General features: G+C 41.2%; 1 long non-coding RNA gene across 2 annotated transcripts; it reads left to right on the top strand.

Annotated features, from left to right (window-relative positions):
- Window positions 1-5319: 5319 nt before the first annotated feature.
- LOC114568704 (uncharacterized) lies at window positions 5320-210975 on the top strand. Of its 2 annotated transcripts, none has more exons than XR_003694312.1 (3): window positions 5320-5475; window positions 38910-39016; window positions 210788-210975. It is a non-coding gene; the product is annotated as an uncharacterized LOC114568704 (long non-coding RNA). The 2 variants fall into 2 exon arrangements; XR_003694313.1 differs by lacking the exon at window positions 210788-210975 and adding an exon at window positions 49042-49131.
- Window positions 210976-246940: the final 35965 nt, after the last annotated feature.

The raw sequence follows: 246940 nt of genomic DNA, 5'->3' as shown, positions 1-246940 counted from the left end.
CGCTGTTGCACGTGATCTTGTCTGCTCACTCTATACGCACAACTATTTACTCTAGGTTCTTATTAAGAACCACTAGCATGTTTACCTTTTCAGGTTTCAGGCAGGATCTGAGGCCTGTAACAATGTCTCCTCCTGCACTGAGAACCCACTCTGATGGGGAGCTAGTGGCTGGTATGCAGAGAAAGGTTTTTGCCACCTTACTTAGAGTGGGAAAGTGTTCATGATGCATTCTGCACCATTTCAGTGTTTTTTTTTTCTCACTATCCAGCACAGGTGACGCCAAGAAGCTGTTCAGCTCTGCTTCCAGTGTTTGCTGAAGTGACAAAGTGGGTACAGTTGACGGAGTTGCTTCACTTCCTTTTGAAAAAACTTCCTAACTTTGGCTTCTTTGCTTCTGATGACGTTGTAGAGGGCTCTGTATGTGGTGGAAATGTATGTCGTTTTAAATCTGGGATCAACAAAACTGGCTGGTAACTTCTTCTTTAAGAGGCTCCTCTGTCCTCCACTTGTTACCTGTATTAATGGCACCTGTTTGAACTTGTTATCAGTATAAAAGACACCTGTCCACAACCTCAAACAGTCACACTCCAAACTCCACTATGGCCAAGACCAAAGAGCTTTCAAAGGACACCAGAAACAAAGTTGTAGACCTGCACCAGGCTGGGAAGACTGAATCTGCAATAGGTAAGCAGCTTGGTGTGAAGAAATCAACTGTGGGAGCAATTATTAGAAAATGGAAGACCTACAAGACCACTGATAATCTCCCTCGATCTGGGGCTCCACGCAAGATCTCCCCCCGTGGGGCCAAAATGATCACAAGAACGGTGAGCAAAACTCCCAGAACCACACGGGGGGACCTAGTGAATGACCTGCAGAGAGCTGGGACCAAAGTAACAAAGGCTACCATTAGTAACCCACTACGCCGCCAGGGACTCAAATCCTGCAGTGCCAGACGTGTGCCCCTGCTTAAGCCAGTACATGTCCAGGCCCGTCTGAAGTTTGCTAGAGAACATTTGGATGATCCAGAAGAGGATTGGGAGAATGTCATATGGTCAGATGAAACCAAAATAGTACTTTTTGGTAAAAACTCAACTCGTCGTGTTTGGAGGAGAAAGAATGCTGAGTTGCATCCAAAGAACACCATACCTACTGTGAAGCATCGGGGTGGAAACATCATGCTTTGGGGCTGTTTTTCTGCAAAGGGACCAGGACGACTGATCCGTGTAAAGGAAAGAATGAATGGGGCCATGTATCGTGAGATTTTGAGTGAAGACCTCCTTCCATCAGCAAGGGCATCGAAGATGAAATGTGGCTGGTTCTTTCAGCATGACAATGATCCCAAACACACCGCCTGGGCAACGGAGGAATGGCTTCGTAACAAGCATTTCAAGGTCCTGGAGTGGCCTAGCCAGTCTCCAGATCTCAACCCCATAGAAAATCTTTGGAGGGAGTTTAAAGTCCGTGTTGCCCAGCGACAGCCCCAAAACATCACTGCTCTAGAGGAGATCTGCATGGATGAATGGGCCAAAATACCAGCAACAGTGTGTGAAAACCTTGTGAAGACTTACAGAAAACGTTTTACCTCTGTCATTGCCAACAAAGGGTATACAACAAAGTATTGAGATGAACCTTTTGTTATTGACCAAATACTTATTTTCCACCATAATTTGCAAATAAATTCATTAAAAATCCTAACTAATGTGATTTTCTGGATTTCTTTTTCTTATTTTGTCTCTCATAGTTGAAGTGTACCTATGATGAAAATTACAGGCCTCTCTCATCTTTTTAAGTGGGAGAACTTGCACAATTGGTGGCTGACTAAATACTGACTAAAAGTGGGTTAAATGTTCAGTTTTAAGTCAAAGCCACGTTTCACAAGCTCTTTTATTAAAACAGATTTAAAATAAAATGCAAAGACAGGGTTTCCTTCCCAATTTGAAAATATACAGCTGCAACACGTAAATTATCTGAAATAAATAGCCTGGGCTATATTTAAAAAAATATATCTCTGAGAAAGCTCCTTCACTTGTTTTCAAGAACAATAACAGACCCGGATAGCCCAGTAGCTCATATAGGGAGAGAGGGGGAGTGCGATGGACTGAAGCGTATGCTACTCACAGAGTGACGGTTGACTCATTATGAATGGGTCCAGCACGGGTCGAATGCGCTTTGGCGGGTCAGCGGCGTTACACACGTCGTGCGTAGGCTATGAAATGTATATATCGTCCCTGGCTGCGCTGCATTTTTATGAACTATGATAATGTGGCCATGGGTCCCATCTCACCCAGGTCCAGCAGGCTCTGTCTCACACGCTATTACTCAACGAACTGAAGTTAGTTTCAGTCAATAACTTCTTCTGTGTTTTTCGCCATGGCGGCCGCAATAACAGAGAGTTACCAGCGGAAACACTGGTACCAATACAGGTTTCCCTCTCATACTTAACAATAAAATAAATGTGTCAGCAGTTTGGACCGGCGGCGCTGTGTCTCTCCATGTTGCAGGTGAGCCGTGAGTGAATGAGGGCGGGGCTGCGCTGAGGAGAGATCCAAACACTGGCACGGCTTTACAGAAGGAATGGGTCATGTAACGCAACATTAAACCATATCAATAGAAACGACATTGCATCGTTCGTGGTGAGGCAGCGGATGCGAGGACGTTAGGTGCACCGGTGCAACCTAGGAAAATTCTTAGCCGCACCCTTACAAATTTTGGTCGCATATGTGACCAAAATTGGTTGCACTCTAGAGCCCTGATTGTGCATGCTGACTGACTGAAATAGCTTACTGAGACACTTGATGGAATTGAGCCATCGTTAAGGTTATCAATTTCAGCTGTGCTTTTCCTATGACAAGTCAAAATGTCTGCTGTGAAAAAGGTCTATAGCTCTTCTGTGATGGGGTCTGAGTACTTCCCCTTAAGGTATTCAAGGATGCTGGTTTTGATGGTTTTGGTCGGTGCCATGTCATCTTCGTCCTCAGCCAGCACTCGTGAGTTGAGGATGTGTAGGATAGGCTTCACGAATGAAATGGTCACATACTCTTCTCCTGAGAGGGTATCTGTGAACTCCACCAATAGGGATAGAGCTTTGTCGACGGTCTCTAAGACATCCAGGTCAGCCTAGGATGGAACAAGGTGCCTTGATTTTTTTTTTTTATTATTATCAGCGAGGACCTGTGTGATGGCTTTGTTTTACTCAAAGACCCTGGCAGTCATCATTTGCATCGATCCCCATCTGGTGACACATGCCGTTTTCAGCTTGTGTTGTGGCAGGTTCAACTCTTGTTACACCTTCACTACTGCCTTCTTTTTTTTCATCTACAGGAAAAAGCACTGACTGTATTTGCACACCCTCATTGCCCGCACCACACGTTGATCTTTCAATGTATTTTCTAAAATAAACACACACACACACACACATTATTGACGGTTCTATTTACTGTTACCTAATATATATTTGAGTTATACTCAGTAAACGTAATACAACTTTTTTTCTGCCACATGGCATAATTTTGTCATTGATTACATGCCACTTTGCAACACAGTAATACAACAGAGAACTTATTTATTGATATTGATTGATTTCAGTATCGATCGATCCAACACCAAAGATTCTTACCGTACCTTTTAAATAATATTTCCAAAAATGAGACATAAGAATAATGGTAACGGTAATGGACAATTCCGCTTCCAACCTGTAGGGGGACCAAAGAGGAAAAGTGCTTTGCTGTTGCTTTAAGGTTAGCCTACTATAAAGGTGCTGGTTGACAAGTAGCTAATTCTAATGCTTGGTCTATAACGTTAGCTAATTCTTGGTTGGTAACATAAGATTACGACATCGTTCAATGTGCTCAGTTATTTTTAGTGTGATTGTTTTGACCATGGTTAACAACTCTGGGCTAACCCACAAATTCATCAGTAACGTTACCGGTATAGATAGACGACTAAGCTAATGGTAATTTAGCCAGCTAGTACAGCCATGTCTGTCTGCCTCACTCTCCCGGCGCTGCAAGGCTTCAGTTGGCATTAGAGCTGACAACAGCCCCGGGGACACATCCACAGTCAGCCCCCAGCCAGCTAGCAGCCAGCCACTATCATTACAGCAATCCAAACCCGGTCAGCACTTAACTCCAGTGCTAAGGATGCTAACGGCAGTTTACTGAACCGTCGGGAAACAGACCCAGGCACCCGAGTCAGAACAGCGGCCATTCGTAACGTTACACCTCCGTTAGCGTTACCGGTGTTTGTGCCAAAAATCTCTCTGCTTCTGTTATTCTGTTGATTTGTTTTAAAGATAAAGATACCAGGCTTACTTGAGAAAATAATGACAATATCACATATATTGTATGTTCAGAATATACTAGTTCCAGATCTTTCCAAGTTTTGCCTCATTTTTTAAACAATTCCCCAGTTTCGGTCTAACTTATTGAGCTTCTTTGGAAACTTGGAGATCTTGACTTGGAGATCTTGACAAGAATTTCAAATAAAGTTTTGCAGGTTACAACAATGCTTGGCCATGCAGAATGCATTTGTATTGATGGACCCAGTGGTAGGGCTGGTGGGGTTGAAGAGTTAAAGCCAGACTCACACATAACTGAGCCCTCTCCAGCAAACATAACAATGCTCTGGGAAAGAACTGAACATTTTATTTTGCACACAGCAATCAAAGTCACACTGTCATGATTATGGACATAACAAAAGCCACAGTTATTTTGATCCATATTGAGATAACGATTGTTTCTCACAATGATTGGATTATTCTATTCTATTACTGCTATTATTGCATACATTGTAGGAACCTTCTGCATAACATTTCACTAAAATTGTATTTTATATGATTTTACGTGACACATAAATGGATTGATTGATTGAACAATAACAACTGAGATTGCGTCATCAGCGCCTGTCATCAGTACATCACGGAGGGTTAGATGATTACCTGAAGAGAGGGAAAGTGTTTGCCTGATGGCATTGTTTGTCTGAAACTCTGGCCTTTGTTCAGGCAATTATGGACAGCAATGTTGCTGCGTTACTCATGTTGTTTACAATTTCAGGTTCTTTTTCACTTTGCATATGACCTCAGCATTGTGATTTTAGCAACAATTTCAGCATTTTACCTGTGCAAACTCCATCATGGTTATTTCAACATGAGGCGTGCCTGTGTTTGAAGTCACTATTGTATGCATTGTTCTCTGCCTTGTTCATCTTGCTCTATTATTCACTGTGTGACCACGTTAGAACAACAGCTCTTTGATGTTATTGTTACTGATAGTACCGTGTATGTGTTCCATCTTCTTCTTTCAATAGATAATTGCGCTTGACTACAATTATTGATAAAGAAAGTTCTGGAAAAACCCTGGAATGCTGACGGTGAATAGAAAGCTCGCACTGCAAGCTGGAAAATGTCATACCAAAGTGAAACGTCGCCTTGAGTGCTGCTAGGCTGGGAGTCCAAGTGCAAACGCCCCCAGAATGCAAGTGAGTGTGTATGCATTTGTATGTGTGCTCGTCTGCAGCATCCATGGGGAGTCTTTACTCATCTAATCACTTCACTCCCCTGAGTCGGCATGCTAATTAGGTCTAAAATATACATCATAGTTTCCCTCGTCTCTTTAATTAAAAGTTGATGGTAGCTGTACAGCTATCAAGTGATATGATCAAAAAGGGGTGGCTCAAGTGCCATTTTTAAGGACAAAGACTACCAAATGTGACAGGGAGATGGAATGCTATATTCCTCTTTATGTTCTCAGAAAATGTGCATCATTGCCTTTTTAACTGAGCCTGTGAAAAAATGACTATAAAACTCTAAATGATGAAATCATTCACAGAAGAAAAGAGATCTGGCACAGCCTAATTATTTCAGGCGTTGAGTGGTGGAATGCATTTTCAGCATTCAGCTTTGAATTTAAATAAGCATTTGCAAGGTGCACAGGTTTTCCCTGTGTGACTTGCACTAAACCAGGTAATGAGAAGGATGTGAAAGGGGAGCTCGGAAAAATGTTTCTGAGCAAGCAACCAGTCATGATGTGATAAATGTAAAGGTGGATGAACTCAGTTAGTATGCAGCATCATTAGCTTAAGTACTTTTTTCAGCCCCAGTCAAATATTCTAGATCCCGCTCCTTCTTAGTCTAACCTATAAATGAACAAATGATAACTTTTAATGCCCCTATGTGTAGCATTGTCATATGATCATATAACATATTTTTCAATTATTCTGATGGCTTTAGTTACATCCTGAACATATATCATAACCATTTTTGATTAGATTTAAAGCTGGCTTGAGTTCAGCGCGAGCTTATCTGTCCTCTCTGCGTGTTGACAGAGAGCGGACCTCTGAGACGCACAGACGCACGCACGCACGCGCGCACTCAGAGCTGCGGAGCTCCGACATACGCAGAGCTGCGGAACACAACGTTGACTCTGCAGTTTGGTAAAGTCACAGTGAGTGACGGCTGTGCTGGTAAAGCGGTTGCGAGTGTGGTTAAACTTTTCAAAACTCCCCGCAGACGGCGTATATAACGGCGAGGCGAAAGCGGTCGCTGTAAAAGCGTGGCGTATACTCGCCGCAGCCGACCTGTCGAGCGCCAGTGCGACGTTATGGGAGCGCCGCAACCGTTTGTGCTCGCGACACTAGTTGCAGTCTTCTCCTGAACAGAGGTGGCGCTAATGAGGAAAGGCTACCGACTTTGCTATTTCTACAGGCTAGAGGAAGAAGAAAAAGGTAAACAACGGCAGAACTGGCAGCAGCATTGACATCAATGCTTTGATTTGATTGGATGACCTACTTCGTCGGATCAAACCTTTCATTCACCATAAAAGAGCTCATCTTAACCCAGTAAGTTCACAAGAGAGACTTGCAGTCACTCTGAGAGTCCTGGCGTCCGGTTGCTCTCGAGCTCGTTAATGCTTACTCTTTCCGCTTTGTAGTGCGCCACTGAAAAAAAAAAAAGAGTTCCTTTGGTCATGCACTCAAAGTCCTGGTGCGCCAGCGAGATCTACGTCATTTTGGCGTCACATTGGCACGTACGAGCTCGGCTGCGCCGACTGTAAAACGGCCCTTAGTGTGACAGGCAGGCACCGCTGTGTCACTATGCCCTATTGACTGACTGACAGGCTGAGGTTGTAGGGCAAGGCAACTTTATTTCTATAGCACATTTTACCAACACGGCAATTCAAAACGCTTCACCTAAAACATTAAAGAACAGTTTAAATAGCGATAGAAAATAAAAACAGGCTGAACTAGAATAAGATACAAATACAAGAATAAAAGATACAGTGCAGTATAAGAAATGAATAATTATTAGATAGTTTGTAGAAACGGGTTTGGCAGGGGAGAGGTTTTTATTTTGTGTGTTTTTTTTACAACTGAAATAAAAATGTTATTACAGAGGGAAAGTACCGAAAAAAACAAATTCATTACATTGAACCGAATTCCAGGCAGGGCTGGGCGATAGGGAGAAAATCAGATATCACGATATTCTTGACCAAATACCTCGATATCGATATTGCGGCGATATTCTAGGGTTAACAATCACCAGTAATGTGGACATAATGTCTAAGTGGGGAAAAGGCAAATAATAGCACAGTTACAACAGTTCAAGTTCAGAAAAGTACATCACTTGACTGTAATGCAGCCTTTAAAACCAGGAAAAGACAACACAAAATCTGAGACTAGTCTCATATCACGATATCAATATAATATCGATATATTGCCCAGCCCTAATTCCAGGTACTGGTATCAGTACCGGTACCAGGAACGGCACCCAACCCTATGTAGAAGGTAAAAGCTGACCATTAAAAGAGTAAGCATAATTACAGTTGGCTGCAGGGTTTCTGCCAGTGAATTGCAACCTTGGCTGCCGCAAAAAAAGAAAAAGAAAAACACTTGGTCGCCGGGCCAAACAACTTTTCTGGAGGAGACCCTCTTCTTTCAAAACAATGTGAAATGAATTCTTTCTGACTTTTTCTTTTGTATTTCTGACAGAGTAGCCGTTTGTGGCATAGTTTCCGCCCGAAGTGGTCGATACACGTGTCAGGTTTTGACAGAAGTCTGTATTATTAAAAGACACTTTCTGTTACCACCCATACTGTAACCACATGTGTCGTCTAATCAAGAGGATTGAGAACTAAAGCCTTTTTTTGTTGTTGGCTACTTTCACTGTGCACAGTGCAACACACTGTAAACACAACATCAGAAAAATCATTAGCTTATAAAATGGTTGTAGTGAATGTGTTGGCAAACAGTTGCCTACTTACACATCCAGCAGACATGGAGCAACATTCCATACATTCCAATAGTCACTCTCTTTTAGCTTTAATTTATGGTCTCTAGAAACTCCTGTGAACAGTCTCTCATTCTTTAGCAGCTAAATGCTAGTAGCTAACTTTGTCCTACGGTTTGTTGCTAAGCAGTTAGCATGCAGTGGGCTCATTAGAGCTTTTAATCAAAACCAATGAGCTGAAAGACGCTAAAAAACTGATGATGGTGAAGATTTACAAAGAATATGTTTACGGTATTTACTATCTAACTGGGAGGTTTTTAACGCTAATGCTAACGCTAGCATGCTACGTCGTTCTCAATAGCAAAGCACTGCTACAACACACACAAGTTCACCATAATCTACAAAAGAACTACTTACATGTGTGCCCTCATTTAGAAGTCTCCCAGCTAATCCTGCCTTGTAACTGACCAAAGTTGGAGAAACAGGCTCTTTTACTGTCTCTAGAGTTAGCTAGCTGACATGCTCTACATCTGAGCTACTGAGCATGTGCGAGTGCAATCAACGATAGTACAGAAGAAGAAGATGAAAAGAGGTCTCACTCTGTAGCTAAAACAGAAACCAGGTGAAAAGAGGATCTGCAGCAGTGAGAGAGAGCTGTGCAGTACAACAAAAATATGGTGTTTTTTGAAAATTAAACCAGGTAAACCTATTCTGGTACAACCTTAAAATACAATTATGACCCTGAAAATGAGCATAATATTGGCGCTTTAAAGAAATGCAAACAAGCCTCCTATCCTGGAATGTATCTACCATGGAAATCCAGAGTTCTCGCGAGAGCACAATTTGAATTTGCTCAGCGAGTCACTCTGGCATTGAGTAATGATGCTGCACCAATCACATCGGTGTATCTGATGTAGGCGGGCCAGAGGCTAGCTAAACAGATGACGGCAGTCTAATCTACCAGTTAGCTCCGCCATTAGCTAAGCGTACGAGGCTCTGGATATATCACCCCGTGTATTGTTGTGATTGGTCGTAGTGTTATCCAATTGCGTGTAGTGAGATTTTCAAATGCATGCTTGATTTGGGCCATTTTCATTACGGATTTGGGTCTGGATTTCCAGGTATCTGTAGTGTAGCCAGACCTTACTCCAAAGCGCTCTGGAGGTCTGGCAATGTGAGACTAGCCGCATGCGTTGCTGTCTGTTACAGTGTCTTTTTTGATTCTACCACTGGGGGGTGTCCAAATTGAAAAATCTCAAATTCAACACAGTGACTATAAATACAATAAACACCTACAGTGATAGTAATTGCCTTTGCAGGGTGTCTCTATTATGCATTTTCTAATGCATAATGAATCTAATTGTTTAATGCTGCAATACAAAATTAATCTCCAGTTATTTGCATTGCAGCATCTGCACCATCTGCTCAAAGGTTGTTATCAAAAATATTTCCTAGAAATGGGAGTAAGACCACTCACTTGATACATACAGTACATCTACAATTTCACATGTGATACTGTAAACAGTCATCATGACAGCACACAACATCATGTCTATTTATAAATGGTTTAACTCTAATAATAATGTCACGTATGGATTAGTAACATGTAAAAGAATTTAGCATGACAGTTGCAAGATGCAAACATATGCCTGCAAACTGTCAGCTTCAGTGTCGGAGCTTCAGTTTAAAGTTATTGGCCTCCAGACCTGTATTCTTCATGCTCCACTGGGTGATTGATTTAAGGTGACAGGTTGAATATGAAGGTACTGAAGAGGTTGCTGACCGCAGTCACATCTGACCACAACAGAGTGGGTCACTGTGAGTACACAAACATAAAGAGGGTCGCGTTGAGGCGACAAACTCAGGTCACAGAGCAACAATCTCAACGTTTGTCATGGCTGAAGTAAACTAAGAACTTTCATTTTTCAGGTGACTTTCCATTTATTCCTTTTTCTGGTTAGAGCGTCAACAAAAATGGCCAGTGGCAGTTTTGACAAGGGGGAAAAGTACATCACAAACAAACGCAGTTGTTAGCTCAGGCTGTGAGGTCACATAAAGACAGTCCACGGTGTACATACAATGACAGTAGCTAGAGGGGTAAAGGAGGCTCTCGCTGTGCTCGGTAGTCCCAAATTCCATCAGAGCCTCTCCCGTTTCACATTAACACCCCTGGAGACCCTCTCAGGTCCACACTCTGCAGCCTCAAACACTTGACCCAGTCATGATTGATAGGACAACACTGCACAGGGCTACCAATCACTTTACACTTTATCAGATGGATGCACAGGCGGTATGGGATTACAGTAGGACTCCCGACTGTTGTCTACTACACCCAGCGTTGCATGCAGTGATCCCAGGATAAAGATCAATTCATTACCAGCATCATTCATCACAGACAGGACAGTTCCAATCAACTTTACATCACTTAGTGGTACTTGAAGTATTCGTCCCACGTGAATCTGTAGAGCTTGTATGCAGGCAATTTAAAATCTCATATTCTGCACACGATTTGTCTACAACTTTTTTACCCATTTATCTAGTGCATGTTTTTCCCAATCAATCCGTGATTTGTGTAAATCCGTTACAGCAGTGCCCATGAACAATGCACAAAATAATCGTGTCCACTGGCCTAACAAATTAAGTGCCACTGATTGCTTGCACACAGCCATCATTGTCTGTGATATGCCTTGCAGATATGATTAAAACTGAATATAATGCTCTGACAATATTTTCAATGTGTGCAGCATGAATGGCATCAAGAAATCCTTCATGTACAGGCATTAATGATCTCCCATGGACTGTGAGGCGGTTCTGCAGTAACCAAATAATAATGAACAATGGTCTTGAGTAATGGTAATAGAAAGATAATATTTTATACACCCATCCCATGCAGTGTTTTCCCTATAGGTTTGTAGAAGACTAGTTGTAGCTGTAATAGTAAGAAAAACCCCTAAAATGTTGGTGCAAGGAAGCAGTGATGACTGCAGTGCACACTGATTCCAAAGTGGACATTTAGGAAATAAACATAAGACATAGCCATCAAACATGCTCAGGATGATACACATCTAAAGCAAAGTTATTATATAATGAAAACTTAGTTGGTACTACTTATTTAAAGAAATATGAGTACAAACCCAATAATGTAGGGCTGGGCGATATGGAGAAAATCAAATATCACGATATCTATACCGTAACGATATTGTAGTGTTGACTATTGGTGCTTTCACAAAATATTTACACAATGAGATTTTAGATAAATAATCATCAGTAATGTGGATAAAGTGGGTAAAGGCAAATAATAGAACAGCTAGAACAGTATGGTAAGTTCAGAAAAGTACATCACTTTACTATAAAACCAGGAAAAGACAACACTTATGTTATATCACAATTACGATATCCAAAATCTAAGACCATATCTAGTCTTGTATCACGATATCGATATGATATTGATATATTGCCCAGCTTTACAATAATGCATCCAGTATATCGAGTAGGCCTACCAAAATACAGGAAAGGAAAAACTCTTAAGGGCACAACGACCAGCTCCAGCAGTGCTTTGACCGGTTGTCATTTTTTATGACCTTCAAACTGTCTTTGCCAGGCTGTTTGGCATTTTGGTAGCTCGGTATTCTGCCTGTTAGTGCGGGACACGTCGGATTACCAGAGCTCATTCATACTGTGTGTCACAGACTCCTTTCCAACAACGTTGTTGTTGTTAAATGTACGTTGTAGTTTTGAAAATGCATTACGAAGCTAAACTCACTTACAGTATATGATGTAACTATTAACAATGTGAAATACAGCAGAATTACGAATTGTATTGCAATAGAATGTACAGGTGACACTGCATTTGTGGCGGTATCTATTTTAAATGTTTTAACCTGAAACGTTTGAGGCGTCGTCTACTTCATGAATGTTTGGCTGGCATCAGGTATCATAATTAGAGGTCGACCGATATGGGTTTTCTCAGGCCGATGCCGATCTTTTGAAATCAGGGTCGGCCGATGGCCGATATATGCTGCCGATTATTTTGGGCCGATATTTGGCCGACATTTGCTTGTTTTTAACCTCTATTTGAAAGATAAAATGTAACACTAATAAGTACTTAAGATACACAAAATTTCTCAACAAAAACATTTATTGAAAACTTGAACACCAGTCTGCACTTGTATACTTACATTAAACATGTATAATGTAAAAACATATATTGTATAAATAAACAAAATGGGTAAGAAGAAAGAAAAAGAAAATAAACAACTTTGTCAAATAAACTTTTCAATGAAAAGATAAAGTTTAGTGCACTTAGCAGCATTTATCAAACATCTGAGAACAATAAAATAAATTAACCATTTTAACAATAGTAGTGCTGACACACAGTAGCAACCAGCAGCATTTCTTTGTTTTGGTGTTGGCTGGGTGAAGCGCTGCCATAAGGGGCTGGTTTTCTTTTCAGCCATCAGACTTAATGACTAAAAAAGGGGGAAAATACAAGGTTAAGTTAGTATTTTTGTATAGTATCTTCTTCAAGTCATTTTATAGATAGGTATAGATATAAAATCTAACATTTGTTTTATAAATCAGCTAATAATTCAGTGCATTGTAAGTGATACAAGGCTAAAAACGTTTCTATCATCTTCCCAAAAACTGTCCTGAAACATGTATTTTTGGTTTGTTTTGTTTGTTGACAGACAAAGCCAAATGGACAAAACCTAATTATCGCAAAAGGGGGGAAAACAACTTTAGGCCATATGGTCAAAATTAAATGATTTAATAATAATGTAATAACTATAACAATAATGTATTTCACTAGTAAATTGCTGTTGAACGACAAAAACAACCACCATGGCAAAAGGGTATTTTACAAGAACTTTGAATGCACCGCGACGCACCGTCTGTGTTGTTCTTCAGATAAGTAGACAACGGCAGCTGCACACTGCTTAACATGCTGCTGTTGGATCATATACACTGAAATAAATCACACTTTACACCGTTTAGCTGTCAGCATTTTAATCGTGTTTAATCCATCTGCTAGCTAACGGTAGGCTAACGTTAGCTGCTGACGAGTGTAATGTTAACTAGTGTCACATGCTGCGATGTTTCTGTTATTCTAACATTCGTTTTCGAGCATCAGAGAGCAACGCAGGCATATCAGTGGCGCCGAAATGAGGCACAGAAATCCGCGTTGCTATTCGGTCCAGTAGATACGGGTCGTTAAGGCACAGGTGCCGTATTAGCAGCGGGTCTACTCTGTACCAACCCTAGCAACGACGCTAGCAAAGCAAAGCCAGTCCTTCACTAGCCTATGGTGCGGTGGTCTCTTTTAACTACAACTTCTTTCTCTGCATTGAGTTGACAACCCTCTCAAATATAGACACACAAACAGAACAAATAATAAAAGTCTCAGATCCACTGTCTGTGATTGCAAAATTCTAGCTTAATTATTGTGACATGACAGCATGACATGACAGCTATTAATATCCAAAGTAGCCGAACGTCATGTCGCCTATTCATGTTTTTTTCTCGAAGTTGGCAGTAACATGTCATTCGTTTTTCATTAAATATATAGGACTTAAGAATGTAATCCTTACCGTTTTCTCTGAGGAACAGCTCCTTCCTTAGGCACTGGGTGAGGTCTGCTCACTCTGCTGGTAATTGACTCTAGGGGCAGCGTGCGTCGAACACGTGTTCCACAACAACAACAACACCAGGCTGCCCGCAGATGCGCTTGCCTATTAATCTGCTTGATATTAGCCGATGCCGATTATGTAAAAAATGCCAAAAAAATCGGCACGTGACCTATAATCATAATTGTGTAAAGGTAGGCCGTTTACACTTAAACAAGCTGTTAGTTGTGCTGTGGGCATCAGGTCCTTCAAGGAAGCTGGAAGCTGGTTTTAGGAGGAGCTGCTAGACCGTTTATGGCATAGAGAAAGACATACATCTTCAATAGAAATGTATTCTCATCACTGTGAAAAAAAACATACTTGTTTTCTGCCTCTAGGCCTTCCCCTAATAATGAACTGAATGAAACAATCTATAAAGGGAAATCCTCCTTTGATTGAACTTCATCATTATGCACGCCTCGATGGGAGACTGCGAGAAAGCATTGCTTCATTTAAAGAGTTCACAAGCCATAAAGTTTGACAAGCATCGCCTTATGCCACTGCAATCATTTTTTACAATAAAACTCCCAGTTGTCATCCAGAGCTGTAGCATTGCTTTCAGACTATAGGAGTCTAGACATAAGAGTAGGTGTCAGGCGTGTGAAGGGTAAGGTAAAGACACTGATTCGAGGGTGGAGAGGCTGTAATCAGTTGGAAAAAGAGAGACTCTCCTTTAATCTAGCAGAGTGGCTTTCAGCTGTTTGTTGAAGAGGTGCTGAGGAGCCTCAGAGGAGTTTGCAACAGGGTTTTAGATAGACTGCCAGATATGCACCACTTAAGCCTACTACCATGACAGAAAGACCAACCACCACCAACTAAATATAAAAACTTTAACAAAGACAAGAAAGACCAGGCTGTAGGTGTGGGTGATATATATCATCTACAATAATATCATCATTGTTGTGTTAACGATGTGCAAATTTGCATTATGGAGTATTTAAATTACTTGGAAAAAAACACTTCAAAACACATTCACTAATGTCAACAAAGATGGCGGCGCACGATTGTCCAGCGGCTACTAGCTCTCCTGTTGGTGTATATTTATACAAGTACAGCCACACTGAACTAATCAATATAGGACTACAATACAACACAGCCATTACGAGAGTCTTCCAGGCAGGTCATAACATCCCGGAGGACACAACCAGACCGTTCCGTGGATTGTTGTCGGCAGCTAGCACGCCAAGCTAGCTACCGGCAGGACTGAGACAAGAACTCCGGCAAGACCAGAGGAGGAGGACTGCATTTTTGTGCATAATGAATGGAGAACCAACCGCAGGATTGTTGCCCAGCACTGCTCACCTGACCTGGAAGCCCTGTCGGTAATATACAGGCCATTTTATTTACCATGAAAACAGCACACTGCCGTCTACATATCCCCCGACGCTAACATTAGCACAAGTTTGGCTCACTGCTAACCATAGGGAACAAACCGCAGCGCGTTCACCCAGAGGGGATACATATTGTAGCAGGGGACTTTTACAAGGCATCCTTAAAGTCTGTACTCCCCAGCTTTTTCCAGCATGTAGATTGTGTTACTAGAAGGAAGAACACACAAGACCATGGATACTGATGTGATCTGACCAGTCAGATCACATCCAACTACTCCTGATCCCAGCATACAACCCGGTCAGAAGGACTATACAGCCAACTAGAAAGACTATCAAAACCTGGCCTGACACTGCCCTATCCCAGCTCCAGGACTGCTTCCAATAAGGACAGGGTTGTGTGCAATATGTTACAGAACAGAGCCCTTTGTTTATTATGATTTCATCTTGCTTGTATCCTGCACAATTTACATTACAGCAGAGGTGTACAACTGTATGTTTACTCAGAATTCAATGTTACTACACTAGTTCAATTAGTATTTTGTCTTTGAATTGTTTTTACTTGAATACTTACATGTTAAAGAAAATAAATAACAGTTTTCATTCAACATTATGCCCATTATTATCATCAGTGATTAAGTAACTCAGACTTTTAAAAACACATGTTTAAAGGATATCGTCTAATTATCGTTATCGTCAAAATCGCCAAAAATATCTAAACATTTTTTTTTTTTTTTTTTGTACACCCATTGATGGCGACCAGTGAGAGCGAGAAGCGCCCAGCGAGGATCAGTGATGTGATCCCAGGAAGTAGCCTAATAATTAGAAATGTGCAAGAAAAGATTCAACCCACAACCCAGAGGGGAGAAGCTGCTCAGCTGAGGCAGATGAGGTTTAAGGTTCTGCTTGTGAGAAAGCTTAATAAAAGAAATGAAGCTGTGTGTTTTTTGTGATTGCATTATAGATGGCTTTCGGTTATTGTTCCCGTTGCTGTTTGGTCCGGAGGATAGAGCTGTCAATTTACCATGCCATTATATGTTCATATTTATTCCTTAAAGGATTCATTAATATTCACCCAGGTCCTTATATCTATAAAGTCATCCCACAAATAGGGCTGTCAAGATTAGGACATTTTAGTTGACGAGTAATTGTCATACAAATATTGTGATTAACGATTCTCTTTTTTTTCTGTTAGTGTTATGCCACACAGCGCTGCTGTTGTTTGGCTTTGCAACTAGACCTAAATCCATTTAGTTAATTTCAATGTCTGCTCATCGAAACAATGCGATAATGGGCAAAGGAGTGTTTTAATTCATCTTCCAATTGTTTCCTGAAACACTGTTGTATCGTTGCAATATTGACATCGATGTAATTGGTCAAAAATATTGTGATATTTAATTTTCTCCAAATCGCCCAGCTCTATTTCTGAGTAAATTGTAAATACTGTGTCAAAGAATCATACTCTGTAACAGTAATATATAATTTCTTCTGCCACACAGCAACATTTTTTCCGATTAATTACATGCCACTTTGCAACACAGTAATACAGTAGAGACCTAATGTATTGACATGATGTTTGAAAATTGATTACACAATGTGCTACTTTTACTCATGCAAATGCTTGGTGGCTAAACTGTACCGCTATAAGGTTACAACAACGTTCAGTGTAAATATACAAAAATTAATAAATTTTTTAGTAGGATTGTTTTGACCACAGTTAACAGCGCTGGGATAACCCACAATTCAATTTGCCACGTAACCCCCACCGACTAAGTAAGTCTCCCAACGGCGTGGGGAGTAACGTTACACAAACCCCTTTCCCCATCTGTGCAGAAAAGATCTGAGAGGTCTGACATATATTGTGATATTGTGAAGCTGCTGGCTAATGTTAGCTTACTTTGCTTGCTAACCGTTCAGCTGCCACCATTAATAGAATCTAAGTCAGAGTCCCAAACTCTTTCTGCAGGGCCCCTCCTTTGCAGATACAAATGTTTTTTCCATTTTGAACAATATTTGCACTGGGAGATTTGCAGTCAGCTCTTTAGATCCAACTGTGGTCACTGCTATGTATTTTCTTGCCTTTGTTTTGGATGTGGTGTAGCTTCATTGTCTGCTTCCCATTTACCTGGCAGTCCTTTCACAAACTTGTCCGTGCAACATTTATTTATATTCAGCGTTGCCGTGTCCCCCCCTCCTATAACTCGGTCCCTCCCCCTGGAGGGTGCACCCTCCAGTTTAGGAATCACTGATCTAAGAAATTACCTGTATGTGGGAAGGACATAAATAAACGTTACTAAATGTAAAAAACTTTGATATATTAACTTTAATCGGCAATAGTGGTTAACAATGAAGACAACAACCCCCACGATCACAAGCAACTTTACAACGTCATCAAAAAGTCTGGGTTTATATCCATGGTTTCAATTGAGCGACCACTAGCCGCGGAAAATTACATATTGTACATTTAATATAAATGTTAATATAAATATTGCTAAAAGCAAAGCAAAATGAATGCAGCATTATTCAGAGATAAACTGAAACTAAATTTATTACATTTACTACTATGTCACTGTACTGGCTTATCTTTCTTATTCATTTTTGGCTTTGTGTATTCTTTGACAGGGTCCATACATTAGCACTATGTCTCAAGCCCTGGGCTTATTCGTTAAATTGTTACTAAAATGTAAAAGTGGCTGCGTGCATCAGTGATGACTTGACATCTCATTGAGTAAATGTTTGAAAATATAAATGTAAAAATGTCTGGTAGTTTAATTTGTTTATTTTCAATGCAAAGGTGACACTTGGCAACCTTCACATTTGTGACTTTTTAAGACAATACCACACGTGCGTTGTATAATCCAAGCATTCACTGTAGCTTGCTATCGTGGTTAGCTTTTTATGCTAGCTGTAAACAAGCGGCAACCTCCTGGCCTGAAAAGTGAAGCCAATGCGGAAGTGCCTAAAACCTGCATTCTCTCTGATTGGCCAAGGAGGCGACTCCAAAAAGAAGTCTGATTGTGTAGAAGTCTATGAGAAAAAGAGCCTATTATTTATTAACTCTGTTAACATTGTCCTGATGAGTTTATGTCTCAATCGCTAGATTCAAGTCTTCTTTACTACAGCATAGGGCTGGGCGATATGGTTGAAAACTGTATCACGATATAAGTTTTTCATATCGGTCGATATCGATAATTATTGATATTTTTTATGACCTATTTAAAATAAGGACCAGGAGAAAAATATATTAAATTTAAACATTTTTATTTTAAACTTAACCCTGCTCTGATTATAATCCCCTCAGTTATAAAAGCAGAAATGTCAACACAACCATGGAAACCACTCAAATAATTCAAATGTAAACAGGTCTAAAATCACAATGAACACTTAACAATTATCTCTTAACATTAAGGTGCAAAATTAAAGAATAAGTAAGAAGTGCTTAATAAAGTGTCATAAAATAGTGCAAAGTGTTAGCTAAATATAAGAAACCTGAGAAGGAACTATTTTCTGCAGGTTTAGTGCTAAGTTGGTAACCTGGCTTCTGGACAGTGCTCAGCATGTCTGCCTCCGTTATTTCTTTGTAGTGTTTAGTAAGGCGCTGATGCAGAGTACCTCTCCATGGTGGTCTGCTGCTTGTAGTGTTTAGTAAGGCGCTGATGCAGAGTACCTCTCCATGGTGGTCTGCTGCTTGTAGTGTTTAGTAAGGCGCTGATGCAGAGTACCTCTCCATGGTGCTCTGCTGCTTGTAGTGTTTAGTAAGGCGCTGATGCAGAGTACCTCTCCATGGCGGTCTGCTGCTTGTAGTGTTTAGTAAGGCGCTGATGCAGAGTACTTCTCCATGGTGGTCTGCTGCTTGTGCCGTGTTGCAGCTGCAGATGTTGGACGTTGATGGCGAATACGGCTGTGCTCGAAAGTGTGAGCGCGGCTAAAGTGGTAAAACAAGTTTATGGTATTACCAGTGTTGGTCTGACGACATTGGTCTGACTACGGTCAGACTTATAAAATCCCCAAAACTGCGATACTGACTTTTCCTGTTTTATCAACGATTTATCTCGCCGCTGCGGCACTCACTTTCCACTCCAACGCCGGTTCTGTTATTGAAGAACACGAGACAGCGATGTGGCGCAACCAAACTTGATACTGTTACATGATTGGCTGTTAGAGTGTCACTCCCCACGTTGCTAGGTTGCCAGAGAGTGAGGGCCTTTGTTCATGCAATCAAACTTGATTCACAACCTCTGGTTTCTTCTGATGAAGAAAAACAAGTTATCGAATGTTTTATCGGCCGCATTTTCTATTGATATTGATTATGTGTCTATCGCGATACATATCGTTATCGTTTTATCGCCCAGCCCTACTACAGCATGATGTTAATTTTGTAAATTACAGTCCCATTTACTTTAAAATAGACAATAAAGTAGGAGGTGCTTTAGGGTGTGGCTATCTTGTAATTGTCGCTACCACGGCGCTGTGCATTGTGTCCTAGGGTTGTCCCAATAGTGTCCCAACAGTTTCCCTAAACCTGTAATATGTTTTCTGGCCACTTGGGTGTGGCGAAAACAAGTCAGCAAAACAATGATTTATCCTCACCCTTTTAAAGTTGAGATGGTCAACCTGACGGTGAGCAAACCGTTGTAACTGGGGGCACTGTTGCATCAGATCACCTGGAGAATTGTCGAAACAGCAGCAGATCAAAGCAAATCAGACTGGATTTTATGTGTCAAATTTCTTGGAATTTCTTGTACGGTGGGATGACTTATTCATTTTTTGGTGGGGTTATGTCCCCATCTAACCCCACTGTAGGACTGCTTTCTCAAATGCCTTCGTAGCATGGCCTTTTCTTTTATTGAAAATACATCTTTTTGGAACCTAGTTTAGTTTGTAATGCCACCATTATACCACTGTAAATCCACAGACGGAGCTTTAAGGACCATGCCAGTATATTCGAATGCTGTAGTCCCTTTTAAACACAGTTTAAATGTATGTAGTATTCATCTGACACCAGAAACGAAACGCGTGAACACAATTACATGGACACAGGGATACATTTGTTCAATTCAATGAAATAACTCGCTAACTAAAAAGATGAGATATTACAACAACAAAAAAATCACGATAACTAGGGCTGCACAATTAATCGAATTTTAATCACTGGCTTCCCACGATCAAATTTGCGTGATGGAGCGATATTTAAAATGCGTCATTCCGTTCATAGGACGCTCCTTATCAAAGTTTTTGCAAAGCCAATCTAGCGCTCCATAAACCACGTGCCAATGATCACGTGCCTCCATGAGCCAATCAGAGCTGTTCCCTGCACCGCGCAGCTTAGTTTTTAGATGTAGACACATGTCACAGAGGACAGAGTAACGTGAGGAAAATTCCACAACAGGTAGCAGTCGGTCATCATAAGCCGGTCACGGTGTTTACCAGTAAACGTAACATTTAGTCCCATCTGTTTTTGTTTTTCATACTACAGCAGTGACCATAGTGCTAGTTTGTGTCTTTTAGCTCATAGCTTTAGCAGCAGACTGTTTGACGTCCCGCTGTTGGAATCCTGTCACACTACACCGTTTAGCTGTCAGCATTTTAGCCGTGTTTAATCCAGTTACTACTGTAGCTAACGGTAGGCTAACGTTACCTGCGGTTTACTAGCGTGACATGCAGCAATGTTTATGTTGCCTCTAACATGGGTTTCGGAGCATCAGAGCGCAACACAGACATGTAAGTAGCAGTGTAATGAGCCACCGAAATCCGCGTCGCTATTTCGTCAGGTAGATACCTTTACGGCAAATGTGCATGTATGGAAAGCGGTCGCACAACAGCTTAAATGGCATACTCCTTCACAGTCTCCTTCAATAAAGGAGGAATGTAGCACAATATGGATGTAAAAGCAGTTATAATTAGCCCATGTGACAATAAAATTAGTTTTGGTTAAAATCAACAAATAATCGTGATAATTAATCGTGATCTCAATATTGATCAAAATAATCGTGATTATCATTTTGGCCATAATCGCGCAGCCCTACCGATAACATTGTTTTGGTGATCGTTAGGATCCGAAAATGCACTCAAAATTCGATTAATTGCACAGCCCTACTTTAACGACAGCCCTGTTCTCAACCATCAGCGGTAATAGCACATCAGACAGTCTATCATTGCTCAATAGATCTCTAGATATATATATATATATATATATAGATATAGATATATAGACCTCTGCCTGGCCACTGAAGCTCTGCAGCTCCTTAAAGCATATTTAAATTCAGAGCCGCCCGACGTGATGGCTGGGTAAACAGAGCGACAATAAACAATTACTGTTTATTAACTTTATTGAAGGTGTCTTGGATGACAGCTGAGATGACAGCGAGAAGATTGGCAGTGTTGGCAGACTTATTTTAAGGGTGGGACAGCAGATAATGAGAAAGCTGCCATGCTATTTTTCACACATTTTGATATACAATTAAATGAAAAGTGGGATATCCTTTTTTAGGCCAATTTCAGCGCTTTGCATTTATGGTTGTCTGAGGTCTGTCTTTTGTCTGCGAGTTTGTACAACTGCATAAAAGAAATGTCCCTTGAGAGCAAGGAACAAAAATTGCATGTCATTGTAGAAAGACTGTTCGCACCTACCTCCTTCATACCTCCTTTAACTACCCTGAACTCCCATAGAGTTTCCTCAGATCAAGCTCTTAAATGCTATGGATTAAACAAGTAAAGATAAAAGAGAAAATAAATGAAGAAAACGGAAGAAAAATCTATTTGCCATGAGTTTTTTTATGGCTACTGCACAATGCAATGTCAGTAGAAGCTCTAATATAACTTTCCACATGCTCGCCCAGCACGTACACACACACACACACACACACACACACACACACACACACACACACACACACACACACAGATGATAACAATATAACCCCACAATTCCTGACAGCCGTAGCAAATGTATCAATTTGCCACTTTGCATTTTTTTCTTTTTTTGGGGGGCATTTTCATAAATGAATTTCATAACTCCAGGCATTATCAGCACGATACACGCTGCATACAGTCTATATAGGGCTTGTTTGAGCGTGATCTCCATCTTCATAGCATATTTATAGACTTATAATGCGCCTGTCTTGGCGTTTATAATGGCGGGGGTTCATTAACATTTGGCAGTGCTGGAGCTGCAGCTCGGGAGGACCTCGTTTGATGGATGTCTCCCCTGTTAATTGACGTGTTGGGATTTAGCGCGAGAGGGAATCTGCCCCCAGGGGCTCCGCGGGTCAAAAGTTTGACATCATTTTCAGGCAGGAAACCTAATAGCTCTGGCAAATGATCTTTAGACTTTTTATATCCCCGAATGTTAATTAAATTGGATGCCGCTACCAGCCCGGCTAACCTGCTTTAAATAACTCTTCAAAGGAGTGAATGTAAGCTTTATGAAGGATGATGGCTACAGAGTAGAGATTCGGTGCTTCAGCCGAGGTGACACGACCAGCAGTAGACTCCAGCCCAGGCTGAATCAAATGGCTGGTAACTCTCAGTGATGTGCTTGTCATTCCTCTGTTACAATGACCTCAATACCAAGAGCATACTTAATATTCACTCCTTTTCTTTTGTTGTACAGATTCTGTATATAGTAGGCATATCTGTATTTCATGGTTACATGATCTATGACCACACCTCAGAAATATGACCTTTTATAAATATTCATCATGCTCCTGCACAAGGGACAACATAGAAACTTAGTAGAATATTCAGTTGGAGACTAAATCAGAAAAAGTGCCAAGAGAGGAAAAACTCGCTCACTGTAACTCCCTTACATACTGATGAACTGATCAAAGAACCCCCCAGCAATATTACAATCAATGTTTTATCGGCTGAATTGCTGTTTGATCAGACGCCGTCTTCAACAAAAACAGCACAAAATACCCTAGCTCAAGGATAAGACTGGAGATGTTGTATATGTCTCTGTATGGATCTCTCCATAGGTATCCAATGTAAACACAAAAAAAAACCCAAATGAATGAATCCACTACCAAATGTGTGTGAATCCAAAGCCTGATATATCTTCTGCCTCTGTGCCGTAGAGCTCCATTGTTGTCGTGAGCAGTTCCTTCATTCACACGCACACACACACACACACACACACACACACACACACACACACACACACACACACACACACACACAGAGATGCACTATTTGCTACTCTTTGATGATGAGTATACTGGTTATATACAGTGTGTGTGTGTGTGTGTGTGTGTGTGTATATATATATATATATATATATATATATATATATATATATATATATATATATATATATATATATATTGTAAATCTCCACAGAAAGTCTAAACACATGGGCTGTAACTATTCCAGATTAACAGATCTATGGGAATAGTCTGTTGGTTTATTTTATGTTGTTCCTGTCTAAATCAGCATTTTAAAACAAAGCTTAGCTAAACATAGCACACCATCACGTCCATTCGTTTTTGTTTACTAGGGCTGCACGATATTGGGAAAAAACTGACATTGCCACATTTTTTTCTGTTGCAATATATTGCGATATAAAAAAAGACTAATTTGAAATGACATAAATAGCTCTATTTGGAAATTATAAATCAATCTTGACTACTGGGGTGATTTGGTAGGTGAGTGCATCTACATCGAAAAATAAAAAAGGAACTTTCCTAATGAAGAAGAATGAACCATTCTTTGTTGAACTTCAATGCTTTACAAACACCAAAGCAAGTAAGCGCTGTGACTACTCTTCTGAAGTGATTTTGGAGGGAAATTATGTATTTAAATTCACTGGTTGACTGACTTGACACCATTGTATTCATATAATGCTATGAATCCAGGCTAAAGTCAATGATGGTAATAATGCATGCACGTTGCTTCCTCTAAATTTCAGGTTGGAGTCGAGTAGCGGGGCCTGCTTTGGTTTTTTGATAAATTGATCAACATTGATTGTGATTGGTGGTTGGCTGTGCATGCAGAGCCTGCATGTCACACACTAGCAACAAACTCTGTGTATCCAAGAACACTTCAGTCAGTGTAAATTACGTCATGTCAGACACAGACTGCTGTTGTAGATTAAGATTAAGTTTCCAGCGTCGCGGCCCAGAACCGTAACGTTAGTTGGGACAGACACCTTGATTCTTTAGGCTAACTATATTAGCTTTAGCCTGGCTGGTAGCAGCTTTCTGGTGAAAAATGGCGAGGAGACGTCATGATAACGTTGCATTAATCAGGTGTTTTATTTCGTCTTTGCAGCGAACATAAAACACTGACTACTCTAGGTTCACTACCCATGGAAAAGCATGTGCATCCCTGTGTCTGTGGGAGCTGCTGCTTACGGTACCTTACTACACACGGAGAGCCTCACTTCCTATAACTAACCCCGTTGGACTAACGTTACGTCACATGGCCACCGGTCTTAAAGGGGAAGGGTCGGCCGGTAACAATCATGGTAAAGGAGAACGTGAAAGTTTACTTTTCTATCAAGCTGCAAAAAAGGTGTAGCGGTAACATCGCACGTCCTGCGCTGTGACTATCGCACATGTGCACATTGAGATGTAGACGATAAAACAAAATATCAGGCCGCCATGTTGAATTTTTGGGTGGCCAATGCCTTTTTCCCAAAAAGTGACCCTTAGAGAGTATCTGTGCCAAATTTCATGCTTCTATACCAATTTGAACGATTCTCTTGAAATATGCCATTAATCTGCTGTACTATAAGGGAAAAAAATATTTTTGGGACCCATGGCCTCACGCGATGGACACAAAAGTTGTAATTATATGTTCCACCTTGTCTTGTTTGACTTTATTTGCACCAGAAACAACCAGCTAATGAAAATGTATTTTTCTTGTCAGATGAACTTGTCTTACTAAATGCCCCCCAAAATATCATCTGCTTATGTTCAAATAACAAAGCCCTCTAGCAGCTGTATAAATGATGACGTTGCAAAGGTCTCCTAACCTTAAAGAAAGTCCCCATTTAATCCAAACCTAAATCTAAAGTTGATTTTGTGCCAAACCTTAACCGTAATCGTGTCACAATCATATAAGAGATTTATTTTGGAAGGCGCTGACAAAATACATCTTTGCGTTGATTGGGACGTCAGACCAGAAACACATTTTATCATTCCATTTGGTGGACGTGTTGTTTTCTTATCCTGCGTTTAAAGCTTTTATCCTCGATCCGCTGTTCATTACGTCTCTATCTCCTTTTCCATCTTAACCACAAACAAACAAACAACTACAGCATGTCTTCACTAAGCTAAGTCATATTTCTTATAGTGGATTTATTACGTTTTCATTTCACATTTTTTTATTATCTTTTGATAGGATATCAGAGATAATTACTTTGTGTTCCTGCAAGCTTCAACATTCCTGGCTTGCTTGTGTAAAATAGTCTAATTTCCTTGGCTCAATATCTAAGGACTGCAAAGTGGCTCCAACAACAATTCTACGTGCAATTAACAGCTGATAAGGGATAATTAAAGTTGTCATTGTTTGTGTGAAACATCGCAGTTAGTTTTCCTGGGCTGTGAAGAAATATCTATGCCTCTACATTTATCTACAACCAACAGCTGATGATTACATCTTTGGTATTATGCAAAACTAATTTACATTTGGAAACCTTTTTCTCGTTTCCTGGTGCACACCATGTTATAGTAGCTACTTCCAGTACTGGCAATGCAATGGTAATATTTTGTTTTGTACTTTGGGATATTTTAGTGAGCAGCAAATAAACAACTGGATGTCTAATAGAAGATAAAAATTGAATTTAAGAAGGTAATGCCAAAGTCCATTAGTAGCAAGTTCTTCCTGCAGACAAGCAAATAAATAAAACAAACCGTGGTTTAAAATCCACATTGCTCTTATTGTTAAACTCGGATCCGGTTGCTTGAAGGGATGCACCATTTGTTCTCGCATTCGTTCACGCTGAATATTTAATTTCATTTGGAAACACTTTTGGGACAGAGGTCGGCTGAACGGGAGCTACAAAGCTGATATCACAGGTGACAGGAGCTTTCAGGATGCGCAGGACTCCTAATTTACATTCAAATCAACACACCAACTCATGAGAAATGTGTTTGCTTTGCAGCCGATTCATAATCCTTCTGTGCACCAATAATTCCCCAACTTCCCGTCAAAGCCAAGAAAGCACTGGAAAACAGCACAGGCACTTTCTCTCTTTGAGAATCAGAATAGTCTGTATAATATCTGCCTCCCCTATTTGCCTCGGCTAAGCACACAGCTGAGCATGCATTAGATCCCATCTGTTCATTCACACACCATGGTCTTTCTATTTAATGTATACAGGCCTTGTCCCTGTAAACTATCCACATACTGTTCCTTTATTAAAAAGCACCCCTCCTTCCTTTTTAAAAGTTGTTAAACCTGAGAAAACAAGTTCAGTAAACTGAAGATATGAAGTTGAATCAACAGCTGTGTGGTTACACTGGCCATTTGCATTTTTTTTCTCCAGTTTTAAACCTTTAGCTTTAATTGACACAAAGAACTTGCCGCTGTGGATGCTGCTGATGTAGCCACTCTGTACCTATCATTTGTTTTTCAATTTCAAAATGCTATTTCTCAAAAGTCTGTATTTGTGTCATAATTGACAATGACGCTTTACCTTCATGTCTCATTTTATTTTACAGTAAAGTTTTTCATACGGTCACATTTCACGAGCTGTCAGCAGTCACCATTATTTATGTAACGTTAAACATAGAGATTATAGAGCCAAGACGAAACTGACAGAAGGACGGGGCTCAGTGAAAAAGTCGCAATTACATCTGTCTGCTACTTCAGCACCACGGAGAGCACCATGGATTTATCATTATACAATAAGGAGGTCCATCTGACTGGTTAACTAGACATTTGGTATGGGAAACACTGCACATACATTTGCATATTTCAACAAAAAAAAGTATTTGCAATACCACATCCCTATATATAACTTTTCAGAAAAAATGCATGAAGTGCAAACATTGTAAAGCCTTGTTCACTGTACATAAATCTGGTGAGATTACAAAAATAACTTTTTTCGGCAGTGAAGGATTGTTATGATGTAGACTGTTAACTTTAAACCTGTATTTACAGGACATAACATTTTTTTTTTAATAAATCCCATAGAGCCAACAATGTTGAGAAATTAAATTATATGACTCTGACACAACATAAAAATGTGAATCACACTCATAATATTTTGGCATCAAAACTTTTGAAATCTCTTAATCTCTCCATTTCTAAAACCTGTCTCTTCCTGGGGATGTTTTCACTTACCGGTACTTGGAAAGTACAAACAAGACAAAATCAACTTCACCATCACGGAAAATGGTAATGATAAGATTTTGCTGAACACTGGCATGTCTTCATCACCTTGTTGTCATATTTTTGACATTCTTTTGCATGTGTCTTGTCCGTTAACCCTGCAGAGTCTACCACTGGATGTAAAGGAACAACACAAGTTCAGTAATATGTTAATAGAACTAGAAACACTTTACACTAACAGTAACTTATAAAAAACACAATAACACACACAGTAGAAGAAATGAGGTAGTAAAGTATCAAGTCAAATGCAAGAAGCTATCGATTTAGCTAACTTGTTCAACAAGTTTGAGGCAATTATTAAAGTTACTGTTAAAGTTTGTCCGAGCGAAAATATACTATTATATTTCACTGGCAGAAAACGACTCTTAGCACAACATAACGCTAGTTTGAGACGTAAAACAGCACTTCTAACTTACCTGTCTCACAATGAATTCTGAGTAAGGACTGCTGGGTGCCGCAACAGAGCTGAAGATCAGTCAAAACTGGAGTAGCGCTCCTCAACACCCAGTAAATGAACACTGAAATATTACACCGCTAAAGAGTACTACTAAACACAAGCTGTAGTCTAAGTAAAATAAAAAAAAAAAATCTAACCTTTTTACACTTTCTTTATCCAGATTGCTGTTTACTGATATTTCAGAGCCATGGTCGGGGCCATGGATTCTGACTTACACAAACCTCAGTCAGATGAAGGATCAATGAGTCGGGCAGAATCGACTTACATCTTCAACTAAAAACCCTTCTGCCACTGGACTTGGTCTGCTACCAGGGGATTAAGAGTTCTGGATAGGAGGTTAACAAGGGGCATGCATTTTGTTAACAAGTGGGATGTCATCTCTAGTTCATCCTCCCTCAAATAGCCTACTGCAGTTAGGTATAAGACAAACCAACTACATTTAGCTGGAGATAAAGGGGTTTCCGTTTCCCAAGTTATACCGAGGAGGACTATGTAGGTTTTGTGAGAGGCTCAGATAGATTCACAGACAGAAAGTCAGACAAACAGAGTGCGTCTCAGGATTCAGTGCTTGCTGTCACCACCATTAGTGTGAGACCGACCAAACTTGCCTTCCCTGCAGTGCGGCACTGAAGGGTGCAGTCACCGACATGCTCTCGCAATTTTCTCCCACTTCTCCCCCCCCCCAAAAAAGCTCCCACAGGTCGTATCCTAATACTATGCTGTGCCTTTTATCCCCACTCCCCACCCCACTCTCCCATTCCCATTCTGTTGACTGCGACCTCTTCCCTCTTTCGCCTGCTTTTTACTGTGAAATGGAGCCCTTCTCAATCACACAGTGCTGTTGGCCTGCTTTTTATTTCACTCGTCTTATTTAGTTCTCTCTCTTTTTCTCTCTGGCTGGGAGCTTATCTGAGAGGCTCAGCTGCTGGTTGACTGTCCACAGAGAACCCCAGGCCACAAAAAAAAAAAAGCATTGGAAAATATATAGCTCTGTGGCGTGGCTTTATTTATGTTAAGTACTGAAACGCTTTAACTATTTACGGTAACCTCAACTTGAAATGTGAAAAACGATAAGCCCTCCCATTCTTCAACTGGCATGATACACCACTGGGTGGCTCAAGGGAGAGGGGTGATGGCTGTGTTTTTGAGTATGGTGGGACGTAATAATATATCTGCCCTGTCAAATTAAAACCGTCTATCTCCAAAATGTCAGCTTCTCACAGAATATAAAACAGCCTTGTTTTAAGCTTGTGATGATGCATCTTTGGACAATTTGATGGAAGTCGTTAACCTAAGATGTAGGATAGTTTTCTCAACTCTTAAATAGAATATGAGTAAAACAAACGTGACTGACGACAATTTAGCTTTTTTATTAACTTTTAAAAAATATATCTGCATTTATATGCAGTTTAGCCAGTCCCTCTAGGATTTCCTTCCCTTTTCTTGAGATTGTTGCAGCCCAAAATGCCTGGTTTTGTGGGAGCTTTTGTACAAAATTGCGATAAAAGTTGCGATGTCTTTTGCATGTTTGTTACAATGAAGTTGCAGGAGATGGTGAAAGTTGCAAAAAAAGTTGTGATTTATTTTTTTTATAGTTCTTTAAAAATGAAAAGGAAACTTTTTTTGGGGAGAATAAAACTATCCTGGGCTGAGTTTTCCTAGTAACCTTACCAAAAGGCTCAAGATGCTGCAAATGTTGGAATATTGGCTGATGGATTTAAGACAAAAAATAATAATTTATTGAATGAATCAAAATAGCTGGAGGATTTAAGACAAAAAAATTATAATTTGTTGAATGAATCAAATCTGAACACGTGTCAGTGGCTTGTTGATCTTTACATTTTTAGTTAATTTCCTAACCTGGCCTGGGACACATTCATATGGTTTGATAAAGTACTTATTGGACTTTAACTTATCATTGCACTTACAATAACGAGCGTAGCTGTCCTCAATTTAGGTCATCTGTACGTCTCATCTGTGGTTTTTTTCTGCATCTACCGTGTGTGATTGTGTGTATTTGTGTGTGTGCGCGCGCGTCAGTCGCAGGGTGGACTGAGCAGCTCCACCCGCTGCAGAAAGCTGACAGGATTGAAACAGCAGCCGTTGTAATCGTTGCAGCATATATTGATGTTAAAATTTATACAGGTTGGCAGGACGGTCTGAAATGTCTTTCGCTGTACGTTTTTGTTGGTAAATGTGAGATGTTAGAGTCTTCATATTGGAAACAAGCTCTCTCTCTCTCTCTCTCTCTCTCTCTCTCTCTCGCTTGGTCAGTGGCTCTCAGAGTCGCATTATACTGACTTAAACGTGGGACTGCTGGGATTGGTTGAAGTCGCGGGAAACTCCGGTTATTGGTCGAATTTGCGGAAAAGTTGCGGTGATTGGTAAAAATTTTGAGTCGCACCAAAGTCACGGTGATTGGTTGAATTTGCTTGAATTGGCGCGATCGCGAAATCCTGAAGGGACTGATTAGCCACATTGTCGTCTGGATCTGGTTGCTAATCAGAATGTAAAGAATGACCGGTGCCCGGAGGAGGAAGTCTTAGCCTGGATTTCTGCTGGCTACATTGGAACCCCAGAAATATTGGCCCCAATATATAGCCCCAAAGGCTAAAGCGTCGTCAGACTGATAGCCAATGGGTTCCGAGTTTATACATGATGTAACTACTAAAAAAGTCAAAATGTTCTGAAGTATGGCAAGGATCAAACAAGCATGTTGGCTAGCGTGGATGTAAAACCTCAGACTGTTTGGTTGGGAGGCAGCTGATCACACACCGGGCCAAAGTGACAACCAAGGACAACCCAACGTGCAACAAATGAACAGCCTTGTTTTTCAAAGGCAGTGTCCATGTATGAGTGTTGGACTGCTCACACTTAATCAATTAACCTTATGGGCCTGATTTTTTACATATTTGCAAAAAGAGAAAAAGTGTGGTACTGAGAAAAGTTATTTGAATTTCCTTGCCATGAAAACCACAGCCCTCTTTATTGGTGACATCCTCAACTCTAGCTTTCCCATAGACATTCTGTAAATCAATACTTTGGCTGCAGTGATGTGTGATGTTATGAGATGACTGTGGCAGCAGCTGGATAGTGCAGGGGTATTATCACTAATTGGGGACCAAGTGAAATGGGTTTGAATCCTAGCTGGAGCAATCCCTCAGTTAAGTGGGGTGGTATCGAAGGGGGAAAATGAGATATGTGATGTGCAAGACGGGTGTTTTCCTTGCGGGCAAACATCTGCGAAGCTGCTTCAGTGAGATCCCCGTTTCCCCTCAGTCTTTTGCCGCAGCCATACCGAAATCGGCCTGGTGACATTTACTCGCGCGTTGTGGCCAAAAGCAGGAGGAGACAGAAAAGACCACGGGTAGGGCTGTTAACATAACCTGCATGACTAGCAGGCTAACAACAGTAGTCGACAAAGTTGTAAAATATCCGTTTTATCAAACGTGTTACTGTCATTAACCTGTGTCACTGTCCTTGACTCACTACAGCCAAATCTAATTGTATGAATTACTAAACCCTACAGCCTCACAATCAGGAAAGATAATCACTGACGATGCTTATATGATTTCCAATTTCCCGTAATAGTCTAAGCTTTGGTTTTCATTCAGTTCAGGCGCGTTGAGACACGTGTAACAATGGATTTTATTTCAGTTACCCATAGAATCTTCTTTGGCAAGATTTCCCCACTGACAAAGAACTGAAAAGGGCAACACAGACCCCACTCCTGTAACACAAAAGAAGCATCTTGTTCCAGACATTGAAGGATTCTGTAGTTTTGTAATCTGAACCTTCTACATTATTTCACTCTTCACATTCAGGTCCTATAGGCTTTTTTTCTTAATACCAGAATTGCATTTTCTGTATTGAAAACAAATTTGCAGTGTGAGTGACACACTCTTTATCTATTCCCCCATTGGTATTTCAGCTGATGAGGGAGGTGTGTTCTATATCCTGAAGACTATCTTCCCCAATAGCTCTAACCTTGTGACCTTAGTTATTGTCAATATAAAACCAGAAGCAATGACAAAACACATATTGGTCCATTTATTGATGAAGATCCAGACTGAAAAAAACATCAGCATAATGCCCTTGGATCCTGTAATTTCCTCTTCTTCAACGTGAATCAATCCCATCGATGGTCGTTTTGATTCCCATGGAGGAACGGGGAGCTGACATCGATACTGCTTCACTCCCAGGCGTTCAATACGTCAGCTGGACAAATACTTTTCTAAGAGATGATCCAGCCTCTGTTTGGCGTTTCTACATTGGGAGGCATTTTCCACCATGCTGGATGTGTCATTATTATATAATTTTATTATAGAAAGTGGCTATGAGGATAACACAACCAGCCCTGTTAATATATTATTAGTGACTGCTTCAGTGATGAACAACACTTCAGAATCTCATTTTCCAAAGACTGAAGACATCATTAGTGCAACTGAACCAGCCTTGTATAGCATTGTTTTTAGTCAATGTTGTCAGATATGTAAAATTGGGTTTGAGAGTGAGAGTAATTGTTGGTATGTGTGATTTGGTGATTTTCCTATTACATTAACACTGTTGTGGGTGCAGGTTTAGAAACTTTGTAGAATGAGTAAAAATGGGATTCAGATTTGAGGCATTACTGCCATGAAATAGTCAATAGTAATGGTTGCCTTATTTAATTTCAAAATGTTTCAAAAGTATTGATTTAATGTGAGTCGCTAAAACCAGGTGTATGTAGGGCTGGGCAGTATATCGATATTATATCGATATCGTAATATGAGACTAGATATTGTCTTAGATTTTGGATATCGTGATATGACACGTGTTGTCTTTTCCTGGTTTTAAAGGCTGCATTACAGTAAAGTGATGTACTTTTCTGAACTTACCAGACTGTTGTCTGTTCTATTATTTGCCTTTTCCCCACTTAAACATTATGTCCACATTACTGATGATTATTTATCTAAAATGTAAGTGTTAAAATATTTTGTTAAAGCACCAGTTGTCAACCCTAGAATATCGCTGCAATATCGATATCGAGGGATATGGTCAAGAATATCGTGATATCTGATTTTCTCCAAATAGCCTAGCCCTTGGTGTATGAATGTGCTAAATAAAAAGCCAGTGGCAACCCCCATGGTTAATGTTTGACTCCTGTCAATCAACATTACATTACATTTATTTTGTCCAAAACAACTTAATTGTTTTACACCACATACACATGTATTGGAAACACTTTGCGGCAAACACACCTTTTAACATACTCTTATTTCAGCATAACCGATCTAGTGAGTGCTCAAGGTCACAGGCCGATGATGCCATCAGGACCACATCATCTGCAAAGAGCAGCGATGAGATCCCCAGCCCACCGAACTGCAACCCCTCTCCACCCCGACTATGCCTTGATATCCTGTCCATAAATGTTACAAACGGGATTGGTGACAAAGCGCAGCCCTGGCGGAGGCCAACCCTCACCTGAAACGAGTCCGACTTACTGCTGAGAACCTGGACACAGCTCTCGCTTTGGTTGTACAGAGATTGGATGGCCCTGCGTTGTCACACGGGTGGCAGTGAAGGTCAGGGGCCTCGACGGACCAGACCCGGGCAGCAGACGCTGGCTCTGGGGACGTGGAACGTCACCTCTCTGTGGGGGAAGGAGCCGGAACTGGTGCGGGAGGTGGAGCACTACCGGTTAGATCTGGTGGGGCTTACCTCTACGCATAGTCTCGGTTCTGGAACCATACTCCTGGATAGGGGTTGGACTCTTTTCTTCTCCGGAGTCCCAGGGTGTGAGGCGCCGGGAGGGTGTGGGGATACTCACAAGCCCCCGGCTGAGCGCCGCTACGTTGGAGTTTACCCCAGTGGACGAGAGGGTCGCCTCCCTACGCCTGCGGGTTGTGGAGGGGAAAACTCTGACTGTTGTTGGTGCATATGCACCAAACAGGAGTTCGGAGTATTTGGCCTTCTTGGAGACCTTGACTGGATTCCTGCATGGGGCTCCAGTGGGGGACTCCATTGTTCTGCTGGGGGACTTCAACGCGCACGTGGGCAATGATGGAGACACATGGAGAGGTGTGATTGGGAGGAACGGCCTCCCTGATCTAAACCAAAGTGGTTGTTTTTTGTTGGACTTCTGTGCTAGTCATGGATTGTCTATAACAAACACCATGTTCGAACATAGGGATGCTCATAAGTGTACTTGGTACCAGAGCACCCTAGGCCAAAGGTCAATGATCGATTTTATAATCGTTTCATCTGATCTGAGGCCGTGTGTTTTGGACACTCGGGTGAAGAGAGGGGCGGAGCTGTCAATTGATCACCATCTGGTGGTGAGTTGGGTCAGGGGGTGGGGGAAGACTCTGGACAAACCTGGTAAGCCCAAATGGGTAGTGCGGGTAAGGCCCCTGTCCGACAGACTTTCAACTCACACCTCCGGCGGAGCTTTTCGTGCATCCCTGTGGAGGCTGGGGGCATTGAACCCGAGTGGACAATGTTCAAAGTTTCCCTTGCTGATGCTGCGGCGAGGAGCTGTGGTCTTAGGGTCTTAGGTGCCTCAAGGGGCGGTAACCCACAAACACCGTGGTGGACAACGGTGGTCAGGGAAGCCGTCCGACTGAAGAAGGAGTCTTTCCGGGATATGTTATCCCAGAGGACTCCGGAGGCGGTTGCAGGGTACCAAAGGGCCCGAAGGGCTGCAGCCTCTGCCGTGAAAGAGGCAAAGCAGTGGGTGTGGGAGAAGTTTGGAGAAGACATGGAGAAGGACTTTCGGTCGGCACCAAGGTGCTTCTGGAAAACTGTTCGCCACCTCAGGAGGGGGAAGCGGGGAACCATCCAAGCTGTGTACAGTAAGGATGGGACACTGTTGACCTCAACTGAGGAGGTAATAGGGCGGTGGAAGGAGCACTTTGAGGAACTCCTGAATCCGACTAATACGCCCTCTATGTTAGAGGCAGAGCTGGAGGATGATGGGGGATCATTGTCAATTTCCCAGGCGGAGGTCACTAATGTAGTCAAACAACTCCACAGTGGCAAAGCCCCAGGGATTGATGAGATCCATCCAGAAATGCTCAAGGCTCTGGGTGTGGAGGGGCTGTCCTGGTTGACATGCCTCTTCAACATTGCGTGGAAGTCTGGGACAGTGCCAAAGGAGTGGCAGACCGGGGTGGTGGTTCCCCTTTTTAAAAAGGGGGACCAGAGGGTGTGTGCCAATTACAGGGGTATCACACTTCTCAGCCTCCCTGGTAAAGTCTACTCCAAGGTGCTGGAAAGGAGGGTTCGGCCGATAGTCGAACCTCGGGTTGAGGAGGAACAATGCGGATTCCATCCTGGTCGTGGAACAACGGACCAGATCTTTACTCTCGCAAGGATCCTGGAGGGATCCTGGGAGTATGCCACATGCTACATGTGTTTTGTGGATCTGGAAAAGGCGTATGACCGGGTCCCCCGGGAGATACTGTGGGAGGTGCTGCGGGAGTATGGGGTGAGGGGGTCTCTTCTCAGGGCCATCCAATCTCTGTACAACCAAAGCAAGGAGCTCGGAGTAGAGCCGCTGCTCCTTCGCGTCGAAAGGACCAGTTGAGGTGGTTTGGGCATCTGGTAAGGATGCCCCCTGGGCGCCTCCCTAGGGAGGTGTTCCAGGCACGTCCAGCTGGGAGGAGGCCTCGGGGAAGACCCAGGACTAGGTGGAGGGATTATATCTCCAACCTGGCTTGGGAACGCCTCGGGATCCCCCAGTCGGAGCTGGTTAATTTTGCTCAGGAAAGGGAAGTTTGGGGTCCCCTGCTGGAGCTGCTCCCCCCGCGACCCGATACCGGATAAGCGGACGAAGATGGATGGATGGATGGATGGATTATTTCAGCATTATGCAGTCATTTGTACCATTGTTCATTTAAAAAAATATTGATCAGAGCAGATTTACAGGAATAACGGAGGTCACTGCAGACAAGTGAGTAAAAGGACTCAGAGAGAAAAGTAAAGGAAAAAAAGGCTAAATAAATAGCAAATGGCAGCAATGTTATAACTTTAAACACATGCTAATTAAGAATCAATCAATCAATCAATCAATCAATCAATCAATCAGCAGTCTTAGGCAGTGAAGTGACCTTCTTCCTGACCTCAACAGGGAGAAAAGGCTTTTACCTAGGTGGTTTGGATCTTTGATGAATCCCTAGCCCAGGGGTCTTAAACGTTTTTTAAGCCAAGGACCCCTTAACTGAAAGAGAGACGGAGCAGGGACCCCCTACTACATGTATTGTATAAAATGAAGTTGGATATTAAACTGGGCCTACAGTAGGGCTGTGCAATTAATTGAAATTTAATCGTGATTATGATTTCTGCTCCCAATGATCACAAAAACTGAATAATCGAGAAAAACTATTATTTAGCTCATTACGTTAAAGTAAACTCTTATTTTCTCGTGTTCTGATTGAAAAAATAAAGTTTAAATAGGAAAAGTATTAAGGCAAATTTCAGTTTTTTTTTTTTTTTACTTTTGATTTATTGAATCAACAGTTTATTGAACTTTTTTTTAAGTTCAATAATTGCAACATCTTTCCAGAAGTCAATGAGTAATTGTGTTAAATTATCGTGATTTCAATATTAACCAAAATAATCGTGTTTTTATTTTTTTCCATAATCGAGCAGCCCTAGCCTACAATAACGTGCAGGGCGGCCTAAAGCCTTTATACATACCTTTATTTGCATAGAATACTAAGCTATTAAAATAGCCTAATAATTGTCGCCATGATTTTATTTATGAAAGTTTTAATGTTAAACAGACATGTGACACAGTGAATCCTTAGAATAAAGTGTATCTGTGGATAGCTACCTTAGTGACTACCTTACCTATAGGCCAGTAAGCAGAGGGGATTTATATTTGCTAATAATATGTTGGATTCATGTTAAGACTTTAACATTTTTGAAAAAGACTTTCAAAAATTAACAATAATTTGGAGGCCCCTCTGCCTTGACTCTGAGCCCCCTGTTGAAGATCCCTGCCCTAGCCTCTCGCTGTGTTTTTAGCTGGGTAGCTACAGCTTTACAGCAAGTGGTTGGTGCCTTTGTAGCCCTTCCAGAAGCTTAGGCCCTGTTAATACGAATAGGCTTGCGGGTGAAAACGAAAAATAAATTTATAAGATTTGCCTTTCGTGTAGACAGCCACGGCGTTTTTGGGGCTTAAAAAAATAAATAAAAATGAAACAACCCTCCAGAGTGGGAATTTTGTTAAAACGCTCCACCGTCGCGTTCCCGTCTAAAGGGTAAAAACGCACTATGCGAGAATGTGTGTGTGTGTGTGTGTGTGTGTGTGTGTGTGTATATATTGCTTGGAGAAATAACTCCACCTCCTCATCTGTCCAGACAAAATTGTCAGCTTTTGTTGTTTGCTTTGCTCTACTAGGGAGAGAAGTAGAAGGAAAGTTCTAAGCAGGCGCGCAGACTTGGTGGTGCTTCACACTACCACCTAGTTGCCTGGTGTTCATACTGCATCGAATTTCACACACTTTTGCGTCACCATATGCATGCAGATGCATGATTGCCAAGACTTGGGAGAGCAATTTTCCAAAGCCAAAAGATTGAAAAGTTATTATTGTTCTCAGAGTTATTTTAAAACATTGCTGAGATTTAATTAAAGTATTTTCTTTTGTCTTTTCCATAACTTGGTTGGGCATAACAGGGTTGAGGTTATACAAGCATTATTACACAAGGAGGACCAGGCGAACCAAAGATGGGAGCAAATGGATTAGACCTCATTAATAACCCCCTAATGAAACCCATTCACACACAATCACAAACGCTACAAAGACTGACATTAGATGAACCAAAGTTATGTTTTGAGAACATAACTCTTTGTGGATTAATTATGTTGAATTTGTAGTCCAAGAAATGTTTTTATTGTTTCCATTCACTTCAATAGAATTAGAGTGTTCTTGGAATCAGCATCTAATGGCATTTAATGCTCAACTGTAGTGGTCCGTACACCCATACACAGCACACATAATCAACACAGTTCACATTGAAATGATTGGTTCTTTTCTTATAAAATAGTTGTTTCTCTAATTGTGTTTTATTTATCAGTGTTTAGACCAGACCTTTAATTTCTACATGCAACTAACATCAGATGTGCACAGTTGTGTCAGGTCTATTTTTTTTTTGCATGCACTCTGTGGGTGGACAAATGAAGCAATTTTGCAGCTCATTTCTAAAGGTGTGAAGAACAAACTACAGTTGAACATACCACTTTGATGTTAGTGCTCGCTGCATCTCTTCCATCTGTATGCTGTTTGAGAGCATCTGCACAGCATCACCTACCTTTTTCTCACATTCATCACCACCTAAGACCTCTGTGCGCGAAATGAGATAGATATATGCGGCCTGTTTGTAATCTTCATGTAAAAAAAAAAGCAATCGCCCGCTGTCAAATGCAAAGTTTTTCTTGCTTTCGGGACAACATACACCCAGAAGAATTTCAGCGTTTGCAAATGCTGATAAAAAAAAAAACACCTGAGATCCGTCTGGATTTGGGATTGCAGTCGGCTGAAATCACTCAATCTGTTATGAGCTGGCATTGACTCGGGTGTTTAGTATTCCACAGCGCCCTGCTGTTTGACTCCGCCTGTCGTCCAGGCTCCGTTACAAACTCTCAGGGACCACAACAGCACTTTGACGTTGACGTCTGCTCTGCACTACCACAGCCAGCAGATTGCTTTTATCGTTGAACCAAACTGATAAGTTAAATCTAGCTAGAAACCATTATGCTTGATGCATTTCCCTTACTAAAATTAAACTGAAATCGCAAAGAAACCACAAAAGTGGGGAGGGAGGGGGAGAAGTCGGTGTATGGCTTTGCGATGTGGAGTATGCGAAAGCACCTGCAACTTTTTTTTTTTAAATTCTGTGTGTACTTGTGCATTTTATAGGGACATAAATCTTCCCATGGAGCCAGTGTGTGACGGCTCTTGCCAAAAAAGAAGCGGGTCCTGAGGAGCGAGAGGCATGCAGAGACTCAACACAGGAGGATCCACAGGTACATTCAAATTAGATTTCCATTATCACGCAGGCTCTCAGCAGCATCCTGCTGAATGATAGCTCCTGTTTGGAACAGGTGTTTCTACCAGCATTGGCACATCAAATGTGAAAAACAAAGAGCTCAGTTTGCAAAAACCCAAATTGGCTGCTGACCTCAGTAGCATTCAGTAGGCAATTTAAATTGTACAAAATAAAAAAACATCTCCCTTTTACTGTTATAACCTCATTTCTGTAATGGACTAATTACATGGAGAAAGTTTAAGTGCAGTAGTAGATGTCATTTTTTGTTCTAGTCCAAGCCCTCCCTCATGGTATTAAATAGCTGTTCAATTTCAAAATATATTATCCTTTCTTAAAAGTTTCTAGTCAGCTAATCAAGAAGAAAGAAACCCAAATTAATAGCAACTAAACAGCAAATGAAGAATAGCTTGCAGCTTTGTATTTTCCTAAGAGGTGGACTATTAGATGGAAAGCAGTGGGTACTGAATGTTGTGCCTGAAGCTGGATACAAAGGGCTTTTTAAAAGCTCACAGATTTCTTTTGAAGAATCCTAAAATGGAGACGCATACTTGCGTGCGCTGCATATTTATCGTCTCATAGTGCAAGATTAATACAAATAAACGACTATACTCACAGCCATGTATCATTTAATCTGGAGGATCACCAGATGAGGTATCGGCAAATGAGACGAATTCCAACAAGCGGTGCAAAACAAAAGGCCAAATACTAATCTAAGGGAATGTTATATAAACTGACGTTGCAACAAAGTTGGTAGTAAACTAAAGGGATTTGTGAGTCCAAGGAGAAACACACTTATATATATATATATATATATATATAATAAATAAGACCCAGGCAATAAGTATAAAATAGAAAGACTTAGTGCAGTCATGGGAATCGTTTTGTCTTGGTATTCACTTTTTCTTTTGCCTTCAGAAGCACCTCCTCTAAGCTCTGCTTGCATCCATCTCTTCCAATTAGTCTAAGTCCTGCCGAAATGTGACTTTTCTGCAGCCTCCCACTCTGTTATGATGGTTGATGTCAGGATTTGGTTTAAGCACAGAGATTTTAATGAGTTAGTTTGTTATTAAATTAGCAGGCTAAAATGCATTGATCCATGTTATTCGCCATTCACTGCATGGCTGGGATTGTGACGGTGAGTGTCCACAGGTCGATGGGGAAAGGATACACAAAGATTTTGTGAACGGAGGGTATTTTAATCACTAGTTCCAAATTTCCGTATGCTTGTGAAGGCAGCACGTGAAGGCAGCGGAGAGAAAGAAAAGAGAAAGCGAGAGTTGAAGCGACTTTGCTTTGTTGTCGCAGGACACAGTCACCTACTGTTACACAAACTCCACCGGCAGTTCAGTGCTTGTGTTTTTTACCTTTGGTGCAGCCATAGAGGCCCTGATGTTCCCTGTTTACAGTGATGTTAACGGGACTCGCACGCTGCGATACGGACAGATGAGTCTCAGCTTACATGATTGTCCACCACAGGTTGACGTCAGGTTGCTCTTCTCCAAAAGCAGAATCGGACTTCAATGGAAAGACCTGACGAGCGACGACCAACTTAGTGTATGTGAATGAATGCTCAGCAAGCCAGTGCCTCACTACTAGGGTTGCACCGATTCGATATTTGGATCGGGTATCGGCCCCGATATTGACAAAATAGCTGGGCCGATCCAGTTTTTTTTTTTTCTTCCTCCGTCGCACCACCGGGACCCCTGTTAACTGCTACCCTTTTCACTCATGGTAGTAACTTCATAACACAACAATTAATAACCCACAAATAACTCTCTTTAAAAGGATAAAACACCATAGCATAACAATTTGAGACTTAAACAGTTTCTAACACTAATAATTTTAAATTTACAAATGTAGCTACACCGCCGAATGGCATGCTGGGTAACATTACAGCTGCTAGCCTAGCTAGCCAGGTAGCATAACAGTCTGTTAAGCTGGGAGAGGCTCTGGTCGCTACTGCACATTCAAGAACCGAGAAGAAAGTTAGCTAGAGGATGAAGAAAGAGCGGAGATACACCAGAACAACGTGTGCTCAAGAGAGGAGCCGTCTGTTGTTCCCACGTTTTTTGTTTCTAACAAATCGGACATAATTTAGCCACTGTTGTTGCCCGTCGCTCTAACGTTACTCGGCCATGCTAACGTTACTGTGCTAACGTTAGACCTGTCACTTCAAGCATGCAGCGGAGCAACATTTATGAACGCAATCCACCTCCGGTCCCGCTACAGACCGTTGAGAAAGACGCGTTCAGAGCAATGATTAAAACTCTGGATTTAAGATGTCTCGCCTCGCTGAAATACGTCTGTCTACCTGCTAACGTTATTCAGACAGCGAAGGAGGCTGACAGCGGAGCTCCGTTCAGTCCCCCAGTACAACAACCTATCTTACCTGTGGCCAAGGCAGTGTTTATACAACTAGCTTACAACTATTTTGTTTTGAAAGGGAAACAATGTTAAAGTTGTTTGTATGTGTATTCATTCGATTTGAGTTTATTTTACTACTTTGCAGTTTGTACAATACAAATAGTTTAGCTTCTGTAACTGTTTCATGGATTCTCCTTCATATGAAGTTATTGTATAATGTCGTGGAGCCAAACCCTTTAGTAATAAAAGCTTTTAGTAAACATGATGACATTAACATGTTTTTGAGATATTCTATGTACTCCTGACAGTAGAATAAGCCATTATAAACCTATATAAAGGTGGCCCATTATTATTTATTTAAATTTATTTTAAGAAGTTTGATTACATTATATTTTCGATTTGAATGCACAGTTGTTTTTTTAAATAACAAATTCAAGAATTCAATACATTACATCTGTTATTTTGTCTTAGTTGGGAATGTAATGTTTAGTTAGGAAGGTCTGGTGCCTTTAGTCTCTTCCATATGGTGGAAGGAAGGTATAAGGTGGAAGGTAAACAGTTTATTATTAATTCAGCAACGGTATCGGATCGGTATTGGGTATCGACAGATACACAAAGCCCTGGCATTGGTATTGGGACTGAAAAAGTCGGATCGGTGCATCCCTACTCACTACAGTGGAGCATTAGCGTTATGAACGGTCGTACTATCTTTACCTTTATCAAATCGCCTGAAAGCGAAACCAAGCTGCTACAGTATAACCATACAGACCTCTACACACATCAGACTGCTCGCTTGTAAATTAACATTTCTCTGTTCTTGGCTGAGATGGACCACATACAGCTGCTGCATTAATTAACAACGAATATTCAAATCCCATACCCATCGAACAAATATTCAAATATTCGGCTCCAGACCTGATTCATATTTCACGTTTGTCAGTTTATACCCCATAGAACAATTGGCCAATTTAAAGCCTCTGTAAAATGAATGAAAGAGTTTCAAAAATGGTTAAAACTAATTGTTTTGTGGTATCCGAAACATCCTGTAAAGTGTAGAGGATAAGCTGCTGTGACTCTTATTGTCTTATTGACTTTTCTTATTGTCAAATAATTCCATACAGAGACCAACACCAACAACATCTTACTCTGTCCCTCTTACTTTTCCGACTTCCCTTCTTTGGCTTTTAGGCTCTTAGTTTCTACTGAAGACCTAAATCTTTAAAAATGGCTCAGTAATTTCCTTAAAGGGCTAGTCACTGTAGTCTTTAGCAAACGTTACTCAAACATGAGGAAACGATTTTCAACTGCGGGATAATTTGTGGCAGCAGGACTTTGTTTGTGGGATTTGAATCATAATAAAATACAGTGTGTGTGTGTGTGTGTGTGTGTGTGTGTGTTCATGGTAGGGCTGGGTATCGTTTAAGAATTTTCGGTACCAATACCGTGACTTCGATACCGGTTCCTAAACAAACTTTTTTCGAAACCAATTTTTTTAAACAAAAAGAAACATTACATTACACATTTAGTTTAGTTATTGCAGCTGATATATTGGCCAGTTTGCCTGTTTGTAGTGTATTGGGATCTTCACTAGGTGGCACTGTAACAGGCTATATAATGGCACGTCACTCTTTAGTAGGTCTATGTCTAAGAATCACAAGTTGTTTCCTACCAATAATTAGCGCATAAATGTGAGTTTTTGAGTAGGAAAATCTGCTAATGATAGAAATACTCCTTTCCAATTGCAAGTCGACGAGTATGCATTTGTGTTATTCTTCTGGTGCGTCAAGAACGCACCGGTAAACGGGTGTTGTTAACTTTTCCTGCTACTACTTACAGTGCACAAAACTGCAAACTCTGCTGTACCATTCTTATTATACATCCATGTACTGTACATTCACCTGATATCTTAGCTACTAACCTTAAACTCTGCTCTGCTCCTACCACTCGTTCTGCAGCCACTGCCAAACAAAGAAAACTAGGCTGTCGGTTTTCAAAAGGTGTTTGGTGTTTTAAGCCCCCCAATGTCATCTTCCAGGCAGCGCTGCCTAGAAAGCACTAGGATGAGGCAATGGTTAGGGTTACGGTACAGATCCATTTGATCGACACATCTAAAGCGTGGTGTCACAACGTTATGCATCCATGGTTGATGCTCCACGCCCCTGACTGGCAGCTGATTGGACAAACGCATGATGTGGGTCTGGCTTCTGGGGAATTTCAGAAGAGTGTCATGGCGACTCGTTGAGAATACGATCTAGATGTTTACGAAAAACGGTTCACTGAAACGTGTTTCTGAAAACATTTTAATCGAGAAATAGGCCACACAGTTGCTGAATCTGTCTTCATTTCAGATAGACAAAGGTTAGTTTGAAAGATTTTTGTCTACTTCTACTGGATAGTTGCGTCACGTTCAACAGATTAATTAGCATAACTCTGGGCATCGGCCAGCTTCTTGACGCGCAGCGGTTTTTCCAATGCAGCGCCGCCTTCCCGGAATGCTTTGCAGGCGCGTTGAAGTCGCTTGACTTCACCGATAGGAATTAAGTGGAGCGCGGCGCAACAGAAGCGTTGCACGGTCAAATGGATCTGTACCGTTAGGGTTAGGAGCCTCGAAGTCAACAGTCACAGCGCTGCCTTGAAGTCAACTTTGGGGGCTTAAAAGACCATTGCGCATTGTCTTGAATAAGATCTCTTATTTTACGAAAATAGCTGAAAACATTTAATGTGAGAAATAGGCTCTTGAAATGATTTCCGTGAGCTTTTGAGAGGCAGGGCCCCCGCTTCTCGCTACCAGAATACATTGCACTGGCGCGTGGTCTCTACAGCGTTAAGCTGAGAAAACGTGCGCATCATGCGGTGATGACGGTTAAGAATAGACACCTAAACGACTAGTTATCGTTGCTTGTGTTACTATCTCTTTTTTCTCACTCTCCACTGTCAGCTTAAACTCGCCGTGGAACGCTGGGTGACGACTCTCCTACTATTGTTTTGTTTGTAGTACTGTGTGCGTTTTTAGTAAATATCGACCAATAACGATCGGCGTCGATCAATAGGGGCATCCCTGATAATATGTGTAATATGTAACCTCAAATATCTGTGTCATCATAGTATCATAGTTATCATGATCATAGTTATATTGTAAAGTTTATAGATTATACTTCATAGATAGTTGAACCTTATAGAGCACTAGAGCTGCCCATAAAGAATAATTCATATAACAGATTATGTATACATTTCCTCAGATAGCAGCAGCAGCAACAGTCTGTCATTAAACAGCAGTCTGTCAGACATCCCAGGCAGTAAATGCATCTGGGAAGATGGCTTCCAAAAAACAACAATAAGGAACAGAAATCATGAGTCATCTGTGCTCTGGACCATTTCAAAGGAGATAAGGCGCTTCAAAGGAAGAGATGCTGAATTAAAGAGCAAGTGCTTGGTGGCTTTGTTGTCGTCTGGTGGGATCCAGTCAGGTGGAAATGTGTGCTTCTGTCTCAAAGATAGAGCGACACTGGAGTGTAATCTGCGCCGTCTCACAGCCTGCAGCAGCTTTCTTCTTCAGTGTCAATATTAGCCTCATCTAAAAGTAATGCTTGAACTATCTTTAACACGATATCTCATCAGCTTTCATAGTGATTACACATTTTTCAGATAATGGATCTCATTACAACTTGGAGGCTAGAATCGTGTTTTCGGGCTGTAGGAGGTATTAACACCTCAGCCCGGCGTGGATGGGAGGACTGTTATTTCACTTCAGGAGTCCGGGAAATGTAATTTTCTCCAGCCTAATTGCTTGTAGAAGTTCAAGCCTGTAGGCCGAAAAATTGTGCCATCATTGCACTGATTTATTTTTTCCCCTTCTTTTGTTGCAAGGCACATACAATAGACTGAATTAGAGAATGTAGTATGGACCTTATGCACCCGATAGTGGTGCCAAAAGTAAAGGTCTATCATTTAAAGGAACATGCCGACACCGTAAACAAACCGGGAACTATATTCTCAGATGGAGAAGCTCTGCTACTTGTACTACTTGGGCGGAATGATTTGCTGTGCAGCAAGCATGTCTGAGAATATAGTTCCCGGGTTTGTTTAATGTTAGAAGATGGCTGTGTCTCATGTTACGTTGTTTTTTGTACACACTGTGACTATACAAATCACAACATGTAAATAGGAAAATGTTGGCGTTATTTTGTCACTTATTCAGAGCAGTAGGATTACTGGAACCATTCACCTGCATGTTCTGTGATGGGCTGCTACTGGTAAAGCCGCCAGACAGCGTTACAACACGCACGGACATGAGAAGGGTATGTTTGGACTTATCTAACTCTGGGGGTTACGGTGAATAAGCTGAAGTCCCAATTAGTCGCCGTGTTCCTTTAAACTTCAAAAGACAATAATTCCTCCACCAAAAAGGTGATTATCAGGTAAGGGTCTTACAGCCGTACTGCTAACGCTGCTGTCAGGACATATTGTGGATTATCAAGACCCTCAGCACAATGTCAGCCAACACGTTTTCATAATGTGCCACTCTATAATTTAGAAAGACCCAACAATTCCAGTAATTCCCCCAAGAGCAAGCATTTAGCATTTAGTGTCGAGGAAAAACTCCCTTTTATGAAGAAACCTCGGACAGGCCCAGTCTCTTGGTAGGCGGTGTCTGACGGTGCCGGTTGGGGATGTGATGAACAGTGGCAAAAATAGTCACAATAAAGATAATGGAACTGTGACTAGAAATAGTGGTTGTAGTAGTTCATGGCGTAGCAGGGCACTGCAGGGTGTCACAGGATGTAGCATGGCACAGCAAAGCATAGCTGGACGTAGCAGCATGATTCAGCAGGATGCAGCAGGACACTGCATGGCACCACAGAGCGTAGCAGGGAGTGCAGCAACCACGGCGACGGCTGCAACCAGGATTTTGGTGCCACCCTAATCCAAGGAAACATGCTGGGTGAAAAAAAAACATAAGGACTCCAGGGGAATAAGCTCCCCACAGCTAAGTTAGTAACAAGCATTTCTGGGACATGGCTGCACATAGATGGAAAGAGAGAGGAGAGAGGAGCTCAGTGTGTCAAAGGAAGGAAGTCCCCCGGCAGTCTAAAACTATAACAGCATTATTAAGAGCTGCAGAGAAGAGAGATAGGAAGGGGGTGCACCGTGACTGTGGCTACACACCCTCCCCCGCCGGTCTAGGCGAACGCTGCAACTCCTCACTCCCTAATCCCCCCCCACACACACACACCAAATGTGTATTATAATATTAGTGAACCAATAATCAGCCTAGGAGTTTAGCAAAGCCACATAAACTTTTCTGTTAAACATAAACACCAAAACAGAGCTTAAAGAAGAGTGAATGTTGGACTTACATTTATCAGCTATAAAAGCTAAATGATTGCTAAGGCTGAATTCTACTTTGGCTTTGTGTCTGCAGGATGTAAAGAGCCACAACAACGCTATATTATGTCAATGTTGTGCTTGCGGGGGGTTTACCGGCTGTGACTCCGTTACACTTTTTGCTTCTTCCAAAGTTACGATTGCTGGATATACCAAGCAAACTTGTCTTGACTTTCCTGAAGCACGAGCGGATACCTGACAGCAACGTTGTGTTGAGAAAAAAAGCGTTAAATTAATCAACGATAATAATGATGAGACAACACCGCACCGCCGGCATGAAACGCTGTGGCGATATCAACATGCAATATCGTTGACGAAAAAGACAACACTAAAATGTAGTTGAACAAAGACTCTTTGTTCGCATTGCCTTCCACTAGGGGTGGTACGGTTCATGGAAAAACATCCGAACCGCTCGGTTCGCTCGTCTCGGTTCGGAGCGTGTGTGGGTCGCACGGTTCGTCAGTCCACCGCTAATGTGCACTAACCACTTACAGCTGTAGTGCCCACTTTCGACACTTGTGTTAAAACACTTACCGGAAATGACAAGCGGGATGAGCGTGACAAACGCAACACATGGCAGCTGATTGGACGAACGCGTTTTGTGGGTCTGGCTGCTCCCGATTTTCAAAAGAGATGCTAATGGCAGGTCGTTCAGAATACGATCTCGTATTTTACGAAAATAGTTCACCGAAACGTGTTTCTGAAAACATTTTAAGCGAGAAATAGGCCGTGCAGTTGCTGAATCTGAATCAAGGTCCGTTTAAAAGATTTTTGTCCGATTTTGAGAGGCGCCGAGCAGACCGCTCCTCAAGTGGAGTACAGAACAAGCGGAGAATGGTGGAGTGTGCAGTGCTGCAGGTCACGTCACGTGTATGAATGGCAAGTGAGAGAGATAAGGAAGGCTGCCTGGAGTTGGAGGATGCACCAGCGTCATATAAGTCTGGTGTGTGGGAACATTTTTATGACATATAATATGCTGAAGTATATTTCTGGAGTGTTAAAGATTAAAAGAAAAAATAACAACAAGAACCGTACAGAACCGAAAACAGTGACCCTAAAACCGTGATACGAACCGAACCGTGGGTTTTGTGAACCGTACCACCCCTACCTTCCACCATTCCCCCAAAAAACAAAATCATGAAACCTGATGTATGTTTATAATAAATATTTTACACGAAAAAGATGTCAACGACAATAATTTGGTTTCATCGACCCCTGAGGCCTTGTATCCTCTATTAAATATATATTTGTCATGTGATTGGTTACTTTTTTAAGTAAGAGCAGGGAAAAAGTTTGGTCATACAATTCTTCTCCAAGCCTGACTCACTGCAGGGCACTCTTTGCTGGGTGGTGAAAGTTGAAGGTACTGTTTTATTTAAATGGCAACTGTTAGCTCTCCTGCACATTATGTAATCCTGTCATGGCTGGGAAGCTTTCCTCTCACTTTTAATGCACTGAGCACATTAAATTGCATTTTCATGAACATTTCATGGACCAGGCTGTGAACAAAGTGCATGTGAAAATACTCCATAAACACATCTGCATATACAGTATGTGCAAACAGGTTTCTTCTATGACTGGTTTCATAGAAAAAATGATGGAGGAGATAACATACATTAGGGCTGCAACTAGTATTATTTTCAATATCAATTAATCTGCTGATATATTCTAGATTAATAGATTCATTGTTTGATCTATAGAATGTAAAAAAATCGTGACACAAGTCCAAGGTGATGTCTTTAAATGTCTTGCGTTTTCAGTCCAAAACCCAGAGATATTCAGTTCAATATGATATACAATAGAAAAGAGTAGGAAACCTCTATATTTGAGAGGAGGAAAACAGCATTTTCTGCCATTTTTGCATGAAAGATTACTTACAGAAGAGTTGGAGATTATTTTTCTGTCGATCGACTATCGATTAGTCGCCTAATTGTTGCAGCTGTAAAATTCCATTCAAGGGTTTTTTTTCTGCTCTGTCCTCACTTCACCAGAATTTAAGAATAAGATTTGCTCTGACTTGCTCTGAAGTACAATCAAGGCCCTCCATGTGCGGAGTAAAAAATCAGTGAATAAAAATCAGAGGTCAGATCCTGATCTTTGGAGTTCCTGGTGTGACGTCAAAGCGCCTTTCCAATACTGTGAACCTGTGCAATTGTTCCCTGTTTTGTGTTTCAAGAGGTCTACACAATATGTGCAATGAGTGGACATTGTAGGGGAGCTCCAGATTTCACAGTCGTTCATTTGCTCTGGCAGGATGTCGACCTCCAGCCCGAATCACCTCCACTGTTATTTGAAGACCTCTAATCAGTGAGCGCATGCTGGTGTTAACGTTCCAGGAAATCAGTCCAGGTAAGGAAAGTTCAAGGAGTCAAGTTCAGGAAAAGAAAAATGTGCACCACTTGGACAAACCAGACGTTTTACACTTACAGTAATTTCAGCCAGAACCGCAATTATAAGCATTTGTTCTGTCTGCTCCTTGCTGTGCAAATCTTTTCTCCCATAGAGACTTTGAAAGCAGTACACATTTTCAATTCAATTTCAATTAAATTTTATTTATAGTATCAAATCATAACATAGGTTATCTCGAGACACTTTACAGATAGAGTAGGTCTAGACCACAATCTATACTTTACAAAGCCCCAACAATTCCAGTAATTCCCTCAAGAGTAAGCAGTGCGACAGTGGCGAGGAAAAACTCCCTCTTGGGAAGAAACCTCGGACAGACCCAGGCTCTTGGTAGGCGGTGTCTGACGGGCCGGTTGGGGGTGTGATGAACAGTGGCAATAATAGTCACATTAATAATGGAACAGTGACTGGATGTAGCGGGAAGCTGCAGGGTTCAGCAGGAAGCAGCATGACATTGCAGGGCACCGCTGAGCTCAGCAGGGAGTGCAGCAGGACCACGGCGACAGCTGGAACCAGGATCTTGGTGCCATCGTTCTCCAAGGAAATACGCTGGGGGAAAAAACATAAGGACTCCGGGGAGTAAACTCCCCAGAAGCTAGGATTAGTAACAAGCATTTCTGGGACGGGATACACACAAATAGTAATAGTAATAGAAAGGGAGAGGAGAGAGCAGCTCAGTGTGTCAAAGTAAGGAAGGAAGTCCCCCGGCAGTCTAGAACTATAACAGCGGAACTATAACAGCGTAACTAAGAGAGACAGGTCATAAGGAGAGGTAGCTTTTTCGGGCTTAGAACTCTCCCCCTGCCGGATCGGGCTTGGCTGGCCTGCCTCCCTCTACTTTGTTATGTATTATTAATCTAACAATTATGAAGAGAAGCAGGTGGGCCAGTTAGGTGAACACTGAAACTCCTCACTCCCTAACTATAAGCTTTATCAAATAGAAGAGTTTTAAGTTCATTCTTGAAAGCGCTTACAGTTTCTGCCCCCCGAACCCAGATCGGGAGCTGGTTCTATAGGAGAGGAGCCTGATAACTGAAGGCTCTTGCTCCCATTCTACTTTTAGAGACTCTAGGTACCACCAGTAACTCTGCATTCTAGGAGCGCAGTGCTCTAGTGGGACAATAGGGTATTAGGAGCTCTTCTAGATATGATGGTGCTAGACCATTTAGAGCTTTGTAGGTCAAGAGAAGGATTTTAAACTCAATCCTGGATTCAACAGGAAGCCAGTGCAGAGAAGCTAATACAGGAGAAATATGATCTCTTTTCTTAGTTCTTGTGAGAACGCACGCTGCAGCATTCTGGATCAGCTGGAGAGTCTTAAGGGACTTATTTGAGCAACCTGACAGTAGGGAATTACAATAGTCCAGCCTGGACGTAACAAATGCATGGACTAGTTTTTCAGCGTTAAAGGATATATCCTGATCAAAAATAACTCCTAAATTTCTGACAGTAGTGCTGGAGGCCAGGGCAATACCATCCAGAGCAGCTATGTCTTTAGATAATGAGGTTCTGAGGTGTTTAGGTCCCAGTACAATAACTTCAGTTTTGTTAGAGTTTAACATCAGAAAATTATAGGTCATCCAGGATTTTATATCTTTAATGCACGCTTGAAATTTAGCTAGCTGACTGGTTTCGTCTGGTTTGATTGACAAGTATAATTGGGTGTCATCCACATAACAGTGAAAGTTAATTGAGTGTTTCCTAATAATATTGCCTAGAGGAAGCATATATAAGGAGAATAGAATTGGTCCAAGCACTGAGCCTTGAGGAACCCCATGGCTGACTTTAGCATACTTGGAGGATTTATCATTAACATTAACAAATTGAGATTGATCAGAGAAATAGGACTTAAACCAGCTTAGAGCAATTCCTTTAATGCCAACCAAGTGTTCCAATCTCTGTAACAGGATGGTATGGTCAATAGTGTCAAATGCAGCACTAAGATCTAGTAAAACAAGTATGGAGACAAGTCCTTTGTCTGCAGCAGTTAAAAGGTCGTTAGTAATTTTCACCAGTGCCGTCTCTGTGCTATGATGCTTTCTAAATCCTGATTGAAAGTCATCAAATAAACTATTGCTATGTAGAAAATCACAACTGATTAGCAACCACCTTCTCAAGGATCTTGGAGAGAAAGGGAAGGTTAGATATAGGTCTATAGTTTGCTAAGACCTCAGGATCGAGGGTGGGTTTTTTCAGAAGAGGTTTTATCACAGCTACTTTAAATAACTGCGGTACATAACCTGTTAATAAGGACATATTGATCATATCTAGTAATTAAGTGTTTACCATGGGTAACGCTTCTTTGAGTAATCTCGTTGGGATGGGGTCTAAGACACAGGTAGATGGCTTAGCTGAGGATATCTTTAACATTAATTGTTGAAGGTCTATAGGATAAAAGCAGTCTAAGTATATGTCGAGACTAGTCGTTATTTCTAGCGACTCTGCGTTTAAAGGTGAACCGTTAGAAGTTGAGGGCAAAAGGTGATGAATTTTATCTCTAATTGTTATAATTTTATCATTAAAGAAGCTCATGAAGTCATCACTACTTAGAGCTAGAGGAATAGATGTCTCAGTAGAGCTGTGGCTATCTGTCAGCCTGGCTACAGTGCTGAAAAGAAACCTTGGGTTGTTCTTGTTTTCTTCTATTAATGATGAGTAATAGTCTGATCTGGCCTTTCTTAGGGCCTTCCTATAGGTTTTGAGACTTTCTTGCTAATCCAAACGGGATTCTTCCACTTTTGTGGAACGCCACTTACATTCGAGGTTTCGCGAGATTTGTTTTAATTTGCGAGTTTGGGAGTTATACCAAGGTGCTAATTTCCTTTGCTTCATCATCTTCTTTTTCAGGGGAGCAACGGAGTCTAAGGTCGTCCGTAGGCAAGTCGTAGCACCGTCTACAAATGTATCAATTTGAGAGGGACTGAGGTTAACATAGAGGTCCTCTGTTATGTTAAGGCATGACATAGAGTCGAATGCTGTTGGAATATCTTCTTTAAATTTAGCTATAGCACTGTCAGATAGGCATCTGGTGTAGAAGCTTTTATCTAATTTAATATAGTCAGGTAGTAAGAATTCGAAAGTGATTAAAGAATGATCTGTTAATACCGAATTCTGCGGAAATATTATTAAATCCTCAATTTCAATACCATATACCAGCACAAGGTCGAGGGTGTGGTTAAAACAGTGCGTCGCCTTGTGCACACTCTGACTGAAACCGATTGAATCCAATAATGAGTTGAAAGCAGTACTAAGGCTATTATTGTCAACGTCCACATCAAATCACCGACAATAAACATGATAAAAACTCTGAGAATTCAGATAAAAATTCAGAATATGGATCTGGAGCCCTGTAAATAACAACGAATATAATTGGCTGTAATGTTTTCCATTTTGGATGTTGAAGATTAAGAACAAGACTTTTCAAAGGAGTTTTAATTTAGGTTTAGGAGTAATTAACAGGCTTGCATCAAAGATGGCTGCAACTCCCCCTCCTTGGCCTGAGCCTCTAGGAATTTGAGTATTAATATGACTGGGAGGAGTGGCTTCATTTAGACTAACATAGTCTTCATGGCTCAGCCAGGTTTCAGTAAGACAAAATAAATCAATGTTATTATCTGATATCAACTCGTTTACCAATAATGCTTTAGAAGACAGAGACCTAATATTTAATAGTCCACATCTAATTTTCCTATTTTGTTCTAGTGTTGCAGTCGTTTTAATTCCAATTAGGTTGTTAAGTATAGCGCATCTTTTGTTTACCTTTGATTTAACCGATCTGAGTCGGGGAACAGACACCGTGCTTATTAGACTATGAGTGGGTGACTGCTCCAACGGAAGCACGGGGGCGCGTAGTACTGCACCCCTGATTACTAATATCAAACTTGGGTTGTCATGGTTTATGTCTGATAAACTCGGTCAGATTTTTTGATATGAGAGCGGCTCCGTCCCAGGTGGGATGAATGCCATCTATCTCCATCAGACCAGGCTTTCCCCAGAACGCCCCCCAGTTATTCACATAGCCCACATCATTAGCTGGGCACCACCTCGACAACCAGCGGTGGAAGGATGACGTACGGCTGTACATTTCATCGTTGGTCAGGTTTGGCAGGGGTCCGGAGAAAACTACTGAGTCCGACATTGTCTTTGCGTATGCACAAAGTGACTCAACATTCAATTTAATGATCTCCGATTTACGACCATTACCCCCTACGTGAAGTATGATCTTACTGTATTTACGGTTCTTTTTAGCCAGCAGCTCTAGATGGGTTTTTATATCGCCCGCTCTAGCCCCGGGGACACATATGACCGTAGGTACTGTAGCCGCTGGGGCCGCCGGCTTCACATATCGCAGTATAGAGCTCCCAATAACCAGAATTGGCTTCTCAGCGGGTGTATCACTGAGTAGCACTGTCATTAAAAGCATAACTCGCACACACAAGTCCACATACTTACGTGACAAATTGTCAATTGTGCATCATAAACATATAATTAAATTCTGATCTGTGACATGCTAAAATGTAGTGTAAGCGAAGTACGAAGTGGAGAAAAGTAATGGAGTCTGAACTGACTTAGTGATTTCAGATACGCAGCAGTCTGAGGGTATTGAATTGACCAAGAGTTATTGTTTTGTTGTAATTCAACTTTTCATTTGAGTGAGGAAAGATCTGGCCCAGGGCCCTTTGCTGCATGTCATGCCCTGTGTCTCTCTCACTATCAAAACAGGGTTTTTCCTGCATAGAGGAATTTTTGGCACCCCCCTAAAGATGTTTTAGGCAAGAACATCTGGGAATAAAAATAGTGATTTAAATCCTCGCCAATTTACCAAACAACCGTTAAACAAGCAGAACGTAAACTTAAATACATCCCTAACCGGTGATCAGTAGTATTTAAATGTTAATTGTTTTGTTAATTGGGGCTTTATTAACTCAAGCATCATAGACATGTTTGTTTATCAAATTGTTAGAAATAACAGGTAAATGCATTAGATTTCTGTCAAATAAGGTAACACAGACTCATGGCCTTTACTGTAGGCGGACCGATAATGCTTACTGCCGTGCGCAATCAGTTGATAAAAGGGTTTCAAATATAAAAACTCCATAATCTTATACACAATTTACTCTGCTTTCATGCCGTAATTTGCCACTCCGCCTTTATTAACGTTCGGTGGACTAGAGTAGAGTTTTATCATTTTATTATGTTTATCCCTATATTTTAACTTTCACTCTTTGATGTCTTAGATTCTCATTTAGGTTTTATTTTATTTTTTATTTGTGATTGTCTGTTTTATGCAACTTTAATTAGCATTGTTGGAAGGAGCCGGAGACCAAAGATATTCAATGACAAAGAGTGTTTCTGTAGTTGTCCTGCATCTGACAATAAATAACTTGAAACTAGATCCTGATTAGCACGCCCATGTACTGAATCGAGAATCAATTTTGAATCGGGAATTGTTTTGATTCAAAAATCGATTTTAAATCGAATCGAGATACCAAAAACTTGACAGCCCTAGTTCTACGTGATCACGATCAGATTTTTTGATTCGTTTTGCAGCCCTAACCTTCTGTCAACACCGCACATGGGAGTGACATCTGGTGATGGTGATCACTTTGCACCTACAGTTGTATAACGTACAACATGAAGGACTGGCAGCGCTGGAAGAACATGAGATTTTAAAAACAAGTACAACCATATGCTCTCACAGCTCTCTGAGTGAGAGACAATTTCAATAGAGTCAGAGGAGGCACTTCAAATTGCTATATCTGTATGCTATCAACTGGAGTACCCCAGCTCATTTTCTTCAAGTCATGTTTGTTCAGTCACCGGAAATATAAGGACCTTAAAGTTGTATTATTTTGAAACACAAGTTCAACTATAAATCTTTTCTAAACAATACCCATGGAGTTAAAAGTCGATGTCTCGAGCTGCTTTTTAAAGCTGTCCACAGTGTCCACAGAGCAATTGGAGAGAGTTCCAAAGTATAACCTCAACCTGAAAAGCACAGTTCCTTTTGTCTTGGGCCTAGAGCGAGGAACAACCAACAGACCCTGATCAGAAGAACTCATAGACCTGCTGCTGAAGTAGAGCTGCAGAAGCTCTTAAATGTGGGCAGGCGCCTGACCACGCAAGGCTCTAATAGTGATCACAAGGAGCTTGAAGTGGATTCTAAATTTGATGGGAAGCCTGTGCAAATAAATCCATTGGAGTAACATGAGTCCTTTTGGAGGACTTGGTCAACAGCTTGGAAGTTGCATTTTGGACCACTTGTAGGCGATTCAGGGAAGTCATGCTAAGGCAGGTGAAAAGAGAATTGCAGTAGTCAAGACGGAAGGGAATAAACACATAAATGAGAATGTTAGACACAATGGACCTGGGTTTAGCAATGTTCCTCAGGTCAAAGAGCGAAACAAACAATTAACATGCTGGTCAAGACTCAAAGCCTTGTTCATAAAAACACCTATATTACGGAGGGTAGGTTTAACAGAAGAGGATAGAGAGCCAAGACCTTCTATCACCTTCGGGACAACACCAACTGGGACATCGGGAACAGAAGGGGAGACATTTGGTCGGATACTGAATTGGTGACACTACTCTTTGGTGCCCACTAGTAATGGGCGATAGAAACTATATGCAATATAAACGATACAAAATTGGCCTACGATAGAGATTTTCATTATATTGCACTATCGCGATAATGCACGTTGATGCAATGTACCCGCAAAATTTAGAGCCACGAGCTGCAACGCGTCATCTTGAGTAAACATGTCTGAAAGCGAAACGGAGGAGCTGGTGAAAAAGACTGGTGCAACATCCATTATTTGGACTTTGGTTCGGATTTAAGCCGCTACAACGGCCCTGTGGTTGAGCCGTACCGTGGAGCCTTTCATCAGCCTGACCATTCGCTATATAACGGACGACTGGAATCTTGGCAGCCGGTGTTTGCAGACGTCGTAGACTACTTCCCCACTGAACATACGCCGTGTGTGTGCGTTAGAATGGTTTGCACTAAAGGAAAGAAAGCCAATACTTTAAGCTTTTTCTTTGTTAAAGTCTCTGCAACTAGTGTACTTAATAATTTCAAATTATAATTTTTTTTGCAAAACGACATACTACGTTTTTTTCTCTTTAAAAAAATAATACATTTAGCAGTTTGGCTTTCCTTAGGGTCTATGTAACCTGTTCTGAAATGGTTCTATATACCATATTTTCCAGACTATAAGTCACACTTTTTTTCCTACTTTGGTTGGTCCTGCGACTTATAGTCAGGTGCGACTTGTATATCAAAATATTAATATTATATAATTTAACATGTTTTTAAATGTTAATTCATACTGAAAACATTACCGTCTACAGCCGCGAGAGGGCGCTCTAGGCTTGTGACAACTAGAATGCTGCTCCTATAGACAACTGAGAAAGAAAAGAGATAAACTGCAGGCAGTAAAATATGCAGCCGAAAACGGTACTCGAGCAGCAGAAATTAAGTTTGAAATGAGGGAGAAACTTGTGAGGGACTGGCGAAAAGGTGACTCTTATTGCAATGAAGAAAACAAAGAAAGCTAATCTGCTAATCGCGGGCTGAAAGCAAGATGGCCAGAGCTGGAGGAACGAGTCAGGAGGGGCTTGTCAACGGTGCAGTTACATCTCCACGCCTTTTAATACCTCCATGCTCCACGCCCTGGTAGCTAGTTGTACTGTGTGCTATTGTATAGTTGAATAACTGTTAATGTGTTACATTAACATACCGGACACCTACCGTATTCAGCCTGTTATTCAGTGTGCTATTGTGTAGTTGACAGATGAAGAAAAAAAAAAAAATTCTAAATAAATGCGACTTATAGTCCGGTGCGACTTATATGTTTTTTTCCTCTTCATGACACATTTTTTGGCTGATGCAACTTATACTCCGGAGCAACTTATAGTCCGGAAAATATGGTAATTTATATATCGTGATATATATATATCGTTATCGCAAGAGGCTACAATTTATATCGCAATATGGATTTTAGGCCATATCGCCCATTCTAGTGCCCACCTTGAAACTGCGGTGATTGTATAGATCTTCTGTGCTGCCGGGTTGAATATGTATGTGAAGCATTCACATTTTACAAAAAAATACACCTAATACCTTTTATTAAATTTATCACTACATCTATTATTTGAGTCTGGGCAGACATGGATGTAAACTGCAACTTGACTAGTTGGCGGAGGCAAACAACTGCAAAGCGGTAATTCTAGTTAACTTTTCAGTTGGCCCTTCTTATATGGTGTATATATACAGGTTTTGCAAGAACCAAAGATAGATGATGAGGAAAACAGGCAGGATTTTTCAGCAAAAGAATATTTGCTCAGAAAATAAGTGCTTCAGGCTGCTCTGCCACACAATCAGTTGAAATAAAACCAGACACATTTCATGTTTGTTTTAGAGGGGCAGCAGGGTATTGAGATCCTTCAAGATCAAATCCAAGAAAATAATCTAAAGTTGTGAGAGCCCATCTGTGCTACATTGTTACGTGTGCCATCACTATGTTAGCAAGACGATAAGACATGGGAAATACAGTTTTTGATGGAAGCTGTTCAGGGACCTTAGATTCTCTGTCATGTAGTTGCCCACAAAGCACTGAGCTCAGAATCAGAACCATTGACAACATAATACTAAGACAAAATGTATTAGTTTAATCAACAAATGAAAACTAAACTGTAAAGTGAAAAACCATTACAGATTTATTGCAGTGCTATTCAAGGCCATGCATCTGCAGAATCACACATAGTATCGTCCTGATTGATAAAGTAGCTCTTCTTCAAAAGCTGATTTAGCTGCTTGACTGTTGCACTAATAAGCAGCATCTTGCATTTCAGTAACGTTATGTTTCTGTGTGTGGTTGAAAGAACCATCTGTCTATCAAACTCTTGCCTTATGCCAGTCGGTAGAAGAGCAAAACAATCTTTTCCATCAAAAAAAGCTTTCAGTGCTGTTTTTTTGCTCTTCTTTCCATGAAGAAATACTCTCATATCAGTTCTGATATAACTGGTGCTATTGCAGCATCTACCTTAACCACTTAAGGACCCACCATTTTTCAGTCCCTCCAGGATTTTGGGATGTCGCGATTGCAACAATTCACGCAAATTCAACCAATTACCGTGAATTTGGTGCGACTCGCAATTTTGCCCAATCACCGCAACTTTTCCGCAAATTTGACCAATAACTGGAGTTTCCCACGACTTCAACCAATCCCAGCAGTCCCACGTGCCAGACTTTGTATCAGTATGTGACTCTTGAGAGCCATTGACCAAGCGGGAGTGAGAATGTGTTGACGTACACATGTACGTCGCCAAATTCATTTCCTTGTTTCTGATATGAAGGCGAGACGTGTGTGACTCGAACATCTCACATTTACCAACAAAACGTACAGCGAAAGACATTTCAGACCGTCCTGCCAACCTGTATGCACTTGAACATCAATGTACGCTGTAACCTTTTTTCACTCTGAAGTCGCTGAAAACTGCTGTTACAATCCTGTCGGCTCTCTGCAGCGGGCGGGGCTGCTGCTCAGTCCCCCCCACGATTGACGTGCGCACACACACAAACACACACGGTGGATGCAGGAAAAAACACAGATGAGACGACACAATGACCTAAATTGAGGACAGCTACGCTCGTTATTGTAAGTGCAATGATAAGTTAAAGTCCAATAAGTCCTTTATCAAACCGTATGAATGTGTGTCCCAGGCCAGGTTAGGAAATTAACTAACAATGTAAAGATCAACAAGCCCCTGACACACATGTTCAAATTTGATTCATTCCATAAATTATAATTTTTTGTCCAACATTTGCAGCATCCTGAGCCTTTTTGGTAAGGTTCCTAGTAGTGTTAATTTTGTCACCTATTTTTAATTTAGTCTTAGTCTTAGTCAAGTTTTAGTCGACTAAAAGTCTCGTCATTTTAGTCTAGTTTTAGTCAAAAGAGAACTCAAGGTATCTTAGTCAAGTTTTAGTCGACTAAAAGTCTCGCCATTTTAGTCAAGTTTTAGTCAAAACATTTTAGTCTTTTTTTAAATAAATTATTTCTGATAACCATTTCAGTCAAATAGTTATAAAAATAAATAAATGCTATAAAGTTATATAAATATTGAGCCTCTTCCTTATTTCACCAGTAAACGACAAAAACAACCACTGCATGGGAGGATATTTTACAATAAAATAAATGCAGCACGAAACTGGCGAGGCGTATTTCAAGTGAACGCAACGTGTTGTTTTTCAGACAGCTGCAGACTGTTGTACGTCTCGTGTTGGAAATAGAGACAAACCTTTACACCGTTTAGCTGTCAGCATATTAACTGTGTTGAATCCAACTGCCAGCTAACGGTAGGCTAACGTTACCTGCTGCCAAGTGTAGTGTTAACTAGCGCTAACTAGATGTTTCGGTTGACTCTAACGTCCGTTGAGGAGCATCAGAGAGAAGCGCAGGCTATTCGGTCCGGTAGATACCGGTCGTTAGGGCACCTGTCGGTGCCGTAGCACCGGGTCTCAGTAACAGCTGAATATTCTATCTCATGATGAAAAACTAGAGACGATTGTAGACGAAAATTAAGAGAGATTTTATCTTATTTTTTATTTTATGCAAAACATTTTAGTCTCGTCTTTTTTCGTCAACAATAATGCATGTTAATTTAGTCTTAGTCAGCGTTTTTGGACAATGGCGCAGTCTCGTTATTGTCTCGTCTTTTTGAACATATTTAATGGCGAAATTAACACTAGTTCCTAGGAAAACTCAGCCCAGAGTAGTTTTATTCTCCCCGAAACAAGTTTCCTTTTTATTTTTCAATTTTTCGTTAATCTTGATCGCTATTAGTCATGGAAAAATCAGTGCAGGTAACACGGAGAAGCTGCAGCCACATAGCGTCCCTGAGCTTTAGTGCCTTTGTGCCTCTTAACGGACACAATATGCAATTAATATGTCTGTGCCACAAGAACAGGGCCCTTACGTGTCAACAAGATGCGTTTTCAACTCAGACATTGTTTAAATTCACCTACCCTGGTCCCTGTCTCGATCCTGCCAGTAGCTAGCTTGCCCTGCTAGCTGATAGCCGTTAGCTGCCGTTTGGTGAGTGTATTCAGACAGGCTTCTGTGATAATCATCCCAAAAACAATCCACGGAGCGGTGGTGGGTGTGGCTATGTCCTCCAGAGGACAGGTCATGTCACGTTTGAAGTGTATTCCCCTAAAAAACAATAGTGCTGTAGTAGCTGTTAGCTGCTAGCTGCCCTCCGTGAGTGTGTACAGCCAGATAAGTGTATTCAGCCAGGCATCTGTGATAATCATCCCAATAAAAATCCAGCCCGGTGGTGTGGCTATTTCCCCCAGTTACTGAAGGCTACCTTTAGCTTGTGCTTGGAGCAACAAGTTCATCTGCCTGTTTCCCCTCTGTCTGTCAGTCTCATTCTTTTTTGAGGCTAGTTCTTCGTCTGTATACTCTGGAGAATAAATAAGGATGACCATCAAACTCAAAAAGGCTCTTCCGTGTGTTGCATATCTGCTATATTCTTCATACTCCAAGCTTCTTCCGTTATAAACAACTCCGCTTTTTTCACTCTTCACACACACTACGCCCAATCTGCAAATTACTGTTTACCTTTTTGCTACAACTGAATTCCCAGGAGAACACGGATGCAACAACTAGGTTTGTAACGCTATTATTGTGCAAGCCACAGACATCGTTTATCCCGTTTCCATGTAGTTGAGTCACTGATATGGTCTAAACTACAGTTTTATTTTGAGGGGGGAAATAATCTAAATCGCTGCAAAGGCATGATCTGCCTGGCTGATTTTTATTGGGATGATTAGCACAGATGCCTGGCTGAATACACTCTCCGGACGGCAGCTAGCAGCTAACGGCTAACAGCTATCTGGCTGTACACACTCACCGGAGGGCAGCTAGCAGCTAACAGCTACTACTGCACTATTGTTTTTAATAGGGGGGAATACACTTCAAGACATTACATGACCTGTCCTCTGGAGGACATAGCCACACCACCACCGCTCCGTGGATTGTTTTTGGGATGATTATCACAGAAGCCTGTCTGAATACACTCACCAAACGGCAGCTAGCAGCTAACGGCTATCAGCTAGCAGGGCAAGCTAGCTACTGGCAGGATCGAGACAGGGACCAGGGTAGGTGAGTTTAAACAATGTCTGAGTTGAAAACGCATCTTGTTGACACGTAAGGGCCCTGTTCTTGTGGCACAGACATATTAATTGCATTTTGTGTCTGTTAAGAGGCACAAAGGCACTCTAAAACTTGCCCCGAGCACTGCCGTTTTAGCTCAGGGGACGCTTGTAGTACGTAGCTGCAGCTTCTCAGTGTTACCTGCACTGATTCGGGTCGGGGTTTTTTCTATCGAAAGTACTCGCGTAGCTATAGCGATCAAGATTAACGTAAAAATTGGCCGGAATTCTCCTTTAACTATTGAAAAAATAAAAATAATTGCAACTTTTGTTTGCAACTTTCACTGTCTCTCGCAACTTCATTGCAACAAAAATACAAAAGACATTGCAACTTTTATCGCAATTTTTTTCAAAAACTCCCGCCAAATCAGGCATTTTGGGCTGCAACAATCTCAAAAAAAGGCTGCGAAATTCTGGAGGGACTGATTGTTGTTTTGAAAGAACAGTGTTGTCACCTGTCTGTCGTCACACACTAGGGTTGTGCCGATGGACGATATCGTCGTCCATCACGATGGAGAGCCACCATCGTGATGCCACGCCCCCCACCCTGTCAGACACACGCGAGAATGTAGTTTAAACTCAGTAATGATGGTATATTAGGTTATTGTCTCTTTGTAGCTTTGCTTATTTAAAGCTAATGTACTTGCACTTACTACTTGTTGTCTGGAGTTTGAACCTTCACAGTTGAAAGCACTTAATTGTAAGTCGCTTTGGATAAAAGCGTCAGCTAAAGGACATGTAATGTAATGTACTGTCGCTGTGTTAAAAGCAAACATTCCACTGTACTGTTGTTATGCAGATCACGGACATCTGATTGAGTCTAGACTTTACGGCACCGTAGTTAAGTGAAAGTAGGTTAAGTTGTAATTTATTGCCCCTACCAGTGGCAGCATGTAATACTGTCCATTTACAGAGGGCATTTAAATGTATGTCTGATTGTTTCTATGTTAACTATTAGCTGTTAACTGTCATTGTCCATCACAACGTTTTACTGTAAACATCATCAACTGCCAATTTAGGGGACATCGCCCAACCCTATCACACACCAAAACCACGTAGCTGCCAGTAGCTCCTCAATGGACGCTGATAGGTCCAGACCACTGGTGGCTCGGCCACAAATGTGCTCCTTAAAGCCTGACAAAATGGAGTTTTGTGTGATCCCATGATTCTCGTGTGATCTTGTGATATTGCGAGAATCCAGCTGCTTGCAAGATAATAGTAAAAAACCTTTTAGGGATATTTTTAATCATTTTATTACAAAAGCTATCTGATGAAGATTTGGAAGTTGTGTTCTTAGTTAAATTTTGGGAGGGTTCTCTACTCATGGGTAAAGTATAATGACCATCATTCATACATGGTAAATTGATAGTTAATTCAACTAATAGTTATTTTACTGTTAACAAACAATTAAATAATAAATAATATTGCTATAATTTATCATACATTTGTGTAATATGAATTAATTATTGTATTATTGCTCAATAAATGCTGAATAAACCATTCATGAAGCAATTCATCAATTGCAACTTCATAGTGGCCACCTAGTATATATTATTCAATGACAAAGTATTAACTATCGAAAAAATATTTATAGATGCTTTACTAAGTATTTATGAACCATTTAACAAGGTATTATAATCACCAGTTGCAACTTTATAAGAGCATCCAAATCATGTTTAAAGATTGCTTACAAACCAATTATTAACCACTGACAACCTATTACAAATACCTGGTCCCTCTATCAATGTAATGTTTATAAGATGTTTTACAAACAATTTCTTAAAGCGCCCATATTATGCTCATTTTCAGGTTCATAACTGCATTTTAAGGTTGTACCAGAATAAGTTTACATGGTTTAATTTTCAAAAAACACCATATTTTTGTTGTACTGCACAGCTCTCTCTCACTGCTGCAGATCCTCTTTTCACCTGGTTTCTGTTTTAGCTACAGAGTGAGACCTCTTTTTATCTTCTTCTTCTGTACTATCATTGATTGCACTCGCACATTCGCAGTAGCTCAGATGTAGATCATGTCAGCTAGCTAACTCTAGAGCACTAGCGGCGCCAGGATATTGATTGTAAGTGGGCCTCCAGAAAACTGGATGGGCCAGTTAAAATAAGCCAAAAAAAAAACCAGGTTCCCCCTGCATACAGACAGCCAGACACTAACGTTAACGTTAGCCTAACTGTTACCCTACTTGCCTTGCTGGTGTGAGGGGGGTGGCTACGGGAGGACTTGATGGGGAGAGGGCGGCCGAGCAGGATGGTAACTCGTCACTTGTTACTCGTTACTCGTTACTTAAAATGTCCTCCTCCTGCTCCTCGGAGCGTTTCTTGCTGAATTGAAATGAAAACGAGCTGCTTTGCGTTTCATATTAGCTAATAGCTACCGTCTGTGTCTTTTTTTTTTTTTTTTTTGAGCTTGCTTGAAAAGCTTGCGCGCAACGTCATTCATTTCATTGGATCACTTGCTGGTGATGATGCAGCCTGTGGGCGGGGCTTAAGAGGCCACACGTGGGGTAGAAGCCGCTGATTGGCTGAGAAGCTTTCACTCAAAGCTTCCCTCGGGCTGCTTATTGGATGAACTGCTAGAATGAAAATCACTCACTACTCACTAAGGGTGTGACGAGATTAAAAGGTGACGAGACTTCTCGTCGAGGTGAAAAGTTGTCTCGTGAGGCGATGTGATGTCAGCGTGATGGAGCGTGAAATTACTATTGAAGATCCCCCTGCCACTTTTAAATCATTTGTGTGCAAACATTTTGGTTTTCCTGCGGAAATAATAAACGGCGAAAGAGTGACAGACAAGACGAACACAATATGTAAACATTGTAAGAAAAAAATGCCGTATACCGCGGCTAACACGAGCACTATGCAAAAACACTTACAGCACCACCACAGCTCTCTACCAACTACAGCACCCGCGACGAAAACATTAAAAGGCCAAACAACTCTAAAAGCCTTTGCATCTCTGCCACCGGTAAGTGCAAGAGCCACGCCAATAACGAGGGACATAGGCGTTTTCATTGCAGCTGATATGAGGCCATTTTCTGTGGTGGAAAATGTCGGATTTCGGCAACTCCTAAATATCCTTTGCTGTCTCCACTTGCCAAAGCATACCTTTCCATCACTGCTACCTCAGTTCCAAGTGAGTGTGTTTTTTCTACTGCAGGAGACATAGTTACTGCCCAAAGGTCTCAACTGCTGCCAGAAATAGTCGACATGCTTATATTCTTGAAAAATAACATGACCATATCTTAGGCTGTTCTGTGTAGTTTATCTTATAGAAAAAAAATTGTTTCTGTTTGCACTTGTAGTTTTGAGAGAGCAGTACTTTGGTTATTGATACACTTACTGTTTGCATTTAAACATTTTCTGTTGTTTACACATTTATTTTATTTATACTGTTTATTTTTTTATGTTCGATTTGTGGAAAGGAGTTAGATTTCACAGGGCAGAAGCCAGTTGGTAGATTTTATACAAAACATTTTGCAGTGTTTGCATGTCCTTTACTGCATATGATTCATTAAAATAGTAAAAAAAAAGTTAAATAACATTCATCATTAATAGTTGATTTCAAAAGGCCCCTAAATTGTTTTGCATTTTGTGATTTTTCAGTTGAATAAAAAAACTATTTTCCATTCATATATTTCATCATTGAGGATTTCTTTAAAAAAAAAATTTTAAATCTCGTCTCGTCTCGTTCTCGTGAACCCAATCTCGTGATGTGTCTCGTCTCGTGGAGTAAGCGTCTCGTCACACCCCTACTACTCACTATAGGCCTGGGTCAAAATGGGTGGGCCCAGTCCGAGCCGATTTTGAACAGCTAACCAGGAGACTGAAGGCAGGACACATTCAGAAACCGTATCTCACTCAAAACAGCATGGATGGATTTTTTTCAAAGTTTGTATGTGTGTGGAAGCACCAGAGACACAAAAGAACACCCCAAATCCCAGAAAAAGTGATTTTTTCATAATATGGGCACTTGAAAGATCTACAAATCATTTGGTAATCATACATTTTTTAATGATATTTCTATAAAGATTTTTTGATTAGATCTTTTAAAGTGCTCATATTATGCTCATTTTCAGGTTCATAATTGTATTTAGAGGTTATATCAGAATAGGTTTACATGGTTTAATTTTCAAAAAACACCACTCTTTTCATCCTGTGTGTTGAGCTCTCTGTTTTAGCTACAGAGTGAGGCATCTCACTTCTGTCCCATCTTTGTTGGGAGTCGCACATGAGCAGTACCTAGGTAAGGACTACTAGCCAGTCAGAAGCAGAGTATTAGACGAGCATTATAACGTGTGTTACAAAGTGACCACGTTTGTCTCTGAAGTAAAGGCTGGACTACAATAGAGCTGTTTGGAGCAGTTTGTGAACAGTGTTTTCTGATGGAGATGGTAAGTCCCTTTGGGGTGGACTTTGGGCTTTTTCACTTTGTAAACCTATTATATGCAAATATATATATATATATATATATATATATATATAAAACACAATAAAGGAAAGGGAAAATGCCAAAAAGCATAATATGAGCACTTTAAGCAACTGCTGCTGTTTTGATTGTGGTCCGTGTTTGATTGTAACCGGACGGTCCAGTTGTATTGTTTGAGTGCGAGCTGCACCAAGGGGGTAAAAGCTCTGGGGTTCGATTCAATCACAGTAAAAAAGGCAGGTGTGAAAACACCCTGACATATCCTTTATCCACAGCTAACACAGTGATACAATGATAACAGTCTGTCACTGCCTGATACATACCTTAATGCCACCATTCTCCATACACTCCTATGCCCAAAGTGCCCTTATATTACAAAGGAACCAGGAATGAGAATGCAGGCTTTATGCCTAATGTCCTCCCTGGATTAACTGTTGTGTTTTACTACCGCAGCCTAATGTCTTGACCTTCTTTGATTACACCAATTAGTCGACCATCAAGCTTCACTTTAAACCCCAAAACATCCACCTCCATCCTTCATTTTATAATCTATTACCAAGAAACAGCTCAACAAGACATTAACACAATGCCTCAGTCGTCTGAAAAGCACTCAACTCTGTCCCAGCCTTCAGCAACAGCTGTGGTCAAACATCTTTTTTTTTAAGTGCTCATATTATGCATTTTGGCTTTTTCCCTTTCCTTTATTGTCATTTTTTTGTGTGTGCATGTTATAGGTTTACAAAGTGAAAAAGCCCAAAGTCCACCCCAAAGAGACTTACCTTCTCCATCAGAAAACACTGTTCACCAACTGCTCCAAACAGCTCTATTGTAGTCCAGCCTTTACTTCAGAGACAAACGTGGTCACTTTGTAACACACGTTATAATGCTCGCCTAGCTGCTAGCGTGGCACACCCTCATACTCTGCTTCTGACTGGCTAGTAGTCCTTACCTAGGTACTGTCAGGGCACGCCCTCATACTCTGCAACTGACTGGCTAGTAGTCCTTACCTAGGTACTGTCAGGGCACGCCCTCATACTCTGCAACTGACTGGCTAGTAGTCCTTACCTAGGTACTGCGCATGTGCGACTCCCAACAAAGATCAGTTGAACACACAAGAAATGCATACCTGTCTTTCTTACTTAAAACATGTTAATCAGTTATTCTTGCTTCAACAACAGAGCTGGAGGTTAATTGGCACTGTATATGTGCACTGACATTTTAAGTGGCTCGGTTCAAAAATGTTCCCCAGTCTTAATTTTGATGTTGGCACTAAATCATAATATGCATTCTAACACACAAAGCTGCACTTACCACTATTTTTATATTGCTATGTCTGATGTGAAGGTGCTCTTTTGTCGTGATAAGCCAACAGAGAATTATCCTCTGACTCTGCAAATCCCCTCTGCTGACGTTCTTTGCTTGTTTTGACGGATTACAAGGACTCAGCTAGAGTTCATCACTAGAATAACAAGAATAAGGGAAACCATGAAAAATAAATCATCCTTAGATTTTTTCCAAATGATTTATTCAGTTTTTTATGTATAGTGTAAGATCGTCCTTATTTATCTTTGGCCAAAAGTCTTATTAGCATCTCACTGACTGCATAACCACACAAAAATACTGCCACCATGCAAACCACTAATTAATGAAAATTTCTGCAGAACTAAACTGTCATATAGCCTTACTTTCAAACCAAGCATACTGCTGAGTATATCGCCAAATAGCCCAAGTGTAATGACATTCCCATCAGCCGCAGCTGTCCTTTGGGTTGAGTGCTAATAAGCAAATGTTTGCATGCTAACATCAAACTAAACTACACAAAGATGGTAGCCATCATAAATGTTACACCTATATGCATCAGCATGTTTACATTGTCATTATGAGCATGTTAGCATGCTGACATCAGCATTAAGCTCAAATCATGATGTACCTAAGTGTAGCCTCGCACAGCCAAAGCTAGCAAGCCTGTAAACAGCTTGTCTTGTTATTCAAAGTTATTAGGTGTAGTATAGGTGTAGTACTTGGACAATGTATACAGCTCCTTTGTTTGTCCAACACACTGGTCTCAAACACACAGTGTGGCGTTAATATTAGCAAGCTCATCAGGTAAGTTTATTTATACAACACATTTTCATATATAAAGGTAATTCAAAGGACTTTAAAGGTCCCATGGCATGAAAATTTCACTTTATGAGGTTTTTTTAACATTAATATGTGTTCCCCGAGCCTGCCTATGGTCCCCCAGTGGCTAGAAATGGTGATAGGTGTAAACCGAGCCCTGGGTATCCTGCTCTGCCTTTGAGAAAATGAAAGCTCAGATGAGCCGATCTGGAATCTTCTCCTTATGAGGTCATAAGGAGCAAGGTTACCTCCTCTTTCTCTGCTTTGCCCCCCCCAGAGAATTTAGCCCACCCATGAGAGAGAGACATCATGGCTTTCAAATGAGCAAAGTGGCAGTTGGTCAAGACCACACCCCCACCCTCCACCTTGTGCCCCCCTCTCTCCTCCTCAATAGCTACTGACACAGAAATGGCACATCCTAAGGAAAGCTCATTGTGGGACTGGCTCTAGTGGCTGTGATTCTGCACCAAGGCTGAATTTCGGGAAAGAGACTTCAGATACAATATTAGGGGACCACTAAGGTCTATATAAAAGATACTTCAGATACAGTATTAGGGGACCACTAAGGCCTATATAAAAGAGACTTCAAATACAGTATTAGGGGACCACTAAGGTCTATATAAAAGATACTTCAGATACAGTATTAGGGGACCACTAAGGTCTATATAAAAGATACTTCAGATACAGTATTAGGGGACCACTAAGGCCTATATAAAAGAGACTTCAGATACAGTATTAGGGGACCACTAAGGTCTATATAAAAGAGACTTCAGATACAGTATTAGGGGACCACTAAGGCCTATATAAAAGAGACTTCAGATACAGTATTAGGGGACCACTAAGGCCTATATAAAAGAGACTTCAGATACAGTTTTAGGGGACCACTGAGGCCTATATAAAAGAGACTTCAGATACAGTATTAGGGGACCACTAAGGCCTATATAAAAGAGACTTCAGATACAGTATTAGGGGACCACTAAGGTCTATATAAAAGAGACTTCAGATACAGTATTAGGGGACCACTAAGGTCTATATAAAAGATACTTCAGATACAGTATTAGGGGACCACTAAGGCCTATATAAAAGAGACTTCAGATACAGTATTAGGGGACCACTAAGGCCTATATAAAAGAGACTTCAGATACAGTATTAGGGGACCACTAAGGCCTATATAAAAGAGACTTCAAATACAGTATTAGGGGACCACTAAGGTCTATATAAAAGATACTTCAGATACAGTATTAGGGGACCACTAAGGTCTATATAAAAGATACTTCAGATACAGTATTAGGGGACCACTAAGGCCTATATAAAAGAGACTTCAGATACAGTATTAGGGGACCACTAAGGTCTATATAAAAGAGACTTCAGATACAGTATTAGGGGACCACTAAGGCCTATATAAAAGAGACTTCAGATACAGTATTAGGGGACCACTAAGGTCTATATAAAAGAGACTTCAGATACAGTATTAGGGGACCACTGAGGCCTATATAAAAGAGACTTCAGATACAGTATTAGGGGACCACTAAGGTCTATATAAAAGAGACTTCAGATACAGTTTTAGGGGACCACTGAGGCCTATATAAAAGAGACTTCAGATACAGTATTAGGGGACCACTAAGGCCTATATAAAAGAGACTTCAGATACAGTATTAGGGGACCACTAAGGTCTATATAAAAGATACTTCAGATACAGTATTAGGGGACCACTAAGGCCTATATAAAAGATACTTCAGATACAGTATTAGGGGACCACTAAGGCCTATATAAAAGAGACTTCAGATACAGTATTAGGGGACCACTAAGGCCTATATAAAAGAGACTTCAAATACAGTATTAGGGGACCACTAAGGACTTCAAATACAGTATGAGGGGACCACTATATAAAAGATACTTCAGATACAGTATTAGGGGACCACTAAGGTCTATATAAAAGATACTTCAGATACAGTATTAGGGGACCACTAAGGCCTATATAAAAGAGACTTCAGATACAGTATTAGGGGACCACTAAGGTCTATATAAAAGAGACTTCAGATACAGTATTAGGGGACCACTAAGGCCTATATAAAAGAGACTTCAGATACAGTATTAGGGGACCACTAAGGTCTATATAAAAGAGACTTCAGATACAGTATTAGGGGACCACTGAGGCCTATATAAAAGAGACTTCAGATACAGTATTAGGGGACCACTAAGGTCTATATAAAAGAGACTTCAGATACAGTATTAGGGGACCACTAAGGCCTATATAAAAGCACCCAAAAAGCACCATGTTATGGGACCTTTAACAACTCTGCAAAACCGCACTGCACGTCTGCCCTTTACTGAAGAATATTTGACAGATTGTATTCATTGAAATGCTGAAACTTTCACATATTTTAATGATCATATGGCCTTTGATTGTATAATTACTACTGCTACTACTCCAGCACACACACCCAACCCCTCTCCCCACTTCAACTCTGGTCCAGACCTGCTGGTTCTGATTGTGAAACACAACCCTGAATCCACTCGCGGCTGTTTATAATCCAAACTGCTCAGACGCCCCGTTGTGCTGTGCCAATCTCTTCAGGGTTTGGTGCAGTGTCACCAAACAATCCATTAGTTATTTTACTCTCTTTGATAAGATGGAAATGAGAGAAAGGGAGAGCGAGGGAACAGTCTCAGTGATTTCTTTGAACATTTTTGATTCTGCTTAGGTATGAATTTCTTTAATTCGAGCTTGTTCTTCTGAAGAATCTTTTATGCTCCAAGGTTATGAATATGAAAATACATTTGGTGGGTCAAAGATGCACCTCTTTGTTCTTTGGGTTCTATTTTTTTTAGGGCTGTCAAAATTAACGCGTTAATTTTTGCGTTAATCTTTTAATATTTAACTCGTTAAAAAAAATTAACGAAATTAACGCAGCTGTGTTTGTTTACTTCATGTGGCGGCTGAGAAACGTAATACGTCTCCATAACAGCAGGCGGCGCTACTCTGTATTGTTGCCCAAGTAATGAAAACCGGCAGCTGATTGGACGAACGCGTCACATGGGTTTGTTTTCTCCGGATATTGAGAGCCAGACTGTCATGGCGGCTGTTCAGAATACGATCTCATATTGTACTAAGATAGTTCACTGAAACATGTTTCTGAAAACATTTTAAGCGAGAAATAGGCCGTGCAGTTGCTGAATCTGTCTTCATTTCAGCTCAACAAAGGTCAGTTTAGAAGAGTTTTGTCAGATTTTGAGAGACTCTAGTCACTCCGCTCCGCTCGCCATTTCCGGGTGAGTCCCGACTGCCCTGCTGCTGACTGAACTCTCGGCTCGTTGGAGATGAACTGCGCCTCGCCTGTAAAGTAGACGAGAGCAGGCGACAGCAGCCGGGGACGGTGACAAAAATCTGCTCTCAAGTCGGACAGTTTCTAGCCGTTTCAGCAGCCTTCAGCAGGACTAAATAAGCCAAATTGTTGCTGCTGTTGTTCTGAAAGATATTAAACATTCTGAACTTAGCAGAACCTTTCCTTGTTTGTTTTTTTCTTCATATTTGCAAAGTTAAGTGATTTAACATTTAAATATCCCTTATTATAAGCTTCAGTCTCAATTTAAAAAAGCGATTAATCGCGATTAATTACAGCAAATTGTGCAATTAATTAGTTAATTTTTTTTAATCGATTGACAGCCCTAATTTTTTTTATAAGAACATATCTGTTAAATTACCACTTTTTTTCCCAAGCCATAACCACTACTACTGTAAGTGGCCCACCACCTGCTGCTCAGCCGCCAGGGCAGGGGAGATGTAGCAGCATTGTTGGGTGGCCTGATAGAAAACAATGTGGACAATCATCATACTCTACCACAGGGAGAGCTTTCAAGCCCCCCTGCCACTCATTTTGGTGGCTTCAATACGTTTTGCTGTGTGCCCCCTTCAACAGCAGTACATTGCTTAGCTTCTTGTGTCGGTACTCCTGCCTGCCTCTCCAAACTGGTGGCGTTCCAACCACCATCTACTGTAGGTGATACACTGACTGTGGAAAAGTACCTCATACAACCCCACTTTTAAAGATCGATCTATCCCAAAGTACCCACAATCAGACAGTACAAATTTTACTTCACAGTGGTCATTATTTATAAGAATAAAAGCATCTTCACAGTGCTCTGGACATCACTTCAGTACTGTCCTAGAGGAGTGAAGGAGGCAGGCAAACATTGGCCTGACTCTACAGACAAACCACTTCCACAGTGTTCACAGAGCTCTTTTGTTTCTGTAACCTTGCCTTATTGTGGCTCCTAATGAATATGTTTTCGCACTGGTGTCAGAGAGACCTTCGTTGTGCCACCTTGAAAATGCAAGATGTAACATTATTATCTGGGGCTGTGTGTCTGCTGAGCAGCCTTGATGTAGTGCAACAGTAAAGAAGGTATTGCATTTCTGAAGGAAAGTGAAAGTAGGACCCAACACCTATTAATAAGCTGGTTAATAACATGTAGCAAAAGCACCTGTGTGAAGAACATCTCACTTGTGTGCTTCATACACATACAGTTGTCAGAATAATAGGATAACCTCCTGCCACAAAAACAGTTTCTTTCCGACTTTTGTTCTGCAAAAAAAAAAACAGGCAGCATGAATATAATATGGGCACTTTAAAACACTGCTGACTTCCAAGCTGCCACCCCTACCCCCCAGCACACCAAGGCGGAGAACAGAGCTCTGGCTACTACAGACATAAGTTAAAAGATCTGCAGGAGCCTGCTGCACACACTGAAGAATCGGGTTCTCCTCAGGAAGAACAGTGTGCTCTGTCCCTTCCTGAAGAGGGCTTCAGTGTTGTGTGTCCAGTCCAGTTATTTATTGATTTGGACCCAAAGGAACTTGTATGAGTTTGCCCTCTTCTACTCAGAAAACTTTATTAAATCCTCAAGGGGGAATTCATGTTTACAGTCTATCCCATCCATGTGTAACGACAACAATCAGCATCCGCATCAACATGCCAGAGACAACAAGAGCATAGATCAGATCAATGGTTTGTGTTCAGTGGCCTAATGGCTGAAGGGATGAAAGAATTTGCACACTGATTAGTTTTCCGTGCGGGAACATAATGGCGCCGTCCTGACGAAACAAGGACAAAACCAAAAAAAATCACTAAAAAGTGCATGGTCAGGTTGAGTTATTATTTTTTCAGCTTTCTGAACGGCTCGTTTCTTCCACAGAGAGCTGAGGTCTTTCTGCTGCACTCCAGTGATCTTGGGCCAGACCATAACAATGTTAGACAGACTGTTTTTGTCCTTGACAGACAACCCATTAAACCAGCACACAAATGAAAAAGTTAAAAGACTCGATAAAAGTTTGACAAGGGAATTTTATGTAACTTTTTTTTTTTCAAATCCAAGGTCCTCTCCCTGGATGACCACCAGTGCCGGGGGCGTCCTGTTCCTCGTTGTTTCCGCTGATATTGAGCTTCAGCTGATTGTTGTTGACCATGTGCTGAAGCTCTCTATCACTCCTCTGTAAAAAAAAAAAAAAAAAAAAATCCTCTAGTAAAGAAGGCATGTTTCTCACTGGAAATTATTCACTGCAAAGTCTTCACTTTGAAAAACAGATATCAGATATCACTAAAGCCGCAAAGATAAATGGATTAGTTGTAACTAATCAATTTCTTTTGCCAACTATTGGGTTAATTGGTTGAAGTCATTTGTTATTAAACAAAAAAGTAAAAATGCTCTGATCGCAGCTTCTTAAATATGAATATTTTCTGGTTCCTTCACTCTCTGTGACAGTAAACTGAATATCTTTGAGTTGTGGACAAAAAAGACATTTGAGGACTAGGGTTGATTACCGTTCACATTTTTATCGGTATGGTACGGATAACGCTACCTGAAATTCGGTTCCAGTACCCAACGGTACCTATTTTCTGTACTTTCCCACTGTAATTACAAGAAATTATTTCAGTTGTAAAAATAATTCCAAACCTATTTATCCTATTTACTTAAAAAATTAGGTTATTTATTTAGACTATTTTACATTCTAAAGAAATTAAACAAAAATAAAACCCCTCCCTCTCTCCTCCCAAACCCGTCCTTACAACCTATTAAATTGAATAATTATTAATTTCTTACTCACTGTAATTTTTATTCTTGTATTTGTATATTCTTTTTTAGCCTGTTTAATTTTCATCATGACCGTTTTTAACTGCTCTCTGTGCTGTAGGAATAAAGTTGCCTTGCCTTACAGCCTTAGCCTGTCAGTCAGCCACCAGGGCATAGAGAACAGTGTTGTGCCTGCTTGTCTCAGAGGAAGTGTAACGTCAACAACACCGCGACTGCAGAGAGGACAGATAAGCTTGCGCTTACTCTCAGGTACCGAAATTTGGTACTGTTTGATTTACCGTGAATCGGCCCTCTGTAGTACCGACGTAATTCGGTCGGTACCTAAAAAAGTACAGAGTTCGGTACCCAACCCTATTGAGGACGTCATGTTGGGCTTTGGGAAACACTGATCCACAGTTTTCACCATTTTCTGACATTTTATAGACCAAACAATCGATTCTTTGAGAAAATAATTGACGGCTTAATCAACAATAAAACTAATCATTAGTTGCAGCCCTTTATATCACTTACCTTATGCATAATTTAGGGAGGAAAGCAGGCCAGGTAATTACAGGGAGAAACAAAGTCGTCTAGGACTTTGCGTATGATACAATGACATGATTTCAGCTCTGGTGTTTATTGTACTGGCTTTTTCCATCATCATCACCGGAGATATATTGAAAATTGCTGGTGTACAACAGAATCTCATTATCACATTCAAGCAAGCTCCAAACAAATTAGAATGCGATTCTTTTTCATCTCGATACAAACTCATTTTCATAGTATAAACAAGAGAAATTGTAATCTCGGGGAAATAAATTGACTTTGTACACTTCTATTCAGAGGGGGTAAAATGTGGGTGATGAGCGACAAAGTGATGCGACAAGCCGCATTTCACAATCAATTGCGGAAGGAAGCCAGCTGCTATTGTTGTAAAAAAAAAAAAAAGATAGAACCTGTGTTGATCAACTCAAATATCCTGAAGTGAGCAAGTTCACACATACTTGACTTTGACTGAGATGCATTGAGCAGTGCATCCATATATCGTTGGTGTGTCTCTAATTCTACTTCATCACATCATTTTATTCCCAGTAGAAACAGATCACTGCTATGTTATCCGACTAAAGGAAGGTGGGTAATACAAGGACACCTGTTGTTACTGTCAATTAGGATTTCTCCCATCCAGTATAAAGAAACAACATGGAGCCACTAGCCATGTTTCCATTCATGTATTTGTATGCACATTTTGAAGTATTGCATTAGAAAATGTTGATGAAAACGGTAAAATTCAAAAAATAAACATCCTCAAATTCGCAAAAAGGATTTTACGCTCACTTGAGGTGGCTTTTGCCTTTTTTGAAAAAGAGTTAATGCACAAAATGGGAGATGGAAACAGCTTTGCCGAATAAGTTGTGACGTATCAAACATGTAGGCTAACTCACATGACTAGTCCCGGTAATCATCATCATGTGGGTCCCATCCAGTGTGCCGTACACTTGTGGCACAGGGTGCTTAGCAGAGTTGTGGTGCGCTATAGCCTGTGCTTCAGCCACGTCGGGTAAACTGACTAATTGTTTCAACAGCTTGAATGGTATGGCCCTGCGGTTGTCTCGCTGACACCAAATGTCTCTGCCACAACCCTGTATTTCTTGTACAATGCTACCTCTCTCCATTTAGCCAAAGAACTTAGCTTCTAAACTCTTTGATTTAGCAAGCCTTTTTTGCGACATTTTAAAAGTTTGCTTAAAATCTGCTTGACAATCAGAAGGAAACGTGGCTACTGTTTGTTTCACAATAGGGAGTATTTTTATTGTGTTCTCCAGCACTCAGGGAATTCAAAGCATTTGTGATACAATTATACTAGAATAAGGAGTCTCTGCATATGCTAAGTTCAGTCTGTGGTGGAATGTATCATTCATTACAGCAAGCATTCTGCTGGGCTTTTGGCCTGTCGCACCTCCAACGGTGCCTGTGGTGGACTGTGCATGGCAGGGGCGTCCTCTTCCCTGAGGCAGGCCTAAACCTAACCGCATACCGCAAGGTTTTGCTGCAGGGTCTTCAGCTGGGGACCACCGCTCATTGACATTTCGCCCCTTAACCCAGAACATCTCCTGGTGGCGGGGCAGTGAACAGGGACGTCTCCCTGACACCCCCTGCAGCAAAACCTAATTAGATGTTACTCCCCAAGTCTTGTCTCGTCGTTTCAGCCAGAGCCAGTGGCTTGCTTTCTCCGCTTCCTCAGAGAGCTCTTTGGTGGATCTGCTCAGTGTGGCTCCACGTAGACCCAGGTCCTTGAGCAGACATGATGTTGATCTGCCCACAAAGCCTCTGGCTCCCACCTCCACCGCGTACAGCCTTACACTCCATCCACTTTCTCTGCACTCCGCGACCAGATCTGCGTACTTCGCCTTCTTTCTCTCGTAGGCTGCTTTCAGACCCTCCTCCCATGGCACTGTCAGCTCGATCAGTATTGCTGACTTCACAGCTGCAGACCACAGCACCACGTCTAGTCTTAAGGTGGTGCTGCATATCTCCTGTGGGAACTGGAGCTGCTTAACCAGGTCCACTTCCATCTTCCACACTGCCCCTGGTGTTAATAGCTTGGCGGGTGGTCTCTTGCTGGTATGCCTTGCGGGTTCCCCCTGCCTGAGGAAGTGGATCCTGCATCGGCTCTCTGATGGGCTCTGGATGTTTGCTTCCTGCCGACTTTTCTCCAGCACCTCTGCCAGCTTCCTGAGCACTTGGTCGTGCCGCCATCTGAGCCGACCCTGTGTCAGTGCTGTTTTACAGCCTGACAGAACATGTTGGAGCGAGGCATTGATGGTTCCGCAGAGGTCACAGGATTGCTCTGTTCCAAGCCACTGATGGAGGTTTTTAGGGCTCGGGAGGGTGTCATACGTTGCCCTAATGAGGAAACTGAGTCGCGCCTGTGGCAGTTTCCAGAACTCTGCCCAGCTGATTGCTCGGCTCGCGACACCCTCCCAAGTTGTCCACCCCCCCTGCTGCCCCTATGCCACAGACCTCACTCTGAGCTCCTCCTGCTCAATCCTGGTGACCTCTGCGACAACAAGATCCTTCCTCTCCTTCCTGCTTGCCTTTGACCATAGGATGGGTGGATCGTTCCATCCGAGGCCTGCCCGCCCTGTCTGTACCATGCCCACAACTTGTTGATGTTGCGGTCTTCCCATCACTATCTGCACCTCCTCCTTGGCCCTCCACTTCCTTCCAGTCTCAACTCTGGCGTTTGCATCAGCCACAGCCCTGTCGGAGGAGTCCCTTAACTCCATCACCAGCCTTGCCTTCTCCTGCCTGTAGCCCAAGGTGATGGATTTCAGGGGTAGTTGGAGTGAATTCCATCCATACAGGCCAGCAGCTGAGGTGGAATGTAACTAAGTACATTTACTCCAGTATTGTACTTAGGTACAAATATGAGGTACTTGTACTTTACTTGGGTCTTTTCATGCCACTTTCTACTTCTACTCCGCTACATCTCAGAGAGAAATATTGTACTTTTTACTCCACTACATTCATCTGACAGCTTTGTTTACTAATTACTACAAATTAAGAGTTTTGCACACAAAACACATGTAGTTTATAAAATCTGATGTTTCACTGATGATACTTACATACTTTTACTTAAGTAACATGTTCAATGCAGTATTTGTACAGTGTGGTATTAATACTTTTACTAGTAAAGTTACAAGTAAAGGATTTGAATACTTCTTCCACTGCTGCAGGTCAGTCAGTCACACAGTCGCTGCACTGTCGATCAGTTGTACATCACTGTAAAACGCGTCCCCTGCTGCCTAATAATCAAGATGTATAATATTCAAACCAATTTCCCACTTGATTGAAAAAGGAAAAGGTTAGAACACTTTTATCAGCATGCTACGTTAACTTAGTCTAGAAATCTAGACGCACCCTAGTGGCAGCAAAAAGTTTAATCTATCAACTAGCGTTGCTCTGGTTGGCTATGAGTGCAGAGGGAATTTGAAAGACAACCGTTTATCCCGCCCCTCGGATTGAGCCCTGCCAATGGTGAGTTCCCAGACCGGACATCTTGATGTGGGTCTGGCTGGTCACGTTAACCAACGTTAACTTATTTGATTATTTGAAGATCTGTTTAATGGTCCTATTCTAAATCTCTAATAACTTAGAATTATCTGACTTGGCATTACCTAGCATACTTTTTCTTAAGCTTTCAAATGCATCTTGTGGTCTTTTAATTATACACGTCTTTGATTTGCATTCTACAAATTGCTGTGTAGACTGCAAAAAAAGGCTAGCAACCTAAATGAACAATGTTTTAATATTTACAGGGTTCGTACGGGTGCTTATAATCCTTGAAAATGCTTGAATTTTGATGTTGTGTTTTCAAGGTTTGAAAAGTGCTTACATTTTGGATAAAATGCTTGAAAACGCTTGAAATTGTACCTGTATTTCTTTCACGACAAATACCTATCTGACTGAATAGGTTGTTTATTAAATGGAGAAATAAAATGTTGGAGAGCTTAAAATGAAACCTGCTCGCTTGTGCATGTGTGACTGCGATCTGCCAGTCTGTTTCCATATGTGACTCCGCCCCCTGTTCTGGTCCTATCCCCTGACCAATTAGCCATCCTAACCTTAACCACTCGAGGTAAAATGACTAACCCCAACCAATCGAGCTGCTTCATAGGGCGGGTCTTGGTGTGGCTATAGTGGGATTCGTCATATCGCCGGCAGCTTGTCATTTCAATGAACGTTGGCTGGAAGATGAAAAATTCAAATTATGGATTAAACGGGGACAAAGCCCACGAGTTGCTTCTTGTAAAGTTTGCAAAAAAGACGTGCAGCTTTTCACAATGGGCGAGTCTGCACTTTCGAGTCACGTGAAGGGTAAGACATAGACTTTTCAAGTCAGCCAACTGAAGTCGCCTACTGTACACGTTAGCACCTATTTGTTTACGCTAGTAACTGCTAGCTAGGAATTCGCAGGCTAAATGACTGAGAGTACTTGGTGTGATAATGTAATGGTAGTGTAACTGAGGGTTTCTTATACTGTCTAGACTCTAGGGTTGGGTACCAAACCCGGTACTTTTACCGGTACCGACCAAATCACGTCGGTACTACAGAGTATTGTTTCATGTAAAATCAGACGGTGCCAAATTCGGGCGCGGTGCTATTGACGTTACACTTCCTGTGAGACAAGCAGGCACACAGTGGTTTCGTTGCCCTCGGGACTGACTGACAGGCTGAGGTTTGAAGGCAAGGCAACTTTATTCCTACAGCACCTTTCAGCAACAAGGCAATTCAAAGTGCTTTACATAAAACATTAAAGAGCAGTTAAAAACGGTCATGATGAAAATAAAACAGGCTAAAAAAGAATAATATACAAATACAAGAATAAAAGTTAGAGTGAGTAAGAAATAAATAATTATTCAATTGAATAGGTTGTAGGGACGGGTTTGGGAGGAGAGAGGGAGGGGTTTTATTTTTATTTAATTTCTGTCAGTGTAAAATATTCTGAGTAAATAACAGAATGTTCTAAGTAAATAGGATAAATAGGTTTGGAATTATTTTTACAACTGAAATAAAAAATATTGTAACAGACAGAGGGAAAGTATCGAAAAAAGTACCGTTGGGTACCGGAACCAAATTTGAGGTACCAGTATCGATACTGGTATTGGTTCAGATGCGAACGGTACCCAACCCTACTAGACTCAGGTTTGGCTGTAAAATAAAGACACAGGCTTCCAATGCCGGAACAAGACGGCACTGCACGTCTCACACACAGAAAATACAACACTTTATCCACTTCCGTTCTTCCCGTCACAATAAAAGCTCTATGTTTACTGTAACTTCCTCTTAAGCCTCAACGGAGAGGTTACACAATAAAATACCTTACATTAGTATTGCATGTCCGTTATGGCACCATCATTTGTGGAATCTCAAGTGAACATAGCCCAAGTTACATCACCGTAACTGTAACGTTAACTACCCAGAAATTAAAACCTGCAAACGTTAGGCCGGTGCATAACAACAATCGTTGATTGCTGAACAGAAATTGTGTCAGATGGAGTGTCATACAAGTAGCCTACTGTAAGGTTGGAGATGGCCTTATGCAATATTTACACTGCTCTATTCCAGTAGATAAATGTATATGTCTTGGCAATGAAATACATTTTTCTTTTTCAATTACATAATATGGGCTATTTATCAGGCTTATCAGTCTTCTGGGTTAAAATGGAATTACAGGCTGTTGTTGCACTGTCTCAGATTTTGTTCAAACCTTGTCTATATCAAGAATGTGTCCCAAAACCAAGGCTTGTCAAATATTTCTGTTCAAATCCTATGTCTTCATATTTTCAGCCCTTGAAATTACTTCAGTTTTACAGCCTGAAAATCACATTATCTGGGAAGCAATATTTGGATATTTTTATTATGAAAAAGTATTATTCATAGGCAGCCCAAACTTTGTAGGGTGGAAGACAAACGTGTCAATATGACAAGTTTGTACGGCATTCCCTCGATTTGGAAAAAAGTGTGAAAGGACTGACATTAAGGTTAGCATAAATAAGCGGGTGCAGCTACTTTTTTCCTGGATTTAGTCTGATTTGACCCAGAATGACCCAGCTGCATCCTCCCACTCAGTGCTCCTCTCCATAGCTGTCTTACTGTATGTTATGTTATGAACCATGAAGAGAAGGTGATAATTTAGGGTTAGTGAAGTGAACCTGTCGAGTGAATGTTTTGGGGGTAATTGTTTTTACATTGACTCAGGCAGGTTAGATAGCAAAGTCTGCTTAGACAGCGATATTCTGAAAAATAAAACTTGTGTTTTGCTTAAATATCTGATCCTACTGCTATTACAAAACACAATTGTGGCTATTTATAGCTTTATCTCTTTTAATGTGATAAAAACACTAAATAATAATTTTGACTATGTATTGGTATGTATTTTATGGTGGTGTAAGGTGCTGGAAAAAACTTTAAAGTGCTTGAAAAATGCTTGAATTCGACCTTCGAATTTGAGCTTCAGTCTCTCACCCTGTTTTCAATCTGGTGCACACATTCTCAGTGCACATTACTCTTATAAACACCACTTTATGTGTGGTGTGTGTGCGTGCGTTTGCATCTTTTACACATCTGACCCCCCCGGTCAATGACCTTTGATCCCTAACACACGGAAACAATGGCTGGCATAAAAAAAGTTTTAAGAGTTTAATTCTAATATCTCATTTCTAACAGCAACATTTAAAAATACTACCTAGAGCTTGTGCATGCTTCATCCATTTATACAGCATGAATTTAACTAACGTAAACTTTTTAAGTTTACTCTAACCTTACTCTAACCTTTTGTCTAGAACATAAACAAAATGCTAAAACGCTAATAGATGCTAACTCTGTAAATTAGCTGAAAATCTCCCACTTATCGATTTTAAAACGAGAGCCATGTATAAAGCTCTTTATACACTGGATTACATGGCACAAAGTATCCCTTTAAGTGTACGCTATATTTAGATTATTATCCATGTATATATTCTTTTGGGTTAGGTTGTGAGCTTGTTATCCTAGCATGCTAACGCTCGCAGCTTGTGTTAGCGCAGACAAACCCACCGTTCAGCATTCTTCACACTTTTGCTGTTGTGTTTTTAGCCTTCCAAACTCTTTAGATAGTATCTCTTTCCTTGATCCCCGTGCACACCACTTCAACATCTGGAGAAATTCAAAGCTTGACAGGCCAGCCGTGCCTTGTTACGGTTGCTAAGCTGTGAGGGAGAAGGTAGTGACAAAACAATGAGGAAGGGGCTTAGAAAATGGCCAATTGCAGATGTGATTGCAATGGCAGATTACCAACCTTGAAACCAAGGTGGGCTTCTCCTCACAACGCGTAGCTCTTATGGCGCCATTTTGATGCTAACAAGCCATCACGCGCTGTTAGCATCCCATTGACTGCCATTCATTTTGACGTCACTTTGACAGCGGATAACTTTACATGTGAAGCGTTTAAAGACTCTATTTGTCCATTGTTTATTTCTAAAGAAACATGACAATGTATAAAAGGCACCTTGTATCCTTGTATCTCACATTATGGCTCCGTAGCAGACGTTTTTGTAAAAATAGGCTAACGATTGTGTCATAGCCACGCGACTTACTGTCGCACAGTAGAGGAATTACCATATCTATTAAGTTATTTTAATATTACATATTTAAGTTTACTAATGTTAACTAGCATTTTAGTGATCAATAATTAGCCTGTGCCTATGTTATCTCCTTACATATACCTACGCTCTCCATCTCTGTAAGATTGGGAATGATTGAGATTTCTCTTGGCACAGCTACCAGAAGACTTCCAACTTTCAGACACGTTGCTCAAGTCACATCTATGTCGTCTCTTTCAGTTGGAGGCTGCTCAGTAACGCTCGGTGCTCACCGGAAAAGTGCTTCTAATATCCTTCACTGGTCTCCGTCCAGAGACACGGGATCTGTTGGTCCATTATATTTAATGTCTATGCTTGAAACTAGCTGCCCTTAAACTATGCTGGGTGTCAATGTTGGTAATGTCTTAATTGCAACAGGACTCGCAGATTTGATTTAGTGCTGTTTTACGTGCAACATGGCAAAGTTTAACCACCTTTTATCTTTACAGGAAAAAAACCTATGGCTAAACATACAGCAACCAGGCTGCAATAATAAAGCCTGAGCAAGAACATTGTTCAGTACAACTATGGTTGAATTAGGTAGGTTTGATTTCAAGCATCTGGTTCCTATGACAGTAAATGATCTTGTGTTGTTCTTGTCTGCCCCTAGAAGTATCTACAAATTAGCACACATTAGCTGTGTCAACAAGATGCAGACAATTAGCTGAATGCCAGATGGTCTGTTGTGGCACCTGAAAGAACAACCCCTCTTTTAAAATGTTATGTTTTATTGAAAAGGTGTCGGTGTGGAAATCCATTTCTGGTTTGTTGTCTGCTTAGTTCGATGAAGTTGTTTTAAGTTGAATCCCACAGGCTGCGCATGGGTAACTGCGTCATTAGCACGTAGGCTACTGGAATCATTGTTCCCAACTGAACGTGTTGTTCTGTCTTCTTTCAGCATGAATAGAAAAATATACTATTGAGGACCCCTCTGTTACTGCAATTTTTCATGACTAACACAGAACACTGCCATTTATTCTGAGTCATAATTAGGTGAGGACAATACATTAGTGTGTACATTTAAATTTTTTTTTTTTTTGTTTTTTACATCTTTGTGTAAAAAGCAATCAATTTTTAAAGGTTGAAATGACACACACAGCTGCAGGTAACAATTTCAAACATTTCTCTTTTCCCCCTTTGAGACACAAACCTCTATCCTCGTCGAATCATTTTTATAAATTGATTCCTGTCACACGGTATGAGTTATCCGGTGATTTGAAGGTCACAGAATTTCAGACAGATTCTTTCATGTCTCTCTTTCCTCATATTTTCTCCCCGCTGCGGGGATATTGATTTGTACCAAGTCAATTAATCATGACAAGAATGTTGCTCAGGAAATGCGTCTCTCAATGTTACCAGACTGACAGAAGGGATAGAGTAAAACTGTACAAAACATGACATAGTTTTAGAGGTGGAGTGTACCTCAAGGGTGTAACGAAAATCAAGAAAGTTTATCTTCAATTATAGTCTCAGTATAAACAGGTGATTAAAAAAAAAAAAGCTGAGCTAAATTTAAACCTGCGATAATTCAAAGCTGAAATCCTGAAGAGATCAAAACCAGTGTGTGTACTGAATATAAAACACTGTTCAAATCTAACTGAAGAAAGTTTCTTTAAAGGCCAGACTAATTGCATAATTGAAATTGCATAACTGAAAGAAGAATAACATGGTTTGTATTCCTCAGCTCTATTTTTTTCATTGTGCTGATTGGTCATGATTATGCTCATCTCATATTTGTCCATTCACTGAAAACCAAAAAAAAAAAAAACATAATTACACTTTCAGCACACAATTAGATGGATGAGCTGGAATAGATGGTGCGTTGCGTGACCAGTCATCCAGTGGGCATTTTATTTCCTTCTCGACACATGTTTCAAAATATTAATTATGCCTCGGCATTGCTTAGCAAATGTGGGCAAGGAAAAACAATGTTCTGTGGAGCAGCTCCTGATTTTCAATTTTTGGTTAAATCATTTCATCAATTCAGACAGTACGTTACTGACAGATTCATTCATTCATCCGTCTGTTCATTCCCTTGTGTTTTAATGAGCTTTCTCTAATGTTAATATGCTACGTGTCACTATCTGTTTATAATATTGCTTTCTCTACTTTTCTTCACAACTTCACAACCAGAGATAACACATGCATAGGTGTCACACTTTTTCCATATATACATATGTATTTTGATGGAATGGAAAGTATTGGAAGTACCAAAGTTGTAGATCCCAAAGAGGACAAATGCATCATGGTCAGAGTATAACATGCAGGCAGAAATTGTAGCAGTTACCTGTTGAAATTGTGATCCCAGACGACCGAGTCGTCCTACGGTCTTTTCTTTTTAATAGTCCCAGGAACCAACAGGCTCTGTGAAGTACATCAGGATAAGTACAAATGCAATGCAGGTGTAAATGGATGCATCACGCTTTGCAATCGGACTGTTATGGGATCAGCCAGACCACATCTGGAAGTGGTCATTGTGACATTTGAATATTTTCTACCTTCAAATCGGGTTGTGTTTTCAGTGTTCACGAGAAGAGTCCATATGAACATTAGTGATATTCACGATCTCATAAATGGAAATGTTTTGAAAGCTTTGAGTTCACGAGTTGTGCCGTGTTTGCTGATTTTTTCAGAAATGGCGGAGGCCATGGAAATTCATTTTTCTGCAGATGATATAGTTAACTATATTAATAGAGGAAGTAGTCTATTCCGATAGATGTTACCTGACAGAATGAGCTACTCTACTTTATACTACATTTATGGATGAAGCCGTCTATTCTGATAGATGTTTCCTACCTGACAGAATGAACTACCATACTTATTTCTAATTTTATATGTGTGAGGAGGGAAATGTTAATATTCCCAACGGCCTCATCATTTTCCTCTCTCATTATGCTTTTGCATTTCCTGCATAACGTTACCCGCTCGCTAGCTTGCTAAATTGTTAGCCTTGGTGGTTTCTAGACGCCGACAGTTAATGTTGCTGTTGCTTAGCAGTGGTGTCCTCACGACTTAAAGAGGGACTTTGGTATCTTTCAACCTGAACACGCTTTAGTGTCTAAGCGACTAATGAGGACAACAATCTTTGAAATTGGTCCAGTATTGAGTGAGAGCCCAGAAGCCACGAAACGGGGAGCAATGTAATCCTATAGGGCAATTACACACAGCTAACGTACGTCCACTAAAAGAGCTTGGATTTGCCACTGACAGGATCAGATTAGTAAAAGTGTTTGACAACATTATGGAAAGGACCCTACAGAGAAATAAAATGCTTTTCGTTACCTTTCGCTTGATCCGGTCTGTTCATAACAAAGTCTCGCTCACGGAGAAGCCTTGTTTTGAAATTTCGCGGTGGTGACTTTACTCATCCACATTGTGGAGCGCCCTAGTAGCTCACCTGGTTAAACGTGAACCCATGTACCAAGTTTTAGACCTTACTGCAGCGGCCCAGGTTGAAGTCCGACGCGCAGCCTTTTGCTGCATGTCCCCCCCCTCTCTCTACATCCTTTCCTGTCTCAATCTGTCCTATCAAATAATGGCAAAAAAATTCTTTAAAAAAATAATTAAGATAACACTAATCTACACTTACCATTAATAACTTAGACACTAAAACATTGCAAAATAAGGTCCAGGTTGAAAAGTACCAAAGTTCTCCTTTAACCACTTGAAGACCAAGCATATCGTGTACAAGGCTTCCCATGTCATAACCACTAGTTTACGAGTTCCATTTGAAGGCAGCCAGTGTTGTATTGTATTTTTGGGATGTTAATATACTCAGCAGCTGTGTGCTTGAGCTGTCAGTCTTCAATCTTGGTGATCGTGTCTGCATTGTGTAGCCTTAAGCTGCTGATTCTATTACCCTGATATCTTGTAAGGAATGCAGGGGAGAAGCAAATCAGAATCATTTCTTAGACCAGCTGGTCGACTCCTGTGCATCAATGATGGATTGTGCATTTAATAATAAACAAGGTGTTTCTGCTTAGTCTTCATCAGGGTTTGTCAGAAACACTGTTGTCCATGTGTAGCTAATTTTACGATTGGTTGGTCTTTTTCTTCACACTCGGACACACTTTTGTTGTGCAGTGCAGCTGTGGCAGATTAGTCTGGACGGCCAGCCACTGTGTAGATGCTTTGCTTGAATGCCCCAGCAAGCTGTATAAGCTTTTTTTACTAATGAAATCATACATTTGAACATAGCTGTAATTCTCGCCAAGAAGCATACCTGCCAAGACTCTCGATTCATGCTCTCCCTACTTTTAACCCTTTCTCCTTCCCTGGTCCCGATTGGTAATTTGTCCCACTATACCAATGTCATAGTGCTCAAATGGCTTTATCTCAGGGTCTACCTGACAACCCAAACAAGCCTGCCTGACGTGCAGTGTGTCACTTGTCACGTTCGAGTCAGAGTCAACTGAACTGGAAATGGATGAAACTGCTCCTTATTAGAAGTAAGCGTCAACATTTCTGTCCTCATGGTGCGAGACCCTTCCTTTTGTAGCCGCTAGCAACGCAGCAAACATATGCATTTTGCTAAGTATGCCGGGCAGACTTTAGCGTAGAACATTGTGGGGAAAATAATGTTAGAAAACATGCTACATAAACAGGCTGTGGAAGCACAAAGGGGAACTGCTTACAATAAGCATTTAGTTTGTGGTGTAGGGTTATATCGGGGGCAGGGACGTTGCGAGTGGGCCATTCCTACCGGTTTTGCACAGCCCAGTGTTGGCAGGTATGCCAACCAGGTTGAGCTGCACTTCAAAGCTGGTGTTAGATACAAGAAATTCATTGGGAACATATAGGCAGCCACGTGCCTTGGATGCCCCAAAACATCTGCAGGTTTCTATCTAAGCCAAACATAACCACCGTTGGTTATTTCATGGTTGTTTTTCTCTTCTTTTTTTCCATTCACCTCAAGTTAAAGGGGTTATGATTAGTAACGATTTTAGTGAGATAACCCTGGACATGTTATCTCCGCTTTTGCTGCAGGTGTGTTTTGCATTTCAGCTGGATGAAAGCACAGACGGTCCTTTTTTTGTCCTTCCAGTCCTGCACAATAGTTTCCACTTTGCTTTGTGAATCAGGAGAACTTGGTGGAGGGGGCAATGTTTTGCAAAGCACTCAACGGTAGAGCCAGGGGAAAATAAATGCATTGAATTTTAGATGAGTACCTGGAATTGAATGTAATTGAGCGGTTTCAATGTGTGGGTGTACAGTATGCACTGATGAAATCGTTGCCATGACCAGCAAACTGGCTGGCTGACAGAACTCATACAGGAAGCTCTCAGAGTAGTTGCCGTGCTACGCAGGGAGGCACTCGTGGCTTAACAAATTCATGATGGATTTGATCAGATGCATGTTGTAACAAACTTTCTAAAAGTCTGACTTGCCCCTGACTCGTTGACTTCTGGATCCGTATGCTGTCCTGTGAGAGGGATAGTTCTGAGTTAAAGTGTGCTCAGACTGAACACTGAGCAAACCTTAGTCATTGGTACAGATGCAAACTGTCCCTTGGCACGACAAATTAAAGGGAAGTTGTGTATGAAGACAAAATAATTATTGGATTTTGGATAAGAATTATTGGATTGGATTATCTGGTACCTTTTTACACACACACACACACACACACACACACACACACGCACAGAGCTAGTTTTTGGGAAATAAACACAAACTCCAAGGCCAGTCTAGCTGTAAAAATTGTGCAAATAAAATGTGGAGAAATGTTGCTGCGTGTTCAGCCTGAAAACACCATTAGAGTTGAGTGAAATGGCTCTTCAAACTGACCAATATAGATACCCCTTTCCCACTGGCCAAAAAACCCACTAACACACATAAAGATCTAGCTTTTATCTGGGAAATGTTACAATCTGCATTCATTCCTGGGTCTAATGACTCAGTAGGCACAGCTATTTATCGACTCCAGCTCCGACACTGATGGAAATAGGACACCTGTGTAGATACACACATTTTTGGCACAATGCTGTGATTTTGGTCTATTTCCGCCCAAGCAGCGCTGTAACATCAAATTAATCAGCACTGAGTTTGAAAGAGAGAATGAACAAGTAACAGATGTAAAAAAATAACCAAAAGTATTTATTTTCTTGTATTGTATACCTTATCTTGTAAGCCCTATTACTTTTAGTTACTGAAAAGTTGCATATTTGGTGGAGCAGAGGATGCAATAAAAATGGTCTATTAGAGGAAAAAGCTTATATAGAGTTGGCAACACAGGAGCATGGTCTGAAACCTAAGGTCCTCCCAGTGGAGGTTGGCTGTAGGTAGGGCTGGCCGATAGGGAGAACATCAGATATCTCGATATTCTTGACCAAAAACCTCAATGTCAATATTGCGATGATATTCTAGGGTTGACAGTTGGTGCTTCATCAAAATATCTTCACGCTTAGATTTTAGATAAATAATCATCAGTAATGTGGATATAATGACTTAGTGGGTAAAGGCAAATAATAGAACAGTTACAATAGTTCAAGTTCAGAAGTTCAGAAAATTCAGCCTGTAAAATCAGTAAAAGACTAAACTTAAGCCATATTATGATATTACAGTCCAAAATCTAAGACAATGTCTAGTCTCATATCACGATGTCAATATATTGCCCAAACCTAGCTGTAGGAGTTTGGCAGGCAGATCAGTTTGGTCCCTGTTCACTGAACTGGGTATACAGTAAGAGGGTGGTGCCTAAAGCAAGCATTGAAAAACATGGCAGACACTGCAGCCAGTTCAGTGCATGGCTGTGGATTAGAAGAAAGGTGGGTAACACTTTACAAAATGATACACAAAATGGTGAGTAGTTACAAAGGAACAAGTGAGGAATGAAACAGAAATGACCTGATAGCGAATGGATCGTTCCATTCCTGAATAACTGTGATTTGAGGGCTATATAGTACATAATGATATGATATGGTGTGTTGCTTGCTAGGAGGCACACTGTAGCTAAAGAGGCTTGAGTGGTTTGTTTGCTGGATTTAGCAGCATACTGCTGATTGCTATATGCTTGCTAGTAAGCTTGACAAGCTGTTGGATCCCAATGTTGTATTTTTTTGTAGTTGGTTAGCATGCTGTTTACTGGTGATGGTACCCGAGGTTAAGGGACATCATTCAAAAAAGGTTTGGAGTTGCTAATTAGTGGTTATTGACCAGTGGAACCAGTTATACAATAATGGTGGATTAATACTGCGCTTCCATAGGAATTCTCACCCAACATTTGTACAGTGTACTGTGTATTGATCACTGTCATTGTTGTTATTGCATGCAAAGCTAGCAGCTATACATTCAAAGTTCCACCCATTTCAGCATCTCTTGAATTTAGCTTTGAATAACCCCTTTCTACCCATTTTATTTTTAAAAAACATATTGTTTTAATAGGAACTGAGTAGCAAACATGCACATGCAGTGAAGTATATCCAATGAAATACATGGCCTCTTTTATAAAGAGAGATAGCAGCACAAAGACAAAATGTAGACTGAGCACAAGGTCACTCAGTACAGTAACGGAGCCCCCGCCTCTCTGTTAGCGGTTGTTGTTCACTTTCCAACTCTCCTCCTGTGTTATGCCTACCTGAAAATCCTGTTTCATCTGGAAGCTGTATGTGTCTGCCAAGCTCACTACAATCTGTTATTTACACACAGGACAGAATATCTGTCATGGCTTCAATCTGCATGAAATTGTCATTGCATTTACAACATTTAATAAAAAAATGTAAAAGCTGAAATCAATGACTTTATACATGTTGTTGCCCATGATAGAGCATCTAGATGATCTTTTCTTAATTTAACCTCATAGGTGGGGATATTTAGCTACATCTAGCTGAATGTAATGTCAGTGACCAATCTGGTAACTTGAACTTTGCAGTACAGCCTATTCAACATTTTCCTAATGGCATTTCTGACCTTGCAAATATGCCAATTTTACTGTTTTACCAACCCATACATGTGTAATATGAGGTTATACTCGTCCTTCACTACTGTGTGTCGTTCCACCCTGCCAGTGGTCCCTTTCACACAGACAGTGTGTCTTGACCAGGCTGTGTGAAAGGGGCTACAGAAACACGACAGAATGTTTTTATGTCCAAATCTCATGACTTTTGATTCCTGAAAAACTATAATTTAATGCTTAGATCAGTGGAAGAAATATAATCAGTGCAGCATCTGCAGGGCACGTAGGATGACAGGCCACCTCGCGGTATTGCTGGTGCCAACAGTGCACTCACAGTACGGCAGTTTAAATGCCTTTAAAAAAAGAGTTATGTCTACCATTTTTACCGTTATATTTCCAATCTGTGTGTGTGCAGATTTGCTGCTGTGCCAACCGGTTCCAATTTCTCAAATATTTTTTTGAAAGGATATGTACCAGAGGTAAGGAGACATAATCTGACTGTATTGCTATTTGTGTTGTTTGTCTTCTGTTTGAATGTTTCTCTCTGCGCCTGCCCCATAGCCTCACACTCTTTCTAGTCTCATTGATAGAGCCTGCGGCTGGATGTAGCTCTATCAATGAGAGCTAGCTCCTCCTAGAATTCCTCTGAAATTCACAAATATTCATTAACTTGAAATTGGACACCGTTTTAGCTTTATAAGACATTTAGGGAGATCTTGTATAAGTGGCGTGATGAATGTCAAACTGTAAATATACAGAAATTACGCCAGAAATGAAGCTAACTATCCGTGATTTGTAGCTAGCTACACATAGCTAGGATTGAAGGGACAGTCATAGCTAACGAAACCCCCACTGTTCACAAAAATTCATTAATTTGAAATCGGACACCGTTGTTAGCTTTATAAGACATTTAGGGAGATCTTGTATAGGTGGTGTGATGAAATTCAAACTGTAAATATACGGGAATTACGCCAAAAATGAAGCTAACTATCCGTGATTTGTAGCCAACTACACATAGCTAGGATTGAAGGGACAGTCATAGCTAACGAAACCCCCACCGTTCACAAAAATTCATTAACTTGAAATCGGACACCGTTGTTAGCTTTATAAGACCTTTAGGGATATCTTGTATAAGTGGCGTGATGAAATTCAAACTGTAAATATACAGAAATTACGCCAAAAATGAAGCTAACTATCCGTGATTTGTAGCTAGCTACACATAGCTAGGATTGAAGGGACAGTCATAGCTAACAAAACCCCCACTGTTCACAAAAATTCATTAACTTGAAATCGGACACCGTTGTTAGCTTTATAAGACCTTTAGGGAGATCTTGTATAAGTGGCGTGATGAAATTCAAACTGTAAATATACAGAAATTACGCCAAAAATTAAGCTAACTATCCGTGATTTGTAGCTAGCTACACATAGCTAGGATTGAAGGGACAGTCATAGATAACGAAACCCCCACTGTTCACAAAAATTCATTAACTTGAAATCGGACACCGTTGTTAGCTTTATAAGACCTTTAGAGATATGTTGTATAAGTGGCGTGACAAAATTCAAACTTTAAATATAGCTAGTTATGCTGACAGCCAGCCAAGATTAACTGGAACTGTTGTAAGAGATTGCTGGTGTAACAAGCTCGCTGACCGCGCTATCACTCTCACACACGGGCCATTTAGCTAGCAGGAAGAGGGAAGCTGCAGGCCGGGGTCTGTGGAGGAAGGCAGGCCGGGCAGCGAGGCAGCAACACAGGCAGCACCGGCAGCTGAACTCCGACACACAGTCTTACCAAATTTGCAATAAGCCATCAATTTTCATAAAACGTCCCATATTTGAGCTTTATATAGTTGATTTCTCGCTTAAAGTCTCAGAAGTGAATTTAATAACGTAATAGCCCGACAAACAATGTATAACTTTGCAATGAGACCTGCTGTCAGTCTCCCATGTGTTTCTATGTAGTTTGCTCAAACCAATCAGCGCGTAGCTCATTCTGAATATTCATGAGCATACCATATTTGGAAGAAAAGCTCTTGTTCCAAATAGAGCCATATTCACAGGGTAGTTAAGGGCCTAATAAAATAGCATTCGGGCAATTTTCAGCCCAACCAATGTTACATACCCCATTAGGAGACCTTAAGGAACAGTGTAAAATACCCTATATAATCATTCTATCACCCCTTTAAAGGCTGTATATAACTTAATATAACCGTACAAAACCAGTAGTTCTGTGTGAAATTAGACATTGAGCACCCCCATATTGCCAAAATGGTATGATCCTCGTTTCATAATCGTTTAATCCATTTGGTTTCTTCCTTTGAATGACCAATCCCAATGTCATGTTCTGCTTAAATATCTTGATTCAACTGTAAATACAAAACTGAAAAAGTAAAATGCTCACTTAGTGCTATTTCATTACAACTTTTACACAAAACCCTGTGAATGCCAAGTGTCATTTTTCAAATTTGAAGTGCAAATTGTGTTCCATTCAACAACACGAGCTGCTGAAAAAGAAGGCATTTCTACTACGGATGAAAGGGTCAGTAAGGGATGAATCCCCTAGCAACTACTCGGACTCGCAAACCGAAAAGGTCAACCTGATGAATCGGAGCACAGCTGACAGTCACGGAGAGCGAGAAGAAATCCCCAGGAAGATTGAGTGCTCTGATCACCTTTTCATTTGCCTGCATTACAGGACAATAAGCCACTGTGCAGATCCATGAGCAGATGAGGGATTATCGTCTATGTGATAAAGAGGCCCGGATGGTCTGAGAGACCTTGAATATCGGATGTTCTTTAAAGGTGAAGAGTCAGTAACCCTCCCGGGCTGGGATACGGATTGATTAGTATGCCTTGTCTGAGTTTTCTGAAGTGGAAATGGAGAGAGGGGAAAATACTTCATAACTATTGCAACACTGTAACAACCGTCATCGCCGCAGGCGTACGACCTTCTTTTGTGTTGTGTCTCCTCTTGGATTAATCTCACCTGGGACTGCATGGTTCATGAACAAACACGAAACAATTTCATGACTAAATTACCAGCGAGAGTCGCCAAGGAGATGGAGGAGAAGAGCGAGTATCGGGAGGGTGCCCTCAATTCATAACTCCACTCCCAGTCTGAAGTTTAAGTCGCTCTCATCCGATTTCCATGTTTTGAGTGGCACAGCCAATGTGAAATGGCATCTGATCATGTTGAATGAGTAGAGTAACCTTGAAGACAACAAACAGGATGGAGGCTGTTGTCACTTTTTTCATACGGCTCATGAAAGAGAAGCTACTTTTCTTAATTCATTACCAGTGGGCCGAGATAAGTCAAAAGGTGGCTGCCTGAGCATGACAATGTCAGATGTAGACACAAGAAGATAAAGCTCAGCAAGGTCTTAATGACTATGTCCTGTGTGGTGTTCTGACAGCAGAGGACCGATCATGAGCCAGCTCTGTACCATAAATGGCTGCCAGATGTAGCTGGGTTTTGGGGGTGCAGACCATGTAAAAAAAAATATGGACGACGAGTTTCCACTTCCTGCCACTGTAAAAAAGTTATGCCAAAAAATCCCGGATGCGGGCGCTGCCCTCTTGTAATTTTTGAGCCAGAAGCTAAGTTTACATCCACTTGTCAATCGAATTATCTGAAGTTAGGTAAAAAAAACTCATGCGAATAAAGCTGGTGAAAGTGTGTTTCCATCCAACGGCTTTAAAGCGAATAAAAACCTGTTGCGTAATGACGTCACATGCTGTTTTGCAGTCTAATTGGTATATCGAATTGATTTGAGACATTTTAAGGTGTTTCCATTCATTTTCTCACTGAATTGTACAACATTCAAGCAAACATTTGCGAACAAAGTTTTGCTAGACAAAATGGATCGTGCCAAATATTAGAAGCCGAGGAAGCTACGATGGGCCTTTGGCCGAGGATCTGATCCATCTCATCAAAAAGGTGGAACTTGCCTTTTATTTTCCCTCCGGCACCGCTGTGAGACAGCTCTCTTTTTTGAGACATGTATCGCTGTTTGAGCGCCTTCCATTTACTCCGCAGGACGTCCCACGGCTTGTCGTAACCTTTGTTGGCCATTTCCTTTGCGAGTTCCTGATAAATTATGGCATTTCTTCGATTTTTGCTATCTAAAATAGCCATATATTTTGCTCGTAAATTCAATTCAAAACAGTCTCCTCGTTCGTCCACTTCCATTTGTCTTTGTTGACACCCGCCATGTGTGCAAACAGAGTGGAAATACTGGGCGGAAATGAACTAAAACTTCTTCTTCGTTTAAAATGACCTAAAACTTAATCGCAATTCATTAATTTATTCGGCAAATAACGTTTCCATCAGCGTTTATCGCATAAGCCGTATATCGATCAAGATAAAATCGATGAGACTGAATGTCTTTCCTTTGAGTCAATATTCATGAAATTCAATCAAATTTTACTTTTTCCATAAGGCATTATTCATTCAATATCGCTTAATTCGGATAAAAACGTGTGGATGGAAACATAGCTAGAGTCTGCGCAGTAGTGACCGGGCGGTGGAGCCACGCTGTCAAGGTCCCGCCCATATACTAGTGATGGCCAAATGAAGCTTTGTGAACCAGTGTCTTTATTTTTTGAGCCCACTAGATGGCGGGCTGGGTTTTAAGAGAAAGGCCTAAGGCATTGCAATTCAGTGTATTCTCAATCCTTTGTTGAACATAGAGCGCCATCTAGTGGGCTCAGAAAATAAACACACTGGTTCACGAAGCTTCATTTGTCCATCACTACCATACACCCGCCCGAACAATCCCGAGTCAATTACAACTGTCAATCATGACAATCCACCCAGTTTTTATAGCATCAAATAACTAATAAAAACCCAACTTATCAGAAAAATGAACACTTGAACAAACAACATGATCAGAACTACCTAAAATGACATACCATCTTTGGGAGAAATTGTATTTGACTTAGACTTTGATTTTTTTGTTTTGCCCATGTCGAATGTGCTAACATGGAGGAGGTGGGGTTTATGACCTATATTGCAGCCAACAACCAGGGGGGTAATGTAGATGTTTTGGCTGCTTGATGGTGTTTTAAGCCCCCAACGCCGACTTCAAGGCAGCGCTGCGACCGTCAACTTCAAGGCACCTAACCTTAACCCTAACCCTTGCCTAATCCTAGTTCCTTCCAGGCAGCGCTGCCTGGAAGACGACGTTGGGGTCTTAAACCACCAAACACCGTTTTGGCTTCACTTTTACAGTCGCATCTAGTGCATCCATGCATCTAGAGCTCTAGTTAGCAGCACCTGGGCTAGATTTGGGCTTCTGTGGCACATGATTCTGGCAGGTCATTTATCAGGATCCTGGCATGAGTCAGGTGACCAAGCTTGCCAAATTACAGCCGTTGTTAGGCAGAGCTTTTTTGGCTTTAGAGGGCTCAAGCATTTTTCATTTGACTGAGAGCACAAACAAAACTTTCTGTAGACTTTGTTTTCTCTTATTAACTACTAATGGAAATAATGAATAAGATGAGCTTTAGAGTGGATTTAAATATTCCAAACTGGTTCCAGCTATCATACGCCTTTATTTAAAGAGCAACTAAACAGTACTAGTTAGTAGTAGTAGTAGTAGTAGTAGTAGTAGTTGTGTGGTTCTCAAGTGATAAAAGTGATAATAAAGATATTAATTGAAAAAACATGCACATTTATTAGTTAAGTATATTTTCATATGACATTGAATATCTTTTTTTATAGGATTCTTTTGCCTCGGCACTTTATAGCCTTCATTTTACACACTTTTATTATGCTGCTATTCACACATGCTTTTCACTCTTTTATCTCCGCATAATGCGTTCTGGTATCTGACCTAATTTCCCGACGGGGATCATTTAAGTTTCATATTATCTTTCATCTATGGCTTATCTTAATAGGTCTTGGCTTTTTCTGATTGCAATACGCAGAAATCCCTTCCCTGTAATATCAGTCGCCTGAGCAGCATGTGTAGGAGTGTAAGTCAGGCTCCTAAAGACGAGCAAATCATCCACCAGCTGACAACTAGATTTATACACCTGATGGTGATCAAAGTGTGAAAATGACAAACGATTTATTGATGAAAATGTATAATGACGAGGCAGCAAGTAAACGGATAAAAGCAGATAAAACTTTCAGTTATTGTCAGTTTGTCTGCTCATCCTCTATATTCATCATAGCACACTTATAGAAAATTTTTTTTTTTTTTTTTTTTTTTTAAATCAATTTTAGACTCCAGTTTGACATTTTTGGAGAAGGAAATTGAGTTCAAATGAAAAATAATTATTGTTGAAGGAGACTTGCTGTAAGTTCTTCTGTGGTGAAAGTAAAGTATAAAAAAATGTAATATAAAGAAAAAAGACCTGTGTGTTGTTGGTGAGTGCACCCTGCTAGCTGTTTGGAATGCCAGTTTATTGAAGCACCTTCCCCCAGCAGATATGAGAGAAGAAGCTTAGAATGAAGGATGTATTTAACATATCTAACACCCCAACATAGGGCTGTTATTTCAGCAGCCGGATTTGCCATTTCTGTGCAAGTGACTTTTGCAGCGTCATGAGCGACACTTCACTGGTTAAAGGTGGATGGAGGAGTGCGGCTGAAATTAGGGGATAAAACTAAATATCAATTTATCTTCTTCACTGCCACCACACCCGGGAAGCAATTTGGAGGTAGTGTAGAAAAGAAATGAATAAGTGAAGGAAATGCAATCATAAACCGCTGCCCAACAGCCAGTCACAGAGGGCTGGGACTGCAACTATAACCACTATTAATATGTCGATTATGTTTTTGATTAAAGAAGAATGCCACCAATTTTACACATCAAGGTCTGTTATGTAAAAGATTTTTGGTGCCGTGGCTCAATATTTCAATGACTTTTATCATTATAGTTCAATGACCGCTTGTATTCGTTTGAGCCAGAGTATACGGACTCTCGCTGAAGTGCTTTAGTCACACATACCTGTTGTTTTTTTTACCACAGATCAGTCCGACTAGTCGAGAATCCATCTATAAATAGAAAGGCAGGGAAAACAAAAAAACTGTAATCCAAAATCAGTCATCCACACAGGGTGCCATGCCGTTGTTCTGACCGCTTATGATTCCAAAGCTCAAATACTCCAAATAATCTCCCATTGGACCGAAAGGCCATTTTTCTGAATGCGCGTTATGTACACAAAACAAATGCACATTGCTCTGAAGGGCTGTTTCTCCGATGGTACTCTCCCAAACAGATGCATATGGCTAATTATTATGCAGAATGATGTCATCTGATTGGCTCACCCTAACCTTAAGCAAGCTTACTCATCATTGCTAAACCTAACCAAGCAAGCCAACGAAGGTAACGAATACTAGCCAATCAGAGGCAGAGTACGGCGGGTGATGCCTTTGCCATAGTACATAGAAAGGTCTGATAATGCTGTTCTTACCTGCTGGATGGTTGTGTCTGGTCTATGAGGCCTCAGTTGTTCACAACTCAATGGCAAGCTAAACAATTGCTACCAAATTAGCCAGTTAGCGTTTGTTAGCTAGAGCATAAAACATGACATAAAGTTAATGTGTCATTGGGAAAAATACCATTATGAAATGAATTCGTCTGGAAAAAAGACACTTTAAATTGAAAAAAATCTATTATGTAATAAAATGAACTCCTATAAAACTATGTTTGATGATGAAATAAAATTTCATAATAATACTAATATAGGTTTATTGGTTCATTTGGTTGGTTTGGTTTGCTTGGCTCATTTATATAGTTTACACAATTGTCTCATGATGTCTTTTTTAATTTGTTTGATATTGAACACTTTGAGGTTCCAGAGAAGGAGATCTCCTTCCTTACAGTGTTGTTGGTTAAGGAAAGGCCGAGTAGAGAAGGAGAGAAGGAAGCATATGAAGAGAAATTAAACCTCAATAGTTTCTCCATAGCACTGTGGACCAGATGTACGTACTTTTAGGAATGTATCAGTGACATGGCCAACCCGCAGAAAGCGCACGCTGTGATACTTCAGCTTACGTCGTATTAACCAAACCTGCAGTCCGTTGGGTAATCAGTGCCTTTCTCCGCCCACTATACCGTAAATTGCGCTGTAGCAAAGCATTAAGTACTGGTGCTATGATACGGCTGAGTGCAGACTGCGGATATTCCCACTGCTGATGCTAGGACTGAAATGATCGTTTGTAATGTAGCGAGGAGTTTAACAACTGCTGGAATGGAACGTGAACGCTGAGTCGGAGATTCAATGTCATCTTTGATTTCTTCCAGTAACTGTAATATTGCATGGCTGCTTAATCTGTAACGCTTAATGATTTTGTGTTCACTCAACTGAAAAAGTCTGATCCTTGTGGCAAAAATCCTTTCAGCTCGTCTCCTTGGCCTATGTCTTCGTCTTGCTCGGATTACTGCCACCATTTCACCAGGAGGCATATGCCAGGAAACCCGCTACCAGGTTTACACCTGCTTTTAAGAGGCGGGGAATTTTCACCAGGTTTTCACCTGCGTTTTTTGTACATACCACGGAATACATAATTAGATGCACTTTATGCTTCCCCTCCCATCTCTTTATGGGAAACTCCCACTTTCCCCTTCACACAGTCTGCGCTTTTACCTCAGTGCGTCCTGTTTGTTCATACCTCACAATGCTTTTACGCACACGTTGCGAAACAAATCCGCCTGAAGTGGGCGCAAAAGCGTTGGTACATCTGGCCCTGGTTGTCTCTTCCTGACTGTCCTTCAGAGGTGCACATCATTAAACAGTTGTGATTGATCTTCATGTTGCCAAAATAGTATGATCAAGGTGAAATAGTGCCCTGCCTTGAGAGATGAATGAGGCAGCCTTTGCTGGAGAAAAAACAGAACAAGGCTGTAGCAGCTTTTTCATTCGCTTTCTGAAACAAATTGCACCCAAGATGAGACATAAAATACTCCAATCCCGCATTTGTTAATTCTCACCCTTGAACTGACAAACTGAACTGCCTACACGTCAAATGTGCAACGAGGAGCAAATCAAGCAGCTTCATTTCGTAGCCAAGCTCTCTCCGTCAGTAGCTATCAGCAGGGAGAGCAGATGTTGCCCTACATTCAAATGCAGCTTTGAATTTGTTTTTAAAGACAAATTCAAGGGAGCCTAATACATTATATCAGCTCCGGCTCTGATGGTGACATTTGAAGAAATGACTGAGGTGCCTCAGAGAGATGAGATCATGACTGGCGTGAACAGTTTGCTGGGATATTTTTACTGTCATTATTCATTGATCTCCATCATCCACGCTCCAAAGAAAATAGCTTTGCAGGAATAGATGCCTGTGCATGAAAAGTATGCATCTGTGTGTGTGTGTGTGTGTACTGCACTGTACACGAAACATAATTTCAGAGCCAATTAGTCATGACATTAACTAATCCTGTAACCAGCATCGACCATGGGAGCAGGTGAATGTCTCCACTGTTTCCAATGGCTTTTAGCAATATTGTCTTTGTGAGGGAAACCTGATAACAGCAGCAGGGCCAGTGAAAACACTCTCTCTGCGTCGCCACGGTGACCCTGTCACAAATGGTCTCTGTAATTTCTGGCTGTGCTCCGATTGTGGAACGTCCCCAAATGGGATTTTAAAATCTGCCGTACATGAGATTCAAAAGAGGAAGAGATGCATGAGAAATTTGTTTTGAACCGTGTTTGCAAAATAATTATCCTCAGCTTGTGATGTTGGTAATTATGCAGGTAGGCTGTCAAATGAAAAGCAGTTTAGCAAAATAGTTTTTTGTGTGTGTGTGTCTGTGCGCGTGCATGCGTAGTACACATTAGCAAGACAGTAAAACTAACCAAAGAAAAGAAAGAACAGCTATGTGTGAGATAAGGACACTCGAGAATAATGTGCTTTAAATGAGTTTGAGGAAAAGACACTGTAGTCTCTTGGTGTGTAGTCAAAAAGCAAGTTATAATAATAATGTCCTAGATAATGTGCCTAAATAGATATATATACTTTTGAAAGAATCAGTTATTCTCTCATTGAACGACCCATAAGGTTTCTTTGTACAGCCAAATGAAGAAATGTATTTCTATTCAAAAATCTTTTTATTGAAATTTTAAGCAAAGATTCCTCGTTGGGTTAGACTTTACTTGAAGGTATCTACATAAGAGTGACATGCCACTGTCATGAACGTGTCATAAACATTATAAAAGTTATAAACATAACGCTTCTGTCCGTAAGTATCATTTGGTTTTTGTCATGACGAGTTAGGGTTATGGTTAGAGTTAGGGTTCATGTGTTCATGACAGTGTCATGTCACTCTTATGTAGATACCCTCAGGTAAAGTGTTACCCCACATTGTTATAAAATATACAACAATGTAGTACCATATAAAGATGACACTAATAACCCATTGATAAAGCACGTCTAGAAATAAAGAAATTAAACTAAAGATGTAGTTATTTTTTCATGTCAAGGGTAGATTTAGAATGCTTGTCGTGCTATGTCGTTTGGGTGTAATGAAAGTACGTCAAAAAGGGTCCCCAGGTCTTCTTCTCAGAGCCACTGACTGAGAAGCATATCATCTCCCAGTTAAGGCGGGCGTTATGTCTCAGAGCGACTGACTACTCTAAGTGTGAGCGGGACGCAATATTTTTTTTCCCACCATGGCCATGCCAAGACCCGCCCTTCGATAGAATTCACACACTACTACTGGCCAGGCGTCCATGCTTACATGTACTATTCCATTCCATTTGGGCAAAATGTGCGTCTGACCAAGAGTAATGCAAGGCAACCGTGCTTCGCTCTGTAGATGCCAGATGAAGATCGTCTCCCTCAGTATGCCAAACAGAGCTACCGGAGGGTCTGGATCGAAATTCCGCTTAAGATTTTTGCAAGTGAGTTCCCAATGGTCAGCAGGCATTGTATGCCCCAAATCATGTTCCCAAGCTGTTTTAATCCTGTCCAGAGGTGGACACATCAGCATGGCCATTTTTCTGTACTGCACTGTGTAATGTTGACAGTGCACCTTCAGATAGTGGGTCACAAGAAAGATGATGTGTCACCAGGGTTAGCGTTCTTCAGGAAAGCCTGGTAAGTTTGAGCCCACGTAGTGTCTGACCTGTAAATATTGATTGAAATGTGTTTTGGGTACGTCGTATTTCTCTGATGGTTGATTGAAATAAATAAAACGGTTATCCTTGAACGTGTGTTTAAACCATCTCCTGTGCCAGTCCTGAAAAGATGAGATGAAAAGATGGCTGAAAGCCACAGGACCCAGAAAGGAGACATCTCTGTAGCCAAAGTTCCTCCTGAACTGGGCCCACGCTTTCAGGGTATGTCTATTGATTTAGTCAGGGAGCAGGTAAGCCAAGTAGTGCTAGAAGGCATCCTGGCATGATTTTAGCTCCAGAGATGTCCATTCTGGTCTGTTGGGCTGAAGCTGTTCCAAAAGGCAAGACAACTGATGTTGTAGCAGCCCAGTGATACAGATGTTACTGGTTCCATTTCACACGCTTGCTGCCACTTAAAAGTATTACCGTTTAGGGTTAGGTAGGAAGTTTACCGGCTACAAACAGGCTCGGTAACGACAAGCTAACGTGCAGATGGATTCTGTGTTGTTTTTTTTTGTTTTAGACCAGATAATATTCTCTAACAGATCACAGATGGTGTTTTCTATGAGTGTTCAAATTTAATGGAGGACACGAGCCTGGAATAACTCCATCTCAAGTCAACGTATAAGGAGCACATTAACAAAATTCATTCATCTCAAGTATCAAAAGTCAAGAATTTAAGTTCTTCCAACATGTCTTGTTAATAACAGGCGACTTGTTTTGAAAAAAAACTATGATCTATAATCATATGGCATGATCAGAGGAATTATTTTAGCTGAATGCGTTTATTTGAAATGTACAGATGCTGATCATTCCGTGCTGATTCCCAGAGAGTTCAATAAGTGAGCTGGAATTAAATGTTTGAAATGAAAATAAAAGTGTGATCTAAGCATACTGTTCAACTTTAATTAATGTGTAATCCTGTAATCGTGTAATCCTGCCTTTAATTTCTCTCCTATAATTTTCAATTAGTTCTTTGCTCTCTCCTCAGAGGCAGCTGAATATATTACATGCTACGGTCGGTTAAGGCAAAATCATTTAGGTGAGGTGTGCTAGTGTTCCTAAGTTGTCCCTTTTACCTTCTTGACAGAGTGCGGACGACAGATGTGACTTCATGCCTTGGATTTTCACTGTATTATGTCTGTAATGATACAGTTTCAGTTGATTGTGGTATAATACAGCTGTATCTGCAGAATCATCCATATTAGCATAGGAGACCGGTGTAAACAAGTGCAGCTTCTCTGAAATGTGTATAACATTAACAGAGAATATTGGTAAAGTTAATAATAAGAATAATGATGATAGTAATAATAATAATAATCATAATAAATAGCGTCTAAAATGTGAGATTCCTCAGCATTTATTTAGGCCAAGGATCTGGGGTCTCAGAGCTGAAAATGTGCGTACGCCACTTCCCATGCAAAGGTTGTGATTTATTCGAAACAAATTTGACGGGAGACATCTGACCCTGGAATGATCTGGAAGATGGGGAGGTAGCGAACTGAAAACAGACTGCAGAAAGTAAATGAGGGTGCAACAAGTATCGATGCCTCACGCAGGTTTTTTTCACTCCATATCATCCACGTTATCATGAAGATTAAATCCAGCAGTGTTATTTGCACTTGTACTGAGTGATAATTGTTCCATAAATACCTTGTGAAATTCAACTCAAATCTCAAATCAAAATACTTTCTTAATATTTAATCGGCGCCTTCTCACTGTCCCAGAGGAGACGGCCCGACTACATGGAATACAGGATAGCATCAAATACTCTACCGTTAGATAACTGCAGAACACTAAAAACTTAAAACTAAATATATTTCTTTAATACTGTGCATATATCATCAAATGTCAAAATCTGGAAATACAGCTGTTAAGCTCTTGCACAATCGTTAGACTTAATGTCCTCGTTATTGGTCCGAACTTTAATACTGTTCATAACAAAACCTGCATGAAGAAACATGTCTTTGCCTTTTACAGTTTCGTCTTCAAATTGTATCTCGGGGTGGGGGATACCACTAGTTGATGATGTGATTTTGGCAAGTTGTTAACAATCACAAATTGTTGTAAACTTATAAATACTGCGGTGAACCCGTGCGTAATGCTGCATGATGGCCCTGCTGGCCCTGCAGGAGGACTACGCCAACGGAAGAATCAGGAGAGAAAGAGACTTCAGGGACCATGACGATGACTGGCTAATATGCCGATTTAGATTCCCTAAAGCTGACCTCTTGGATCTATGTACTGAATTGGGTCCAGTAAAGAGGTCAACGTGCCGGAACCGTGCCATCCCGGTCCAAATACAGGTCCTCGCCACTCTGGGGGCCACCGGCTGTTTCCAGAGGGAAATAGTGTTTGTTGTCAATATCTATCTATAATCTATAAATCTATAAATTGCAGGAACGTCTGTCTGTGTGGGTGTTAAGCGCATATCTCTCGAACCGTTAGTCCTCTGTGAGGTAAATATAGAAGCACAATGTCTTCCAACATAGGCGGCGATTTAGGTTTTCCTCCGTGGGTGCTCACGGGCGCATGCCCTTTAAAAAAAAAAAAGTAGTCAAAAAATGTTTGCATTTCAGAACCTTAGGAAACGGATAGCGGGCGATACAAACACACTATTAACTCGATAATAAAGCCGTAAAGTTTCAACTCAAGGACAGCGCCACTTCTCACAAACACAGAGAGGATTGGAGATGAGAAGTTAAACTGACCACCAACTACCACTGACCTGACGGAGCACCGCGACCGGCTGCTCGCGGTGCTCCGTATCCAGCGCACAGTAACCGATTCTGGGGTATCAAATCAGCTCGTTCCAAACAGGCACATTTTCAACGGGCACTAGTAATATATAATCTTCAACATTATCACTAAGGCTTTTCTGGATATAATATATAGTTCTGTTAAATCTTATCATATAGTTCTGGTATATCGAAGTTCTCCCCGAGTTCCGTAATGCCTGCCATTTTGGACGGTATTGTTAATATAGGTAGTCTATAGATCAGGTTTCCCTACACTGTGCGAGAATTGGCCGAAGTGAAAATGCAATGTCCGAATGTTTGAGAAGTTACGCTTCTTTGCTTTTTTCCCACCTGTCGTCATGATTCAGTGTAACGAAAGAACGACTGCATGCCAGGGTCATTAACATACTGATCAGCATTCATCAGATGCTTTGCATTGACTATTTATGGTTAAAAATGGGCGTGTACAGGGTGGGATAAGAGGCTGATTCACGTACGCAAACTTAAAGGGAACATTGCTTACAGGTGTGCATACGCATGGTTTTATAAAAATCTGAATTTTTTTTTGCCGTAGGCTGTTGGCCGTACGTACACTTTTAGTAAGAATCCTACGCACGGTTTTATATATGAGACCCCTGGCCTTTTATATAAGAAGAAATACTGAACATATGCAGTTTATGAGATTTATTTTATGGTTATTGTCTAGTGATTCAGAGTAAATGTAGCTAAGAAAATTACAAAGTTTATATTATAGCTGTTAGCCATTTTCAACTGATTGCCTCCTTTACTTCAAATGCCTTTTATGATGTTTTTTTATGGTAGTTACACATTTTTCAATTCCATGTAATACCACGTGTTATTTTTAGTAAGACTTGTTACTAAGTACTCTATAGAGAGACCATTATAATGGCATTCTACTTAAAGCCCTGATTCAGTACCACCGTGTTATTGCTTCTGCTTTTAAGAATTCCATCACAGCATATAGAAGCACCAAAGTGTTTTATTTTTTCGTTTCAGAGATTTATAATTCCGGACTTCTCTCCTATGTGCTCTTTGCTAAAGGTCAAGAAAAAAGTAATTATTAGTCTGATGCTACAGCAGATTATACCGCTACATTAACTCTTTCTGACCTGGGATTTGTTAGTGATTCCGTCTGCCTGGTCGGAGCTCAGTGGTCACGGTGGCGATCTCTGCCCGCCAAACAATGAGCGCCACTAATGTCACAAAATCATCTTGAGAGAGGCCTGTGATCCCCAGGCTTTTACAGATGGAGGGTTCCATCCAAAGAGTCACTCTGGATAATATCATCCTCATCATAGTGAGAGTAATCCACCAAATACATTCTCCAGTCATGCTTTCTTTCCATTATCTCAATAAAGCCAATCCCTCATATTCAGCATTCAATCAATGCCTTATTTCCTCCTTTCTTTTGCAGAGGCAGACTCTTTACCATTAAAAGTCTTTGCCATTAAAAGTGATTGTGGTTGTAATTTAGTGGAAGTGCCAGTGAAGTTCAATTTTGAAGCTGACTGAATTCTTCTAGCAACAGCTTTAAGAGATATAAGATTGATTTTCTTTTTTGCGCTTTTTTAAAGCACAGATGCGACATAGATTGCCCATAAATGCGGCAATGTTACTTCAAAGGACACAGTGAAAATGTTCTTTTCAACTGATTTACTGATGAAGACTTCATGTTCAAAATAAATCACAACAGAGGGCTAAAACAAATCCGATGAAGACCAACTGTAATTGTTTTTATTACACTTTATTTATTTATTTTGCAAATGTAACTGTGCCGTCACTTCCCTGTCTTTAATCACGAGCCAACACGCGCCAAATTTAGCTTAGCATAAAGACTAGCTATCTGGGGGGAAATGGCTCGTCTGGCTCCGTCCAAATGTAATAAAAACGAAGAATGCCTGGAGAATAAAGTTCTGACATTGTAGAGAGTTGCTATTTCACACATGTAGCACACAACAGGAGATTGTCCGTGTCAGACGCGTTCTTAGGTACTGAAAATACTCTCTGGTTGGTACAGGAGGCAGGGCATGACGCGGATTACACTGTGGTACCGTGGCTGGCTCGTAATTCGGTCATAAACAACTAAGTCTCTTGCCGTTCCTTCGTCATTAACAGTTACCGACAGAAGTTCCCTCAAATCTCGCTACCTCTCCAGTTAGATATTTTTGTTAGCATCTTTTTGTAAATTAGCCTTCTTCGTCAACCCTTAGGTGTTTATTTATTTATTTATTAGTTTATTTGACAGGGACAGTGTACATTAATTAACATTGCTGCAAATGCACCAGAATTAGCCAAAAGGCTATTTTTCATCCGTTGTCCCTGGACAGATCTTAAAATTGTCTACCTAAAAAAAAAACAATAAAAAGAAGATTACAGTGAACAATACAAATATAAAAGAGCAGTAAAACAGATTTAAATATTCAAATCCTGTTGATGAATACAGTGTACAGAATAAGTTTGCTGTAAGACAGACATTAGGTTAAAAAAGAAAAAAATATATATACACACATACATACACACATCCGTACATATATATATATACATATACATACATACACACACATACACACATACCCATACTCATACATACAGTATATAAAAACATATTAAACTACACATTGACACAAGTGAGACACAAGTGGCAGCACGGTTGGATTGAGGGAAGATAATACATATTCTTATTAATGCTGACATGTCTGATGTGTTATGAACCAGTTTTTTAGATGTTTTTTGAAGAGAGTGTAAGTGGTGAGTTCTCTGATATTCTGAGGGACAGAGTTCCACTCCTGTGCTGCTGTGACTGAAAAGGCACTCTGACTAAATGCACTTTTTCCGCAGAGGAACAACACAGTCTCCTCGGGCCGACCCTCGTGTTACTCTCTGTGTGGTGTTCCTAATATTTACAAACTGACTGAGTGGAGGAGATGACAGGCCATGGATGATTTTGTATAACAGACAGAGGTTTGAATACTTGATGACATTTTCCCAACTTAAAAGCTTATGCTTTTGTAAAATAGCACAATGGTGATATCTTGAAGTTTTTTTTATCCAGAATTTTGATTGTCTGTTTGTAAAGTGACTCTAAAGGTTTTAGTGTTGTTTTATTTGCCTGTGACCAGGTTGTAAGACAGTAAGTAATGTGAGACAGAACCATACTGTGCATGAACATTTTAGCTGCCGGAAGTGACAAGTGTGATCTTATGAACCGGAAATTTGCGATATTAAATTTGACTCGATTGCAGACCTTTTTTATCTGTGATTTAAAAGTTAGTTTTGAGTCTATTAAGATGCCTAGGTATTTGAATTCTGACACAACTTGGATTTTTTCCCCTGTCACATAAATATCTGCCTGATTATTTGCAATGTTTGATTTAGAAAAGTACATTGAAACTGTTTTATTTACATTAAGTTTTAAGCAGGATTGAGTTAGCCATTCAGAGACATGTGCCATAGTCTGTGTAAGTTTTTCAGCAACTTGTTTTGAGTTTTTACCATGGGTATAGATGACTGTATCGTCTGCATACATCTGAATATAGGCGTCTGAACAAACTGAAGGAAGGTCATTTATATACAGTGAAAATAGAAGAGGCCCCAAAATAGAACCTTGAGGTACCCCTGTGGACATGGCGAGGGGCGGTGAGTGGTAATCACTGACCCTGACTGACTGTGAGCGATTCGATAGATATGATTCTATCCATTTTATTGCATCTGAGGAGAAGTTAAATTTGCTTAGTTTAGTTAATAATATTTGATGATTTACAGTGTCAAAGGCTTTTTTTAGATCAAGAAACACAGCTCCAACCACGCCACCTTTATCCAATAAATGTTTGATATTTTCTATGAAAAAAACAATTAGCAGTTTCCGTGGAGTGTTGAGTTCTGAAACCAAATTGCATTGAATGAAGGGAAAATGTAGTGATATTCAAGTGTGTGATTATTTGTTGGGAAATTAGTTTCTCTGCAACTTTTGACACTGTAGGTGTAGTGCTGATTGGTCTGTAATTGTCCACTGACAATGGATCTCCATTTTTGAAAAATTGAACAACAGCAGCAGACTTCCACACACTTGGAAATACTGCCTCAATAATGGAGAGATTAACAATTTTGGTTATTGGTGATAATAACGTGGAACTGAGTTCTTTTAGCATGCACATATCTATGCCAAATATGTCTCTAGTTCTGGAAGGTTTTAGTGCTCTTATTGTCTGTAAGACTTCATATTCTGTGACTGTGCCTAGGCTGAATATTGGCTCCGAATTATTTATCGGACAAACAACTAGATTGTTTGATGGGAAGCTTTGGGCAATAGTGGATACAGATTCAATAAAGAAAGTATTAAAGGCATCTGCAACTTCTTTGGTGTTGTTTGTAATCTGCCCATTTATCTTAATTTCTAGAAGTTGTTTCATTTTTTGTGTCCTGTCCTACAAGTTTTTTTAGTTGGTTCCAGATTGTTTTAGAATCCTTTTGCATTTTCTATTATAGTCAAGAACAAATCTGCTTTGGCCTTATGATAGCTTTAACAGTTTTATTCCTCAATGTTGTAAACATATTTTTAGCAATAGCTGACTTAGTTTTAATTGCATTTTTTAACGCAAGATCCCTCTCTTTCATTAGTTTGAGTATGTCAGAGTTCATCCAGGGTAGTATGTTTTTATTGTGTTTTTGTTTAACTTTACAGCTGAAATCTTTAATTGTTCTCTCAATTGTCGCTAAAAAAGTTTCACAGTCCATTTCACAATTTGTTCCCAACAATATGTGATCCCAGTCAATCCGCTGGACAGCATTTTTAAATCCTTCCTGGTGTTTTTGGGGGATTCCAACAAACTCACGCCCTCTGACAGAACAATCAAATCTCTTTTTTGAGAGCTTTCTGGCCACAAGGATCAAATTGTGATCAGAAAGACCAGCTAACATATTGTATGATTTAATTATTCTCTCAGGTCGGTTGGTAAATGCTAAATCAATCTGGGTGCTGCTTGATGTGGTGATTCTTGTGGGCCCTTTGATCATTTGGACTAGATCAAATTTGTCAGTTATTTGTTTAAGTTTTTTTCTACATGATGTGTCCTCCCAGTTTATGTTGATATCCCCCAAAATAATGGTCTCTTTGTTTAAGTTACATTCTTTCAGTAAGTTGTCAAACTTTTCATAAAAGGTGGCATCTGAGGAGGGGGGGGCGATAGATCACAATGATTGTGAAAGACATTTGTGGTGATAGCGTGATATTTAAGCCCAAGCATTCCAGTTCATGATCATTCAGCCATTGAATTTCCTGACACTGAATGTTGTTTTTTATGTATATCATGACACCACCACCCTTTGCACCTTCTCTGTCTCTCCTGAACATATTATAGCCAGGGATGTTAAGTGCTGCAGAGGGGGCATTGTTGTAGAGCCAGGTCTCAGATAGACAGAGATAATCCAGATTTGAGTTGAGTAACAGGTGATTAACCTGATCTGTTTTTGACATGATGCTTCTTATGTTTAAATGCCCACCCAGCAGACCTTTGGGCTTTGCTTTAGGGTCCCAAATTATTTTCGAGTGATTGACAGTTTGAAAGAACGCCCATTTCCGGTGATTGGCTACCCCTGGATTGAGCCTCTTCCTGTTTACGGATGTTACCATGGTGACGGAGCGGCCATTCAGGAAAGTTTGTTGTTGTTGTTTGTCTGGATCATGCCTCCCGCTTCCATGCGAGGCCAAGGCTGTAACGCGCTGTTGACCCACGGACTCGCGACTGAAGCTTCTCTCCGACACAACGGCACACATCCTCGGACCGGAGTTTCCCCGTGCAGAACCGCGACAGACAGCCCTGGTACCGCGCCATCCACACCATCGCCCTCGCCTCCCCGTACAGACAGCTCGGCCACAGTTGACGACGGGTACAGAGGAAGGAGAGAATCAGCATGTTGTACAGAGGAAAACAGAAACGTAGGCCTACCTGAACATACCTGTAAGGTAGGAGTGACGCGTTTGTCCTCTGTGTGCGGGTTAATGTTAGCCTCTCCTGGCGTCTCGAAGTGGTGCGGGCCTGGGCACGGGTGGATGTCTCCAGATAACATCAAACATATGACGATAATAAGTCCAGTCGTCAGAGAAGTTTGTGTCGGAGTAGTTGATTTAGTTTTCTTGGTAAACTTATTGTAAAGTGTTTGTATACTTTAGGTTTAGCGCCATCCACACGATGATGAAACTTCATCCATTCGCCTACTCGCTCGCTGTGAATTCTCTGGACAATCTTCACACATGGGCTCAATTGGACAGTACACATCCTCTGTACTAGAGAGCTGGCAGGGTGAAGCTTGTTTAATGTCTACTACTGCACTTTTGAACTAACACTACTTTATCAGCAAACAAGCTGTAGAAGCAGTGTGGGAAGAGCAGCCACACGGTGTGACTTAAGCTTCATTCCTCCATCTCTTTCTAATCGGTGTTCAATTACTGTATTCTTATTAGCACTTTCAGGACTGTCTGTTAATTGCACGAGTTTATAACAAGGTTTCTTACGCTGAGTGGCTTTGCTTTCTGTATTCAAACATCAAGCTACTACTTGCCACCCGTCTGCTGACTCCTGGTTGAAGATCTTTGACCCCTTCCCAGGAGGTTTGTGAGTGGTTTTGATGTTGTCTGTTTCTGGTGTTCATTCGGTCTCTTGTCCATGGTCCTTGTTATTGTTTCACCAGCTTAGTGTGACTTGAAAACCCTTGCGCCCACTCCCTTAGAGCAACACCAAAGCACTTTTCCTCTTCGCTCCCCCTACAGGTTGGAAGCGGAATTGACCATTACCACTGTCTGTTGTAGTTTCTTATGTCTCATTCGAACTACAGATCCGCTACCCGATCTGGCAAACTTGCATAGTGCGGTTATAGCCGATAGAGAGTCGCAAAGCGAATGCAGATGTGCCGTTCACCCTGTTATGAGTTGACGAACCACTGAAACGATTTTGGAAACGTTATTTTAATCATCATCCTTCTCATTTTAAAAGATGTTCTACTCGGCTCTTGTTAGGGGTGCTTAGACGTAAAGGTTCTTAAAGTTTTCTTGTAAACCAACAAAATGTTAGTTTACTGTACAGTGGAATAGCATGAAAACAACTGTAGGAGTGTGTTTTGTGTTACACATGTAAAACAAAATGGGGATATTGTGGACACACTCTTATGCTGTGTCCACACCAAAGTTACTCTCGCAAATTTGACCGTGGCCTCATTGGTGATTATTCGCTTTACTCACGTTTCTTTCCATCCTCAACAATGGCCGAAATAACCACTGTTGCTGTTTTGTACCTGGCGTGGAAGTCCACGTTACGTTGTAAAACCAAACGCCGTTGTGTCCGGTTTCATAACATCATCGGGATGTGCACAGAGCTCGGTAAAGTTCACCGCCCACAGACGGCTACAATATTTTTTTTCTCAATTTCTGATTCAAGAACATCAGGACTTTAGGAGAATCTCAATGCTGATTGGCTTTTACAACACATAATGATGTCAATTTTGCACATTTGCGGAATGTAATTTGCATAACGTAATTTACGGAATGTAATTCGCGTAACATAATTCACGCAACGTAATGTTGCCTGGTGAAAACTTTGCATATTTCGCAACTTTGTATGTATGTATTCACGCTTGTGTGAGTGGGCTATGCACTGTGGACCTAATGCTGCTGATGTTGTTTATGTGATGACACTTGAGCCACTTCCATTGGATGATAGTTGGTGGAAAATAACAATCAGAAAGTTAAAATATCAAAACAGCAAACAGTAATTTGTTAAATTTGAAGAAAAAAAGTGACTTGCTGTATCTTGTTTTGCATGAAACAAGAAACTCACTCAGCCTGACATGTGCTCTATCTGGTACTACAAGTACAAGAACCAAAGTACCTCCGTCTCTCCTTCACTTCTTTTCCCAACATGCGGTTTGACGCTGTGATGACAATCTGTTAGTGAGGCTGACAACACACTAAAGCTTTCTCTCACTGAGGATTTCCCCAAAGTCTTCCCTTGAAGCTTGTACTGTTATTTCCTAGCCATACACATCTTCACTGCCTCTCCATCTTTTTTATACTTTACATTTACAATCCACGTTGTTAGCAAACTGCAGCAGGCACTACTGTCACCGTTTCAGGCTCCTGTACAGTGTATTGAAGTCAAATCGTGTAGATTTGTGAAGTAACAAATCGTGTTTGAATTAAACCGTGGAAATCTCTCTGGAAACAACCTGAGCTTGTCCTGCAAAGCCATGAAATGTACCAGGCAAAAACCTCCGAAGTTGGATTAAATTATTGCACCCCTCCTCTGCATTTTTTATATCTTCTGTAATGAGAGACAGACCATTGCAAATAGAGTGTATGTAAGGAAGGCTGTATACGTTTCCACATGGATGACATGCTACAGCAGGTGGATATAATCCCATGGCAAGAAATAAAAACGACTGTAAACCTATAAAAGACATTAATCGCAGTGCAGAATAGGGCCACGGCATCATTTAACAATGGTATAATGCTTTAGCAAGCAGCGATTAAAATGACCATTAATACTACACTACTACGCTATATCTCTCATCTGTCAGAGTCCATTAGATGCCCAATGAAGTTAGCATGTTTCAGCTCATTTGGATCAATCTCTCAGTGAGTAAATGCTTCCAGTCCGTGTTCCACTGAAAAACCTCTCCAAACACAGCATTAATGGTCATTTTTCTCTACAGGTTTACGTTTATATGGCCCTCTGACAGTGAGTGGTAGTTACTGTGACATTACACAATAATTACGATGAGTTAAAGCTCATTTGGTTCTATTCTATTATAATTTATTGTTAATGGATTAGCTAAGGGCTATGTCCCTTGATAACAGAATGGCTCTTATTCATCTTAATAAATCCTAAAACATTTTACAGCCTGTCTTTTTTTTTATTGTTAGATATAGCTAGACATTCTTCTGTGGACTTGAAACGGCAGTGTGGTATTCACACAAAATCCCCGATACACAATTGCTAACTAGAACGAATTATCTCAAGTGTCCTGTTTAAGTTATGTTAAATGTGAGAGAGGTCAAGGACTATGAACCTTTTTGGTACGAAACATCAGAGCACAGAGCTGTATGCATGTAAAGCAGTATCAATTCATTTTAAGGTTGCTTGGCAGCAGAAGAACCAGCTGTGATCAAAACACTGACCTATAAGTTGTTATAGCTAACGTGTTAGGAAAACAGTCGCACATGTACACATTCAACAGGTAGGGAGAAGCATTCATTTGGAGTTTTGTGTCTCCAGCTGATGAATGTATGTCCAACATCCTCTCAGCTTTTATCTCCATTTCCATTCCACTCCATTCCAGACAGAATACCAGCTGAGATCAGTTGCATTGTTTTTTTAACCAGGGCAGCAGTTCTCAGATTACATTATGTGCTTACATAATTACAAAAGGGTTCTCGACTGCTGTAGAAAGAAGTGGCTGATCTTTAATGCAATATCTACATTGCCCATTATCAGCAACCATTCATCCAATGCTCCAAAGGCACATTCTGTTTACTAATCTGATATCATTTTAAAAAGGCTAACTGAGAAAACATTGGAGAACCCTTTTGCACCTATGTAAGTACATAATGTAATATGAAAACTGCTGCCCTCGTTAAAAAACAATGCAACTGATCTCAGCTGGTATTGTGTCTATAATGGAGTGGAATGGAAATTTCTAAGTGACCCCAAACTTTTGACGGGTAGTGTATATCTATCTCTTTAGCTGCTAAATGCTTCACTTTTTAAGTCCTCATTGTAAGGGCTTGGTAGAGCTATCTTCACAGTTATAATTTCAAAAGAACGAAGGGAGATGGGCGTTTAAAATTCAGCAAATGCATGCAAAATCTATTTAGCCACTGTGGAGATAATAATGTCCATAGTCAGGCTATAAGGTCTCGGTGGGTGATTTCAACATAACTGACCCAGGGAAACATTCATTGAACATTTAACCTAAGGAAAAGGCATTGCCGGGATCATAAAACCTTTTGAAAGGTCTTCTCAATGAGTCATATTAGGAGGATATTGAGCTGGGGAACATAGGACCCTGGGGACATAGATATGCTCCCACTGAAAAAGGCAAAAAATCTCTGAAAAGCTGAGAAGAACTGCAGAGTTGTGTGATGATTCTCTGTGGACGTGTGACCCGTGGTTAACATGAAAGTATTGATTAGCACAGCTTCAAAATTCTGTTGCGTACCTATGAACAGCAATCGGAAGCTAAAGATTATGCGCTGTAGACGTGATGACTTATTCTGCAAGTTAAATCAGTTGATTTTCAGATGCTGGGTCATCTTTGGATGCATTCAGTTACAATGCAATTTGACAAAAAAATAACAATGTTCAAGGCCCACTTTCAACCACATCTCACAGTCTTCCTCAATGGATGGATTTGCTTAGTATTGGTGCAGGGTTTTGTTACCAATTGCAACAGGAAAGTGTAAATGACCCATTCATATCCGTTTCGCTTAACCCTGCTATCCCTTAAAGGTGCTCTAAGAGATGTTGGGTGACATCACTTCTTGTTGATGTTCAAAGTATTACAAAAGTATAAACAAAACGGAGGCTAGCTCGCCCCTCCCTCCTCCTCATCCCGTCCCCTCCCCCTCCCTTCCACGCACTGACCCCCCCAACCCCCACCCCCCACCCCCAAATCCTTGGTTATTAGCTGGAACACTGTTTATGTTTGGTGGTGCAGGTTGGCGCAGTTTGTTTTTCTTGCCGTTTTGTGGAGCCTGGGTCTTTTTTTCCAGGGTGTTCAGGGGACAGGCAGCTAGGGGATAGTGAGGAGATGTTTGCTGTATGTGACAAAAACTGTTAAAACGCATCACATCGCTTAAAGCACCTTTAAATGTCTCATGACATGGTGCTCTTTGGATGCTTTTATATAGGCCTTAGTGGTCCCCTAATACTTTATCTGAAGTCTCTTTTATATAGACCTTAGTGGTCCCCTAATACTGTATCTGAAGTCTCTTTCCCGAAATTCAGCCTTGGTGCAGAATTACAGCCACTAGAGCCAGTCCCACAATGAGCTTTCCTTAGTTAGGATGTGCCATTTCTGTGTCTGTAGCTAATGAGGAGGAGAGAGGGGGAGTCAAGGTGGAGGGTGGGGGTGTGGCCTTGACCAACTGCCACTTTGCTCATTTGAAAGCCATGATGTCTCTCTCTCATGGGTGGGCCAAATTCTCTGGGCGGGCAAAGCAGAGAAAGGGGAGGTAAATTCCAGATCGGCTCATCTGAGCTTTCATTTTCTCAAAGGCAGAGCAGGATACCCAGGGCTCGGTTTACACCTATCACCATTTCTAGCCACTGGGGGACCATAGGCAGGCTGGGGGAACGCATATTAATGTTAAAAAACCTCATACAGTGACATTTTCATGCAATGGAACCTTTAACAAAATGAAAGCTGATACAATTAATAATAATCCATTGGTTGATCGAATCAAAATGATCAAATCAAAACGCCGAACATTCTCTGGTTCCTACCGCACAATCGTAAGGATTCGCTGATTTTATTTGTCTTGTGTTGAGTAAACTTACGCGATAGTGAATGTTTTAGTGATTTGGATTGTTACCTAACTAATAATGTGAAGATGTGTTTTCTCACATAACATGTCAGAAAATTACATTTTATAGACCAAACGATTAATCAGAAGAACGCTAGTTGATTATTCAGCATTAAAAAATAACCATTAGCTGTAGCCCTTATCATAATATCACAAAGTCGGATGCTCCCCCAGCCTTGACACTGGTTCAGCTGTGTAGTTAGAAGCAGCCATCAGAGTACTGTCTCTTTATAACAGGGGAGATGAAAGGCCTTAGCAATGAAGGTAAAAGGTGGAAGCTGTGGATTTGTGGAAAACACAGTCCAGTTCAGTTCAATATCGTTGCAGGGTCATGCTCTACAAGAGACAGGAAGCTTAATTTATTTTGAGAAAGACATCTCTCACGTAGCATTACACACGATTAATACACATTTGATGAATTCCCCATCGGATAAGCATTGTTGCCCATTCATTAATACAAGAATATTTATAATACATTTTGCCTCAGGGTGATCCTCCTCATGCTTCCTTTTAAGTGTGATGGTGTTTGGAGCTAAGAATATATGCCTTTCTTTCTTTTGGAGCCCTGACAGGGACTTGTCTGGCCTTGACTTAGCTATGGAGACATCACGCTTCAGATTGCAAGCCCATTGTAAATATGACAGGCTGTCAGAGATATGCAGCAGTTTTTTTTTTCTCGATTAATTGGATTTGCGGTCTGAGTGTGCAGGGACAAGGCGACAGCGGAAAGCTAAAACCAGACAATTATGCTAAGGCATGTTACTTTATACTGTGTATGTTAAGTATACTGATATGGAAGACAATATATTTTATGTCCATGATGTCATCTGCTCTGCACCGCAAAGACCGTTTTAAATTAAATGTAAATGAAACCAAGAAAAGGAAAACTGGTTTCCCGGCACCTACTTCTTGTTATCCTAGTTTCTTCTCGCCTCCCAGAGTTGTGGGCTCACCAGTCAATCAATTTTGCTGCATAGAAGAGTATTTACAGTTCATTAATGAGGCAGCTGGGGACGCGAATGCCGGGACAGAGAGCTCCAGGGACAAGGCAGACTGAAGGAGAACAAATGGAGTGACAGAGTTACAAAGTGTAAATCTGAGAGAGGACATGTTTGGGGGGGGCGGATAGGGGTGGTCGGTTGAAAACTAAGAGGCTGAAATGAGAAAAGCAAAGTGCTTCATGTTCTAGGTTACAGCAATGTTTTCTTTATACATGTGTCTGGAAGGAGGCAGGTGCTGAACAGTGCAGGAGACATGCTTTTCTGTGCTGACCCTTGATAATTAGCTCTGCTAAGCCCCAGTATAAACTATACATTTGATTCACATATTTTCTTTTTCAGTTATGACATCCTCTTGAATTACTTTCACAACATTTGTTTTCCCACACGAGGCAGCAAAAGTTTGAAATCATTTGAAGAAATAAGTAGCTTGGGTAAAAAGTCCATCAAGAGTCCCTTGGTTTTTCTGTCGGAGTCTGTGCTGTGCATTGGCCTCCCAGCAGGGAGGAAACACATGGCGCCTGAAAAGAAATACCATTTCAGTGCATCCCAGAACACCCTGCAGTCGATAAGGAGTTGTCATCTTGCCCCACCTAACAAAAGCCAAGCCTGTCAGAACCAATATGAGTCCTCATCGATTTAAATACCTGTTTTCAGCTGAGCCAACAGCAGGGGGGATTAGGAGCATGGTTTCGGCTATCGGAGCGATGGATTTGGACACACCATCAGTTATTCAGAAGTAATTTGATTTAGCGGCTGACAAGCTGGCCGCATTGAGTCCAGAAAGGAGCAGTGGGTCAGGGGCGGTGGCAGGTGGGGTGGTGGCGTGGGGAGTCATAACAGATTAATAATCGTAATTGACAAGTGGCCAGCGCGGGGAGCCGGGCCCCTTATGCTTGATGGATGTCATTTATCAGCGCAGTAACCGCGGGGCCTTGGCTGGCTGGAGTTGAAAGTGCATCGACGCTAACATCTATGCGGACATCTATGATGAGGCTGTGGCTGAAGAAGGCAATTGGCGAGTTAGTCACTGCAGGAGCTGTCCATTCATCTCCGACTGTTCCCAAGGTGTTGAGGCCATCTCTCACACACATTGTGGTTTTATACTTGTGAGGACATGCAGGAGGAAAGTGTCTGGCTCAGTAGGGGTTCTGTGTTAAACTTGACACTGAACAACATTTTTTTTGTGCAGAGACATCTGCAAACACCTTAGAAACCATAGTAACCCTCCTACCAAGACAAGCGTATTATCACCCAGGTTGATATTGGTTTATAGCACTGACAGACAGTCAGTTGTTGACACATGAGGTGACAGATTTAGCTAACAGGTCTGCTCATGCCCAGTATGGGACATGGGCTGAGGTGGTGCATTTTCATTGGCATTGGTCCCACAGCTTTGGACCTAGTTTGACTGTGTTTGTGCTGCCCACTGTTTACCTTTGTGTGTTGCCCCCATATGTAACCTTGTATATCTGACCGCCACATTCTGAAATGGTGGCACAGCTCCTGCTTGGGTTTGTGTGGGCAAGCCTACGCTGTATTGCCCACAGTGTAAACCAGTGTTTGCTGGAAAACCACAAAAACTAACTTGTTAGACGAGTCAAATTATAAATTGCATGCATATATAACTAATTTACAATGGCTAAGATGTTTTTTGAGTAAACGTAATGCATGGATGAACGAAATGAAGACGCTTGAGTCAAAGTATTGTGTTATCATTAAAGCACAGGTAAAATGAGCAATAGTAGGCCACTAGAAATGTCCAAAATATTGAAATTAAAATGTCATGCTTCGAGAGGGCAACCTTTATAGAGTTGAACATGCTTAAAAAAGAGTTCAGGAGTGAAATAGGCTGTGCGAAACAGAATTACAAGGAGAAGCTGGAAAGCGAACTTGCTAACAAAAGGCTGGGGTCCGCCCGGAATGGTTTAAAAACTATTGTAGGTTCAGAAAGCAAAGGCAAAATTAAGGTATCTCTTGACGGTTTTAATTCTGACAATCAATTGGCACAACAGTTTAATACGTTTTATCTCAGCTTTGAATGCCTTGATTTTAATAGTGAAATGTAAATTTGAAAAACAAACTACCCAGTTCGGGACCTATTCACTTTGATGATCTCTCTGTGGCCAAAATCTTTTAAACACTCTAAAGCTAGGAAAAGCCCAGGTCCTGATTGTATAAGTAATCCACTGCTTTCCTCCTGTGCAGAACAATTAGCCCCCATCTTTCACCGTGTCTTCCAGCTGTCACTTAACCTACAGACGGTGCCAAAGAATTGGAAGCAGTCAATAGTCATCCCTGTGGCCAAAAACAACTATCCCAAAGTTCTTAATGATTTCAGACCTGTGGCCCTGACTTCTCTTGTAATAAAGTCCTTCGAAAAACTGATAAAGAGATATCCTTACCCAGACTGCACATCTACTTGACCCTCTTCAGTTCGCATATAGAGCTGACCGGGGGAGTAGAAGATGCCACTGCGACCTTAAAGTGATGGTTCGGAGTAATTTCACCCTAGGGTCCTTTGCACCATGACCTCGAGCCAAACACCCCCCCCAGAAGCTTTTTTCACCTGGGTCTAACATTGGGAGAGTTAGCGTAGAGTAGCGTTATCAGCTGACTAGCTTAGCGCAGGGGCTAATGGACCCATGTTTGTATCTCTTAAATGACCCCACTAATAATGCCCGAAATGATACCAAACTTCTACACTAGTACAAATAGGTTATGCACTCATAAAACGATGGATTGGAAAGTTTGTAAGTACACCAGAAGTTTATGAACACTTGCCTGCTCTCTTCTGCTCTCTGCTGCTGCTGCTGCTGCTACCTGCAGTAAGATGAGTGCTTAGGGCCGTCTACGAATTACTACACCGAAAAGAGATACAACAAAAATATTTATTAATTTAATGATTAAATAAGGTAATGTCTCCAAACTTATCTCAGTTATTACTTGTCTCCAGCTAGTTAGACTACAGCACTTACTTTAAAAAAAAAGTTAAATCAAAAAATAGTTTTGTTGCATCTCTTTTCGGTGTTGTAATTTGTAGACGTCCCTAAGCACTCGTCTCACAGCAGCAGCAGCAACAGCAGAGAGCAGAAGCCAGCAGGCAAGTGTTCATAAACTTCTGGTGTACTTACAAACTTTCCAATCCATTGTTTTATGAGAACATAACCTATATGTACTACTGTAGACGTTTGGTATCATTTCGGGCATTATTAGTGGGGTCATTTACCAGATACAAACGTGGGTCCGCTAGCCCCTGCGCTAAGCTAGTCAGCTGATAACGCTACCCTACGCTAACTCTCCCAATGTTCGACCCAGGTGAAAAAAGCTTCTCGGGGGGTGTTTGGCTCGAGGTCATGGTGCAAAGGACCCTAGGGTAAATTACTCCAAACCATCACTTTAATAAACCTTGTTTTAAAACATCTTGAAGGAAACAAAAACCATGCCAAGCTGCTATTCGTTGACTTTTTGTCAGCTTTTAACACGATCCAGCCCCACATTCTAATTAATAAACTTACCAATAATTTCAGCTTAGATTTTAACATTGTAGGTTGGATTCTTGACTTTTTGACATCCAGAACTCAGAGTGAGGGTTAATGGATGCACGTCTGGGGAATTGATATCATCCACTGGGTCACCCCAAGGCTGTGTCCTTTCCCCGCTCCTCTATATTCTTTATACCGACGACTGCCGATGGAAGCATGAAAACAGGTCAATTTTAAAGTTCGCTGATGACTCTGTGATAGTCAGCCTCCTACATAACAGTGAAAACAGCCACGGTCCTGTGGTTGATGAATTTGTAGATTGGTGTGACAATGAATTCCTAAACCTAAATGTGCAGAAAACTACGGACATGTGCATTGGTTTTAGACACAAACCCACTAACAACCAAAATACCATTATCAGGGGACTAAACAAGACTCTGCTGAAACCTATAAATATCTTGGGACCATAGTGGATAACAAGCTCAAATTTACGTTCCACTCTGAAGCGTTATGCAAAAAAGGCCAGCAGCGCCTGTATTGCCTGAGGAAACTGTCCAAGTTTTATGTCGACAAGTCCCTCATGGTTCTGTTCTACAGATCTTACATTGAATCTGTCCTGACCTTCTCCCTTCTCTGTTGGTTCGGAAATCTTAACATCAAGTGCAGAGCTGCACTAAACAGAGTTTTGAAGATGAGCAACAAGATATTGGGGGCCAGATGTACGTACATTTGCGAATCTAGCGTTATCAGCGCCATGGCCAACCCGCAGAAAGCGCACGCTGTGGTACGTCGTATTTACCAACATGGTGGGAAATTAGCACCCGCCACCAGCCAATGGCGGGTATTTTTTCAAAGTGGCGGGTGACTTTGCCTTGTTTACCAGCCACAGTGGCGGGTGGCTTGTAAAACATTCCTTGTAACGGATTGGACAGCTTTTGTCAAAGAATGCTGTTAATAAGTAACAATGCACGATGCTTATAGGAGTCGTGTTACGTTACTGCTAATGAATCCCCAACATTTCCGGAATTTGCTACTTCATAATAAAAACATTCAAATACCAAAATAACGGAGGACTTTTATTGTGAAGAACTTATAGGAAATGAAACCGTTCACCGTCGGGGCTTTGACCACGCATAGTCGAGTAGTTTTCAGCGCTAGTCCGTGAAACCATCTAGCTAGCTAGCTGAGCCGAGGTAAACGTAAATGTAAATGGACTGTTCTTATATAGCGCTTTTCTAGTCCCAACGACTACTCAGAGCGCTTTAACATTGTACTGGAACCATTCACCATTCATACACTGTGGCCGAGGCTGCCGTACAAGGGGCCACCTGCTCGTCAGATACTCATTCACACACATTTACACTCCGATGTGCAGCATCGGGGGCAACTCGGGGTTCAGTGTCTTGCCCAAGGACACTTCGACATGGGATTGCAGGGCCAAGGATCGAACCACCAACCTTCCGATTGGAAGGCAACCGCTCTACCACTGAGGCACAGACGAAAAGAAATTATCGGTTAAAAAAATGTGGCGACATATACCCGGTGTTAAGAGGCCCGCCGCGGAGTCAGCAGTAGCTATGGATGTACAAACTGTTGAGAGCGAAGTAAAGAAGAGAAGGTGCTTTTCGAACAAGTGGCGCATTGACAAAACATACAGCGAAAGACCGTGCAAAACATTTCAGACCGTCCTGCCAACCTGTATACATTTTAACATCAATGTAGACTGTAATGATGTTTAAGTCGCTGCCGTTTTAATCTGACATCAGCTCTCTGCTGCTCAGTTCTACCCCGCGACTGACGACACACACACACATGGATGAAGGAAAAACCGGAGATGACGTACAGAATGACCCCCCCGTCCCAGTAAAGCACACATCAACCCACTCTTACATTACATGACTACATTTTTGCTCAAGTCCTACTAACAATGAGGATAACTGGCCAGCTACACTCGTTATTGTAAGTGCAATGATAAGTTAAAGTCCAATAAGTCCTTTATCAAACCGTATGAATGTGTGTCCCAGGCCAGGATAGGAAATTAACTAACAATGTAAAGATCAACAAGCCACTGACACATATGTTCAAATTAGATATATAATATAATACATTATTTAATAAAATATGTATTAATAATAAAAAATTATTTATCGAAGCAATTCAAAAAGTGCTAGTGCACTTTCTTTTATAAATTTGAATTCCGGAAAAAGTGGCTGGTAAAAAATATAAGTGGCTGGTAAAATTGGGCATCCACCAGCCACTTTGGCTCCGTCAGCGCCTTTCTCCGCCCACTATACTGTAAATTGCGCTCATCTTTCTATCATGGATCAGCCACCAAGTCAGTCAAAACAGTGAAAACAAAGATTTAGCGATAACAAAGTTGATCTGCTTGTTCATGAGGTAACAGCTTGATGCGTGTTATTTCGGGATTAGTGGTGGGGAAATGTAGGTATTGACTAGTGCGCTGTAGCAAAGCGTTAAGTAACGGTGCTATGATACGGCTGAGTGCAGACTGCGATATATCCACTGCTGATGCTATGACTGAAATCATCCTGATGCCGATATTTGTAATGTAGCGAGGAGTTTAACAACTGCTGGAATGGAATGTGAACGCTGAGTCAGAGATTCAATGTCATCTTTGATTTCTTCCAGTAACTGTAATATTGCATGGCTGCTTAATCTGTAACGCTTAATGATTTTGTGTTCACTCAACTGAAAAAGTGTTATCCTTGTGGCAAAACTCCTTTCAGCTCGTCTCCTTGGCCTATTTCTTAATCTTGCTCGGATTACTGCTGCCATTTCACCAGGAGGCATGTGCCAGGAAACTCGCTTTCAGGTTTTAAGAGGCGGGGAATTTTCTCCGCTAGATAGAGGCATGCTTTCACAGGCGTTTTTTGTACATACTGCGGAATGCATAATTAGGCGCAATTTGCCATTTTCAGTCCCCGCGACAGGCAGTCTGCGCTTTTACCTCAGTGCGTCCTGTTTGTACATACCTCGCCATGCTTTTACACGCACGTTGCGAAACAAATCCGCCTGAAGTGGGCGCAAAAGCGTTGGTACATCTGGCCCTGGGTGTCCAACATTGCACATCAGACCTGTTCCATGGACAGATAGTCAGGAAAGCTAATGCTATTCGCTCCGACAGTTCCCACTCCTTATTCCCTGAATTTCAGTCCTTCGTCTGGCTCCCGTCTAAGATGTCCATCTGTAAGGAGTAACAGGTACAAGTACTCCTTTATACCTGCAGCCATTTCCTTCTTGAATAGGGTTCAGGGGAGGAGTCTTCTTTTGGCTACCTCATTTGGTCCTCTTTCTTTCTTTATTCTTTGGTTGGTTATATATATTCTAGTCTGTTGACTACGTGTTGAGAGTTGACAATGTAATTCAAATGTTTAGGATTTATCCTCTGGGGACCGTTAAGGTTGGATAATGCTACTCTCCTTCTGTCTTAAAATATAGTGTAAATTTGAGTTTTAGCACAGAACATCAGTGTTAGCATACTCAATTTCTGGGGTCACATTCATAACTTGGTGTCTATGTTCTTATAAGTCAATAGCTGAACTAGTTTACGAAAAACCTTATATTCTTACATTTTAACCATTATCAGAATTAAAATTGAACTTAATTCCAATATAAATTGAATCATAAGCCTAAAGCCTGTAGAGGTGTTACGTCATCTTTCTACCCAATGGAGACGTTGGTCCTCAGAAGAATAGAAGTACAGGACGTTCACACTGACACAGGCACAGGATGAACAAAATGACAGCTTAGTAGAATAAATGATGAAAACCCTAATGCAGACGGAAGCAGAGAAAATCTCCTAAGATATGGGCTTATGTGGGATGAAGAATGCTGGAAATGAGAGCAGGCATTACACAACTGTGAGCTGATGGAGATGAAAATGCATCGATTGTTTTTCCTGTTGACCAGATTAAATCTAGGGGTTGTGTATCGAAATTATTAAAAGAGTCTGCCCTTGTTTCACATGAGCATAAAATCAATAACCATTTCAGGCAAGCACTGTTAACATATCCTTTCTTTTGAAGCCACAATTCCCCTGGAGAATTTCTTTAATGTCTTATTGTTGGTTCTTTTTCAGTTAAAGTGATTTTTTTTTTGCAGGACTTGATGCATCAAATCATAGATCTCTCGCCCTGATCATATCAAAGGTGTACTCTACTGGAGAGATTTATAGACATTGTGAGTTGGCTCTGAAATACTTAACAACAGCATAGTTTGAATGTACTTAAACATGAACGATTGATATTGCACTTCTCCTATCAACATTAACATTCAAAAGAAATGTTAAAAAGACAACAGAGAGAATATGTAACATGACATTGTCTCCTATCAATAAAAAGGCTTGCAAGAATCTCTGAAGCGGGTGCTTGAGTCAGCCTTTACACAAGGATGGACCGGCAGACATGTTGACAAAACTCAACAGTATACAGACAGTGAGAGTACCTGTATCATATCTGGCAGTATCTGTTTGCCTCCAGGGCATCTTCAATTCAGGCCTGGGTTCATCAAGGGATTGGAAATGTTCTGTTCATACACACTGGTGCGATAATGTCACTCAGGTCAGAGTTTGTAGCAGCACCTTGAAGCGGCACACATCCTTTGCCCAAAAATCTGTCATTGTATGGTCTGTCCTGTTTCTGGAATCATTCTGACATAATCCTGCTGGAAACATCATTTGACAAAGGCTAGACCGTGGCATGGAAGAAATCCTTGTTCCAATCCAGTGCTAAGGTACACTGCAGTGTCAATGTACATTTGACACTACGGAGCTCCACACTGTCACCACCAACCTGTCTGTTGATGCTAGACAGGAAGGTATCATAGCATTTCATGTCTTTCTTTTTTATTTATTTTTTTATTTAAGTAATTTAGTAAAACTTAATTTGTCCTATTTTGGCAAATCTATACCAACCCAGACTAGATCTGACTGGTCAGATAATTTCAGACCCATTTTCATGCATTCAAACAAGATTCTGCACATTCTTAAAGGTGTCCTGCCACACGTATTTCATTACTTTGTGGTAATGTCTGAAGTTCTACCACTCTGTAAAAAAAATGTGTGGAAAAAATGCCTTGGTTATCTTATTTCAAGCTAGCGTGGTATAGAAAGCCTGCAGGAAGATTTCTGCCAGTTCTCATTAATATTCAACAAGCTAAGCTGTTTGAATCTGATTGGCTAACAGCTAGCCAATGAGAGCCTGGCTGTCAGAATCCTTTACCCAGCGCAACTGGGCGAGCCAATGAATAGTAATGAGCTCAGGCAACATGATGTCAGACTGACCAGCTTTTGTAATTGGCCTGATTTCTCCGCTTATTTCTTTTCAGTGGCTAGAGCTGAGAAAGGAGCTAGCAGTTCATTTTCACATTCACAACATAACACAAACACATATGGACCTAACATATTTCAAAAAATGCAAGTAAAAACGGTTTTGTGTGGCAGGACACCTTTAAATCGTTAATGGTCTGGCTTTGATCAAAACCACTATAATAAACAACGTTCTCCATGCAAAATATAATGCAAATATAATTTCATGTTTAATTTTGGGTCCCCTACGTTTTGCTATGCTCCCACAAAAGAAAACAAGTATATAGTACGTATGTGCCACTCAAATGGAGCAAGCAACTTGATATGAATCCAAACTTACCTCAATTATAACTTGTCTCCTGCTAGTTGTACTACAGCACTTACTTGGAGACACTACCTTATTTAATCATTCAATGAATACATATTTTTGTGTCGGTGTTGTAGTTTGTAGACGGTCCCTAAGCACTTGTCTTATTGCCGTCTCACCGCCGGCTGCTCAGTGTTATTTCTCCAGGTTGGAGGACGCCTCGTTTTGATGAAAATGAGTTTGTAGCTCGTGGTTAACCTTACTACGGTAGGAAAGATGCGTCGTTTGTGATTTAATAACATTTTGCTATAGAGTAATTGATCCCGGAAGTTGGAATCTGGGAATATCTTTCTAACTTTGCTCACGTTTATAAAACCGAGGGCACGGATTATGAATCTGTGCGAACAGTTTATAAAACCAAGGGAACATATTTTTATTCTGTGCGCACGGTTTATAGTTTTTTTAAAATCTCAGCTAACCCCAGGGGGCTCTCCGTATATACCGATTACCTTACCTATTTAATTTATTTATTTGACTCCCAGCTTGAGTGTACTGTACAGCTTGAGTATAGTAAGCTAAGTGGAGCAGCCACCCCCACCCCCATTCATTTTCTATTAGAGGCGATGAATAATTTGCAGGCAGTGTGGAGGGCAAGTGAGTTGAAATAAGTCAACTGTGATCAGAAAGGTGTGGAGAATGGCAGCTTACCAGTTACACCGGGGATTTGTTGTAAATGAATGTAAATCACAGCCTGTCGTTATTATAACTCCATTCAGATCCAGCTCTGCACTGATGTTTTGTACTTGTGAACCTTAGGTGCTTTAACAATAGAGGCGTGCAGTAAACTGCATTTGGTTCGACAAAATGATGGATCTGCTTTATCCTTATCCCTCTCTTACTGCTAAGTAAAGACGCTTCTTGTATGTGTCAGAATCCCATGACACCATCTCTTTCCTTGATGCTTAAACCAGTGCATTTAACACCAAACACAATAAGCAAAGGCACTTTAATCGCTCGTCTTACCTCTTCCAACTTTCCACCAACAGGGACTGAACCTTTTGTCCCTATCGGCATGCATTCTGCTTTATTTATATGTGACTCACTGTCTGAAGGAGAGTTTGTCCCCCCGGGGTAATGCATATCTTGAGGGCTTAAGAAGTGATCCAGAAAGACAAGGCTTCTTCGTCATGAGGAAACAAACACGGCGCTTTACTCGCCGAGCTATCTACCTATGCAGACAGAAGGACACGTTTACCACTGAGGATGCACTAATGCACAGTCAGTCCCGGAGGAGCTTCTATCCGACGGTCGTTTGCCTCTTCAGCGCTTGCTGTTCTCATTGGCTCATCACATCCCATCACAGCCCATTTGCCTCTCAGTTAATCCAGTCCTCCAAACCCCTTTAAGTCTTTACACTCTCAGCATGGGAAAATAGATGCCCTGGCTAAACATGTCAGCACAGACTGCTGGAACAAAGGCAATCATCCAGAACATTAAACTGCGCTGTAGAAAAAAGTTCTTGTTTTACCTCAAAAAAGGAAATGTCACCTCACAGTGTCAGTGAAATTGCTGAAAGTGAAAATACTTAAGACCTGAGGAAGGGGAGGCATGCTGGGAATGTGAATTTGAGTGTATTACTGTAACATACATTTTTTTGTAGTAACACTTTAAGAAATCTTTATTGCCTCACACAATATATCCGTTTTAGAGGTATTGCTTTTTTTTTGTAGTCAATGATTTAAATCCTAATACTGTCATCACTTTAGCTCACACTGGCTCACCTAGAGTGCCAATTGATCGCCGTCCGCACTGTGTAACACAGATTATCAAGGCTGTCTCGGCAATGAAGGGACAAAGACAAGAATCAGCCTTTACTGTGTCAGAGGTGTCTCTGGCTGTCATCCCTTACACTCCACCTATAAAAATCACTTCTCCATGAAGAAATGTACCCATGTAGCCTCTGGCCACTGCTTTTATACATCTAAACAATTTAATTATCAGTGCCATTACCTCCACTCTATTGTAATGGAACTAATGTTGTGGTAAATTGTAGGGAATGCCAGTTTTCATGGACACAGTTATACCAAGAGTTGTGTCTCATCAGGCTGTTTGTAGTCCCCATCAAGTGTTCACTCTCCCTTCTGTTTTCCTTCTGTTTGCATCTTAAGTGACTCCACTGCTTTTGTTTCAGCCCATTAGCTGCTGTAGTTCTCATATGTTGCACTCTTATTGGAACTCATACCTTATCGTTAGCTGCGTACTTCGGCACAGAATTGCCGGTTTGAAGGCTCCAGCCGATGCTATTTCTGCTGATCAGCCAGAAGTCATGGCTCCTATTACACATTACGGGAGTCGGGAATATGAGCAGTGGGGTAGATAACGAGATGAACAAAATGTGAAAATGCTGAAATGACTGTTGTGCCCTGAACCTTTTAAACAAAAACCCATAATATGGCACTCACACAGGCCAAACGGAACCCTTTTTCTATAAGCACTTACTAATTTGTAATTATATGTAATGTACTCGTGCTGGCCTGATTATTCCCTATTTCTTTTAACAGAAACAGAAAAGCCTAATCATGTTAACTGGAGTATTTCCTACTAGCAATCAGTGTTTGGCAAGTTACTGAAAATTTGTAATTAGTTACAGTTACTAGTTACTTCTTTTAAAAGTAATTGAATTACTTTACCAATTACTTTATATAAAAAGTAATTAGTTACTAGGGAAAGTAACTTTTAGGTTACTTTTATGTCTGCTTTTTAAATGTAAATAGTACTGAACAGTCATATACAATAAACATATTTTTTAGACCTATTGTAATCAACAGGGCAACAGGCCTTCAAATCAATCAGTAGTACAAAGGTCCCTCCCTTTTAATACTTCAAACGAAATAACATGTCTCAGTCATTTAACAGTGTTTTTTTACCACATTAGGCCCAATGAAATAAAAGTGATTGGCCTACAGTATACCTAGCAATCAATTTATTCAGCTCTGCCTGGCTTATCGGCTGCACTGCAGCAGTAAAATCTGGCTTTGGTTGTTTGCATGGAGTGGCGTCTTCGGCATCTGTAGGGCGGGGCTCTTTCACTACTAGCTTTGTCGAAGCGTGTTGTTTCAACAGGTGCTTCATGATATTTGAATTGCTACTCTTAGATGTGGATAGGTTCTTTACATCTGTACATAATTGACAATTCACCACTACATTTGTCTTTAATTTTGATGAGCGAAAAGTAATATCTGTCATATACAGTAGTTAGAATGCATCTGCGCATATACTGTGATATATATACGGTAGTTAAAATGTGCCTGCGTATATACTGTGATATATATATATATATATATATATACGGTAGCACCCAAAACTTGTGTGTCACTGCTCACTTGTTACTTGCATCAGGAGTTCAGAGTAAAGACGACTAAATGATAAACTGCCTCCTTCGTTATCATTTTACAATGTCCATACTTCCAGGAGAGAAACCTCATTCTATCGGCCACGCTGTGGTTTAATGCTCATTGTTCGATTGTTGTATCATTGCGCCACCGTAAGGTCCTGCAACGTTAGATCAGAAGCAGCTAAAGTAGGCCTATCGGTCTTCTTGTCTGCACTTAAGTAAGTCAAGTAACCTGAGTAACGAACATTTTAATTGCGTTACTTGATGAAAAAACCATCAACTCCCAACACTGCTAGCAATGCATTATATTACACTTAAAGTGTTACCTTAAACAGTGACTCCTGTAAATATATAGTGAGCAAAAGTCCACTTCTTTGCTCCTTTTACATTAGCTTTTTTTTAAAGATACTTTTTATTCTGGCATATTTCACATTTTGAAAACTGGAAACGATCAAAAACAGTTCTGTCAATCAACAAAAGTGTTTAATCGGCTAATCATTTCACCTGGACATGTAGGTCTTTAGATTGTATTTTATAAACTACATGTGTTTTGTGTCCAAACATCTTACTTTGTAAAGTAACTAGTAACTAAAGCTGTCCGATTAATGTAGTGGAGTTAAAAGTACAATATTTCTCTCTGAAATGTAGCAGAGTAGAAGAAAGTAACATGAAAAGAAAAGACTCAAGTACAAGTACCTCAAATTTGTACTTCAGTACAGTACTTGAGTAAATACTTAGTTAGTACTTAGTTACATTCCCCCACTGTTAGGTATTGTATTGAGCATCTTCCCAGTTTAACCATTTTTGGGGGAATTATTTGTTATCACCAACGTCTTGTGCAGTGGCATCGGACCCTCATGAGAGCTACTATCCTGCTCACGTGAATGCTGCTTCCACTCCCTGTGTGGCTACTTTTGCTGCTCAATAAGCTGGTACATAGGGTTAGGGTTATCTTTGTTGGACAGAGGACACCATTGTCGCAGAAGCTTATGAAAGAAAATGTGAAGATATATAGATGGATGAAAGCTTGAGAACATAGGCAGTTTGGATAGGCCATATCAGGCTTTTCAGACTCCAATAAGGGTCCATGACAAAGTTCCAAGGGGTCCCCTGAAAAGTGATGGAGAGATTAGTTTTGCACTGCGTTTGACTCAGGATACAGTGACATAGGGTCAAACCTGTGTCATTGGTAAGGACATAGTGGCTTCGGTCTGTGTGTCAATATTTCTAATACCCAATGGATCCAAGGTGATTGCCGTCAGCTCTTCATTGTGTGGTGCATCAATCATCGCATGAGCAAAATGAGTTTTTAGAGGCAAGATGGACGGTGTGAACAGTAAAAAGAATTGCATTGATTATAAGGACATGTCTTGCTACTCTTTCATGTCATATAACATTTTAGAGAGGAATGATTAGAGAGGAATTCCTTTCAGAGTCATCAGTATCGAGCCCTTCTCCAATTGTCTTCTCACATACAGTATCTCACAAAAGTGAGTACACCCCTCACATTTTAGTAAATATTTCATTATATCTTTTAATGGGACAACGCTGAAGAAATTACACGTTGCTACGATGTAAAGTACTAAGTGTACAGCTTGTATAACAGTGTAAATGTGCTGTCCATTTCATGGATCCAGGATACTATGCATCCTGATGAAGTTCCCTTGGCCTTTAGAATTAAAATAGCCCCACATCATCACATACCCTTCACCATACCTACAGATTGGTATGGGTTACTTTCCATAAGATCATCTCTCACTGCAAATCAAACCAGCTATTAGGCTAACCGACATAAAACCATGCCAGTCAATAGTTCAGTTTGCAGATATTGAACAAGGAAGCTGGTTCTTTCCAAAACAGGGAATTTCATTCAATATTAAATAAATGATTGCATTAATATATGAATATGCCTATAAAATAAATAAACATGGCTATGAAATCAATCCTGAAATAAATAAATGAGGCAATAAATATATGTAAATATATAAATATGTCAATATAGTTCAATAAATAAATAATAAAGTTTTTACTTAAAAAAATTATTTTTTCAAAGGACTACTTTCATTTTTTTCAGGGATTTATTTCATAATTCAAAATGTAATTTATTACAGGGGATTTTTTTTTTGAATGCCACATTTATTTCACAGGTCTTATATTCGATTATATTTTTATAAACAAATGGGGTGTGTACGGTTATCTCACAGATTCAGAACAAAGCAACAAATAATAATAATAATAATAATAATAATAATAAAAAATAATAATTTATTAATCCCGCAAGGTAAATTACAATGTTTTCAGTTGTTAGAATATGCATTACACACAGGCTGGAAATACACACACACATGCTCAGTACCTTTACTTTTACTACTGGAGAGATGCCAGAGTGAGGGGGCGGCAGCGGTTGATGGACAGGCGCCCCGAGCAGTTGGGGGGTTCGGTGCCTTGCTCAAGAGCACCTTGGCAGTGCCCAGGAGGTGAACTGACACCTCTCCAGCTACCAGTCCACCACCATACTGTGGTCCGTACGGGGACTTGAACCAGCGACCCTCCGGTTCCCAACCGTACAAGAATTAGCCAGCTAGTGGACACGGCAGTCCCTCTGCCTCACTCCCCCGGTTCTACGAGGTTTGCACTGGCTGAATTTGAGTTGCTATAGCTGCTAACTGATCTTCGTGAAAAATGACAGCTACTGTAGCTTGGATAATAGCAATATGGGGCACAGAAATGAATGAATTCACAGTTCATCAGACCACAAATGAGATAACTCTCATCTCTGCCGGCTCCCCGCTGGGAGAAGAGCAGACGGCAGCTCCAGAGACATCTCCGGAGACAGACCCTCAGTTACCCTCAGGCTGTAGCAACTCTAATTGAGCCAGGGTAAAGCCTAACGCAGCAGACTCAATTAGACTGAGTTATATATTTACACTTATTTATATATTAATTGCCTCATTTATTTATGTAAGGATTTATTTCATAGCCATATTTATTTATTTAATGTTGAATGAATTGACATTCCATAGAAAGCAGGTGTGGAATTTTTTCAAGCACCTCCTGTGAGCAGCATTTGATGGTGCGAAATTCACAGTTGGGAAGTTTCAATTGAGCGTGTCATGAATTCTTGTGGCGTACAGCAGACACAAAATGATTGGAGGCACCCTCCCCGCTGATCATTCCCCAAAAGTAAAGACGGCACATCACGGCCGCCGCACTAGAATTACCGAGAGATTGATTCTCATAAAGAAATAATGTTCTGAACCTGTTGAGCATATCGTCTGGGGGTTTAGCTGTTTTTACCTTACGTTTTCCTTCAAATTGTTGTATTCACAGCATAAGTGTGTGCTTCTGTGGGAAATGACTTGGTCTAAGTACATCCGTGGATGGATAGGGGAAGATAGCAGTACGAGTGATGAACGCTCCATACATGCCTACGCTGAATATCAATACATATGTTCTGAAGTATTCTATCACTCCTTATCATTTCAGACGTTTGATTTGGATGACACCTTGGTGAAGGAGCTCAGTCACTCTTATCCTTCACTACTCAACTGTACAAATTAAGCGTCCTGTGTGGCATTCAGAACAGATAAACAGAAGGGAGTTTGTACAAAAAATAGTGTATTTATTCTGTAGATTCCTACGTTTTCATTTGTTTTTGAAGCTACTTTTATTAATAGAGTGCTCTCACTGCTGTCAACAAATGAAAATATTGATGACTGCCCTGTCTCTTTTGTTTGCCCCTTGATATTTTATTTCTCCTTCTCCATTTTGCAATCCAGTCACCTGTGCACAGCCCGTAAGCTTATTGTGTGACAGTAATAATCTTTGTGCGAAACACAGGGGGCTATATTCCTTCCAGAAGGAGTTTTTTTGTGATTGTTGCGGGCAAAAATCCTTGATTATGCGGCACGTTTTCTTAAAAAATGCGATGGAATATGCGGGATATTTATGCAATTTTATGCAATAAAATTGCGGGAACTTGCAAAAACTGCAGTTTGATGAAAAAGAGAAAAATAAATGTGATTTCCCCCAACACCCTGCTTTTCGATGATCTTCACGTCGCGTAATTACGTCACTTCATAACGTTCCCATGGCAACAGGGGAAAATGGCTGCTCTTGTGTGAAGTAAACGCAAAATTTTTCAACTTTCTGCTAAGATATATGTGAACTTTTTTTGCAACGAAAATGTTTATTAAAATTAAATATTTTGCGCGGAAATCGGCAATTTATACGGCAAAAGTGCGGCTTATTTGAATAAATGCGGCCCCCGCATAAATGTGCGGACTTTGGCTGATTATGCATTGAATTATGCGATCGCATAATCACGTTTTCTGGAGGGACTGTATATAGTTATACGGGTTAAACAAAGTTACGATGCAAATAATTTCCATCAATCCAACCACTTAGTGCAAAATTGTATGGCAATCCATCCAGTTGTTGGTGAGATATTCCATGCTCGCCAAGGGGATATATTGCGAGTTGCGACGTTGTAGCATGTACGGTTGATTTATTATGAATTTTTAAAGTCACAATCAGACTGGTGAAGTTTTTACTGTCCGTTTCACCATTTGGGCAAAATTAGCTTATGCTGAAAACCCAGCACTCCTGTTTATCCACACAAATAAGTAACAAAAAAACATCACTTCCCGCATGCCAAAGGAGGTTTGTCAGTAAAGTCAAAATCAATTAGGGATTAAAACAAGATTAGCCTTCATTACAAAGAAGATCATTGTCTCAGACTGTAGTGCGTGATGCAAACAGTTGCTTACACAAACACACACTAATAATGCCTTCTTTGTGTCGCTGCAAGTCAAGGTCAAGGTCAAGGTAAACTTTATTATCCCACAGGGGGAAATTCATGTGGTCATTCATTTTGCACTCTTGTCAGAAGATATTCTCTAAACATATAGACACCATAGACAGACCAATAAACATGTATATAACAAAAAAGTAACAGTACACTGGTAATGACAATAACAGAAGTCAACAATCACAATACAAAAAATAAACAATACTACAGAAATGACAAAGACAATCTGACATCTAACGTTTACAAAACATTAAAGTAGCTAAAAATAAAAAAATATATATATATAAAAATAACTACAAGTGGTTGTCAAAAAAGGAAAATTGGATCTACCATCCAGTTAAAGTGCCAGTGCAGGATCAAAGTACTTGCAATGTGCATGGTCATTATACAGTCTGATCGCTGTAGGCACAAATGATTTATTGTACCTTTCCGTTTTAAAATTCTACCAGTTGACCTATTGCTTCTCATAAATTTATGATGAAGAGGGTGAGTGGGGTCATTAAGGACTTGGTCGGTCTTTTTTAGGATAAGCTCATTGTACAGCTGAGTTGCTGACACCTGATCAAGTCTTATGATCCCACTGGCCATCTTGATCATACGCTGCAGTCTCTTTTGGTCCTTAACATGCATGTTACCAAACACGCAGATAAGGCCAAAAGACAGAACACTCTGGAGAATACTTTTATAAAACATTACAAGGATGTGTCTGTCTAGTCTAAAAGTGTTTAATTTCCTAAGGAAAAACATCCGCTGGTGCATTTTCTTAGTTTTAAATTAATTTTTAATGAGCATTAGAGTCAAATTCAACTCCCAGATATTTGTAGGTTGAGACTCTCTACAAATTCACCATTGATCTTAGAAGGGGGGACTATAATTCTATTGCTAAAATCTATGACCATCTCTTTTGTTTTCTTCACATTTATTTCAAGAAAATTATCAGAACACCACTGAGTGAAACCCTGGAGTTCCCTCTGGAATTCATTCACAGAAGAAATGTCAGATTTTAAAAAACCAACCAATGCTGTATCGTCAGCATATTTAAAATAAGTGTAAGCTGAAGAGGACGCTTGACAATTATTAGTGTACAATGTGTATAAAATAGGCGACAGAACGCACCCTTGTGGTGCCCCTGTGTTTATAGTTTTTAAGGATGATATACATGAATTAAATCTGACTTGCTGACTGCGATCCGTCAAGAAGTTATAGATCCAAATAATCAATTGGGGATTTACTCCCAATTGCACCAATTTTTCCACCAACAGGTGGGGTTGGATTGTATTAAAAGCGCTGCTAAAGTCAATGAACACAATCTTGACCAGGCTTTTAGCATGCTCAAGGTGCTCATGAATGCTGTTAATCAAAAATAGCAGCGCATCCTCAACACCTCTCTCTGCACGATAAGCAAATTGATTTTGGTCTAAAAGAGGTGAGAGCTTATGGAGAAGTTCCTTTGAAATTATTTTTTTCAAAACATTTCATAACAATAATGTGGATGTAAGGGCAACAGGGCGCATATCATTGAGTTCCTTAGGTCTATTGTTTTTAGGCACCGGCACTATTAAGGATTTTTTCCATAAGCTGGGAACAACACCAGTGTCTAGTGACAGCTGGAACAACCTGTGAAAGGGCTGTGCCAGCTGATCAGAACACACCTTTTGTGTCTTACAGCTGATACCATCAGGTCCACAAGCTTTGTGGTGGTTTACACGTCTAAAATGAGATTTGACATCGTCTATAGAGATGTAAATATCCACACCTTTCATGTCTCTTACTGCTGTAATGGCCTCATTCTGTTCTGCTTTAAAATCATACATGTCAAATCTACAGTAAAAATCATTTAATTCATTTGCCATGTTAAAATCATTGTCTACTACCATAGGGTGCTTCTTGGGCTTGTGACCTGTAATAGATTGAACTCCCTGCCAGGCTCTTCTAACATCATTTTTAAAAAAGCTTTCTAATTTATGTTTGTATGCTGCTTTGCACTCATTGATCTTGCTTTTGATCTTTTTCTGTACTATCTTTTTCTCTTCTCTACTTCCTCCTGATTTAAACAGACGTTTTTTCTCATTAAGAAATTGTTTTAACTCTGGAGTAACCCAGGGCTTATTATTTGGAAACATATTAATAGTCTTTCGGGGGATGATCATATCCTCACAGAATTGTACGTACCCCGCCATTGACGTTATCAGTCCCGTCAGTAACTATGTTCAAGTCTGTGCACTCCAGGCAGTCCTGAAGAGTCTCCGTCGCAGCAGCAGACCAGCATTTAACCTCCACCTTTTTCGCTTTCTCACTCCGTAGTCGGGACACATAGGAAGGCATCAGCCTAATCATATTATGGTCCGAGTTCCCTAAACCAGGCAAAGCCTTAGAATAAAAGGCGTCCTGGATGTTTCCATAGCAATGGTCTAGGCAAGCTTCATTACGCGTAGAACAGGTGACATATTGTTGATACGTAGGCACTTACAGGTATTACATGTCCATGTCATACTGTGTCCAAATGATGTTTGTGTGTATTATGTTGGCTGGAAAAATGAAATTGTTCGAGGGTACAGCAGAGGAAATTATTGATGATGGCAAATAACAAAAAGGTCACTGAACTCATCTGTGACATTGTAGATAACGGAAGCCTCTTCACTGGCAGCGACTGACTGCTTTAGTATATTACTGAAAAGCTTGATGATAATAAAAAAAAAAACCATGGCCAGCTGCAGTTAAGGGGCCACCACACATTGGGTCATGCCCATGTCTCATGAGCCTGTCTGGATGACTCTCTTTCTCATTTCCTTGAAAATGTTGTGCAGCGGTTTGTTTTGAGGTCTGAAACAAACGTTGGCTTTTACAGTGTGTTATGGAATGTTATTCTGTTTAATTAGAGATAGAGAACAAATACCAGACAGTGTGCTCTCGTGCAGGGAGAAGTGATTATCCACTGGCTTGGTTTAAATATAATCCTGTCAATCACAATGTCCTTTGTCTGCGGTGCTTATAAGTATTTCATTGTTCAGCAAACACGATTTCCCCTAAAATAAGATGAAATATTAAAAATAATGAACTGTTTGTCTGCTCATTTGCATCTTGTGTTTTGTTGAAGTTTGGGTTTTGGGGAACAAATTGATCGGTGCTTTATTTCTATTAAGATGGCTGGAGAACATTAATAAACATGGAAGGATGGATTAAATGAAAAGTTTGAGTGAAAGATTGGCACATTTGTGATCATACATACCGCAACACACAACCTTCCCTCCAGAAAATATGTTCATACCTTCTCTATCCATGTATCCATCCATCCGTTCAACAATCTATCCATCCATTTTTCCATTCCCTGTATCATCTAGCTAGCCATCCATCCATCCATCCAACTACCCATCTATCTGCTTATTGACCCATTTATTTTTTTGTACCGCATTCATCCATTTCTCATACCTGCTCCATCCATCATTATACCTATCCATTACAGCATCAATTCATCCATCCATTTCTTCATTCATCCATTAATTTCCTGTATTTACATCATCATTCTATCCACCCATCAATTCAAACTGCCATCCATCTGCCCATCAATATACTACATACATACTACATCTATATCCATATATATCATAAACCAATATACTACATCCATCCATACATTCATCAATCATTAATTTTCCATATTTGCCTCATCCATCCATCAAGCCATCTCCCCTTTAATCCATTCACTTTTTATACACACTCCATCTACATATATAAATGATCCATTCAACAATTTAACAGTCCATCCGACTATCCAGCCGATCATTTTTTTTCTGCTTCATCCATCCATCCATTTTGCCTTGGAGTAGGGTGGCCCCTAAACCATGGTTGCCGCTATCGCCGTGGTTCTGCTCCGCGCCCTGCAATGCCTACGCTACGTCCTGCTACACCCTGCTACGCCCTGCAGTGCCCTGCTACACCATGAACTACTACAACTACTATTTCTATTCATAGTTCCATTATCCTTATTGTGACTATTATTGCCACTGTTCATCACACCCCCAACCGGCCCTGTCAGACACCGCCTACCAAGAACCTGGGTCTGTCCGAGGTTTCTCCCTAAAAGGGAGTTTTTCCTCGCCACTGTTGCACTGAATGCTTGCTCTTGAGGGAATTACTGCAATTGTTGAGTCTCTGTAAATTATAAAGTGTGGTCTAGACCTACTCTATCTGTAAAGTGTCTTGAGATAACTCTAGTTATGATTTGATACTATAAATAAAATGTAATTGAATTAATTAATTTCCATACCCTCTTATTGTTGTTATCCATCCATCCATCTATGAATCCATCAATCAATTTTTCATAGCCACTCTACTCATCTATCCATTTCCTAAGCCTCCTATCCTCTTCAGGGTCATGTGGGGCTGGAACCTATCCTAGTATGCAGTGGGCAAGAGAAAGGGTACCCCCTGAATGCTTCTATTTTTTCCATTTACATCATTCAGTTCCTGAGCCCTTCTTGATGTTAGCCTCCCCTCAGGACAATATTCCTTTGGTGTTACTTCTCATTTGACTGTCAACAGACTCCCATCAGACAAAACTCACACACATAAAATCATAGACTTCCCCAAATACATTGAGTACCAAAATCTAGAATCTAAAAGTTCATGTCCCACAGTATGACAAAAGCCTTGACGCTGCGTTGATTGTGCTGTGATTGGCTTGCGGCAGCGCAGGGTGTAACGGTCCCTCCGCCTCACTTCCTGCCGCTAGGAGAGACTACTTTCCAGAATTACGGCCGCTCTGGAGCTTTAGTTAGCGGCTGTCGGAACACAAGTCTCCTAGAAGCAAGTTATTGCCTCATCCACACACTCGCAGCAAGTGCTAGCCAATCACAGCACAGTCAACGCCGCATCGAGGATTTTGTCATCTAAAGTGGGTTGGAAAAACGATAGACTCTCCCGGACAGGTCGGCTTTGCACTACCAGGTCTATCAACATTTACAGTCCGCTCACAGCACTAGGCAATTTAGCGGTTCAGTCACCTTGTTACCCCTAATTAATTAGGCTGCATTAATAGAAGATAATTATAATTACTCCTTAACATCACATTAGAGCTTTTCATCATCCCACTCCCATCCCAACAATGCTTCCAACCTTTATATAAGCATTGTTGGTGAGACATTAGTTTTTCTCATTTTCTTGTGCACATTTGTCCATTAAGAAGTTACATTTTCTAAACAGTTCACACCCAGGCCTTAACTTAAAGTCGCTGGCCAAAATGACACATTTTGTTTACAGAATGTTTTAACACTTACAAAACATTTAAAACATGCAACAAACACAAATATTTCCATCTAACAACACGTGGTTAAATTAATATACTGTATTCTTCAGTCAATTCTTTTTTTTCTTCTTGTGTGCAGGTTTTTCCATGCCCATGAACTGTCATTGACATGTAAGACCTAGTAAGCACCTAGACTAGACAAATTTGGACATTTATTATGGTACAGCTTTTGTTCTGCATTCTTTCTTCGAAAAAGAACCAATAAAGAATTTCACCTTTTTGGCTGGACCACAACAGCCATATACAAGGTTTTGACCAAGTCTTGTTTCCATACTTTTCAAACTCAGAAATGCTGTAAATAAAAATAAAATATACATAAAAGCAACCAAAGGAAACTTATGGCTGCAAATATCCAAAAAACAATCAGTTTAAATACTCAGAACTTCACATTTAGTCCATTCGTTCCTGATGTTTTGGCCACAGGTTCTCATCAACATCCCACTGGATGTTTCCCTTGCAATGCACCAAGGGAAAAACATCCATGCACGGCATATCAATCTCTGCACTTATTGCCAGGCAACCAGCATTCATTGCCTCCAGGAGGGACATCTGGCCATATGGCCAGTAATCATATACCCTCCGTCTCCAAGCAGAAAAGAATTCCTCAATTGGGTTCAGAAAAGGAGAGGGAGGAATTGCATCATCATACGGGGCTGTGCTGAAAACCATTCATTCACAAGGGGAGAGCGGTGGAAGGCAACTATGTCCCAAATGATGACATACAGGGTCACGGCAGGCTTCAACAGCCCTCTCATTCTAGGTAGAAGCAGTCTTTCATTCAGTGCATCAAGAAATAGGAGTTCAGTATTGTATGGGCTGATAGTTGGTATCTGGCAAGGGACACCATCATTGGAGATGGCAGCACACATGAAAATATTGGTGCCCCTTTGACCTGGCACTGTAGTGGCTCTCTGCCCAATGATGTTCCTACCACATATCCTTACTTTGGAGAGGTCAAAGCCAACTTCATGCACATAAATGAAACTTTGTGTGAATGAAATGCTTGGCATATGAAAAGTACTGAGTATGGTTCTGATTTTATTAATAACTTTAGTGCAAAATGAACACAATAGCCCTCATTTATCAACCTAATGTAGAAACCAGCGCAGATGTGAGCGCAGAAATCATCTTGCGACGGGCTTAACGTGTGGTTCATGAAACGTTCGTATCACACTAATCAGAGCGCTAGAATGGTCGTACATTGATAAATGCAGCGGCTGGAAACGATCGTCATTTAAATATCACGCCTTGCCCCATGTCGTACAAATTACGACATGGCGAGATGTAATTCGGCTAAGAAGCGGCACTTTTCAGACATGGAGATTGAAAGCCTGATATCTCAGGTTCATTTGCACCAACGTATGTACTATTTGACAGCCTGAAAACTGGTTGTAGAAAGAATGCGGTATGGAAAGAGATCACTGATGCGGTCAACAGTGTTGCAGTAGTAAATCAGACTCCAGCTGAAGTTTATTTAATTTATACATCCTTGACATATGCATAGTCCTAATAGGAATATACAGGCTTATATTGCAATCTCTTAGGCCTACATGGTGTACCTAAATAAAATAAAATCTCCTTTGTATAGCCCCCAGTTGGGGCTGTGCTGGACACTGCTCTCTGGGCATCGGGTCATCTGGCTCCATCACTACATTTATGGAAGAACCCCACAGGCTAAAGTAATGTTGCAGACTTTTTCTGGCGTGTATAGTAGGTCCCCCCCCCCCCCCGCTGATACAAGACAGAGCCACATGCCCTTAATCAATCCGATGCAGCACTCCACCATGGCCCGTGTGCGTACCTGTGCATTGTTGTACCGGCACATAAAGGTCTTCTAAAAGAGCCAGATCCGCCATTGCCAATAGGTGATCAACTGATGACTTCTCCTTCTCCTGTTAAACTGATTATATGTTGAACCGCAAGTCCACACCAGGCACGGCGTTATGGGTGGGCCTGACGGGCCTAGGCCCACCCACTTTTCAACAGGCCCAACCAAAACATTTCCTCAAAAAACATTAATTAATTATTGTATTATAATTTGTTGAAGAATTATTAAAAATAATCTCATAATTTGTGCTAAAATTGTCTAAATGTTTAGTTTTCAAAAACAATAAAAAAAAAACTGGTCATGTCTATTTTTATGTTTCTGCGCAAGTTCAGCAGACAGTGAGATTCGGCTCGGATGTAGCTTGTAGGTATGCTAGGCTAGCTCCCAGTGATCTCAGAGTGTGAAAATCATTTCCAGAAAAGGACAAGGTTGTAACAGTCGTTGTTTAGGTACCTCAAACGTGCACGAACGGTCTCAGAGTCATCGCTGCAACCAGGAGATGAAGGAGAGCTGAGATCCACAACGCCGAGCACATCTTTGTCTCGGACACCGCAGGATGCTAGCGTAGCTAGCGCGGCTAGCGCGACCAGCGAGGCTAGCGCGACCAGCGAGGCTAGCGCGACCAGCGCGACCAGCGCCGGTGCTATAGCCTCTGCCTCGCGAGTGGATGATATAGCCCCTATGGATATAGCCCTGTGGATCGGTCTTCCGTGGATGAGCCTTATATGTCAATGGGATGAGCCCGCAACTCAACCAGTGCTAAAGTATCCGGTCACTTCTTCTGCAGAGTTTAATTGTGTAGGACCGCCAGAGGATAACAGTAAGGTATGTGAAGGCTACTCTGCCTGTATTGTATTATGTCGTTATATGAGATATATGGATTAAAATAATCAATTCATAACCCGCTACAGAAGCTGCAGGCGCAGTTCTATTTCTATAACAGCTTGTTACTGTTGTCAAGTTGTTTTTCCCTCATGGTTTTCTCTTGTTATGGCCAATAATGCTTTAGGGCTTGTTAATGCAATTTATTTATTTTTGTTAAACATGTTTTTAACATGAATCATCACACTAAAGTAAGGAAATAATGTGAGTCTTGTTTTACATGACAGATGACGTTGTCAGTGAACACGTTCTGTGGCCGAGTATTGATTGAAACTGTCGGGTAGTGTTGTTGATCTGTATATTGTTGAAAACTTAAAACAGTTGAAACAGGCCTCATGTTATACGAGCAGAACTAAACTATGTTTTGGGGAAATATTAGATTCCTGACCACTTTTACAGTCTATAGGCCTTAGGTTAGGAGAGATGCGCTATAGCACAGCCAGGTATGGTGCGTAAGGGAGATTCCAAAGCGCTCTTCTTTTGGGCAGAACCAAGGAGAGCAATCGCGGATAGGTCCGTCCTTTGCACCGAAACTTTTTACAATGCAATAACATATAAATAGCATCAAGCTATTACAATCTTTATTATGTAAGCACATATAATATATATAATATAACAGTATATTAGCCAGTAATTTTTATTAGGTTAAACAGGGATTTGATAACATTTTTAATTTAAGGCCCACCCACAATTGGTCTGGCCCATCCAAAACTGGAATCCTGGCGCCGTGCCTGGTCCACACTGACTCAAAAACTTGCCTAAACGAGTTTAAACTTGACATTTGATTTGATCGTAGCCTCTGCTCACGTCCATATTGATAAATGCCGAGCTTTGCGTGGAAATGACCGTACGCCGGTTTTACGCTTGTTTTCTGTCGTACGTTCGTTTTGTAAATGAGGGCCACTGTGCATGGATCAGAATGTAGTCCAAATCACCTAAATATTTTTATATATATATATTATACACACAATTTGGCCGCTGATATTGAAAACTATACAAGATAGACAAGTTTTTACACGTTTTTCACGAATGTCATATCGCCCAGCCCTAATCAGACGCACACCTTCAGTTTCAAGCTCCTTGATTCTCTAAGAAAAAAGCAAATTCATAATGTAACCATATGGAATAACAAAGCATTATGTAGCAAACCCGGGGAAACAGACCAGCCAATCCAGCACAGGAGGCGGGTCCATATGGTCACACCAGCCCATCAGGTGATCTGGGGAAGGCATTAAGGGAGCCAGCCCAAGGCCGCATGAGGGGAACAAAGGACCAGAGAGGCAACACTTCAGGATTTTCGTTCAGTAAGGGGATTGGCTGGAAAAAGGACTGACCTCTCTCTCTGCCCTAAACCCCCACAGGACAACACCGCATGAAGGCTGACAGACCCCGGAAAGGAAGAACTCTGAGTTAAAGTTTGTCCCACTACCCTTTTCCTGGCATAAGTTATTAAAGGACACTTTGGGCCCTATTTTAACGATCTAAGTGCACAACGTGAAGCACCTGGCGCAGGTGCGTTTAGGACGTGTCCAAATCCACTTTTGCTAGTTTGACGGCGGAAAAAAGGGTCAGTGCTCCAGGTGCATGGTTCTAAAGGGTTGTACTTAGTGTCTTCATTAATTCATAGGTGTGTTTTGGGCGTAACATGCAATAAACCAATCAGAGGGTGATCTCACATTCCCTTTAAAAGCCAATGCCCTTTGAGTGTCTATGATAAAGCGCTATATAAATGTAATAAATAATAATAATAATAAAAGCCAGGCGCGTTTGGACCTTGGAGCATTGCTATTATGATGGCGGATTTGCACCGTATTATTTTTATTTGTAATCTTTTGCATGTTTGTGTGCTGCTGCACGTCCCTGTGTGTGAAACAAGTATAGTGTGCACGCGCTGTGCATAAGCCTAGACGCATTTTACTAATTTGCTGTTAAAATAACAATGAGATGCTGCGTTATTGACTTTAGACTAGGTTTTTGTTGGTCAATGGCGCGATCACTTCCCGCTGCCCTTAAGATAGCAATACACCAAGAATGCACCTGAACACACCTCCCTGTAAGACCAGCACACCCATGGGTGCAAAGATGGGCGCAGGTGCATTTGCTATTTAAACGACGTGGGCGCTGGACGGGGAATTGACAACCGCGTCGGTCTTAAACTAGCAAAGACACTTGGGTCAGGCTTTGTGCTGCGCTATATGTTAAAGCTAACTGTCTCAGAGTCTCCTATTGTCATTGTGAACCCCCGGTTGCAACAATTACAATTAGGCCTGTCACGATAACAAATTTTGCTGGACGATAAATTGTCCCAGAAATTATTGCGATAAACGATAATATTGTCATCGAGAGACCATTTGCATCTAATATAATGATAATGTCATAATAATAATAATAATAATAATAATAATAATAATAATAATACAGGTACACCTTTTCAAAGATCAATACACTTTTATTTCTAAAGAATATTTAACACTGGAACTGGAAGACATTTTAAATATCCACAATATGTCGTGGAATTGCCATTTGTGACACGTAAGTTCTCAAACTAGAGACTCTGTACTACATTTTACAATTATTTAACACTAAATATTACATTTAAATAATATATAATTAATAAATAAAATCTATATGTATGGCTATCTGCCACGTGGCGAGTAAATGTACCAAAATAGTTCTGTTTTTCAGTCTTCATTTTGGCGAAGGTGCGGCTTCTGCTCCTCTGCAGGTCGGAGCTTCGTGGGTGCGGGCCGACACACACACACACACACACACACACACACACACACACAGGCGCCAACTCTGACATACTTTCCACACTCCGTGTCCGCGGACAGCTGTAGGCTTGTACCGTTAATGTTCTGTGCATTGTCGGACACATGCAGCCACTTTCCTGAAACCGCTTGCGAGACTGACGAGTCTACAGCGGCGTGTATGTCCGAGCCCGTCTCCACATTCTCCACCTGCAGGTTGTCAGCTGTGTGGTTTGGAATGAAAGGGAGAAAACGGGACGCCGAGTAACACGGTGGATGTCGCTCATATACTTTTATTTATTTTTACGGCGCCTTAACTGCAAAGTGCTGCAGGAAACCCTGCTCCAACTCTCTAGCTCTCTCCGCCTGGAGTAGCCTACCGCCCACACAAAGACCATGCGACTGACAAGAGGGTTCACTCCTCGTTACGCTAAGGAACCGAGAGTGGTCCTCCAGTCTCTTTGGTAGAGAAAGAGAGGGAGAGATGAGGAAAATAAACAAGCATGCAAATGGAAATTATCGCGGCCGGAAAAATTATCGAGCTTTTATCATGCGATAACTCGATTTATTGACTATCGCGACAGGCCTAATTACAATAACAAATCCTTACCTGCACATACCGGAGTATTGCCTCCTTCACGATGTCAGAGTTCCTTTGGAATGGAACTCTGTACAGCTGCTTCATTCCGACATGGTTTGCTGTAAGGACTCGATCAGTAGTAGCCAAACTTACACTGTTGATATTTCTAACCGCTCCATGAGCTGCTATTACTGCTGCCTGGATTATACACACTCTGATCGCATTGTTTGCCTCCTGTTCAGCTCTGAAGATCTTTTCTCTGGCACCAGCGCGTGCTAGTCTATGGATTCTATTAAGTACATGCAAAAAGCAGGTCAAAATTGAGATTATGAATTAGGGCTGGGCAATATGGTTGAAAACTGTATCACGATATAAGTTTTTCATATCGGTCGATATCGATAATTATTGATATTTTTTATGACCTATTTAAAATAAGAACCAGGAGAAAAATATATTAAATTTAAACATTTTTATTTTAAACTTAACCCTGCTCTGATTATAATCCCATCAGTTATAAAAGCAGAAATGTCAACACAACCATGGAAATCACTCAAATAATTCAAATGTAAACAGGTCTAAAATCACAATGAACACTTAACAATTATCTCTTAACATTAAGGTGCAAAATTAAAGAATAAGTAAGAAGTGCTTAATAAAGAGTCATAAAATAGTGCAAAGTGTTAGCTAAATATAAGAAACCTGAGAAGGAACTATTTTCTGCAGGTTTAGTGCTAAGTTGGTAACCTGGCTTCTGGACAGTGCTCAGCATGTCTGCCTTCGTTATTTCTTTGTAGCGTTTAGTAAGGCGCTGATGCAGAGTACCTCTCCATGGTGGTCTGCTGCTTGTAGTGTTTAGTAAGGCGCTGATGCAGAGTACCTCTCCATGGTGGTCTGCTGCTTGTAGTGTTTAGTAAGGCGCTGATGCAGAGTACCTCTCCATGGTGGTCTGCTGCTTGTAGTGTTTAGTAAGGCGCTGATGCAGAGTACCTCTCCATGGTGCTCTGCTGCTTGTAGTGTTTAGTAAGGCGCTGATGCAGAGTACCTCTCCATGGTGCTCTGCTGCTTGTGCCGTGTTGCAGCTGCAGATGTTGTTGGACGTTGATGGCGAATACGGCTGTGCTTGAAAGTGTGAGCGCGGCTAAAGTGGTAAAACAAGTTTATGGTATTACCAGTGTTGGTCTGACGACATTGGTCTGACTACGGTCAGACTTATAAAATCCCCAAAACTGCGATACTGACTTTTCCTGTTTTATCAACGATTTACCTCGCTCGCTGCGGCACTCACTTTCCACTCCACGCCGGTTCTGTTATTGAAGAACACGAGACAGCGATGTGGCGCAACCAAACATGATACTGTTACATGATTGGCTGTTAGAGTGTCACTCCCCACGTTGCTAGGTTGCCAGAGAATAAGGGCCTTTGTTCAGGCAACCAAACTTGATTCACAACCTCTGGTTTCTTCTGATCTGAAAAACAAGTTATCAAACGTTTTATCGACCGCATTTTCTATTGATATTGATTATGTGTCTATCGCGATACATATCGTTATCGTTTTATCGCCCAGCCCTATTATGAATCACATAAATAGGATTGATGAAACAACTGCATTACTGTAGACACAGTCTAGTTCTGCCAACAGGGCTGCATTTAGTTTCCATAAGGTATGGTCTGTAAATAATTAAGGTTAAGTTTATTTTATTAAACGAAAAATGAAAATGTTAAACTCTTTCAACCCAGTTTATCTGCTTCTGCAGTTAATACTAATTTGTACTTTATTAATCCCACAAGGGGAAATTACAATTAATTGTTTTCACTCTGTTGTTATTATACAAATTACGCACATATGCTCAGTACCTATACATGCAGAGATGCCAGAGTGAGGGAGCTGCCCATGGACAGGCACCCCACCCCACCTCACCCCACCTCCCTACTGACTGAGCTACTGCTGTCTGACAGATAGGACTGATGGCATATAAACATCCAGTCTTCCTTTGCAGCATATCTGATGTGTTCTGCCATTGTACATCAATTTACCTCACTTAATGGATACTTCTGTGTTCATGTAAAAGTAAAACTGGTCTTTAAAGTGTCCTGCATAATGTTTTACTGCAAATTCAGGCAGAATAAAAATAATTGCACCCTGCTGAGGTGAGACCTGTCATAGCGCTTCGCCACCCCTTTCATATTTTCAAAGATTACATGTACACTACACTGGAAACTTGGATTTAAAGTTAATGGAAGGTCACAGGGTTTTAAGGAAAAGCATATAAACAACGTTACAAGGACGTGATATGCTTGTGCTTAGGAGGTGTTCTCCAATTCCCTCACCGTGTTTGTAGAGGACCCTGTTTTCATTCAGGAGTCAGCCTGTAATTTTTGCTTGTAATTTCTTCCTCCTTACGACTAGAGAGGACAAAACAGTTATTTGACCCACGCTTTGAACTTTTCAAATGGAACATCTCTGCTTTTAAATTGTGGCAGTCTTGTGTGCTTCCCTAGACCTTTCGCTGACTTTGCCTTGTTCGTGAAAAGTTTTGTTAGATTTTCAAAGTCACACAGGGAAATGGCTCGTATACCTCCTTTTACCACCTTTAATTGACAGCTTGTTGGCCTTCTCTCTCCACCTCCAACATCCGCTGACCTTTAACAACTATCACTGGAAAACTAGCGCTTAGAAACGTCCCTGCTAAAAATTCTTAAGATCTTTGCTCAAAAATATGATGCTACAGAAAAAAAATATAGCTGCTATATACTGGTTACCCAGAGTCACAGATAGCCTTTCCCAGTTCAGAACACCTGAGCCAAAGCAAATTATCTGCGTTTAGGCTGATCAGTTTTACAACAGGCATCCGTGATGCAAGAGGGCAAAGCCATAGTGGCATTTTTCTTCTTTGAAATCTGAATATCCACACTGCTAAGAAATATTCATAGCAAGCATTCTTGATCTACAGATATATGCGCGCTCTCTTTCTATTCAACCTTCATCTCAGTGCCAAAGCAGCCTCATTGGAGATGACACTCTGTCCGCTTTCAAAAGCCCAGTTTTCAAAGTCTGCCTCTATCGCTGAGAAATCCAGGAAATGCTGCACCCGAGGAATTGATGTCTTTGTAGGTGAAATTCATCTATAGTAACAATCTCAGGGAAATGGCAGCAGTGCTCCCCAGACCACTGTCTGCGAGCTGACATTTTGTTGAACAGTATTTCATTCCTCATTATCTTCTCATGTTCAATCCATCAGCTCTCCCTTTTCTCTCTGTGATGCGCCCCTTTGCTCTTCTCCCCTTCTCTCGGCCCAAAAATATCTTCCTTGCCTCGCATCAGCCCTTATTATTGTTCTTTTCGCCCCGCATGTGGTTCCATTCCACGTGACTGCCTTTGCCTCTGTGAAATGTGCTATCTATACAAGCTCGAGTAAAGAAACGCTCCTCTGACTTGTTAAGTCTATACCAGTATGTGATAATGACATGTCTCATTTCTCAGCCCTTTTGAGTTCAGTCAATGCTTGATGTCACCCTCAATACTGTATGAGATGGGCCTTTTATGTCTATATATACTATATGAATGTGCTGTCACAATTGGTTTGTTTGGTGCAAAACTCAATATAGTATGTTAGGAATTTTCTTTCATAGCTGCAGAAATAAAAAAATGCAGGATTTATTTCTGAACCCGGAGATGCTGAAAAAGGGAAGTAGGTAAATGTCAGCTGTGTGGTCAAGGTCTTATCAAAGGTTCTGATTATTCAGACTCCAGATGACAGGAAATGCAAATGTCTGACAAGAGCATCCAAGTGCTGTGTGGAAAGGACTGCTGCTTAAATGAGTTATCTCAAACCGACTCAAATAAAAATAAAGGGTATTGCCCCATGTATAAAAATGAATAGAAGTTATCCCCAACAACAATCAGCATGTTGAGGGCTAGTGCTGTCTTCTGGTCAATTTGTGTGTGAACTACATTTGTCCTCTAGCATGCATTTCTTCATTTCAAGAGGATTCTGATGGTTTGGATACAGCCATTATAAGACTCGCCATGATCAGCCATGCGCAGCTATATATGTGGACTTAATTCTAGGGTTGTAAGAAAAAATCGATACACTTGAGTATCGCGATATTTTGTTTTGCAATACTGTATCAATTTTCAAAAAGGAAATATCGATTTATATATATTTTTTTAAACGTTCAAAAATATTCATGTAAGACACATTTATGTTGTGTTTGAACCCCCTACTGCTAGATGGCTATTAGGGGTGTGATGAGACGCTTACTCCACGAGACGAGACACATCACGAGATTGGGTTCACAAGAACGAGACGAGATTTCTCGTCAAGGTGAAAAGTTGACTTGTGAGGCGATGTGATGTCAGCGTGATGGAGCATGGAATTACTATTGAAGATCCCCCTGCCACTTTTAAATCATTGGTGTGGCAACATTTTGGTTTTCCTGCGGAAATAATAAACGGCGAAAGAGTGACAGACAAGACGAACACAATATGTAAACATTGTAAGAAAAAAATGCCGTATACCGCGGCTAACACAAGCACTATGCAAAAACACTTACAGCACCACCACAGCTCTCTACTGTACGGCATTTTTTTCTTACAATGTTTACATATTGTGTTCGTCTTGTCTGTCACTCTTTCGCCGTTTATTATTTCCGCAGGAAAACCAAAATGTTGCCACACCAATGATTTAAAAGTGGCAGGGGGATCTTCAATAGTAATTTCACGCTCCATCACGCTGACATCACGTCGCCTCACGAGACAACTTTTCACCTCGACGAGAAATCTCATCACGTTTTAATCTCGCGAGATCTCGTACAACGAGATCTCGTCACACCCCTAATGGCTATGCTAAGACGCACCACTAGTGTCCTTGCCTAACAGTGCCTAGCAGTGCCTGACTTTTTGCTAGAAGCTAACAACGTAGCTATGGCTGAACTTTGGCCTACTTTAGCATATAAACATTAGCTCACTAAAAACCTGTGAACCACAATCCCAAACTGGCAGTTTGATTTTTGGTGTACTGAATTGTTTACCTAAAGTAAACTTCTTTGACTTCTATGAACATCAATTCTTTTCTTAAATATTAGTTTTGCTAAAATTATGCTTTAAAAATATCCCAATATATCACCTTACACACAGTATCGAAATATATTGCAATATATTGAATCGTGACCCATGTATCGTAATACATATCGTATCGCCAGATTCTTGCCAATACACAGCCCTACTTAGTTCTGCTAATTCTAGCCTAGCACTGGGATAATACAAATTTTATTGATCCACAGTGGGGAAATTACAATTTACACTCTGTAGGAATGGGTGGGCTGCCGGTGCTGGGCCGGTGCCCTGGGTGGTTGGGGGGGGGGGTATGGTGCCTTTGCTCAAGGGCACCTGGCAGTGCCCAAGGGGTGAACTGGCATCTACCAATCCACACTCTGTACTTTGGTCCATACTGGGACTTGAACCAGTGACCCTCCGGTTTCAAACCCAAGTCCCTACGGACTGAGCTACTGCCACCCCCAACCAATAGACCTGTCTAGGATGTTTACCTTTAGCAAGCTTCAAACTTTCTGTGTACGCGAGGGTCCGCCTTGGGCAACGTCGTGATGTAAATTTCGTCATCCGACCACGTCCGCGGACTCCTATGTGGACATCCACGATGCAAAATGTATGACCGTGCAGACTGTACGCATAGCAAGCCCGCCGACTGTGCATGGTCCATCTCCTGTTCCACACTCCAATCCAGTCGGTGGCGTACGCACCTCTAGCTGGTTTGCCAAAAAGAAGAATAATTTGCCTCTAAAGAAATACAAAGACAGCCACGAATGGTGGCTCTAGACATTGCTTCCTAGTGAACCCATAACGTTATACCTCCAATCTTACAGAAGTGTAATCAAATTAGTACTGAAAGAGAAAATGAATTGAGAACCATTTTAATAATCGAGTAATCGTTTTAGTTATTTATCCAAAAAAAGAAAAATGTGATGGTTATTACTATTATTATTACTAGTTGCTAGGTGCTGCTTTTCTCTGGAGTTTAGTATAGTAGTTATGGTAAACTGAATGTCTTTGGATTTTACACTGTTGGTCAGAGAAAACACATCAACCTGGATGTCAAGCAGATTTGACCATTTTCGTGTTTTTATTTTATGGATTGTTTTGAAAAAATTATTGGCAATGAAATGTATGAAATGATCCCTAAAATGAGATGAGTTGTAATTTATTTCTGCGTTGTGCACGCGTGCGTGCGTAGGTGAGGACAGGTAAACTCAACATAAGCACCATCTGAATTTCTATATATTATACAATTAAAATTTGTAATTACTAAGTTCTTATCAAGAATCTGGAAGCAGAACTTACTGATACCGTTCGCCGAACAAAATGTGATTGACACATTTCCATTTCAATACACCCGGTAGATTCAACAACTGAGCCCTATGATAGCATGAATCATACCAAGAAAAGAAAGAAAGGGATTTAAATTTGATAAGCCACAATGGCAAATTCAATTAGTCATCAAACGTTTGGTTAGTTTATCTGAAAGCTTTTTTAGGTTATTCAACAAAGACGATTCATTAGACTGAAACTGATGGGAGTTCACTCAACAGGAATAAATGGTACTATCGTATCATGTGACATGGAATGATCCTGCTAATATGTAGCATTAAAGTGCCATTAGCTGAGTCATCTAGCTTCTCAGTTTTTTACCTACATGATGGACCGGTGGCCCCCGTCTTGTACTGTATGTCTATGTGCCAAACCATTTCTTATGCATGGGCAACTAACTGCCACATGTGGATACCATCGCCGTAAAGGGAGCATGTGACTTCCATCAACTGTTTCAAATTGAACTATAAGTGCGACACGTGCCACACTGCAGTGTTAACAAAGCCATGATAATTACCCCATGCTGGGAGCAACGTTTGATGTGAGACAATGCTTTCAGTGCTGTAATCGCAGGAACACAACTCGAGGATTGAAAATGCGCATGGGCTCAGTCAAAGCTCATCAGCACATCAAAAACTATGGAGCAGACGTTTCAATCGACGGAGTTTCTGCACTGATCCAAGCCACTCTTTGTACTGCGAGCCTGAGCCAGAAGTAGATGATGTTGAGGAAATGATTGCTCTGTGCTATGGTTTTCACCTTCCCTCCTGTCTCTCTTGTGTCTCTGTTCTCTGCAGCACTTGCGTGTTTCTCTCTTTCCTCTTTCAGTCACATCAAAAGCAGCCTTTTCTGCCTAATGGGCCATTAGCTCTTCTCTGAGTGTCTGTCAAAAATCTCCCCAGGCTTCTCATCATGCTATTTCACTCATATGTTCTAAGGGCAACAAAACAAAAAAAAGATAGTTGTGCTTTCTTTGAAGGAGAGAGGGAACAAAGACGTGCCTCCATTACTGCTAAAGATCATATAGAAGTCTTTAAAGTAAGCGTTAGAAAGCGTCTGGCTTGTACTGTAAGTCGATCTCAGCGTGAGAAAGTTATGGTCTTCTTGTTACTACCAAATATTTTAGCTGGGGACATTGACAGGCAAATTCACAAAAGGATTGTCCAGCTTTTGCGACTGCTAAACCTGCACAAGTAAAACAAAAAAGAAACACAAACGGGCGAAAGCACCCCTAATTGTGCTGCTAAGCATGTAGTGTCTTGGGGATCCTGTGCCATTTGCACGAATGAGACTCATTGCAAATACAGTCGTTTCACAAAGATCAGCACTAATAGCCTGTGCAGTTACAGTGAAATTATAAGCATCTTCAGAGAGTTGGTGGTAATGAAGCACATTTATAAGGGGGTGTCCTCTGCTTCAAATCGTGCCATCTTCATGTACAGTCTGAAGGTGTGCGTTTGAAAACACCAACAGCACTGACAGACCGACCGGGATATTAAATCCCAAATACGTTTTCTCTTTGTAAGCATTCATTTTTTTTGCATATGTTCTGGAATTTCTGTTAAATTAGGATGGAAACTTGAATATTGATATCTTGTAATGTAACAAGACGTTTCCAGTGTGCATTTGTCTTCTGTTTCTTGTATTTTTCATCCCTTTCAAGTTAATTGGGACAGGTTTTACATGCATTCACCAGGACAGAGAAGTGTTTAAACCTCAAGCCTCTTATATTATTTAAATCTCTCATTCACTCCCATTCAATTCCAACCTAAAATGAAACCTCTAGAGACTTCTAATCCCGCCAGAGGAGGTTATACGTAACATCAAACAAGAATTGTTTTAAGTAAAGTTGAATCAGAATGCTAAAATCAGGCTCCATTCCTAAAATAAGTCACTGTTTCATATTAATGGGCTCTTTTTTGCATTATAATTTCCATTTCCCCCACTACAAAATACAAATGTAACACAAAAGCTGAAGGCCCATGATTCCATAATTTAAACTGTATCTACATTGCTTTTATTTATTTGTTTGTACTGGTCGATTGATAACCTTTAGGGTTTTCTTGTGGTGGGATGCCTTGTGTTAAATTTGTTAAAAAAAACACTGAACTAAATTAACAAGCAAGTTTGCTCCTGTAATTGTGTGGAAAAAGATCACCAAGCAACTCCTCTTCCCAGTGCCGTAAAACCACATCCGGATATCTGGAGACCTCTCGTCCTCACATATTATCAGCACTGAATATCATAAGTGACTCAGACGTTGATCCCATCCGTGACTACATTATCATGCGCAGACACTCTGCCCTTGTCTAGGTACACACTGTCAGTGTCAGGTATAACCTGTAATGCACGGACGAGCCAGCCATTTCATGCATGGATACACCGCAGGTATTATCAGCTGAACTGATGACTGGCTCAGATGCTCCCACTTTGATTCCAAGTGACACCGATTTCTCTGCTCTGATATTAAGTTGTTGGAGTCAAGTTGTAGTTCTGGCACAGCTTCACCTACTGTCAAGGTGCACGGAGAAGATGGATGGATGGATGGATGATAGATGGCTGGATGTACAGTAGTATAAAAATGGGTTGATGGGCAGATGGATGGCAGTTTGAATTGATGGGTGGATGGATCAATGATACAGGTACATGAAATGAATGGATGAATGAAGAGATGGATAGCTAGATGGATGATAGCTACAGTAGATAGATGGATGTACATATAAAGTGATACACAGAGCCCTATTTTAACGATCTAAGTGCACAGGGTGAAGCGCATGGCGCAGGTGCGTTTAGGGGCGTGTCCAAATCCCCTTTTGCTAGTTTGATGGTGGAAAAAAGGGTCTGCGCTCCAGGCACATGGTTCGAAAGTGTCTTCATTAATCAGAGGTGTGTTTTGGGCGTAACATATAGCAATAAACCAATCAGTGTCATCTCCTATTCCCTTTAAAAGCCAGGCGGGTTTGTACCTTGGCGCATTGCTATGATGGCAGATTTGCACCATAATATTTTTATTTGTAATCTTTTGCATGTTTGTGTGCTGCTGCGCTTCCCTGTGTGTGTTTAACAAGCATAGTGTGCGCACGCTGTGCATGACCCTAGGCCCATTTTACTAAGGCGCTGTTAAAATAACAATGAAATGCCGCGCTACCAGGTTTTTTTGGTCAATGGTGCGATCACTTCCCGCTGCCTCAAGATAGCAATACACCAAGAATTCACCTGAACACACCTCCCTGTAAGGTGTGTTAGCTGCCACTACGCCAGGATATCCACAATAGATAGGGGACTCCAGCACTGACATTTCCCTGTACAATGCAAGACTACATTAAATCTAACTAAACTTAGCACAAGAAGTAAGTAAATTTGTGTTTAGTATATTATTTCTCTGTGGTAACAATGCGTTTTGGCATTAAATCTTATACTGTTGGAAAGCCTGTTTAGTTCCAATGGGGCACCATTTGAAAGGAACATACATTTGTGGGATGAGCAGCAGCGCTGAGTATATGTGTTGCGCCCATGAAAAATTTGCCAAATCTTCTCTGCTATTGCCAAACAGGTTATTTTGCTGTTGCTATTGACACTTGTCACTTGACACAGGAACATTATGTTCAGTGATGAGTCCAAATTCTGCCTACAGCAGTTGGATCGTAGGGTCAAAGTGTGGAGAAGATGCGGAGAACGCTATGCTGATTGCTGCACCGATAGAGTAACACCTTTTGGTGGAGGCAGTGTGATGGTGTGGGGCGGCATCTCCCTCACTGGAAAAAGGAGGCTTGTCATCATTGGAGGCAATCTCAATGCAGAGAGATTTAGAGATGAGATTCTGCAACCAGTGGCAATCCCATATCTCCACAGTCTGGGACTGAACTCTTTCCTCCAAGATGACAACGCTCGCCCCCACAGGGCGGGGTTTATCAGAGACTACCTCCAGAAAGTGGGAGTGGAGAGGATGGAATGGCCTGCCTGGGATCAGCTTGGGCGTGCTGTTTGTGCCAGAGTGACCAACACAACCACTTTGGCTGACTTGCGACAAATGCTGGTTGAAGAATGGGATGCCATCCCACAGCAGTGTGTGACCAGGCTGGTGACCAGCATGAGGAGGAGGTGCCAGGCTGTTGTGGCTGTGTATGGTTCTTCGACACGCTACTAAGGCTCCTGTTTGTGAAATGAATACATTGTTAAATTGCCAATATGTCTTGTTTCTTCAAACAATCAAACAATCAAACAATCATCCAATCCACCAAACACCAAACGAGTCAATGGCAGAATAAATTGTTTGGCATTGGTAGGGAAGATTTGGCAAATTTTTCATGGGCACAACCCACATACTCAGCGCTGTTGCTCATCCCACAAATGCATGTTCCTTACAAATGGGGCACCATTTGAAACAGGCTTTCCAACGGTATAAGATTTATTGCCAAAAAGCATTGCTGCATTGTTATAGCCGGTAGAGAGCCGCAAAGCGAATGCAGAAGTGCCGTTCATCCTGTTACGAGTTGATGAACCACTGAAACGATTTTGGAAACATTATTTTAAGGTACAAAATAATCTTTGGTGTTGCTTTAAGGCAGTCTATTCATCCTGACATTGTTATTTATGAGCACGCACCCGGGTCTTCCTCTGATAAACAGCTGACTCCAACAGAAACAGCTAATTGGTATTAGTCATGTGTGGGCATACTCTCTATTTTCTTTATTAATCTTCCTCACCATAATCTTCCATCTTGCCTTAGCCGTCAGCCTCAACATCTGCTCACTGACAAGTGCTGTCTATGTTATTCATAACCACAGTGAAGAGACGAGCACAGTGAGTGTGCACACTGAACAGTGAGGGAGACATGCTAGGAGCAGACAGACTAGTGCAAACAGAACTTGGGATGGAAATGTGTTTAGTTCATCCTGTGAAGGGCTCATTGCATGGGCGGAAACTGGTCTCAGTTTAATAATAAAATGCCTTTATTCTACATGGCAATGCATTTTTAAATGACCAATGCATTTTGACTTACGTACACATCTTCATCAGGGTCATTGTCTTTGTTACTGTACTTAAGTAAAATTTTCACGTATCTGTACTGTACTTATTTATATCTCTGGAAACGTTTACTTTTACCCCACTACATTTCCTAAATAAAATGTATGTAAGTAAAATTTTCACGTATCTGTACTGTACTTATTTATATCTCTGGAAACGTTTACTTTTACCCCACTACATTTCCTAAATAAAATGTATACTTTTACTCCATGACATTTACCCTAAGCATCTTAGTTACTCGTTACTACAAAATAAAATCAGAAGAAATTTGTCACACTGGAAAAAAGCAGGTTTGCTCCTAGATTGGAAGTTAATGCACGCTCCATTCCAGTTGGTGACCTAATGCCTGTTTGTTGCCAAGCAGCAAAAACAAAACAATCATAAGCCAAAACTAAATTTAAATTTTTGGCAACATATGGAAACTGGGCAGTCTTTTTTTTCAGAGTAGAAATGCAAACTCTTCTCTGTAATCCAGTGTTCTGTTTTTGCCTTATTCAGTATTTCCTCCAGTTTACATCATAGGTTTTCTAAAGGATTTGAGTCGATGAGAGAATAATAATGTTTCATTCAGTTGTCTGTGTCTGTGTGCTTCTTGGACATACTGAGTTATGACCACCCCCCCATCCTTTGTCAGCACTCTATATAACCACATCATCATTGACTACGTTTACATGCACGTAGTATTCCGTTTTTTGCCCTTATTCCAAAAAAGACGATATTCCCGACTAAGCTGTTGACATGGCTAATGAAAGTGAATATTCCACTAATATTCACATTTACATGTAGCTGTGCAATATACGATCTTTTCAAAGTCTACCAGCGGTGGCGGACTTGTTGGAGCATGCAAACACAGCGTCTCTCTTTCATTCCTTCAACCAGCTCCTTGAAAAGCTTGGCGTAGTGATGTGTGCGCATATCCAAAATCCTGTTGATATCCAAGTCTTCAATCGTGTTTAAAAGTAGCTGTGTTTCTCTTTCCTATCGGGTCTGCAGCCTTACAGACTGTTGTCTGGTTGGTTTGTGTACAGCCACCATAGCAACGCACAACGCTGACCATGAGCCTGCGGTAAAACCCCAATTGAGACACATATTCTGAATGTTCTGTATACATGTCTAAAGAATGTCTCTAAAACTCGAATAATACCGGAATATCCCACGTCTTAATCGGAAAATGCTATATTCGGAAAAAGCCCTATCACAATATCCAACCGGAATAATAATGGAATATTGGTGTGCATGTAAACGTGCTCAATGTTCCTTAGCCAGTTGATTGCTTGTGATTCTGTTTTGGTTAAGTTGAACCTGGCTGTTGTTTTCTTACTGTGCAAAAGGTTTTCCACATCATGAGAAACCTTTTTGGCGAAGGCATTTAGACAAGCATTATTACTGGTTGGAAAAAGGGTCAATCTGGGTTTAAATGAATGTATTCCTGTGTTACCCTTGACTTTGTTGATTGTAGTTCACTGGATTTTGGTTGTACCAGATTCTGAGGTGCACATTTCTGTACAATCTGAAAAGATCTATTTTCGTTTTCAACTCACTTGTTTTGTGTGCTGGAGCATAGCTTAGCCCTTTGGATAGTATCGACACACATTCTTCGGGAAGGGGTATGTCTGAGATGTTGATCAGATTTGCTGCAGTGATGTCTTTTGATGTATGGTCTCTGTTTGCCCTCCTCTGTTGTGTTGTCCTGTTTTTTTTTTTTTTTTCCCTCATTGTCGTTTTGATTGGATCGGGCGTGCTGGTACTGTAAAGAATCAATCTCATCTTCGGAACAGGTTGTATTGGTGTGATTTTCTCTTCACTTGTGGGGAGGTTGAATGAGGCTCAAGACATTCTTTTGTTCTTGTGGGTGGGGGGGTGGATCTGTGAGTCCACGTATGCACATTTTTCCCGTTTCAATGGGTTTATCAGTTTCTCCATCTCTTCTTTTAAGTTTGTTCTCGAATTGGAAGTTTTTGTTCGAGAGAATCAATGACGTCAGTTGTTGATTTGATTTGTTTCTGATTGTAGTTCAGCTTCCAGTTTTTAAGCTTCTGTGTGTAAATCCAAGTTTTTTTTTTCTCCTTTTCTTACAGTTTCTTGCACTTTTTTGGGCCACTGGCTTTTCCATCTAGCAGGGAGCTGCTTCCAAAGGACTCACCCAAACACAGTCCTCATTGCATGGGTGCAAACAGGTCATGTAGAAATGCATGTCTCCTTCAATAACAATCCAAGGCACTCTGTAGGACTTGTTACAAAATAAAATGCGTTTCGCCTCACGTCTTCATCAGGATCCTTGTCTGCAGGGACTTACAGACAACTGTACTGTGCTGCACTAATGACTTGAGTGAAAAGATGGCACCCCCGTCTATCTCATTATTGAGACCAGGGTTTCTGGGTATTTCACATGCAGACAATACATGCGGTAGGGGAGGGAATCACCAGAGGCCTCACGATATATCATCACGATACTTATGTCATGATACGATATTATTGCGATTTTAAACATATTGCAATATTCTCCGATATATTGCAATGTATTACCAACTTCAAATTTTCTGTTTTATCTAAAACACACGTGTCAAACTCAAGGCCCGAGGGCCAAATCCAGCCCCTCGCTGGTTTTGATTCGAGCCGCATTTCAATTTAGGTTCACAATAAATTCACCCGATGGTTTATGCAATTTTTTTCAATGCTTTAGGCACTTTGTTTTAACAGTTTGGGCGCTTTACTCAATGTTTTGCCACTCTTTTGGAAGTTTTTGGCGCTTTCTGGTGTTTTTGGCACTTTTTCAGACAATTTTGACGCTTTTTTTCAGGCCTTTTTCCAACTTTTTTGGCGCTTTTTTCAACGTATTTGTTGCTGGCTGAGGAACTTTTTTGCCGAACTTGTTTTGGGGCTTTATGAGGTCCCAAAATGTAAGTGACAAGACTACAGTATATGAGACATGCAGTCAAAATACATTACTTTTTCTCTTAAATAAACACATTTCAATAATCTCTACATGTCTGGCCCTCAATGTGATTCTCATTTTCCAGTCTGGCCCTTAGGGAAACTGAGTTTGACACCCCTGATCTAAAAGGATACATTTCTCTGTTTGTTCATCTCACTTCAATTTTATTGCTGCAAAATGAGATTGCTAAGCAGACGAACTGACCAACACATTTATAATAATGGATCAATACTTTGCACCTGTGTATCGATATACCATACGACCATTTGTGCTGGAGATGGTCTGGCAGCGCAAGACTAGCTATCACCTTAATTGATCCACTTTAAAGCTCTGTCTCACTTTGGCTGCTGAGCCAATCTTAGTTCACATGAATTGAGACTTTTGGATTTAGAATAGATTCTGAATTGAATTTGTATCCTATTATCGGAATCAAATTGGGATTGAGATTCCCACCCCTAACAGACACAACCGTCTTGCTGTCTTTTTAAATATCAGAGTGGTGTTTCTTTCTGCATAATCCGTCTTTACCTTTTGTACAACGGCTTGCAACGCACTTTCACCATAGCTTATTATTTAATTTCATATATCAATTTTGTTACCGATTGATGCTCTACCTAAGACTAACCTCAATAAGCATTTTGATAAAGTCATTGAGTTGAAAAAGTGAACATGCTCCCTAAGACAGTGACACAGAAACCAGCCTTGTATTCTTTCAGTTAGCTGCTGATTGATGTTGTGTAAGTCCATAGAATAGAAACAAATCCCCTCACTGCAGCAAAAAGCAACATGCCATTAAAATATACTCAATATAGACCCAATATTGGAGGCAAATAACACAAACGTATCCATTGTCATTAAAGGCAAGATGAGCGCTGAATGTTAATTTACCGTAAATCTATTCGTCGATCGATGAAGAGACTCAAAGGTCAATCAAATTAGCTCACTTGCTTGAAGCTGTTCCATTCCTCAAAATGATATAAATGTACAGAATCTACATAGGTTAGCTACCTTTTGTGCTTGCTATTTAATTAGGAGAAATGCCCCTGCATGCTACTATCAATATCTGGTGAGCTGGTGGATTCGATGCGCGGGGCACTGACAATAAGGAAAATTAGACCTCACCTTGAATGAAATAAATTATGCTTTAATGCCTGAAGCTTTATGACTCCGGCAAAAAAAAAAGGCTGTAGGCAGTTTGCATCCATTAACACATTTTATTGGACGGCTATGCATATGTGTTGTATAATATGTCTCGTTTGAAGTCTGGCACACTCAGACGACTCTTGCACAACTTCTGGCATCATTGGCGAGCGCTCATGAATGATTCATAAAGCTTGATCAAGCCTTTGATGTTATAATATGATTTGTGTATCTCTGAAGGTCATTCTCACAACTATTGATACATTGTGGATGCTTTACTTGTTAGGTTAGAGGAGTCTAAAGCATATTTAGTTGTTCTTTTTTACGAAGGGCTGTCTCGTATATTGCAACAACTGAAGGAAGCAGAAGTCGTACACTGCTGGTGTTTAAAGATAAATGAGTGTACTGAGACGTCTTTAGGATTATTTTATGTGTACATGAAGGCAGTCAGCATTTAGTTTAAAGCATGATGTGAGATTTCTTTATAGCTCGTTCATAAAAATCCTTGTTGAGGCTCTTAGAAGTTCCAAGTGTCAGAACTTTCAAAGGGGGAAGAAATCAAATACATTATGGTACAACAACTATTAGAAGACACATTCCAGAGGATAAAAAACAAGAGCAGCTCTCTCTCAAAGATACTGCTCTCGTATAAAATGTCATACCGATTCCCAGCCTGGAGCGGCTCCGCTGAGTTGGCTTTCGGCATTCGTAAAATGTTTGTTGGCATTTCACATCCAAATGAATTCAATAATGCATGAGATGGATCGGTTTTGATCCGGTAAATGCTGCCCATACCCAGAACAGGTGTACATTCACTCCTTTCGCATTTGAATGTTGAATTACAGTACTGTTTATGTGTACATTTTATGTCTATAGGGAAAAAGTTGCCTAAGGTCCTCAAAGGGTCCTTAAATATGAATAGGACAGTCTGGGTCCATGATCACTATGTATTATGTTTTCTCTTTTCTTATACATTATGTAATTACTTTGATTCATCAGTGTATATTTGTGTCAGTCAGTTGTTTGGCCATGTTTCATGCACTGTATATTGACCAACACAAACCCATTTTTGATGGACCAGCATCTCACATGTGCATTTAATCCCTAGTTTAGCATGAAGGAGCGCCACAAATCCTGGCCACCCCATTGGCCGCCTCACACGGCACAACCTTTTTGGGGCATTGCTGTTTTTTTCCTTCTTTTAGGGCTGTAGCTAATAATCGTTTTCGTCAGTAGTTCATCTTTCCAATGTTTTCTTGTTATTTTTCTTGTTGTTTTATAGGTCTATGAAATGTCAGGAAATAGTGAAACATTCCCATCACAATTTTCTAATGTCCTTTTAATATGTTTTTTGTTGTTGAAAAATAGACTGGATTAGGGCTGGGCGATATGGAGAAAATCAAATATCAAAATATTTTTGACCAAACCCCTCGATGTCGATATTGCAACGATATTGTAAGGTTGACAATTGGTGCATTCACAAAATATCTTCCACATTTAGATTTTGGATAAATAACCATCATAATGTGGATATAATGACTAAGTGGTTAAAGGCAAATAATAGAACAGCTACAACAGTCTGGTAAATTCAGAAAATGACATCACTTTACTGTAATGCAGCCTTTGAAACCAGGAAAAACTAACCATGTAACGCTATTACAATTCTTCAAAATATAAGACGATATCTAGTCTCATATCACGATATCGATATAATATTGAAATATTTTAACCAGTTTAACCATGTATCCAGCTAATTTAAATAGCTCACGTTACTGTATTGTGTATTGTGTGTATGTGGCGTTCTCTTTTGCGGGGCTTATATGTTCCATCAAACCAAGTTCCTTCTCAAGACTTTTTTGCAGAGCCACTAGGGCTGCAACAACGAATCGATAAAATCGATAAAATTCAATTACTAAAAAAGTTTGCAACGAATTTCATTATCGACTCGTTGTGTCGCGCAACTATTACGCCACTCAGTAGCGGAGATTAACATTTTTTTTGAGTTGAGCGCGGAGCGGAACAGCGCGGAGCGGAAGAAAAGAAAAAAAACGCAGAGCGGGGGTAGAGGAAATACGGAGAGAGACCGGAGAGACCCGTAACGTTGTTCTGAAACACTCAGCGGAGGCAGAGAAATCAGTACGACCCAAGTCATCCAAGGTGTGGGAGCATTTCACACTAAATAAATCAGAAACGTGTTAATTGCAAGATAAGCAAAAGCAACACGGCATGGCAGGGGAGCACCACGGTGATGAGTCAGCACCTAAAACGTAAACATGTTGGAGTCCTTGATGAGGAGGAAGGGAGTTCAACAGCAGGGTAAAGTCACTACACTATCCTACTTCTGTTCCGTTCTGAAGTGAGGAACGTACCGTCCCTCCAGTAGCTCTTCTGGTGCTGCTGTTTACTCGTTATCCAGCTGACTAGCATGACAAGCTAGCGTTAGCTCGGTAATAACAGTAGTAAAGCAGGGGTGGTATAGTTTGCAAGACTAAAGACACGGTTTTATTCACTCGCCTTTTTTGGCCCATTAATTTTTCAATCTGTTGTCATGTATATATTATGTGCTTGTCCCATATCAGTTATTGTTGACAAATATATTAGTGTGTGGTGTATAAATGAACTTAACTTGCACTTACTACAATGATGGTAATAATTTAATGAATAAGTGTGTGTGTGTGTCTCTGCGTGTCAGTCTGTGTGTATCTGTATCTGCTATTTGGGTTACTTACCTTTACACAACTATTAACTAAAACAACAAGTATGTATGTATTGAGTTGATTTAAATTAATGCTTTTTTTTTTTTTTTATCCGATTCATCGATTCATCGAAAAAATAATCGACAGATTAATCGATTATTAAAATAATCGTTAGTTGCAGCCCTAAGAGCCACCGTCGCTGCGTCCGGAGCTTAGCGCCGCCCAAGACCATTGTGATTGGTTCAAAGAAATGCAAACAACCCGGATATAGGTCTGGCAATGCGAGACTACTTGAAAAAAATTAATGAAAGGATTATTCAGTTTCCAAAATCATCACCTATTGAATTTTTGTTGATTCACTAATTGATTAACCGATAATTGTTTCACCTCTAGCTGAAGCGTTACTACCAATATTTACGATAGCTAGCCAACTTTTTGTGCATTGTGTGTTGATAGTCAAGTAAACTAATACTACTTTCTAATGTGCTCATATTATGGTTTTTGGCTTTTTCCCTTTCCTGTATTGTGTTATATATATTTTTTGTGCATGTTATAGGTTTACAAAGTGAAAAAGCCCAAAGTCCCCCCCAAAGGGACTTACCATCTCCAACAGAAAACACTGTTCACCAACTGCTCCAAACAGCTCTATTGTAGTCCAGCCTTTACTTCAGAGACAAACGTGGTCACTTTGTAACACACGTTATAATGCTCGCCTAGCTGCTAGCATGGCACGTCCTCATACTCTGCTTCTGACTGGCTAGTAGTCCTTACCTAGCTACTGCTCATGTGCGACTCCCAAAAAAGATGGAACAGAAGTGGGATGCCTCACTCTGTAATTAAAACAGAGAGCTCAACACACAGGGTGAAAAGAGGAGCTGCAGCAATGTGAAGTACAACAAAAATATGGTGTTTTCTGAAAATTAAACCACGTAAACCTATTCTAGTACAACCTCTAAATACAATTATGAACCTGAAAATGAACATAATATGAGCACTTTAAGTGGAGACTCGGTTTTTATCTTGTGCACAACGTCAACGTGCATTATATGGAGAGTTGTCTCTAATACAGTGTTTTTCAACCTTTTTTGAGCCACGGCACATTTTTTACATAAAACAAATCCTGCGGCACACCACCAACCAAAGATTTTACAAAATGACACATTGTAGCCTAATAAGATCAGAATCTGCATTTTTCCTTTTTTAAAATGTATCCATCGCTGTTGCAGGCTTACATCGCTGATCTCGGCCCTACTGCTTACATCCTGTCACTGCCAATGCGCGCAAAAGGTAATTCTATTATCTTAAATAAACATCATTATTGCGCTATACTGCCACCTACTGCCACAGAATAGTATTTCATTTCTCTGCCAGTCATCACATTGCAGGCACAGATGCGCAACAATGCCATTATTATGCAATTATTTGCAGTAACTCAATAAAAAAAAATTGTTGGACCAATTCAGTAAAATTTGGATAATTTCCCACGGCGCACAGGACGATTTCTCACAGCACACTATTGTGTCCACGGCACAGTGGTTGAAAATCACTGCTCTAATATGTAGCCTGCCCTCGAGATTTTAACAAGTCGGACAGAAACATCTCTCAGTATAATGCAAAACAATACAACAGCACCACAACCTTCTTCATTGTTTGTTGGTTCATTTGTTCACGTGCCACACAGAAAAACAATCTCCATTTTGTTAATTAAAGCTGCAGTTACAGTAAAGTAAATGATCAACACCAACATAAAAATGGCAAATAGAAAAGTTTGGAAATGGTAGTCTCATAAACCATGAATTAAAAGCTGAGGCAGTGATGTTAGTTTGAAAAACACCACCAAGCCTATGTTCATAGCAGCAGTCTATGGTTTACAGACATAAAAGGAAACACTTGACATGCTGTACCTTACATTAGCCACTTTGTGAAAAAGTGAATAGCACTGTGTGGGATAAAGATGAGCAGCCACTCTGATATATCAGGTCCTCTGACCCATAACCATCAATTCAAACTTTTAAAAGCCATAAATATTATCCCAGAGGTCTTGGAAGGGGATGCATTTGTCACAAAAGTGGTGCCTGCATCATTCACTAAGGTGGCATCCATTTTGACTTTTTGAAAAGCTAAAGCTGTGAATGAGAATGAGGTGCAAAACGGTCCCACAATATTTCAGCATAACTGACAATGAAATTGGATAGCTTTGATACATCCTGCTGTGCACGCACTTTAAGAACTTTTACTTTGGCTGTTTGATACAGTGCATCAAAGTTTATTATTAAAAAAGTAGTTTAACAATAAAAATAATCTTAAAGCCGCACTTAAGATGATACTAGTATTGATGAACCCCAGAAGACTACCCCCACACTCTAAGTTCCCCTCAGTTCTAAGGTACTTTTTTAGCATCTTTTAGCTAATTGTTTCGGCTATGTGGTCGTTTTGTTATATTACCGTGTTTTTATCGCCAGTCTCACCGCTCTCAGCATCTTTTGAAGCCACAGCAGGCAGCTGTTTTCAATAAAAAAACCACTATAAACTAATTACCCTCCATCAAATGGCAGAAAATGCATCGACTAGCTGATGAACAGAGCCAGATGGGTTTCTCATGAGTTTGTGGAGACCAACAACAGAGCTAAAACAGAATGGCTATTGGACTTGAGTTTGCCTTTTGGCCAGAAACACGACTCAAAATGAATGATAGTGTTGCTAAGTGTCTGCTAGATGTGTAAATCGGCAACTGTTTGCCAATAAGGGTGTCACGATTTCGATATCGACCGAAATTAAGTCACAATCTCGAACTTTGAATAAAAAAATGGAATCGTAGATGCTGGCACGCGCCCATGTCATGTCCGGTTGGCTTGCCAAACGGAAAAAAAACCACATGTGTAGCCTGCTCGAGGTAGCCCATTTCCTGATTGATTCTACCACCACTCCAGTGGAGGCGCTAATAAGCTAGATTACTACACACACACACACACACACACACACACACACACACACACAGTATCAGAAGAAGACCAGCTACGCACAACGGAGCATACAGCGATCGCAGTCAGCTTGAGCGAAGCGCTGTCGGGCACGAATGAGATAAAAAAAAAAAATCAGGAGTGAGTCGGCTCATTCTCCCGGTTCATTGACACGACTCGGGTTAATTAACCGGCTCTTCGGTCAGTTCGTCATCACTAATGTTGAAGTGCTGCCAGTCAACCTAGTTTTAATTTAGCTAGAGCCAGTCAAAAGATAGCATGGCAACTGCAGATGCTGGAGACCCATTGACAGAACTTGAGCCCCCTCCTCTTTCACTGAAGTCGCCGGTGTGGAAGTATTTTGGATTTCCAGTAAGTTATGTTGACAACGTTCGCATTGTCGACAAAAAAGCCACAGTTTGCGAGCTCTGCTATGTGCGTGTACCGTATTCTTCCACTGGCAGCACAACTAACCGTTGGGAAATAGTTTGTTAAGACACTTAATTGTTCAGACAACACTATGGACATGGCTGTTTTATTGGTTTTAGTTTGTTTTGTTGTGAACTTGAATGTCATCTTCTGTGAAGAAGACTGCAGTTACAAAAGAGAAACTAGATGGCAGGTTATAGATATAAGTTATTGTTACATTATGTTGTTAATAAATGTTTTAAATTTGACAATGTAGTGTGGTACATTGTGAACAAAAGTCAGATATTATATTGCATAAAAGTCTAGTCTAAAAATGGCATAGCAACCTGTGCTTTAAAAAAAAAATGTAATCGAATGGAGGATTTGGAGAATCGGGACACCCCTATTTGCCGATAGGTTCACCACATCAACTTTATAAGTTGATAATATCTCAATGTTGGGTTTACAGCTTGTAAAATATCAGTTAATACAGGTTTCATGTAAGGTCCACTTATGAGCTACATATCACCACAGCTTATTAACAGCATCTCATGGTCTTCATCAGGCACTGGAGTTTGCTCATATGGACTGTATATGACTATGAGCCATACTTATAGCAACTGAGCAAACTCCATCCCCTTATGTGGGTGAAAGTTCCAAACAAAACAGCTACTAATCGGACCTGTTGATATTGTTTTGCTAAGTGGCCCTTTAACTATATTGTATCAAAAACAGCTTCAACTTGGAATGTCGGAAACAATTTATCCGGCAGCCTAAGTAACTAATGCAAAATAAATCAACCAATAAACAGATTTAATAACATTACATATGCAAATATCCAGACTTCTGAAAGACTTCAGGTATCATTAACTGCCCATCGCTCAAGTTTATAGTGACCTTTAGTATTGCAAAAAGCTCTCACAGCATCCTAACACCTGAAGCAACAGGCTGCATTTTAGTGTTGTTTGGTTTTTGATACATCAGTTGTTTTGCACAGATTATAGAAGTAAATAAGATATTTCAGACACTTGTGACACAGCATGGCAAGTCCTCACTGCTGGACTGAGAAGATATTTGTAACTTTGTGCTTGTTATGGATGAATGAGATCAGAGAAAACAAATGAAGAAGCTGCCGTTTTTTCGAACCCTGCAATGCTGCGAGACAATTCAGGTGACAGAAGAGCTATGACAGGGCTTCACACTGTGTCAGCTGGACTTTGGCAGCTGCTGCAGATTTACACCGGCAGCTGTTAGGGGAAAATATCATCATAGAACGTAGAACATGGGAAGAAAGGCCCAATCTCGGAAACGATCAGCTCCTGCCACAGAGTGTCTTGGGTGTCTTTTGGTTTCCCTCAGAACCTTTGTTCACACTTTGTCCTAACACAGATGCGATGGTTACCGACTATTTTTATTCAGCAGGCAGCACTGCGAGGCTCAGCCTCAGACTGCTGAACTTTCCTACACCATAAAAATAACATATAGGAATACATTTTTAGGTGCTGTCTCCCTGACACTTGTCAGCAACTGCAAAGGTGAACACTTGTCTGATTATGTAAAGGATGAAAAAAGGATAGGGAGCCCACAAATATGGCTGAACATGCTGTCTCTCTGTGCCTCTGATTGGCTGGATATAGCCCATGAGCTGTGCTGGGCTGGGTCTGGCTGCCTGATCGTAGTTGTGCTCTGTACTACATGGGATGTTTTCTTTCATGGTTTGTGAAAGTCATATTATTTACATGACTGGAATATGGATTTTGTTTTTACATTATTGGAGGATGAATAGTTTATGATGTACATGGTATGCAGCGGGCAAAATTTCTTGGATTCAGGTGTAGCCAGCGAATATGCTATCATATGGTCAATACTACTCGGATTACAAACGGAAACCAGAACGCTTCTGATTATGTCTACAGAGTCTGCATTCATATCTGTTCATAGAGATTCAAAAAGGCCTAGACATTTACATGTGATTTCTTTTTTTTAAATAATTTTATTTTAAAGATTTTTTGCAGAACAGTCAGAAACCGACAAACAGCAAAAATACAGGATGAATCAAAACAAAAAATAAACTGCCATTTCATATAAAATACAACAGTTGTGTCTATATATTCCAGTCCAAAAACTGAAAAGAATGTCCACAGGTTTTGAGGATTCAGAGTTCCACGGAGCTGGGAAGAAGTGAGGTCAAAAAAGGCCCAAATCAAAATCAGGGGCCCAGCAAGCAAATTACATGAAAGCAATTCACTTCATGAGAATAGGAAAACCATTCACATCATACAGTACAACACAATCTAACAGCATTAAACCCCATCCTGAGACTGTTCTCTCTTAATATGGTCTGTGAAAGGCACATGTGATTTCTTTTAACTGATGGACTGATTGATGATTCTCTGCCTGGTGCTGAGAATTCTACCTTTGAGGATCTTTCCAGCCCTTGGCGATGAAAACCTCTTCCCCCACAGGAGGTCCATTGACACTTCCGCCTCCTATCTTTACCTGTTTGCTCTCACTTTTTCACCTCACACCTTTCTTTAATGCAAGCTTATCCTTGAACTCAGAGGGTGTTTTGTCTTTTGCAGCTGGACCTATGAATAGATTCCTTGATTCTTATCACAGAGAACATTTGTTCCCACAAGTAAGTGCTTCCAAGTAGTATCCGTGCATAGAAAGAGCTGTGGCATCATGCAGGGGATGAAAAGACAGAGACTTTCCGCTCTGAAATGTAATTCATTCAGTACTTCCTGCCAGTACTCTGGCAGGCTCCCCGTGTCAGCTGCAAATGAATATGTAAAAAATTTAAAAATTGAGTTCCTCAACCTTGAGGGGAGAGTTGTCATGGCGTGCACATTTGCTGCAGGCTCACAAAACGGGAGCCGAATAAAGTTTTCACGTCGCATTTGGCTTTCCAGCCGACTGTTTTCACATTCAAGGCTTTCACAGCATCATGCATAATCATGATGTGTATTGCATCTGTGTACATTTGTGTGCAGTAGATTGGGGAACATAAAAGCCTCGTCGCATAACAGATTTCCGGTTCCATAAAATCAGCTTAGCCCCCGTTGCTGTGTGAAATAGCACATCGTCAAATTCATAAGGGTTTAATGGCAAATGAGACACTGGCTACTCTTTAAGTAATCAGTCTGCCATCTCTTTTTTTTTTTCTCCCTCTTTCTTCAGACGAGATTTCCTTCTTTTATTCATTCTTGTATAGCTCGGAGAAACCGCTTGAACAGATTCACTTTCTCAATGATGAAAATTCATTGCAGGCAAGATCCAGCCCACAGGCCTGGACATTGGCATGCAATACACAGGTTCTGTTTAGAGAGTGTATTCCACCTTGGAAAATTGACTGCTGATAGTTTTTTTTTTTTTTTTTATCAAGATTGTTTTCCTGACCAAAAAGCGAGAAATGTAGTTTTTTATTATTATTATTGTTACTCAAAATTACATTCTGCTGCTTGTGCCTTATGCTTAGTTTAGGCAACTGTAGTGCATCAGAACTGATGACTAAAAATAGGGCTGGGCGATATGGAGATATCACGATATTTTTGACCAAATACCTCGATATCGATACCGCAACAATGTTGTAGTGTTGACTATTGGTGCTTTCACAAAATGTTTACACAATGAGATTTTTGATAAATAATCATCAGTAATGTGGATATAACGACTAAGTGGGTAAAGGCAAATAATATAACAGTTACAACAGTCTGGTAAGTTCAGAAAATGACATCACTTTACTGTAATGCAGCCTTTAAAACCAGGAAAAGATAACACTTATGCCATATTACGATATCCAAAATCTAAGACGATATCTAGTCTCATATCACAATATCAATAAAATATCGATATATTGCAGGGCTCCTGAGATTCCTAGAATTTAGTGCAGATGTTGATTGAACACATTTATGATTGCATTGTCTGTTTACATCTGACGTTGATAAAATCTCATTTTAAAGTGATACAATTATTTCACAGAGTTGACCCTGATGTCAGTTAGTTGACATTAGTTTATAGAGTGCATTCCTCCTTCCTGTATTTTTTATCGAGATTGGTTCCTGACCAAAGAGGGAATTCTTTTGTGTTTGACAGTCTGCTGATACTGACCATAGATGGCTAAATGTTAATGTTAGGGTAATATTAATAACTTTGTTTAACAAAATGTTACCTTTTAGCTAAGTTTGTGAAGCTAACAAAACAATGTTTGCTCGTTATAAATGATCTGTTCAGCTAACCGATCAATGCTGTTGAGAGCTAGCAATCAGCAATAACTTGTCTGTTGGTAGCTAATGGGAAAGTTACGTACAGTAGTTCACTGACCTTTTTGTAGTATTAGTTGACCTACTGTATATCTAAAAAAAAATATATAGATCTAATATAATCTAAGCTGGCGTGTGGAACGTTATGCCAGCCTCCCTGGTCTCTTTAGTTAATTTGGTAGAGCAATATATGCTGAACAGCTGATAATATGGTTGTTAACAAACTGATGTGTAGCAGGAATAATTGAATGTTCACCATCCTAGTTTAGCATGTTAGCATGCTAACATTTGCTAATTAGCTTAATACAAAGTAAGGCTGAGGCTGATGGGAATGTCATTTCTTTTGCATGGATTTACTCATAAACTAAAGTATCGGACAAATTAAAATGTTCACCTGATGATGGAGCTTTATGAAAAGGTCAGAAGATCACCAAAGTTATTCCTGTTCTACCTGAGGGCAGCATTAAAGGTCCAGTGTGTTACGTGTTTAGCTGTTCATTATCAAAATCTGTGTTGCCCGTTCACAAACTTGTCCTTTTTTATGAATATTTACCACCACCATCAATTCCAAGTATTCCTTTTGGCTTGAAATATACATTTGCATTCACCTGAACTGGGGTAGACGCTCCATATTTATGCGCCATCTTGAAATACGTTAGCCGGTAAGGGACATACAGGACATACTGCTCCGCCTTTTCATGTTTTCTCTGTCACATGATAAACTCACAGGTGCTGCTAATGGGTATCGTAGCTTCCCGGCCCCGGCAAGTTTGAAGAAGGAAACATGGAGGACCACACGTATTCAAAATCCAAATTTCAGGAAAAGCGCAAGAGACCGGCTTTTTGAAGCGTGAAGGTTACCGTAGCTGTAATACGTACTTTACGATACGATATACGTTGATTGCAGTATATAATCTCAACGCTAGATGGGAGAAATTCCCACACACTGGACCTTTTAAAGCTATAGTGTGTAGTTTATGTCGCCCCCATGAGGAACTAATGTACAACAACAGTGTCGGCAACTCCACATGGTACAAGCCTTCACCCCCACCCTTCCTCCACGCAGCATTTATCCCTTCAAATCAAGCAGGACACGGAAGATTAAAAAAAACATGGACTCTTCAGGAGGGATAAATTATCTTGTAATTTAGATGCAACAGAAATTTGGTGGGAATGTCAGTCACTTTCTTTTTGTGACTTTCTTTTCTGCTGAACGTGTAGGGCATTTCTTATCGGTACATTCACTAACTGAAACATTTCGTTATTTGGGTTTTCACCACGCCTTTACCTGTTGCAGCAGATCTCTTCGTCTCAGCTGTGACGTAAAACGCATCACACGAGCTGCTGTGTGCGAAATTTGCCGGACTACACCATTGTGTAAACCTAGCCATACTGAGAAATACAGAGAGAATTAGCTTTGTATCGACTCATTTGGCCTGAATGTAACAGACGTTCATTAATATGAAATTGTCGTGCTCCAAATGTCATAGAAATCCACCTAATAGTTGATGACACATTCTACAAATGTCAACGTCACGGTGAGGGAATGTCAAGAGATCACCAAAGTCATTAGGATTCATCTTCTGGGGAATATGAATGTATGTGCAACATGTCATGGTAATGGATCCTGTAGTTTTTGATATATTTCACTCAGGCCATCCAGAGAGTCATGCCCTGCCTTCAAGTCTGGCCATTTGACGTGTTTGGACAACACTTTGCAATTTGTTTCAAGTAGGGCTGTGCAATATATATTGAATTTATATTGACATTGATATGAGACTAGCCTGACAACAGAACTCACCATTGACGGAGCTCAATCCGAGGGGCGGGATAAACAAATTCCCTCTGCATCTAATAGGATAGCGCTACAACCAGGCAGAGCAACAAAGAAGGTAGCGAAGCTAGTTGATAGATTAAACTTTTGCCGTATCCGGACGGGCAAAACTCCGAACACATCTTCCTTTTTTAAGAATGACTTCAGTGCCGTTCTTTTCTCAAAGAAAAGCTTAACTCCAAGTCTTCCAGAAGACCGCTGTTCCCAGCAGAAGCAACCATAAGCCCCGCCCACCAACTCTATACATGATGTGATTGTTGCCCAAGTAATGTAAACCGGCAGCTGATTGGACGAACGCGTCACATGGGTTTGTTTTCTCCGGGTATTGAGAGCCAGACTGTCATGGCGGCCGTTCAGAATACAAACTCATATTGTACTAAAATAGTTCACTGAAACATGTTTCTGAAAACATTTTAAGCGAGAAATAGGCCGTGCAGTTGCTGAATCTGTCTTCATTTCAGCTCAACAAAGGTCAGTTTAGAAGATTTTCGTCAGATTTTGAGAGACTCTAGTCACCTCATTCCGCTCGCCATTTCCGGGTGAGTCCCGACTGCCCTGCCGGCGACTGAACTCTCGGCTCGTTGGAGATGAACTGCGCCTCGCCTGTAAAGTAGACGAGAGCAGGCGACAGCAGCCGGGACGGTGACAAAAATCTGCTCTCAAGTCAGACCGTTTCTAGCCGTTTCAGCAGCCTTCAGCAGGACTAAATAAGCCAAATTGTTGCTGCTGTTGTTCTGAAAGATATTTAACATTCTGAACTTAGCAGAACCTTTCCTTGTTTGTTTTTTCTTCAAATTTGCAAAGTTAAGTGATTTAACATTTAAATATCCATTATTACAAGCTTCAGTCTCAATTTAAAAAAGCGATTAATCGTGATTAATTACAGCAAATTGTGAAATGAATTAGTTAATTTTTTTTAATCGATTGACAGCCCTATTAAAAACATAAATTAAATTAATGACACATGCTACCTGCAGAACCCTTTCACAAAGTATGGTGAAAACAGACAGGCAGTTGGCTCAAGAGAACATCTAACACTCTCTGCAGGTGGACATTGTTACAATCTGAGCACACACTGCAGTAATTGTAGGGGAGGGGGGACTCTGTGAGAGGCCCTGTAGGTATTAATTGGCGTGCAAGGTTTTTCTTTTTTTGTTGTTGAAGCCATTCGGGCATGGCGCTGCATCGGAGGGACAGATGAAGGCCAGCACCGTGTGGTCCGGGGAGATTTCAACCGGAGCCTGAGACAAATATCTTCCATTCAAAGGGCACTTCAAAGCCGTGCAAAGACCTCGATGTTGCTAGTCATGAGTTCCTTTTTTTTCTGGCAGTGGCTGAGTTGGTTTGCTTTTCATCTCCCCCACCAAACTGAATATTGCTTGGAAGAATGTTTTATATCAAGCCTGAGGGCTGTGTGCACAGGGTTGACACAGCTGAATGATTGATATGACTTTGTCATGCGCATCTCGGATTGGAAAAATAAATGAGAGAACGGAGAGCCGCAGTGGGTAATAAAGGAATGTTGCCTAGGGTGTTAACACGTCTGTTCCAGGTGGCCAAAACATTTCACCAAAAGTGCTTTGTTTGAAACACATTATTTCAAAAAACGAATGCAAGGGGACATCTTCACTGTGTTAATGAAACATTTATTAACAACCGCCTCATAAAATAAAATTGGAAAATAGCTCTATTAAACATTCATTAGACCTAACCACACAGGTGGTTGGTTTAGGGAAATGCCAATAAACCAGAGCACGTTTTTCTCCCATCCCAGAATGCTGTGTGGACTAGCCAGACCCTCCTTTGCAGCGCTGTGGAGGACGGTCTAGCAGAGCGAGTCTTTAAAGGCAGCAATTATTTCACTGCGATGTAAACCGTAAAGATAAATTGCTCATGTTGAAATGTAATTTACCAGGAACATGTGTTTGTACATATTTGATTGGCCTGATTTAGTGTTGCAAATGCCCTAACAAATGTGCAATTCATCTCATCACCAAAACCACTTGATGCAATGAACCTAAGACGATTGGGCCACTTGGGTCTGGGGTCCATGTGGCAGTTGCCAGCTTTGGTCACACTGTACAGTATAATAAAGCACTACACATCCACACAGGTGTGTTTATTTGGCCTCTTCATTTTGATATGCCATAGCAGGAAAAGCAGACATTAAATTCTTCATTAAACATGGATGCATTGCATTTAGGCGAGCTAGTTCCAGGATCCTGGGATTGTGTATGCTGGTTTCACTGGCATGAGCTTATTGGAACTGAGCCATTGTTATCTAAATGTATTTTACCTGTGCTTTTCCTGCAATGACGAGTTAAAGTCTGCTGTGAAGAAAGCCTCATGAGGAGACAACTGTGTGGGAGTGCAGGGCCTTTAAAAATGACTTACTTACAAATAGGATGCCAATAGGTTGATGCGGCTAATATTTCTCTTAGATAAACACATTCTTTGTTCTTGGTCTAAAGATATATGCACATTGTTTTTGAAAATATGGGTTTGGTGAGTCTTTTTTAATAATAAAAAGCTCAATATTGGTTTGTTTAAAGATTCTGTGTTTAAGGACAAAGAGCAGTGGGCTGATGATATATGGACTAAGCCAAAATTGCCTATTTTTATGATGTTAAAAGCTGAACATGGCACAGAACAGAATTATGTTGTGTGTGTGTGTGTGTGTGTGTATATATATATATATATATATATATATATATATATATATATATATATATATATAGTAGTCCAAAAGAAAAGATCTCTAAAAGAACTATGTGCTTAGTTGAGATCTGGTATTTGACCTTCTACTGTTGAAACTGGACGGTTTGTTAATGTAAAAGAAGAGAAGCGGATGTGTCCAATGTGTTGTTTAAATGATGTGGGAAAGGAGTTCCATTTTGTCTTAACTAGCCTTTCTTTTTTTGCGAACAGCGTGATGCCTTGTTGAGTAAGATAAAAACACAAACGAGATGGCTGCTCACATGTGAATTATATAAGGTCTTTACCAAGATGATCTGTAGATATTGGTTTGTTGTACTGCTTTTGTTATTCATGTATTTCTCCACATGTATATGTGATTATAGAAGATGTCGGGTAAATAGCGGTGTCTTGTAATCGCATGTGGGATGGGCCAAGTGTTTGGCATGACAGAAATAAAATGATTGATTGAAAAGTATTGGTATTGGTGTAATCTTGCTATTTATTTTCTGTTATATTATTGCTTGGAATAAAAAAACTCTGTTACATACAGTACCTATAGGGGAGGGCACACAAAAACTCAATCTAATTCAAATTCCTTCAGGCTATCGCCGCAAAGCTATTAAAGGCTGTTTAAAAGACCTTTGCATAGGCCAGTTGTTAAACACAACAGCTGCGCAGCTAAATGTCTCTAATGGGGCAACTAATTCTACTGACTGCAGAGGTTAGTTTCAGGGCAACTACAGCACAATGTTAGTCAAATTTGAAGGGAGGGTTGGGGATTTAAACCATAAAAAGACCATAAAAAGAGAAGTACAATTCTAACAATCTAATAATTCATGTAAAGAAATGTAAAAAGTGGAGCTCAAAAACCAAAGAAAAATATTGCAGCGGAATCACAGTTATTAGGAATACAAATCCTCAAGCTGACTGTATATTTCAAAGCTGCAAGCCCCGAGGTCGAGACGACTAAAAACCAGAGCCGGCAAGTGAAAGGATGCCGGCGGAATTTCCACCTGCTTCCACAGGTTATTAGGCTTAGGTAGTTGGCTAGTTTTGCATAGCCAGGCTTATCTTCACAATTAATAGTGGTTAGCTAACTAACGTTAGTATAGACCTTTATCACGGCAGACATGTTGACATGTCATAGTAGGAAAAGCACAGGTGTATTCAAAACCATTCATGATGGCTGCATTCCACTTAGGAGAGGTCCTGGTATTGTTCATGCTGACTCACTGAAATATCTCACTGGGACACTTGATGGAACTGAGCCATCGTTAAGGTTATCAATTTCAGCTGTGCTTTTCCTTCTACGACAAGTCAAAATGTCTGCGGTGAAAAAGGTCCATTGTTATGGATTTCAATCAAAAAATCAATCTAATCAAGGACTTTGTCACACATACAGCCAGGAGGAAGACATTTTAAAGGTAGGAAGGGACTTTAATACCTGTGGTTGGTACTGATTGATGCGTGCAGTATTCTTACACTTGCACCACTTAAGTGGACAAACAAGATACTGTACATGCAGGCCTAACTTCCCAGGGTTGTTTCAGATGTGGTGCTATATTTTGTTGTGGCCATTCAGACTTGGCAAAGGGTGTGTGTGCGTGTGCTGATTTTATGACTTTTATTTGGTGCCGGAACAGTCATACAGCTAAACCGCAGCCATAACTGATTGTTAATGCATTATTGTGTGCAAATTAAGCTTGGCTGATGTTTGTGCAAGTTGGACAGGGCAATAGTTGAGTCGTGATGGTGCTTGGGTAAGGGCCTTGAAAAAATGGTAGCACCGGGGCCCATGGTGCTTTAATGTGTCCTTGCCTCTGGCTCTGTCAAAAATAGACCAAGCGTGTACTTTTAGCGGATCAGAAAGCGTGTGGGAAGCGCTGTTTGTTGCATTGTCTTGGGTAAACATAATTGCTCAGCAATGGCGCAGACGCGCCTGGTGGAATCGAATTGTAAGAATCAAAAATGAATCAATGTTTGATTTAATACTCAGAATTTTGTCATTTGATTTCACATAACCGTTATCCTCAATAATTGAACATAATGCATTTTGTAGTGAAGTACATTGATTGTTAGACTTTCATGTAGTATTTTAAAAACTGTTTATGTACGTGACCAAAATGCTTAATTTGTTTGTATATTAGACACCTATGTTCACCAACAGTGAAAATAAAAGTTAGACCTCTCAGTTTTGCTCCGATTTATGAAAATAAAGTACTTTTCATTTGGTGCTGTCATAATATTGCATGGACGGGCTTTAGTGTTTACAGAGGATTTAGATCAGGAAAACCATTTCAGATGCATTTGCAGCTTATACTTTGTATTGCACAGCATTTTCTGTTACACTTAATTAGTATCAGTTGTGCATATATGGTGTATTGCTACAGAGTGTTGGTTTGAAAGCAGTGGATTGCATGTAAATTCCTGAGGCTTGGTAGTAATGAGAATTTAACTGGAACATCGTTTCTTTCTCAGACATGGAGCTATTTCTCATTTATCGACCAAGGTATTTGGTCTTAAATTAGTCTAATGTGTCCGAGCCATGAACATGCAAACAACCTGGGGGAGCAGGCTGCTTATTTTGCAGCTAAAGACTAAACAGAGTGCACTTTAGATCTCTCTATCTTGTAATTTGTCATTTTATGTTTTTGTGCACAGATTGCATCATTTGCATATTTTATCGTACATATTTTCTTTCTTTTGTGTTGGTCTTCTGCTGTTATCTGCTGTATCTTTGTCATTAAAGTATTTATTTTTCAATAAATAATACAACCAACTTATAAATGACAGCAAAACTAAACTTAAAGGACAACACCCCTCTGTACCACTTTATTGTTTGTAATTATATCACCTGTGATGTGTTACAACACATGCTTAATGTATCAGGCCCTTAATATATGAAAAGACATAGTCCCATACTAAATGGAACTTCCCTTTAACATTGTTCTTCCTGGCAATCAAATATTCGTAAGACGCCGTCTCCGTCATCAGTTGAGTCCCATCCGTGAGCCTCGGCGTGTACGTGCTTTTCCAGTTCCTCAGTATCAGCCTTGCTGCAGTGATGAGGTCTGCGGTTATTAGCGCATGCTGCCCTTTTGTTGACTCCTCGTGGCAAAAGTGTGCCATCTCCCAGGAGACAGAACAGTGGAGATTCCGGTAACCTTTGTCCCAACCAATCTCCCAGTTTCCTTAATACTTCTTTCCAGAAAGGTAATACCACAGGACATTCCCAAAAGGCATGTAGAAATGTACCATTTTCTCCCTTACACATCCAACACTGTTTTGTCTTCTACTAAACCCATTCTAAAAAGCTTCATAGGAGTATAGTAGTATCTATGTATGATTTTTGTAATGAGTAAATTTGCTTCTAATATCCCTAGTGGCCCACCCAACCTTGGAAACTATATCATGCCATTTATCCTTACCTATTTCACATTCTAAATCTCTTTGCCATATTAATCTAAGATTCTCAGTATTCACACTTTGTAATTCCATTATATTTTTGTAAAATGTTGAGGCACTATGCATTGTACTTGGCAAATCATAAAGGTTTTGCAACATATTGGATTCCTCTATACTTCTGTTAAGTGGGAACACACTTTACATTGCTCCTTAGTTGTAGATATTTACAAAATACACCCCTTCCCTCCAAAAGAAATTGATCCACTAACTCCTGACATGACTTAAAAACTGCATCCTTATATAGATCAACATTCACACATATACCCTTCCTCTGCCAAGAATCCCAACAAAATGAGTGTTTACCTATCACGATTCGTGGATTATCCCATATGGAAGAATACCCCTGCTTGTATTGTGATTTCCCCATCAACCTATGCACCTCAGACCACACCCATTAAGAGTGCTTAATCGCTACCACCCTAATCTAAGAGCCTGTATGGGTCTGGACGGAGCCACCATGGCCATTTCTATCTTTATCCAGTCCGGTTGATACCCATAGTTAGCCCAATGCCTCCAGCTTAGCCAATTTGAAAGCTAAATTATATATTTCTACATTTGGAAGGGCCAAGCCCCCCTTTTCCCTATTAGAACATAGCTTTTTAATATTAATCCTTGGCTTTTTTCCATTCCACAAATAATCTTTAACCATTTGATTAGCCTAAATTGTTTGTATATGCCACTAGGAACAATTACTGGCAGCATCATTGATATATAATTAAATTGTGGTGCTATCACCATCTTAATAGTATTAATTTTGTCCCACAAGGTGAGATTAATTATCATCCATCTTTCCAGATTATTTTTCATCTCTTGAAGTAATGGCATTAAATTAATTTCTATTATATCTGACAGATCAGCAGTTAACTTTAATCCTAGGTATTTCATTCCCACTGGGATTCATCTAAATTGAAAGTTGGAGATCTCTGACTGAGAGCAAGACCTAGATACAGGCATCACCTCCAATTTCTGCCAATTAATCTTATAACCAGATTTTTGAGAGAAGTAAATCACCTTAATCCATTTAATGAAATCCCCTCCAAATCCAAACACCCTCAGTGTCTAAAAGAGGTAAGCCAGTTCTACTCTGTCATATGCTCTTTCTGCGTCCAACGAGAACGCTGCGGTGGGCGTGTCTGCATCACGACTTGCCCGCATAAAATGTAATAGCCGCCTAACATTATCTGATGAAGAGCGCCCTTTGACAAAACCCACTTGATCTACATGCACTATATATGGCATACATCTTTCTATTCTTGTGGCAAGCACTTTAGTAAGAATTTTGCCATCAACATCTATTAAACTTATGGGTCTATAGCTCCCTGGGTTTGTAGGGTCTCTGTCTTTCTTCAGGATCAAAGTAATTAAAACCTCATTAAAGTATCTGGTAATTGCCCCATATCAAGTGACTCTTTATATACTTTTGTCAGTATGGGTGCCAATAAGTCAGTATGTTTCCTGTAATATTCAACTGGTAACCCGTTATCTGCTGTATCTTACATTGCCATGGCTCATATCTACTTGTGTTGTCATGTCGTTTCCGGGAGCGGACGCTGGCGCATTTTGGCTGCCGCTGCTCACCTGGCCTGCTGTTTGTTTGTTTGCCTGACGTTGTTTGTGGATTTTTTATCTATGCTTCCACTGCTCGTCCCATTGGATTTTAACGTACATGGACGCTGTTCCAGATTGGATATCTAATTCCCCAAAGAGACTTTTTCTTACTCCCCTACAAGCTTGGACAACCCCGGGTGCACCATCTCATTCAGCCTAACTCGAGCCCTCTCCTGCCCTGATCAACAGATCATCCCTCGGTGTATACGTGTGTAAGTCTCCCCTTCCGCACTGTTGTACGCTGAGTTTATCTGTTTGGGCAATTGGCTACCGAGGTTTTCAACTTGGCTGTGAGTCTCGGAGTGACCTGAGATTTATCGTGAATTAAAATGCGTCCATCTCCGATCCTTGCCGTTTCATGGCTATTGTGGATTTTTACTATTTTTATCAGTGACTTTCCTTTTGCATCTCATCGGAGTATGGCCTTATCGTACTCGGCCAAAGAACTCCGCGACTTAATGTCGCCGTCCCTCCGTCTGCCCACTAAGGTGTACAAGCTGTGTACCGCCCTCGGCATCTCTCGCCAGCGACCTCGTTATGTGCATCAAGGAAGCCGGCGCAATATCCATACACATCCCGGTAACTCTGATGTTACCATCCCCACAGTCGTCTCTATGCGCCCCGCTGGCTCCTCGCCTAGGCTTTACACAGATGGAAGCGCTGACTGCCGAAATCTTCTCTTGCTCTCCTCGCCTGCTCCCAAACCTCCAGTGACTCGGATTCCTGTTCACTTTGCTCCTCGTCTCATCTCTGCTGTTGTCCCCCGTGGCGGAGTGGATTTGGTGTGTCTCCGTTCACTTCGTTTTGAGGGACATGTCTCCACTACATCAGTTCAAACCTCAGCTGTTAAATTTACTCTTATTAATGCCCGTTCTGTAGCCAATAAGACATTTATCCTAAATGACGTCATCACATCTCATGAGCTGGACTTTCTCTTTGTTACTGAAACCTGGCTTAGTATTGGTGACTTGTCCCCATTTACTGATTTATGTCCTCCCCAGTGGGGTTTCCTAAATTCCCCAAGGATCTCAGGTCGTGTTGGTGGCCTAGCTACAATTTTTAAGAACGTATTTAACTGCAAAATCATTCCTGTAAAAACCTTCACTTCTTTTGAAGTTCAACTGTTCTTACTTGTCAACTGTTTCCAAACCCCCCTGTTATGTGCACTGGTGTACAGACCCCCTAAAGCTACAAGCTGTTTCATACATGATTTCTCTGACCTCCTGTCGTCTATGGCCATTCACTCTGATAAGGTGCTAATTCTTGGTGACTTCAACATTCATGTCTGCTGCCCAACTAAACCGATTTTTAACAATACTTGACTCTTTTAACCTCACTCAATCCGTATGTGGTCCCACTCATGTCAAGGGCCACACACTGGACCTTGTCCTGTCAACAGGGATATCAATTGATACATTTGAAATCACTAATGCTGCCATCTCTGATCACTTTCTGATTGAGTTTGAACTCTCCGGGCATTGCCCTCTCTCTGCCCCTTCCCCCTCTCACGTTTTAGCCCGCTCCATTAACTCAACTACAGCCTCTCATTTTTCTGACTCTTTTAGGCTTGCTCTTCCCCTTTCCCTCACTGCTGACTTGTCTCCATTCACTAATATTGATGAGCTAGTCTCTATTTTTAACCTATCCTGTACTGACACTTTGGATCAGATAGCCGCCTTAAAATTAAAACGTCTTAAGTTAAAGAACTCAACCCCCTTGTTGAATAGCTCCACACAAGCTCTCCGTCAAGCCTGCAGACAGGCAGAACGAAAGTTAAAAAAAGACAAGCTTAACGTCTCATATGATATGTTTTTGCAACACCTGAACGCCTACCAAGCAGCGGTCAAAAAGGCAAAATCTAACTATTTTAGTGAGCTTATCAACTCTCAGGCTAACAGACCCAAAATTCTTTTTAAAACTATTGACTCCTTTTTAAATCTGGCCAATGCAGTTGACACTTCCTTAACCTGTGAGGATTTTGCTGATTATTTTATCTGTAAAATTGACCATATCAGATCCAATATCATTTCTCAGGGTTGTATTTCTGTTAAAACTCATAGTCCCATCAGTATCCTCCAGCATTTTACTCCTCTGTCTTCCACTGAGTTGTCTGAAATAGTTTCTCACCTAAAGCCTTCATGCTGCCCCTCTGATGTCATCCCCTCAAGACTCTTTAAAGAAGTGTTTGATATTCTTTGTCCAGTTGTGTTGGCTATAGTAAACTGCACCCTGTACACTGGTGTCGTCCCCTCTGGTTTCAAGCATGCAGTGGTGCAACCACTGCTGAAAAAACCCAATTATGACCCAAATGACCTTAGCAATTATAGACCCATCTCTAAATTATCTTTTATTTCTAAAATTTTGGAAAAAGTAGTTGCACAGAAGATTTTCTCTTTCCTTAATAGTTTTAATATATTGAATAAATTCCAATCTGGCTTCAGAGCCCTCCACAGCACGGAATCTGCCCTACTAAAAGTGTATAATGATATCTTACTTACCACTGACTCTGGATCATGTGCTTTGCTTATTCTCCTAGACCTCAGCGCTGCTTTCGACACCATTGATCATGGCATTCTTATTGACCGCCTGGAAAATGTAGTTGGATTACAGGGCTCTGTCTTAAGCTGGTTAAAATCATACCTGACAGATAGAACTTTCTCTGTAAAACTGGGTACTACATCCTCCTCTCCAGTGGGTATTAAATTTGGCGTCCCCCAAGGATCAGTTCTTGGCCCCATGTTATTCTCCCTATACATGCTGCCCCTTGGTTTGATCATTGAAAAGCACAACCTAAATTATCATTGCTACGCTGACGATACACAACTGTATTTACCCATTTCCCCTGGTTGCACTTCAGGGCTCGACATTAAGGCTTGTCCGCTTGTCCGGGACAAGTGGATTTTTTGTAGGACAAGTGGAAGAGAAATTTACTTGCCCCACTGGACAAGTTAAAACTCAAACAAAACAAAATGCCACTCATTTCGTCAATGTTACAGGATTGAAACAAATACACATTTTACCCCACAATCCCGGGCAGCGGGTCGGCGGGCCGCTAACGTTAGACCCAGCCCGCTGTTCAGCGCATTCTCCGAAAGCGAAGCAGCATGAAAGCACGGCGAGCTAGCCGGTGTTAGCTTGCTAGCATTATATACGTTATTATGTGCCACTCATTCCGTTTATGTTACAGATTTTACTTTACTGATTTGAAAAAATTACATTAACTAACGTTAGACCCAGCAGCAGCGGGAGAGCGTACCGCTGACGTTAGACCCAGCCCACTGTTCAGCTCCTTCTCTGTAAGCGATACAGCATGAAAGCACCGCGGAACCAGCAAGCCAGGCAGCCGGTGTTAGTTAGCTAACGTTAGCATGCTAACTACGCTTTAACGTTACCCCGTCCCCACATCGTTCACAGAAAACGAGCCAAATAAAGCTGTCACTCGTGGCGATAGAAGTGTGCTTTGTGCGGATGAAGCATGAAGTTAATTTGACTCTTGACGGCTGGCTTTCTGCCTCGTAACGTTACTAGCTGCTCCGCTACTCGTTTGTAGCGGATTAAATATCAGGTAATAATCAACTGTAAAGTAGCTACACCTTTTTAAAGGATCCCTTGGTAAGTGAAATTGTAGAAAAAAAAAAAAAAAAAACACGCTGACACCAACATTTAGTGGCAAAATCCATTGTTATGTCTACAAAATTATTTTAGATATAGTATAAGTTAAAGTCACCACTACCTCTGGTCAAAATAGTGAATTAGTATCGCAATATATTGACTCAGTATCTCAGAATATAAACAAAGAATATCAAAGTAATGAGAAACTATAAAATATTGACTTAATCTCAATATATTGGCTTAGTATCGTAATATATTGACTTAGTAACTCAACATATTGGTTCAGTATCTCAATATATTGACTTAGTAACTCAGAATATCTCAATATATTGACATACTAACTTAGAATATTGACTAGGAATCTGAAAGTAATGAGAAACTTTAAAATATTCACTTAGAATCTCAATCTATTAACTTCTGCACACCGGCGTGCAAAGTATAACTTTGTATTATGAGTCTGGAGATCCTTTTTTCTTGTTGAAGGGGAAATCTATTCTTGGGACACATTTGTTTCTACTGTTTAAACTGAATTGTATTAATGTTGATAGTGTTTGGATGCTTTCAATGGTTTCTTCAAATTCTGCATTAGCAAAACACAAAAGAAATTATAAAATTATGAATCTTTACCCGGACAAGTGACTTTTGTTCATGGACAAGTGAAACGTAAATGTACTTGTCCGAAGGACAAGTGCCTCAAAAAGTTAATGTCAAGCCCTGCACTTCATCAATTAATACAATTTTTAGCTGTTCGGAGGACATTAAATCCTGGATGGCAGCAAATTTTCTCCAGTTAAATGACAAGAAAACTGAGATGATTTTATTTGGATCCCCCAGCTCTACAAAAACCTGAGCAATGCCCTTGGCCCTTGGTCATCAAATTTACAGTGCGAGGTCAGAAACTTAGGTGTTCTCTTTGACAGCTCTCTTAATTTTGATAAACAAGTCAGCTCTGTTGTTAAAGGTAGTTTTTACCAGCTTAGAACAGTAGCAAAGCTGAAATACTTTTTATCGAAGAAGGATCTCGAGACAATCACTCACTTTATTACTTCACGCCTAGATTACTGTATCTCACTATACACAGGCCTAACCCAACATAATTTGAACAGACTCCAATTAGTCCAGAATGCTGCTGCTAGACTCCTCTCTGGCACCAAAAAGTATGACCACATAACTCCTGTTTTAGCTGAGCTTCATTGGTTACCAGTAAAATTCAGAATCGATTTTAAAGTTTTACTTTTTGTTTTTAAAGCACTCCATGGTCAAGCGCCTCCATATGTTTCCGATCTCCTGTCTACTTACTCTGCCACCAGGGCCCTCAGGTCCACAACCCAACAACTCCTCGTCATCCCCCGGACGCGCCTAAAAACCAAAGGGGACCGAGCCTTCTCTGGAATTCCCTCCCACCCCATATCAAATCATTGCTAGTTTTAAATCAAATCTGAAGACGCATTTTTATTCTCTTGCTTTTAACTCTCCTTGATTCCTTTTTTTTTTTGCCTCAAACATTGTTCCTTTGTTGTTTTATTCTATGTTACATTATTAATTCTTTCTTTGCCTATTTATATTCATGGTACGATTATACGATTATGTATTTTTAAGGCATATTGTCTCTGCCTTCCCTGCTCTACCTGTAAAGCACTTAGGGTCAACAGTTGTTCGTTTAAATGTGCTATACAAATAAAATGACTTGACTTGACTACTTAATCTGTTCTCTTGACTTATAGTTGATTGCATTGATCCCCCCCCACGTATGCTGAGTAAGCTGGGGACTGCGTAGAGAGGTCGGGGGTGGATAGGCTAAACTCAACTACCATGAGCCACTCGATGACGGCCGATAGTATCTCTGTAGCCGGCGTCACGTGATCAGCCGGCGTTCGCCTAATTTGTAAGATATCATATGAACTGGTGTGCATAAATCTTCATACAATATCCTATGAACCCGTTCATAAGAATATATAGTCCTCCCACACAGAAATATACAGTATATAAATGCAGTAACTTCATACATGCAAAGCCTCTTCTTTCAATTCCTGGACATACCAGTAATGTGTATATTGCAGGGTACATACACACACACACACACACACACACACACACACACACACACACACAGGCTGTATATAGTAGCGATACTAATTAATGATATCAGAGTTAATTCATTGGTCAGTTGGTCATTATTGACCTTGGACAAAACAATCTTTGCTCAAGGTCCACTGGCTTGCTTGTTCTGGTGCTTTTGACATTATCACAGGGTCTTCATTAACGGATCAAGTATGTTTCCAAGGTTTATAAAAAATAAATTTTGAACATCCACAGTTCTACAGTATGACAGCTGGGCAAACTTCATCTGCTCTTGAACACCATGTGATACGGCTGAAAGCTCCAGAACAAGCGAGTAAGTGGACCTTGAGTGGAGGTTGTTATGTTGACAAACATAAGTTTAACAACTAAGAGAGAAAAAAAAACACAGAATTATATATTATATAATTATAATTCCATAGTCATAGTAATACAAAAATATAGGAATAAATTCAGCCAATAGGACAACAAATAACAGTACAAAAATAACCAAAATGATAAAAGATCATGACTTATTCTGGAGTTTCTCAGGCAACTCATTCCAAAGCCAAGGCCCCATGACAGCAAAAGCTTGGTCACCTTTATTCCAGTTAATATACTTAAAGCATTTGATTCTAATAAAATTTTGGCTGCAGACACACTAGAGAATTGTCACACTGATTTCCATCCTGGCAATCAGAGGGGAGCTTGGTAAGGACCACTGGTCGGCTATAATGATGGAGTGTGAAAGATAGGAGGGGGGCTCTGATATTAAGAGATATGAGTCACAGAAAATGATCAAACATCTGGTATTATTGCCTTTTTATATTATTTTTTTGACAGCCTGCTCACATTCAGCTTTACAAAAAAGAACACATTGATGCCATCTTAACAACCACTTCCCTCACATCTTTCCCCTCATGTTTTAAAAAATCCCGTAGAAAACCGTACAACTGCAGGCGTGATCCCACAGTGGTCTCAGGGATTTGGCCCACCGCAACAATGTGGAATCAACTGGTCCCCTGCTGGGCTGACAGGGAATCTGTGACGAGGAGGACTGTTGCTGAGAGACGAGCACACACCTCTGGATTAACATTTTAGAAACAGACGGACATGGCCTCATATCCACACACACACACACACACACACACACACACACACACACACACAGGACAGCAGTGGCAGACTCAGGCTGTCTTCTAAAATATAAAAAGGGCGCTGGCCATATGAGGTGGGGCACACAGCACAGAAAGTTTTCTAGCATTTAATAATAACTTTTATTTATATAGGGCCTTTCAAGAAATCCAAGGACACTTTACAGAATTAGAGGTTATAGGCTGTGGTAAACAAGTGGTGTTTCAGGGAGGGTGTTCCAGAGGGATGGGGCTGCAACACTAAAGGCTCTGTCTCCGAAGGTACAGAGTCTGGTGTAGGGAATGGAGAGCAGGCCAGTGTCTGAGGACCGCAGGTTTCGGGGTGGGGTGTATGTAAGGAGGAGGTCGGAGAGGTACTGTGGGGCCAGGACATGGAGGGATTTGTAGATGAGAAGGAGGATTTCATATGTGATGCGGGACTTAATTGGGAGCCAGTGAAGGTGGGTGAGGGTTGGGGTGATGTACTGCCAGACAGTTCACTGGAGATGTTTTTGAGATGAAAAAAGGCTGATTTAGTGATGAGTATGGAAAGAGAGGATGGAGTCCAGGACCACCAGCAAATCCATGCATAAAATAAAATCAATAAAAGTAGCAAAATAAGTAACAGTACTGATTCTTCTCCCAAACTTAATAAAATGTTGCTACAATAAAACGTACTCAATGTTATTTACGAACATGTAATGGAGCAACATATCCCCATACAACATTTTTTATATCTTACAAAACGTTATGCAGTTTTTTGCGCGTTATAATTACGAATGTCCAGCTACACGAGCAATCAGTGCGTCTGCTCAGCCCCTGCATTGAAGAACCTGTAAAGGCAACTAAACTACTTTGCTAGGTATCGGAAAAGATCCTAGTTTGGGTTAAAATAGGTACATTTGTTACGTAACTTATGTGGCCGTTCTAGTTAAGTATGTAACTTGCATAATGAATGTTAATGTTAAATTAAGTCAACGGTGACTTTTGCTTTCACACAGGACATGAACAGCCTTGGTGTAAGTCCAGTATCCTGGCACATCCTGGCTCGCAGTTACGTGGGTTATGTATGAAATAATAGTGCATTGCTTTTCGTAGTTACAGTATAAGTACGAACACTGAATGGAATAAATGTAGCCTGTTCCTACCCACCTCTGGTCAAGAATAAGTGCTACATCCAGGAAGTGTGTCTCTTGTTTTTATACATCGCCACTATCAGCTTAGTTTTTAATATTTTTCTTCCCTGCCCACCAGCCTTAGCTGTGAGATCACATTTCACAGAAAACCATCAGTAATGTTTCTTCACTTTGGGCTGTTTTTCTGTAATAGCACATGAGTGAGGACAAAAGCGGAAAGTGGGCCCCCAAGGGCCAATAAAAACAGCCTCCTCCAGTACGGCCTGTGACTGAATTACCACCCACCTGCCCAAAGCCTGCTCCCTGCCGGGCCTTTTATTGTATTTACCGGCAGTGACGAGGAAAAGGCACAATGACAGGAGAGAATGGTCTTTCTCAGAGATGGTAAGGGGGGGGCCTCCAGCCCAGTTCCAAATACTAATGTGTAGGGCAGGGCTGCCAGAAAGAAGGAAGTCATGGTGAGAGGCTGTGGGATTGGTGGGATTATAATGGCTTTTGGAGAGGATGAGAGGTGCAGATGGGCTGTGAGAGGAAACCGGGTCCAAACCCAGTGCCGACAGTGGATCTCATTTGTAAAGATGGCGGCGTTTCGCTCAGCAGTGCATCATAAATCCAATTAAGCACTCAAATCCAAATTAACACATGCATAAACATGCAGAGAGCACACACAGGCAGTGGGACCATACTGCAAGTACAAAATATTTGTTCCGAGATGCAAAGAAATTCAACAACCAAATTGGCGTCTGCATTTCTCAAGTATTCCAAATTCAAGCGCCAACAAATGTTTTCTTTTCTTTGCAGCCTTCTTACAAACAGGACAGAGTTCTTGCTCTTTGTAAAGTAAAAATAAAAACCGTTTCATATTATACCATCCATCATAAACTCCACAAATCGAAACTTAACATGTTTCCATTCGCTGACCCATCTGCTGCAATTTCATAAATTAGCTGCCAAGAATTCATGTCCAGTGAAACTCAGAAGAAGTCAGTGACGAGTTGCAAGTGATGAAGTTTTGTATCTTTATTTGTATGGATGAAAACCCTTTTGAACCATGCGCCTGGCGCACGGACCCTTTTTTTTTTTTTGCCATCAAACTAGCAAAAGTGGATTTGGACACGCCCTAAACGCACTTGTGCCATGCTCTTCATCCTGTGCACTTATATCGTTAAAATAGGGCCCTATAGCTTTAAACATCATCAACATTACTGAATTGTTTTGAAAAAGATAAGGCATCGGAAAAAGTCTACCTGATCTTCTAAAAGGCCAGAATATACAGTAAGTAAAAAACGTGTCTCAAAACTAAATGTCAGGAAGAAGAACAACAGAAGAAATGCTGCATTTCATTTCCACATACATTTTATTTTTCCCCAACACGTGTACTGCTTTTCCTACATTGATGGTAATTGGCTTGATAGTAAAGACAAACGGTGTGCTATTTGTTGAGAACAATTGCACATCCTGTTAAATGGCGCGGAGGAGAGGCATGCAGCTCAGATCTTTACAGCCAGCAGCCAGCCATTCTCCCATCTCTCACATGTCTGTCTGATTCACTCTATGGGATGCTGGTGCGCCAGAAAATAAAAGAAAAAAAAATACTCTGCTTTATTGCCTGTCCAACATCAATTTAATGTCTCACAAAAACAAAATCCGGCAGCCATAGCAGGCTGAAAAATCACCTCAATGCAAAATGCAAAACACATTCATGTTTAATCCCTCTGCCTCCTCTCGGGTGTTTTAGAACATCCAGTCCTGATGTTGGAAAGGTGTTTTGCATTTTCGAACCAGAAAGAAAAGGTGTTCTGTCTGTGTTACAGAGTTGGGTAGATTGTACATATAGGGATAATGTATTGTTAGTTAAACAACCACTCAGTCTGATACCTCGCCAAGCACCGCAATGTAATCACACCAAGAGTAAATATATGAATTCCTGCTACTGAACACTCATTAAGGATGCTCACCATACGGCTCCTTCCTGGAATGAGGCATTTGCAGCTTGGGTAGTAAGAGTAATGACCATCATTCATTCTGCCAGCTTTCATTGCCTGGTGGCGTATTTAGCTACACATACTTGAGATTTGGAGGAAGGAAAGGCAATTGTATTTAATCATCCCTTGGGAGGGATTTGCCTTGATCAATGGCTCATGCAGACAAGTAAAATGCTCCATTCAGACGTGACTCTCCTTACATCTCTGTCCAGCACGGCTTCCATGTTGGGAGATGATAACTTTGCGGGATAATATCGTTTCAAAATAAGATGAACCTTCGTGTGAGGAAATGAGCTCTTGCAGCTTAAAACATGAGAAATGTAATTACAAATCGCAATAAATAAGACTCGTACGTACTCCTAATGATAGCATATCATCATAATATATCTGCAGTTACAATGACTCAGCAATTCATGACTGTAATTAAACACTTCACCCCCCCCTCTCCCTCATTCAGACGTGTGATGTATGGCCTCTTTACTAGAAGCTTCTGATGACCAGTGGTGGAATGTAACTAAGTACATTTACTCAAGTACTGCACTTAAGTACAAATGTTGAGGTACTTGTACTTCACTTGAGTCTTTTCTTTTCCTGCCACTTTCTACTTCTACTCCGCTACATTTCAGAGAGAAATATTGTACTTTTTACTCCACTACATTCATCTGTTACAGCTTTAGTTACTAGTTACTTTACACATTAAGATTTTTGCACACAAAACACATGTAGTTTATAAAATACAATGTTTCATTATAAATTAAACTACCTAGCAACATAACGGCCTACATCCATATACAGCTGAAATGATTAGACCATTAAACACTTAGTTGATTGACAGAACTGTTTGGATCGTTTCCAGTTTCTAAAATGGGAAGTTTTTTCTGCATTGAGTACTTTTACTTTTATTACTTTATTAACATTTTCCTGATGATACTTACATATTTTTACTTAAGTAACATTTTCAATGCAGTACTTCTACTTGTAAGTTGTTGTTTTTTTTACATTGTGGTAGTAGTACTTTTACTTAAGTGAAGGATCTGAAATACTTCTTCCACTGCTGCAGATGACTCCTTTAATTCCTCCTCTGAGTGACAGAGGTTCATAAAGACTGGCACATGTCATCAGGCCCGGTTCTACGAAGGTGCCAAAGCATGCATTACTAGCCTGGTCCTACCAGACTCTGGTACACTAGCCTGGTCCTACCAGACTCTGGTACGTTAGCCTGGTCCTACCAGACTCTGGTACACTAGCCTGGTCCCACCAGACTCTGGTACATTAGCCTGGTCCCACCAGACTCTGGTACATTAGCCTGGTCCCACCAGACTCTGGTACATTAGCCTGGTCCTGCCAGACTCTGGTACATTAGCCTGGTCCTACCAGACTCTGGTACATTAGCCTGGTCCCACCAGACTCTGGTACATTAGCCTGGTCCTACCCGACTCTGGTACATTAGCCTGGTCCTACCCAACTCTGGTACATTAGCCTGGTCCTACCAGACTCTGGTACATTAGCCTGGTCCCACCTGACTCTGGTACATTAGCCTGGTCCTACCAGACTCTGGTACATTAGCTTGGTCCTACCAGACTCTGGTACATTAGCCTGGTCCCACCAGACTCTGGTACGTTATTTTTATTTCTTTATTTAAGGACAATGCACATTTAATGAACATGTACAGCAGTACACGTAAAAGTGCCAGATTATAGCCCAAAGGCTAATTTCCATCTGTAGTCCCAATTGGCAGATATAAATTACAATAACAGGACATAAGATAAACACTATTAACATCTGCTATATAAAACAGGATAAAACAGGATGAAAAAAACAAAAATTATTAATAAATGTTATAACAGAGGCTCAACATACAAATGTTTCACTAAACTAATACGGTACGACATACGAGTAAGGGTGACGTGGTTAGTTTTAAGACAAAATATATACAGTAATAACATTTGTTATGTGAATCAAGGAAAAACAAAATAAACAAACAAAAAACCAAAAATAAAACCCAAAAAAAAGCAAACAAGACAATTTATTAGTAAGTGTTAAGACGAAGACGCAATTCACCAGCACACTCCCTGGGCTAATACAGTACAGCATGCAGTCAGAAGTGATTGCACGTTTGGTTAGCTCTGAGCCATTCCTTACCTGGCTCTTAAAGGTGGCCAAACTGGGACATTCCCTTATAGTTGGGGGTAGTGTGTTCCATAATGCACTACCTTTAATAGATTAGTGCATTATGGCTAAAAGAAGTTTTTCTAAAAGGAAGCTCACAGTCCCTGTTTACAACAGCTCTAGTAATCCGAGTCTGTCTGTATTTAATAAATTCTTGCAATGGCGGTGGTGCCAAGCCATGCAGTACTTTATAAACTAAGCATATTGAGGAAAATTTACAAAAATTGTCAAAAGTTAGCAAGTTATATTTCTCTAAGATTTTGCAATGATGGTAAGAAAAAGGTTTTTTATCTAGAGTTTTGAGTGCCTTTTTGTACAAAAGCTCAACTGGTTTTCGGATAGTAGAACCCGACATAGACCAGCTGGTGATGCAATAATTTAGATGTGAAAATATCATTGAATGCAAGAACATCAGAGCTGCCGTCTCTGACAGAGATCCTCTAATTTGCTTAAAATTACAAAGACTGAATTTAATTCTGTTGGAAATCATTTTAACGTGATTTTTGAAAGAAAGTTTGGAATCTATAATCACGCCCAAGTATTTAAACTCATTAACAATTTCCAACTCCTCTGTACCCAAAAACACCCCGGATTGAGAAGGCGTAATGGTAGAAGGCTGCTTCGACAAATATAAACAAACAGTTTTTTTAGCATTTAAAATAAGACATGATCTATTGAGCCACGTTTTTATGTGTAAGAGCTGTTGAGAGCACACGTGCTGCCTCCTCAGGATTTTTTCCTTCAGTAAAAATTACAGCGTCATCTGCGTAAAGCTGAATGTCAACATTTAAACAATATTCATCAAATCATTTATATATAATGAAAATAAAATGGGCCCCAGTATGGACCCTTGAGGGACCCCCACTGGACAACCCATGTAGACAGAACTAACCCTCCCACCACAGTGCATTGCTCTCTGTGAGACAGGTACGAAAGAAACCACTTAATAGCTTGAACCGAAAAGTCAAAACGGGACAATTTAGATAGCAGCACACTGTGATTGACGGTGTCGAAAGCTCTTTTTAAATCTAAAAATACTGCACCAACACATCCATTTTTGTCTAACTTACATTTGATCTTTTCCATAAATAAAGCCAATGCAGTCTCGGTTGAATAGCGTGGCCGAAACCCAAACTGCATGGGATGTAAAGATGTTTGGCTGTTTCTAAGAAATTCAATGAGTTGTTTAACAACCCATTTTTCAATTATTTTAGAGATTATAGGTAAAATACTAATTGGTCTATAGTTATTTATGTCAGATTTATCTCCAGCTTTAAATACTGGGGTTACTGAGGCCAATTTCCACGCTTTAGGGACAATTGCATTTTTTATAGATAAATTAACCAGGTACGTAATTGGAGGCGCTAAAGCGTCCTTATTTAATTTTAACAAGCTAGTATCGAACCCATAATTATCCTTGGCTTTAGAATTGTTCAAAGCCATAATGATATCAATAACTTCTAATTTTGTTATTTCTTGGATGTGAAATTTTGACTGATTATTGTCAGATAGAGTAGCAACCTGCTGATCAGAACCTTCAAATGTGAAATTTTTCACCAAATCTTCAATTGATTTAATAAAGAAGAAATTAAGCTCTTGTGCCAAAACTACTGGGTCGCTCACCAGCTGATTGTTGATTTTTAATTCCAAGCCTTTATTTTCTCGCTTGGGTTGTTTCCCTGTCAATTTATTAGCCTGGTCCTACCAGACTCTGGTACACTAGCCTGGTCTTACCAGACTCTGGTACATTAGCCTGCTCCTACCAGACTCTGGTACATTAGCCTGGTCCTACCAGACTCTGGTACACTAGCCTGGTCTTACCAGACTCTGGTACATTAGCCTGCTCCTACCAGACTCTGGTACATTAGCCTGGTCCTACCAGACTCTGGTACACTAGACTGGTCTTACCAGACTCTGGTACATTAGCCTGGTCCTACCAGACTCTGGTATATTAGCCTGGTCCCACCAGACTCTGGTACATTAGCCTGGTCCTATCAGACTCTGGTACATTGCATTTGTACAGAGAGTCTGGCCACTCTCCATTGACAAGTGTTAACTTCCTTTAAGGCGGGTACTCTGTTGAAGTTTAAAACTATTGGATCTGCCCAGAGCCACTCTGGTAGCCTGGCTTCGCATCCTACGTACTGTCTGGTAGGACCAGGCTAACAAGAGAGAAGACGACAACAACTATCGGCTTAGGATCGCTAGCCTTAGCCAACTCCTTCACCACTGATGGAACGAGCTGGAAAATCAAACTGTTCCCGAACCCCGTGCGGAGAAGGGCCACAACATCATGGCCACCAACACAACTCAGCAAAGATCGGTCTTGCTCAGGCTTTAACTTCTGGATATTCTGCAGCGTTGCCACAACGGACCGCATCTTTCTCCGCAACCATTACGGAACTAAAACTCAAACTAGCGCACGTCACGACCTCAACGCCATCGTTCTCAGCCACTCCCTTTGTTCGCCGATTGGACCGCCAAATATTTGGCCAGAAATAGCCCAAGACTATACCGCAAACCCAGACGTAGTACTGAAGGGAAATGAAAATTGAGCGGAAGTACGTAGGAGGGCGGAGCCAGGCTAATGCATTACACCCTTAGTTAAACATTTAGCACCCTCAGTTGAAATTTTAATATTAAATACAAAGGGGGTAGAGCAGTGTCCATGCCCAACTTCTACTTTGGTTCATGTATGTGCAGCAGAGCAACATTCAAAGGGCTGGGTGAAGATGAATGTAGGTCAGCGGGTGTGTTGGTTATTAAATACTCTCTCAGCCAGTCACATCACAGGTCTCATTGCTCTGACACAGCTGTGCCTGTCACAGTTAAACGTGACAACAACAGCTCAGCAAACGGAAAGCTTTACCTCCCGAAATGTCTGGATGGTTCACAGTACAACGACATGAACACTAATCACCACAAATCTGTACCCAAAAATAGATGCAGTATGATTGTCCATCAGGTAGATACTATAATACTATAATATAAAATAGAGAAATGGATTATAATTAAATTCTAATGTATCTCACTACACAAGTGGTCAAATCTAAAAATTGACACAAAAAAAATGTCCGGCCTTAAACAGTAACTTCATAATTGTGATCGTAGGCTCCTCAGCTAACAGTGTTTTTTCATTCTTTTTGCAGTGTCAAAATAGCAGCAACAGCCTTCCTCAGTTTAGTATTATTTATTCCAATCAGTCTTGTATAAAGTACTTGAAAGCAATACAGTATAAGTACAAGTATCTTACCAGAAAATGACTTTGGTAGACGTTAAAGTCTCCTTTTATAATATAACTTGAATAAAAGTCTTAAAGTAGCTGATGTTTACTGTACTTAAGTATTAGAAGTAAAAGTAAAAAAAAACTTTGATTATGAACTTTATGGCCAAAGGTGTGTAACGTTATCTTCATCACTGCTGTCGTCGGGGTGGTCTTCATCTGTTACCATGGCATTACACTTCCTCTTCTTCTTCTTTAGTTTTGGCCTATGGTTGTTGTTTTTTTGCTGCTTGGCAACAAACAGGCATTAGGTCACCAACTGGAATGGAGCGTGCATTAACTTGGCAATTTACGAGCAATGATTCCCCAAACCAGTGTAACAAATTTCTTCTGATTTTATTTTGTAGTAACGAGTAACTAAGATGCTTGGGGCAAATGTCGTGGAGTAAAAGTATTTTAAGTATAGTAAGTACAGATACGTGAAAATTCTACTTTAGTACAGTAGTGAAGTATTTGTACTTCGTTGCATTACAACACTGATTCCAATAATACCAAAATTATTCAAATGATTTGATGCCATGTGCAAAATAAACAGATTTCTAGTGAAACAATGTCCCTCTCCTTGGTGCAGTCACTTATTCTAAATATCTACTTGAAACTAGTAGCATAGAAAACATGCACACTGTGACAGTTTCCTTCACTGTTGCCTGCTCAGCGCTGATAAATCTAGTGTAGACCACTAGAACTGAACTGATTATTTGATACGATTGCATGAGTGTGAGGGAATTGAAATAAATTGGTAAGGAAGTCGGAGTTCTGCTAATGTATTTAATGTTTTGTTTAAAAGATATTTAATAAATCGTTTATTAATGATTTGCCCCTTTCACTTACCCTGGAAATCCAGAGTTCTCGCAAGAGCACAATTTGAATTTGCTCAGCGAGTCACTCTGGCACTCAGTAATGATGCTCATTAACTATGGCCTTGGAGCCGAGCTGCACCAATCGCATCGATGTATCTGATATAGGCAGGCCAGAGGCGAACTAAACAGATGACAACAGCGCTGCAACGTCGAAGTCATTAGTAAACATTGGTTGTAGTGTTATCCAATACGTATTACTGGCAACACGTCATCCGAGTGCAGGTCTCATGACCACGCCCACTTTCTGGGGGAAAACAATCCCGCGTTCCCCATAGACGACAACAGCGTAAACGACAGAGAAAATGTAATTTGCTCCAAACATTTGCTTTAAACAAACCCTTTTAAATTAATAACTATGCCGAAATGTTGCTGAGTAGTTTGTTGCACCAACAATACATCCAAAAACCCCGGTCTTCGATTTGTCCTCTTGCCATATCCTAAAATAGAGCCTGATAGATGGGCTTTGGCCCCAGACTATAGACCAGACCAGCATCACCGAGGCTCCCTATGAGAGGGAAGAATTGCGCTGTCACATCAGGAGAGAAACAGCTGTTGTGTAGCGGGTTAATCGAGACTTTCACAGTGATATATGAGGCTCATAAGAAACGTGAATATTGTCAGTCGGTGTGGTAAATGATGCTGGTGACAGTCACTACTGATGGATAGCTTTAGTGGGAGGCTGATAACAGTTTAGCAGCATCAGACTGTCATCTCCAACTAAATCTCAGCTTATAGATCAAACAGTTGGTTATTAATAACAGGTTGATTAATTACAGACGACACACAGCCTAACAATAGTGATTTAATCAGATATGTATTTCTTCATTTAGCAGTATGCGGCCACCATGTTGGGCCATTGATCTACTGATACGGGGGAAGACTGAGGGGACATGATGGAGATCAACCTTAGTTTATTAAGGTATTGTGAATGCTCAGGTTCAGGCAAGGTCACACAATAAACATTAGACATGTATGAAACAAACCATCTGTTTAACAAGAAAAGAATTCACAAACATTTGTCAAAATTATGATCCAAACACACGTCAAATTGCATTGACTTCTATGGGACCGTCTGTTTTCTATCCCCCAAAAGGGGGCGCGGCTTTGACTTTTAGCGAAGTACCCGTATGTGCCGGTAGTACGTATTGCGTGCAGTGATGCCGCCCTTCGAGTTGGGCCATTTTCATTACTCATTGCCAGACCCTTAATCTTTCGGATTTGGGTCTGGATTTCCAGGCTACTTTTCACTTTTTAACTTTACAATGTTAACTGAAGTTACCTATTCACACAATCCAGTAACGTGAGCTATTTAAATTAGCTGATACATGGTTAAACGTAATTAGCTCTTACCAGTGTATCACCGTGTGTACTTCGTCCACACAGTCCTCACGAGCCGTCGGCGAAAGCGAAGCTGATGTCACCTCAACCTGGTTGGAGGCCGGTAGACTGACTCCGGAGATGGTGCATCTCTGGCGCAGCTTGGCACAACTTGGTGCGCTGAAACTGGTAATGGAAAAACAAATCAGCACAGGATGGTTTGACTCAGGACTGGGGCTGCACAATTAATCGCAATTTTATCAAAATCGCAATATGAACTAATGCAATCCAAATTGCAGGGGGGGCGCAATATTTGTTAAAGGCAAAATATGTGTCAAATCATTCTAAAATAAGGTATTGTGGTGGTGCAGAGACATCCCGGCCTACAAATCCTATCCTACAGACTAAAGAAAAAAATCTTTGTTTGGTACAGATCCTCGCAAAAAAAATCACACTTCAATCATTTTTTTTTTTTATATTTTTCAATAAAAATGAGAATAATGATACAAAAACGATCATTCCCTCCAATATCGTGAATCATATCGCAATATCAGTCAAAATAATCGCAATTAGATATTTTCCTCATATCGTGCAGCCCTACTTAGGAAGGAAAAAAATGTATTTATTTATTCAAGTTCTATATTATCAGAATGAATAATAGTATGTTGAAAGGGTTGCCAAATGGCAGGTATGGCGGTTCTGTGAGAATATGAGTTGGTGAGCTAACAGAGGTTTTACTCATCACTATTTTACCATGTTGTCTTCTGCTCGTACTCCCCTGCAGCTCTGGCTGAGTCTCATCCAGAGGCCTAGGGGTTCAGTGATGGCAAGATGTCGGAAGGAGGAGAGAGGTTGTCATTGAAAGTGGATTCAGCGATGAAACAACAGCAGCTGTTGGGACAATTGATTCAACTTTTTGAATGAAGTTGTTTTTGTAAAAACAGTGACTGCATTGTTTATGTCTGTTATAGCAGTACATAGACGGAGCCCTCACTAGAATCGTATTATGCATAATTTTTTAAAGCTTTCTATTTGTTTTGGGAAAATTGATTCCTGGGGGTGTCCTTATTGCCAAAGGTTTATGGCACGCATCACATAACTGCAACATCCCCTGATTCCAGTTCTTTCCTATACCCATCTCTCTAAACTCAGTTCATGTCTGCTTCTAAACTGTCTGCTGGAAGTGAAAGATAATGGGAAAGTTGAAACTAACTGCCAGGGGTGGAAGTAAGGACTCCATTTACTCTCGCTACTGTAACATAGTCATGTATTTGTGTACTCGTACTTTGACTATGTTTAAAAATTGGACATTTAATCACGCAGCATTGTGTTTTGCTACTTTTCAAGTTGCATCCGTCACATTGGCTTGTGTGAGTATGCTTAGCTAACCTGACAAGCCAGAGCCACATCCAGATGTTGGGTCTGGGAACTCAGGGCTCATTCCGAGGGGCGGGATAAACGGTTGTCCTTCAAATTCCCTCTGCACTCATAGCCAACCAGAGCAACACTAGCTAATAGATTAAACTTTTGCCGTATCCGGTCGGCAAAACTCCCAACACATCTTCCTTTTTTTTAAGAATGACTTCAGTGCTTAACTCCAAGTCTTCCAGAGTCCCGGCCAAAGCCGATTCCAAAGACCGCTGTTCGCCAGCAGCAGCCATCTTCTTTGTTTTCAAGTAGCAGGGAATTCACGTGGAACCGTCGCAACTCTGCCGTCATTATGTTAAGCCCGCCCACTGACTCTATACACGATGTGATTGGCCTGACCAGAATTTGGTTTTTCCAGCTCGCAAGCCAACGGAGAGTTGCTAGACTGACCCTGGCTGCAAATTACATTTGCTGCCGATAAGGTGCGTCTAGAGTTCTAGGCTAATGCTTAGCCTCACGGCACAATGGATTGAGAGTATTGATAAAAGCAGTGTCACACTCCAAGGACACTTACTATTTTATTAATTTTGTAATGGCTTTTACATTCAATTTATGTTTAACCAAATGTTTTTGTTGGGCTATTTAGCCTATGTACTGAAAGGTTATTGTCATTGAGTAGGTAAAGTTTGTTGTATTGCAGGCTAAAAGGGCTTTTGAAGCAGTTATGTTTTATTGAAAGGATATATTAAAGGTTGTTTCATAAATTAAAATTTGTGCTCATTTAAAGATAGTGTAATCAAGGGACAAATGACTTTAAAGGTTATTTATGAAGTTATTTTTTATAGTGAAGATTTCTTTGTTTGCCTGTCACAAAAGAGGACACAACAAAACATTGGTATCAGCTAATGGCTAAATTGTTATTGTGAACATACAATCTGTGCATCCCTAGAATAACGAGCCGATTAATTAACCTAGAGCAGTAGGTGCATGGATTCGCAGAATGTTGTTCAAACAAGCAAGTACCAACAAACGAACTGAACCACCACTGTTGTGTGTCTTGTGTGTGTGTGCTCTACGCGTTGTGTAAAAAACTGTGCAGCTGTCTTTTTGCTCCGATATGTGTGTTTGTGGCTGCCGCCGCTGTGGAATTTAGATTGTTTATACATGTTTGTGTCGTTGCCTTGGTGATGTTTTTTTTTCTGCTGCCGATGGTATAAGAAGCATCAGGCTATTTCATTTCTGTAGCCTAATATTGCTTGTGGCACCCAACGCAGTGTGGTATTGTCAACATTTTTATTTAATTGTCTGAGTTGTCTTTTTTTTTTTCCCGGTTAATTCTAGTGAGGCCACACTGAGGAAGGTGGTTGTGTATTTATAATTGTTGATCAGTTGTATGCACCGACTGCTAAGTGCCGTCTATAGAAATGAAATTTTTACGTTTGGTTTGGACTCATGTTGTTGATGTTGTTCCACTAGTGTGTAGGATAGTATTTAATTTAAAGGGGACCTATTATGCTCATTTTCAGGTTCATACTTGTCTTTTGGGTTTCTACTAGAACATGTTTACTCGCTTTAATATTCGATAAACACTTTCTTTTTCTTATACTGTCCATGGCTGCTGCACCTGTATTCACCCTCTGTCTGAGGCGCTCTGTTAGAGCGCCTGTCTCTTTAAGGCCCCCCTCTGGAAAAAGCCCAGTCTGCTCTGATCAGTCAGTGTTTCTGGGTCTTCTGCGTAGACTGTACTGTATATAACAAGGGACGACGAGTGTCCACTTCCTCCCGCTGTACAAAGGTGAAGCCAAGATATCCCGGGTACGGGCGCTGTCATCTTGAAATTGTGGAACCAGAGTCTGCAATGTATCGATTGGGAATTGGAGCCACGGTCCCGACCAAACACCCGTCCGACTAATCAAAATACTAAGTCAATCACAGCTTTCAATCATGATGTTTCAACCCGTTTTCATAGCATCAAATAACAAATTGAAACCAAACTTATCATAAAAAGGAACACTTGTGCATACATTAGCCTGATAAGAACCTAAAATGACTGAAACTATCTTTGCGAAAAATGTATTTGACGCAACTTTTATATTTTTTTTGTTTGGGCCATGTGTCCCGACCCGCCACTGCAATTAAAAAAAAAAGTCCCGCAATTACATGACTCTGCGGAGCTGTCAAACAAATGGTTGTCCTCTCTCTTGAGAATGAGCAGCTGGAACAGTGACAGGACGTCAATCACTTGCAAACTCATGACAACCACATGAACAACAGTGCGAGTAGCCTACAGCGTTCTCTTCTCAAGCCTCGATGGCATGGAAACCGCATTCACGTGGGTCCCGCAAAATATGACCGCTACAGAAGCTTGGAAAATATTGATATGGGGCACTGAATTTGGCGAACTTACTGTTTATCAGACCACAAATGAGACAACTGTCCCGTTCTTGTCCCATGTGTCATGGAAACTTACCTTTTTATAAGCCCACTCACGTCCTTTTCCTAAACCTGACTGCGTCAAAAGTGACGCCAATAGTCCCGACCAAGCTCGTTTAGATAAAGCGCGTTTAGATATGACGCTAAAGGAGACTTTTAGAGTCAATAACAACGCCAAAGGCACCTGACCAAGCATCCGTGTTTAACGCGATGGGAGCGAGAATGTGTCGGTGGTGTGGATGTGTCCAGTGATACACCTCGGACACAACGCTGTGTCTCCACATCAGAGGATGTCCCCCTCTAATCAACAGGCCTGTGAGACAAACACAAACATTTTTATTGAAAATCTTTTAGATAACACAAAACAATGGATGTATTATAGCCTATTGACCGCATGAAACACTGAGCAACTGCAGCTTCTCTCTCTCTCTCTCTCTCTCTCTCGCTCTCTCTCTTTCTCTCCCCCCCCCTCGTCTGCTCTTCATCCGTATACTTCATCTGTAGACAATAGCCCACTCTGGCTCAAATGAATTACGGGCGGCCATCCAATTATAACTACTTCATCCACGTTGTCGAAATCATTGAAATATTGAGACATTACATTAAAATCTGGAGGAGGAGCATTATTTCTGTAGCCTACTCTGAAACACTGGCGTTTCACTCTCCACACCGCTGTTTTCGGACAACAAGTCACGTCCTGAGATCGATAACGTTGTCAGACACTCTCAGTAACAATCTGAGCCTGTCGGCACAAAAAATAAAAAAATAAAATCCCTTTTATTGGACAAAAGACAAGGCTCCACAATTGCCCCATTAGGTTACATCGTAGCTCGGTTCGCGCCGGCCCATTGTTGCGATCTCGCTCAATACTGGACCAAATTCAAGGAATTGTGGTCACGTCAGTCTATTAGACACAAATGCATGGGGATATGGGGCCCAGGCTGAAAAAAAAAAAAGGTACTTAACCTTTAAGCTACTTGAATTCAGTGAGCGCAAACCCCAGTGTCGGGGTCCCAGCGGCAGCACTGGGTCTAACCTGTGTAACGGCAGCAACAGAAATTTTGCTTATCCGGTGCGGAGTCGGGGTGGTCCGGGATCAACAGACCTTCTGTTAACCCTAACCCTTTCCCCTCACTGCTGAAAAAAAATCCTAGTTGAAACACTGGTGTGTGTTTGTTTCCTGAGCTCAGGGCTTGACCTGAGTAGTCCTCCACTTTAACTGGAACACAGTATGTGGAGGCGAAGGCTCAAACACTTCCACAGAGAAGTAAACACGGCAGCTTTTCTGAACACAATGTACCATTGCACCCTGTCAAACAGCACCTGAGGGCTGTTTTAATCTTGTACTGCCGAGTCTTTCCTTACTCCACAAAGTTGTTCATCTCTGTCTTCAGATTTCTGTTTTTATGTCTCTCTTACTCTGTGAAAACGGCACAGGCAGCCTTTTTCAACCCTGAATTGCTTGAACCCACCTCTCCAACTGTGCTCCCTACCGACCGAGTTTGCCCTTTGTGATTGTTCCGCCGCAGGTTTAAACATCAGGCCGACCGCAGTGGAAATCGTTCCTTCCTTCTCATTCCTCTGCTTGTTTTTGTCAGACGCTGTGCTTAATTGTGGCTGATTGGTCTTTTGAAGAGCCCCCTTCTTTCTTTTTGTGTTTGCTACTTCTGATGGCAAAAGAGATGCAAGAGCCCCCCTTCATATTCTGGCCTGTATAGACTCAGTCTCACAAAGCTCCCGGAGCATCAACAATCCAGTGGCAGACGATCAAAATGCCTCCCCCCGGGGGTCAGAGAGAGTGGGTGTTTGTGAATGGAACAAATGTGTTTCACAAAACTACCTGAGAGCTCTTTAAAGTCTTCTCGGTGGCTCCTTGAAACTTCTTGCGGAAGGGCGCTTTTCACACAAGAGAGAGAAACGATAGGGCAGTGCGAGGCCACCCATGATGTGCGGGTGGTACAGTCCATTTCAAGGTCACAGGAGGTTAACATCACCAATCAGACACTGGCGATTGAGCCCATGGGACGAGAAACCGAGAGAGCCTCCAAAGATCCAATCAAGGCAGGAAACAAAGTGTGCGCTTTAGCTAACGCTTTTTACATTGGGATTCAATCAGGTGCTTTGTGGGGAGATGGGGAGCCCTTCATGTCAAGGTTAGAGATAGGGGGAAGAGCGAAAGAGAGAGAGAGAGAAAGAGATGGATGCATTAGAGCCGCTCTTCAAAGGTGTTAGCGCCGGCGAAACAAGGAGCGGCTGAATCTTCCGTTTGAGAGACATCCAAATTGGCCCGGCACGTTATCCCGGAGTAAAGTCGCATCAAAGTTTGTCCCTGGGCTGATTGAGTGGAGAGAGCTGCATTTGAAATTTGTCAACGTGTCACTTTTCTCTTTCCCTCCCTCTCTCCTCTGCCCCATCTCTTTCAGGCACTCTGCTAAGCTGGACAGATTGGCGTGTCCTTAATTCCCATTATTCTATGCATTTTCAAACACCTACATGGATACTGTCGGTGAATTTCAACCACGGCCACGGCCGCCCGACGCAGCACGGCTATGCCCGATGCCTGCTGCTTGTATTGATTTGCAACTTCTTTGGAGTTTGCTTTGTTGTGGACTTAGGCAAGGAGCATCAAGGGCAACCAAAAACATGTTAAGGGTTTCCATGACAACAGGTGCAAGGCTGTTAATTTTTCTGCCTGCTGTTTGAGGCAGAAAGGCAGGTTGTCACAGATAGGTAACCCCCACCCCCCTGTGGTGTCAGGATGATTGTAGTTCAAACTTAAGAGCAAAATGGGAGGCATCCCTCTTGCACGGTGGACAGACAGAGTAGACACAAATAACAATGAGGAAACAGAATTACAATTATAGTTAAATAGGTAGCAAACATATATGAAGAATGTGGAACCAGGTATGCTGCCAACCCCCAGTTGCCATCAAAACCACACTATTTTAAAGGTCCCATGACATGGTGCTCTTTGGATGCTTTTATATAGGCCTTAGTGGTCCCCTAATACTGTATCTGAAGTCTCTTTTATATAGACCTTAGTGGTCCCCTAATACTGTATCTGAAGTCTCTTTTATATAGACCTTATTGGTCCCCTAATACTGTATCTGAAGTCTCTTTTATATAGACCTTAGTGGTCCCCTAATACTGTATCTGAAGTCTCTTTTATATAACCCTTAGTGGTCCCCTAATACTGTATCTGAAGTCTCTTTTATATAGACCTTAGTGGTCCCCTAATACTGTATCTGAAGTCTCTTTTATATAGACCTTAGTGGTCCCCTAATACTGTATCTGAAGTCTCTTATATAGACCTTAGTGGTCCCCTAATACTGTATCTGAAGTCTCTTTTATATAGACCTTAGTGGTCCCCTAATACTGTATCTGAAGTCTCTTTTATATAAACCTTAGTGGTCCCCTAATACTGTATCTGAAGTCTCTTTTATATAGGCCTTAGTGGCCCCTAATACTCTATCTGAAGTCTCTTTTATATAGGCCTTAGTGGTCCCCTAATACTGTATCTGAAGTCTCTTTTATATAGGCCTTAGTGGCCCCTAATACTGTATCTGAAGTCTCTTTTATATAGGCCTTAGTGGTCCCCTAATACTGTATCTGAAGTCTCTTTCCCGAAATTCAGCCTTGGTGCAGAATTACAGCCACTAGAGCCAGTCCCACAATGAGCTTTCCTTAGGATGTGCCATTTCTGTGTCTGAAGCTATTGAGGAGGAGAGGGGGGGGCATGGTGAAGAGTGGGGGTGTGGCATTGACCAACTGCTACGAAAGCCATCATGTCTCTCTTTCTCATGGGTGGGCCAAATTCTCTGGGTGGGCAAAGCAGAGAAAGGGGAGGTAACCTTTCTCCTTATGACCTCATAAGGAGAAGATTCCAGATTGGCCCATCTGAGCTTTCATTTTCTCAAAGGCAGAGCAGGATACCCAGGGCTCGGTTTACACCTATCACCATTTCTAGCCACTGGGGGACCATAGGCAGGCTGGGGGAACACATATTAATGTTAAATAAACCTCATGCCATGGGACCTTTAAGTTCCTTTTAAGGTTTAAAAGTTTTCTAAACTATATTCAAGCTCAAATTCAATTAGTCAAATTCTGATCAAACCGTCAATAATAATAAGTTGTGCCTGATTACTTAGCATTCTATAATGTTCGGAGTAGACACTTGGATCGTGTGATGACAGATTGTAACCTGATAGGACAGGTGATTGATTCCATTCAGGAAAGTGTCTGCTGCGTCACTTGTGTGGGTTATGCGCCTCTACTTAATGCAGATAATGATAAAATAAAAACATAGAGGCTCTGTAGTCCGAGCCAGCGTGAAACAAGATGGCCTTAATTGACTTTCATGTTGTCAGCGGCAGCACGGGTTTTAACTTTCACAATTAAAGCCCAACTTAAATTTACTCCGAACATTTCACTCAACAAAATAGCTTAATGATACTCACAAAGTGACACACAACAACGGCGTCAAGTCCAGAGTGACAGAAGTGCTGAGCAGATGCTACTACTAGCAGAGCGCTATAGAGAACAACATGGAGGAGAACAACATGGAGGAGGACAACAGTCCGTTCTGCACCGCCACTTGACGGCGCTATTGGGGGCGAAACGATGGACCTCCATTTCTCAATTTCCTCAGTGGAAAGCCTCCGTCGTTACCACAGCAACCCATGCAGATAGGTCGGTGATGTCTGGACACACAAATCTGCCCTGATCAATTAACAAAAAGCAGTGTGGACAGTTTGTCTTAAAGATCTGATTTGAGAAACCAATTGGATTTGCCTGCAGTCCTAACGTAGACTAAAATGTTCTGTGGACCCGAGAGGCACTGCAGCATCTAGTGATAATTTTCCATGGGTTTATCACTATGAGCAATCACTTTCACATTACACATAGTTCTTGAATCCATTGTTAATATAAAAAAACAAAATATTGAGAAGTGCAGCTGGTTATGTATTGAGTTATGGTTTGATTTCACACAGGCAGATTTGCATTAAATGCACATCCATGCTCCCCAGAGGATTACCTCTTTCCATTTGGACTCTCTAGTGCCAAAACGTTCACTTTGCATCTCATTTTGTGTTATATACAGTTAAATCATTAGCTTGGAATAAATATGCTGGATGGGAGAATTGCATGTAATGCATCATTTTTTAGCCCTCAGTACTAAGCCTTTTAGCCATTCCTAATACAAACTGCAATAATAAATCAATGTGGTTGAAAGGAAAAGTCTTATGAGAGTTTCATCACATTTAATAAAATCACAGCCACTTTAAAGACACACAACACCATCAATAATAATGGCAGTGCTGCTCTTCACATTCCTATGAAATAAAAATGAAATATGCAAAGACAATCAGCCTCTGGAAAAAATCCACAGTGCTTCGAGCACATTGGACAACGTTTAGGGAAAGCATTTTTTAATACACATTTAATGATCAAAATCAGCAGGGGGAGGCACGTAGAAACAGCTGTTTATGCCAGTTTGCAGCATTTTCTCTTGTTGACTGTCCCTTTACTTCCCTTCATTTCCCTTCTGTCTGTGGATTGCCACGATGGGGGGAAATAGAATTAGGGGCAAAATTTCTATTTACAACGACAAAAATCAACAACAACAAACATGCCGTCTTTTCATTCTGTTGTTAGTTATTTTGTTAGTTATTACACACCGATTGGAGAGAGGTCATTTCGGCGCCCCGAGCAGTTGGGGGTTTTGGAAGGTGAACTCTCCAGCTACTAGTCCAGACTCCGTACCATCCCTGGTCTAAACGGGACTTGATGGACCATGTATGTATAAAAAAAAAAACCTGGATACAGCGCTCGAGGTGGAGCTCCGTCCATTCCTACGAGCAACATGACATCATGACTTTGCGTAAACATACACGCCTACTTTCTTAAGCCAAGTGGCGTGTTATCTGTACGCATTTTGAGCGCTGTATACAGCGGACAGGTTGGGTTTAGTAAAAGAAGAAAGCTACGGTTGGGTTTAGGAAATGTGACACGTGGGTTGGGTTTAGTAAAAGAAGAACCGGTTGGGTTTAGTAAAAGAAGAAAGCTACGGTTGGATTTAGGAAATGTGATGCATGGGTTGTGTTTAGGAAAAGAAGAACCGGTTGGGTTTAGTAAAAGAAGAAGGCGACAGTTGAGTTTAGGAAACGTTATACGCTGTACATAAAGGAAACGTGACATGCGGGACATGATTCCCGGTCTCCTGGGTGAAAGTCCTGTGTTTGACCCATCCACCACCCCAACACAACCTCCCTACGCGGATTTTCGCCCTTTCGAGCTATTCGCTACGTAAATTCACACGCAATTGCAAAGTAATGTAAGTCACTGGAGGCCAAACGATGTTGATAAACACGCTAAAAAGCGAGTATGAGCCTTGATAACACGGCAAAAATGGCATACGAATTGGCGTGTCATACATACGCCACTTCATGAGATCAGTCTGTCCTATGAGAGTTGCTCGTGCATATGAAGCCAAAAAAACTGCCATGTATAAAATTACCCAGGTGATGTTTCTGCACTATGGGGTTCCTGGAGCAGGTGCACCAGAATCTTTCACCGGCCGATCCGACTACTTCCAGTTTAGCCCCCCGCTAACTTAAATGTGGATTAAATGATATAATTGTGCAGCTCTAGACTTCTGAAATGTAACCGGGCCGAATGGATCAAATTCTGATAGTGAAACGAGTCATTTCACGGGGGTTTAGGTGTTACAAAAACATTCATCCACTGATTTATAGATGTCTCTTTCGCCATGTAGGCCTATGGGAAAAAGGTCTTTTGGGGCCAGAGGGCATCACGTGACGAACACGTTTTGGCCGCTATGTCAAATTGGCTTCGTGACTTAGAAAGGTTGAGAACCACCGCTCTGAAGGAAGGAGGCCTCCCGGGTATGAAACAATCACAAAGGAAAGTTTGTGTTTCAGTCTTGTCTCATTAGTTGTAAAAGGACATGGCAACAGTCTTATTCAGGAAAGAAGTGAAGGGAGGAGAGCACAGGAATGGAAAGGACATTTTACACCTCCAGGTAATCTTCTCTTTGCACTGCAACAATTATTCAGCCTGATGAGGTTATGGACGGAGTAGAGGACACACCGAAAGCTGGCCTTCAGCATTTTGGATATACAGAGAAAGCTTTTCTGTGCTGTGCAGCCTGCAGAGTGAGCTTTGGTTCCAGCGCTTGTTGTTTATTCTGTCGGAAGCCTCTGAACTCCCTGTGAACGCTTATGAGGAAAACAATATTAATATTTGCTGGTATTGGCTGAGAAGAGATTTGTGCTGAATATAAGCTTTTGCCATCCAATCTAATTGCACACCTGTGCACAAGGTAAACCGTGAAATAACACACAGAGGGATGGAAGTGATAAAGGTCTTTCTCACTGCTGAATAACTCCTCTTGGTTTGTCCAGTGGATGAATTAGCAAAGATGTACAAGATGCAAAATGCATAATAACCAGGCTTAGGGAGTAACGGAATACATGGAACGGCGTCACGTAATTAGGATACAGAAAAGGCAACTGTAGTCGTGTTAGTTACATAAAAAAAAAAGTCAATTATCGATTTATTTAGTAAAAATCAGGATTATAAACAGGCTTACAATTTTAAAATACATTTAAAAATAAAGAATGACATACTACCATGCACATGCGCAGACATGACAAAACCTCCCGAGTCTCAGACAACACCGATCTGGTCTCGAGTGACACCATATCTAACCGTGCCGATTCATCACCTTCGTCATGGTCGTGTACGTTTCGGTTTCCTGTTTTATTTTGTAGTCTGTTTTCCTCCCTTGTCATGTCTTGTTTCACTTCCCCCCTTGTGTTTTCCCGCCTCTGTGATTGTCTGCCCTGCCCTGATGTGTTTCACCTATTCCTGAGCGCAAAATTACGAATGCCAGTATGGCCACGCCAAGACCCGCCCTATGAAGCAGCTCGATTGGTTGGGGTGAGGCACTTCACCTCGAGTGGTTAAGGTTAGGGTTAGGGGATTGGTCAGGGGATAGGACCTGTACGTGTAAGCATGGACGCCTGGCCAATAGTAGTGTGTGAATGCTGTTGAAGGGCGAGTCTTGGCGTGGCCATAGTGGGATTCGTAATATCGCTTCCTGAGCCCTCGTGTCACCTGTCCCTTGTTTCCCCCTCGTTACCTTGTGTATTTAGTCTCTTCTGTGTTGTCTTTGTCTGATCATTGTATGGACCTTTTTCACAGCAGACATTTTGACTTGTCATAGTAGGAAAAGCACAGCTGAAATTGATAACCTTAACGATGGCTCAGTTCCATCAAGTCTCCCAGTAAGCTATTTCAGTGATTTCCCAACATCAGGGCCTCTCCTAAGTAGAATGCAGCTATCATTAGTGGTTTTTAATACACCTGTGCTTTTCCTTAAAGGTCTGTCGTATTGTGTTAGTGTGTGGAGTCCACACCTTTGTCTCCGTGTTCCTGTTGTTGTTGTTGTTCCTAGTCTTTTGGCTTCCTCTACGTTTTGGAACTGTTTTGCCTGCTGTCTTCAGGACTCCTTTTGTTGTATTGATTTTTGTGTAATTAAATCATCAAGCTCACCACTGCCCTGCTGTCTCTGCATTTGGGCCCGCCATTTCCCTAAACCCTAACAACCTCGGCCTCTAACATTAGTGAAAATGCTTTCGCTGGTGGAAATTTCCCAATTTACAGTGCAAGTTATGCCCATATTTTGTATTAAGGTAATTAATCTTTTTGCACAATCTATAGGCATTTCATTGCACAAGTTACTTTCATATTGGGATGCTTTTATTAGGTTACTGACTACATTATTACTTTTTCTTTTTAAGGTTATTCTCTGGGCTTCTACGGCCTTCATTCGAGAGGACAGCCTGAAGACAGAAAAGTGGAGAGAAGGGAGGGATGACATGCAGCAAAGGGCCATGGGTCGGACCCCAACCCATGTCCCCTGCCAAGGAACCAGCCCACATGGGGCGCACCCTCCACTGGGTGAGTCAGAGGCTGCACCCTGACTAAATTTTTTACAGGTAATTAGTAATTGTATTGGAATACAGTTAATAAGGAACCCTCCTAATTTGCAGTTCAGTACAATACAGAGGAAAAATTAGATGCGTAACTCACAGTGTGAACAAACTTTAAACATTCACGAGCTTCATAAATATTTATCATTATTATTATTAAGCTTTAAATTTAAGAGCTACTGTGTTGGATTACATTCTGTTGTGTTGTTGTGTAATTGTGTTGTGGTGCAATTGTGCCAGCCCTTAAAGTTGAGTATATTCCATAAAGAGATAGTGGATTATTATTTCAGGGGGTAAGGATATGTGCACAGTATTCAAAGAATATTATATCAATATGTTTAGGGAACATCTACTTTAAATTATATAGTAAAGAATCAAATAATTCCGACTGCAGTCTGCAGTGTAGCTCCAGAGAATGAGTGACTTTTAATTAATGACTTTTACTTAAGTATTTTTTAATGTGGAACTACAACTTTTATTAAGAGAGTTGATATGAATTCTTCCACTACAGATCTCCTAATACCTAGTGACACACCTTATAGCGAAGGGCTAACGGCTAGAGTTTGTTTGAGAAAAGGTTCTAAAACATGAAATGATATCTTTGCTTCCTTCATTTGATGTATGTACTGTCAGATATGATATATACGTGTATATATGTGTGTGTATATATATGCGTATATATAGTATATATGGCAGAACATTTGTGATTCTTTTAGGTACATTTATTAATGCAGCATGATGAAGATGCATCTGTTTTCCAGAAAGTAGCAGCTTTACAGAAGCTCATAATATATATATATATATATATATATATATATATATATATATATATATATATATATATATATATATATATATATATATATATATATATATGTGTGTGTGTGTGTGTGTGTGTGTGTGTGTATGTGTATGTGTATGTGTGTTTACATTTTGGCAAATTGGCAACATCAAAAGTATATCAAATTAGCTATTAGCAGCTCCAGTTTGTATGAACAGACAACTGTCACTGGATTACTTTGATACTCAAGAAAACTTCAAAATGTGATTCATTCAATTCAACAACTTTTATTAATCCTTCAAGGGGCAATTAGTTAAGAGCAGCTACAGACAACACACACACACACACACACAACAGCACACAAGCCTACATATAGGCCTACACCCTACAGAGTAGATAAATAATACAAAAATAGATTGTATCAATTAAGAGTTGAATTGCAGTAGGGACAAAAGAATATGAGTGGTGATTAATTTTAAAAGCAGGTCAAATCTAATGACGTCTTGGTGGCAACAGAGAAAAGTGACTATGAAGAACGTGATCTAAGGAAGACAAAATGCTCGTCGCTTTACGCAAGATCTGTTGATTACAAAGAGAATTGAAATCTCTGATGATCCTCTAGCAAGTTCTGAAGTTCTTTTTTTTGTATAATTTCTTAGCGGAGGTATGCATGTTTGTTCGTGATAGACATCAGAGTGACACTGAATCTAAAAATGAGAAGAGAGTTATAACTCTGAGAAGGTGTACGACGTTTGATGCAAAGTACTGTAGTACTGGTACTATTATTGTTTCATGCCCTTTGTTAGTATGCCAGTCATGTTGAGATAGTTGCGGTATAAAAGGGTCATTCGTTATAGTAACGTTACCTTGTTACCGAAACTACGTAGGTGGCATTAGAGTTCTAGTTCCGTTTTGTACCTGGTGGTGTTGTAATCGCACACTGGCTCTGGTGTGGATAGTTTGTCTGCATGGGAGTTAGAGCGTTCTACGGACTGTACACATATTGCCATCCTCCACAGTGAAGGAAGATAAATGTTACACTCACATCCCAAGTAATCCGTCCTCCTCTAAGTAGACATCCGAATATCCTTCGTCAGCTAAAGCTAACTATGTTGATAAGCCAGCACAGGCCAAACTGCAATAACAAACTGCCTGTTGGTTTTAGAACACTGGCGTGCACCTGTCCCTTTCACCTCACGCAGCTCACTGTCTGAGTAAAAAGTCATTACTGTAAATGCAAATGAACCGTAGCCCTTGCTGAGATAGGATAGTCGAGGATTACTTGGCTGCTGTGAGGGAGAACAGGCAGAGGTGCAACTTAAGCCACTCCGATTGCCACTGCTCGTTTGAAAAGAGATGGATCAAAGCTGTATTTGCTCAACTTTCCATCACCACTAAGCAGCAGAATGCTTCTTTCTCACCTCACCACATCAAACTCGCTGCATGTTATTTGAAGCGGCGTCAGGACCAAGTGGCACAACCGAAAGCCACGCAGCAGCAGAGGCAACATATTATTATTTTGTCAGCGTACAAGCACTCCAGGATCTCGTTTGTCTCTGGGCCCGGGAGCCGTCATCTTCCCGCAGACGAGCCGTGTAAAGCTGATACTAACTCGAGTGATAGTCCTCCTACAAGCTCTGACAAGTTCATTTGAGTATAATTACTTGCCCCGCTCAGGTATTCTGTCGACATTTGTCACCGAGACACCCGCATTACCCGTTGAGATTAATTTGTCATGTTTCCTGTGTTAAATATTTCCCTTCCTGTAAGTGATCTAATCCTGACGGCTCAGCAGAGGATGGCAGCATAGGGCCTTCCTTTTTACCTGCAGAGCCGGAGTGCTCTGTGCAGAGGGGACCACCTCCAGGCTTATTTATGTGAGTGGTCCCCGCACCCATAGATAACGCCATTTAGCAGGACCCCAGAGAGCGGCCCCTCCACTCCTGTCCAGACCTGACACCGGGCAGCAGATGGATTTAGCTCCTCTGCCCCGACTCTACACCACTTAAACGACGGGCCATTCCAGTCTCCATTAAGAGAATCGCTTCCTAATGAACCCTCTTCCTCTAGAGGAAGTGATTAATAGTAGTGGCCGTCCAGGATTGCATTACCCAGCAACACTCCTCTCTGCAAGGCTGGGGGCACACACTGGAATACGAAGAGGGTAGAGCGCTAGCATGCTAACAATCATCCTAATGTTGTTAGCTGAAACACGGCTTTGGATGTCCTATTTCTGCTTCACGCGAAATGGTGAGTTATCTGGAAGGAGATATTTACTAATCCTTTCATTCATAGATTCTCGTTTGAAGTTTTAAACCACACACATCTCAATAGCGATCACATGAGACTTACTTCAATCAGAGTGAGGATAAAGGCTTTATGTTGGAAAGGATCATTAGGTCCTTTTAATCACTTTCACTGTAGAAGCTGCTGGGCCTCGAAAAACAAGCCAACGGCGCATCCTTTTTGGAGTCGAGTGTTGTACAGTGAAACTCCGCAACAATGGAAGCCATCAGACAAAGCCACAGGAGCCATATGTTGGTGACAACAGGACGCCATCTCCGGTGCCGCCCCCCTCCCTGGGGCTCAAATCATGTCAAACTCAGCAGTGTGTTGCCTCCATTTTGCTTTAACATATGGCAAAGCAGCGGCTGGAGATGAGCACGTGTTGCACGGGGGAGAGTTTTGACAGTCGCACAGCTCCGTTCGGCTCTGAGGGGGCTTTCATTTGCTGGCAATGACACAGACGAGGATCAGGGAAAGTCTCCCTAGGGATCAGCACCGTGCTGTGGAGAAAAGCTGTTTCCTACAGCATTAATCTACTGATCTATGACTTGAACACAAGCCTTAGAAACTCTGCGAGGCCAAAAGGCTGCGAGAAAATAAAGTCATTTAGAGGTGCGAGGCCTCTTGACAGGCTTAACAATGTGGCTCGCTGGTAAACTTCGGTGACCCTCCATGCCTTGACCTCCCAGAGTCGCACAGGAAATGAGAAAAAAAACATAAGACTCTGCCACCTGTACACCTCCATGGATGGTTTCATCAAAAAAAAAAAAAAAAAAAAAAAGAGGATATAGCCAGCCTGGACCCTTGACACCCTTGATGAGGTAGTGAGAAAAGCAGCAAAGAGTACTTCAAATGAGACTCCAGAGCACAGCAGCGACTGATTACAGTGACCGCGGGGGCTTTTCAAGGCCATCTGAGTGGGCTGGCAGCCGCCACACATTCCGCCACACCCGGCTCCGGCACAACATGGAAAAACCTGCAGCTGCTCGCTAATTCATCAGCGGACCTTTAGAGTGCATGCATGAACGGAGCTGAGCTTGTGAACGGGAGTCACAGAAGACACACCAACCTGTCGGGGGCCTCATGAATGCCACTGTGGCTAGGCTCTGTAAGAGTAGCTCGGCAGACGAAATGGAGTCCATTGTGCGCACTTCATTTTCTGGTCAGTTAGCATTTGCTCTTTGATTAGCTCATTATGGTATTCAGCGAGCGTGATGGAGTGTACCGGGCCACAAGACCCTTTTTTAGGGCGGCTCAAGCTCTTTTTTAAATCTTCAAGTTTGCGAACTTGTCTGTTAGTGACAGAGGGCAAACACTTACAGGTTCAAAGAAAGGTTTAATATCCCGTGTCGCTATCACCAATGCTATGCACCTGTAACCCAGTCAAGGAAAGTTTTCTTTTTTATTTATTTATCGTTTACACCTCATTTATCATTTCATTTGATTCTGGCAGTCCATAAAGGGACTTTCATAGTTTTTTCATTTGTTCAAAATTTTGCAATATTCCTCTGTTATGATAATAAATAAATATATTCATTGTTATCCTGTGACATTACAGATTTAGCAGGGGGGGGGTTTTAACACTTTGGCAAGGCACTGTATCCGTGTCACATTTGCATTAGGGGCTGAGCCCCCTAAAGGGCTGATCATAGACTGTTGATATTAATGGACAGAGCGTGTGAGACGTCACCCGTCGGTTTGTGGAGATCTGCTGTGAGTCGTCGAGTTTGCCGTTACGGGCGCAGCCATCCTGGTTGCGTGAGGGAGGAGTCACGTTACGTTACACACTTTCACTGGCAATCACATCATAGCCACGCCCTAAAACACCCCCTGCTTTATCAACGAGACCATAATTGAAAAGATGAACATCATTCTGTGTTGCAGAAGACTTAAAACTAGCGATTGAGACCATAAACTCATTATGAAAATAAATAAAGGTAATAAATCAAAGACCAAATAAAGTGAGAAGCGGGTCACTTTCTCATTGTCTTCTACAGAAACCGACCTCCTTTTGCAACCGCACGTGTCGCCCCCTGCTGGAGTTCAGATAGAACGCAGGTTTAAGGCACTTCCGCATTTACAGTACTTCGCCGAACCGAATGCTTTGTCCATTAATATTTACAGTCAATGGGTCTGATCCTAGAATCTCCCCTGTGTGTGACAGACATTCTGAGGCATTAGCACCCTCTTAATGAACTACAAATGGTAATGACGCTGATGACGCTAATTAGACCCATTTAATACATACGTGTTTGCCCGCAGAGAGGAACAAGCAAATGATCTGTTGAGCCCTGGAGGAAATGGTTTTCTGACAAGGGGAGTGACTTAATCTGTAGCTGAGGTTTATGGGGTTTGTTGGGAGTTATTGCATGGCTGCATGCTGTATTGATACACACTCACCCCCCCCTCCTCTCCCTCCCCTCAACCCTCAGCACAACACAAACAAGCCCTCATTAGCTTTAGTGAAGTATAAATCCTCACATGACAACTCTGTCATTCTGTGAAGTCATCTGCTTGCCTCAAAGGAAACATTAAGTGATTGTCAATTCGGGAAAATAAGGCTCGCAGTGCTCGGCCGTCTTAACAACATCGTTTTCTGCTTTTCAATTTGGAAGCAGCGCTTTATGACCACAGACAACTGTCAAGGAAAGCCATAAGTCGCGCCTCATTGCGCTGAATGTTTTGTTTTAGCACCTTATGTCCACATTGAAGCCCAGATGGTCTCCAACCCGGACCACAAATATCAATTGAGGGCGTCAATCAAATGCCGTCAATCCATATGTGATCGATTGGCACCCGCGCTGCTGTATGAGAGTTGCAGGGAGAGGCTAGATCTGTCCTCGGACACTGTGTGGGAAGAATGACTGATTTCAGTTTTTTGGCAGAAGGAAAGTGCTCAGCTTTGTCGCCAACACAGCCCAAAGTCATCCAAAGAGGTAGAATAAATTTTCCCTTTGACACTTCACCGAGAGCTTAGTCGTGGAAATATAGATATCCCTCTGCTTAAATGACAGTTACTCCGCCTCTCCAAAGTGAAGTTAATCCCCTCCTCTCGGCCCACTGGTCGCAGTCTGGTACATATCACCGCTACCTGATCACCAGCGCAGGTGCCTGCTGCTGCTTCAGAATTTGAACAGAAATCCGCTTTTACTCACCAAGTGGGTTACATAAATTGACAGGCTTCTCTTTAAAGACAGAATTTGATTTTGAATGTATTCAGTACTCTGGTGATGATAGTATGAGAAAAACAAGTTGTGTTCACTGGAATACAAAACTGCTACCCACTTGAGCATTCAGGTTTGCTAATAAAACCAAATTATATTTGGCAGATATTGGACTTCAAAAAAAAAAAAAAAATCTCATAAAAGATAAGAAACTTGTCTCTTACCAATAAATAATGAAATAGGCTGATTTTTTAAAGAGTGCAAGCCTATTTCTTTTTTTTTTTTATGAAAATGATATTGTTCATTCTCTTGATACTGTCAGTCCCTTGATATGAAGCAGTTTGTGTGATTACACATTTATTGTAATTACCATAGTGGTTGATGCTGAAAACACTTCGCTAGAAGTGATTGTAGTGATACATTTTTAATAAGATTCCACATGAATAAACATCAATATGTTTATTATAAGCACTAGTAGATGTGGTAGCAGTAGTAGTATTCTGGGTTTTAATGATAACAAATAAAGGGAGATTTTGCATATTTTTTCCATGTTTTATTTAAATGTGCCTCTGAATCACCACTTATCTTTAGTCATAGGCGGCTTCAATTTAAAAACCATGTAGCGTGTACAGACGGGAGTCATAATTTCTATGGCTGCTAGAAGGCTTTGACACTTGAATGTGAACATGTCATTTTGGGGGCACTTGCTGAAATGATTGATGTTGAGTTTTTTTCTTGTTGGAAGTTTCAATTGTAAAGTTTCTACAGCCGCTTTCTCACTTGAACTCCAGACAATGTCCAGAGTAATCAGGGCGCGTATTACACCGTGGTCAGACGGTTTGGAATTTGGTCCTAAACAACTGAGTCTCCTAACCTGACTCCGTCAGATGGATTGCTTCGCATTTGTTCGGCATATCCATCTGGGAACTTTCCGTTGGAGAACTTTTGGGAAGGGGCGAAAATACTGGTTAGCTGATTGGATAAACCATCTGTCTATCACCTATGTTGGTGATAGACGGGCCAAATCAACCAATCAGATCCACGAAGCTTATGAAAATACAACCACAAGCCCGCCCCTGCTGCTGCAGCAAGCAACATGTCGGTAAAGGATATTTGCCGTTTGTGTAACGAGAATTTAGGAATAAAAGACACCATTTCAGGTTCCTGGACCATATTCCAAAAGAAGGATCCAAGAGAAAAAAAGCATTAGCGAGTGGCTAACAAAATTAGGGCTACCGCTGTCTGAAAATACTGGTTAGCTGATTGGATAAACCATCTGTCTATCACCACCTAACCCAACTCAAAACCAATGCTGATTGGCCCGGTCGTTTGGCGAACGGCTCCAAATTTTCTCTATCTCAAGATGCCAGACTGATCTGCGAGTGGAAAACTGAGTTTGTTGTGAGTTTCGGCCATTCCTCGAATTTGTCTGAAGATTTCATCGTCGGACAACACGGTCTCACGGCAGTTCGTGAGGTCACATTATTTTAATCTATTGATTCGTGTTCATGGGGACGTTTTTCTCGTTTTTTTTTCCGTGGTGGCCAGCATGAAATGGTCTGTATGGAGATTGCGGGGAAGGACGCCTCACACGCCGGGAGACGCGCGACAATAACAGCATGGCGGAGGTTTGGTTTAGGAAAAAAAACAACGGGGAAAGGACGCCTCACACGCCGGGAGACAGCGCAGGCAACGCACGACAATAACGGGAGGGTTAACGTGGAAACAAAACACCAGACGCGGGACGCGATCCCCGGCCTCCGGGGTGAAAGTCCGGAATTGTTTGACCCATCCAGCACCCCAACCAACTTCCTTAGCCGATTTTCTGCATTTCATACTACTCGCTACTGTAGTCGTGCTGTGATCACGACATGCTTCCCATTTAAATACATTAGTTTACATTTTCCTGCTGGCCACCACGAAAAAACCAACAAAAACGTCCCCATGAACACGAATCAATAGATTAAGTAACGTGACCATTTCACAAACTGCCATGAGACTGGGTTGCGTCGGACGTTAACAACAGAAGCTCCTGAATCTCATTCTCAATCATTTTTGTTGCCATCTTTGTGGCAATGACCTACTAGTGGGTTCAGTCGGAGATTACCCGGAGGCATACTAGGGCGATGGCAGGGCAATGTCCGTTTAATGTCTGGTCAGACGTTTGCATTCTCAAATACAGCTCATCTGGTTAGATCAGTTCAGGGTTGCAGTGCATGTGTGAAAGGGGCTTCAGTCTGACCATGGCCGGATTACCTTTTTAAAAGAGAACAATTTGCTCTTGGGACCTTACTAGTCTCACATTGCCAGACACATCCACAGCGCTGTGGAGTAACATCTGGCTACAAAAAAACTGGCTTGTTTGCATGTCTTTAAACCAATCACAATCGTCTTAGCAGTGCTAAACTACTGCTACTGCTAAACTACTAAATGACGTTAACTCTTCACACAATACAGTAACGTGAGCTATTTAAATTAGCTGAATACATGGTTAAACGTAATTAGCTCTTACCAGTGTATCTCCGTGTGAACTTCGTCCACATCAATCCCCACCAATCGCTCCCAAAACATCCCAATTAAGATAATAAATGTCATTAACATGTTCTTTGTAAATTTTTACAATCATTCACCAAAAAAACCAAGCAGGCCTGCCTTGTTGCACCATCCAAATTGACCTTTTCAGCGTGTAGCTTGCTGCCTCGAAGGTTGTTTTGCGAAGCAGTTTGCGAACGGCAACACAGAGAGACCAGAAGGGAAGGGGCGAAGCCTGACATCCAGCGGAGTCAGGCTTTATCCTGGAAATGTACTTCTGTTGATCCAGACTAGGACCTTACTGGCACACCTCTTACAACCCCCTCTACGCAATATGTATGTACCCTTTCTCCCCCAAGCTCCCATTATATCCAGTGCAACCAGAACTTCTATGCTGGAATAATATGGCGAAAGAATTTTTAGTCCAAAAAACAACAACCGCAACTTCATTAGAAATTTGCTCCATGTAATGACAATATATAAGCTATTTTTGACACAGGCTTCCTCTACATGACACGGTCACAAAGTTAGCTGTTGTTGCAGATTCCCTAACAGATTTACAATGAATCAAAAGGAGAACCTTTGTTTTTGGGCGGTCCCTCTAGGTCTCTAACAGGCTCCCTGCAGGGTCTGTTAATGTGATGTTAAATTGCCACCACGTAACAAATGATATGCATGTCTGAAAGGGTTTCATGGGTTGCACGCCCATTCGTCTATGTGTCCCCAGGGGAGTAGCAGCAAACTATTGCGGTCACAGCAACTACCACAAGGGGTCGCCAAAGAAGAACACAATTTCGATCTCACGCACGCGGGCTGTGGACATATGCAGAACCTCGTACTGTATCTACAACCTGTATGTCAGAAATACATTACAAGCAGTGGAAGAGGTTAGGAGAACAGAAGGATGAATCTAACATTGTATCTGTGCACACATCATACATCCATCTTAGAGCAGTGACAGCACCTAGCTCAGTGACACCTATCCCCATCTCTCTGCTCTCAAACAGTAAATTATTACTGTCCATTGCATAACTACAAGGCTAAGTGCGAGTTATTCCGGTCTGCATGCACTTACCCAGCAGACAGCGCTGTCAAAGTCAGATTATGAAGAGTGTGCATGCCTTATTTCTAGGGAGAGAAGATGTCTGCTAAAGAGGAACATTGTGTAGGATGGTGGGATCAGATTTCCTAATCAGGCAGCAGCTAGGGAGCATTGTGTGGGGAAAACGCAAAAAAGGGGACAGAGAGGAGAGGGAGAATGGGAGGACTAAAAGAATATGTTGAAATGTGATCAAATACAAGGGAGGAGATGGAATGGGAGCACAGAGATGGGAAGAAACAGAAGCTCGTATTTCTGAAGACTTTCTGACAGCAGCTCTTATAGGATAGGGTAATAAATCAGAAGTCACCCTGCAAGTCCCCTCTATCAGTAGACTTTTCTACATGGGCAACTTTGCATTGATGGGGGAGCCAAGCATGGCGCAGAGCTGAGAGTGTCATGATGGGATGGCAGGGCTGTGGTTGTGAGATGACTGATAGGATGAGCTCCCTCAAGCACTCACGTTACACCTCAGTGGGTGGTGTTGACTAGCTGGCGGAGGCGGCGCTCCACTGCTGTACAGCTCGGTGCAAAGGTATACTCACAAACGCCCGAAAAACAGACACACACAGTTCAACACATATACTGCTTTTGTAGTGTGCTGTAACTTTCTTTATTTAGCCTGTACCCCACACCACAAAGCAGGTGAAGATTACAGTGATAACCATAGGAATCGGGAGGCAGCGGTGACAAAATGTCAGAGAGCTTCAAAAAAAAAAAAACTGTGCTGCTGGAAGAGCAGAGGCACAAAGACAGCTGAGAGACTGTGATGATTCAGACACAGATTGATCTCCGAACAATAAATCCTCTAACAAGCTCGGCAAGCCGAGCCTGCAGACCGTTCATTTTGACCTGGCAGTTAGCGTGCAAATGGAAACAAAAGGCCATCAACAAAAAAAAAATTAAAGTAAAAGAAATGGAGATGCATTTCTACGACCGATTACAACAATTTGTAGATATTTTCAACCAGTTGCACATGGTCACCAGTGGATACTGGTGTGTGAAGATTTAGATCATTTCAGTGCCAGCTTGTTTACAGCAGAGCACAAGCCAAGCAATAATGGCCCTTTTTTGTTCCGTAAAAACCTGCTGAACTCCTGTCCATGACAGCACCTTTACAACACAGCTCCCATGGTGTTTTGCAATGAATGATTTAATCACCAAATCAGTGGTTCTTTCAGTCCTTGAGAGGTCTCTAGTGGGACCCCCCCAGCTCAATGACGCGTCTCTTGAGTGTCATTTAATTCACAAGAAATGATCCCAAGCAACAGTCTGGAAGGATGTCTACAGCATAATCATAGATTTCACCCTAGTCACTATTATCTCCCTGCAGTTCTACAATCCTATAAAAGGCTAAGTGAATCAATCATTCCCGAAAATCTTCTTATACGGATGTCTGGGACTGACGCTCCATGGTGTCTGTCATGAAGGGGTGATGACACTCATGGCTTTATGTGTCTCTGACACGGAAACAAGTGAGAAGACTCTCAGCAAACAAAGAGCGAAATAACTAGTTTGCGCTGGATATTAATGTGTTGTGATTGAATCATGGGATCTCATCTTACCTTCCAATGAGAAAACTTTGACTCTGCTGCAGTTGGAGGTATTGGAGAGTTAGAACAGGGCCTCAGCTGTGAATCCATGTCCAACTACTGCCCCCTGCAGCATTGATGGGAATGTCTCGCTCTGTGACTGCATGTTTCTTGGTGTGTTTTTCATTAGTTTTGCAGTTTAAAATTGAAAAAGAATGGGATGCAACTATTTTTTGCCATCAATACTGAGATATATCCTTTAGTCTACACGATGTCAAAAACAATTCCAAATGCCCATCGCAGCCAAAAAGGGATGCTTATTTTGTCCAAAACAGTCCAAAACCTCAAATGTAGTCATTTTACACTAATATGAGTGTGTGAACACAGCAAGTTCTTACAACTTAGAAGCAATATTTTCTTTTTACATTTTTACCACATAAATGAAAAAATGCTTCTGCTGATTGTTTATTCATATATTGGTAATTGGTATATTTGTCTTCAATTCAGTTTGTGTTTTTGGTCTAATCCACGGCATCTCAAGTGTTTGGGCTTGTGACCCTTTAAAATGAATGAGTGAACGATGACTAAAAGAACCAACGCTGATCTGTAGGTGACGGGAAACTGTGTCAAAGATTTGGTGACCGATCCGACCACCTTGACTTCCTTCCTCTGTAGACTTGTGGATCTATAATAACTAGAGATGCACCGATAGAACGGCCGGTGACCGGAATTGGCCGGTTTTCACGTGCTCGGCCATGACCGGCGACCGGCAGGTCAGTCTGACATATGCCGATTTCATGCCGGTCAATGCTACAGATAACTGACAACATAAGTTATAGGAGTTCCAGTTCTCACGGACGCGACAGCACAGTCTCTTTTCCTTTCTCTCAACTTCTCCACCGTGTGTGGCGCTATTCTCGCGCATGTAGGGAACCTGGTGAATTAACCCGCAACATGTCAGCTGTTTGGAAAGTCTTCAGCGTGTGTGCAGAAGAGAACAAGTTTGCAATATGAAACACCTGCAAGGAAAAAGTAGGGCGTGGAGGGACGACACCAAAAACCAGAATCACAATTTTTTAGTGTGATATTGGATGTGCAAAGAAGGAAATGGTTCTAACATTGCACTTTAGATGTGTGTGAATTTCCCATTTGAAAAGGAGTACACACCAGGAGTAATTTATATAGTTCTATTTTATAGCGATCCATTATGTGTTCTATGTTCTGTGCAAAATGTTCTATTAAAGAAAAGATAGAAAATAAATATTTACATGTGCTGTAAATTGGTTAGAAAAAATTCATTCAGAATCGGCTAAAATCGGTATCGGCTGGCCTAACTCAAAGAAATGTAATCGGTGCATCTCTAATAATAACGTCAAACTGCTTCCTCCTTTGCTCCTGATAGACAAGAGCAATTATTCATAAGGCCGCCTTAGGGCTTTGTTTGGTGAATGTAAATAGCTGTTGTTTTGGGGCAACTATTGAGATACACTAATCCAGAGTATCTCAGCCTTTGTGGCTTGTGATCCCTTAAAATGAATCAATGTGTGGTACCTGTGACCCTAGTACTGTGTAGGAGATACTGAAGCTGACGGCGGACAGTCTGTATGTGGGAGGAAAGTCCAATGAACCATTATAAATGCGGCACTATATTGTGTCTTCCTAGATGTCCCTCGCATAACGCACAGTGAAATGAAAAATACATTTTATAAATTCTAATCTTGTGTCCCTGTGTTAATTGTTTTTTGTTACATGGTAAACATGCAAGCAGAGTAATATTGTAGTGGGAGGTGTGTGTTTGGATTTCAGTCAAGTTCCAAAGAATGTGGTTGACGTCTAGTTTATTTATTCAACCCTTACCTTGCTCCTCCTGATCTGTTGTCTCCAGCTCTGTTTATCTCTCTTCACGTGTGAGCAATCCAATCACATCTGAAGGATTTGATTTGAATCACTCTTGAAACTAAACCTCACTGACATATTCCCTTCCACTCGCAAGTACAAGACATGACTGAAGCTATTGAACTTCCTTTTCACTACCATCTTTAAGATCTCAATATGCTCGTAACAAGCTAGATTGTACAAAGTGTGGTCCAAACACGATGCAATTAAAATGTACAATCGAGTCCCTCCCTACAAAGCAGCTCGATTGGTTGGGGTTGGGCATTGACCTTGAGTGGTTAAGGTTAGGATAGCCGATTGGCCAGGGGATAGGACCTGAACTAATTGGGTTACGTTACCTTGCGTAAGCGTGGATGCCTGGCCAATAGTAGTGTGTGAATGCTATTGATGGACGGGCCTTGCCTCACAGTTGAGTGTGTTCCATAATAAAGCTTAAAGCCCATGTTGCAAGTTTAATTTTCCAACGAATTTGTGGTAATTGCTTGTTGGTAATAAACATTTAAACTGTTATTCATGTATTTGATGTTGTTAGGTATCACAAAACAGAATATAACACGAAAAAGTAGGTACTAATTTACAGCGGTTTGTCTTTCCCCCACAATGCACAGCATGACGTCACGTTGGGGAGACGACAGGCGAAAGCCCCATCTCGGTTCACTGTCCCGGTCACGGTTTCTGCCACTGATCTTGCAAAATATGGCTTTTGGTCTCGACCGAGTCAATGTGTCTTTATTATGTGTATAATAATATTGGGGGCGGGGGGTGAAAGGCAGCTTGGACGGGGATGCTGTTCGGCTTTTCACAAGTTTAAACAGCTAGCTAACGCTAAGCCGACGTTTCCTAACGTTAGCGCAACAGCGTTAGCTTAGACTGCTAGTTAAATACCGGTATTACAACTGCCTTTGGAGCTGCGTCCACGTTGTCAACACATGTGGCGTTAGTGCTCCTTTTGTATCATACTTTTATTGAATGAAATATTAAGCTTCGCTCCTACGAAATAGGTGTTTTTTTGTAACCTTACACACAAAGCTAACTGGCTATAGTTAGCCTGTACGTATGCTAGCGGGATTAGCTAACGTTGCGTAGCCAGCCAGCAACTTCGGCAATCGGCAGTAGTTTCGGCGAGCTAACCGCGACAGTATGTTGCCCACAATCAACCGCTGCTGCTAAAAGCAGTCAATCTGCAGTGATGTTTTGAAATGGAGACACATGGATGTGTTAGCTAGCTGTCGAGGTTAGCTCGCCGAAGCTGCTTGCTGGCAATGCAACGTTAGCTAATGTCCGCTAGCATACGTACAGGCTAACTATAGCCAGTTAGCGTTGTGTGTAGCTAACTAACTAACTAACAAACATCTCGTATGAGCGAAGTTTAACGTTTCATTCAATAGAGTTATGGTACAAAAGGAGCACTAACGCCACAAGTCTTATGTTGACAACGTGGACGCAGATGTAGGGAATTCCAAAGGCAGTTGTAATATTTACCTAGCCGGCTAGGCTAACGCTACGCCGACGTTTCGCTAACGTTAGCGCAACAGCGTTAGCCTAGCTAACGCTGTCTAAACTTGTGAAAAGCTGAACAGCATCCCCGTCCAAGTTATAAATAAACACCAGGCAAATATGTTGTTACTGGAGCTAGTAGGCTAGCATCAAAACGTGAGATATCTAATCATGATATCAATTATATCTATGTGTTTACAACCATCGGGGGATTTCACAGGCACATAGCTAGCATGATGCCTTGTATTTTCTAGATCTAGATAAGTTTAGCGGTACTTATCTGAACTAACGACATGATCACTGTCACTAGATATAAATAAAACATTGACTTTCACTTGGTGCTGTTCACTGACAGTAAAAACACATCTTCCTCATCCCAGTCAGTCACCATAGTTCTAGTACCAGGCTGATACACATCTCCCCAATTTGACGTCATCACCGAATTGCGAAAAAAAAACCCACTAATACCAAAAACGACAAAAACCTGACAAAAACTGGCCTTTAACACTATTTGGAGACATTTTTAACAATGATATACATATATTAAGTGCTATATGTACCTATTAATCAACAGTGGTGGTTAACCTGCAACATGGGCTTTAACCATTGTTTCATTTATGGTCGTAACAATGGGATGTCGGAGCAGAGGGTTTATTTTTTCGAAACAAAGGGACGTCGGACTAGTGGGCTGTAGGACCAAAGGGAATTTTTCGGGTTACTGAGAGGTCGTAAACAATGGAGCGTCGAGAAATGACCTGGCACCGAGCAACGATGGCTATGTGTGATCTGAGGGATGTGCCGATGTGTCATAAACCCCCGCGAGATATCTAACAGGTTAAATATCTGGACCTTTCCGCGAGTCAGAGTCCTGGAGTGTGTTTTAACCGGCAATGACAGCAGTGACGACCTAAAGCCAATCAGAGCGCCAAATACTGGGGGAGGGAACTATCAGGGGGAGGAGTCGTAACACCTGCAACTGAACATCAGCAAGCATCATTTTCTTTTCTTTTCATAGACGATCCTTGCTGCCCGTGTCACCCCAACCAGTCTCTCCTCCATACTCTCCTATTTTTCTTCCATAGTTTTTTTTGTTGCATATCAGTGCACAACAGAGAACAACTTGGAGCTTCTTGCGGACATCCATTTTTGGAGGAAAAAGATCCTGTCTCGCACGTGTTCTTGTCTTTTCCCATGTCACTTCTCGCGTGTGTTTTGTTGACTAAACGTAGTTCGGGACCAGACCGACTTGTCAGGGATTCCTCCCACTGAAATGTCTGGTAATATGTAACCCCCGGCTGCCCATCACTCGTGTAATGTGCAAACCACAACCACTTCAAGAAACCCCATTATAAGACAGACGTGTCGTGTAATGTGATCAGTACAGTAATGTGACAACTTTGAAAGTCGTTTAGTGTGTGGGTGCCATTAGTTGACCCAACTAGCACACTTATCCTTCTTAGATGTTCTGAACAATTTAATAAGACAGTATGTATTTACACCGTGATCCATCGTCTATCGGTGCTAATTTGTTTCCTGGGTAAAAAGTCTTGTGATACTTTGTCACAGACGTCTTTACAGCTTCGTAGACGTTTCACACCTGTGTGTGAAGAGATGACTTCTGCTTGAAAAAACAGCCATTTCACGGCCTGTGAATGTTGAGATCATGACCACAGTTGATGCATTTCACAATAAGCGAGTAAAAAAATGTCTCTATGTCTTGATAACCCGGTCTCACGGCAGTTCGTGTAAAGGTCCACGTTATTCTTAATCTATTGATACGTGTTCACGGAGACGTTTTTCTTGTTTTTTACGTGTAAATGTCACGTTATTTTCTCGGGGAAAGGACACCGTGAGGCGGCCGAAAAGGTCGCTCCATAAGCCGGGAGGCGCCCGCGAGACGGGCCGCTTGGGACGCCCCACAATAACGGGATGGCGGAGGTTGGGTTTAGGTAAAAACTTACGGGGAAAGGGCGCCTTAAACGCCGGGGAAAGGGCGCCCTAAACGCCGGGAGATGCGCCACAGTAACGCGCGGGACAAAACGCCACACGCAGGGACGCCATCCTCGGGAAACAAAGCGCCACATGTGGGACGCGATCCCCGCTCGCCCGGGTGAAACTCCTGTGTTGTTTGACCCATCCGCCACCCCGACCAACCTCCCTACGCGGACTTTCGGCTTTTTATATTACTCCCTACCATTTTCGTGCCGCGGCCACAAAATATGCTTCCCATTGAAATACAGTGGTGTGAAAAAGTGTTTGCCCCCTTCCTCATTTCCTGTTCCTTTGCATGTTTGTCACACTTAAGTGTTTCGGAACATCAAACCAATTTAAACAATAGTCAAGGACAACACAAGTAAACACAAAATGCAATTTGTAAATGAAGGTGTTTATCATTAAAGGAGAAAAAAAATCCAAACCATCATGGCCCTGTGTGAAAAAGTGATTGCCCCCTAAACCTAATAACTGGTTGGGCCACCCTTAGCAGCAACAACTGCAACCAAGCGTTTGCGATAACGTGCAATGAGGCTTTTACAGCGTCCTGGAGGAATTTTGGCCCACTCATCTTTGCAGAATTGTCCTAATTCAGTTACATTAGAGGGTTTTCGAGCATGAACGGCCTTTTTAAGGTCATACCACAACATCTCAATAGGATTCAGGTCAGGACTTTGGCTAGGCCACTCCAAAGTCTTCATTTTGTTTTTCTTCAGCCATTCGGTGGTGGACTTGCTGGTGTGTTTAGAATCATTGTCCTGCTGCAGAACCCAAGTTCGTTTCAGCTTGAGTACACGAACAGATGGTCGGACATTCTCCTTCAGGATCTCTTGGTAGACAGCAGAATTCATAGTTCCTTTTATCACGGCAAGTCTTCCAGGTCCTGAAGCAGCAAAACAGCCCCAGACCATCACACTGCCACCACCATATTTTACAGTTGGTATAATGTTCTTTTTATGAAATGCAGTGTTCCTTCTACGCCAGATATACTTGGACACACACCTTCCAAAGAGTTCCACTTTTGTCTCATCGGTCCACAGAATGTTGTCCCAAAAGTCTTGGGGATCATCAAGATGTGTTCTGGAGAAATTGAGACGAGCTTTGATGTTCTTTTTTGCTCAGCAGTGGTTTTCTCCTTGGAACTCTGCCATGCAGGCCATTTTTGCCCAGTCTTTTCCTGATGGTGGAGGCATGAACGCTGACCTTAACTGAGGCAAGTGAGGCCTGCAGTTCTTTGGACGTTGTTGTGGGGTCTTTTGTGACCTCTTGGATGAGTCGTCGCTGCGCTCTTGGGGTAATTTTGGGCGGCCGGCCACTCCTGGGAAGGTTCACCACTGTTCCATGTCTTCGCCATTTGTGGATAATGGCTCTCACTGTGGTTCGCTGGATTCCCAAAGCTTTGGAAATGGCTTTATAACCCTTTCCAGACTGATAGATCTCAATTACTTTCTTTCTCAATTGTTCCTGAATTTCTTTGGGTCTCGGCATGATGTGTAGCTTTTAAGGATCTTCTGGTGGACCTTACTGTGTCAAGCAGCTCCTATTTAAGTGATGCCTTGATTGTGAACAGGTGTGGCAATAATCAGGCCTGGGTGTGGCTAGAGAAATTGAACTCAGGTGTGGACAACCACAGTTATAGTATGTTTTAACAAGGGGGCAATCACTTTTTCACACAGGGCCATGATGGTTTGGATTTTTTTTCTCCTTTAATAATAAACACCTTCATTTACAAATTGCATTTTGTGTTTACTTGTGTTGTCCTTGACTTTTGTTTAAATTGGTTTGATGTTCCGAAACACTTAAGTGTGACACACATGCAAAGGAACAGGAAATGAGGAAGGGGGCAAACACTTTTTCACACCACTGTACATTACTTTACATTTTCGTGTTGTCCGCCACGTAAAAACCGACAAAAACGTCTCTGTGAACACGTATCAATAGATTCAAATAACGTCACATTTACACGAACTTCCATGAGACCGGGCTGCTTGATTCACTCTATAAATGACATTCCTGAGTGAATATTTTCTTCAACACCTTGAATTTTAATCATATACAGTATATATATATATTATGACATTGGGGACATTTCCGTACTACAGTAGTATGCCGAAATGTAAGATATTCAAACCATAGAATGCTTTGCCCGAGGTGTCACTCCCTCTAGGGAGGAAGAAGTTGGCATTGTGCGAAAAACCTTTTAGGTACTAAGAATGTTAAATGGCCAGTGCAGGGTGATCTCAATCCAATCAAAGTGCTGCGTTTTTATTCCCATAGGAAGCCAGCTTCAGAGTATGCTGGCACAGAAAGGAAAATAAAATAGGAAAGGGAGCGTTTGAGCGGGCTTTGAACTGCAATGGTGATTTTTGTCTTGATTTGCTTGTGGCCACCTGAGTCAGCATTCGTCGCAGCGCATTTTGTTACGGACGCAGTCAAATTTATCTTGCCAGTAATCTAATTTGAATGCCGTGGGAAGGAGAGAGTGGGCTCTGTGGCGCATACGATCATGGCCTGAGTGCCAAAAAGTTGATATTCAGACCCAGCTAAAAGGGACAAAGATAGAACACCAGCATTAATATTTCACGAGGGAATGCCATTTCCTTTGTATAATCAAAAGTGTTCTTATTTTGCAGTGGTACTTGATAAAGCTCAAACTGTAGCTGCCATGCATAAAAAGATGCGTTTACAAGTATGTTGTAATATCTTAATTACTGTGTGAATGCATTACGCTGCTGCTGTTAGAAGTATTCAGGGGCTAGATTGTGATCCTTACCACTCCCCAAAAAAAATGTTCTTGCCTGGTCACAGCTCCTCTGAGAGACAGATTTACCGCTCAGATGGATTATTCATTCACACGATAAATCCATCTATTGATTTCAATGTGAAAGGCTTCCATAGCTGCAGGATGGAAGGATTGTCATCCCTGAAGCAAGTCAGCCTCAACTTTAGGTCACATCAACGGCTTAGCATCAATGTCGAAAAACAGTTTAACCTGCTGATTGCAACATTTTTAATGTTACCTGTTTACAGCCTCCTGTAAACACAGAAAACTGTATTCCAGAATTTTGATTGATGACATCGTTGTTGTTTAAAAGTGTCGCGTAGGTGTGTGTGTGTGTGTGTGTGTGTGTGACTGCGGGGCATATTGCTTCTGAGGAAAGGGGTGGGGGGGCGGGGGTGATCAGGTAGTTTATTGGCCCATCACTGGTAGTGCAACATTATTACATTCCATTTGCATTCTAATTTTGTACAAATCCACTGCCTGTTCAATGGGCCTTAGTGAGATGGATGCACAGGTTTATAATAAACAGGGGACATCATTATGCAAATGAAGGAAATATTACACCCGGGGGTCGTAAAAAACGCCTGTGATGTGTGTGGTGGGTGGCGGAGTCTCGAAAAAGCGTGACACAACGCTGTTCATTGCCTTACGCAAATGTCATTATGGTGGGATTAGACGGCGAGGGGGACCGAGGGTAGCGGAGCAGTCGCCGGCTTGGATAGCAGACTGATAGCTCTGGCACGGGAGTCCGTCTGTAGTACAGCATCCGGCGCTGATTGCACGGAAGATGTAAATGGCTTTTAATAATCAGATTTACTGAGCACAAAGCAGCTCTAATTGGTTTTACATTTTTGCTAATTGGCATTTATGGAGAGCTGCTCAGCGGGAAAGAGGCACGGCGAGGAGAGGCGGGGCTGTGAGCTAGCGGCCTCAGCGTAGTCGCTGCGCCGGCTGCTCGGTGACTCTCCGACGACTTAACTCCTCCCTGACGGAGAAACACAACAAATAGAATAGCCAAACACACAGGGGGGGAGCCCCAGCGGTACTTAGTAAAGAGCCCCTTGTTAGTATTCAAAGAGAAAAGTGTCCATTAAGGTTAATTTTGAGTCTCTCCCCAGAGGGCGCTTAATGGACGGGCGTTCCAGCCGCCGCTGGCTCACAGTCCTTAAACTGAACTGAGCTCTGACACAAAACACACACACACACACACACACACACACACACACACACACACACAGGGCTGTGTGGGGGGAACCTAATCTGCATCACACAGGCGTTAAAGCGGTCTGAAGGAGCCTCCGAAGACTTTACACCCTGGGGAAGGCCCGGCGCCGCTTTTAGTGGCTTTTTACAGTACATCACATTATAGTCACACTTTATGACAATGAACACGCACAGCTAACCTCGACTGCTTATTCATGTTGTCATTGTTTTCTTTTTACACCTTCATCTTCACGGTCAGAGTTGAATTGGGCTATATTAGTCTTTATTTTAGCCCACCGTGTTCATGTTGTATTCATACATCTCTTTATAAGCAGTGCAGCGGCGGCCTGAGGCCGGCTCGCTCGGTGGCACGGATGTGATGAATGGCTGCCAGCGGCTGGCACTGCCTGCTGATGGATTGGGGGGATGCTAATGGCCTATTGTTTTAAGGCATTCGCCCGCCGTAAGTTATAGCATTGTGAAAGCCTTTTGCCGCAACCCCATCAATTTGTCACAACCCAAAAGTTCAGAGTCAGAAAATAAAAAGGGAAGAGGGAGAAGGGCTGCTGGGTGATTTAAAGTCAAATCAGCAGCCAGAAAGCCCACAGAGTGATGTAGAAGGTACTGGAATGCCTGATGCACCATATGTTTCATGGCGTGTGTTAGCATAACGTACAGCTTGCTCTTGTAAAGTGGATGTTTTTCTTTATAGTGTGCCGAGTGCCTAGCTGATAACACATCTGCTCTGATGGCTGTGGATGATAACTCAGTGGATACAGCGTTACAGATATTCTCTCTGATGTGAAAAAAAAATACAGTATGTCACACAGGGTATGAGTTGCAGCTTGTGCATTAGCCTCTGTGTAGGAAGAGGATTTGAAGCCGTCGAGTTGACACCTCTTCATTTCCTGTGTCAGTGTTGTACCCGCAAGGAAGCAGGAACATTCCCAAGAGATCAAGTCTCTCTGTCCTTGGCAGGCCTCACTGCAACATTTATGAGTGGCAATGCATCTACAGTATCTCACCTGCTCTGCACCTCCCATTATCACAGACATTTAGCAGCTTTGCACACAGACCGAACTGTAAAAACCCCCAGATGATTGGATCAGAGGCTGTAAACAAGCTAACAGTCGAGGCAGAGTATCTAAACCATTTTGGCTGGAGGTAAATGTGAAAGTTAGCATCATTTTGTCTCTAATAATCCCCCTCTGCAAAGGGATTCTACGGCAATTTGGTTGCATGCAGAAGTTAGAATGGTACCTGTGATGGATGTATTTAAAAAAAAAAAAAGAAGAAATAATTTAAAAAAAGACTGGCATGGTTTTATTTCAGTTGGCCTAATAGCTGGTTGGATTTGCATTGAGAGATGATCTTATGGAAAGTACCCCATGCCAATCTCTAGGTATGGTGAAGGGTATGTGAGGATGTGGGAGGGGGGGGGGGCTATTTTAATTCCAAAGGCCAAGGGAACTTTATCAGGATGCAATTATTTAATAATAAAAATCTGCCTGCCTCTATGGGAATTTAACATAGGGGTGTCTGTACTTATGCCCCCTGTGTTTTAAGGAAGAACATTTATTTATTTACGATACATTATTCATTCACAAAGAAAATTGGTGTTCTCAAAGGTTGGCTTTATCCTCATTTTTTTCAATTAAGGCATTAAGATCAATTTCCAAAAGATGATTTTTTATTTATTTTTTTTTTTTCCTCTTTTTAGTCAACTTTAGCAGGGGTTCCAATACTCATGAGCAGCACTGTAGGGCTGCACGATATGAGGAAGATATGTAATTACGATTATTTTGACTGATATTGCGATTGCGATTTGATTCACGATATTGGAGGGAATGATCGTTTTGGTATCATTATTCTCATTTTCACTGAAAATGATTAACAATGAAAGAAAAGTGTGATTTTTGCGAGGATCTGTACCAAAGAGAGACTTTTTTTCTTTAGTCTGTAGGATACGATATGTAGGCCGGGACATCACACCACAATACCTTATTTTAGAATGATTTGACACATAGTTTGCCATTAACAAATATTGCGCCCCCCTGCGATTTGGATATTGCACTAGTTCATATTGCGATTTCGATACAATTGCGATTAATTGCGCAGCCCTAATATCCATGTCAACCTAAAGGACGCAATGTCGTTTGAAACGGACGTATGTATTTTTGTACGTAAAGGGAGCATAAATGAGCCTTAAAACTACAAAATCTGAATCATTCTTTCATCAGTCTCACTCATCTGTGCTCGTTGGCTGTTGGTGTCGCATTGGCCTGACTCCCTCATCTCTTCGACAGCTGATCCTAAAATGAACATCTCTGGTAAAAGCTCGGGTTCCCCGTCATCGTAAAGAAAAGATGTTTGCTAGGTTGAGGAGCTTTTATCTCCATACTACATGGCTGAACTTCAGTTCCACTTCTTGGCTCTCATGAAATTGGAATGGCTGTCTGAGCAAAATATTTGGCCATACAAGGCACAGCTTGTGCAGGCCCATTCACCTGATCATGCTGTACTTGCTGATCTGTGCCATCTTAACTTCACCCCCCGCCCCCCCAAAAAAGTGAGAAAAGATAGTATATATATATATATATATATATATATATATATATATATATATATATATGTGTGTGTATATATATACACATACATATATCACCTTCTGTCAATTTATCCCTGTGGAGCTGCGGTGAACGAGGTTTCAGTGACTAACCGGGACCATATGCAGGAGAAGTGGAAATCATTTCAGCGGTAAACTCTGGACCGTTTCACAGCTTTCTATTTTTGCGAGAGAATATGCTGCATTATTTCTCCTAAATGTATTCCCTCCTCAATCTCTCACCTTCACGCCTCCTTCCCTGTTTATTTATTTCTTTTCTCCTTAATCTTTCTCATTTTACATATTCAGTGCAGACATCCAGATGCGGGCTGATAAATTCTCCTCATTGTGTTTCGAACAAGAAACTATTTGCATAACAAGGAACGTGATATGTGACATCAAAGACATTAATTGACTGAAGTGCTTCGTGATGAAAAAAAAGCACATTCTCTCTCTCTCTCTCTCTCTCTCTCTCTCAATCTCTCTCTCTCTCTCCTAGTACTTATATTGTGTCTGTTATGGGATTTAAGACCTTGGATCTCTACAAGAATGAATGCAAACACAGATAATAACCTGGAAAATCCATTCGGCGGAGCAGCTGTGACCCTTGATTTTTTTTCTCCTGGACCCTGCAGTAATCTCTTCCCAGAGGACAGGGCTGACAACATGTGATGCGTGCCGGATATTCCAAATAACTGGCGATGTAATTTGGTAATGTAGGCATGGGTCTGTATATCATTCTGTATTTTCGGACAGCGCCACAGATACGCATTTCTTTCCCCTCTGTGTTGGTCCCATAACCTTGAATATATTATCTCAGAGGACAGTCGCATGGGAGTCTTTGGGCTTCTTTGGATTGTTTGTCTCTATTAGCAAAGGGAGCTGAGGATGGTGATGGATGTCAAAGCCCTGGTCACACAACAAAGTGGCAAAGGACATTTAGCATTTATGTTGAATTCAAATGTTTCAATTTAAATAAACTTCAGGTCCAAGCGTTGGTAAAAGGTTGTTACGACGGGCCCCAGTGCATGCTAGTTACTAACTATGAAGCGCACGCACACACACACACACACACACCAACAATGTGTTGTATTTTACGGCTGAATGATTAGCATCAACATACATATTACCCAGCAGTCATCATTGCACGTCTTTATATAAGTCATTTTAAAGATAATGTTTTGTGGGGCTTTTCCCTTTATTGTACAGTGACAGTGAAATGAAAGGGGGAAAGAGATGGGCAATGACACGCAGCAAAGGACAGCAGGTCAGATTCGAACCTGCGCCGCTGCAGGACTCAATCAACATGGGGCGAACGCTCTTACTGGGGGTGCTAGAGGCCGCCCCGTATAGAAGTCATTTTGTCATATGTTGTTACTGATTATCCAAAAAAGAAAACTGAGATGGGATGGCCTTTTCCAGGGAATACATAGCAAATGGCACTTTAAAAGCTATAGTGCGCAGTTCCTGTTGCCCTCATTAGGAATTCAAAGTAATGACAACAACACTGTCAGCGCATCCACATGGTCGAGTAAACAAAATGGCAATAATTCATATTCCCCATACGTTACACAACCTATTACTAACCTGTTCAAGAGCAGTAAGGCGACATCCGTGTCAGACCTCAGTCCCTTTTTTTCTTTTTTTTTTAGCGCTCTCCAGCTTGTATAAAAAGCCACCAGTGGTTACCGTCGGTCACTTTCTTTTGGGGATTTTAGTCCCCCTGCTGAACGTGTAGGTCTTTTCTTAGCAGTGCGGTCACTGACTGAAACATTTCGCAGGGGCTTCTTCTTCTGCTCGCATCCACCTGTTGCAGCAGTCATCTTCGTCTCCATACTGAATGCTGCCGTTTCCTTATTAATCGCATCACTCGTCGCCGGAGGACACCATTTTGTAAACATACTGAGCGATACCGAGAAATCCAGAGAGAGTTTTGTGGAGCTGATAGTCTTAATTAGCTTTGAGTCAATTCATCTGGCAATGGCTTGGATGTGCGGAATGAACGGACATAAAGTAATATAAAATAGTCGCACGCTATAGCTTCTACTTTTTTGCCGTGCAACTAAGTTGCTAGGAATTTGGTGCAAGTGTGTTCTTTGAACACAAGCGTATTTCTGAGATGGCAATTTGAATTACTTGCAAGGGCCCGTTCTCCGCCCAACTCCCTTGTTTGGAGGGCCTGGTCTCTCTAGAGGCCCCACCACCACCACCCACGGGCCCCAGTGCAATAGAACTGCCTGCACTGTCTGTACTTATGACCCTGGGTCCAACGTTGTTGTGTCGTGTTTAGTTTTCTAGAGGATCCTTCTGCTTAGCGAGAAAAGAGAGTAGCAACACCGAGCTGTTGGACGGACTTAGGGTACAAAAAGCAGCAACAGACACATTTATACAAAGCAAATTAAATTTAGGTGTAGCTGAGTCACCCTGAGCCTCCGTGCGGCTGCTCTCCTCACTCGGAGACCGACATTGTTGACTAAAATCTTGAGACTGTGGAGCGCCAACACGGTCAATCTGGAACACTTTACACCTCAACATACATGTAAAACTGCATCACAACATGTCACAAGAACAGTGTCCAAAGAAAGTAACTGCAGACCGAAAACCGAGAGTCTCACTTCCGGATGGTAATTGGAATCGCATTTACTTTTCCTATTTCTTCAGATAAATCTTTATCTAAAGCTTGCAGATGTAGCCTCAGTGTATTTGGATATACAAATATGCATCAAAGCAAGCTGTGCTTGATGTAATTAGGCATTCTTCCAGTTTAATCAAGTAACCCCAACACCAGAACACACACACACACACACACACACACACACACACACACACTCACTTCCTCACTGTTTGAAAGCAACTCAATTTCCAGGCAGAGACATCAAGCAGTGTTTCTGCCTGTACGGTTCCTCTTTCCGTTCACATTTCGGTTTATCTGCTCTTCATTACAGACTCCCTCTATCATCGCCGCTCAGAGTCGCTGCGACTTGACACTGCTTCCAGGAACGTGCTTCACCTTGTAGGAAAGCAACTGCACACGCAACCAGTCGGGATTTAGTTGAGTTTTCCACAGTGGTTTTGCATAAATCAGTTATTATTCTTCACAATAGTGGGAGCAAATTGCAGCAACAGCACACTGTGCCTGAAAAGTGGGTGAGATTTTGGCTGCTTAACTGCGGGTCATCTCTTATAAGCAGTGAAGCGTTTTGATTAGCTACTCCTACGCTGCTGTACTGTGGGTCTGCTACATGTAAAAAGTATGCGTGACACACACATACACACACACTGTAGGCCTCTTTGGAAACACAGCACTGTCGATCAATATTTGTGATGCAACTAAAAGTGAAGAGATGCTTATCTTGCTGACACCTACACAAAAACCGATGCTTACAGAGACGTGACACTAAAACATCCTCCTCCGCTTGACATCACTTATTTAACATTGATATCAACTCTTCACCAAACGGCTCTGATGGAGCATGGACAGCGTGCAGTGTATGTTTGGGTGGTTGGAGTGTGGTAGTGAACTGCAGGGAACCATAGCAGCAATACTCAAACTTTACGCCTCATCATCTGTTAACTCATTGGTGAAAGTAACCTAGCCATGGGTTAAAGTGATACTTGCGTGTTTGAAAGAGATGTTTTTCAGAACTACTTCCAATTTTTATTGTGCTGCACCCTTGCTCGCTGCTTTGAGTGGCAAAGCAGCGAGCAAGGCTGCAGCTACCACTTAGCTCCTATGATATTAGCTGAATCAATTGTATTTGTGTTAATATTGGGTTTTAGTTTGATGTAACTGCCAGCTGTAGTGTATTTGAAGCCGTTCTGCCAACAGTTTTTTGACACGTCTGTAGTTTTTTTTTACCAAGTGGAAGATATAGTCTGTGTCAGAAACTACAGGTATCTCCGACTCGGAACTACAAGTCAGAGGCTGAGGTTTACTCACTCGACTGCTCATAATTATATTTTAATCAATATGACAGGAGCACAGCATTAGGCACACCACTGATGCTAATGTTAGCATGCTACTCACAATGACAGTGCTAACATGCTGATGTTGAGCAGATTTACCATGATCACCATCTTAGTTTAGCCTGTTAGCATGCTTACATTTGCTAATTAGCAAAAAGTACTGCTGAGGCTGATTGGTGTGTCTTTAGTTTTGTAGATATTTGGTCATAAACTATTCTATATCAACAACGTTTCACTCAACACCGGGATTGCTACGGTGCCGCAGGAAATTCCGCCGGATGTCTCTCATTTGAGCCAGATGTGCGTCACCTTCCTCTTTCTTTGTGTTGGCGTTCTAAACTCCGGTGGATTTCTGAGGACTATGGTTAACTGTTCTTCAGATCTCTGCAGGGTAAATCCAGACAGCTAGCTAGACTATCTGTCCAATCTGAGTTTTCTATTGCGCAACTAAAACTACTTTTGAACGTTCACATGTTCCACCAAAACAAGTTCCTTCCAGAGGCTATTTTGCAGAGGCATCGTTGCTCTGTCTGGCGCTTAGCGCCGGCCAAGACGATTGTGATTGGTTTAAAGAAATGGCGTACTTGACACTGTTTTGACTCCCGAAATGTTACCTTTTGATTTTGTTATGTCACTGAAAAATCAATAAACAAATGTTTAAAAAAAAAAAAAAAGAAAAAAGAAATGGCAATAAATTAGAGCACTTCTTCTCCCATCCCGGAATGCTATGTGGACTAGCCAGACCCTCCTCCGCAGCGCTGTGGAGGAAGGTCTGGCAATGTGAGACTAGTCATAAACCAAACTGTTGGACAAATTGAATTCAGCCTGATAATGGCGCTAGTTCAAAAACAGGATATCCCCAAAATTATCACATTCATAGACAAGTGTCTATCAGCAAGGTGTTGAGATATTTCACTGGCTACGTTTAAACTTTGACCTTCTGGTGGCGTTACAAGAAGAGTCAAGGAATCACCAACAGCACTGGGGTTCATCCTCTGGGAACCATGCATATCACATTTTGTGACAATCGATTGATAGTTTATGAGATATTTTAGTGTAGACCAGGGTGGTGGACTGACTGACTGCCATCTTTAAAGCCACACCTGGCTTAAAAGCCAAATGTGCTCATTTACTGCATGTGGTATTAAGATATGCAGACAGTTTGGTTTTATGTGCTGGGCTTTTGCAATATCTGCCATTGGAATTTGGGCAGTCACCCCAGGACAATAAAGGTGACTGGGATTTTCTGTGCAGCAGTAAAATATACCATTTATAAAACTAAGCAGCAACATCTCTTTCCAGAATATATTTCCTTTTTTCTTTGGGTAATCCACAAATCACACTGTGGACAGTTTTAATAGGGACTACTTCTTTGGAAAAACGTCATCTTAAATAATCAGTTGTTTTCAGTATGTTCCAAACACTTGTGCAATTTCTGGCAGTCTTTTGGAGCTAGGAAACTAGGGCCGTAGCCAAGATTTAACAAATACTTAGTGTGGCTGATGCTGGAAAGTGTATTTCAAGTGTTGCCATGACAACATTGAAAATTAATATAAGCGATCTGTAAGATTGCTAGGTGGTTCCAGTTTTATACATTATTATAAAACATTGTTGACTGATTTTCGGGTTCTTTATGAGTTAAACTGAGTTGTATTTTGGTATATTCAGTACGAACGACTTTTATTTTGGTAAGCTACAAGATACAGGACCGGATGTTTTGGTGAGAGGCGCGAACAGAGGAGAGAAATGGCGACCGTGAATAGCGAACTGTTAAGCTCCAGTTTTGTTTTATTCTCCTGCTGATCTACCAGGTGAACACGTTTTTACGGGTGCTCCTTCGTACTTCTATAAGGAATTAAGGTGAACATGGACATCAGTGTGAAGTGTGGACTCCTTCATGATCAGGGTAGTTATAGTGAAAACGTGGCCTAACTCCATCGTACCGAGGCTCCAGAGTGCAGTTCTGCTTCATATCCTGCTGTGTACTCCAGGCTCCATAGTGCAGGTTTGCTTCATATCCTGCTGTGTACTTCAGGCTCCAAAGTAGGGATGCGGAAGAGACTAAAGGCACCAGACTTTCCTAACTAAACATTACTTTCCTAACTAAGACAAAATAACATAGATGTAATGTATTGAATTGTTATTTATTTATTATTTAAAAAACAATTGTGCATTCAAATCGAAAATATAATGTAATCAAAATTCTTAAAATACATTTAAATAAATAACAATAATGGGCCTTCAATAGTGGGCCACCTTTATATAGGTTTATAATGGCTTATTCTACTGTCAGGAGTACATATCACAAAAACATGTTAATGTCATCATGTTTACTAAAAGCTTTGAATACTAAAGTGTTTGGCTCCACGACATTATACAATAACTTTATATGAAGGAGAATCCATCAAACTGTTACAGAAGCTAAACTATTTTTATTGTGCAAACTGCAAAGTAGTAAGTCAGTATAGTAGTAGTAGTAAGTCAAATCGAATGAATAGCCTACACATCCCTTTCAAAACTAAATAGTTGTAAGCCAGTTGTATAAACACTACTTTGGCCATAGGTAAGTTAAGTTGTTGTAGTGGGCGACTGAATGTAGCTCCGCTGTCAGCCTCCTTTGCTGTTTGAATAACGTTAGTAGGTTGACAGACGTATTTCAGCGAGGCGAGACATCTTAAATCCAGAGTTTTAATCATTGCTCTGAACCCGTCTTTCTCAACGGTCTGTAGCGGGACCGGAGGTGGATTGCGTTCATATTGTTGCTCCGCTGCATGCTTGAAGTGACATGTCTTTAACGTTAGCACAGTAACGTTAGCACGGTAACGTTAGCATGGCCGAGTAACGTTAGAGCGACGGGCAACAACAGTGGCTAAATTATGTCAGATTTTTTAGAAACGAAAAACTTGGGAACAACAGACGGCTCCTCTCTTGAGCACACGTTGTTCTGGTGTATCTCCGGTCTTTCTTCATCCTCTAGCTAACTTTCTTCTCGGTTCTGAATGTGCAGTAGCGACTGGAGCCTCTCCCAGCTTAACAGACTGTTATGCTACCTGGCTAGCTAGGCTAGCAGCTATAATGTTACCCAGAATGCTGTTGGGCGGTGTACATTTGTAAATGTAAAATGATTAGTGTTAGAAACTGTTTAAGTCACAAATTGTTATATGCTATGGTGTTTTATCCTTTTAAAGAGAGTTAGTTGTGGGTTATTAATTGTTGTGTTATGAAGTTACTACCATGAGTGAGAAGGGTACGCAGTTAACAGGGGTCCCGGTGCTGCAACGGAAGGAAAAAAAACTGGATCGGCCCGTGGATCTGTTAATTTTTCCGATCCCCAATTCAGCTATTTTGTCAATATTGGGGCCGATATCCGATCCTAATATTGGATCGGTGCAACCCTACTCCAAAGTGCAGTGCTGCTTCATCCGGAAGTGGACTACAGTTTCAGCATTCAGGTCAGACTGTGAAATACTAAAATTCCACATCTGGTAATCGATGGACAGTTCCACAACAAAGTTTTAAAGAAAGATTGCAAATGTTAAGGTGCTCAGGACTGTTGAGAAGTACTGATAAAGGAACCAAAGTCTTGGTACAGTCAGAGCTTTATTTAGTCATTCAATTAACACGCCACAGTGTGTCAAGGGTGATCAACTGTTAAAAGTTTTGTATGTTATGTAACTGTAAATTAAGTTGAGCAAAGTTATTCATTGTCAACTGCTGGAATTAGAACTTTCTCTGTTTTACTACTTAAGGTGTTAATTACTGAAAGGTTTAAAAAATGTCAAATCAGAGTGAATCTTCGTCTCAATATGGTGAGGTAGCTGGACAGAATGATTCCCATTCAGAAGAGCACGTAGTTTTAAACCCTACTAACGCAACGGAGAAGGAGAAGTTTGAGAGTGTTGGAACGAGAAAATCCATCCATGAGAAACATTTAACAGCTAAGATGCTAGACCTTAAAGAGCAAGAGTTAGCTCCAAGAGAAATAAAATTCAATTTAGGGAGACAAGTACAAAATTAAAGCAAGAGTGCTCTGAAAGTGGCTTGTATAACATTAAGGATGTGATTGAGAAACTTGAGTCTGAACTCAAAGAGTTATATGACAGAATAAGACTCCAGACAGCCCCAGATCAAGAAATTCTGAGAAATATTGATGCATGTGTAGCTGTAACTGCAGACCTATTGGGACTAATGAGAGTACGACTGACTGAGGAAGGTGAAGAGTTTAACCCTGAGGTGGAAAAATCAAGGTTACGTTTGCTGCTCGACAGTGAATATGCTAAGTCCATATATGGTTCCACAGCTTCCAGAGTCACTGTACAAAGCCACCACTCCAGCCATCTCTCAGAGTCACCAAGTATTGCAGCTATGAGAGCAGAAACAGCCGCACAGCTGGCTGCTAAGAAAGCTGAAATGAATAGGGAAGCTGCCATTGATGCTCAGCGCCGGCAATTGAAAGAGCTTGAAAATCAGAGAGCCATTGAGGTCATTGAAGCAAAGCTCAGAGTATATGCTGATGAAGAGTCAAATGGCGTTTTTCCATTACATGGTACCTGCTCGACTCGCCTCGACTATACTCGCCTCGGCTCGCCTCAGCTCGCTTGGAACCTCGACTGAGGAGGTACTAAAAAAAGTACCTGTTAGCAGGTACCAGGTACTTTTTTTCGTAATGGAAAACCAAAAAAGGCGAGGCGAGTAGGTACCATGTAATGGAAAAGCGCCAAAAGGTAAAAAGTGAGAAACATAGTCCTGTGTGCAGTCAAGTGGAAAATCCTAGTCCACTTTCTCATCATTCAGGAGGTCAAAAGAAGCAAGTCGCGACAAACAAAGCATCTCTAGTGCAAACAGTACAGGAGGCGATGGCACTCTCCTGTCTTCCAGTGCCAGAACCCTCCGTGTTCTCTGGTGACCAAAAAGGATTGTAAGAACAAAGCCATGTGTAGCATATGCAAAAAGGCACCATCCAACTCCATTGCATGAAGATCGTCCGTCAAGAGAAAAAACGTGGGAGCACATCAATGATTTTTCCAGTATGGACCTCATCACCTAACACCCCTGACACCGAAACCTTTGTGTATGCCCTATTAGACACTCAGAGTAATCACACATTTGTTGATCAGGAGGTGTGTGAAAATATGCAGGCAGTAATGGAGCCAGTAAAGCTGAAGCTATCTAGCCTAGAAATCTAGATGCACCCTAGTGGCAGTAAATTTATTTTGCAGCCAGGGGGGTCTAGGCACTCTCCATTGACTTGCGAGCTGGAAAAACCAAATTTTCACATCATGTATAGAGTCGGTGGGTGGGGCTTATGGCTGCTGCTGCTGGGAACAGCGGTCTTCTGGAAGATGGAGTTAAGTTTTTCTTTGAGAAAAGAACAAAGAACGGCACAGAAATCCTTCTTAAAAAAGGAAAATGTGTTCGGAGTTTTGCCGACCGGATACGGCAAAAGTTGAATCTATCAACTAGCTTCTCTACCTTCTTCGTTGCTCTGCCTGGTTGTAGCGTTATCCTATTACGTGAAGAGGGAATTTGAAAGACAACCATTTATCCCGCCCCTCAGATTGAGCTCCGTCAATGGTGAGTTCCCAGACCCTACATCTAGATGTGGGTCTGGCTTGTCAGGCTAGAAGCTATCCACTATGATGGGAAAAGACTCAATTGTGAAAAGTCAGTCAGTGGATTACGAGTCAGAGGGTTCACCTCAGACAGCTTCATAGACTTGCCTCCTGCCTATACAAAGGACTTCATTCCCCTTGAGCTTTCGCACATTCCCACCTGCGATACAGCCAACAAGTGGAAACAACTTTCAGTCATAGCTCACGAAATGCCCCCATTAATGGATTCTGGGGTAGGTTTATCGATTGGCTATGATTGCTCGAGAGCACTGGCGCCACGACAGGTCATCATTGGAGGTGACTATGAGCCTTATGCCACTAGCACTGACCTAGGTTGGAGCATCATAGGAGGTGAACCAAAGCTCGTGAAATCTAAGGATGTGACTGGTCTGTGTCAACGCTTATCAGTCAGGGAGATTCCTCTTGTGACACCTGCTGCTGTTATAAGAGTGCTTGAGTCCGATTTTGCAGACACAAGATCAGGAGGAAAGACCATATCTCAAGAAGATATTCAGTTCCTGCAGGTCATAAAAGAGAGAAGCAGAATGAGTGTGGTCACCTTGAGATGCCCCGTCCCTTCAAAGTACGTCCTCACCTCCCAGACAATAAGAAGCTTGCCTTAGTCCCGCTGAAACACCTTAAAAGGAAACTGGACAGAGTCCTAAATTCAAGGATGATTATGTGAGATTTATGGAAGGAGTCTTCAAAGATGGTGATGCGGAGAGAGCAGACAAGCGATCAGAATCAGGAAACACATGGTACATTCCGCACCAAGGGGTTTACCATCCCAGAAAACCAGATAAAATCAGGGTTGTTTTTTGACTGCTCTGCCAAGTATGAAGGCACTGCCTTGAATGACCATCTGCTAACAGGACCTAATCTCACAAATGGAATGACTGGAGTGCTCTGCCGGTTCCGTAAGCATCCCATCGCAGTCATGTGTGATGAAGAACATTTTTTCCACAGGTTTCATGTTAGCAAAGAAGACAGAGATTGTCTGCGGTTCCTGTGGTGGGAAAATGAAGACACAAATTCAGAGCCTGTAGAATATCGTATGAAGGTTCTTTGGAGCATCATCATCTCCAGGCTGTGCCAATTATGGCATGAAGCATCTCGCCAGCCAGAATGAGGGAGAGGACCCTTCAACAGCTAGCTTCATCAAAAAAACATTTCTACGTAGACGATGGCTTAATAAGCCTGGAGTCTGTTGAGGAGGCAATCAAGCTGGTGAAAGAAGCCCAAGCTGTGTGCACTAAAGGAAAGTTGCACCTTCACAAGTTCCTTTCCAACAATCGAGAGGTGCTGGAGTCTATTGCTGTCACGGAACATGCTAATGAGGTGAAGAATGTGGATCTCAACTATGATAACCTTCCAGAACAGAGAGTCTTAGGAGTACGGTGGAATGTGGAGAAAGACGTCTTCTCCTTCAAGATCTCACTTGACGAGAAAGCATCCACACAACGTGGGATTGTCTCTATTGTTGCCTTTTTGTATGATCCGTTAGGATTCCTAGCCCCGTTCATAATATCTGGAAAGAGGGTGCTGCAAGAGATGCTTCAGAAGGGCATCGGTTGAGACAAACCACTACCCAAAGAGTTGAAGTCAAGGTGGGAGAGTTGGTTAAATGACTTAGGAAACCTTGAAAAGATTCAGATCCCTAGGTGGTTCACACCTGAAAACTTTGGCAAGGTTCTGAAAATTGAGGTGCATCACTTTTTAGATGCTAGCGGTCAAGGCTATGGACAGTGCTCATACATCAGATTGGTGAGCGAAGAAAATGTACACTGTGCCTTGGTCTTGGGTAAAGCGAGAGTGGCTCCTACAAAAATTGTCACACTCCTAAGATTAGAGCTGACCGCAGCAGTGATCTCAGCTGCTGTGAGCATTATGCTGAAGGAGGAGCTGGAGCTCAGGGTTGACAGAGTATTTTTGGACAGATTCCCAAGTAGTCCTAGGGTATATCAACAATGAAGCGTGAAGGTTTCATGTCTTTGTTGCAAATCGTGTTCAGAGAATAAGGGAAACCACAAACCCAGGACAGTGGTACTACGTCGACACAGTGGAGAACCCTGCTGATCACGAGTTTCAAGAGCGACTGTCACGTTTCTCAAAATGGACCACAGTGGTGAACGTCATTGCTCGGATTCAACAATTAGCTAAGAGGATTAATAAGTCAACCCCCATAAATGTGGAGGGGGGCTACACTCACTCTCATAAAGCTAGCACAGCAACACAAAAGGTATGGTCTCTTGTTCACGTGCCTATGCTCCAGAGCAGTCCACATAGAGATGTTGGAAGACATGACGACCGATGCATTCATCAATGCCTTACGCCGTTTCATAGCCATCCATGGAGCTGTTCGACATATCAGATCAGATCAAGGATCCAACTTTGTGGGAGCAAGAAATGAATTGGAAAGAGCTCTAAACGAAGTAAACAAAGAGAGTAAATGCATATGTGGCGGTCACGATGACACGTTACGGTCACACCGTTTGAAACGGCCACCATGCGGCAGCAAATGGTCATATATGTAGTTTTGGGAGTCAATGACAATCGACCTATTCTGTCGTTTGGTTAGAGGATGTGTTGGATATCTCAGCAGGTGTTTTGGCTGCAGCTGTTTGGAAATGCCTGCTTATGGCATTTGCTGATTGGGGGGTAATGTGCACTATGGCTGACAGTTTCAGCCCACAGAGAGCAGTGCAGCAGCCCTTTGTGGTTTAGTCCTGATTCACCAATTAACATTGCCTAAAGCATTTCAATTAGCCTGGCTGTTAGGGGAGACTTCAGACCATGGTTTAAAGGCTTTTAAGTACTGACAAGAAGAACATTGTGGGTGAAATACTTAGCAGTAAAATAACTTTTTTTTAGAACTTCACTTGGATATGGGTATGTACAGTGTACTAGTTAAGTGTTAAAGTTTTTCTATACAAACATTGTGGTTTAGTATCAGAGTCACTAACCTGCCGTGTCATAGCCATTCTAAATTGGTTCATAGAGATAAAGATGGAGTC

Source organism: Perca flavescens, chromosome 14, assembly GCF_004354835.1.
Source record: "Perca flavescens isolate YP-PL-M2 chromosome 14, PFLA_1.0, whole genome shotgun sequence".
Taxonomy (NCBI): domain Eukaryota; kingdom Metazoa; phylum Chordata; class Actinopteri; order Perciformes; family Percidae; genus Perca; species Perca flavescens.
The sequence above is the reverse complement of the archived record's forward strand: the minus strand, read 5'-3'. Positions and strand labels throughout refer to the sequence as shown.